A 288,358-nucleotide genomic window follows, 5' to 3' on the forward strand; every position below is an offset into this window, starting at 1 on the left:
GTTAGTGCAATACCTCAATCTTTATATGATGAAATCAAAGACGAGATTGCACCTGTCGAGATAGAACCCATTGATGTCACTATTCAACTTGCCAATAGAGATACTATCTGCCCTTTGGGAATTGTTAGAGATGTTGAAGTCTTGTGTGGTAAAACGAAGTATCCTTCTGATTTTCTCGTTCTTGCTACCACACAAGATAGCTTTTGTCCCATCATATTTGACAGACCTTTTCTCATATTGACTGTGAGAAGCAAACTGTCACTGTTGGCTCTGAAGGTGTGTTAGATGAGTTCAATTTCTCCAAGTTTGGTAGACAACCTCATGAAAAAGAGTTGCCTAGTAAGGATGAAATCATTGCTCTAGCTTCTATTGTTGTGCCTCCTACTGATCCTTTAGAGCAATACTTGCTTGAGCATGAAAATGATATGCATATGGATGGAAGGAATGAGATAGATAGAGTTATCTTTGAACAACATCCTATCCTTAAGAATAATTTGCCTGTTGAACTGCTTGGAGATCCACCCCCACCAAAGGGTGATCCTGTGTTCGAGCTTAAACAATTGCCTGATACTCTTAAGTATGCTTATCTTGATGAAAAAGAGATATATCTTGTTATTATTAGTTATAGCCTCTCAGAACATGAAGAAAAGATGTTACTAAAAACTCTGAGGAAGCACCGTGCTGCTATTGGATATACTCTTGATGATCTTAAGGGCATTAGTCCCACTCTATGCCATCACAAGATTAAAACCGATCCTGATTCCAAACCAGTTGCCGATCATCGATGGAGATTAAATCCTAAGATGAAAGAGTTAGTAAGAAAAGAAATACTAAAGCTCCTGGAAGCAGGTATTATATATCGTGTTGCTCATAGTGATTGGGTGAGTCCAGTGAATTGCGTCCCTAAGAAGGGAGGTATTATCGTTGTCCCTAATGATAAGGATGAATTGATCCCACAGAGGATTATTACTGGCTATAGGATGGTGATTGATTTTAGGAAATTGAATAAAGCCACTAGGAAAGATCATTACCCTTTGCCTTTTATCAACCAGATGCTACAAAGACTGTCTAAACACACACACTTTTGCTTTCTAGATGGTTATTCTGGTTTCTCCCAAATACCTGTTGCACAATCTGATCTGGAGAAAACCACTTTCACCTGCCCTTTCGGTACCTTTGCTTACAGACGTATGCCTTTTGGCTTATGTAATGCACATGCTACCTTTCAAAGATGTATGATGGCTATATTCTGTGACTTTTGTGAAAAGATTGTTGAGGTTTTCATGGATGACTTCTCCGTTTACGGGTATTCTTTTGATGATTGCCTCAGCAACCTTGATCGAGTCTTGCAGAGATTTAAAGACACCAACCTTGTCTTGAATTGGGAGAAGTGCCACTTTATGGTAAATGAAGGCATCGTCTTAGGACATAATATTTCTGAAAGAGGTATTGAAGTCGATAAGGCTAAGGTTGATGCGATCTAGAAAATGCCATGCCCTACAGATATCAAAATATAAGAAGTTTCCTTGGTCATGCTGGTATCTATAGAAGGTTCATTAAGGACTTTTCTAAGATTCTAGGCCTTTTACCAATCTCTTGCAAAAGTATATTCCTTTTGTTTTTGACGATGATTGTGAGGAAGCCTTCTAAATACTTAAGAAGGCCTTGATAACTACACCTATTGTTCAACCACCTGATTGAAACTTACCTTTTGAAATTATGTGCGACGCTAGTGATTATGCTATTGGTGCTCTTCTAGGACAAAGAGTTGATAAGAAGTTGAATGTTATTCACTATGCTAGTAAAACTCTAGACACTGCCCAAAGAAACTATGCTACTATGGAAAAGGAATTTTTAGTAGTCGTGTTTGCATGTGAAAAGATCAGGTCTTACATTGTTGATTCCAAGGTTACTATCCACACTGATCATGCTGCTATTAAGTACCTCATGGAAAAGAAAGACGCTAAACCTAGACTTATCAGATGGGTTCTTTTGCTACAAGAATTTGATTTGCAAGTTGTTGATAGGAAGGGTGCTGAGAACCCCGTAGCAGATAACTTGTGTAGGTTGGAGAATGTTCTTGATGACCCACAACCTATTGATCATAGCTTTCCAGATGAACAATTGAATGTCATCAATGCTTCACGTACTACACCGTGGTATGCTAGTTATGCAAATTATATCGTTGCCAAATATATACCACCTGGTTTCACATACCAGCAAAAGAAGAAATTCTTCTTTGATTTGAGACATTACTTTTGGGATGATCCTCACCTTTATAAGGAAGGAGTAGATGGTGTTATTAGATGTTGTGTACCTGAACATGAACAGGGACAGGTCCTACAGAAGTGTCACTCCGAGGCATACGGAGGACACCATGCGGGAGATAGAACTGCACACAAGGTATTGCAATCAGGTTTCTATTGGCCCACTCTCTTCAAGGATGCCTGTAAGTTTGTCTTGTCTTGTGACGAATGTCAAAGAATAGGTAATACCAGTAAACGTCAGGAAATGCCTATGAATTATTCACTTGTCATTGAACCATTTGATGTTTGGGGTTTTCACTATATGGGACCTTTTCCAAAGTCCAATGGGTATACTCATATCCTAGTTGATGTTGATTACGTTCTAAGTGGGTAGAAGCTATCCCAACTAGTAGTGCTGATCACAACACCTCTATTAGGATGCTTAAGGAAGTTATTTTCCCTAGATTTGGAGTCCCTAGATATCTGATGACTGATGGTGCTTCACATTTCATTCATGGTGCTTTCCGTAAGACGCTTGCTAAGTACGATGTCAATCATAGAATTGCATCTTCCTATCATCCTCAGTCCAATGGTTAAGTAGAGCTAAGTAATAGAGAGATTAAACTAATTATGCAAAATACTGTCAATAGGTCTAGAAAGAATTTGTCTAAGAAGCTTGATGATGCATTGTGGGCTTATAGAACTGCCTATAAGAATCCCATGGGCATGTCTCCGTAGAAAATGGTTTAAGGTAAAGCATGTCATTTACCTCTTGATCTAGAGCATAAGGCTTATTGGGCAATCAAAGAGCTCAACTTTGATTTCACTTGATGAATGGAGAGCTCGGGTATATGAAAATGCCAAGTTGTTCAAAGAAAAGGTTAAGAGGTGGCATGATAAAAGGATACAGAAACGTCAGTTCAATGTAGGTGATTATGTCTTGCTATATAATTCTCGTTGAAGATTTTTTGCAGGCAAGCTTCTCTCTAAATGGGAAGGTCCTTACATTGTTGAGGAAGTATATCGTTCCGGTGCCATCAAGATCAACAACACGGAAGGTAATTTTCCGAGAGTGGTAAATGGGCAAAGAATCAAGCATTATATCTCAGGTACTCCCATAAATGTTGAAAGCAATATTATCAATACCATAACTCTGGAGGAGTACATAAGGGATATTTACCAGCCTGTTTCAGACTCCGAAAACAAAGAGGTATGTGATTCGGTAAGTAAACCGACTCCAAAACTTTTCCAGTAGGAATTTTTCTCTGTTTTGGAATTTTTAGAAAAATAGAAATTTTTGAAGTAGTCCAGAAAGTGCACGAGGAGGCGACAACCCTGCCAGGCGCAGGCCACCCCCCTGCCGCACGTGGGGGCTTGTGACTACCTCGTGTGCCTCCTGGACTCCTTTTTCTTGCAGAGTACTTCTTCTGGTCGGGAAAAAATCATTGTATATTCTCCCGAAAGGTCTTACCCTCGTATCGCGCAAATTTCCTCTGATTTCGTTTCGAGCCTGTTTCTGCTGCAGATTTGGAGCAAGATGTCGTCTCAGGAATCTGTAGGGGAGAACGATCTCCCTCAAGTCTATGAAGAAGTAAACTCTGATCTAAAAAGAATGGAGGTCATGGAGGCCAAGGAAAATCTACCCAAAGAAACTAAGGGCAAACGTGAGGAGAAGAATCCGGCTTTGGACAAAGGGCAATCTGTGCTCAACAAGGAAGAAGCTGAGGAAGAGGATTTTCTTCAACCCTACCTCCACCTTTTACCTCCATCCTCGATCGAGCTCTTGAGGTTATGTGAAATAACTCGTGTTCATAATACTTATCTCACTCGTGAAGTTGTTTTGCTGGAGAAACACATCACAGAGCTCCAAGGTATAAATCAAAGATTGATGGACCTCTTGGAATCAAAAGACAAGACAGCTCCACCACCATCACCTTTGAAGGAAGACAACTAAGCACGGGTATGGGCAATCCCCTTGGCTTGTGCCAAGCTTGGGGGAGTTGCCCCGGTATCGTATCACCATCACATATTTTGCCTTTACCTTTTCTTAGTTCGATCCTTTTTGGTTTTATCTTTCTCTAGAAGAATAAAGTTCTTAGTGTTTTAGGCTTGATTTTGCTTTGTGTCACCCCTGATGTATTCGAGTTGGTGAGTCATATAATAAAGAGAGTTTTAGTTAAGGGCCTTGCCTCATGCCATGATCAAGAGAATGATAAAATAACAAAAGCATGAAAGATCATGTAATGATCTTATGGGAAGTGATGACTTCACGTATAAAAAGAATGTTGATTGAAACTTGTCGTGGGTGGACAAACGTAGACCTTGGTCATTGTTGCAATTAATAGGAAGTGATAAAGAAGGAGAAGTTCACATACAAATATATCATCTTTGACACCATCTATGATTGTGAACACTCATTAAACTATTACATGGTTAGAAGTAGATGTTAGACAAGGAAGACAACATAATGAAATATGTTTGCTTGGTTCCGAAAAACGATTATATGATTAAAGATCCCTTAGCATGTGACGATTGCTTCCATCCCATATCAGCCAAAACTCCCACACCAAGTAGTGATACTACTTGTGCATCCATAAACCTTCAACCCAATTTTTCCATGAGAGTCCACCAAACCTACCTATGGATTGAATAAGATCCCTCAAGTAAGTTTTCATCGATGCAAGCAATAAAAACTGCTCCCTAAGTATGTATGATCTATTAGTGTGTGGAAAATAAGCTTTGTACGAACCTGTGATGAGGCAGACATAAAAGCGACAGACTGCATAATAAAGTTCTTTATCACAGGAGTCAATATAAAGTGACGTTCCTTCACACTAAGAGGTCGCACATCCAAACCTCAAAAGCGCATGACAACCTCTGCTTCCCTCTGTGAAGGGCCTATCTTGTATCTTTACTTTTTGTCCTTGAAAGAGTCATGGTGATCTACACCAATTCCTTATTTCACCTTTATCTTGGCTAACGTCATATCCTAGGGAAAGATCTATATTCATAAGTCAACTTGGAAGTAAGCATTCATGAATTATTATTGTTGACATTACCCTTGAGGTAAGCAGTTGGGAGACGAAACTATAAGCCCCTATCTTTCTCTGTGTCCGACTGAAACTTTGATCTCATGAGTACCACATGAGTTTTAGCAATTATAGAAGATGAAAGGATGATTGAGTCTGTGGATTTTCTTTACAATCTCTTATTTCACTCTTTCCGACGTTATGATAAATTGCAATTGCTTCAATGACTAAATGCTATTGGTTGTTAATTATCAGTAAGGTTCTTGATCCATACTTTAGTTTGTGAAGGAAATATCACTTTAGCATAAGATATGATATGATCTTATTGTTGTTCTAACTATGATCATGATGCATGCATGTCCGTATCTTGTTTTGTCAACACCTCTCTCTCTAAACATGTGGGCATATTTATTGATCTCGGTTTCCGCTTAAGGACAAGCGAAGTCTAAGCTTGGGGGAGTTGATACGTCCATTTTGCATCATGCTTTCATGTTGATATTTATCGCTTTATGGGCTGTGATTACACTTCACGGTACAATACTTATGCCTTTTCTCTCTTATTTTGCAAGGTTTACATGAAGAGGGAGAATGCCGGCAGCTGGAATTCTGGCCTAAAAAAGGAGCAAGTTTGAGATACATATTCTGCGCAACTCCAAAAGCCGTGAAAATCAACGAGGAATTATTTTGGAATTTATAAAAAATACTGGTCCAAAGAAGTACCAGAGGGGAGCCACCAGGAGGCCACAAGCCTGCTAGGCGCGGCCTACCCCCCTGGCCGCGCCTAGGGGGCTTGTGGGCTCCCTGCTGGCCCTCTCGCTCCCCTCTTTTGCTATAAGAAGGGTTTCGTTCCAGAAAAAGCCAGGAGGAGGCTTTCGGGAGGAATCGTCGCCGCCACGAGGTGGAACTTGAGCAGAACCAATCTAGAGCTCCGGCAGGGTCGTCCTGGCGGGGAAACTTCCCTCCCGGAGGGGGAAATCGTCGCCATCGTCATCACCAACACTCCTCTCATCGGAGGGGATTCATCACCATCAACATCTTCATCAGCACCATCTCCTCTCCAAACCCTAGTTCATCTCTTGTAACCAATCTCCGTCTCGCGACTCCGATTGGTACTTGTAAGGTTGCTAGTAGTGTTAATTACTCTTTGTAGTTGATGCATGTTGGATTACTCGGTGCAAGATTATATGTTCAGATCCTTGATGCTATTCAATACCTCTCTGATAATGAATATTATTATGCTTTGTGAGTAGTCACTTTTGTTCCTCGGGACATGGGATAAGTCATGCTATAAGTAGTCATGTGAATTTGGTATTCGTTCAATATTTTGATGTGTTGTATGTTGTTTTTCCTCTAGTGGGGTTATGTGAACGTCGACTACATAACACTTCACCATTATTTGGGCCTAGAGGAAGGCATTGGGAAGTAGTACGTAGATGATGGGTTGCTAGAGTGACAGAAGCTTAAACCCTAGTTAATGTGTTGCTTCATAAGGGGCTGATTTGGATCCACTAGTTTAATGCTATGGTTAGACTTTGTCTTAATTCTTCTTTCGTAGTTGCGGATGCTTACGAGCGGGGTTAATCATAAGTGGGAGGTTTGTCCAAGTAAGGGCAGCACCCAAGCACCGGTCCACCCACATATCAAGCTATCAAAGTAGCGAACGCGAATCATATGAACATGATGAAAACTAGCTTGACAGAAATTCCCATGTGTCCTCGGGAGCGCTTTACCTCCTATAATAGATTGTCCAGGCTTGTCCCTTGCTACAAAAGGGATTGGGCCACTTTGCTGCACCATTGTTACTATTGTTACTTGCTACTTGCTACGAATCATCTTATCAGACAACTTTCTGTTACCGATAATTTCAGTGCTTGCATAGATTACCTTGCTGAAAACCACTTTTCAGATCCTTCTGCTCCTCGTTGGGTTCGACACTCTTACTTATCAAAAGGACTATGATAGATCCCCTACACTTGTGGGTTATCAGGGGCCTTGTGGCGATACCTTGCCGGGGGCTACGCCCCCGACAAGCTGCCCAGGACCTGCTCCTTCGAGCGCTTACTGAAGGGATGTACAAACCGGCAAGGTCGGCCGCGACAAGCTGGCTTGCCGGCAGCAGCACCCTTGACAGATTACAGAGGATTCGTCCTCCAAGTGTTCTTCGCAGGAATCATCCGCCCCGACAAGTACCTAGACAGCGTAGGGATTTCCTTCTATCGTATAGGGAGAGGAGAACAGGGAAAATAGTTTATATTCTCATTCACGATAATGTGATATATTACATAAAGGTAGCAACCGATACTCTAACTCAATATGCTACTGACTTTGGCGAGGGATGATGGCTACAAGAAGGAAAAAGCAGCAAGGCCCGCGGCAACAACCCAGGCTGGCTCCTCCTGGACCATCATTGCGCAGAGGAGAACGAGACCAAAAGGGTTGATGAAGCCGAGAGCCCGGTGCTGCCTGGAAGACGATGCACCTTTGGATCTTCCAACGGTCTGTCCCAACCGGGGTGGAGGAGAAGCGCGGTCTGACGGTGAAGGTGCGACCGACGGCTAGTCCGAGGTCAGGTCCTCGTACTCAGGCTTGGCCTGCCGAGGCTCTGACCCGCTGCCGCTGTCACAGTCATCGGTTTCCTCCTCATCGCTTTCGCGCGAGAATGGACTTTCAGTCCCGCTCGAGCTCTCTTCGCAACAACTGAGGCGGATACCTGAACTCCCGTATACCTTGACAGAGAGAAAGTTAGCCACCATCATCTTGAAGAGAAGAATGAGCCCGTCCCAGAGATTGTGGGCGCGGGCGAAGCTCTTCCACCCACGACACAGGAGCAGCACGCGGATCTCCGGGTACTCCACGACAACCTGCATGGCGCCTTTGCCGCAGCCGTGCGCCTGCAGCCACAACATAGGGAGCTTCTCTTCCTCTGTCACCCTCGCAAATGCGCCAGGGAGTCGGAGGCTGGTCCCGATGCGACCTTGCAGCCTAACAAGGAACTCCAATGGCGTCCCCTGAGCATGTGTCCCCGTTGGAACGGAGTTTTGTGGGAGAGATGGCTCTGGAGTAGCACCATGTCTCCCCCGTCCTCGACCACCGCGGCGACCGCGACCCCTCGCCCCTCCTCTGCCTCAGGCGCTCGGGACACCCTCTGCGGCTGCGGCTGAAGCGGTGGCATGATCCGAACAAGCCCCCTGGTTTTCAAGGCAGGGAATGGGGGCCGCCCTCTTCCCCTCGCCATTGTCGAGAGCCAGAGCTACACGAATTAGAGATGGAGGTGGAAGTTGGATGGAGGCACTCTTGGGAGAAGAATGAGCGTCACCTCCCGCAAACCCCCAGATTTATAAGGCGGGATTCGGGGGCTGGCCCTTCCCCACTTCCAGGAGCCACCACCCACTCCCACCAATCCTCTCTCCCACGATCACGGGCAAGCAGGCCGCCGCCCCACTCCTCCAATTAGGCGTGCGACGTTCGTCAGAAGCATTAAAGCCAGGGCGTCGCGTGCCTAGCCACAGATTCTCATGCAGCACGCGTCGTGAAAATGGCCAATCGTGGTAGGCCCGCCCCCGTGCGGGTTATTCGCCTAATCCGCGCATGACTCCCACTGTGCACATTCAAAGGCACGCAATAGAAAACATAACAAGTGAAGTTGAAGCCCTAACCAGGCCTCGAGTCTCGGCCATGCCTGCCCATGCACCGTTTGGACCTAGCCCAACAACGCCTCGCGCTTGTGTGTGGCCCAGGGCCGGGGGCTCCTGTCGGTGCACTAAAGAAGGGGTCTTTAGCGCCCCTGACTTGAGCACAGGCAGTAGTAGCCCTTGGCAAGCCTTGCCAGAGACACCGAGGGGCAGGGGAAAACCCCACAACAACCTCTCGGGAAGGCGGTACAGCGCTAACCCCGGCAGGCCCCTTTCTTTTGTCGGGGGAAGCTGACAGAAGACCAGCAGAACCGAGGCCAGGGGTCAGCGGGGCCCCTGGCAAGACCGTTCGCGGCAGTGCCACGATGGTGCCTACAAGAAGATGCCTTGAAGGCCCCTGAAGCCTCAAGGCCAAATATCAGCAACAAGGCCGCGACAAGCACTTTTTTACGGGAGGAAAGCAGTAGGACCCTGGCAAGCTCCTTGCCGGGGGAATCCCCAGCGCACTAGCATACAAGCAGGCTCTGTAGGGTCCCGAAGCGCAGCGTGCCAACGCAACAGCCAGCTGCCCCCTAGCAACTTGATATGTGTCGTTCGAGTTGACGCATGTAAAACGCAATCTGGGAGCACAGTGCCGATGGGATGCACGCTTGTCCCATCTCTGAGGCACCTGTCAAAGCTATTAATGCGTTTGCTAAGACGCCAGAACCACTGTAGCATACTCTATAACTTGTGGGTGCACTGTGCACCCCGTGAAAATCCGATGCTGCCCCTGTGCGAGTCCCCTTCCACCTATAAAAGGAGGCCTCGGGCATGCATTTGGGGAAGTTAGACAATTAGACGATTGACGCTAAGCAGCCAATAATCTTCATACCATCAACACGACGCAGGAATAGGGTTTTACGCCCCCGGGCGGCCCGAACCTGGGTAAAAAACGATTGTTGCCCCAATCCTTTGGTCTGCCCTTGGATCATCCTTTCCCCCCCCCCCCCCCGCCAAACCGTAAGGAGCCCACAGGCTCCATAGGTGTTTGTGTCGTTCCACGACACCCTTCTTGCAAAACAACGAGATGTGCTTCTATCCCTGCCGAGTCCCTCGAGCCAAAATAAGGTTAGGATCGCATATTTGACATTACACCTCACTAGGGGGAGATCTTCACAATGTAGGCGAACTCCTTGCCCTTACAAACTTCTTGGTTCAACTCCACATGATTTGGAGGCTCCCAAGCGACACATAACCAATCTAGGAGACACCACTCTCCAAACGATAATAGATGTAGTATAGATGATGGACTCCTTTCTATAGTGCTTCAAAGTATAGTATCATCAACACTTAATCACTCTCTTATAGAATTTGTCTTGGTAGAATAGATTAAATTGGTGGAAACCAACTTGGGGAGGGTAGAAATCATTATTCATATGGCTGGAGTGGGACATCTTGATCTTAACACATGAGTAGGTGGTTCTCTCTTAGAAAATGAATAGTGGAAGTGTTTTCTTGTTCTTAGTGCTCTCTCTACAAATTGATAGGGAGGTAGAGGGGTATATATAGCCATCTCCAAAATTCCAACCGGTAGAATAATATCGCCAAACTCAGTATAACCGAAGAAAAAACTTGGTTACACGGACTAGTGCAAAATGTACTAACTTTCGGTGTTTTGGTGAGATCGGTAGATAACAACTCGGTGAGTTTGATTCAGTTGACTTAGGCAGTTCCAATGTATCGGTGGAACCAAAATGTAAACCCCACAAATTCTAATTTTTGGCAATTAGATATCAGCAAGGTGGTCAGTGCTTTTCGGCTGTACCGAAGCAAAATTCGGTTGCACCGAGATGCTAGAGTTCAGCTTGGGTTCTGCCTGTCGTGAAACTCAATGGCGCCGATATGGAATTTTGGGTGGCACCGAATTTGTGATCTTGGGTTTCAGATAAAATCTTTTGTGAGAGACTGGTTGATGTTTTTGGTGGAAAATATGTAAGCACTTTGATCAAAGAGATCATTATCAATACTTCATCCACTTTTAATTGTATTGGCTTTCTTATGGACTCGATGGTGGTTTCACACAAAAAATAAAATGTATAGTTTTCAAGCTTGAAGCTTTTGCCAATAAGATTGTGTTCCTTCTTGGGGATCCTTGTCACAATTCTCAGCCTCTACTATGTTTGGACTTGATTTGAACTAAACTAGGTAGAACTATCAGTGCAAGAGTTAATCTATGTTGTCATGAATTATCAAACCTCCAAGGGAGCATTTGTGCTTTCAATCTCCCCCTTTTTGGTAATTGATGACAACATACAATGAAAGCTTCAATTTAAAGTATGCAGTAATATATGATAACTTTGAGAAACATATGACTAAAGCAAGATCCCCCTACACGTGTGCAATCCCTTTAAGGAATGGTTGTTTTTTCAATGCATGAGCACACACACAACAGAGAAGACATGACAAGGCATATGTACCTTGGATATATGCACCAAATATGTGTAAGTGAAGTGTCTCCATGTTACAATATCACTCTTGCAAACAATATCTGCAAGAAACAAGAGATCATCTTGAACATGGGTATGATGCATATACTTACCTTGAAATTCTGGAGCATCATAATCTTGAGAAACACACTTCAGAAAAGAGGGCTAGATAATATAAGAATGTTTCTTTCATATCAATGAAAAATATTTCAACTTTACCAAGATTTGGATGACATGTAATAAATAGTATTCTCTTAAGATTGACATGTCTCCAAGAATATTTTTGTAACTTTCTCCTTGAATATGGATTTTCCTTTTCCTTGTCTCTGTCCCCATGAATCTTTAGCATGTACAAATTGGGAGTAGGTAGGGTGAGACAAGTCTAGAATGAAAACACAAGATCAACACATGATCATAAGTAATATAAGTCCAATCCAAGTGACTTAGTCTCTCTCTCTACTTTCAGTAGGGTTGATATGATGTCTCTCGCCCAGGAGCTTTGGAGTTTTCTCCCCCTTTGGCATCAATTTCCAAGAAGGGTCACAAGGTAAGGAATCCAACAGAAAAAGGGTCATGGAGAAGTTTTTGTGTGAAAATTTTAAGATTGGGCAATGAACACAAGCAGTAGGAGAAGTCAGAGACTCCAAAGAAATTTTGATCAGTAGAACCGAAAAGAATATTAGGGTGCTAGGAAATATCAATGGCACCGAAGTCTGTCATGTCGGTTGTACCAAAAAGCCACTAAGCAGTTTATCTGCTACATTGGTGGCATCGATTCCTTTTGGTCGTAGATTTCGAGTTGCAAACAGAAACTTGGCAAATGCATTCTTGGCCAATTTTTGTCAATGAAAATTTTCAGAAAACTTGACTAGATTTGCAAGGAATATTCGATAAGATCTTCAAGGAATTTTCAACTAGATGAAGATTGAATGGTATCAATAAATCAAACAAGAAAAGGTTAACCACTCATGATTTTTCATCTAGATGGTGGTCGGAGACTAGGTCACCTATGTTAGAGTATATTGACTTCGGAGCCAAGTGAGTACTTAATCATAGCTCCTACTCATTGTTAAGCTCAAAATGGGATTACCATTTTTCATTTAAGCATTTTGATGTTTTCATATCCCTAGAGTTTATTTGACTCATGTCTTGGAGTAAAGCATCTTCATGGATATGATTACATACATTTGAGTGATGTTGATGATGAAAGCACATGGGTGGCCTTGTTTGGGTTCCTCAAGGGTGGGAATTCGGAGCAATCCTTCTTTCTTCGAAGTAGGTCCTGGGTTAGTGATTCAAGGAATAACATGAATATATCCAAATGACAACGGTGATGTTTTGTATCAAATGTTTGTCCAGGATAAGATTTCTAATGTCTTCTTCCTTCATCACAAAGAATGGTTGTTGATACTTGGCGATGACATGATTGCTTATGATTTGAGTTGACAGAAATCTTGTGGAGTGTAGTTCATCCAAGTACCTACAAAAGGTTAGATGCAATACAAGGGAGCATACTTTTCCGAGATAAGAGATGATATCATGTCAATAGTATCAACGAATAGTCATGAAGCCCATGTCCTTGCTTGCATCCGAGTGAGTCACTAGATCAAATTTGAAGCATCTATGATGTTCAACTCACTCCTCAATTGCAAAAATACTTAATCCTCAAGTGGATTTTTGAAGATATCCGCCAATTGTTTATTGGTACGAACATGTTTGAGATTTATATCTCCTTTCGAAACATGATCACGAATAAAATGATGACGAACTTGGATATGCTTTGTTCCATAGTGTTGCATAGAGTTTTTGTGGGGATCCTGACTTGCATGTTGAGATTGTCGAATGCACGTGTATAGTGATCCCACATATCAATGCTCATTGAAAACACAGAAACTGAATAACAAAAGTCTTACATCCATACATACCGTCGAGTACAATTAAGTACCATTAAGGCCAAGTCTTACATAAATAGGGCCTCGAAGGCCGATGCACCAAACACAACTAGTAGTGGATATCTTGATTGAAAGCGTGCACCCATGCAATCTGCCTTAACCTACATGCATTCTGACTAGGAAGCGTCCTAGTTCGCATGTTCTTCATCGGCGAACTCTTCTTCGAATTCCTGCTCCTCCATGCGTGGCCAATTAAATAACTAGTGGCAAGCCAATGAGTACTTTGAATGTACTCGCAAGCAACCCATGATATGGAACAAGGAAATAATGAAGTATGATATAACACTAGTAAGCTACTTTGCGTAAAGGAGATTTTTCCCTCGTGCAATAACATGATCAACTTATCGTACGACATGCATCATGTGGAAAGTGGTAACCACGCGAACGATTTACTGATATCAGTATCGACTAAGGGTTTAACAACCCATGTTCACCCATCATGTCGGGTCTTCTAAATTAGCTCATCATTCGTACTGCCACACTCCCCCCCCCCCCACACACACACACTTCTTTTAAGAGAAAATTCTTGAGCGTAGTTTAAGCAGCACCACCCAACTTTCCTTGACTGTGGACACAACTATTCAAATAGTTTTACACTCTGGAGAGGTTGCACACTTTACTCACAAGACTCGGGAAACTTCCATGGCAAGACACGAGTCATGGCATTTCTCATACCCGAGGTAAGTCACCAAACATCACCTTTCCCATGACAATATTAGCAAAGAGTCCACTCGTGGTGACAATCCCTCGTGATGTGCATCACACATATCATCCATGAGAGCATGCAATGGTGCGCTCGGTGTTTGTAAAAATAGCCCATGGTCGCCCTTTTTCCTGGCATGACCCCTTCTCGAGAGTGACCATGTCACTCCCGCCACTAGTAATGCGAGCTCTCTACTAGTCCCGACCATAGTAATCAGCAAAGACCCGTCCCATAAGGCGTATTGTGGTTGTACATGTAAGGTTGGGATAGTCGACAAATCTTAATACTAATCAGGTTTTTTTAGAAACCACTCACACAACTAGTCTTTGTATACCACTCCCTCATCAAGTGGTTACCTAGCTCAACAAATCACCCTCGGGCATTAGTGGTACCACACATGGTTTCCATAAAACATTTGAAATCACCTTATTTTACCGGTTCCATGCATGTGCCCAATCCAATGCGTTGCACTTCTAGCAACCTAACTACTTCCCACCCGCACAACCCTCATAGGAAGGTAGGGTCATGCCCAAGTGCAAGTATAAATGAGGACTTATCGAAAGCAACCCACCAAGGTGGTCACGGACTCAACATGATTCAGAGCATCGGAATGAAGTTCTATTTGACATGCATAAAACTAGTTTCTTAGACATGGTCATATGGTTGCTTGCCTTGCTCAACAAAGTCTCTGGGTTCTATAGCCGCAATATAAATGGGCAAAAATAAGCACTCAAACAAAAAAGGGAAAAATATCCTACTAAGAAAAATATCATACCATTTTTGTAAAATACTAGGATGAATATAGGTTCTGTTAAAATTATTGGGTTTTCAATTTGGACTGCAAAAAGTTGCAGAAACTATTTTAACATAGTGTTAAAATGCCGAAAAGAGGGGTTTAAAATAATACTATGCATGCAACCTTTTATAAAAAATGCACAAGTGAACCCTAAAATACTACATAATATTACAACATTTCTGGTGGAGGAATATTTGAATTTCGATGAATATTCACCCTTGTGGGACTTTTATAAAACAGAAATAAAAAGGAAAAAGAAAAGGGCCATAGTTCCTGGGCCACAAGCTGTTGGCCGAGTGGGCCCAGCCATCGAACGAGCCCAAGCGGACTAGGCGCGCGCACTCGCCAGGGTTTAAACCCAACAGACGGGGCCCAGCCGCTAGTGGCAGTGAGGGGACGCGAGGGAGAGGTGAGGATGATAGGTGGCCCCCACCTGTCATCTTCAACCTTGGGACAAAGAGGGTGGCAAGCTCAATGGCGATGGCTGAGGGCACGATGAGGGCAGCTAGATATGGTAATGGGTCCAGGGATGAGCCGTCGTTCGATTTGTGGTGGAGCGAGGAGCCGGGGTGCTGGGAGTCGACGGTGACAATGTCCGGCGACGAAGGCGCTTCGGGAGGGTGGTCGTCGGGGCCGAATCCTGCAGCACAATAACAGGGGAGAGAGGGGGCAGCATCAGGAAGGTGTTGCGGTTCCACTAGAAAAGAAATGAGAGCCAGAGCGGCCTTGTACCCGGGGATTACTGGAATCCCGATGCAGCGGATCCGAAGCTCAATCTCGAGCTCGGGGCTCCTGGCGATGGGTGGGTGGCTCATGGGTGCGATTAGGAGTGGCAGTTGGTAGAAGGGAGGGTGAGGGAGGCTCGGGTGGCTTTATATAGAGGGGCACGGTTCACCGAAAGTTCATGCGCCAGCGAGACCGTGGCGACGGCCAAGGGAGGAGAGAGGACTTGGGAACGCATTTGCATCCTTCATGGACGCAGCCTCGGGTTGGAACAAGGTCGAGGAGGAGCGGTAGTTGGCTCCTGGCGTGCCACGGTGACAGTCACCATCTGACCGAAGTGGCCCGTCGAGGGCACACGTCGAAGTGGGGAGGAGAAGGGGAGAAAATAGGGGCATGACGTTGCGCACAACTCCTGTCGTCGAGGGGGCCTCGGGGGACAGCCGAAGGGTTGAGAAGCTGGTCGGGGCCGGCCTCCCAGAGTACGGCTACGCACTGTAGCGCGTCTAGAGTGCGGTTTTGGCATGCCATGGCATGTTGGTGCGCACTGGCGTGTCCCACCTTGTCCTCTAGCATTTGGGGGATGTGGGGATGCTTTGGAGCCGAGGAAGGAGACTATGGTTAAAGGGAGAGAGATAAAAGGCTTCTACTAGGGTGGACCAGAGGGGTAATTGGGGTTTTTTTCAAACTCCACGGTTGAACCAGAGCAGGATCTTTCTACTACAGGTGAAGAGAGACTCTTAGGGCTTACGATAAAAATTTGGAGTGAAGGAGAATAGTGTAAGGGGTGAAAGTAGCAGTTTTACCAAATCACCAGAAGGTGTTTGATGCTAGTTTGAGCAAGATAAACCCCACCACTTGCAGTGAGATTTAACAGGATTAAATTATGAGCACAATTAGTTAGATTCAGCAAGTTTGAGCTCATTTGAGCAAGGTTGACCATGTAGACATGAAAGACCCTAGAAATGGACAGAATCGGATTTCTGTGGATCAAGGTGATCAAATCAACTCCCACAAATGCACAACTTGGTTTGGCATCCTTATTTTAGGATTGGATCACTCCTGTAAAGTTTGGGATCAACTCGATATGTAGGGTTTTGGAATTAATAGGTGGATCAAATCAGCTTGGATTGATATAAAGCTTTCCAGGATCACCACATTTATCATGTGTGACTTGCTAGAATTTTCCTAAAATTTGTTGAGAATATTTCCTATGGAAATATTTGAAAAGCTTGAAATAGGCAAAACAGTTTTTAGGGGCTTTGCCCAACATTTTGAACATGACCATGTGTTGAAACTCTTATGTAAAGAAAATATATGTCTACTGAGTTTCCTAAATGTTCTCAAATATTTTTGAAGCAAGAAAATATTTTTCCCTACGAAATACCATTTCTCGCCTCAGAAAAGGTATTTAAATAAAATAGGGAAATAACTTTGAAAATAATTATTTTGTGGTTTTGGGAAGTCTTTTGAGTAATTGGGTTTGAATAAAGTCTTTCGTGTAAAACATCCCTCCTAATTTAGGGACTTGTAGTGCAAATCCCAATTAGGGGTTTTGGAGAACTTGAAATGATTAAATGTCTATTGTTAGAAATAATAATTTATAAAAATGGTTTTGTGGTTCTATTCATATGGCATGATCATCGTATAAGGGCTTGGGGTCAACAAGGTAGGTTTTAGATAGGAGAACAACTATAGTGATTGAAAACTCAATTGGTCACACAAGGAAGTTGTGACAAAAATGAAACATCACAAACATGCAAAAAGTTTTAATTGGTTCCAATTTTTATAAAATACGACATGTGGCAAAATAGATACAAAAATAGTGTGTGACAGACCTATCCCCCTTATAAGAATCTCGTCCGTGAGATTCCTAGGCTTGGTGCAAAAAGAGAAGGGAACCCGGATCAAAGATAGGCTTCACGCTCCCATGTTGCTTCTGCTTGAGTGTGGTTGCTCCACTAGACCTTGTAGTACTTGATGGTGCGGATTCCAGTGCAATGCTCGGCTTCCTCCAGGATGCAGACTTGTGTCTCACGATAAATGAGGTCTTGGTGAAGATCGATGGCTCGATGAACGATATCCTTGTAGAGCTCACGGCGGTTGGGAGCTTAGAGGCACTTCCGGAGTTGCGACACGTGGAAGACGTTGTTGCACTTGTGAAAGTTCGGATGGTAGCTCTAGCTGGTAGGCATCTTCTGCCCGTCTTGTGGTCATCTTTAAAGGGCCAATGTACGTTGGTACCAGTTTCCCCTAGACGTGGAAGCGCTTTGTTCCCTTGAGAGGCGTGACTCGAAGGTAGACATAGTCCCCAACGTGGAAACTCGTGTCTCGGTGATGGGAGTCGGCGTAGGTCTTCTGTATTGACTTGGCGGCCTCTAGGCATTCCCTGACGAGTTGAACTTGCTCTTCTGATTGACGAAGGAAATCTGTACCGAAGACCAACCCTTCTCCGGTTTCTGACCAGTTGAGGGGAGTGCGGCACTTGCGACCATACAGTACCTCAAATGGTGCCATCTAGAGGCTAGACTAATAGAGGTTGTTGTAGGAGAACTTGGCAAAGGGAAGAGAATCTTCCCACTTGGATTCATGTGCCAAGACACACGCACGGAGCATGTCCTCGAGTACCTGATTTACTCGCTCTGTCTACCCAACAGTATGAGGGTGTAAAGCAGTGCCAAAGAATTGCTTGGTCCCATAGCTTCGTGAAACTTCTTCCATAACCTTGAGGTGAACTGGGTGCCATGATCTGACACGATCTCCTTAGGAACTCCATTAAGGCTCACGATGCGATTGATGTAGAGGTTTGCTAGCTGGCTCCCACCATAGGTGGTACTGAAGGGAATGAAGTGGGCTACCTTGGCCAGGTGGTCGACAATGACCCAAATGGAATCATGTCCTTTGCTTGATCTAGGCAGGCCAGTGATGAAGTCCATCCCGATTTTGTCCCACTTCCATTCAGGCACTTGGAGAGGTTGTAGAAATCCAACGGGCCGCTGATGCTCAGCTTTGACCCTCTCGCATGCATCACATTTAGTGACATAATAGGCTATCTCTCTCTTCATGCCATGCGACCAAAATCTTGCCTTGAGGTCTTGGTACATCTTGGTTCGTCCAGGGTGGATGGAATACGGAGTGTCATGTGCTTCTTGCAAGATCAGGTTCTTGAGCTCAGCTTTGTTGGGTACGCAAATGCGGTCCCCAAACCATACAACTCCTTATTCATCCACGAAGAATCATCGGCCCTTGCCATCCTTGATCTTCTTCTTGATACCTTCGATGCTCTTGTGTCCCTTCTGAGCTGCCATGATATCGTCCAACAATGTAGTCCTTGCTTCGAGGTTGGCCAGAAATCCTGGTGTTACTAGCTCAAACCCGAAGCACTCAAGCTCCTCATACAAGGTAGGTAGCCTTTCCTTGATCATAACATTCAAAGAACAAGCCTTTCTGCTCAAGGCATCTGCTACCATGTTGGCCTTTCCGGGGTGGTATTGAATACCGAGGTCTTATTCTTTGATCAACTCCAACCATCCTCCTTACCTCATGTTCAATTCCTTCTGAGTGAAAATATACTTAAAAATCTTGTGCTATATGTATATCTCACATCGCTTCCCAAGAAGGCAATGTCGCCATGTCTTCAAAGCATGAACTAGTGCTGCCAGCTCAAGATCTTGAGTAGTGTAGTTCTGTTTGTGAGGACATAGCTGTCGGGACAGATATGCCACGACTCTACCCTCTTGAATTAGGACACCACCAAGCCCGGTCCTTCATGCATCACAATAGATCACAAACTCCTTGTGAATATTGGGGGTGGCCAGAATTGGGGTTGTTGTCAACCTCTTCTTGAGCTCTTGGAATCTTTCCTTGCACTTCAGTGTCCATTCGAACTTCTTGTCTTTCTTCAAGAGTTGATTCATAGGTCAGGCGATGCTTGAGAATCCTTCGACAACTTGCGGTAGTATCTCGCGAGTCCGAGGAATCTTCTAGCTTCCTTCATGTTGATCGGTGATTTCCACTTCATCACATCTTCAATCTAGGCAGGGTCAACTAACAATCCATCTGATGTCAACACATGGCCCAAAAACCCAACTTCATGTAGCTAGAATTCACACTTGCTAAACTTGGCATAAAGTTGGTTCTCTCGAAGCTTTTCCAGCACCATGCTCAAGTGTTGCTCATGCTCTTCTTCAGACTTGGAGAAGACAAGTATGTCGTCGATGAAGACAACGAAAAACTTGTCTTGATAATCTATGAAGACTTTGTTCATGAGGTACATGAAGTAGGATGGGGTATTGGTTAACCCAAATGACGCGACCGTGTAATCATACAGGCCATATATGGTCACAAACACCGTCTTCGGGATATCCTCGGGTCTTATCTTCAACTGGTAATACCCAAACCTGAGATCGATCTTGGAGAACACATTGGCACCATTCAGTTGATCGAACATGTCTTCAATTTTGGGGAGCAGGTACTTGTTCTTTATTTTGACTTCATTGAGAGAACGGTAATCAACACAGAGTTGGATGGTTCCGTCCTTCTTTGTCACAAATAAAACAGGCAATCCCCAAGGAGAGAAGCTAGGAAGAATGAATCATTTTCCGAGTTGCTCAACCAGTTGCTCCTCCAGTTCAGCCAACTCTTCGGATCCCATTCTATAGGGCTTCTTATAGATGGTTCCTGCTCCAGGCATTAGCTCGATAATAAACTCAATGTCCCGATCAGGTGGCATTCCAGATAGTTCATCAGGGAAGAAATATGGGTATTCACATACCACAGGTACTTGATCTATCCCAACTCCCAAAAGGCAATTAACCTGAGGGTCTCGATTGGACGTAGGGTTGGGAACGTACTTTACCTAGACTCCTTGGCTATTGGTCATTATAATAGCCCTCTTGGCACAGTCCCACAAGCCTTGGTTCTTGGCTAACCAATCCATGCCAAGGATCACATCCATGCCTTGCGACTTAAGGACGATGAGATCTGCTAAGAGGTCTACCCCGTTGATGTTGATCCCGACTCCTCTACACCCTAGCTTGGTCCTCAATACTGCACCGAGGGTTTGTACCGTCATGTGACCACTCAAGGGCATAGGCTTCAAGCCACTCTCTAGCGAAAACTTTTGGGTAACAAAAGAATTTGAAGCACCACAATCCAACATAACCGTTATTGGGGTTGAGTTGACAAGGAACGTACCCAATATGACATTCGGGTCCTCCTAGGCTTCCTATGCGGAGAAGTGATTCACACGACCCTTTCCATTATTGGGCAGGTTGTAGGGAGCTTGGTTCCTGGGTGGTGCTCCATGGCCTTGTCCCTGGTTTGGCACATTGGGGCATGGTGCATCTGACTTCTTGTTAGGGCACTTCATCGAGATGTGTGCAGGCTCACCACGCCCAAAGCAAGTGACCTGGTCAAAGTCTTTCCAACATTTTTTTTGTTGGGACAGTTGTATGCCCTCTTGGGGTTGGCATATGGCTAAGGCTGGTAGCTCGATCGAGGTGCAGGAGTCCTGGGGTGCCGAGGCTGATAGTTTGGCTTCGCTAGGCCTGATTGCCAGGGGCGAGTCTTGTGGTTGCTGGAACGACCGATGTTGATCATCTTGTGCTTGCGTGTGTATTCCATGGCATGATTCTTATCTTCAAGCATGAGGGCCTTGTTCACCAGCTCGAACAAGGTTCGGCAGTCACAAACAATAAGTTTATACTACAGCGTTGAGCTTGTGTTGGTTTTCCCTTTAAGAGGAAAGGGTGATGCAGCGAAGTAGATAAGTATTTCCCTCAGTTTGTTGAGAACCGAGGTATCAATCCAGTAGGAGGAACAAGCAAGGCCCTAATAGTAGTACCTACACAAATAATCAAACTCTCACACCCAACGCTATAAAGGGGTTGCCAATCCCTTCAGGGTTATTTGCAAGGATGAGATCTGAAATAGATAGGTATAAAAGATGTGAAAACAAAAGTAATTAAATTGCAGCAAAGTATTTCTGGTACTTTTGGTTTATAGATCTGAAAATATAATATGGAAAATAGACCCAGGCGCCATAGGTTTCACTAGAGGCTTCTCTCATAAAGGAAAATAAAACGCTGAGTGAACAAATTACTGTCAAGCAATTGATAGAAAAGCGGATAATTATGAAGATATTTGAGGCAATGATTATGCATATAGGCATCACGTCTGTGTCAAGTAGACCGAAATGATTCTGCATCTACTACTATTAATCCACACATCGACCGACTCATGCCTGCATCAAGAGTATTAAGTTCATGAAGAACAGAGTAACGCATTAAGTGAAATGACATCATGTAGAGGGATAAACACAAGCAATATGATGAAAACCCCATCTTTTTATCCTTGATGGCAACAATACAATACGTGCCTCGCTACCCCTACTTTGTCAGTGGGTGAGGACACCGCAAGACTGAACCCAAAACGAAGCACTTCCCTCATTATAAGAATTACCAATCTAGTTGGCCAAACTAAACCAATAATTCGACGAGACTTGCAATGATATGAATTCATGTATATAAGATGTCAGAAGAGACCAAAATAATATTCATAGATAATCTAAACATAAACTCACATTCATCTTATCTCGACAAACACTCCACAAAAGAGTATTACATCGGATAGATCTCCATGAAGATCATGAAGATCATGGTATTGAAGATCAAAGAGAGAGAAGAAGCCAACTAGCTACTAGCTCTGGACCCGTAGGTCTATGGTGAAATACTCACACATCATCAGAGGGGCAATGGAATTGATGTATATGCCCTCCATGATCAATTCCCTCTTTGGTAGATTACCATAAAAGGCTTCCAGATTGGATCTCATGGGAACAAAGGCTCCCGGCGGCGTAAAAGTATTCCCGTGGCTATTTTTGGCGATACAGGAATGTTTGGGAATTTATAGACCAAAGAATAGGGTTAGGAGACCTGCAGGGGGCCCACAAGCCAGGGGGCGCAGCCACCCCCCTAGGGCGCGCCCTGAAGGCTTGTGGCCTTCAGGAAGATGCCCTGCCTGGTACTCCAAGTCTCCTGGTTGCCTTCTGGTCCAAGAAAATTCTTTCCGGAGATTATGTTCCCTTTGGACTCCGTCTAATATTACTTATCTGCAATACTCAAAAACGTGGATAAAACAAAAATTGGCACTAGGCTCTAGATTAATAGGTTAGTCCCGAAAATAATATAAAATAGCATATAAAAATCCAAAACAGATAATATAATAGCATTGAACAAACAAAAATTATAGATACGTTGGAGACTTATCTATTGGGGAACAATGCATGGGAAACAAAAAATTCCTACGCGCACACAAGATCTATCCATGGTGATGACCATCTACGAGAGGGGAGAGTGAATCTACATACCCTTGTAGGTCGCTAAGTGGAAGCATATATAACATAGTTGATGTAGTGGAACATCTTCGTGATCCAAATCGTAACCCGTCCCATGATATCATCACGATCCGTCCCGCGATCCCATCACGATCCATCCTGATCTAGTGCCGAAAGGACGGCACCTCCGCGTTCAGCACACGTAGAGCTCGATGACGTTCACCGCCTTCTTGATCTAGCAAGAGGGGCGGAGAGATAGATGAGTTCTCCATCATGGCGGCATGGTGGTGGTGGTGGTGAACTAATCTAGTAGGGCTTCGCCTAAGAACCGCCGAATTAGACTAGAGGAGAAACAAATCTAGAAGGAGAAAGAGGAAGCCGTGGTTGATTTGTATGTGTTCAAAAACCCTCAATACCTCTAGTATATATTAGAGGAGAGGTGGAGGAGGTTGTGCCCTAGGGCTTGCCCCTTTGGGTTGGTTGAAGTGGGTAGGAGAGGAGGAGTCCTCCTCCAATCCTAGTAGGATTAGGATTCCTTCCTTCCCACTTGGAAACTCTTTGCACCTTTGGCTTTTTTGCCTTATTCCTCTACTCCAACCACATGGCCCTTTATGGGAGGCTTCGGCCAGCCACTAGGGTCTGGTCTACATCCTCTCAAATCCCATGAAGCCTTTGGGTCGTCACACCCCTCCCCGTGGTCCCGCGGTACCCTCCCGGCACTCCCGGTACACTACCGATGAGCCCGAAACTTTTCCGGTGACCAAAACAGGACTTCCTATATATCAATATTTACCTCCGCACCATTTCGGAGCTCCTCGTGATGTCCAGGATCTCATCCGGGACTCCGAACAACCTTCAGTCACTAAAATCGGTAACTCAACTATACTGAAACGTCGCCGAAGCTTAAGTGTGCACACCCTGCGGTTTTGAGAATTATGTAGACATGACCTAAGACATTCTCCAGTAAATAACCAATAGCGGGAACAGGATGCCCATATTGTCTCCTACATATTCTATGAAGATCTATATCACTTCAACCTCTATGTCAAGGATTCAACTAATCCCATATTATGTTCCCTTTGTCCTTCGGTATGTTGCCCGAGATTCGATCGTCGGTATCTCTATACCTAGTTCAATCTCGTTACGGGAAAGTCTCTTTACTCATTCCATAATACAAGATCCCATGACTTACTCCTTAGTCACATTGCTTGCTAGGCTTGTTATGATGTTCTATTACTGAGTGGGCCCCGAGATACATCTCTGTCACACGGAGTGGCAAATCCCTGTCTTGACCCGTGCCAACCCAACAGACACCTTCAGAGATACCTGTAGAGCACCTTTATAATCACCAAGTTACGCTGCGACATTTGATACACACAAGGTATTCATCCGGTGTGCGGGAGTTGCATGATCTCATGGTCATAGGAACAGGTAGATTGACATGCACAAAACAGTAGCAATAAACTGACACGATCATATGCTATGTTCATAGTTTGGGTCTTCTCCATCACATCATTCTCCTAATGATGTGATCCCATTATCAAGTGACAACACTTGTCTATGGATAGGAAACCTTAACCATCTTTGATCAACGATCTAGTCAATCAGAGGTTTACTAGGGACGGTGTTTTGTCTATGTATCCACACATGTATTTGAGTTTCCAATCAATAAAATTATAGCATGGATAATAAAAGATTATCATGAATAAGGAAATATAATAATAACCAATTTATTATTGCCTCTAGGGCATATTCCCAACAGTCTCCCACTTGCACTAGAGTCAATAATCTAATTCACATCACTATGTGATTGTAATGAATCTAACACCCATACAGATGTGTGGTTTGATCATGTTTTGCTTGTGAGAGAGGTTTTAGTCAACGGGTCTAAACCTTTCAGATCTGAGTTTGCTTTACAAATATCTATGTGATACTGTATGTGCTTCTACCAACATGCCACTTGGAACTATTCCAAATAAGTGCTCTATTATACGAATCCGATTTACTACTCAGAGTCATCTGGATTTGTGTGAAAGCTTGCATCGATGTAACCCTTTACGACGAACTCTTTTACCACCTCCATAATCGAGAAAAGTTCCTTAGTCCACTAGTTACTAAGATAACTTTGACCGCTATCTAGTGATCCATTCCTGGATCACTCTAGTATCCCTTGACAGACTCATGGCAAGGCACACATCAGGTGCGGTACACAACATCGCATACTTTAGAGCCTACGGCCAAGGCATAGGGGACGACCTTCATCCTTGTTCTTTCTTCTGTCATGGTTAGGTATTGAGTCTTACTCAATACTCACACCTTATAACACAGCCAAGAACTCTTTCTTTGACTAATCTATTTTCAACTCCTTCAAAACCTTGTCACGGTATGCATTCATTTTAAAGTTCTCTTAAGCGTTTTTATCTATCTCTATAGATCTTGATGCTCAATGTTCAAGTGGCTCTATCCAGGTTTTCCTTTGAAAAACTCCTTTCAAACAACACTTTATGCTTTCCAGAAATTCAATATTATTTCCGATCAACAATATGTCAATCACATATTCTAACCAGAAATTCAGTGCTCCCACTCACTTCTTTGGAAATACAAGTTTCTCACCAACCTTGTATAAACCAAAAAACTTTGATCATCTCATCAAAGCGTATATTCCAACTCCGAGATGCTTGCTCCAGTCCATAGAAGGATCGCTTGAGATTGCATACTTGTTAGCATCCTTAGGATCGACAAAACCTTCTGTTTGTATCACATACAACCTTTCCTCAAGGAAACCGTCGAGGAAACAATGTTTTGACATCCTATCTACAAGATTTCATAAATAATGCATCAACTGCTAACAAAATTCCAGCAGACTTTTAGCATCGCTACGAGTGAGAAAGTCTCATCATAGTCAACTATTTGAACTTGTCAGAAACAAGTCGAGTTTTCTTAATAGTGACTTTTCACCATCATCGTATGTCTTACTTTTAAAGATCCATCTGTACTTCATAGTCTTAGGACCATCAAGTAGTTCTTCCAAATTCTACACTTTGTTTTTATACATGGATCCTCTCTTAGATTTCATGGCCTCCAGCCATTTGTTGGAATCCTGGCCCACCATTGCTTCTCCATAGTATGTAGGTTCATTGTTGTCCAAAGACATGACCTCCAAGACAGTGTTACCGTACCACTCTAGAGCAGTACATGACCTTGTCGACCTGTTAGGTTTGTACTAACTTGATCCAAAGCTTCATGATCACTATCATCAGCTTCCACTTCAATTGGTGTTGGAGCCACATGAACAACTTCCTGCACCCCGCTACACACTGGTTGAAATGACGGTTCAATAACCTCATCAAGTTTCCACCATCCTCCCACTCAATTCACTCAAGAGAAACTTTTCCTCGAGAAAGGACCCATTTCTAGAAACAAACACTTTTCTTCCGGATTTGAGATAGGAGGTATAGCCAACTTAGGTTTCTCCAAATCATAGTTCATATGGTGTCAACTCAACGGAGTTACGTGGTGCCCTAATTAAAGTGATTGTGGTTGTCTCTAATGCCTAACCCAAAAACGATAGTGGTAACTCGATAAGACACTTCATAGTAAGCACCACATCCAATAGGGCGCGGCTATGATGTTCGGACACACCATCACACTATGGTGTTCCAGGTGGCATTAGTTGTAAAACAATTTCCACAATGTCTTAATTGTGTACCAAACTCGCAACTCAGATATTCATCTCTATGATCATATCATAGACATTTTATCCTCTTTTCACAACGATCTTCAACTTCACTCTGAAATTACTTGAAGCTTTCAATAATTCAAACTTATGTTTCATCAAGTAAATATACTACTATCTACTCAAATCATCTGTGAAGTAAGAACATAATGCTATCCACTCCGTGCCTCAACACTCATTGGACTGCACACATCAAAATGTATTACTTCCAACAAGTTACTTTCTTGTTCCATCTCATTGGAAAACGAGGCCTTCACTCATCTTGCTCATGTGGTATGATTTGCATGTCCCAAGTGATTCGAAATCAAGTGAGTCCAAACGATCTATCTGCATGGAGTTTCTTCATGCGTTTAGACCAATAGACATGGTTCTCTTGTCTCAAACTTTTCAAAAACGAGTGAGTCCAAAGATCCATCATCATGGAGCTTCTTCATGCGTCTTATACCAATACGACTCAAGTGGCAGAGCCACAAGTAAGTGGTACTATCATTACTACTTTATATCTTTTGGCATCAATATTATGAACATGTGTATCACTACGATCGAGATTCAATGAACCATTCATTTTAGGTGCAAGACCATTGAAGGTATTATTCAAATAAATAGAGTAACCATTATTGTATTTAAATGAATAATCGTATTGCGATAAACACAATCTAATTATGTCTATGCTCAACACAAATACCAAATAACAATTATTTTGGTTTAACACTAATCCTGATGGTAGAGAGAGCGTGCGATGTTTGATCACATCAACCTTGGAAACACTTCCAACACATATCATTGCCTCGCCTTTAGCTAGTCCCCGTTTATTCCGTAGCTTTTATTTCGAGTTACTAATACTTAGCAACCGAACCGGTATCTAATACCCTGGTGCTACTAGGAGTACTAGTAAAGTACACATCAATATCATGTATATCCAATATACTTTTGTCGACTTTTCCAACCTTCTCATCTACCAAGTATCTAGGGTATTTCCTCTTGATGGACTGTTCCCCTCATTACAGAAGCACTAAGTCTCGGTTTCGGGTTCAACCTTGGGTATTTTCACTAGAGAAGCAACTGGTTTGCCATTTCATGAAGTATCCCTTCTTTCCCTTGCCCTTCTCGAAACTAGTGGTTTTACTAACCATCAACAGTTGATGCTCCTTTTTGAATTCTACTTTCGCGGTGTCAAACATCGCGCATAGCTGAAGGATCAACATATCTATCCCTGATATGTTATAGTTCATCACGAAGCTCTAGTAGCTTGGTGGCAGTGACTTTGGAGAACCATCACTATCTCATCTGGAAGATTAACTCCCAATCGATTCAAGCAATTGTACCACTCACACAATTTGAGCACATGCTTAACGATTTAGCTTTTCTCCCTTACTTTGTAGACAAAGAATCTTGTCGGAGGTCTCATACCTCTCAACAAGGGAACGAGCCTGAAATCCTCTTTCATCCCTTGGAACATCTCGTATGTCCCGCGACGTTTGAAACATTTTTAGCGCCTCAATTCCAAGCCGTTTAAGCATTATGCACTGAACTATCATGTAGTCATCAAAAACGTGTCTGTCAGATGTTCGCAACATCTAAAAACGACGCTCGAGATTTAGCGCATCCAATGGTGCATTAAGGACATAAGCCTTCTATGCAGCAATGAGGACAATCCTCAGTTTACGAACCTAGTCCGCATAATTGCTACTATAATCTTTCAACTAAATTTTCTCTAGGAACATATTAAAGACAGTAGAGCTACCGCGCAAGCAACAACATAATTTGCAAATATCTTTTGTCTATGTTCATGATAATGAGTTCAATTAATCATATTACTTAAGAACTCCATTCAAATTGACATCCCTCTAGTCATTCGAGTGTCGCATGATCCAAATTCACTAACTCAAGTCCGATCATCACGTGAGTTGAGTTTAGCTTCAATGGTGAACATCTCCATGTTGACCATATCAACTATATGATTCATGCTTGACCTTTGGTCTCTTGTGTTCCGAGGCCATGCATGTACATGCTAGGTTCGTCAAGTTTAACCCGAGTGTTTCGCATGTGCAACTGTTTTGCACCCGTTGTATGTGAAGTTGAGTCTATCACACCCGATCATCACGTGGTGTCTCGAAACGACGAACTGTCGCAGCGGTGCACAGTCGGGGAGAACACAATTTTATCTTGAAATTTTAGTGAGGGATCACCTTATAGTGCTACCGTCGTCCTAAGCAAAACAAGGTGCATAAAAGGATTAACATCGCATGCAAGTCATAAGTGACATGATATGGCCAGGAACATGTGCTTCTTGATCCGCATCATCAAAGCACCGGCAAGATCTCCATCGTCACCGGTGCCACACCATGATCTCCATCATTGTCCTGCCATCGAGGTTATCACGCTAACTATGTTGTTACTACTAAAGCTACGACTAGCGATAAAGCAAAGCATCTCCAAGCGCAAAACTAATTAAAGACAACCGTATGGATCATGTCGGTTGCCATAGCATCGACGTGTAAATTGATATTTAACTATTACAACATGATCATCTCATACATCCAATATATCATATCATGTCTTTGGCCATATCACATCACATGCATACCCTGCAAAAACAAGTTAGACGTCCTCTAATTTGTTGTTGCATGTTTTACGTGGTTGCTATGGGTATCTAGTATGATCACATCTTACTTACGCAAAACCACGACGGTGACATGCATGTTGCAATTTAACCTTCTCCAAGGACCGCCTTGGTCAAATCCGATTCAACTAAAGTTGAAGAAATAGGCACCCGCCAGTCATCTTTATGCAACAAATTGCATGTTAGTCGACGAAATCGGTCTCTCGTAAGTGTACGAGTAATGTTGGTCCAGGGCGCTTCAATCCAACAATACCGCCGAATCAAGAAAATACTAAGGAAGGAAGCGAATTGAACATCAACGCCCACAAACTCTTTTGTGTTCTACTCGAGATATCACCTACGCATGAACCTAGCTCATGATGCCACTATTGGGGAACGTCGCATGGGAAACCAAAAATTTCCTAAGCGCACACAAGATCTATCCATGATGATGATCATCTACGAGAGGGGAGAGTGAATCTACATACCCTTGTAGATCGCTAAGCGGAAGTGTATATAACGTGGTTGATGTAGTGGAACATCTTCGCGATCCAAATGGCAGCCCATCCCACGATCTCATCACGATCCGTCCCGCGATCCCATCACTATCCATCCCGATCTAGTGCCTAACAAATGGCACCTCCGCGTCTAGTACACGTACAGCTCGATGACGATCACCGCCTTCTTGATCCAGCAGCAGGGGCGAAGAGATAGATGAGTTCTCCAGCACGGCGGCATGGTGGTTGTGGTGTTGAACTAATCCAGCAGGGCTTCGCCTAAGCACTGCCGAATTAGACTAGAGGAGAAATAGATCTAGAGGGACAGAGAGGCAGCCGTGGTTGATTTCCGTGTGTCAAAAAACCCTCAATACCTATAGTATATATAGGAGGAGGGAGGGAGGAGGTTGCACCCTTGGGTTTGTCCCTTTGGTTCGGCCGAAGTGGGGAGGAGAGGAGGAGTCCTCCTCCAATCCTAGTAGGATTAGGATTCCTTCCTTCCCACTTGGAAACTCTTTCCACATTTGGCTTTTTTGCCTTAATCCTCCACACCAGCCGCATGAGACTTTAGGAGAGGCTTCGGCCATCCCACTAGGGGCTGGTCTACCTCCTCTCACATACCATGAAACCTTTGGGTCATCACACATCTCCCGTGGTCCCCCGGTACCCTCCCGGCACTCCTGATACACTACCGACAAGCCTGAAACTTTTCCGGTCACCAAAACAGGACTTCCTACATATCAATCTTTACCTCCAAACCATTCTGGAGCTCCTAGTGACGTCCAAGATCTCATCCGGGACTCCGAACAATCTTTTGTCACAAACACCTATGACTCAACTATATCGAACAGTCACCGAACCTTAAGTGTGCAGACCCTGCAGGTTCGACAACTATGTAGACATGACCTGAGACATTCTCCGCTCAATAACCAATAGCGGGACCTGAATGCCCATATTGGATCCTACATATTCTACTAAGTTCTTTATCGGTTGAACCTCTATGTCAAGGATTAAATTAATCCCATATGTTGTTCCATTTGTCCTTCCGTATGTTACTTGCGTGAGATTCGATCATCGGTATCTCTATACCTAGTTCAATCTCATTATCGGCAAGTCTCTTTACTCATTCCATAATACAAGATCCCGTGACTAACTCATTAGTCACATTTGTTGCAAGGCTTGTTGTGATGTTGTATTGCCGAGTGGGCCCCGAGATACATCTTCATCACACGGAGTGACAAATCCCAGTCTTGATCCATGCCCACCCAACAGACACCTTCACAGATACATGTAGAGCACCTTTATAGTCACCCAGTTACGTTGCGAAGTTTGATACACACAAGGTATTCCTCTGGTGTCCGGGAGTTGCATGATCTCATGGTCATAGGAACAGATATATTGACATGTAGAAAACAGTAGCAATAAACTGACACGATCATATGATGCGTTCCTAGTTTGGGTCTTGTCCATCACATAATTCTCCAAATGATGTGATCCCGTTATCAAGTGACAACACTTGTCTATGGTTAGGAAACATTAACCATCTTTGATCAACGAGCTAGTCAACTAGAGGCTTACTATGGACAGTGTTTTGTCTATGTATCCACACATGTATTTGAGTTTCCGAACAATACAATTATAGCATGGATAATATACCATTATCATGAATAAGGAAATATAATAATAACCAATTTATTTTTGCCTCTAGGGAATAATTCCAACTATATCAAGCATCCGCAAGCTTAATTACTGCTCGTCCTCGAGTAGGTAAATGATAAAAACAAAAAATTTGACGTGGAACGCTACCTAACATATTTATCCATGTAATATTCTCTATTGTGGAATGAATATTTAGATCCATAAGATTCAAAACAAAAGTCCAATATTGACATAAAAACAATAATACTTCAAGCATACCAATAAGGCAATTGCTTCCTTTCAAAGTAACATGGTCTTAGAAAGTTATCCCTAAAAATCATATGGTTTGGCTATGCACCATCTTCACCACACAAAGTATCTAAATCATGCACAACCACGATGATAATCAATCAATTGTTTCACACTTTTTATGTTCTCAAACCTTTTCAACTCTCACGCAATACATGAGCGTGAGCCATGGATATAACACTATAGGTCGAATAGAGTGTGGTGGAGGTTGCGAAAAAAGGAGAAGATAGTCTCACATCAACTAGGCATATCAACGGGCTATGGAGATGCCCATCAATATATATTAATGTGAGTAATTAGGGATTGCCATGCAACAAATTCACTAGATCTATAAGTGTATGAAAGCTCAAAAGGAAAACTAAGTGGTTGTGCAAAAGATGTAATCCCACTAGTTATATGAAAGTGACAAAATAGGAGACTCTCTATGAAGAACATGGTGCTACTTTGAAGCACAAGTGTGGAAAGTGATAGTAGCATTATCCCTTCTCTCTTTCTCTCAATTTTGCTTTTCTTTTTTTCTCCTTTTTTTCCTTTTTTTGGTGGGCTTCTTTGGCCGCTTTTATTTTCTTATGGGCTTCGCTTGCCTCTTTTATTTTTTGTAAAGTCCAGAGACTCATCCCAACTTGTGAGGTAATCATAGCTTCCATCATCCTTTTCTCACATGGGACAATGCTCTAATAATGCAAAATCATCACACTTCAATTTACTTACAACTCAAATATTACAACTCGATATCTATAACAAAATATGATTCTATAAGCAATATGGAAGTGATGGTGCGTTTCGTAAAAACGAGACAGTGGTGTTGGATGGCAATATATCTCAGAATGGCTATGAAAATGCCATAATTGGTAGATATGGTGGCTGTTTTGAGGAAAATAGATGGTGGCTGTTTTGAGGAAGGTGGGTTTAATGTACCGGCGAAAGTTGCACGGTACTAGAGAGGCTAGCAAAGGTGGAAGGGTGAGATTGTGTATACTCCATGAACTCAACATTAGTCATGAAGATGTGTGCAGCAAGGATGATTGTGGCAAACTAAAAAGTAAAGACTCAAATCATACAAGACGCTCCAAGCAAAACACATATCATGTGGTGAATAAAAATATAGCCTCAAGTAAATTTACCGATGGATTGAAGAAGAAAGAGGGGATGCTTTCCAGGGCATCCCCAAGCTTAGGCTCTTTGGTATCCTTGAATATGGCTTGGGGTGCCTTGGGAATCCCCAAGCTTAGGCTCTTGCCACTCCTTATTCCATAGTCCATCAAATCTTTAGTATAAGAAAATTTCACAACACAAAACTCAACAGAAAACTCATGAGATCCGTTAGTATAAGAAAATAAATCACCACTTTAGAAAGAGTTATGAACTCATTCTTTATTTATATTGATGTAATATTTACCGTATTCCAACTTTTCCATGGTTCATACTCCCCGATACAACCCATAGATCCATCAAAATAAGCAAACAACACAAAGAAAACAGAATCTATCAAAAGCAGAACATCTGTAGCAATTTGTTTACTTCGAATACTTATGTAAATCCAAAAATTCTGAATAATTAAGACGGTCTGGGAAATCTGTAAACCAACCTTGTGTAAAAATTTCAGGTCACAAGCACGTTCTAGTGAATTTATAAAATTCCTGGACTAGGAGCAAAATTTTCTGTTTTTTCAGCAAAATCAACTTGCACACACCGTAGACCATCCCAAAAGTCTTACTTGGCTCAAACACTAATTAAATCAAGAAAACACAATTATTACAAAGGTAATAATATGTGCAGAACTCAAAAACAAAATAAAATAATGCATAAAAGTAAAATTGGGTTGCCTCCCAACAAGCGGTATTGTTTAACGCCCCTATCTAGGCATAATGTAATAGATCTAGGTATTATCCTCTTTGGTATGCAATTCCTCAACTGCACACTTGTGAACCCTAGGAGATCCTTTGGTTTTATCAATAATCATACTCCTCGGTGAGAAATCCAGAATTTCACTTGTAGTAATAAGGTCCCTACTAAAGCTATGGTGAACGCTTATCATCTTAAGAACTTCATCACTTTTTCTGGAGGATTCACCCATACTTTTAGGGACACAAACAAACTTGGTAGCCTTAGGAGGAGTGGTTAGAACAGAGGCAAAGGAGGAACCCAATTTGGTAATAAAGTCCTCAAGCTTTCCAATTCTAGAAGAATCTTGATCCAATTTTTCGTTAACTATGGGTTCCTTTTCCCTTAGATTTTTAAAAGTAACTCCTACCTTAGATCCAAATTGAGTAGTATGATTATGAATATTTTTGTCCAAGTTTTCAATGAGCTCAACGGTAGCAACTTTATTTTCAATAGCATCAAGCCTTCGCATCACATGTTCCAAAGTTAAGATTGTTTCATTAACCATGAGTGGGGGTGAACCTACCAGATTTGTCATAGCGTTACAAGAATCAAAGGTACGTCTACCCAATAAGTTTCCTCCCGTAATGTTATCCAAAACATATCTATTCCAAGGAGAGACACCCACACAAAATTGTGAAGGAGAACGGTAGTAGATTGCATGCGAATAGATTTATTTTGAGCATTGCAAATTCTATACCAAGCATCTTTTAAGTTTTCTCCTTCCCTTTGCTTAAAATGAAGAACTTCATTCTCATGAATACTAGCGATAGTGGCAAGGCCAACCATGAGTTTAAGCGATCTAACACCTACGCAAATGATAAGCAAATGAAAAGACGGACCGAAAAAGGGCGATTAAAAAGGGCAAATCTTTTTGGTATTTTCGGAAGATCGTTTTAGAAGTACGGGAGAGGAAAACGAGAGGCAAATGGCAAATAAAGTAAATGCAAGAGATGAGTTTGTGATGGGTACTTGGTAGGCGTGATCTTGCTATGTGTCCTCCCCGACAACAGTTCCAGGAATCCTTCTTGCTACCTCTTGAGCTTGCGTTAGTTTTCCCTTGAAGAGGAAAGGATAATGCAGCGAAGTATATAAGTATTTCCCTTCGTTTGTTGAGAACCAAGGTATCAATCCCGTAGGAGGAACAAGCAAGGCCCCAATAGTAGTACCTACACAAATAGTCAAACTCTTGCACCCAACACTATAAAGGGGTTGTCAATCCCTCGAGAGTTATTTGCAAGGATGAGATCGGATAGAGATAGGTATAAAAGATTGCGGAAACAAAAGTAAATAAACTCCAACAAAGTATTTTCGGTATTTTCGATTTATAGATCTGAAAATATAATAGGGAAAATAGACCCGGGGTCCATAGGTTTCACTAGAGGCTTCTCTCATAAAGGAAAATAATACGGTGGGTGAACAAATTACTGTTGAGCAATTGATAGAAAAGCGAATAATTATGAAGATATCTCAGGTAATGATTATGCATATAGGCATCATGTCCGTGTCAAGTATACCGAAACAATTCTGCATCTACTACTATTACTCCGCACATCGACCGACTCTTGCTTGCATCTAGAGTATTAAGTTCATGAAGAACAAAGTAACGCATTAAGTAAGATGACATGATGTAGAGGGATAAACTCAAGCAATATGATGAAAACCCCATATTTTTATCCTTCATGACAACAATAAAATACGTGCCTCGCTACCCCTTCTTTGTCACTGGGTGAGGACACCACAAGATTGAACCAAAAACTAAGCACTTCCCCCATTGCAAGAATTACCAATCTAGATAGCCAAACCAAACCAATAATTCAAAGAGACTTGCAAAGATATGCAATCATGCATATAAAAATTTAGAACAAACTCAAATAGTATTCATAGATAATCTAAACATAAACTCATAATTCATCGGATCTCGACAAACACACCGCGAAAGAGTACTACATCGGATAGATTTCCATCAAGATCATGAAGAACATGGTATTGAAGATCAAAGAGAGAGAAGAAGCCATCTAGCTACTAGCTATGGACCCGTAGGTCTCTGGTGAACTACTCACACATCATCGGAGGGGCAATAGAGTTGATGTAGATGCCCTCTGTGATCAATTCACTCTCCAGCAGATTACCGGAAGAGGCTCCCAAATTGGATCTCATGGTAACAGAGGCTCCTGGCAGCGTAAAAGTATTTTCGTGGCTCTTTTTGGCGATACAGAAATATTTGGGAATTTATAGGCCAACGAATAGGGTTAGCAGACCTGTAGGGGGCCCACAAGCAAGGGAGCGGGACCACCCCCCTAGGGCGTGCCCTGCAGGTTTGTGGCCTCACGGCAGATGCCCTGCCCCCAACTCCAAGTCTCATGGGTGTCTTTTGGTCCAAGAAAAATCTTTCTGGAGATTTTGTTCCGTTTGGACTCCGTTTAATATTCCTTATCTTCAATACTCAAAAACGTGGAAAAAATAGAAACTCGAAGTAGGCTCTAGATTAATAGGTTAGTCCAGAAAATAATATAAAACAACATATAAATGCATATAAAACATCCAAAACAGATAATGTAATAGCATGGAACAATCAAAAATTATAGATATGTTGGAGACATACCATGGTCCTTCAAAGAACCAGCTTGTCTGGGAGTCGTTTGCCTTCATGAACACATCAAGGTGGTACTCATTCATGGTGGCATTGACCAAGTGCTCGTGGTAGAGGAAAACGGGTGATCGGCGGACTTGACACTTCTCCAAGTTGTCCTCAAGGAGTAGGGGAAAGCCAGATTGTAGGAGGTTTTCAGTTATGACGGCGATCTACAAGGTTTAAGGATAGGTGTCAGTAAAGAGTTCTGAAAATAGAGTGGAAGAGGGAAGAGATGCAGAAACTCCTAAGTATAGAGGCTATCCATAGTTTTTGGAAGGGGTTTCGTCCTATCTAACATCAATGCTAACTGAGGCTTCCTACAGCCAGGATGGCTGTGATACAAGCTCTGTGGGGACCCGACTTGTAAGTCGAGATTGCTGAATGTACGTGTAAAGTGATCCCAGAGATCAATGCTCATTGAGCACACATAAACTGAATAACAATAGTCTTACATCCATACATACCGTCGGGTACAATTAAGGACCATTAAGGCCAAGTCGTACATAGATAGGGCCTCGAAGGCCGACACACCAAACATAACTAACAGCGGATCTTGATAGAAAGCGTGAACCCATACCATCTACTTTAACCTACACACATTATGACTCAGAAGTGTCTTAGTTCGCATGTTCGTCACCAATGAAATCTTCCTTGAATTCCTACTCCATGCATGGCCAACTAAATAACAAGTGGCAAGACAATGAGTACATTGAATGTACTCAAAAGCAACCCCTGATATGGAACAAGGCAATAATGAAGTATGATATAACACTAGTAAGCTACTTTACGGAAAGCAGATTTTTCCCTGGTGCCCTAACATGATCAACTTCTCGTATGGCATGCATCATATGTCAAGTGGTAACCATGCGAACGGGTTACAGATATCTATATCAACTGAGGGTTGAACAACCCATGTTCAGCCATCATGCCGAGTCTTCTGACTAAGCTCATCGTCCATCCTGCCACCATTGCCACACACACACACTTGGTTTAAGCAGCACCACCCAACTGTCCTTGACGGTGGACACGGCTATTCGAATAGTTTTACACTCTATAGAGGTTTCACACTTTACCCACAAGACTCGGGAAAAATCCATGGCAAGACACAACTCGCGACGTTTCTCATACCTGAGGTAAGTACCCGAACATCACCTTTCCAATGACGAGACTAGCAAAGAGTCCACCCGTTAGTGACAATCCCTTGTGATGTACATCACATGTACCATCCATGAGATCACGCAACAGTGTTCCCAGCGTCTGTAAAAATAGCCCATGGTCGCCCTTTTTCCTGGCACGACCCTGTCTCGAGAGTGACCACGTCACTCCCGCCACTAGTAATGCGGGCTCTCTACTAGTACCGACCATAGTAATCAACAAAGCCCCGTCCCATAAGGGGTATTGTGGTCGTACATGTAAGGTTGGGATGGTCGACAAATATTAAAACTAATCTGGTTTTTTAGAAACCACTCACACAACTGGTCTCGATATACCACTCCCTCATCAAGTGGTTACCTAGATCAACACATCACACTCGGGCATTAGTGGAACCCGACATGGTTTACGTAAAACATTGGAAATCACCTTCTTTTACCGATTCCACGCATATGCCCAATCCCATGTGTAGCACTTCTAGCAACCTAACTACTTCCCACCCGCACAACACTCATAGAAAGCTAGGGTCATTCTGAAGTGCAAGTATCAGCGAGGAGTTATCAGAAGCAACCCACCAAGGTGGTAACCGATTCAACATTATTCATTGCATGGAACGAACCGTTATTTGACATGCATAAAAGTAGTTTCTCAGACATAATCAAAGGGTTGCTTTCCTTGCTCAACAAAGTCTCTGGGGTCTTAAACGTCTTCTGGTCCAAGCCCCTCATCAGCAACGCAATCTATCCCGCAATAGAAATGGGCAAAAATAACCACTCACCCAAAAACACGGAAAATATCCTACTCACAAAAATGTCACACCATTTTTGTAAAATACTAGGATGAGTATAGCTTGTGTAAAAATTATTGGGTTTTCTATTTGGACTGCAAAAAGTTGCAGAAACTATTTTAACACAGTATTAATATGCCTAAAACAGGGTTTTAAAATAATACCGTGCATGCAACCTTTTGTAAAAATTGCACAAGTTACACCCTAAAATACTACATAATATTACAATATTTGTGGTGGAGGAATATTTGAATTTGGATGAATATTCACCCCTGTAGGATTCTTACAAAACAGAAATAAAAAGGAAAAAAGAAAAGGGCCACGGTTCCTAGGCCTGAAGTTGTTGGCCATGTCGGCCCAGCCAGCGAACCGGCCCAGGCGGACCAGGCGCACGCACCCGCCGGGATTTAAACCCGACAAGCGGGGTGAGGCCGCTAGTGGCAACGAGGAGAGGCGAGGGACAGGTGAGGATGACAGGTGGCCCACACTTGTGATCTTCAACCTCGGGACACAGAGGGCGGAAAGCTCAATGGCAATGGTAGAGGGCAGGGCAAGGGAAGCTAGGGGTGGAAATGGGTCTAGGGCGAGCCACCGTTCGACTGGTAGTGGAGAGAGGAGTCGGCGTGCATGGAGTCGCCAGTGACGAGGTCCCGCGGCGGTGGCGCTTCGGGAGGGTGGTCGTCGGGGCTGAATCCAGTAGCAAAAGAATAGGGGAGGGAGGGGCGCATCAAGAAGCTGATGCGGTTCCATTGGAAAAGAAATGATAGTCGGAGTGGGCTTTTACACGGTGATTGCTAGAATCCCGATGTGGTGGATCCGTAGCTCGATCTCGAGCTTGGGGCTCCTGGCGATGAGTGGGTGGCTCACGGGTGCGATTAGGTGTAGCAGGAGGTCTAAGGGAGGGAGAGGGAGGCCCGAGCTAGCGTTATATAGAGGGGGCACGGTTCACCGAAATTTTGTGTGCCAGCGAGACCATGGTGATGGCCAGGGGAGGACAGAGGACATGGAAACGCGTATGCGGCCTTCGTGGATGCGGTCTGGTGTTTGAACAAGGTGAAGGAGGAGTGGGAGCTCGCTCCTGGTGTGCGGCGGTGGCGGGTGCCATGTGACCGAATCGACCGGTCAGGGTCACGCGTTGAAAGGGGGGAGGGGAGAAGAGTGGGGCACAACATGGTGCGGGACTCCCATCATCGAGAGGGGCTCGGTGGACAACTGCAGGAGTCCAAAGCTTGTCATGGTCGGCCTCCCACGATGCAAATGCACACTGTAGCGCATCCAGAGTGCATTTTTGGCATGGCACGGCATGCTGGCGCGCTCTGGCGCGTCCCACCTTGTCCTCTACCGTCTCGGGGTGTGGCGATGCTCCTGGGATGCTTTGGAGCCGAGGAGGGAGACTATGGCCAAAGGGAGAGAGGTAATAGGCTTTTTCCAGGGTGGACCAGAGGGGTAGTTGGGTTTTTTGTCTAACTCCATGGTTGAAACAGAGTTGGATCTTGCTACTGCAGGTGAAGAGTGACTGTGGAGGCTTGTGGTGAAAATTTGGAGTGAAGTAGAATAGTGTAAGGGATGAAAGTAACAGTTTTACAAAATCACCAAAAGGTGTTTGATGCTGGCCTGGCTTATTAGGGATAATAGACTACTCATAGAAATAAGTAATTCCTTCTTTTCTGGAAGCTCATTCAAACAGAACAGTCAAATTAAGCGTCCTCGGCATGGAGTAGTTCTGGGATGGGTGACCGACCAAGAAGTTGATCCCGCGTGCGCATGAGTGAGGACAAAAGTACGCAGAAAAGACTAGTATTGATATGTGGGTCTAGTCTAGATCCCGCCAGGAGTAACGACCGCCGGCGGGTCTGTCCGGGGCGTTACAAGTTGGTACCAGAGCTGACCCACACAGTTACACGGATGTTTGCGGGCATGTGCACGGTCATGATGTTTGTGACCCGTCGTGGCACACGGCATGTCACATGTATTGGACTGGATGCACAGACATTTTTGCCAAGAGGGAACGTTCCTATGGCCCGACGAGGACGTTAGTTCCTATGAGTAGTGGTGTATGTGATATCTTGGCTTATTAGGGATGATAGACTACTCATATCAATAAGGAATTCCTTCTTTTCTCGGAGCCCATTCGGACAAAAATCCCAAGTTAAGTGTGCTCACCTTGGAGTAGTTCTAGGATGGCTGACCAACCGGGAAGTTGATCCAGGGTGTGCATGAGTGAGAACAAAGTGCGCAGAAAAGACTAGTATTGATTTGTGGGGCAATCCCTCCACGAGTAACGACCGCCCGCGGGTGTATCCGGTGCATTATAGTAAACCCCACCACTTGTAGTGAGAATTAACATGATTAAATTATGAAAAAATCAGTAGGATTCACCATGTTTGAGCTCATTTGAGAAAGGTTGACCATATAGACAAGAACAAACCTAGAAATTAATAAAATCACATTTCTGTGGACCAAGGTGACCAAATCAACTCCCACAAATGCACAACTTGGTGTGGCATCCCTATTTGGGGGTTGGATCACTCCTGTAAAGTTTGGGATCAATTGGGTAAACTTGGCAATGTAAAGTTGCTCAAATTTCTACAATACAAGTTGGTATCATAGGCGACCCTCGCGGTCACACGGACGTTTGTGGATAGGTGCACGGTCATGTTGTTTATGACGTTTGTGACCCATCGTGGTACATGGCATGTCAGATGCATTGGATTGGATGCACAGACATTTGTGCAAACAGGGAACGTTCCTGTGGCCCAACGAGGACGTCGGTTCCTCTAAGTTGTGGTGTATGTGATAGCCTGGCTTATTAGGGATGATAGACTACTCATATCAATAAGGAATTCCTTATTTTTCGAGAGCCCATTCGAATAGAACTCCTAGGTTAAGCATGCTCGGCTTGAAATAGATATAGGATGGGTTAAGTGTTCTCGGCTTGGAGTAGTTCTAGGATGGGTGACCGACCGGGAAGTTGATCCCGGGTGCGTTAAACGTTCTTGTCTTGGAGTAGTTCTAGGATGGGTGATCGACCGGGAAGTTGATCCCGGATGCGCATGAGTGAGGACAAATTGCACAGAAAAGACTAGTATTGATCTGTGGGGCGCGGGTGTGGCCGGGGCGTTACAATAAACCCCACCACTTGCAGTGAGATTTAATAGGATTAAATTATGAGCAAAATCAATAGGATTCACGAAGTTTGATCTCATTTGAGCAAGGTTGACCATGTAGTCATGATAAACCCTACAAATGGACATAATCAGATTTCTGTGGACCAAGGTGAACAAATGAACTCCCACAAATGCACAACTTCGTGTGGCATCCTTATTTGGGGGCTCGATCACTCCTCTAAAGTTTGGGATCAATTGGGTAAACTTGGCAATGTAGGTAGGGTTTTGGGATTAATAGGTGTATCAAATTAGCTTGGATTGAGATATCATGTGTGCCTTGCTAGAATTTTCCTAGAATTAATTGAGAATATTTCCTATGGACATATTTAGAAAGCATGAAATAGGTAGAAAGAGTTTTACGCAATATTTTGAACATGACCATGTGTTGAAACTCTTATGTATGGAAAATATACATCCACTGAGTTTCCCTAAATTTTCTCAAATATTTTTGAAGCAAGAAAATAATTTTTCCCTATGAAATACCATTTCTGGCCGCAGAAAAAGGTATTTAAATAAATAGAAAAATAACTTTGTAAATGCTTATTTTGTGGTTTTGAGAAGTCTTTTGAATAATAGGGTTCAAATAAAGTATTGGATACAAAACATCCCACCTAATTTAGGGACTTGCATTGCAAATCCCAATGAGAGGTTTTGGAGAACTTGAAATTATTCAATGCCTTTGGTTAAAACTAATAATTTATAAAATTGGTTTTCTGGTTGTATTCACATGGAAAGATCATTGGGCAAGGGCTTGGGGTCAAGGAGGTAGGTTTTGAGATAGGAGAACAACTATAGTGATTCAAAAACTTAGTGAGTCACACAAGCAAGTTGCAATAAAAATCAATCATCACAAATATGGAAAAAGTTTTAATTGGTTCCAATTTTTATAAAGAACAACATGTGACAAAAGTGGTACAAACACAGGGTGTGACAGGTTGTGCTATCTTGATAGCACTCTCATTATCGGAACATGTCTCACTTGTATTCCATATTTCTTAAGAGTTTGGGTCATCCATAACAATTGTGTACAACAAGCTCCTGTGGGAACGTGTTCCACTTTGGTAGTATATAGACTTACCGAATTTTGTTTCTTGGAAGGCCAGGACACAAGAGATCACGTATATTTTATACCAATCTTGTGTGAGTTGGAATAGCACATTAGGCCAAAAGAAGATCCCTTTGGATACCAAATGCCAAAGTTTGGCGTATGTATCAACTACCTCACAATTTTTTTCACAGCCTTAATATGACATTCTTTAGGAGCAGTTCATTATCTGGCACACATGCACACACTTAGCACGATATTGGGATAGGAGGTAGATAGATATAAAATGAACCAATCATTCATCGATACCCTTTTTATCAACCGGTTTGTCCTCCTTAGTGAGGTCAACTTGTCCACTTGTAGGCATGGGAGTTTTCATACCTTTGCATTCTTGCATGATGACCTTCTTGAACAAGTCCTTTCTATACTTTGACTCAGAGGCAAATGTGACATCTCTCCTTTGCTTTATTTACAAACCAAGGAAGAATTTCAGCTCACACATCATGGACATATGTATTTCTTGGACATCAGTCATCCAAATTTCTCACTAAAATGTGGGTTAATAGATCCAAATATGATATCATCCACATAAATTTGGCACACAAATAATTCACCAGCAACCCTTTTAGTGAACAAAGTTGCAGCAATTTTACCAATTTCAAAACCTTTTTGTACAACAAACTTCGTAAAGCATTTGGACCATGCTCAAGGGGCTTGTTTAAGACCATAGAGAGCTTTGCGAAGTTTATAGACATGATTAGGTTTCTTAGGGTTGACAAATCCGAGAGGTTATTTTACACAGACTTCCTCCTCAATTTCACCATTTGGAAAACACTTTTAATGTCCATTTGGTAATGTGTGATATCATGGTGATTGGCATAAGCAAGAAGCATATGAATGGGCTCAAGTCTAGCAATAGGGGCGTAAGTATCACCATAGTACATACCTTTGACTTGAGCGTAGCCATGTGTTACAATGTGATCCTTGTTGTGTATTACTTGTCAATATTCATATTTCATGTTGAGAAACACCCATTTTTTCCAGTGTTGTCGTGCTCGTCCTTGGATTTCTCAACTAGAGTCCATACTTGATTCCTCTCAAAGTTATTTAGCTCCTCTTGCCTGGCATTCACCCAATCTCGGTCTTCAATGTCTTCTTCTACCGTCATAAGCTCAATAGTGGAGATAAATGAGTAATAATCACAAAAGTTATCCAAATGAGTTTTAGAACGAGTGATTCTCCCTCATATAATATCACCAATTATTTGTTTGACGGGGTGGTTCTTGTCCACTCTTTCTCGAACTAAAGATAGCTTTTGAGTTGTGGATGGTGGAGCTTCCTCATCATCATCATCATCTTCATCATTACTGAGGTCGTCATTCCCTTCTGGAGGTGGTGAAGGATGTTGAGGTGGATCATCTTGATGTACTTTCTCACTCCATTCATCTTGGTGTTTACCGCTTGTGGATGCGTCTGCACAATTTATGGTTCACCTTGACGTGAAGTGGGTGCTTCCACTTGAGTTGATGAAGTACTTTCCTTCACCTACATGGGACGAATCTTGCCTATGGATTGATCTTTAATTGCTTCCAAAAGGTCTTTATCTCCTACATCAATTAGCAATTTTTCGTCTTGCAAACCATTAGTTCCATCAAACTGCACATCTATTTTCTCTTCAACCTTTCAAATGAAGTTGTTGTAGACACGTTAAGTGTGAGAGTTTGATCTGTAACCAAGTAGGAAACCTTCATGAGATTTGGGAGCAAATTAAGAACGACGATGCTTATCAAGAATATAGCACGTTGAGCAAAACACATGTAAAGTATCCAAATGGGGGTTTGTTATTGGTAAGTAGCTCATATGCTATTTTACCGAGAAGCTTGTGAAGATAGAGTCGGTTCATGGCATGACCAGATATTTCCACCGCTTTTGCCCAAGAGTGTCTTGGAGCTTTGTACTCGTTGAGCACCATTCCCGCCATCTCTATGTGAGTCCAGTTCTTACTTTCAACAATTCCATTTTGCTGAGGCATGTATGTAGCCAAGAACTCATGTGATATCCCTTCTTCTTCAAGAAAAGTATCCACATTAGTGTTCTTCAACTCCGACCTGTTGTCTCTCCGAACTTCCTTGATCTTCACATCAAATTGGTTTTGGCCCTTCCGGGTGAAGTTCTTGAAGATCTTTTGCACCTCTGACTTTTCATGACGAAATAATACCCATGTAAATCTCGAAAAATCATCAACTATAACTAGACCAAAAGAACTTCCACCGGGGCTCTTGTTAGCATTGGGACCAAAGAGATCCATGTGAAGAACCTCAAGTGGTCTTCTAGTAGTCATGATATTCTTTACAGGATGACTTCCTCCAACTTGTTTTCCTTCTTGAAAAGCACTACAAAGTCTATCTTTGTCAAATATAACATCTTTAACACCAAGTATAGGATCAACTTTATGACTTTATCTAGATTACACATACCAACATGTCCTAGCCTTCTATGGCATAACCAACCTTTAAAAGATTTTGAAGTAAGACAAGTACGAGGTTGGGCTCTCTTAGTGAAATCAACAACGTATAGAACACCTCTATGAAAATTGGTAAATACAATGTTATGATTATCTCGAGGAAACATTTGGCAATCCACTTTAGTGAATAGCGCATTGAAACCGAAATCAGAAAGTCTAGATATGGAAAGAAGATTGTAGCCAAGAGATTGAACGAGCATGACATTTTGGATAGAACTATCATGAGATATGTCCACCTTACCAAGGCCAAGTACCTTACCGTTGGATTTATCTCCAAAAATTACGTATCTTCATGGTCGAGTGTTTGGTGTGATTTCGTGAAACATGTCTCTATTTCCGGTGATGTGATCGGTGCATTAACTATTGAGAATCCATTCCTTTCCTCCGGACATTTAGTCTTTGAAATTTGATATGATACTTAGGTTCTTCATAGTCTTCTCAAATTCAATGTCGAATGCCTCATCTTCATCATAGATAGTAGCCATGTTCCCCATTGGCATAGCCAACAGGAATGTCCTTGTCACAACGATCGAGAGAGTCATTAGAATTGTGACCAACACAATGTTCAAGGTTATTATTGATAGTAATAACATCTCGTTTAGCACACATGCGATCTCAATGCTCAAATAGATAATCATCAAAGTTAGGATCACTAGGCTTCATTTTTTTAAACCAATAATCTTATGGAGAATGAGATCGATATTTTTGAAGGAATAGGTTGGATATCTATTCACGATATCCTTCCACAAGGTTTAAGCACACACAAAGTTTTCTGTGCTATTGGGCACAATTCTGGGTAATCCTCTAATGATATGATTGAGGTTCTCAAATTATGAAGCATATCAATTTATTCCTCGTGAGTAGGATGTATGGGATGAGTGGGAGGCACATAGGGACTATCAACATACTTTCTTAAATTAAATTCATCAAATATCTCAAGCCTTTTGCCTTTCCATTGACTATAGTACTACCCATTGAGACTAGGCAGCCTAAAGCTAAGGCTCCCCAAAGCAGACAAATCCATCTTCCTACAATGGTGATAAAACCAAAGCAATGGATACCAAAGCTCTAATACCAGTTGTGGGATCGAGAAGAGGCGTCTAAAGGGGGTGAATAGACACATAACAACATATATGAGCAGTTTTTGGTTGATTTGAAAATTAGGCAGAATTTTGCACAAGTTAAGTAGCATCCAAAGTTCCTACACATGCATATCTAGAGGTTGAGCGCTGAAATTAAATAGGATGCCTTTTCAAGACACACAAAAAGATGATAGAGTAGGAAGATCAAAGGCAATGAAGACATAAAGATTTTTGGCGTGGTTCCGATAGGTGGTGCTATCATATGTTCATGTTGATGGAGACTTCAACCCGTGGAGGGTAACGGTTGTGCGATTCCATGGATGGCTCCACCCACAAGGGGGCCATGATGAAGCAACCTTTTCTATTCCACCATGGCTTACGTCCACGAAGGACTAGACTCACTCAGGGTAGATCTTCAGGAAGTTGGCGGTCTCCTTCCCCTTACAAACTTCTCGGTTCAACTCTACACGATTTGGAGGCTCCCAAGAGACACCGAACCAATCTAGGAGACACCACTCTTCAAAATGTAATAGACGGGGTATGGATGATGAACTCCTTGGTCTGGTGCTTCAAAAGATAGTCTCCTCAACACTCAATCACTCTCTCGCAGAATTTGGCTTGGTAGAGGAGATTGATTCGGTGGAAAGAAAATTAGGGAGGCTAGAAATCAAGATTCATATGGTTGGAGTGGAACATCTTGAACTCAACACATGAGTAGGCGGTTCTCTCTTAGACAATGAATGTTGGAAGTGTTTACTTGTTCAGGGTGCTCTCTCTATGAATGGGAGGGAGATGGAGGTGTACATATAGCCATCTCCAAAAATCCAACTCTTAGAACATTAATGCCCAACTCGATGGAACCGAAGTAAAAACTCGGTTACACACACTAGTGCAAATGTCCTAACTTTCGGCATTTTGGTGAGACCGATAGAAAACAACTCAGTGAGTCCGATTCGATCGACCTAGGCAGTTCCACTAACTCGGTGGCACCAAAATTTAAAAATCATAAATTCCATTTTTTTACAATTAAATACTAGCAAGGTGGTTACTGCTTTTCGGATGTACCAAACCAAAAATCAGTTGCACCTAGATGCTAGGGTTTGGCTTGTGTTCTCTCTAGGGTGAAACTCGATGGGGCCGATATGGAATTGTTGGTTGCCTCGAATTTATCAGCCTATGTTTTGGACATAATCTTTTGTGAGAGATTGGTTGAGGCTTTTGGTGGCAAATACCTAAGCACTTTAAGCAACCAGAACATTATCAATACCTTAACCCCTTCTAATACTATTGGATTTCCTATGGACTCAATGGTGATTTCACACATAAAATAAAATATTGATCCTTGAAGCTTGAACCTTTTGCCTATAAGATTCCTTTGTTTCTTGGGGATCCTTCTCACTATTCCCAGCCTCTACTAGCTTTCCACTTGATCTGAAATAAACTAGGTACAACTGTTAGTCCAAGAGATAATGTATGTTGTCATGAATTATCAAAACCTCCAAGGTAGCATTTCTGCTTTCATCTGGATTGGACGCGCATACATGTGCCAAAAGTGAGCATTCCTGATGGGCTGACAAGGACGTTGCTTCCTTTGAGTGGGTGTATGTGAGAGCCTGGCTTAATAGGAATCATAGACTACACATATCAACAAGAAATTTCTTCTTTTCACGGAGCCCATCCATAAATAACTCCAAAGTTAAGTTTGCTAGGCTTGGGGTAATACTAGGATGGTTTACCGACCGGGAAGTTGGTCCCGGGTGCACATGTGTGAGCACAAACTACGCTTGAATGACTAGTGTTGGTCTGTGTAGCAAGTCTAGATCCTGCTAGGCATAACACGGTATTATATAGATAAAGTGTTTCTTAGCACGCGGTTAGGAAGCACTGATAAAATTTTCACCGTCTCTCGAGGTGAGAAAGGGCAATGAACGGTACCATAGAGGCTAGCAAATGTGTAAGGGGAGGAGTGCGTATAATGCATGGACTCACGTTAGTCATAAAGAACTCACATACCTATTGTGATAGATTGATTAGCCCTCGAAGTAGAGTACTACTCACATGCCCTTATGGACTTGGTTGGTAATATTTAACAATCACGCGCAATAGATTATAACAGCACTCAAGGATTTCCATCAGAAATAAAACCCTCACACTTGACCACCATGCCATGACAAACACTTAGATGAGATGTTATTAAAAAAATTAATGATGATATTTCTACAAATAAATGCCCATGAATCAGTCCCCCTTCATATTATGAGATCAATATAATTAGACCATATGTTTTCATATTTCGTGATCTACATGAAAGTTTTTATTATATCCCCCTTGAATACTTATCATTTCCAGGCTAGTCTCATAACACGTTCATATTTCCATTATAATTATTTTATACTCCCAAAAATATTGAAGTGAAGCATGAGATTGTAATAATTTCTATAAAATATAACCGTTGCAATGCTCTCAAGGATATAAGTGAAGCACTAGAGCAACTGCCTAGCTCAAAAGATATAAGTGAAGTACATAGAGTATTCTAATAAATCATGATAAATGTGTGTCACTCTCTCAAATGGTGTCCCCAACAAACAATGATTGTGGAAAACTAAAATTAAAAAAAAAACATTATGCTCCCAGCAAAACTCATATCATCTAATGAATAAACATGTCGCTCCAAGTGACATACCGATAGATTAGAAATGAAAGAGAGGATATCATTCGGGCATACCCAAGCTTAGACTCTTGGGACTTCCTTGAGTATTATCTTGGTGTGCCTTGGTAATCCCCAAGCTTAGGGTCATTCCGCTCCTTATTCCATCATACATTCTTGTCTCACCTAAAACTTGAAAACTTCAGCATACAAAACTTAACTGAAACTTCGTGAGATCCGTTAGTATAATGAACATATCACAAACTTTAGGTATTGTTATACTCATTCATATTTTATTAATACATAAGAGGTACTGTATTCTGACTTCGGCATGACTTACCCCCACCCCCCCGTATAATCCATACCACCCTCAAGTAAACTATGCAAGCAAAAAAGTAGAATTTGTCTAAAATAGAACACTCTATAATGATCTGTACTAAAAACATACATCTGGAACTCAAAAATTATGAAACATTAGGAAAACCTAGGAAATTTGTAAAAAAAATTCATAAAAAATTCAGATCAAAAACACATTCCAGTAAAATGAGACAAAATTGAAAGTTGGGCACAAAAGTTTCTATTTTTGCATAGGAACAATTCTACTATCATCCAAATCATCCCAAAGGGTTTACTTGGCACAAAGAGTAAGGAAAACATTAAAACACAATAATCACAGTATCAATAATCATGTCATCACATCAAAACATAAAGAGAAAGAAAAAATTAATATAACTATTGGATTGCCTCCCAACAAGCGTTATTTTTTCATGCCCTTAGCTAGGCATAATGCATCGTCTCAAGTATTGGCGTCCTTCATATTCATTCCGAAGGTGGCTCTCATAATAGATTCTTAAGGTGGTTCAATTCTATTTTAGGTAAGTGTTCCATCCCATTCTTTAATGGTAATTGGAATCTTACATTTCCTTCCTTATATCAGTAATAGCACCTATGGTTCATAGGAAAGGCCTACTAGGTATTATAGGACAAGACAAATTGCATTCAGTATCAAGCACAATGAAATCCACGAGCACATAATGATTATTAGCAAGTTAAACCAAATCATTTATTGTACCCTAGTAGAATCCGCTATAGGGAAGTTAAGGGAATATTCATTCACATAGGTGAGAACTAGCACATCACATAAAGATATTGGTCTAGTAGAGACGCTAGCACCAAGGTCACAAAAAGCATTATATCCATAATCCTACTTTATTTTAATAGTATTTTCCCTTTCAAATTATATTTTTTTAGGTATTGACACCTCCAAATCAAGCTTTTCTTCATGAGCTTTTATCATAGCTTCCAGTATTTGTTTAGTAAAAGCTTTATTTTGTTTGTAAGCATTATGTGAATTTATCATGGATTGTAACAAGGAAATACATTCAATCAAAGAACAAATATCATAATTAAATTCCTTGGAATCAAAAGTAGTGGGCATTTGAAAATTTAAAGTTTTGACCTCTTTAGAATATAAGTTGTATAGTTTTCCATGCAAGTCACCATTTAAATGTTTGACCAATATTATACAATAAACTATCAATATCTGCAATACCAAATAGATAATATATGAAACTACTTTCCATGGTGGTTCAAATGATATAATGTTTTTATTGGGGATATTGATATATTTTTCTAAAAGCTTGGTCAAACATGGACTTTTGAAAAATCAAATACACCTTATATGTCGGGACCCCGATCCTAAGCCATACAACTCCAGCATGTACACATAATATCACTTTGTGGCCTCACGCACGGTAATCACCCCGGTTGACACCTTACCTTGGCCGGGACCGTTTGCGTCTTTTGGCTCACTTATATGACTATGTTGCCAGCAATCATATGTCAAAGAACTTGGGTCGACATGGCTACTTATGAACCCAAGTGGCACATCTGTACAGGGACTCCATTACACCGCGTGACATTTCCCCGTGGGGACAGACACAGCAACCAAGAAGGATACATGCCGGTCAATCAATGTGTCCGGAGCAGTAGCAAGCTACCAAGGCTCGGTGGAAACACAAAGAGGCATTTCCCGGTATGGATTAATGTTACAAACAGAAGGGGTCACATGACCCAACATTCAGAGCATACAAGCATCAAGCGGAAGTTACATGTTTGGGTACAGACATCTACTAAAAGCGGCTGGAAGAGCCTAAAAGCTACAACGACCCTACCATAGGAGCCAGATCACTGACTGGGTTCACAAGCTAAACCATCGATGTTAACGTCAAGAGATAACGTAGAGAGAGCGGCGTCTATTCTGCAAAAATGTAAATAAGCTACAGTGAGTACGAAGGTACTCAGCAAGTCTTACATCAGTGCTAACTACATATGCATCAAGTATCAATGAACGGAATTGTGGGGTTTATTGCAGAGAAGCCAACTTTGACCTTTGGCTAACCTATTCTACAACATAGTTTTAATATCTCTCTCGTCTCCTTACGAGGGAGCGCACACGAGTCCACATAACCACCACATCAACACACCACCATGAATCCTCTCTCGTCGTCCTACGAGAAGGCCATCCATAGCACTCACACTTATCTGGACCATTTTAGAGTAACCATTAAAGTTATCTATGAACCATGTAAGTATCCAAGCAGTCCATAACCGAGGACGCGGCTATTCGAATAGATAGATACCCTGCAGGGGTGTACTTCATCACACATGCTTCCGCCACTTATCACCAAGTGCACATAAAACCAGCACCTCGGCAACCTTCAAGCAAGCCCAGTGAGGGAGTTGGCCACGAACGTTAACCTACTAAGACTGACGCCCAAGACAGTCGCCTATCTGAGTTGGAACCCATAATGGAAGTCCGGTTGAGGTTTCCAACATGGCCTCAAACGATGTGAGCAGGGCCCCAAGCCGGTCCCGACTGGGCCGTTCATCCACTAAGCAGGCCGTGCCACAACCTATGAACGTTTCGAACTACTGCGACTTCTGGACTGAGAACAGAGTAGTTAATAGGCCGATGAGGGTCGAGTTACCAAAACCCAATGTGCGGTAGTAGCTAGTCTTGGAGCACCAACACAAGATCTCAGATCCTATATGCGGCGACAATGAGACAACCCACCATGTACTCCTACATGGCCTCTCATCGCTACCTTTACCAAAACAGTTTCACATCTTTAACTCTCATCAATAGGACATGATCATTCCAATACATCATTCTGATACTCGGACCAAACTCAACCTAAGCATAGCAAGCATAACAGGGTAAAGCACATATGACTCAAGCATCTACCAGGTATGCTAGGTTGCATTGGTTTAGCTATTTACTGTGATCAAAATCAGGTCATGCAAAGGAATAGGTGCAGCTATCGTAATACAACTATCAATTGAATCATTTTGTCCTAATGCATAGATATGAGAGCAGGAGCGAGAGAATAGGATTTTGTCGGAATGTTCAAAGGGGTTTTGCTTGCCTGTTGATCGAAAGAACTCAGCTATTCTTCGATGCCGGTGATAACTACATCTCGCAAGGTCTATTGACAGATCAAACGAAAGAAATTAATCATGGCAAATGCTTCACAATGATGCATGAGCATGGCAAGTTATCATGATGCTGATTTCATCTAATGCAAGTGATCACAAGTTGAAAGAAGTTTATTTGATCTATATAATTCATTTTCAACATCCAATTATATCCTTTATAAGCCTATTGTGAATTTGTCATATTCAGCAAGGTTAAAATGTCCAAACATGTGTATAAATGCCACCACTGGATTCCTTGCATTTTTCTGATACTTTTTAATATATAAATTATTTTCATCAGAGTTATATTTTAGTTTCTATGATTTTTACAAGTTTCAGCAATTTTCTGGAATTAAATTAAACCAGAAAACTATTACTGCGTCAGGCTGATGTCATCCCTGCGTCAGCAGGTCAACCAGCTGGGTCCAGGTCAAACCTGACCAGTGGGGTCCACTGGTCAGTGACCCGAAGACTAATCTGCGCTGACCCGCACCAAGTGAGGTTTGACTCACTGGTGGGGCCCTCTGTCAGCGACTGGGGGGAGGTTAACTACACGCTAATGATCGGCCATGTCGACGGCTACCGGACAATGGTCGCCCGCGACTGAGCCGCGGTGCAGGGCTGGCCGGAGTTGTGCTATTTTGCGCTACCGAGGTCCAAATCGAGCGGGGTTGACGGCTACAGAGAGCTGACGAAGCACCCGGTCTAACGGGAGCATCGGCTGGGGCTAGGGTGGCCGAGAGAGGTGCCGGCGACGAGCGGAGCGATCGCCGGAGTTCAGCCACGGTGGGGAAACGATCTACGGGGCACGACAGAGCATGGGAGGAGAGGGGAAAGAGTCAGCGGCTCACGGGGGTTCCATTCCTGGCATCGGCGAGGTTGGAGGGGCTCTCTGGCCGGCGATTTGACGGCGCCGAGATCCAGTGGCCGGAGGAAGAACGACGACGATGGCGACGCTACGGGGGCTCGGGTGCTCGGAGAAGTTGATGGAGGGATGGATCTCGTCGAGGCGGAGGAGTGGAGCTCTTCAGGGAGGCGCGGGGTGGCCGGGGTGGAGCTTGCGACGAGCTCGGGCGGACCGGCAATGGCAGCGAGAAGAGCAGGGGGCAGAGAACGAGAGGAGAGGCAGAGCGCAGGGGGGAGGATAGGATAAGGGAGGGACGACCTCGTGCGTTGGCGCGGTGGAGGTAGGAGGGGACTCCACGCGAGCAGGAGGTGGCGAGGGCGCCGTGCCTTCCTTCTCCTCTGCCTTCTGGCACGAGGAGGAAGACGACAGGGGAGACCCCCTCTGGTGGGCTGGGCCAGGAGGTGCGACAAGTAAGTTCTTTCTATTTTTTTTCACTTCTCTTTTATTTCTTTCTGGCATTTACTTTTAGGATTTAAAATAAATAGTTTGACCAAATATAAAACCCAAAAATGTTATTAGGTGACACAAAAAATAATATCCAATGCCACATAAAAGTTTCAACATTTTTGAAACTTTAAAAATAGAAGCAATCAAAATAATTCCTTTCCAAATAGCTATTTAGTCAACTAAAAAATCCTTTTTAAAAAGTTCCTGTGGCCTAGAATTTTGGTTTGACAAATTTACCTTATGACACTATTTTGCCAAGAATTTGGAACATTTTTCTGGTTCCTTTTAAGGTATTAAATTTTTATTGGCTTCTTGTCAATTGATCAAAACATTTGGGGCTTTGATCACTTCACATTAAACATCAAAGTTTTTATAATGCATGCATAAATGCTTGGCAACAAATGAAAGCTAGGGTTGTGACAACTCACCCCCACTAAACAAGAATCTCGTCCCGAGATTTAGGCATAGTCGGGAAGAGTTCGGGGTATTCAAGCCGAAGGCGATCTTCGCGCTCCCAGGTTGCTTCATTCTCGGAATGATGAGACCACTGAACCTTGAGAAACTTGATGTTGCGATGTCGGGTGCTGCGCTCGGTTTCGTCAAGAATACGAATAGGATATTCTCGATATGATAGGTCATCTTGGAGATCAAGCGTTTCGTGGTCTACTTCGCGGACAGGGTCCTTGAAGCAACGCCTGAGTTGAGAAACGTGGAACACATCATGAACTTTGGAAAGATGACGAGGCAGCTCTAACTGGTAGGCAACCTCTCCTCGTTTAGCGAGAATACAGAAAGGACCAATGTAACGAGGAGCCAATTTGCCTTTGATACCGAAACGATGGGTACCTTTGAGAGGTGAAACCCGAAGGTAAGCCTTCTCGTCAACTTCATAACTTACTTCCTTATGACGGCGGTCATACTGACACTTTTCACGAGATTGGGAAGTTTTTAAATTCTCACGAATAATGCGAACTTGCTCTTCTGCATCCTGGATCATATCCGGTCCAAAGAACTGTCTTTCGCCGGTTTCTGACCAGTTTAATGGTGTTCGGCATCTTCGTCCATACAGAACTTCGAAAGGAACTTTGCCCAGACTAGACTAGAAATTGTTGTTATAAGCAAATTCGGCGAATGGAAGACACTTCTCCCAATTCATTCCGAATGAGATAACACAGGCTCTGAGCATATCTTCAAGAATTTGGTTGACTCTTTCTACTTGAACACTTGACTGAGGGTGATAAGCAGTGCTAAACGAAAGATGAGTTCCCATAGCTTTTTGGAAACTTTCCCAAAATCGAGAAGTGAAAAGACTTCCACGATCTGAATTGATTTCTAGAGGAACACCATGAAGAGAAACTATTCGAGAAATATATAGGTCTGCTAGCTGACTAGCAGTTATACTTTCTCGGACTGGAAGGAAGTGAGCAACTTTCGAAAGGCGATCAATGATGAAAAAGATGGCATCATTCCCTTTCTTTGTCTTTGGAAAACTAGTGATAAAATCCATACTAACCTTGTCCCACTTCCACTCGGGAATAGCCAGGGGTTGAAGGGTGTCAGCAGGCCTTTGATGCTCTGCCTTAACGCGACGACAAACGTCAAAGTTAGCAATGAATTGAGCGATTTCTCTCTTCATCCGGGTCCACCAGAACCTCTGGCGTAGGTCCTGATACATTTTAGTGCTACCGGGATGAATCGTGAGAGGCGATTCATGAGCTTCCTTAAGAATCAAATCACAAAGTTGTTGCTTCTTAGGAACCACCAAACGATTATCAAAGAATACAACACCTTTATCATTTACCAAGAAACGACCAGCAACTCTTTTGGCGATGTTGCTCTTGATCCGGGAAATTCCCGTATCATGTTTTTGGGCTGTTATGATCTGATCCTCAAGAGTTGGTTTCCACACCAAGGTAGAAAGGAATCCTTGAGGAACAAGGTGAAGATTAAGCTTACGAAATTCCTCATGGAGAAGTGGTTGATTTTGTAGCAACATGAGGTTGTTACAATAGGATTTATGACTTAGTGCATCAGCCATGACATTGGCTTTGCCTGGGGTGTAAGATATTCCTAAATCGTAATCCGTAATCAACTCAACCCACCGTATTTGCCTGAAATTCAAATCCGGTTGGGTGAATATATACTTGAGACTCTGGTGATCAGTGTATATTTCGCAACGATTACCCAGGAGGTAATGTCGCCAGGTTAACAGTGCATAGACTACAGCGGCAAGTTCCAGATCATGAGTTGGATAATTCTCCTCATGTGGACGCAACTGTCGAGATGCGTACTCAATCACATGACGATCTTGCATAAGAATGCATCCAAGTCCTTGTCGGGAGGCATCTCAGTAGATAATAAAGTCCTTTGAGAAATCTGGGGGCACAAGTACCGGGGCAGTAGTCAGTCGTCTTTTCAACTCCTGAAAACCTTCCACGCACCGTGGGGTCCATTCGAACTTCTTATCTTTCTTGAGAAGTTCAGTTAGAGGTTTGGCAATTTTGGAGAAATTCTCGACGAAGCGGCGGCAATAGCTTGCTAAGCCAAGGAAACTCGTAACTTGCTTCACCGATTCAGGTGGAGTCCAATCAAGAACGGCCTGAACTCTCTCGGGATTGACAACAATACCTTTTGCCGAGATTACGTGACCTAGATAGGTCACTTCTGTAACCAGAATTCACACTTGGAGAATTTGGCGTAAAGGCGGTGCTCTCAAAGTTTCATCAATACCAGCCTAAGATGCTCAGCATGTTCTTCTTCGTTCTTCGAGTAAATCAGAATATCATCGAGGTAAACCACGACGAATTTATCCAAGTACTCAATGAAGATCGAATTCATTAAGCGGGAGAAAGTGGCTGGGGCATTGGTTAGACCGAAGGACATGACGGTGTACTCGTATTGGCCATAACAAGTGACAAAGGCCGTCTTAGGAATGTCCCCGTTCCTAATTTTGATTTCATGATAACCTAATCTCAAATCCATCTTTGAAAAGACTGCAGATCCAGCGAGCTGATCATACAAACCGTTGATCCTTGGGAGCGGATATTTGTTCTTTATCGTGACAAGATTAACCGGTCGGTAATCTACAACCATCCGTTCCATACCATCCTTCTTCTTGACGAAGAGGACAGGGCAAGCCCAAGGGGAAGAGCTAGGACGGATGAAACCTTTCTTCAAGGATTCATCAAGTTGGGTTTTAAGCTCAGCTAATTCTTGAGGAGACATCTTATAGGGTCTTCCAGCAATCGGATCAGTTCCTGGGACAAGTTCTATGGCAAACTCTACTTCTCTGTCAGGTGGGACACCTGGCAGTTCCTCTGGAAAGACATCCGGAAAATCACGGACTACTGGGATGTTTTCAAGGTCTGGAAGAGGATTGGCATTGAGGGCATATATCTGGCGTTTTGTAACCCCAGATGAGACATTTACTAACTGGCCAGAGGTATGGGTGAGCTGAACAGATCTAGAGAAACAATCAATTTCGGCATGATGAGCTGTCAACCAGTCCATCCCCAAAATGATATTGATGTTTGAAGTCTTGAGAGGTATCAAGGAAGCAAGGTATACTAGACCATCAATAAGGATTTGGTTCCCATGACTTACTGCATTAGTTTGCCATTTGGAACCTGGAGCCTGAATTACTAATGGGGTGGGCATATCTATGAAAGCAATGTTATGCAAGGAGGCATAACGTTCGGAGATGAAGGAATGAGATCCTCCAGAGTCAAAATAACTGAAGTTGGATGAGTATTAACAAGGAGCGTCTTAAGAACGACATCATCATCATGTTGAGCTTCTTCTGCAGATACATGATGCACACATCCACGAGTTAGAGCAACTGACTTGTCCTTGAACTTCTTGGTTGGTGGCTTGCAACGAACAACACCTATTCCTGAAGGAGGGGGAACAAAACCACGCAAAGGGCAATCCCTTGAATAGTGTCCTGGCTTGCTACACTTGAAGCACGATCCAAAAATAGGACGGGGGTCTGGGTTGAACGCTTGATTGATGAGATTATCCTGGGGAACACTTGGCATCGGCAGATGAGGCGCCACATAGGTTGGCCTTGGTACATATCTCGGAGTGATAACAGCATTCGGGATCCATATCCTACGCTTCTGGGATATAGAAGTTGAAGATGATCCAACATCACGGTTGTGCTTGAAAGATTCCTCGTAGGTCATTCTGCTTGTTTCTGCTTGGATGGCTTTGTTCACAAGGACCTCAAAACTGATGAACTCATGCAAACTGAGATCATGACGAAGCTTTGGGTTAAGACCTTTCCTGAACCTAGCTTGCTTCTTGGCATCCGTGGATACTTTTTCTGGTGCATAACGCGCAAGGCGTCCAAATTCACGACTATAAGCATTTACATCCAACTTGTCTTAGTCAAACTGCAAAACTCTTCTTGCTTACGATCTATCAGGGCCTGCGGAATATGATGTTCACGAAAAGCTTCACAGAACTCCTGCCATGAAGTAACTTGGCCCGAAGGACGCATAGCCTCAAAGTTCTCCCACCATAGACTAGCAGAACCTTCTAGGTGATATGTGGCATAGGTAACCTTGTCTCCTTCAGCCACGTTTGCATAACGCAGCTCGTTATTGATACTTCGAAGCCAATCATCTGCATCTAGTGGCTCAATGGAATGATGGAAGGTGGGTGGATTCAATTTGATGAAGTCTCTGATGGATACTAGCTCATTGCACTGAGAGGCTGTATTCCGCTCAATGTGCTCCAACAGACGGTTGGTGGCATGCTTATTCCTCTCAATTTCTAGCATAACCTCAATCAACAAAGGCGGATTAAGAGAATCTTCTCCATCCCTACCATCTCCATGGTTCTGATCATGGCCAGCAGAACTCCGGGTTACTCGCGACATCCTGTTGAAACAATCCATGGTTCAGAGACAAAGAACACTAAATACCACAATCCTAGAGAAAATCGGACAACATAACGGCTGTATAGGCACGAAATATGAGGCATCCTTCAAGAGATCTGGGCAACATAACTACTCAATATTATGGATTCGAGGTGCAGAAAGAACAAAGGCATCTCTTCTCAAAATTCTGTTGGAAGCAGGAATGACACACAGAAACCATTCTATAAGTCCATGGTTCAGTAACTCGTCCTCCTAGTAGACAGATAAAAAAACCTAGTCCTTAATCCCCGTAGAAATGAAAAGGTGACTCAGAATAGAGTGACTCGAGGAAAAGAGTAAAAAGAGCCTTACGTTCCCTTCCACAATCAATTCCCTTATATAACTATAGATTTTCTAGACTCAACATCGACCATTTTGGCTTGGTAATCCTACAGGCAGTCCAGCTCTGATACCAACGCTGTCGGGACCCCGATCCTAAGCCATACAACTCTAGCATGTACACATCATATCACTTTGTGGCCTCACGCATGGTAATCACCCCGGTTGCCACCTTACCTTGGCCGGGACCGTTTGCGTCTTTTGGCTCATGTATATGACTATGTTGCCAGCAATCATATGTCAAAGAACCTGGGTCGACATGGCTAGTTATGAACCCAAGTGGCACATCCATACAGGGACAGGCATACATAACCCAGCAAGGCAGGTGTCGGTCATTAGCGAGTGTAGACGAGTCGTAGCAAGCTACAGGGACTCCATTACACCGCGTGACATTTCCCCGTGGGGACAGACACAACAACCAAGACGGATACATGCCGGTCAATCAATGTGTCCGGAGCAGTAGCAAACTACCAAGGCTCGGTGGAAACACAAAGAGGCATTTCCCGGTATGGAGTACTACTCAAGGCACACAACTAGGTGTCGAATCCCACACATACCAATGCATTGCAAGCATACACACAATATGCACGTTATGTGTAGATACAACATGGCATCACAACATAACTCTACAACACATCATTTATTTAATAGACTCCGAAGAGCCAACATAGATTAATGTTGCAAACAGAAGGGGTCACATGACCCAACATTCAGAGCATACAAGCATCAAGAGGAAGTTACATGTCTGGGTACAGACATCTACTAAAAGCGGCTGGAAGAGCCTAAAAGCTACAACGACCCTACCATAGGAGCCAGATCACTGTCTGGGTTCCCAAGCTAAACCATCGATGTTAATGTCAAGAGATAACGTAGAGAGAGCGGCGTTTATTCTGCAAAAATGTAAATAAGCAACAGTGAGTACGAAGGTACTCAGCAAGTCTTACATCAGTGCTAACTACATATGCATCAAGTATCAATGAACGGAATTGTGGGGTTTATTGCAGAGAAGCCAGCTTTGACCTTTGCCTAACCCATTCTACAACATAGTTTTAATATCTCTCTCGTCTCCTTACAAGGGAGCGCACACGAGTCCACATAACCACCACATCAATACACCACCATGAATCCTCTCTCGTCGTCCTACGAGAAGGCCATCCATAGCACTCACACTTATCTGGACTTTTAGAGTAACCATTAAAGTTATCTATGAACCATGTAAGTATCCAAGCAGTCCATAACCGAGGACGCGGCTATTCGAATAGATAGATACCCTGCAGGGGTGTACTTCGTCACACATGCTTCCGCCACTTATCACCAAGTGCACATAAAATCAGCACCTCGGCAACCTTCAAGCGGAAGCCCAGCGAGGGAGTTGGCCACGAACGTTAACCTACTAAGACTGACGCCCAAGACAGTCGCCTATGTGAGTTGGAACCCATAATGGAAGTCCGGTTGAGGTTTCCAACATGGCCTCAAACGATGTGAGCAGGGCCCCAAGCCGGTCCCGACTGGGCCGTTCATCCACTAAGCAGGCCGTGCCACAACCTATGAACGTTTCGAACTACTGCGACTTCTGGACTGAGAACAGAGTAGTTAATAGGCCGATGAGGGGTCGAGTTACCGGAACCCAATGTGCGGTAGTAGCTAGTCTTGGAGCACCAACACAAGATCTCAGGTCCTATATGCGGCGACAATGAGACAACCCACCATGTACTCCTACATGGCCTCTCATCGCTACCTTTACCAAAACAGTTTCACATCTTTAACTCTCATCAATAGGAAATGATCATTCCAATACATCATTCTGATACTCGGACCAAACTCAACCTAAGCATAGCAAGCATAACAGGGTAAAGCACATATGACTCAAGCATCTACCAGGTATGCTAGGTTGCATTGGTTTAGCTATTTACTGTAATCAAAATCAGGTCATGCAAAGGAATAGGTGCAGCTATCGTAATACAACTATCAATTGAATCATTTTGTCCTAATGCATAGAAATGAGAGCAGGAGCGAGAGAATAGGATTTTGTCGGAATGTTCAAAGGGGTTTTGCTTGCCTCTTGATCGGAAGAACTCAGCTATTCTTCGATGCCGGTGGTAACTACGTCTCGCAAGGTCTATTGACAGATCAAACGAAAGAAATTAATCACGGCAAATGCTTCACAATGATGCATGAGCATGGCAAGTTATCATGATGTTGATTTCATCTAATGCAAGTGATCACAAGTTAAAAGAAGTTTATTTGATCTATATAATTCATTTTCAACATCCAATTATATCCTTTATAAGCCTATTGTGAATTTTTCATATTCAGCAAGGTTAAAATGTCCAAACATGTGTATAAATGCCACCACTGGATTCCTTGCATTTTTCTGATACTTTTTAATATATAAATTATTTTCATCAGAGTTATATTTTAGTTTCTATGATTTTTACAAGTTTCAGCAATTTTCTGGAATTAAATTAAACCAGAAAACTATTACTGCGTCAGGCTGATGTCATCCCTGCGTCAGCAGGTCAACCAGCCGGGTCTAGGTCAAACCTGACCAGTGGGGTCCACTGGTCAGTGACCCGAAGACTAATCCGCGCTGACCCGCACCAAGTGAGGTTTGACTCACTGGTGGGGCCCTCTATCAGCGACTGGGGGGAGGTTAACTACACGCTAATGATCGGCCACGTCGACGGCTACCGGACAGTGGTCGCCGGCGACTGAGCCGCGGTGGAGGGCTCGCCGGAGTTGTGCTATTTTGCGCTACCGAGGTCCAAATTGAGCATGGTTGACGACTACAGAGAGCTAACGAAGCACCCGATCTAATGGGAGCATCGGTTGGGGCTAGGGTGGCCGGGAGAGGTGCTGGCGATGAGCGGAGCGATCGCCGCAGTTCGGCCACGGTGGGGAAACGACCTACGGGGCACGACAGAGCATGGGAGGAGAGGGGAAAGAGTCAGCGGCTCACGGGGGTTCCATTCCTGGCATCGGCGAGGTTGGAGGGGCTCTCTGGCCGGCGATTCGACGGCGGCAAGATCCAGTGGCCGGAGGAAGAACGGCGACGATGGCGACGCTACGGGGGCTTGGGTGCTCGGAGAAGTTGATGGAGGGATGCAGCTCCTCGAGGCGGAGGAGTGGAGCTCTTCAGGGAGGCGAGGGGTGGCCGGGGTGGAGCTTGCGACGAGCTCGGGCGGACCGGCAATGGCGGCGAGAAGAGCAGGCGGCAGAGAACGAGAGGAGAGGCAGAGCGCAAGGTGGAGGAGACGATAAGGGAGGGACGGCCTCGTGCGCTGGCGCGGTGGAGGCAGGAGGGGACTCCACGCGAGCAAGAGGTGGCGAGGGCACCGTGCCTTCCTTCTCCTCTGCCTTCTGGCACGAGGAGGAAGACGACAGGGGAGACCCCCTTCTGGTGGGCTAGGCCAGGAGGTGCGACAGGTAAGTTCTTTCTATTTTTTTCATTTCTCTTTTATTTCCTTTTGGCATTTACTTTTAGGATTTAAAATAAATAGTTTGACTAAATATAAAACCCAAAAATGTTATTAGGTCACAGAGACAATAATGTCCAATGCCACATAAAAGTTTCAACTTTTTTGAAACTTTAAAAATAGAAGGAATCATAATAATTCCATTCCAAATAGCTATTTAGTCAACTCAAAAATCCTTTTTAAAAAGTTCCTGTGGCCTAGAATTTTGGTTTGACAAATTTACCTTATGACACTATTTTGCCAAGAATTTGGAACATTTTTCTGGTTCCTTTTAAGGTATTAAATTTTTATTGCCTTCTTGTCAATTGATCAAAACATTTGGGGCTTTGATCACTTCCCATTAAACATCAAAGTTTTTATAATGCATGCATGAATTCTTGGCAACAAATGAAAGCTTGGGATGTGACATTATAAAAGGATTGGAGGGAGTATATCATTAAGATCGTCACCCATGAAACAATTGGGACGCTTAATGTTGAACCATATCTCGTCCCTTTTTCATCAAGTTTTATGTTACTAAAAATGATTAAATAGGTAAGACTCAAATCATTTAATATCTTCATCATGATTATGGTAAAAAACCGGGTGGAATAGCCTTCGAATAATTCTCCCTTAGGTCTCAACCTTGAAGTTCTCTCTTTGCTTTCATTAATGGATACTTGGATAGATTTAATAGACTCATTAACATCATGCTTAGATAGCAAAATTTTACTTTTAAGAGTTTCCACATCATGAGCAATTATATCCATGTTTCTAGCCATTTCATCAACTTTATGAAGTTTTTCTTGTACCATAGCATTGAAAGTCTTTTGGGAACTACTATATTATATAATTTAGTTCTCAAGATCATAGAGTATCCTATTATTATATGCATTACCATAGGAATTACTATAATTATTAGAGGGACTACCGGGATATGGTCTGGGATTGAAATGCCCTCGATGACCATTGTTGTTGAAAATATTTCTAGAGATAAAATTCACATCTATAAAATTATTATTTTGCTCAATCAAAGTACATAGTGGCGCATCATTACAATCAACATGATTAATAGCAAAGATATTCATAAGAGCATCCATCTTATCACTCAAACTAGTAATTTCTTCGACGAAGTTTACCTTCTTACCAGTTGGAGCTCTTTCGGTGTGCCATTTGGAATAATTTGTCAACATATTATCCAGAAGTTTTGTAGCTTATACCAATGTAATTCCCATGAAAGTACCACCTATAGTAGATTCTAGAAGATTTCATGAAACAAAGTTTAGTCCCGCGGATTTTTTTTTTGATTATCATCCATAAGGTTAAACCATGTGTGGAACAATTTCTAATCATTAATTTCATTCTATCCTAAGTTGGGTAGCATGTTCATGCTCAATTTGCTTAAAGTTCATAATTTGATTTCTAACAGAAATAATCTTAGCGGGAGGAAAATACTTGGCAATAATATCATCCTTACACTTGTTCCATGAATCAATACTATATTGGGGAAATGATGAAAACCAAGTCTTAGCACATTCTCTTAATGAGAAAGGAAATAATTTGAACTTTATAATATCATTGTCCGCATCTTTTTTCTTTTGCATATCACATAATTCAACGAAGGTATTAAGATGGTAAGCAGCACCCTCGTTAGGATTTCCACAAAATTTCTCCTTCATAAGAAGATTTAGCAGGGCAGCACTAATATCAAAAACTCCGCGCTAGTGGAAGGTGGTATTGGACTACTAATAAAATCATTGTTATTAGTATTCAAGAAGTCAAACAATTTGGTATTTTCTTGAGACATAGTGGCAAAGCAAGTAAACTAGAAAATAAAATTATTCTTGTGTTTTTTTTAGATAAGTGGAGGGGGTGAAAAGAGAGGAAAATGAAAAAGCAAATAAGAAAAGGCAAATGAAAAGTAGAACAAGTGGATGATAGTTTCTATGTAGGTACGAGGTGAGAACTTGGTGATGTCTCCCCCGCAATAGTGACAAAATTGTTTTTGTTACTTTCCACCTGCATTGGGTTTTTTCCCAAAGAGGAACGGTGAAGCGATATAGTAGCTGATAAGTATTTCCCTTAGTGAGAACTAAGTTTATTGAACCAATAGGAGAACTACATCTCGTCTAAAGCAACTACACACAAAAAAACAAACACTTTCACCCAACGCCGGTAAGATGGTTGTCAATTCCCTTGAACTCATTACTTGCAAGGATTAATTCTCATACTCGTAGATATAGTAAAAGAAAAGAGAAAACAAAGAAATAAAACTACAGGAAGGTATTTTGGTTTTTATCAATATGATTAAGTAGACCCGGGGGCCATAGTTTTCACTAGAGGCTTGTCACTCGAACACATAGCATACAATGGGTAGACAAATTACTGTTGGGCAATTGACACAAAAGCACATAGTTACTTATGTTACTGACGGCAATGATCATGTATATAGGCATCACGTCCGAATCAAGTAGACTGACTCCTGCCTACATCTACTACTATTACTCCACTTCCAAAGCGCTTCTATGCTTGCCTCTCTAGGTATTATGTTCATGAAAAATAGGGTAATGTTTTAAGCAAGATAACATGATGTAGACAAAGTAAATCCGGTCAATATACATAAATCCCAGTGTTTTATCCTTAATGTAAACAATACAAATATTTGTCTTGTCCCCTTCTGTCACTGGGATATAGAGCACCGCTAGATCAAACCCATTACAATACGCCACTCCCACTCAAGATAAATCAATCTAGTTGTCCAAACCAAACAAATAGATCGGGGAGAAATACAAAGCTATAACAATCATGCATAATAAAGTTCAGAAAAGACTCAGCTACTTTCAATGAATAAACTGATCATAAACTCCCAATTCATCAGATCCCAGCAAACACAACACGAAAGATGATTACATCGGATAGAACTTCAAGGAGATCGAGGAGAACATGGTATTGACACTAGTGGAGAAACGGCTAACCACAACTTATGTTGCTGGCATGCCGTTTCTAAGCAATGCCAGCACTATATTTTCCAAATAGTGCTGGATTTGGACAAATTTGTCCGACAGTGATACAACCTTAGTGCCGGTGTTGCAATTATATCTCATGACACAAATAATTGCACATTTTTTTTCCTTTTTTGTTATAGATTGTGCTGGCGTAGCCCATTATCCCACGCTAGCACTAGTCCATTTTAATAGCGCTTCGGCCCGGTCAAAGAAAAATTAGGTCACATTTCACTCTCGCCTCTCCCCCGGCCCCTCTCTCTCACCCAACGACCCCGCCACCTCCAGACTTCGCCGCATGTTGCCGCTGGACCAGCACGGCCACCGCCACATCCCGACCCCGGCACATGTCACCACCGGACAACCGTGATTGCTACTATCTCTGGACCAGCAGGTCAGATCTACCTGTTTGGTAGGATCCAATCTCTTGGACTTAAGGTTTTGGTACGAAAAATTTCAGAATTATTTGATCAAGGAAAAATGGCCTTATAGTGCACTTGTCCGTTCTTGCTCTAGTTGTTTAATTATGGTGAATTACATTTTTGTAGGAAAAATTTCTGATCTTTCGTGCAGTAGAGTGCATTATTTAATCTAGGAAAAATTGGTTGGTCAAACTTGGTGCTTAATTATGTTCTAGGGTGTGGCTAGGTCTTAGTAGTTAGAGATTTGATCAAGTTTTAGTCAAATGACATAGTATATAAGAACATAATGGAAAAAATGAAAATAAAAAATGTACAAATCGTGATGCAAGATCAAAGCCATATAGCATTGACTATGACATAACAAATTCTAAGTCGACTAAGACTTGGCCAAACTGTATGTTCTATTTGTTCTCTCTAACCAACAAGAACCAAATAGGATATGCATTTCTTGCAAACGAATTTGAAAGCTAGGAATCAACTTAATGTTTAAATCTTAGTAAATCTGAAAGCAAGGAACCAAAGAGATTAAATCATGCATGTTAGGATCCACTATGCAATGATTCGTAGCACACATATGAGCTTTCAAAATTTTCCATGTGAATGCATGTTATTTTTAAATTTTTCGTCCTAAGATGGTGAGCTTTCATTACAAGTTCTTAGTAATTCTTAGTAATTCTTCATTATGCATGTGAAACCGGCCATATGGCCAATTCATCAAGTAACAAAGAATCGGTGTACGACATGGACAAGCTTAATTAGTGTCTCTTAGAGGATTGGGAGTGGAGCATGAAAAAACTGAAATAAAACAATGTTGAAGTGAAGAACGAAACGGATAGTCTACTCACAGAGGTTGCTAATGCCCTCAATAAGTCAAACAAACTGAGGGAGCTGAGGGATAACTTGATGGAGGATAGGGATAAAGTGAATCTAGAGAAAAAAACAACTTAGGACATAGAGGATTGACCTACACATAGATGTTGCTCACTTCAAAGAATATGGGGAGAGCAATAGGAAGACGATTTACCAGGTGAGGATAATTGTTGAGGAAGAATAGTTTAATTATTTCGGTACCTTTTGTGAAGTTTTAAACTCTGAAGTTTATCACTATGTTCAGTTGATCAGTACTAATGTTTGAACTCTTATTAGGTTTATGAGTATGTTTAATTGATCGGTACCTTTTGTGAAGTTTAAGCTCTTAGTTTCTGAAGTAGCGTTTTTATTATAAAAAAAACAAATTGCTGGCATTTGATAACAATGCACGACAAAGGTAGTATAGATGCATAGATCGTGTTGGCCACGTGGATGCGAGCAACATTTAATATACTGCTAGGGTCCGATCCAACGCAACACTATTTTCTAAGTGTTGTACCATATGGGTGGCATCACGTGTCCATGCTAGCAAGACCATTTTTGCCATACCATAGCTAGACTTTTCTGCACTAGTATGAAGATCAAAAAGAGAGAGAGAAGATGCCATCTAGACACTAGTTATGGACCCGTAGGTCTGTGGTGAACTACTCACACATCATCATGGAGGCAACAAGGTTGTTGTAGATGGCCTCCGTGATTGATTCCCCCTCCAGTAGATTATACTAGAAAAGGCATAGTAAAGGCTTGTAGCGGTGGAAAAATTATTTCAGGTGTCTCTCTATTGGTTTTTTGGTATTTGCAAATATATAGAAGTGGAATTAGGTCATGAGGGCGTCCAAGGGAGTCACGAGCGGGCGTGGCATGCCCTATCCCCTAGGCTCCACATGCAAGCTTGTGGCTCTCTCGTGGCTCGTATGACCTCCTTGTGAAGCTTCTAGGGCAGGTTTATGTCCAAACTAACCCATTTAAAGTTTCATCGTGTTTAGACTTCATTTGGTACTGATTTTGTGAAAAAGCCAAAAGTACGCAAAAAAATCGGAACTAGCACTAGGCACCGATTTAATAGGTTAGTCCGAGAAAATCATATAAAATAGCATATAATTGCATATAAAGATACAAGATTGATAATATAATATCATGAAATAATAATAAAAAAATATAGTTTGGATATGTATCAATAACTGGAGCCACGAGATTTCCATGTTTATGTAAATTTCATAGATATGGCCTACAGGTTAGACGTGACGATGGCAAGCATATATGAAAGACCCCGTACGTGGAGAAGGTGTACCATGCGCGGGACAAGGATCCATAATTTCATGCCACAACGGAATTTTTGAGTTTGGTTCCACAGCAATGTTTTCTAAAACTGTCGCGATGACAATGCTTTCTGAAATTGCCGCCATGAGAGTGTTTTCTAAATCTTTGTCATGAAAACAAATTGGCCATCACAATGATTCAACTGAAGTTGGAGAACATCATGAAGGATTCTCGACACCCATGGCTATACCATATCATGCTTTTATGAAATTCCTAGTATCGTTATTCCTTTGTTGTTTGCACCCTTTGATTGCACAATACTTAATTATTAGGGTTGTCTCTCACTGAAAATATCAAGTTAAAATGTGCTCTTCCCATTGTTTCTATCATCTATAATATGTAGCATTGGACAGTGTGTCATGTCCACATGAGTACAAACGGGTTGTGAAGTATAAGACGGTTGGATGGTGATACCATATATGTAGATAGCACTCAGTTATCTAGAAGTTCAGGTAGAATCATTCTAAGCTTGGTTCATGAAGCATTGAAAGATGAACAAGAGTCAATATGGAAATATGATTGACAAAAGTTTGCGTACCAGTTGAAGTTCACGCCATCAGTGATGTCCACATCAATGGTCGTGAATAAAATGTGTGGAATCACTTAAAATCAATTAGAAGAGGTATTGATTTGAGTGGGAGCATAATAATGAATTAATTAAGTTAATTACTAGTGCAATTAATTTTGAACAATGTCTATGTGTAGTTTGCATTATAGTTGTCGAATAATGGCTCACGGTTTCACCTTTTCTGTCAAAATTGATTAAGCTACTTTTAACATCTGGTTGAACCTTTACGATTGGTAAACATAATGAGAGGATAGTCCTCTAAAGTGCCAGGAAGGATTTTGTGCTACTTCATGTTTAATATATTCTCCTACTAATGCTATGGATGATCAAACTCATGCCCTTTGATCCAAAAGGCTATAATTGCATTATAGTTTGTTTGCTTCCAAGAAACCCAAACTTAAAAATGTTTGGGATAGATATATGTTATTCTTGGACATAAAAAATCTTTTCAAAAATATAAAAGGCTAAAAGATATGTGATATCTAAAGAAGTGTTTTCTTGCAAGTTCTATTGAAAAAGTGAACTATGACTAAAACTGAAATGCATAAGATCCGAAAGAACGCGAGTCATGAGTTGATGGTGAGAACTTAGAGAGAAAGAACAAATCTCAAGGACGTAATGAGACTTACATATCTAGGGAAGTTTGGTGGTAATGCCACTCTTAAAGTTGAATGCTTCTTTTGTGCATAGGAGAAATATTGGAAGAAAAACTTAAGAAGTAAAATGCAAAAAAGAAAACAAGACTCGAATGTCCAGCTCATGTATGAATGTCATACAAGTTATGAGATGTAGAGAGAGTTGGTCAAGTAAAGTATAATTCTTGGGAATTATGATTAAATTGTGTAAAAGTTGATCACAAGGATACCCACTCAATTGCATGTTGTCGCGAATCGATATAAGAACTACTACAGCCTAAATGATCAAATAGTGAGGTTAAAATATCTGATGGAAATTTTGTAAAAGTTACACTACTTCACATCAACATATTTCCTATGTAATTTTATGTCATAATTCATTTTTAGAATTTTTACACTCTAGCATGTTCCCTAGAAGGTACAAGGAGGTTGTTCATGAGAGAACAATAGTAGTTCGATGTTATGAACAAAAAGTTGTACTTCTATTGTGAATAGGATGCATGTTATGTATATAGATAATAAAACTAAACATTCATAACACTAATGCTGAATGAGGCAATACTAACATAATACCACATATGTGTGGTTAGTCACATTCACTATGGGAATCGGTAAGTTTGTCGTCAGGCAAAAACAGATTGCAAAGGCATGTATACAGATGGCATATATTTTGTCGTCTACCAGCACACGACAAAGCATGAAGGCATACTATGAGTGGGGAAAGAGGTTCTTTGCCGTCAGCATTTGGTCGGGCAGAAGGCAAAGATTTTCCCAACAGTATGATTTCTTTGTCGTCAGCTAGTCCGGAAAAGACGGCAAAAAAACACCACATGGAACCGGTCGTTAAAACGGATGGAGTTAGTGTCTTTGCCGTCAGCCTTCATGAGCACAAAACGGCAAAGAATAATCCTTTCCCGTCACACACCAGACATCAAAGAGTAATTCTTTGCCATCAACTCCAGGGCTACTTGACGGCAAAGTGTAATTATTTTTCATCATGCACACGAGATGGCAAAGAGTAATTCTTTACCGTCAGCTATCCGAAACAGCAAACAACAAAGAATACATAACAAACAAAAAAATAAATATCCCCGGCAGTTCCATAACACAACATATATATATATATATCAACACTTCCATAACACAACACACACACACACACACACCAGCAGTTCCATAACACAACATATATATATGTATCAACACTTCCATAACACAGCATATATATATATATATCAACATTTCCATAACACAACATATATATATATATATATACATATCAACACTTCCATAACACAACACACACACACACTTATATATGTATATATCAACACTTCCATAACACAGCATATATATATATATATATATATCAACATTTTCATAACACAACATATATATATATATATAATCAACACATCCATAACACGACATATATATATATATATATCAACACTTTCATAACACAACATATATATATATATCAATAGTTCCATAATACATCAAAAAATCATAGCATATATATAAGCAATTCCGTAACACAGCAAAAATCCACAACATATATATATCAAAGTATTTACCCTGATCCATAGCAAAGATCCGCATCACAGAACCATAACAAAATAATACACAATGAACAAAGATCCGTATATATATAGCATAGTTTCATAACACATATCCATAACATAGTTCCATAACATATATCCATTGCATAGTTCCATAAGAAATATGCATATATAGCATAGTTACATAACAAAGATGATACACAATGAACAAAGCAAGCATCCTATGTAAGATTTGCCACTACATCAAGTGTCTTCATGTCCATACCGTAGTCCAATGAACATCCAGGTGGGAACCTATGAGATGAAATGATCTCTGTCACATTTTGGCACAACAAGAAAAATATCATGCTTGAAATCATCGATATGCCAAAAATAACATGCTTGAAATCATTAATATTTCACATTTATAGTGCCTATGAAACTATATTACAGTTTTTTAGAATCACCAAAATTTTATATTTTACTAGATCTTTTGTTACTGGTGACTTTTGGCACATAGCAATCTATGGCTAGTCTATTAATTTAGAAGTTCTACGTTTTACTGTTCAAGTGAGAAGTAATTTCCATAATGAGTTTTCCTTTTTTGCTTAAAATTAGTTGAGCTGTGGGTAATAATGTGAATATACTCTATGTATGCTTGTAGTGCGTAGTTTGGCCAAATGACGAGAGTACGGGACCTAAGGTCTTTGACTCTTGAAAACAAGTGTTTGGTTATGTAATCTGTTTGCTTTGGTACCATATCTATATCTTAGCATCCCAAGAGATCTTCTGTCGGGGACCTGATATGATGAGATCTTTTATACCAAGTGTCTCTTTTTCTTTATCAAAAATTTATTTCCCTGCTTGTTTCATGAGTATGTTTTGGTTCTACCAAACATGTTTTAAGGGGAATATTGAATTAAAACCAGGTTTGATTCCAATTGAACACTCTAAATCATGAATATCTTCAAGTGGTCTCTAAATCATGAAAATAAATAGCCTCGCTGGTCTCTACCTTAGAAGTTTGATATTCAAGCAAGAATTCATGTAGCTACTTATCTCTACATTGATAAATTTGGGACCTATGTAAATGAGATATGTATGCACTAACCTTAGTCGATCTCAAAGATAAGGAGAACCACCAAGCTTATTGCCACTTGGGCCTGGTGCATGTGAAGAGACATCCATATTCGATCCATGGCCTGATTAATGTTTCATGAAGTATTGCATTGTTAGCAAGACACTCGCACTAAGAAATGCAATAATGGCACTTGCAAGTATAACAGTTAACTAACCGTATGGTTGGGAGTAAAGGCAGGCATACCATTGTGACTATAATAAGCTTGCAAATTATGTTTGAAAAGTGAAGGTTAAGTACTAGTAGTAAAAGGCTACATGTTCTTGGCTATTAAGGAACTAACCTGAAACATCTCAAAATATTGCCTAGTTTGTGCAGCCAATGCCTGCTCCATACTCGCATCAGCCTATCGCCTCTCCTCCACCCTCTTCTCCTCCACGAGTCTCCTCTCCTCTGCCAACCTTGCCTCCAACCTCTCATCTATTCTCCTCCTCCAATCGGGACTACATAATATGGAATTGCAATAGGATCTTCAAATGCAACACTAAGTAAGAATTTCTAAAAGTCATATACAGGAGGACTTGTAAGATCACCTCTATCTCAACCACTAGTGGAGTCTTGCGTTGATATATAGAAGATTTTTGGATACCTAACCGAGTTTAAGCGGGAACGATTGGTGTATTAGACGCACGTAATACCAACTTAAATTCTTCCATCATAAGAAGTCTATATACCTTTTCTCTAAACCAAGAAATGAAACAATAATTGCCGTCTCCATTGCCAGCAAGATGCTCATACTCTTCGAGTGAAACATGCTCGACCCCTTCATTTGAGAATTCGGCAATGAATTTAGTGAGCAATGAAAAATGAGCGGAGTTAGACACAAACATATGAGTAAATGTTACATGATGTACCAAACACTTACTCAATGTATGGCTGCACTTCTTTTAGGTTGGTGAGGATATACAACATAAGCGAGCCCCACTCTTTCAGAGACAAATTCTTTGAACCAGAAGCACCCATAGGTCCGCGTTGCCCTTTGAAGAGGCTGAGCTTCGACTCATGTTTGCGGTCGCCGACATTGTAACGAGACTTCGCATTATGTAAGCTTGGAATGTTGGCCGCATAGCATGATGTCGTGAAGTTTGTCACCTCTTCAGCCAAGAATACCTCGGCTATGGATGCTTCAATTCTACATTTATTTTTGCATTTAGCTCGAAGAGTCTTTTGCATTCTCTCAACTCCAAAGCACCAACGATTCTGCACACGGCCACCCAATCTTGCCTCATATGGGAGATGTAAAAGCATATGTTCCATCGGATTAAAGAAGCCTGGTGGAAATATCTTCTCTAGCTTGTAGAGTAACTCAGATGCCCGTTTTTTCATGTCACCATTCATAGTAGGAGATACTTCTTTAGCACAATAAACACAGAAGAAATAGCTAAGCTCTTCCAATACTTCCCAATCATTCAGGGATATAGCCTCGAATCATCACTGACATTAACCGCTTAAGCCATATGTGCCAATCATGATTCTTCATCCCATTGAGCTTCAATTTATCAAGATTCATTGCCCTCATTAGATTCGCTGTATACCCATCGGGGAACAACAAAGTTTTGAACCACATGAGTATCTCCTTCTGTTGTTACCTTGTAAGAACAAACCTAGACCGTGGCGTTGTCCAATTTTTCCGGTCTTTGGGTTGCCGCAAGTTTTGTTTGGGTCTATCACATAGCCTCATTAGATCTAGTCTAGCCTTAGTATTGTCCTTTATCTTCTCAGTAATGTTCAACAATGTGCAAAAATGTCCTCGGCGATAATCTTTTCAGTGTGCATTACATCAATGTTATGTGGAAGCTCGAGCTGGTGGAAGTAGGGGAGATCCCAGAAGCATGGCTTATGAGTCCATGCGTGTTCTACATTATATCCCAAGAAATATCCTGGTCGGTTGTGATCAGGCTGGAGAGCGTTTAGTTGATCACAAATCTATTCACATGTCATCTCAGGTGGTGCCGAGTGTTGGACAACTTCACCTTTCATGAAGTTCTTCATGTCTTGTCTGAATGGATGGTCAGGCGATAAATGTTGTTTGTGGGAATCTAAGCAAGAATACGTGCGACCATGTTTGCAACCAACGACACTGAAGTTTTGCCTTGCATCTGGGGCATGGGAACCTCCCATGCACATACCACCCCATGAAAAGTGAGAACGCTAATAGGTCATGCATTGAGTGCTTGTACCAAACATGCATTCTGAAAATTTTCTTGCTAGCAGCATCGTATGTCTGTATCCCATTCACCCAAGCTTATTTCAAGTCATCTATCAGCGGCTGCAGGTACACATTTGTATTCTTCCTCGGATACTTGAGCCGTGGAATTATCAGCGATAGGAATATGTGCATGCTTTGCATTAGGACATCTGGGGTGGTTGAGGGGAAAACAAACACATGCCAACAGCTATATATCTTTGAGACAAAACCAAACGGATTGAACCCATCAAGTCAGATGGAGACTCGTCCATTCCTTGCCACTTTTGCTTTCTCAGGATGTAATCGATCAAAATTCTGCCATGCTAGGGCACAAGACGGATGTGTCAACATTGGTCTCCCATGATCATCATTGTCACGTCTTATCCCATATTTGTGCCATACCATATGTTCAGTTGTATCTTCATTCAAGTAAAGTCGTTGAATTCTTGGAGGGATTGGAAGATACCAAAGAACATTTGCATGGAATTTGGCATGCTTCTTCGTACCATCACTAGGGACTCTCTCGATATAACTACACGAGCCGCACTTGCCATAGTACTTGTCGCCTGCATACTCTTCTGTAAATAATAAACATCCGTTTGGGCAAAGCGTGTATCTGCTCATACGACATCTTAAGTGCACGTAGGGTTTCTTCACTTTGTACCAACTTTTAGGCAGTTTGTGACCTTTAAGGAGAGAGCGACTCCAAGAGGTCATCATTGAATTAAAGTTATCTCTGCTCATGTTGGACTGGGTCTTCAAAGACATTGCTTGTCCAATGGCATCCAGCTGGCACAGATGTGACTAGTCGTGAAGAGGTTGTTGTGACGAATTCAGCAATTCTAAGAATACCCTCACAGACTCTTCTGGTTCTTCCTCCGATCCCACATCACGTGCATCATTGAAGTCAGCTACATTGTCATGGATCCCGGTACCATTATCGTCGGCGCGCCGATGCACCGCCTCCTCTCTGCTACGTTCAATCTCGCCATGAAAGGTTCACGGGGTATACCCAAACTTAAGCCCATACTTCTGCATGTAAACACATCGTGTTCTTTGACTGTTCTCTATGGTTTTCGCAATCGAAACAGGGACACCAAGTTTTTCTCTTGCCACTAGAAAATGTTGCCTCTACGAATTCATTGGTCTTGTCCACCCACTCAGTGGTCATGCCAGCCTGACTAGGGTGGCCAGTGTACATCCACTCATGATCATCTATACTGGTACTTGCAAAATGTTGATAAGACACAAAATCATTTGAATGCACAAAATATAACATAAGATGACGCTAAGCAATCACATATAATACATCTGGCAAGATTAATTAAATCGAATATGATAATAAATTATTTATTACCAGGCCATAATATAAAAAAATTGCTACCTCGTAGGCCAACCTCATGTTTGAGGGAGCATACTAATAAACTATATTTTGAAGGGAAAGGCTTACGTACACACTGGTGTTACTAGTAATTTGTACATGATTTGCACGTCATCTTATTATGCAAAAACATGCTAGTAAATTAGCTTTTGAGATGACTATTGAGATGGAGAACTCATTCTCCTAAATGGAGGCCCTAATGCTCATAACATGGACGGAGACGGTAGGTGTGTAAAGGTGCAAACTTATGGCAGCCGGTCCTCGGTGGGAGCATGATTTTAACAATGGTCGGCAGTGCATTGATATCAATTGGATCTACTTCCATTGAAATTTAAATTTGGTTGGGTCAAATAAAAAGTTGCCTGCACTATAACTACTAAATGTGCTTTAGACATGACAAAAAATTATACGCAATACGACATGACGAAAAGTTGCCTGCACTATAACTCACATCTCAATCTCAACCTATCTACAACTCCACATCTCTTTCACGTATGAAATAATAAAATGGAAAAAAACTCACATCTCAATATCAATCCATCTACAACTCCATGTCTATTTGACGATTGGAAAAATAAAAGGGAAAACGCTCATCTCAATCTATCTACAGCTCTACATACGGCCTTTTCCTGTCCCTGTTGGAAAAGTAAAACCTGCAGCAGACTATACTCGACCTCGATTCCGTTTCATTATGGTAGCACATAATTATTCCTATTACTGGTATCATGTTGTATGGTTACTTAGTCTGATATTTCTAAATACCACTATTTTCTCTTGACTCGATAGAAGCATTCCCAGAACAACTATGATGCATTTTTTGCACTTGAAAGTGAAAATGCTACAACTAGGTAAATCTACGTAAACGACTTACGCAACCTTATTAAATTCTCCCCAACGCCACCCTGAATTCAACTATAAGGAAAGGTAGACGCTAATCCTATCCTAACTAATTACAACCACATCAATACGTAACCTTAATTACGTAGTTGCACCTTCCTCTCCCAACCAGTAGCTACATTTTGAGCGAGCACTAGAATATTTCATTCAGGTTATACCAGCATAGATAACAAATATTTATGGAAATGGAGATCAAATTGCTCCAGTAACCAAATTTTGTGCTCTTTAAACATATTGTAAATGGTCACCCACATAAAAGGTCAGACCTATGTATAAGAAAATAAGCAATGTATTTGGTGGCTCTACATCCTACCCAAATGAGACCAACAAACATAATCTTAGGGAAAGTCTTCATGGATAATTGGATCTTCATGTAATGAACTTTGTCCAATATAATGTGACACTTTGTTATCTGAAAACTTAATAGATGATGATTTTGAGTGAATTATATTTATACTTTATTTTTCCAATATCAATGTGCATATACGTATATGCTTCGCACACACCTCAATTATAGTTCTTCATATCAGAAAGCACAATTTTTCCATAATGCAGATAGAAATAAAATATTAGAAAATCGGCCAAGCACGGGTTGACGAATACTGGATACTAATTTCCATATCCAGAGAAACATTTTTATACAAACTATCAACGGAAATAATTTCCTTTCAGATTCTTGATCTCACCTTGAAGGCACTGTCGGCCTCGATCTTTGGGGGCGGCAGGCGGCGAACGACAGGGAGGCACGGACCGACAGGGAGGCTCGCGGTGGGGTGGGAACGGAGCCCCACCGGAGTTATCCCCTAGCCATCTTGCAGCGACCAACCACTGTGGCCGCGGCGATCAGGGAGGGCCGAGGTGGCGACCGGGGAGTGATGAGGCAGCGACCAGGGAGGACGGAGGCGGTGACCCGGGAGGGCGAAGGCGGTGGCCGGGGAGGGCGGCGGCGGCAAGGGAGGGGCCGGCGACCGACGAGGGCTTGCGGGTCCTATGCTCTCGTGTCTGAGCTCGCGGTCCGCTCGTGTGAGAGAGAGAGGGGCCGCGGGATATTTTGGGTGGGTGGGTGGCGTGTGTGGCGTTGGGTTTTTTTTCCTTTGTCGTCATGGATGCACAAAGTAGACGGCAAAGCAGCCCTCTTTGCTTTCAGCTGGACGAAATTCAAGACGGCAAAATGTATGCCCATTTAGGATCGTTTGATAGGCCCGTGGATAATCTGATATAGAGGAGGAAGACAGCAAAGATGGAAAAAAATTCCGTCAACTACCCAACTAGTTCACGGCAAACCTGTCTTTGTTGTGAAGTTTTCTTTGCCGTCTTCTTTATGTCACTTTCGCCATCTGTCTTTCTTTGCTGTCTGCTTTACATCACTTTCTTCGTGTGTCTTTCTTTGATGTCTGCTCCAAGATAGTAAAATAATCTTTGCCGTCTCCCATGATGATAAGCTGACGGCAAAGTATTTCACAGTAGGCAAAATAACTGTTTTCCATAGTAATTAGAGAAACCCGCATGGAGAAATTCCATAGTGATAGATTTTGAACTCATCTTATTTGTATCATCTCACACTTGCAACTTTCATCCAAATAGTGAATTAAACTAGAATTCCTATCATATTTCATAAAGAACGGGCAATAAAACGAATTGAAACATTCATATCAATGTGTTTAGTCCAATAAGTGTTCTTGCAAGCACTGGATTTATCTATCTTTAAAGATAAATTAATAGATTTGAGACATAAATATGATCCTTTCAAATATTTCAAAATGTTTTAAGAATGAGGTAGGAATTATTGTAACAAGAGAGTTATGGTTCTACAATTAGATTGCAGAAAAAAAACATGAGTAACAAGTTTAGCTTGTCTGATGAGCTATTAAAAGAATTTTATAGCTGGCACCTCTGAGAACACTACTAAGACTAGAGTGTTTTGAGTAGTTGTAATAAAGCTATGTTGGACAAGGAAAGATCAAAAACATGACATTTGGGTATTTGATCTGGGTTGGTCGTAGACCTTATTTCGCACTAACCATCTACGTGGGAGGACTTATGCATACTCGACGTCGTGGTATCAGCCGAACCTCTTCACACGCCAGCAATGCAGCGGCGCGCACCCGAGTGGTCTGGATATACATCGCGCTTGTAATAAGGGGTGCTAGGACTGACCTCGGCCATCCATGTATCATGCAGGAGTGCAAAGGGTGATGGGCCCATGACCCCTCCATGCTTAGGATTTAAACCGGCGGGCTGGCCTCTCTGTTGAGTCTAGGTGGGGCTGCGACGTGTCAATGTTCCGAGGCCGGGCATGACCTAGGAAAGTGTGTCCGGCTAGAGTTTATCGCGCGTGACGGGTAATATGTTGTGCACCCCTGCAGGGAAGAACTTATCTATTCGAAGAGTCGTGTCCACGGTTACAGGACGACTTGGAGTTGTGCCCCGATCCTATACAACTACAATTGTTACTTAAGTGAATGTTGCTCTGGGATTGCTTCCTCGCAGGGAGTCGGGGGAGAGGAATCTCTAGGCGTGACCTCATATTAATATTGTTGCAACAATATGACTATTATTTGTGTTACCTGTTCTACTCTCGTCTATTGATGCAAGACCCTTGAAGATGCTAGTCTTCGATAGGACTAGGCCTTCCATCTCTTTCTCGCATTGCTGCAGTCAGTCCACATATAGACCCTTCCTTTGATACTGATGCATACTTAGCATAGTTCTGATGTCAGTCTTGCGATTACTCTCGATGAGTACTCACCGTTGCTTTTCTGCCCCTTTTCCCCTTTATCCGTTGCTACGACCAGATGATGGAGCATAGGAGATGGAGTATCCCGCCGACGACGACTGCTACACCCGACGGTGCCTACTACTACGTGAAGGCCGGTGAAGACCAGGAGTAGTTAGGAGGCTCCTAGACAGGAGGCCTCGCCTCGTTCGATCGTTGTATCTTTTGTGCTAGCCTTCTCTAAGGCCCCCCATGTTTAATGTGTGTACTCATATATTTGTTGCTTCCGCTGACTCATGTGTTTATCGAGCTTCTGTATTCTAGCCCTCGAGACCCCTGGCTTGTCATATGAATCTTGTATGTTTTATTTGTGACTATAGTTGTGTTGTGATATCTTCCCGTGACTCCTTGAGCTTGGTTGTATGCATTTCCGTGTATGATTAGCGTACGATCAAACCGAGGGCGTCACACCTTAGCTTCAATCCCACGCTACGACACAAAGAACATGAGGATCTTGCTAGATAGGACTGCAAACACGCACTTCTGAGGGTTGAGCTTCAAGTTGATCTTATGCAAGTTCGTAAAATTTTCTTGTAAGACTTGAATCAACATGGTCTTGTCCTTGGTTTTGACTACTATGTCGTCCATATATGCCTCCACATTTATGTGTAGTTGTGGCTCAAAACCATTATGTACAACCCTTCCATACATTGAACTGTCACTCATCATCCCGAAAGGCATACTCTTAAAGTAGTATGTGCCACATGGGATGATGAATGCGATTCTCTATTCCTCTTCCTTGGCCATGAAAATCTGATGATAGCCAGAATAGGCATCAAGGACGGAAAGCAAATGGTAGTCGGTGATGGAGTCCACTATGTCATTAATGTGCGGCAAGGGAAAGGGGTCTTTTGGATAGGCTTTATTGGTATCAGTAAAGTCGATGTGAAGCATCCACTTCTGGTTTGCCTTCCGCACTACCACTAGATTTTCTAGCCATATGGGGTGAATCACACCTCTGATCAGGCATGCTTCTTCTAATTTCTTGATTTCTTCGGCAACAAACTCTTGTCGCTCCAGCGCTTGCTTCTTGACCTTTCATTTGACGGGGCATGTGTGAGGACAAACGACAAGGTGGTGCTCAATCATCTCCCTGGGAACGCCGGGGATGCCAGATGGCTTCCATGCAAACACATCGACATTCGACCACACGAAGGAGACGAGCGCGCTTTCCTATTTGTTGTTGAGGGTGGCACTTATGGTGAATGTGTCACCCTTGCAGTCTTCCCGCGTAGCCACTTGCTTCGTCATGGGGATGGTCACCTTGCTTTTCTTGCTCCGGCGGCAGAGCTCTATAGCAAGTCCTTTTTGGGTGTGGTGCACTATGGTGCACTTTCCGGGTTCCTCGTGAGGAGCCTTTCCAAAACTCTTGTTCTTTTTACCCTCGGGAGCTTTGTCGTCAATAGGAAGTTCCTTGTCAGGAGATGGTGCGGATGCCTCCGGTAGAGCTTGTTCGTGTAGAGAACTGCATTCTTCTTCTTATCGACATGGACTGCGATGATGCACATTGGCCCTGTTATTTTCAAGGTAATGTATGCATAGTGTGATGTTGCCATGAACTTTGCTAGAGCTGTGCGGCCCATGACTCCGTTGTATTGCAGCGGAATCTTGGCGACATCAAAGGTAACCTTCTCCGTCCTGAAGTTGAGATTGCTGCCAAACGTCACCGGTAGAGTTATCTTTCCATTTGGTTCACTTCTTCGTGGGTTGATCCCCTGGAATTTCCCCATTGGATTGAGATCCATGTCACGGATCTATAGCCGCATGATCACGTAGGGGTAGATCAAGTTCAAGCCGGCCCCAACTCAACTAGGATCTTAGTCACTTGGAGGTTGCGTACTGTTGGTGAAACCAACTGCGGCAAGCACCCAAGAGCAATACTGCGGTCACGGTGGTCTTTGGTGTCGAACATGATGGGCGTCTTGGACCATTTGAGGGGGTTTTGTGCCTCCACGGTCGGTTCTGCTGCATTGATCTCACATGCCCACTTCTAGAACTGACGATGAGAGGAGTGCAAAGATGTGCCTTCGTCAATGCACAATGCATCCACTACCTTCTGGAACTCTTGGCTCTCAGATCCTTCTTCATCCTCAACATCACAGTCCTCATCATCAGATTTCTTGTCGCGGCCCAAGCAGGTTTATCCTTCTACTGCTTAGCCTTGTCGTGGTGACCATCGCGGGCGCCATGGTTCTTCTTGCCAAAATCATCGGTGCCATCTTGGCCTTTCTCCTTGCCCCGCCTTTCACACTCCTGCTTCTGCTCTCGGCAAGCTAATTGACTTGGTGACACTCGGTGATGTTGTGTCCTTTAGTGAGGTGGATCTTGTAGTAAAGCATGTCGTGCTTCTCACCTGTTGCGGCTTTGACGTTGCCTGTCGGAGTACAACAATCTATCGGACCTATGGGGGCTCTTTTTCAGTTCAGTTGTGGGGACCTACGGGCGCAAGATCATCACCAATTCATGCACGCTTGAGGTTTTAGACACGTTCGGGCCACTCGGGAGCATAAAATCCTACATCCTTGGAGTCCTGGATTATACGAGTACAAAGTACACGAGCGCACCAGCCTAGGAAGGATGCTCTAGGAGTGCGGCTATGCGTGCAAATGAACAAGGTGTCAACCTTTGTAAAAGTATCCATGGACCTACTTTTATAGATCTAGGGGCTACCAAAGTGCCTAAAATGGTCATTACACAGGGTAAACAGTAGATCCTATAGCTACCAAAATTACTGATATGAGATATAGTGGTAAATACTTAACCCTAAAGGATTAGGACAAGCGTGTTAAATGCATCGTGAGGTGTCACGCTAGCGATGACTCCCGGCAAGGATCGCCTCTCCTTCTGTGTTGTTTGCCCAGCTACATTCTATTCTTATGCCATGCTACAGGACAAGTGTCACTAAAATTGTTGTAAATCTACCAAACTGTCATGCGTCTTGACAAGTTCTACCCAACCGCCTACCCGCTTGACACCTAGGTGATGTAGACAATCAGCCTGATGATGTGCAACGACGGCTCGGTAGTGGGGACCCTGTCGGGCATGCCTCCTTCCGAGCAATCTCCGCCAATAAGGAGGCTTGTCGGTCTCTCTGATCTTTGATTGGTGATGTTTGGAGGTTGGTGCTCGCCCGACAAGGTCTTTTTTGGCCAGAGGTCATGGTCGTCTGTGCACAAGTCATGGTGCTAAAGACTCTATTCTTTAGTACACCGATAGGAGCCCCTGGGCCTAGACCACACTCGAATGTGTGACGCTATAGGGCTAGGCCCAAAGTAGTGCAGAGATACATGTGGCCGCATTTTCTTACACTTATGATGACTTTTACTGCCTTTCCCCATGATGTGCACTAAATGTGGGTCATGAGTGTGGTGGAACAATGTCCTCCAAGGGGGCACGCCTAAAAAGCCATAGCAGTTTGGACTAAGAGAGGTGATCCTTGCGTCTTCCACCCATAAAATAAAGGGGATTCGCAAGTGCGTTGCTCATCCCAACCGCATTTCCTCTGATCTCCTGCCTCTCCTGCTTCTTCTTCCTATAGCACACAACCCCCGGATCATTCCTTCATCTTTGTTGCTGCCCATCACTGAGCCTGCTATAACGCCCAAGCTCGCATCATCCAATGTCGTTTTCTGACACGCGAAGAAGGCCAAGAAGGTGGTCAGCACCGACACGCCAGCGAGGAAGGAGGGATTGGCGGCGAAACGAAGGAAATGTTCCATCTTGTATCCCTCGGTGCAGGCAGGGAGCAACCTCATCTCAAGGTATTCTCTGATGTGCTAGAAAGTGACCAAGGCGCATCCCACGCCAGTGGTGATCTCACGCGATTCTTAGCCCAACGCATAGAAGTAGCTGTTCTTTGTGGCGTGCTTCTACTACGGACTGGTTCCCCCTTTTCCCCCCTTCTGTGTATCTCTAATGTTGACCTATGGCTTCATTCTATTAGAGTTCATGCCAAACAAGATGACCACTCTGTCAGTCTTCGCCCATTTGTGAGAGGGCTACATAGGGATAGTTCCCAATGTATCTCTCTTTCGCCATTTTTTCTTTCCATGCATAAGGGGTGATGCTCGCTTTGGCAGCGTCACATGGATCCCCCACTCCACTCACAAGGTGGTGTACCCTCCCGGCAACCTGAACAAGAAGTGGGAAGAATGGTGGGCAGAGTGGTGTTACATCATTGACAAGGAGCCCCTAGTGTTCTGCACAACCTGGAAGTCCAAGTGTGTGTGCGATGAGAAGTGGAGTGCCTTCACCCCAGATGTCAAGAAGTTGTACATCGACATGATGCGCATGCTCCACCTAAATTCTCCACCTATCTAGGAGAGGGGATAATTCGCCTGGGAATATGTCAGCGCCGCTGATATTATGCGACTGCATCCAGGGTCGACGTCAACTTGATGTTCTTGTAGCTTTTTCCTTAATCCACTAGCTCTTCCGCCCCGACGGAAAGTTCAAGCTCCCACCAACCGGCATCCCGCTCTGCAACAATTCGCCAAAGATTCAATCTTCCAGATGATGTTGGAGTACAACACGCAAGGGGTTGACCCCACATGGACTCTGCCGGCGCAAGCGCTTGTGCAGGCGTGGTTTGACAACTTTACAGAGGTGCACGTCAGGGATGAATGATCGTTGATCTACGACACCACCGGTTATGAGATTGAATTCATCGGCTGGCATGTCGTGGAAGCAGGTTTTGGCGTGGGTGGTGGCAGTTCGGGTGCCGCCGAGCTTGATGAAGATGAGGAGGATGTCGGTGGAGAGGAAACAATGGCATCATACCACCTGGAGGGGCCCGTCGGTGTTGAGGACACCGGGGCTGCCGGGGGCAGGGGTGTCAAGGCTCCCATGGAGCAGGAATACGAGGAATTCCATGTCCACAACATCTCGACGAAGAAGACTCGCAGGCTTCGTAAGGACGACACCAGTGAACCGGTCCATCACACTCTGCCTCCATAGGTCTTGGACGAGCAGGAGGAGGAGGACCCTGCTACCGACATTTCTCGATTGTTGTGGACGTGGCGAACCATTGCGAAGCACGCGGCAAGCGCTTCCGCCCATCCAACCAGGCCCACGAGCTCCACCGCACCAATGACGCATTCCAGGGTGCTTACTCCACCACCAGCTCCCACCGACCACCACAAAGGGACGTGGAATTTGTTCACCTTCAGCTCGGGTGAAGAGTAAGATGAGTAATCATTGATTCTTGTATTTTGCTTCAATTCTTGTCTCCATTTTTTTGAGCTTTGTTGTCCTTATTGGTATCGCAGGGACAAGGAGAACCTAGCGCAGCGGATGGCCAGAAGGGTGAACCATGCACCCGCTACCACTACAGGAATCAACTTCTTTGTCCTCTGCCAAAGCAGACGAGAAAGGGGTGTTCCACTCTCGGCAAAGGCCTTTGCCGTCAGCCTCCTGTCGACAAAACTTCTAGGACTATTATCGTCGGTAAAGGCCCTTCTTTGTTGTCTGCCTGGATAAAGCGGACGGCAACAGAGTTTTCCGTAAGCCAGAGGTGTAGCAAACGACAAAGGTGTTTAGACGGCAGCCAACATGCAACTACTCCTTTAGGTGGCTAACGGAGTATTTGTTGTCGGCATTCTTTAAGGTCTTTGATGTCTGCCTTCTTTAAGCTCTTTGTCGTCTGCTTTTTAAAAACCTGCACCATCTGCCTTCCTTAAAACCTTCGTCGTGTGTCTTCTTTAAAACCTTTGTCGTCTACCTTCTTTAAAACCTGCGCCATCTGCCTTCTTTAAAACCTTTGTCGTGTGCCTCCTTTAAAACCTTTGACGTCTACCTTCTAGGGCAGCAGACGGCAAACTACCCATATGGGTCAGCCGCCTGTTCCCCAGTTTGCAGACCTGTCTGTCACGTGGCCCCTTTGGCATCTGCCAGCTGATGGCAAAGGCCTTTGCCATCAGCTGGCAGACGATGAAGAGCCCATATTGTCACTGTTTTATTTATGTTATGTTATTTCACACCACATATATATAGTTCACAGCACATATATGATATATAGTTCATAGCACATATATATAGTTCACAACACATATATGATATACATATAAAGTTCATCAATGCCATTTGTTCATCAATCACATCACATAGATCGGAAGAACCAACATACAAAGTTTTACACTATTCATCCATATATACATACATATAGTTCCACATTATGCATCAACTCAAATGAAAACAAAAACTAAACCACTCCATCTATGCCAGTTTCGATGTAATAAATCTAATCTGCAAAATGGGAATAAGAAAGTTAGAAGAAGAAGAACAATATATGACATTTTTGAGATTATTATGTCATTTTGGAGGAAAATGAGCAAAGCATATGAACTTTTTGAGCTAACCAAGTATATTATGCCATTTTTGACCTAAGATAATTACGTCATTTTGGATGACAATAAGCTAACTATCTGACATTCATGATGTAACAAATGTTCTTATGCCATTTTTGACCCAATTAAGATAATTATGTCATTTTAGAGGAAAACAAACTAAGTATATAACATTTATGAGCTTACCAAGGTTCTTATGCCATTTTAAGATTATTATGTCATTTAGGAGGAAGATACGCTAAGTTATGAGCTAACCAAGGTACCTGTGATATTTTTGACCTAACTAAGCTAATTGTCTCATTTTGGAGCTAAATTAGCTAATTATGTCATTTTGGAGCTAAATTAGGTAATTATGTCATTTTGGAGCTAAATTAGCTAATTATGTCTTTGTTGTGTAAAATAAGGTAAGGAGAAGAAGAAAGAGGAGAATAAAGATGAGGAGAAGGAAAAGGAGGAGGAGAAGAAGAAGAAGAAGAAGAAGAGGAAGAAGAAGAAGAAGAAGAAGAAGAAGAAAAAGGAGGAAGGGGAGGAGGAGAAGACCACGAAGAAGAAGAATGAGAGGAAGAGGAAGAGGATGATTACTATACTTTTCTTATTTTGATCTTATTATGTCATTTAGGAGAAAGATGCGCTAAGTTATGAGCTAACCAAGGTTCTTGTGATATTTTTTTACGTAACTAAGCTAACTATGTCATTTTGGAGCTAAAGTAGCTAATTATGTCATTTTGGAGCTAAATTAGCTAATTATGTCATTTTGGAGGATAAGTAGCTAAGTACGTCTTTGTTGGAATAATAACCTAAGGAGAAGATGAAAGAGGAGAACAAAGAGGAGAAGGAGAAGAAGAAGAAGAAGAAGAATAAGGACGGGGGAGGAGGAGAAGAAGAAGAAGAAGAAGGAGAAGGAGGAGGAGGAGGAGGAGGAGGAGGAGGAGGAGAAGAAGAAGAAGAAGAAGAAGAAGGAGAAGGAGAAGAAGAAGAGGAAGAGGATGATTACAATAGTTTTCTTATTTTGAGCTTATTATGTCATTTAGGAGGAAGATACGCTATGTTATGAGCTAATCAAGGTTCTTGTGATGTTTTTACCTAACTAAGCTAATTATGTCATTTTGGAGCTAAAGTAGCTAATTATGTCATTTCGGAGCTAAATTAGCTAATTATGTCATTTTGGAGGATAATTAGTGTTGGAAATATGCCCTAGAGGCAATAATAAATTAGTTATTATTATATTTCGTTGTTCATGATAATCGTTTATTATCCATGCTATAATTGTATTGATTGGAAACACAAATACATGTGTGGATACATAGACAAAACACTGTCCCTAGTAAGCCTCTAGTTGACTAGCTCGTTGATCAAAGATGGACAAAGTTTCCTGACCATAGACAAGTGTTGTGACTTGATAACGGGATCACATCATTAGGAGAATCATGTGATGGACAAGACCCAAACTATGAACGTAGCATGTGATTGTGTCATTTTATTGCTATTGTTTTATGCGTGTCAAGTATTCATTCCTATGACCATGAGATCACGTAACTCACTGACACCGGAGGAATACCTTGTGTGTATCAAACCTCACAACGTAACTGGGTCACTATAAAGGTTCTCTACAGGTATCTCCGAAGGTGTCCGTTGAGTTAGCATGCATCAAGACTGGAATTTGTCACTCCGTGTGACGGAGAGGTATCTTGGGGCCCACTCAGTAATACAACATCACACACAAGCCTTGCAAGCAATGTGACTCAAGTGTGAGTCATGGGATCTTGTATTACAGAATGAGTAAAGAGACTTCTCGGTAACGAGATTGAAATGGGTGTAGGGATACCGACGATCAAATCTCGGGCAGGAATGTTATACGGGATTATATGAATCCTTGGCATAGAGGTTCAACCGATAAGATCTTCAGAGAATATGTAGGATCCAATATGGGAATCCAGGTCCCGCTATTGGATATTGTCCGAGGAGTGTCTCGGGTCATGTCTACATAGTTCTCGAACCCGCAGGGTCTACACACTTAAGGTTCGATGATGTTTTAGTATAGTTGAGTTATATGTGTGGTTACCGAATGTTGTTCGGAGTCTCGAATGAGATCACGGATGTCACGTGGGTTTCCGGAATGGTCCGGAGACGAAGATTGATATATAGGTTGGTTTCATTTTGTCACCGGAAAGTTCCGGGAATTGCCGACAGTTTACCGGGAGTGATGGATGGGTTTCTGGTGTTTACCAGGAGGGGCCCACCCACCCGGGAGTGAGCCCAAGGCCCTAAGGTGGTGCACCAAGACCTTAGTGGGCTGGTTGAGTCAGCCCAAGAGAGCTATGGCGCCACATGTAAAAATACCAAAGGAAAATAAAAAAAGGAAAGAGGGAGGTGGGAAGGAAGAGGAGGACTCCTCCTTCCCAAACCGAATTGGAGGAGGAGTCCTCCTCCTCCCTGGCGGCCGGCGCACCCTTGGGGCCCTTGTGCCCCAAGGCTAGACCCTCCGCTCCTCCTATATATATTGGTGGTTTAGGGCATTTTGAGACACAACTTTGCCACGTGCAACTCTAACCTATTCCACATAGTTTATCTCTAGATGGGATTTCTGCGGAGCTTGGGCGGAGCCCTGCAAGAGTAGATCATCACCACCACCGGAGAGCCGTCACACTGCCGGAGAATTCATCTACTTCTCCGTCTTGCTTGCTGGATCAAGCAGGCCGGGATCATTGTCGAGCTATACGTGTGCTGAATGAGGAGGTGTCGTCCGTTCGGTGCTAGATAGGGGCGGATCGTGGGACGGATCGCGAGACGGTTCGTGGGACGGATCGTGGGACGGTTCGAGGGACGTATCGTGAAGATGTTCCAGTACATCAACCGTGTTTCTTAACGCTTCCCGCTAAGCGATCTACAAGGGTACGTAGATCTAATCTCCTCTGATAGATGGACATCACCATGATAGGTCTTCGTGTGCGTAGGAAATTTTTTGTTTCCCATGCAACGTTCACAAACAGTGGTATCAGAGCTAGGTTCATGCGTAGATGTTATCTCGAGTAGAACACAAATGATTTTGTGAATGGTGATGTTCGATTTGCTGCCCTCCTTAGTCTTTTCTCGATTCGACGGTATTGTTGGATTGAAGCGGCCTGTACCGACATAACTCGTAAGCTTACGAGAGACTGGTTTCATCGATTGACATGCAACCTCGTTGCATAAAGATGACTGGCGGGTGCCTATTTCTTCAACTTTAGTTGAATCGGTTTTGACCGAGGCGGTCCTTGGAGAGGTTAAATAGCAATTTGCACATCTCCATTGGGGTTTTTGCGTAAGTAAGATGCGATCATACTAGATACCCATAGCAGCAACGTAAAACATGCAACAACAAATTAGAGGACGTCCAACTTGTTTTTGCAGGGTATGCTTATGATATGATATGGCCAATGACGTGATGTGATATATTGGATGTATGAGATGATCATGTTGTAATAGTTAATATCGACTTGCACGTCGATGCTACGGAACCGGTAAGAGCCATAGGGTTGTCTTTAAACTAAAGTTTGTGTTTGCAGATGTGTTTACTATATTGTTAGGTCGTAGCTTTAGTAGTAATAGCATAGATAGCACGACAACCTCGATGGAGGCACGATGATGGAGATCATGGTGTGGCGCTGGTGACAAGAAGATCATGCCGGTGCTTTGGTGATGGAGATCAAGAAGCACAAGATGATGGCCATATCATGTCACTCATGAATTGCATGTGATGTTAATCCTTTTATGCACCTTATTTTTCATAGAACGACGGTAGCATTATAAGGTGATCTCTCACTAAAATTTCAAGAAGAAATTGTGTTCTCCCCGATTGTGCACCGCAGCGACAGTTCGTCGTTTCGAGACACCACGTGATGATTGGGTGTGATAGACTCAATGTTCACATACAACGGGTGCAAAACAGTTGCACCCGCGGAACACTCAGGCTAAACTTGACGAGCCTAGAATGTGTAGACATGGCCTCGGAACACAAGAGACCGAAAGGTCGAGCATGAATCGTATAGTTGATATGATTAGCATAGAGATGCTTACCACTGAAGCTATACTCTACTCACGTGATGATCGGACTTGAGTTAGTGGATCTGGATCATGTACCACTCAAATGACTAGAGGGATGTACTTTTTGAGTGGGAGTTTATTAAGTAATTTGATTAGTTAAACTCTAATTATCATGAACATAGTCAAAACGTCTTTGCGAATTATGATGTAGCTTGCGCTATAGCTCTACTGTTTTTTATATGTTCCTAGAGAAAATTTAGTTGAAAGATGATAGTAGCAACTTTGTGGACTAAGTCCGTAAAACTGAGGATTGTCCTCATTACAGCGAGAAGGTTTATGTCCTTAATACACCACTTGGTGTGCTGCACCTCGAACGTCGTCTGTGGATGTTGCAAACATCTGACATACACGTTTTTTATGACTACGTGATAGTTCAGTGTGTAATACTTAATGGCTTAGAAGCAAGGCGGTGAAGATGTTTTGAAACGTCACAGAACATAAGAGATGTTCTAAGAGATGAAATTGAGATTTCGTGCTCGTTCCCTTGTTGAGAGGTATGATACCTCCGACAAGATTCTTTGTCTACAAAGTAAAGGAGAAAAGCTCAATCGTTGAACATATGCTCAGATTGTCTGAGTACGACAATCGCTTGAATCAAGTTGGAGTTAATCTTCCAGGCGAGATAGTGATGGTTCTCCAAAGTCACTGCCACTAAGCTGTTAGAGCTTCGTGATGAACTATAACATATCAAGGATAGATATGATGATCCTTGAGCGATTCGCAATGTTTGACACTGCGAAAGTAGAAATCAAGAAGGAGCATTAATTGTTGATGGTTAGTAAAAGCACTAGTTTCAAGAAGGGCAAGTCCTAGAAGGGATACTTCATGAAACGGCAAACCAGTTGCTGCTCTAATGAAGAAACCCAAGACTGAACCCAAACCCGAGACTAAGTGCTTCTGTTATGAGGGGAGCGGTCAGTGAGGCGAATCTACCCTAGATACTTGGTAGATGAGAAGGCTGGCGAAGTCAACAGATGTATATTTGATATACATGATATTGATGTGTACTTTACTAGTACTCCTAGTAGCACGAGGGTATTAGATACCGGTTCGATTGCTAAGTGATTAGTAACTCGAAATAAAAGCTACGGGATAAACGGAGACTAGCTAAAGGCAAGGTGACGATAAGTGTTGGAAGTGTTTCCAAGGTTGATGTGATCAAACATCGCAAGCTCCCTCTACCATCGGGATTAGTGTTAAACCTAAATAATTGTTATTTGGTGTTTGCGTTGAGCATGAACATGATTGGATCGTGTTTATTGCAATACGATTATTCAATTAAATTTGCTTGAATAATTACCTTCAATGGTTTATTAAATCTCGATCGTAGTGTTACACATGTTCATAATATTGGTGCCAAAATGTACAAAGTAATAATGATAGTACCACTTACTTGTGGCCCTGCCGCTTGAGTCATGTTGGTGTAAAATGCATGAAGAAGCTCCATGCTGATGGATCTTTGTACTCACTCATTTTGAAACGTTTAAGACATGCAAACCATACCTGTTGGTATAAACGCATGAAGAAACTCCATGCAGTTGGATCGTTTGGACTCACTTGATTTTGAATCACTTGAGACATGCAAAATCATACCACATGGAACAAGAAAGTAACTTGTTGGATGCAGTACATTTTTGATGTGTGCAGTCCAATGAGTGCTGAGGCACGCAGTGGATATCGTTATGTTCTTACTTCACTGATGATTTGAGTAGATACATGAGTATTTACTTGATGAATCACAAGTCTGAAACATTGAAAAGTTCAAAGCTATTTCAGAGTAAAGATCATCGTGACAAGAGGATAAACTGTCTACGATATGATCATAGAGATGAATATCTGAGTTGCAAGTTTTGGTACACAGTTAAGACAATGTGGAAATTGTTTCATAGTTCATGCCACCTAGAACACCATAGTGTGATGGTGTGTCCGGACGTCATAGCCGTGCCCTATTTGATATGGTGCATACTATCATGTCTCTTATCGAATTACCACTATCGTTTATGGGTTATGCATTAGAGACAACTACATTCACTTTAAATAGGGCACAGCGTATTTCTGTTGAGATAACACAGTATAGACTATGGTTTGGAGAAACCTAAGCTGTCGTTTCTTTAAAGTTTGGGGTTGCGATGCTTATGTGAAAAAGTTTCAGTCTGATAAGCTCGAACCCGAAGCAGATAAATGCATCTTCATAGGATATCCAAAATAGTTGGGTACATCTCCTATCTCAGATCCGGAAGCGAAGTGTTTGTTTCTAGAAACGGGTCCTTTATCGAGGAAAGGTTTCTCTTGAAAGAATTGAGTGGGAGGGTGGTGGAACTTTATGAGGTTAGTGAACCGTCACTTCAACCAGTGTGTAGCAGGGCGCAAGAAGTTGTTCTTGTGGCGCCTACACCAATTAAAGTGGAAACTGGTGATGGTGATCATTGAGCTTCGGATCAAGTTACTACAAACCTCGTAGGTCGACAAGGTCGCGTACTACTAAAGAGTGGTACGGTAACCTTATCTTGGAGGTCATGTTGTTGAACAACAATGAACGTACGAGCTATGAAGAAGCGATGGTGGGCCTGGATTCCGACAAATGGCTGGAGGCCATGAAATCCGAGAGAGGATCCATGTATGAAAACAAAGTGTAGACTTTGGAAGAACTACTTGATGGTCGTAGGTCTGTTAAGTAAAGATGGATCTTTAAAGGGAAGACACACGATGATGGTGAAAAGTCACCATTAAGAAAAGCTCGACTTATCACAAAGATGTTTCCGACAAGTTCAAGGAGTTGACTATGATGAGACTTTCTCACTCGTAGTGATGCTAAAAATCTGTTGGAATTATGTTAGCAATTGCTGCATTGTTTGTGAAATATTGCACATAGGATGTCAAAACACTGTTTCCTCGACGTTTTCCTTGAGGAAAGGTTGTATGTTATACAACCAGAAGGTTTGGTCAATCCTAAGGATGCTAACAAGTATGCAAGCTCCAGGGATCCTTCTATGGACTGGTGCAAGCATCTCGGAGTTGGAATATACGCTTTGATGAGATGATCAAAGTTCAAAGAGTTGGAATATATCTTGGTTTATACAACGTTTATGAGAAACATGTTTTACAAATAAGTGAGTGGGAGCACTATAGAATTTCTCATAAGTATATGTGGTTGACATATAGTAGATTGGAAGTAATGTAGAATTTCTGTGAAGCATGAAGGGTTGTTTGAAAGTAGTTTTTCAAAGGAAAACCTAGATAGAGCTACTTGAACATTGAGCAGCAATATCTATAGAGATAGATCAAAACGCTTAATACGACTTTCAATGAAATGCATGCCTTGACAAGTTTTTGAAGGAGTTCGAAATAGATCAGCAAAGAAGGAGTTATTGGCTGTGTTGTAAGGTGTGAAGGCCATCCTGCCGGGGAAACTTCCCTCCCGGAGGGGGAAATCGTCGCCATCGTGAACACCAACACTCCTCTCGTCGGAGGGGACTCATCTCCATCAACATCTTCATCAGCACCATCTCATCTCCAAACCCTAGTTCATCTTTTGTAACCAATCTCCGTCTAGCGACTCCGATTGGTACTTGTAAGGTTGCTAGTAGTGTTAATTACTCTTTGTAGTTGATGCTTGTTGGATTACAAGGTGGAAGATCATATGTTCAGATCCTTAATTATATTCAATACCTCTCTGGTCATGAACATAATTATGCTTTGTGAGTAGTCACTTTTGTTCCTGAGGACATGGGATAAGTCTTGCTATAAGTAGTCATGTGAATTTGGTTTTCGTTCGATATTTTGATGCGTTGTATGTTGTCTTTCCTCTCGTGGTGCTATGTGAACGTCGACTACATAACACTTCACCAATTTGGGCCTAGAGGAAGGCATTGGGATGTAATAAGTAGATGATGGGTTGCTAGAGTGACAGAAGCTTAAACCCTAGTTTATGCGTTGCTTTGTAAGGGGCTGATTTGTATCCACTAGTTTAATGCTATGGTTAGACTTTGTCTTAATTCTTCTTTCGTAGTTGCGGATTCTTGCGAGAGGGGTTAATCTTAAGTGGGATGTTTGTCCAAGTAAGGGCAGCACCCAAGCACCGGTCCACCCACATATCAAACTATCAAAGTAGCAAACGCGAATCATATGAACATGATGAAAACTAGCTTGACAGAAATTCCCATGTGTCATCGGGACCGATTTACCTCATATAAGAGTTTGTCCAGGCTTGTCCCTTGCTACAAAATGGATTGGGTCATCTTACTGCACCTTTGTTACTATTGCTACTTGCTACTCGCTATGAATTATCTTATCACAGAACTATCTGTTACCAACAATTTCAGTGCGTGCAGAGAATACCTTGCTGAAAACCACTTGTCCGTTCCTTCTGCTCCTCGTTCGGTTCGACACTCTTACTTATCTAAAGGACTACGATAGATCCCCTACACTTGTGGGTCATTAGTTGGCCCTTGCTGATATGGAGAAAATGAAGGCTGATCACCAAAAATTTGAGAAGAAAGCCAATGTTGAACAAGCCGCCATCAAGAAGCAGGCGGAACAAGCCGAGGAAAAGCTAGAAGCCGCCCTACAAGAGCTCTCCGGGTTAAAAAAAACATATCTCCAAAATGACCCAAGCCATCTTTGGTAAGGATCAATTCCCTTCATCGGAAAGAAAAGCCACAATTTAATCTACAAATACTAATTGTCACAGTTTATCCTTTGTAGGTCCGCGAGCCGCCAATCTCCAAGACGACTACATCATGAAGCTGAAGGCAATTTACACCTTTACAGAGCAGCTGTATACGGGAAGCATGATGATGATGAAGGCGGTGATGGGCAACAAGGAGCCCATTAAATCCATCAAGAATATGTCGGGTTGCATGTCAACGTTGCTACCCCAAATAGATGAACTAAAGAGGTCAGCCGCCCGCAAGGGAGCTCTAACTACCCTAAGTCGGTGCCTGGCCTATGCTCCTGAACTCAAGCCAAAGGAGGTAGCTGCTGGTTATCCTGAACTGAAAGATCACGAGTTAGAGTTCACCGAAGAAGATTACCACCAGGTTGTGAAAGAGTCTCGCACCGCGGTGACTCAACTAGCAGCCAACTTGGATTTGAACAAATACCAGGCTGCGTATGACGACAAAAATAAAAGGTGAATCCTCCTTTGTTCGAAGTTACCAGCCTGACTCCCCGCCGGCGCAAAAACTCCTTCGACTTTGAAGCAGATCTATGTGTCTTCCTGAACGATGAAGATGAATTTGTCGCCTTGTCCAAGTGCAATTGGAAACTGGGCGACTTACAAATCAAAGATGGAGAGAACTCAAGGCAGGGTGACCCGGAGGCGGCTTGAGGTTACTCAGCATGTAACAAGTTCTTCAAAAAACAATTTGATCTTTTTGTGACCGGGACATGACACCCGGTATGGCCGACTGAGCCATGTAATAGTTGTTAGGTTTCAGGGAAACAATCTTTCAGCCATGCCTTCTGCTTAACAATTCTGAACTGTTATCCATTTTGTGAATCATGAATCGCCTTTACCAATCCTAATGCTTGATAGTTAGGAAGTGTCATAATCTGACAGGAAAATTTTCTTCAACCTGTTTGCGTGGGAAAAGACCATAGACCGACTCAATGAGTTGCGGCAAGAGATAAACCATCCCTTTAGGGCATGGCGAGTTATTAACAAAGAGTCGGCTCAGTGAGTCACGACGAGTCATAAAAAGGTTTTACGAAACCTTGCAGCAGTGCCACGAAGATAGTCATAAAAATTTGTCGGCTCGATGAGCTACGACAGGATAGGACGAGTTTGCAAAACTCTATTGCTACCCAAGAAGGCTTTTGCAACAGCCCAAGCTATTTAGACCGGCTGATCAGGCGCGAGTCAAGCTTCAGTGAAGCAGGTTTAGTGAACCAATGGTTTCTCTATTTTCCATGTGTGGCTCTGGCCGATATCTTTCATGTTTTAACCTAGGCGAGTTCAGGGTCCAAAAAACGGATTGACTCGCCCAGAGTACATGGGTCCATAGGGCGACTCGTCCAACACATAGTCCAGTATAACCATTTGTAATGCGGTAATTTTTCGCTAGCCAAGAGGGTATTCAGGCTAAACTTAGTGAGTGGAAGCCCCCAAGTGACCTGTGATTAGGGAAAAGTTGGGCATAGGATTGCAGAAGCATTTATGCTCTTACTGCAAAATGACTTGGGAACTAGTAGCCCCCAAGTAAGTCGGCTTAATTCTCAAAATCATATAAGGTGCCCATGTTTGAACCATGCGATGTGGCAACTTTGGTCCTCTTTGGCTTACCAGTACCCAGTTTTGAAATAAGTGCAGCATGGCGACTTATGCTCTTTGGCACTGATAGCATCCATGCTTGGACGACTTTATGGAACAATAAAGACTCATACTTTCAAGAAGTTGAAACGGCAAAGGACCCCGAAGTTCATGGGTGCCGACTTTATTCCTTTATAAATAAAAGATTACGAGTTTTGAGATTTGCAGAAAAGAAAGGAGCCCATGGCTCTAGGTGTAGTAAGGCCGCAAGTGGGCAATATTCCAGGGGTGAGTTGTCTCAACCTCTATCGTTGGCCTATTAGGGCGAAGATCCACCAAGTAGTATGAACCGTTCCGTAGATTCTTGCTGATGACAAACGGTCCTTCCCATGGAGGTGAAAATTTATGCATACCAGTGTGGTCTTGAATCAACCGTAGCACTAAGTCACCCTCTTGAAAAGTCCGGCTCTTGACGCGGCGGCTGTGATAGCGTCGCAAGTCCTGTTGATAGATCGTCGATCGTGATGCAGCCAAGTCTTGCTCTTCCTCCAAAGCATCCAACGAATCTTGACCCACCTACTCGTTGTCCTGTTCCACATAAGCAGCGACTCGTGGTGAATCATGTCTAATGTCACTTGGTAATACAGCCTCTGCCCCGTAGACCAGGAAAAAGGAGTAAAACCAGTAGAGCGATTTGGGGTGGTCCTGATACTCCATAAAACTGAGGGTAATTCTTCAACCCAACAACCTGGGGTACGCTCCAGAGGTACCATAAGCCGGGGCTTGATTCCTCACAATATTTTCTGATTCGCCCTTTCTGCGTGTCCTTTAGACTGGGGGTGTGGGACTACAGAAACGTCAAGCCATATATGCTCCCTTCCACAAAACTCTTGCATTGCGCCCTTTGATAGATTAGTACCATTGACAGTAATGATACTATGAGGGTATCCGAACCGGAAGATCAACTTTTTCAAGAATTTGACAGTTGTGTCTGCATCACAGCTACTAACTAGTTCTGCTTCAACACACTTGGTGAACTTGTCAACCGCCACCAATCGGTGAGTCTTTTTGTTGGAAGACATTTTGAAAGGACCAACCATGTCCAGCCCCCAGACCGCAAGCGGCCAAGTAATTGGAATCATCCGTAATTCCTGAGCCTGCACATGCATCTGGCGTCCAAATTTTTGGCAACCATCACATCGGCGAACTATATCTTCAGCATGTGCATGAGCCGTCAGCCAATAAAACCCATGCCTAAACGCTTTGGAAACCAAGGAGCATGACCCGGCATAATGACCACAGTCGCCTGCGTCAATTTCATTGAGAATCATACACCCTTCCTCGGAAGAGACACACCTTTCAAATACTCCTGAAGTGCTTCGCCTGTGCAACTCGCCGATATGTATGACCATGGATTTGCATCGACGGACGATTTGGCGAGCTAACAACTCATCCGTGGGAACTCGCCTCGTGTGAGATATGATGAACCACAAGTATAGGGGATCAATCGTAGTCCTTTCGATAAGTAAGAGTGTCGAACCCAACGAGGAGCAGAAGGCTCTGATAAACGGATTTCAGCAAGGTAATAACTGCAAGCATTGAAAGTAGCGGTAACAAGTGATTGTGTAGCGAGGTGAAACGTAGGAAGCAAAGAGTAACAAGAAACAAGTAGTAGCAACGGTGCAGCAAGTGGCCCAATCCCTTTTGTAGCAAGGGACAAGCCTGGACAAAGTCTTATAGGAGGAAAAATGCTCCCGAGGACACACGGGAATTTCTGTCATGCTAGTTACATCATGTTCATATGATTCGCGTTCGTTACTTTGATAGTTTGATATGTGGGTGGACCGACGCTTGGGTACTGCCTTTACTTGGACAAGCATCCCACTTATGATTAACCTCTCTCGCAAGCATCCGCAACTACAAAAGAAGAATTAAGACAAATTCTAACCATAGCATTAAACTAGTGGATCCAAATCAGCCCCTCACGAAGCAACGCATAGACTGGGTTTAAGCTTCTGTCACTCCAGCAACCCATCATCTACTTACTACTCCTCCCAATGCCTTCCTCTAGGCCCAAATATGGTGAAGTGCTATGTAGTCGACGTTCACATAACACCACTAGAGGAGAGGACAACATACAACATATCAAAATACCGAACGAATATCAAATTCACATACTATTATTAACATGACTTATCCCATGTCCTTAGGAACAAAAGTAACTACTCACAAAACATAATCATAATCATGATCAGAGGTGTAATGAATAGCATCAAGGATCTGAACATAAACTCTTCCACAAAGTAATCCAACTAGCATCAACTACAAAGAGTAATCAACACTACTAGCAACCTTACAAGTACCAATCGGAGTCGCGAGACAAAGATTGATTACAAGAGATGAACTAGGGATTGGAGAGGAGATGGTGCTGATGAAGATGTTGATGAAGATGCCTCCCCTCCGACAAGAGGAGTGTTGGTGATGACGATGGCGACAATTTCCCCATCTGGGAGGGACGTTTCCCCGGCATAATCGTCCTGCCAGAGCTCTAGATTGGATCTGCTCAAGTTCCGCCTCGTGGCGGTGACGAAACCACGAAAAAGCTCCCTATTGATTTTTTTTCCAGACCAGGACGCTTCATATAGCAAACAGGGGGGCTAGTGGGCCTTCAGGCAGCCCACAAGCTTGCCCACCGCCACCAGGGGGGATGGTGGCGGAGTGGGGGCTTGTGGGGCCCTGGTGGCCCCCCTTCGGTAGTTCTTTCGCCTAGTATTTTTAATATAATCCAGAAAAAATCCACGTAAATTTTCAGGGAATTTGGAGATGTGCAGAATAGTGGACTAGGATTTGCTCCTTTTCCAGTCCAGAATTCCAGCTTCCCGAATTCTCCCTCTTCAAATAATCCTTGCAAAATAAGAGAGAAAAGGCATAAATATGGTACCCCAAGTAATATAATAGCCCAAAAAGCAGTAAATATCAACATGAAAGCATGATGCAAAATGGATGTATCTACTCCCCCAATCTTAGACCTCGCTTGTCCTTAAACATGTCCACATGTTTGGGGACGAAGGTGTCGATAAAACATAATACGGACATGAGGGCATCCTGATCACACATAGAACAGGAATACATCATAAAGATTCTTATGGGAAAGTAACAATTCCATCACAAAGCAAAGCATGAAGCAAAAACCTTACCGAGAAGTAACCAACAATAGTCCATAGTCATTGAAGCAATTGCAATTTATCACAACATCAGAAAGAGTCAAATAAGAGCTTGTAAGGCAAACCCACATACTCAATCATCTCTTTTGTTTTCCACAATTGTTACAACTCACGTGGTAGTCATGGTATCAAAGTTTCAGCTGGACACAGAGGAAGATAGGGGCTTATAGTTTTACCTCCCAACCATTTACCTCAAGGGTAAAGTCAACAACAATAAAGCATGAATACTCAACTCCAAGTTGATATATGAATATAGATCTTTCCCAAGCATGTGATGGTAGCCAAGACAAAGGCCAAAAGGGAATTGGTGATGATCACCATGACTCTTACAAGGGTAAAAAGTAAAGGTACAAGATAGGCCCTTCGCAGAGGGAAGCAGAGGTTGTCATGCGCTTTTGAGGTTTGAATGTGTGTCCTCTTAGTGCGGAGGAACGTCACTTTATATTGCCTCCTGTGATAAAGAACTTTATTATGCAGTCTGTCGCTTTTATGTCTTCCTCATCACAGGTTCGTACAAAGCTTATTGTCCACACACTAATAGAGAATATATATTAGAGAGAAATTTTTATTGCTTGCACCGATGACAACTTACTTGAAGGATCTTATTCAATCCATAGGTAGATATGGTGGACTCTCATGGCAAAACTGAGTTGGAGGTTTATGGATGCACAAGTAGTATCTCTACTTGGTGCGGGAGTTTTGGCTAACATGAGGTGGAAGCAATCGTCACATGCTAAGGGATCTCTAATCATATAACATTGTTTGGAACCAAGCAAACACAATTCATTATGTTGTCTTCCTTGTCCAACATCTACTCCTAGGCATGTAATAGTTTGGTGAGTGCTCACAATTGTAAAAAGTGTCTAAGATGATATATTTATATGTGAACCTCTCTTTCCTTATTACTTCTTATTAATTGCAACAATGACTGAGGTCTATGTTGATTTATTCTCAACAAGTTTCAATCATCATACTTGTCATATGTGAAGTTATCACTATCCATAAGATCGTCTCATGATCTTTCATGCTATCGTTCTTTTCATACTTTTTGATCATGGCACACAGCAAAGCCCTGGACTAAGACACTCTTTATTATATAGCTCGTAAGCTCGAATATATCGGGGGAGAGACAAAATCAAAAGACTCAAACTAAAAACTAAAGACTTATTCCTCTAATAGAAGAAATAAAAACTAAAAAGGAAAGAACTAAAACAAAGGTAAAAGCAAAAGATATAAAGGTGATACGATACCGGGGCAACTCCCCCAAGCTTGGAAGAAGCCAAGGGGATTGCCCATACCAATGCTTAGTTGTCTTCCTTTGGTGGTGATGGTGGTGTTGTTGCCTCCTTTGATTCCAAGAGAGCTATCAATCTTTGATTTATACCTTTGAGATCTGTGACATGGTTTTCTAGCAAAACAACTTCACGTGGAAGAGAAATATTGTGAGAACGAGTTGTTTCGCAAAACCTCAAGAGTTCAATCAAGGATTGAGACAACACTTGGAGGAAGGGTTGGAGAAAATCTACTCCTTCAACGTCTTCAATGTTGAACATAGGTTAAACTTCCTCCCTAGCTTGGGTTTTCTCCTAAGCTTGGTCTCTGGCTTCCGTGACTTCTACTCTTTTCAGATCAGCATCTACTTCCTCGTGAACTTGGTGAAGATCATTCTCCCCAACAGATTCCTGACACATATTTGCTCTAAATCTGCGACAGACAACAAGCTCGAAACGAAAACAGAGGAAAACTACGCGATACGGAGATCAAAACCTTCGTGCGACTATATATTGATTTTTCTGGGCTAGAAAGATTCCTCCGCAAGAAAACGGAGTCCGGGAGGCACACGAGGTGCCCACAAGCTTGCCCACCGCCACCAGGGGGGTGGTGGCGGAGTGGGCCCTTGTGGCTTCCTCGTTTGCTCTCCGGACTACCTTTTATTTTTCTAATTTTCCAAAAATTCCAAAACTGAGGAAATTTCCTATTGGAAAAGTATCGGAGTCCAATTTCTTGCCGAAACAGATACATCTTCGTTTTCAAGGTCTGAAACAGGCTGATAAACATCCCTTATGTACTCCTCTAGAGTTATGACATTGACGATATTGGTCTCAACATTTATGGGAGTACCAGAGATGTAATGCTTGATTCTTTGCCCATTTACCACTCTAGGAAAATTTCCTTCCGTGTTATTGAGTTTGATGGCACCGGAATGATATACTTCCTCGACAACATAGGGACCTTCCCATTTAGAGAGAAGCTTGCCTGCAAAGAATCTCAAACGAGAATTGTATAGCAAGACATAATCACCTACATTGAACTCTCGTTTCTGTATTCGTTTGTCGTGCCATTTCTTAACCTTCTCCTTGAACAACCTGGCATTCTCGTATCCTGGGCTCTCCATTCATCCGACGAGCTGATATCAAACAACCGCTTCTCATCGGCAAGTTTGAAATCAAAGTTGAGCTCTTTGATTGCCCAATAATCTTTGTGTTCTAGCTCAAGAGGTAAATGACAGGCCTTACCGTAAACCATTTTATACGGTGACATGCCCATGGGATTCTTATAAGCAGTCCTATAAGACCATAGTGCATCGTCAAGTTTGCTAGACCAGTTCTTTCGAGATCTATTGACGGTGTTTTGTAGGATCAACTTGATCTCCCTATTACTCAACTCAACTTGACCACTGGACTGAGGATGATAAGGAGATGCAACTCTATGATTGACATCATACTTAGCTAGCATCTTGCGGAAAACACCATTAATGAAGTGTGAACCGCCATCAGTCATCAAGTATCTAGGGACTCCAAATCTTGGGAATATGACTTGTTTAAGCATCTTAATAGAGGTGTGATGATCAGCATTTTTAGTGGGGATAGCTTGTACCCACTTAGTAACGTAATCCACATCAACTAAGATGTGAGTGTACCCATTGGAACTCGGGAAGGGTCCCATATAATCAAAGCCCCGGACATCAAATGGTTCAATGACAAGTGAATAGTTCATAGGCATCTCCTGACGCTTACTGATGTTCCCTATCCTTTGGCATTTGTCACAAGACAAGACAAACTTACGGGCATCCTTGAAGAGAGTGGGCCAATAGAAACCTGATTGCAATACCTTATGGGCAGTTCTATCTCCAGCATGGTGTCCTCCTTAGGCTTCGGAATGACACTTCTGCAGGATCTGTCCCTGTTCATTTTAAAGCACACAACGTCTAATAACACCATCTACTTCTTCCCTATAAAGGTGAGGATCATGCCAAAAGTAGTGTCTCAAATCAAAGAAGAATTTGTTCTTTTGCTCATAGGTGAAACTGGGTGGTATGTATTTGGCTACGATATAGTTTGCATAATCGGCATACCACGGTGCACTAAGTGAAGTGCGGATGACACTTAATTGCTCATCAGGAAAGCTGTCATCAATAGGTAGTGGGTCATCAAGGACATTCTCTAGCCTAGACAAGTTATCTTCTACAGGGTTATCAGCACCCTTTCGGTCAACGACGTGCAAATCAAATTCCTGTAGCAGGAGAACCCATCTGATCAGCCTAGGCTTAGCGTCCTTCTTCTCCATAAGGTACTTAATAGCAGCATGATCAGAGTGAATAGTGACTTTGGAGGCAACTATATAGGATCTGAACTTTTCACATGCAAACACGACTGCTAAAAATTCCTTCTCCGTAGTGGCATAGTTTCTTTGGGCACTGTCTAGAGTTTTACTAGCGTAGTGAATGACATTCAACTTCTTGTCAACTCTTTGTCCTAGAACAGCACCAACAGCGTAATCACTAGTGTCACACATGATTTCACAGGGCAAGTTCCAGTCAGGTGGTTGAACAATAGGTGCAGTTATCAAAGCCTTCTTAAGTATTTCAAAGGCTTCCTCACAATCCTCATAAAAAACAAAAGGAACATCCTTCTGCAAGAGGTTGGTAAGAGGCTTAGAAATCTTAGAGAAGTCTTTAATGAACCTTCTATAGAAACCAGCATGACCTAAGAAACTTCGTATACCTCTGATATCTGTGAGGCAAGGCATTTTCTCAATTGCATCAACCTTAGCCTTATCAACTTCAATGCTTCTCTCAAAAAATTTGTGTCCTAAGACGATACCTTCATTAACCATAAAGTGGTACTTCTCCCAATTCAAGACGAGGTTGGTTTCTTCGCATCTCTATAAGACTCGATCAAGGTTGCCGAGGCAATCATCAAAGGAAGACCCGTAAATGGAGAAGTCATCCATGAAAACCTCGACAATCTTTTCACAAAAGTCAGATAATATAGCCACCATACATCTTTGGAAGGTGGCAGGTGCATTACATAAGCCAAAAGGCATACATCTATAGGAAAAGGTACCGAAAGGGCAGGTCAAAGTGGTTTTCTCTTGATCAGATTGTGCAATAGGTATAAACATGAATAACCGTCTAGAAAGCAGAAGTGTGTGTGTTTTGATAGCCTTTCTAGCATTTGGTCGATGAACGGCAAAGGATAATGATCTTTCCTGGTTGCCTTGTTCAGTTTCCGGAAGTCTATCACCATTCTATAGCCGGTAATAATCCGTTGTGGGATTAGTTCATCCTTATCATTAGGAACGACGGTGATAACACCCTTCTTAGGTACGCAATGTACTGGACATACCCAATCACTATGAGAAACAGGATAAATGATTCCTGCTTCCAGAAGCTTTAATATTTCTTTTCTAACGACCTCTTTCATCTTAGGATTTAATCTCCTTTGATGATCAGCAACTGGTTTAAACTCACGATCGGTTTTAATCTTGTGCTGACATAGAGTAGGACTAATACCCTTAAGATCATCAAGAGTATATCCAATAGCAGCGTCGTGCTTCCTCAGAGTTTTTAGTAACTTCTTCTCTTCGCGCTCTGAGAGGAGATCACTAATAATGACATGATATATCTCCTTCTCATCAAGATAGGCATACTTAAGAGTATCAGGCAACTGTTTAAGCTCTAACACAGGATCACCCTTTGGTGGGGGGGGATCCCCAAGCAGTTCAACAGGCAGATTATTCTTGAGAATAGGATGTTGTTCTAAGAAAATTCTATCTATCTCATCTCTCTCCTCCATATGCATATCATTTTCATGCTCAAGAAGATATTGCTCTAAAGGATCCGTAGGAGGTACGACAATAGAGGCAAGAGCAATGATTTCATCTCTACCAGACGACTCTCTTTCATGGGGTTGTCTTCCAAACTTGGAGAAGTTAAATTCATGAGACACACCCTCGAAACTTACTGTGACAGTCTGCTTAATGCAATCAATGTGAGCATAGACAACGTTGAGAAAGGGTCTACCAAATATGATGGGACAAAAGCTATCTTGTGCAGTACCAAGGACGAGGAAATCAGTAGGATACTTCGTCTTACCACACAGGACTTCTACCTCTCTCACAATTCCGAGAGGGCAGATAGTGTCTCTATTAGCTAGCGTAATAGTGACATCAATGGGTTCTAACTCAGCAGGTGCAATCTCGTCTTTGTTTTCATCATAGAGAGAATGGGGTATTGCACTAACACTAGCTCCCATATCACATAAACCATGGTAACAGTGATCTCCTATCTTAACAGAAACAACGAGCAGGCCAACTACAGGTCCGTGCTTGTCTTTCGCGTGAGGTTTAGCAATTCTAGCGGAGTCCTCACAGAATTTGATAACATGCCCATCTATGTCTTCGGCTAAGAGATCTTTGATAATAGCAAGACTAGGTTCAACTCTATTCTCCTCAAGGGGTGCAAGTGGTCTAATGTAACCCCTACGTATCACAGTTGGAGCTTTAGAATAATCCTTATCCTAGCAGGGTATGGTGGTTTCTCAGTGTAAGCACAAGGAACAACAGGATCACTAAAAGCTATGATTTTCTCCTCAACTAGATTGGTTTTGGCTATGTTGCTTTCTACAGGAGGATGATATTTAAACCACTTCTCTTTGGGAAAATCAACATGAGCAGCAAAAGATTCACATAGAGAAGCTACTATCTCAGAGTCAAGTCCATACATAGCGCTAAAATCTCTAGAAGTGTTCGTCTCAACAAAAGATTTAACGCAATCAAACTAGAAATTCATACCTGAGTCCTTACCTTCCTCGAGCTCCCAATCTTAAGAGTTGTGTTTGATTCTCTCCAATAAATTCCACTTGTGATCAATATCCTTCTTCATAAAAGAACCGGCACAAGAAGTGTCAAGCATGGTACGATCTTCATGAGAAAGCCGAGCATAAAAGTTTTGAGTGATGATTTCTCTCGAGAGCTCAGGATTGGGGCATGAATATAGCATTGATTTAAGCCTCCCCCAAGCTTGAGCTATGCTTTCCCTGTCACGAGGCCAAAAGTTATAAATAAAGTTCCGATCATGATGTACTAAATGCATATGATAGAACTTTTGATGAAATTCCAATTTCAACCGATTGTAGCCCCATGATCCAGCATCATCACATAGCCAATACCATGTCAACGCCTTATCCTTCAAATATAAAGGAAATACTTTCTTCTTTACCTCATCCTCGGGCAAACCTGCAAGCTTAAATAAACCACAAACTTCATCTACATAGATTAGATGAAAGTCTGGATGTGAAGATCCATCTCGTGTAAAAGGATTAGCCAGCAGTTTCTCAAGCATACACAAAGGAAATTCATAAAAGATATTTTCAGTAGGTACCTCAGGTTGAGGAGAAACTCCTCGTGCTTCCGTTCGTGGCGAAGATACCCCGAACAAACTCCTCAAAGGAAGAGTTTTCATAGTGACAAGTGACAATAAATTTCAGCACAGTATAAAGATGTTTCCTTACCAGTTTCGACTGACCAAAGGCGTTTCACTCCCTCGCAACGGCGCCAGAAAAGAGTCTTGATGACCCACAAGTATAGGGGATCAATCGTAGTCCTTTCGATAAGTAAGAGTGTCGAACCCAACGAGGAGCAGAAGGCTCTAATAAACGGATTTCAGCAAGGTAATAACTGCAAGCACTGAAAGTAGCGGTAACAAGTGATTGTGTAGCAAGGTTAAACATAGCAAGCAAAGAGTAACAAGTAACAAGTAGTAGAAACGGTGCAGCAAGTGGCCCAATCCCTTTTGTAGCAAGGGACAAACCTGAACAAAGTCTTATAGGAGGAAAAACGCTCCTGAGGACACACGGGAACTTCTGTCATGCTAGTTTCATCATGTTCATATGATTCGCGTTCGTTACTTTGATAGTTTGATATGTGGGTGGACCGGCGCTTGGGTACTGCCATTAATCGGACAAGCATCCCACCTATGATTAACCTCTCTCGCAAGCATCTGCAACTACAAAAGAAGAATTAAGACAAATTCTAACCATAGCATTAAACTAGTGGATCCAAATCAGCCCCTCACGAAGCAACACATAGACTGGGGTTTAAGATTCTGTCACTCCAGCAACCCATCATCTACTTATTACTTCCCAATTACTTCCTCTAGGCCCAAATATGGTGAAGTGTTATGTAGTCGACGTTCACATAACACCACTAGAGGAAAAGACAACATACAGCATATCAAAATACCGAACGAATATCAAATTCACATGACTATTATTAACATGACTTATCCCATGTCCTCAGGAACAAAAGTAACTACTCAGAAAACATAATCATAATCATGATCAGAGGTGTAATGAATAGCATCAAGGATCTGAACATAAACTCTTCCACCAAGTAATCCAACTAGCATCAACTACAAAGAGTAATCAACACTACTAGCAACCTTACAAGTACCAATCGGAGTCGCGAGACAAAGATTGATTACAAGAGATGAACTAGGGATTGGAGAGGAGATGGTGCTGATGAAGATGTTGATGAAGATGCCTCCCCTCCGACGAGAGGAGTGTTGGTGATGACGATGGCGACGATTTCCCCCTTCGGGAGGGATGTTTCCCCGGCAGAATCGTCCTGCCGGAGCTCTAGATTGGATATGCTCAAGTTCCGCCTCGTGGCAGTGGAAAAACCACGAAAAAGCTCCCTCTTGACTTTTTCCAGACCAGGACGCTTCATTTAGCAAAAGAGGGGGGCTAGTGGGCCTTCAGGCAGCCCACAAGCTTGCCCACCGCCACCAGGGGGTGGTGGCGGAGTGGGGGCTTATGGGGCCGTGGTGGCCCCCCTCCGGTAGTTCTTTTGCCCAGTATTTTTAATATAATCCAGAAAAAATCCACGTAAATTTTCAGGGCATTTGGAGATGTGCAGAATAGTGGACTAGGATTTGTTCCTTTTCTAGTCCAGAATTCCAGCTGCCTGAATTCTCCCTCTTCAAATAATCCTTGCAAAATAAGAGAGAAAAGGCATAAATATGGTACCACAAGTAATATAACAGCCCAAAAAGCAATAAATATCAACATCAAAGCATGATGCAAAACGGACGTATCAAGATACGCCATGTAGGGCATCGCCCAATCTGGGGTAGCATGAAGAGCCACCACAAGTTGAGACTCAGGGTCCGGCACCGCCAAATATTCCTCTGTAGGTAGCCTCACCGAGGGGTTATGTAACACATCCAAAATGACATTGGTGGGAACCGGCTTATGTTGTGAAACAAGGCGTGAAAGAGCATCTGCTGCTTCATTAAGTCGCCGATCGATGTGATCCACCTGATAACCATGAAAATGACCCACCACGTCCGGCACAGCTCGCCTGTAAGCCGCCATCAAGGGATCTCTAGAATCCCAAGTGCGAGAAACCTGCTACTACACTAGATCCGAGTCGCCCAAACATCTGACTCTAGTGAGATTCATCTCTTTGGCGAGTCACAACCCATGGAGCGGAGCTTCATATTCTGTTGCATTGTTGTTACATGGAAACATAAGTTGGAGGACATAGCAGAATTTGTCACGCTGAGGCGAACTTAACACCATGCCAACCTCCGAGCCTTCCAATTGCCTAGACCCGTCAAAATGGATGGTCCAGTATGTGTGATCGGGCTTGCCTTCTGGAATCTGCAACTCGGTCCATACATTGATAAAATCCACTAGTTCTTGAGACTTAATGGCCGTGCGAGGGGTATATCGCATGTGATGAGGTCCTAACTCGATGGCCCACTTAGCAATCCATCCAGTTGCTTCTCGATTTTGTATGATGTCACCAAGGGGGGCAGAACTGACCACCGTGATGGGATGCTCATGGAAGTAGTGTTTCAGCTTCCGACTCGCCATAAACACCCCAAAGACCAGCTTCTGCCAATGCGGGTAGCGTTGTTTAGAGAGGGTTAGGACTTCGCTGATAAAATATACTAGTCACTGAATCGGATATTCCTTTCCTTCTTCCTTCCACTCGACGACCACTGCCACGCTCTCTCCCTTGGAATTAGCCACGATGTACAAGAGCACAGGCTCCTTCTCTGTCGGAGCAGCCAATACTGGCGGCTTAGCTAGTTGTTGCTTCAGGGCTTCAAAGGCTTCGTTGGCTTCATCCGTCCAAAGAAATGATCAATTTTCTTAAGTAACTGATAAAGAGGGATGGATTTCTCCCCAAGGCGACTCAGAGCCGCGATACGACCCGCCATGCGCTGGACTTGATTGATATTAGCTGGCTTCCCTAGAGAAGTGATCGCTTCAATTTTATCTGGGTTAGCTTTGATGTCGCGCTCTGACACCAAAAAACTCAGCAATTTTCCTGCAGGAACACCAAACACACACTTGGTAGGGTTAAGCCTTATCTGATATACGCGCAAATTGTCAAAAGTCTCCTTGAGATCTTCCAAGAGTGACTCCTTCTTCTGAGACCTGACCACGATGTCGTCAACATAGGCGTGGACATTACGTCTGACCTGGTTATGCAAGCAATTCTGGACGCAACATTGATAAGTCGCCCCCGCACTCTTGAGCCCGAACGGCATAGACACGTAACAAAAGGCTCCGAAGGGGGTTATGAAGGACGTTTTCTCCTGGTCCGCCAGAGCCATCTTGATCTGGTGGTATCCTGAGTAAGCATCCAAAAAACACAAACGCTCGCAACCCGCCGTCGAGTCAATGATTTTCTCAATGGGGGGAAAGGGCGAGAGGATCCTTTGGGCAAGCTCTATTGAGGTCGGTGTAGTCGATGCACATGCGGAAAGTGTCGTTCTTTTTTAGCACCAGGACCGGGTTAGCCAACCATTCAGGATGAAAACCTCGATGATGAATCCGGCGGCCAAAAGCCGAGCGACTTCCTCTCCAATTGCCTTACGCCGTTCTTCATTAAACCTACGAAGATACTGCTGAACCGGCTTTACCTTGGGGTCAGTATTAAGATGGTGCTCAGCGAATTCTCTCGGGACACCCGGCATGTCTGAAGGTTTCCATCCAAAGATGTCCCGGTTCTCATAGATGAATTCTATGAGCGCGCTTCCCTATTTGGGATCCAGGCCTGTCCCAATGGTGAACTGCTTGGTTGAGTCGCCAGGCGTGAAGTCTATCACCTTCGTGTCATCTGTTGGTTTAAATTTGAGGGGCGACTCTGAGTCAATCGTTGGTCTCTTGAGCGGCGTCATATCTGTTGGATCAACATTGGCTTGGTGAAACTTGAGCTCTTCGGCCACGCAAGCCGTCTCGGCATAAGCTGCGTCTCCTTCTTCGCACTCTTGAGCTGTTTTCCTATCTACGCTGATTGTAATAGTCCCCTTAGGACCAGGCATCTTGAGCTTGAGATAAACATAACAGGGGCGAGCCATGAATCGAGCGTAAGCCGGCATTCCAAACAACGCGTGGTAAGGACTCTTGATTTTGACCACCTCGAACATGAGTGACTCGCTCCTCTAATTAGACTATGTGCCAAAAGCCATGTTAAGCTTGATCCGCCCAATTGGAGAGGCCGACTTACCCGGAACAATGTCGTGGAAAACCGTGGATGACGACATCAAGTCTTTCTCCGAGAAGTTCATCCTTCGAAAGGTATCGAGGTATAAGATATTTATGATGCTGCCACCATCCATAAGGACTTTGGAAAAGGTGTATCCTCCGACTTGGGGAGCCACGACCAAAGCCAAGTTGCCAGGGTTATCAACTCGGGGCGGGTGATCCTCCCTACTCCAGGTTATGGGCTGTTCAGACCAGTGGAGCGCCGGCTCAGCCACGCTGAAAGTTCTATGTTTCACCTTCTGGTCCCATTTATAGGTGCTGGTGGTGAACACATGATATTGCACACTGTTCAGCTGCTTAGGGTTATTCTGAAAGCCGTTATTTTCATCCTGTCGCTGGGGATCTCCTTGCGGGGGTCGTTGCTGAAACACGCCCTGTGTGTTATACCGCTGTTGGTTGTGAACTTGATACTATCCACTAATATGCTGTGACCCGCCCTGCGGACCCGAGTTAGGAAACCCACCGAACGGGCCTTGGCGTGACCCGGGCGTGCCGAACTGTTCCTCTCACTGGCCCTGATCACCTCCTTGGCCTTTCTTCAGCGCCTGCTACTTCTCAAACAATAGTGCCAGAAATTGACACGTTGACGGAGATTGGGCTTGCATTGGTTTTTCCCTTGAAGAGGAAAGGGTGATGCAGCACAGGAGCAGTAAGTATTTCCCTCATTTTGAGAACCAAGGAATCGATCCAGAAGGAGGGTCTCGTCAAGTCCAGAGTACCTGCGCAAACACAAACAAACTTGCACCCAACGCTTCAAAGGGGTTGTCAATCCCTTCAAGATTGTTTGCAAAAGTGAGATCTGAAGGCGGAAAGTGCAACGAAGTAAAAGGTATAAGGCTGAAAATATGGTGTGCAATAGACCCTGGGGGCCATAGTGTTCACTAGAGGCTTCTCTCAAAATAGCAAATATTACGGTGGGTGAACAAATTCCGGTCGAGCAATTGATAGAACCGCGCAAAGTCATGACGATATCTAAGGCAATGATCTAGCATATAGGGATCCCGTCCGAGACAAGTAGACCGATACTTTCTTCATCTACTACTATTACTCCACACATCGACCACTATCCAGCATGCATCTAGTGTATTGAGTTCATCACGAACAGAGTAACGCTTTAAGCAAGATGACATGATGTAGAGGGATAATCTCAAACCAATGATGAAAACCCCATCTTTTCACCCTTTATGGCAACAACACGATACGTGCCTCACTACCCCTTCTGTCACTGGGTGAGGTCACCACACGGTATGAACCCAAAACCAAGCACTTCTCCCATTGCAAGAATCATAGATCTAGTTGGCCAAACAAAACCCACAACTCGAAGAGAATTACAAGGATATGAAATCATGCATAAGAGAGATCAGAAGATACTCAAATAAGATTCATAGATAATCTGATCATAAATCCACAATTCATCAGATCCCGACAAACACATCGCAAAAGAAGATTACATCGGCTAGATCTCCATGAAGATCATGGAGAACTTTGTATTGAAGATCCAAGAGAGAGAAGAAGCCATCTAATTACTAGCTATGGACCCGTAGGTCTATGGTGAACTACTCACGCATCATCGGAGAGGTCATGGTGTTGATGGAGAAGCCTTCCGTGTCCGAATCCCCCCTACGGCAGGGCACCAGGACATGCCCTAGATGGGATCTTGCGGAGACAGAAGCTTGCGGCGGCGGAAAAGTGATTATGATGCTCCCTTGATTTTTTTGGGAATATTTGTGAATTTATAGGCGCAAGATCTAGGTCAGGGGACCTCCAGTGGGCCCACAAGACTGCATGGCACGGCCCCCCTGGTTGCGGCTGGGGGCTTGTGGGCCCCCTGGGGCTCTTCTGGCTTGGCCCCAAGCTCTCCGATATTCTTCCATTCCAGAAAAAATCTTTTCTGGGATTTTCTTCCGTCTGGACTCTGTTTCAAAATCTCCTCTTTAAGGGGTCAAAAACATGAAAAAAACTGGAACTAGCACTTGGCACTGAGTTAATAGGTTAGTCCTAGAAAATAAATAAAGGGCATGCAAAACATCCAAAGTTTGACAAGATAATAGCATGAAACCATCAAAAAGTATAGATACGTTGGAGACGTATCAAGCATCCCCAAGCTTAACTCCTGCTCGTCCTCGAGTAGGGAAGTGATAAAGAACGATTTTTTGTTGTGGAATGCTACCTAGCATACTTGTCCTTTGCAACTTCTTTCACGTGGCATGAATGTTCAGATCCATACGATTCAAAAGAATAGTTTGCTATTGACATGAAAACAGTAATACTACAAGCAAACTATCAAAGTAACCATGAACTTTCAAAATAACAAGGCCAAAGAAAGTTATCCCTTCAAAATCGTATAGTCTGGCTATGCTCCATCATCCTCACACAACTAATGTATATCATGCACAACCCCGGAATTGGCCAAGTAATTGTTTTCGCACTCTTACTTTCTCAAACTTTTTATAACTATCACGCAATACATGAGCGCGAGCCATGGATATAGGACTATAGGTGGAATAGAGTGTGGTGGTGGTTGTGAGACAAAAAAGAGGAGATGGTCACACTGGCTCGGCGTATCAATAGGATATGGAGATGCCCATTAATAGATATCAATGTGAATGAGTAGGTATTGCCATACAAAAGATGCACTAGAGCTATAAGTATGTGAAAGCTCAAGAGGAAAACTAGTGGGTGTGCATCCAACTTGCTTGCTCACGAAGACCTAGGGCAATTTTGAGGAAGCCCATCATTGGAATATACAAGCCAAGTTATATAACGAAGATTCCCACTAGCATATGGTAGTGACAAAGCAAGAAGCTCTCAATCATAAAGAACATGGTGCTAACATGAAGCACAAGTGTGGAAAAAGATTGTAGCATTGTCCCTTCTCTATTTTCTCTCATTTCTTTTTTTTATTTGGGCTCTTAGGCCTCTTTTTTTGTTTTTTGTTTTTTTTGTTTTTGGGCCCTTTGGCCTCTTTTTTTATTTCCTCACATTGGACAATGCTCTAATAATGATGATCATCACACTTTTTAGTTACTCAAAGCTCAAAGATCACAATGATGATGACTCCATAGGAAATGCCTCCGGCAGTGTACCGGGATGTGCAACGATCTAGTATGATCATGCAATGGCAATATGAGAGTGACGACAAAAGTCATGAGACGAAACGGTGGGAGTTGCATGGCAATATATCTCGGAATGGCTATGAAAATGCCATAGTAGGAAGGTATGATGGATGTTTTGAGGAAGGAATTTGGTGGGCTTGTGCACCGGCGAGAATTGCGCGGCGCTAGAGAGGCTAGCAATGGTGGAAGGTGAAAGTGCATCTATACCATGGGCTCACATTAGTCATGAAGAACTCACATACTTATTGCGAAAGTTTTTATTAGTAATCGAAACAAAGTGCTAAGAGCATACTCCGAGGGGAAGGGTTGGTAGGTGTAAACCATCGCGAAATCCCGACCTCACCGCAAAGGATGACAATCAATAGATCAATTATGCTTTGACTTCTAACATAACGGTTCACCATATGTGCATGCTACGGGAATCACTAACTCCAACACAAGTATCTCTAGATTCACAACACCCTACTAACATAACTTTTAATATTACCGAATCCACGTCTCAAGACTAATTGAGAGGAACCAAAACTTCTCTTTCTACTAATGCACATGAAGATGGAGGTTTTTGCATCCTCTTTGGGTACCTAGCACATGGGACTACTTTCATAGCATAAGCCAACTACCGAATCACACACCGCCGTGCTCTAAAGATATAAGTGAAGCACAAGAGCAAAAGTATCTAGCTCAAAAGATATAAGTGAAGCACAAGAGCAAAAGTATCTAGCTCAAAAGATATAAGTGAAGCACTATGAGCATTCTAGCAAAATCACGATGAGTTCATGTCTCTCTCTCTCAAAAGGGTGTGCAGCAAGGATGATTGTGACACACCAAAAAGAAAAGACTCCTATGATACAAGACACTCCAAGAAAAACACATATCATGTGGTGAATAAAAATATAGCTCCAAGTAATGTTACCGATGGATTGAAGACGAAAGAGGGGATGCCTTCCCGAGGCATCCCCAAGCTTAGGCTTTTTTGTGTCCTTGAATTTTGCTTGGGGTGCCTTGGGAATCCCCAAGCTTGAGCTCTTTCCACTCCTTATCTCTTTGTCCATGAGAACGTCACCCAAAACTTGAAAACTTCACAACACAGAACTTAAACAGAAACTTGTGATAACATTAGTACAAGAAAATAAACTACCACTTCTTTTGGTACTGTAGCAAACTTGAATTCCATCTATGTTGATGATGGGCTACTATATTCTCACTTTCCCATGGATAGTACCACCCGATACTAACCATAGTTTCATGAAAACAAGCATATCAATCAGCAGCAAAAAGAATCAACTCAAAAGCTCTTTCTGAATAAAAATGAAAAATCATCTCGTGAGCGAAAAGTTTCTGTCTTTTTCCAGCAAGTTCAAACAACCATTACCAAGACTAATCATAAAGGCTTTGCTTGGCTCAAACACAAAAAGAAACACAAAAAACAAAATCAGAACAGAATTGTGAAAGTGTGTACGCAACAAAACAGAAAGAAAAAAGATAAATTCATTGGGTTGCCTCCCAACAAGTGTTAATATTTAACGCCCTTATCTAGGCATAGAAGCGATAGAATCACGTATCGTCGTCTTTGGTGCTGAAACCATAAGTAGCCCTCATCATGGATTCATAAGGAAATCTTATTTTCTTTCTAGGAAAGTGTTCCATGCCCTTCCATAAAGGAAATTGAAATCTAATATTCCCTTCCTTCATATCGATGATAGCACCGATAGTCCTTAGGAAAGGTCTACCAAGAATAATAGGGCATGTAGGATTGCAATCAATGTCAAGCACAATGAAATCCACGGGTACATAGTTCCTATTGGCAATAATAAGAACATCATTGATCCTTCCCATGGGTTTCTTGATAGTAGAATCAGCAAGATGCAAATTAAGAGAACACTCTTCAATCTCATTAAAACCCAGAATATCACATAAAGATTTTGGAATCGCAGAAACACTAGCACCCAAATCAAACAAAGCATTGCACTTATAGTTTTTGATTTTGATTTTGATTGTAGGTTCCCACTCATCATGAAGCTTTCTAGGGATAGAGATTTCCAATTCAAGTTTCTCTTCACGAGCTTTTATCATAGCTTCGACGATATGATCGGTAAAGGCTTTGTTTTGTATATAAGCGTGCAGAGAGTTTAACATGGATTGCATCAAAGAAAGGCCTTCAATCAAGGAGCAACTATCATAATTGAATTCCTTGAAATCCACGGTAGTAGCTTCAGTACTACTCAAAGTTTTAACGTCTTCTACTCCACTTTTAACGCTTTTAGCATCAAGATATATGGACTCCGAATCATTGGGGCACTTTTCAACCACAGTGGATTCATATCCAGCCCCATAATCATTAGGTTTGACACAAGAAAACAAAGATTCAGTGGGAGTCACACCAAGCACTTTAAGATCTTCGTGATTCTCATCACGAGAACACGCCTTTTTAAGCCATTCATGTGTAGCACGAATTTGGGCGGTTCTTTCTTGGCTCTCAATCATGGAAACACGCATAGCTTTCAAAGTTTCATCCATCTTGATTTTGGGAGGAGCACATCTAACTTTCAAAGCAGCAACATCACAAGAAATCCTATCAACGCTCTTAGCCAAATCGTCAATTTTGAGTAGTTTTTCCTCTATGGACGCATTGAAAATCTTTTGAGAGTTGATGAACTATTTGATATTACTCTCTAGATCACAGGGTAATCTATTGTAATTTCCATGGGTATTGTTGTAGGAGTTGCCAAAGTTATTAGAGGAGTTACTAGGAAAAGGCCTAGGAACATATTTCCTCTAAAAGCGTTGTTGTTGCCAAAGTTATTCCTACCAACAAAATGTACGTCCAAGTTAGCATTGCTACTCTCAATCAAAGAAGACAAAGGAAAATCATTAGGATCCAATTGAGCACTTCTACAAGCAACCAAATTCATTAACTCATCGATCTTAGCACTCAACGAGTTAATTTCTTCTATAGCGTGTACGTTCTTACTAGTAGGTGACCTTTCAGTGTGCCACTGAGAATAGTTCGTCATGATGTTGTCTAAGAGCTTTGTGGCTTCTCCTAACGTGATTTCCATGAATGTTCCACCTGAGGCGGAGTCCAAGATATTTCTAGAAGCAAAATTCAAGCCAGCGTAAAAGATTTGAATAATCATCCAAAGGCTGAAGCCATGAGCGGGAGAATTTCTAATCATTAATTTCATTCTCTCCCAAGCTTGTACAACATGCTCATGATCAAGTTGCTTGAAATTCATGATATCATTACGGAGAGAGATGATCTTAGTCGGCGGAAAATACTTGGATATATAAGCATCTTTGCACTTATCCCAAGAATCGATACTATTTTTGGGCAAAGAAGAAAACCAAGGTTTTGCGCGATCTCGCAACGAGAAAGGAAAAGGCTTCAATTTAATCATGTCATTATCCACATATTTTTTATTTTGCATACCGCAAAGCTCAATGAAGGTATTGAGATGGGATGCGGCATCTTCACTAGGAAGGCCAGAGAATTGCTCTTTCATAACAAGATTCAGCAAAGCGGCATTGATTCCGTATGACTCCGCACTAGTGGCGGGTGCAATCGGAGTACTAATAAAATCATTATTATTAGTATTGGAGAAGTCACAAAGCTTGGTGTTTTCGTTCATGGTGACTTCAGCAAGCAAGCAAGCACACGAGCAAACAAAAAGCGGGCGAGAAAAAGGGCGAACGAAAAAGGCAAATTGGTGAAGTGGGGGACAGGAAAACGAGAGGCAACTGGCAAACAAAGTAAATGCAAGAGATGAGTTTGTGACACTTACTTGGATGAATTCTTGACTTCATCTTCCTCCCCGGCAACGCCGCCAGAAATCCTTCTGCTACTTCTCAAACAACAGTGCCAGAAATTGACACGTTGACGAAGATTGGGCTTGCATTGGTTTTTCACTTGAAGAGGAAAGGGTGATGCAGCACAGGAGCAGTAAGTATTTCCCTCAGTTTGAGAACCAAGGTATTGATCCAGAAGGAGGATCTCGTCAAGTCCAGAGTACCTGCGCAAACACAAACAAGCTTGCACCCAATGCTTCAAAGGGGTTGTCAATCCCTTCAAGATTGTTTGCAAAAGTGAGATCTGAAGGCGGAAAGTGCAACGAAGTAAAAGGTGTAAGGCTGAAAATATGGTGTGGAGTAGACCCTAGGGGCCATAGTGTTCACTAGAGGCTTCTCTGAAAATAGCAAATATTACGGTGGGTGAACAAATTACTGTCGAGCAATTGATAGAACCGCGCAAAGTCATGACGATATCTAAGGCAATGATCTAGCATATAGGCATCACGTCCGAGACAAGTAGACCGATACTTTCTGCATCTACTACTATTACTCCACACATCGACCGCCTTCCAGCATGCATCTAGTGTATTGAGTTCATGACGAACAGAGTAATGCTTTAAGCAATATGACATGATGTAGAGGGATAATCTCAAACCAATGATGAAAACCCCATCTTTTTACCCTTGATGGCAACAACACGATACGTGCCTCGCTACCCCTTCTGTCACTGGGTGAGGTCACCGCACGGTATGAACCCAAAACCAAGCACTTGTCCCATTGCAAGAACCATAGATATAGTTGGGCAAACAAAACCCACAACTCGAAGAGAATTACAAGGATATGAAATCATGCATAAGAGAGATCAGAAGAAACTCAAATAAGATTCATAGATAATTAGATCATAAATCCACAATTCATCAGATCTCGACAAACACACCGCAAAAGAAGATTACATCGGACAGATCTCCATGAAGATCATGGAGAACTTGTATTGAAGATCCAAGAGAGAGAAGAAGCCATCTAGTTACTAGCTATGGACCCGTAGGTCTATGGTGAACTACTCTCGCATCATCGGAGAGGTCATGGTGTTGATGGAGAAGCCTTCCATGTGTGAATCCCCCCTCTGGCAGGGCACCAGGACGAGCCCCAGATGGGATCTTGCAGAGACAGAAGCTTGCGGCGGCGGAAAAGTGATTACGATGCTCCCGTAATTTTTTTGGGAATATTTGGCATTTTATAGGCGCAAGATCTAGGTCAGGGGACCTCCAGGGGGCCCACAAGCCTGCATGGCGTGGTCCCCCTGGCTGCAGGGTGGGGGCTTGTGGGGCCCCTGGGGCTCTTCTGGCTTAGCCCCCAAGCTCTCCGATCTTCTTCCGTTCCAGAGAAAATCTTTTCGGGGATTGTCTTCCGTTTGGACTCCGTTTCAAAATCTCCTCTGAAAGGGGTCAAAAACATGGAAAAAACAGGAAGTGGCACTTGGCACTGAGTTAATAGGTTAGTCCCAGAAAATAAATAAAAGGCATGCAAAACATCCAAAGTTTGACAAGATAATAGCATGAAACCATCAAAAATTATAGATACGTTGGAGACATATCAACGCCTCAGCTCGGAACTCATGCATCACATAGCAATCCTCCCAGGAGGGGTAGCCGGTCCCTCAGCCGTAGCGTGTTGTGGGCAAGGGCCTTTGAGCATCTCATGATAGTTGTGTGATACGTCTCAAACGTACCTATAGTTTTTGATGGTTTCATGCTGTTATCTTGTGAACTTTGGATGTTTTATATACCTTTTTATATCTTTTTTGGGACTAACTTATTAATTCAGTGCCAAGTGCCAGTTCTTGTTTTTCTGTGTTTTTGACTCTTTTCAGATCTGATTTTGGAATGGATCGATACCTTGGTTCTCAAAACTGAGGGAAATACTTACCGCCGCTGTGCTACATCACCCTTTCCACTTCGAGGGAACACCAACGCAAGGCTCCAAGGCCACGGGAGAATCCTTTGCATATTTGCCAAGGAAGTCCCTAAAGGCGTAGCCGTAGCAGAAGGATTCCTGGCACCGTTGCCGAGGAGTATCAAGACAAGAATAGTCTCCCATCAACACGCCTATTTCTGGCGCCGTTGGAAGGTCTTTTGTTGCCGTAGCAGAAGTATTTCTGGCGCCGTTGCCGGCAAGAGAGAGATCAAGTCAAGATCTATCCAAGTAGGTGTCACAAACTCTTCTCTTGCATTTACCTTTTTTTCCAGTCGCCTCTCGTTTTCCTCTCCCCCACTTCACATTTCCCGTTTTCATTTGCCTTTCTCCTTTGCCATTTTCTTTTGCCTTTCTCTTTTGTCATTTTCCTTTGCCAATTTTCTTGCTTGCTTGTGTTCTTGTTGGTTTGTTGAGGTCATCATGGCTGAAAACACCAAACTTTGCGACTTTTCGAGTACTAATAATAATGATTTTATTACTACTCCGATTGCTCCCGCCACTAGTGTGGAATCGTATGAAATCAACGCTGCCTTGCTGAATCTTGTTATGAAAGAGCAATTCTCTGGCCTTCCTAGTGAAGATGCCGCATCCCATCTCAATACCTTCATTGAACTTTGCGATATGCAAAAGAAAAGAGATGTGGATAATGACGTGATTAAGTTGAAGCTTTTTCCTTTCTCGTTGCGAGATCGCGCAAAAATTTGGTTTTCTTCTTTGCCTAAAAATAGTATCGATTCTTGGGATAAGTGCAAAGATGCCTACATATCCAAGTATTTTTCGCCGGCTAAGATTATCTCTCTACGGAACGATGTCATGAATTTCAAGCAACTTGATCATGAACACGTTGCACAATCTTGGGAGAGGATGAAGTTAATGATTATAAATTGTCCCGCTCCTGGCTTGAGTTTGTGGATGATTATACAAATCTTTGACGCTGGTTTGAATTTTGCTTTTCGCAATATCTTGGACTCTGCCTCAGGTGGAACGTTCATGGAAATCACGTTAGGAGACGCTACAAAACTCCTAGACAATATCATGACCAACTACTCTCACTGGCACACTGAAAGGTCACCTGCTAGCAAAAAGGTACACGCTATAGAAGAAATTAACTCGCTTAGTTCTAAGATGTACGAGTTGATGAATTTGGTTGCTAGTAGAAATGCTCCTATAGATCCTAATGACATGTCACTATCTTCCTTGATTGAGAGTAGCAATGCTAGTTTGGACGTTAATTTTGTTGGTAGGAACAATTTTGGCAACAACAATTCTATTAGAGGAAACTATGTTCCTAGGCCTTTTCCTAGTAACTCCTCTAACAATTATGGAAATTCCTACAACAACACTTATGGAAATCACAACAAATTACCCTCTAATTTAGAGAGTAATATCAAAGAGTTCATCAACTCTCAAAAGATTTTCAATGCGTCCATAGATGAAAAACTACTCAAAATAGACGATTTGGCTAAGAGCGTTGATATGATGTCTTGTGATATTGATGCTTTGAAAGTTAGATATGCTCCTCCCAAGGTCAACTTGGATGAAACTTTAAAAGCTATGTGTGTCTCCATGAATGAGAGCAAAGAAAGAACCGCCCAAATTCGCGCTAGGCATTAATGGTTTAAAAGGGTGCGTTCTAGTGATGCAAATCACGAAGATCTTAAAGTGCCTAGTGTGACTCCTCTTGAATCTTTGTTTTCGCGTGTCAAACCTATTGATGAAGGGGCTGGATATGAATCCACTTTGGTTGAAAAACACCCCAATGATTCGGAGTCCACCTATCTTGATGATAAAGGTGTGGAGAGTGGAGTAGAAGAAATCAAAATATTGGGTAGTAATGAAACTCCCACTTTGGATTTCAAGGAATTCAATTATGATAGTTGCTCCTTGTTTGAATGCATTTCTTTGATGCAATCCATTGCAAACTCTCCACATGCTTATAGCCAAAGCAAAGCCTTTACCGCTCATATCGTAGATGCTATGATGAAATCTCTTGAAGAGAAGCTCGAATTAGAAGTCTCTATACCTAGAAAACTTCATGACGAGTGGGAACCTACTATCAAAATCAAAATGAAAAACTACGAATGCAATGCTTTGTGTGATTTGGGTGCTAGTGTTTCCGCGATGTCAAAGTCTTTATGTGATATTATTGGTTTTCATGAGATTGAAGAGTGTTCTCTTAATTTGCATCTTGCGGATTCTACTGTAAAGAAACCCATGGGAAGGATCGATGATGTTCTTATTGTTGCAAATAAGAATTATGTACCCGTGGATTTCATTGTACTTGACATAGATTGCAATCCTTCATGTCCCATTATTCTTGGTAGAAATTTCCTAAGGACTATTGGTGCTATCATCGATATGAAGGAAGGGAATATTAGATTTCAATTTCCTCTAAAGAAGGGCATGGAGCATTTTCCTAGAAAGAAAATAAGATTGCCTTATGAATCTATGATGAGGGCTACTTATGGTTTGAGCACCAAAGATGACTATACGTGATTCCATCACCTTATGCCTAGCTAAGGGCGTTAAACAATAGCGCTTGTTGGGAGGCAACCCCACGAATCTATCCTTTTTCTTTCTGTTTTGTGTTTTCACACTTTCATAATTGTGTTATGATTGTGTTTTTATGTTTCTTTTTGCGTTTGTGCCAAGTAAAACCGTTATGATTAGTCTTGGGGATGATCGTTTGGTCATGCTGGAAAAGACAGAGATTTTGAGTAGATTCATTTTGCTGCTGATTGCTATGCAAATTCTTCAGACTGTCGTAATTTTTCAGAATTTTTGAAGTACCGGAAGTATACGAAGTATACAGATTGCTACAGACTGGTCTGCTGTTAACAGGTTCTATTTTTGTTGAGTTGGTTGCTTATTTTGATGAAACTATGGATATTATCGGGGGGTATTAGCCATGGAAGATTGAAAATACAGCAACCCAACATCAACATAAGTAGAATTTAAGTTTGCTACAGTACCTAAGGAAGTGCTGGTTTACTTTCTTATACTAATGATATCACGAATTTCTGTTTAAGTTTCGTGTTGTGAAGTTTTCAAGTTTGGGGTAAAGTTCTTATGGACAAAGAGATAAAGAGTGGAAAGTGCTCAAGCTTGGGCATGCCCAAGGCACCCCAAGTTGATTCAAGGATGTCGTAAAAGCCTAAGCTTGGGGATGCCCCGGGAAGGCATCCCCTCTTCCGTCTTCAATCCATCGGTAACGTTACTTGGGGCTATATTTTTATTCACCACATGCTATGTGTTTTTCTTGGAGCGTCTTGTATCGTAGGAGTCTTTTGTTTTTGTTGTGTCACAATCTTCCTTGCTGCACACCTAGAGAGAGAGACATGCACTCACCGTGATTTTGTCGAGCTTCACTTATATCATTTGGTTAGACAATTTAGCTCAGATGTGCTTCACTTATATCTTTTGAGCTAGTTGATTCTGCTCTATGTGCTTCACTTATATCTTTTAGAGCACGGAAGCGCGTGGCTTGGTAGTTGATCTATGCTATGATAGTAGTCTCAAAAGGGGTAGTTATCCAAAGGGATATGAAAACTTCCACCTTCATGTGCATTGAATAGTTAGAGAACTTTGATTCCTCTCAATTAGTTTTGAGTTGTGGTTGTGGTAATATTTAAGTCATGTTAGTATGGTGTTGTGGATCTAGAAATACTTGTGTTGAAGTTAGTGATTCTCGTAGCATGCACGTATGGTGAACCGCTATGTGATGAAGTGTGAGCATGATTAGTCTATTGATTGTCATCCTTTGTGTGGCGGTCGGGATCGCGCGATGGTTTATACCTACCAACCCTTCCCCTAGGAGTATGCGTTGAATGCTTTGTTTCGATTACTACTAAAACTTTTGCAACAAGTATATGAGTTCTTCATGACTAATGTTAAGTCCATGGTTTAGATGCACTTTCACCTTCCACCATCACTATCTTCTTTAATGCCGTGCAACTTTTGTCGGTGCACAAAACCCACCATATAGCCTCCCTCAAAACAGCCACCATACCTACCTACTATGGCTTTTTCAAAGCAATTCCGAGATATATTGCCATGCAACTACCACCATGACATGTGCCACCACTTCTACATTGCCTTTGCATGATCGTAAGATAGCTAGCATGATGTTTCCATTGATGTCTATGCCATGCTAGATCATTGTCACGGTACACTACCGAAGGCATTCCATATAGAGTCGTCATTGCTCTAAGTTTTGAGTTGTAAATGTGATGATCATCATTGATGGAGCATTGTCCCATGTGAGGAAATAAAAGAGGTCAGCGAAGCCCGAATACAAAAAGAGGCCAAAGATGCCGACCAAAATATAAAAAAAAAAGTGGCCAAAGAGCCCACCAAAAAAATGAGAGAAAAAGAGAGAAGGGACAATGCTACTATCCTTCCACACTTGTGCTTATTAAGCACCATGATCTTCATGATTGAGAGTCTCTCGTTTTGTCACCACCATATAGCTAGTGGGAAATTTTCATTATATAACTTGGCTTGTATATTCCAATGATAGGCTTCCTCAAATTTGCCTTAGGTCTTCGTGAGCAAGAAAGTTGGATGCACACCCACTAGTTTTCTTTAAGAGCTTTCACATACTCTTAGCTCTAGTGCATCATTTGTATGGCAATCCCTCCTCATTCACATTGATATCTATTGATGAGCATCTCCATAGCTCATTGATATGCCTAGTTAATGTGACCATCTTCTCCTTGTTTGTCTTGCAACCTCCACCACACTCCATTCCACTTATAGTGCTAAAACCATGGCTCACGCTCATGTATTGCGTGAGAGTTGAAAAAGTTTGATAAAATAACGGCGTGAAAACAATTACTTGGCCAATACCGGGGTTGTACATGATTTAAATTCGTTGTGCAAGGATGATAGAGCATAGCCAGACTATGTGATTTTGCAGGGATAACTTTCTTTTGGCCTTGTTATTTTGAAAGTTCATGATTACCTTGATAGTTTGCTTGAAGTATTATTGTCTCCACATCAATAGAAAACTATTGTTTTGAATCTAATGGATCTGAACATTCACGTCACCTAAGAGGAGTCACAAAGGACATCTATGCTAGGTAGCATGAAAGCATCAAAAATTCATTCTTTATCACTTCCCTACTCGAGGACGAGCAGGAGTTAAGCTTGGGGATGCTTGATACGTCTCAAACTTATCTATAATTTTTGATGGTTTCATGCTGTTATCTTGTCAACTTTCGATGTTTTATATACCTTTTATATCTTTTTTGGGACTAACTTATTAATTCAGTGCCAAGTGCCAGTTCCTGTTTTTCTATGTTTTTGACTCTTTTCAGATCTGATTTTGGAACGGAGTCCAAACGGAATAAAATCCCCGAAATAAATTTTTCCAGAATAGAAGAAGATCGGGGGACTTGAGGGCCAAGGCAGGAGCGCCACAGGGGGCCCACAAGCCCTGTAGCCGTCACCAGGGCGGCGGGCGGCTACGAGGCTTGTGGCCCCCCTGGAACTCCCCTGCCCTAGCTCTTTCGCCTATATATTCCCTAAAATCCCAGAAAAAATCAGGGCATCCATGAAAACATTTTTCCGCCACCGCAAGCTTCCGATTCCGCGAGATCTTCCCGGTGCCCTGCCGGAGGGGACTTTGGAGTTGGAGGGCTTCTACATCAACATCATCGCCTCTCCAATGACTCGTGAGTAGTTCACTTCAGACCTACGTGTCCGTAGTTAGTAGCTAGATGGCTTATTCTCTCTCTTGGATCTTCAATACAAAGTTCTCCATGATCTTCATGGAGATCTATCCGATGTAATCCTCTTTGGCGGTGTGTTTGTCGAGATCCGATGAATTGTGGATTTGTGATTAGATTATCTACGAATTATATTTGAGTCTTTGCTGATTTCTTATATGCATGATTTGATATCCTTGTAAGTCTCTCCGAGTCTTGGGTTTTGTTTTGCCAACTAGATCTATGATTCTTGCAATGGGAGAAGTGCTTGGTTTTGGGTTCATACCGTGTGGTGACCTTTCCCAGTGACAGAAGGGGCAACAAGGCATGCATCATGTTGTTGCCATCAAGGGTAACAAGATGGCTTTTATAATAGATATGAGATTGTCCATCTACATCATGTCATCTTGCTTAAGGCGTTACTCTGTTCTTATGAACTTAATACACTAGATGCATGCTGGACAGCGGTCGACGTGTGGAGTAATAGTAGTAGATGCAGAAAGTATCGGTCTACTTGTTTTGGACGTCATGCCTATAAATATTATCATTGCCATAGATAACGTCACGACTTTGCGCGGTTCTATCAATTGCTCGATAGTAATTCATTCACCCACCGTCTACTAGCTTTCATGAGAGAAGCCACTAGTGAACACTACGGCCCCCGGGTCTATTCACAACTATCGTCTCCACTTTCACTTTTACTTTGCTTTGTTTACTTTTTGCTTTCAGTTCTCACTTTGCAAACAATCTATAAGGGATTGACAACCCCTTCATAGCGTTGGGTGCAAGCTCTTTGTGTTTGTGCAGGTACTTGTGACTTGAAGCGATCCTCCCACTGGATCGATACCTTGGTTCTCAAAACAGAGGGAAATACTTACCGCCGCTGTGCTACATCACCCTTTCCACTTCGAGGGAACACCAACACAAGGCTCCAAGGCCACGGGCGAATCCTTTGCATATTTGCCAAGGAAGTCCCTAAAGGCGTAGCCGTAGCATAAGGATTCCGGGCACCGTTGCCGAGGAGTATCAAGAGAAGAATAGTCTCCCGTCAACACGCCTATTTATGGCGCTGTTGGGAGGTAGTCTTTTGTTGCCGTAGCACTATGCATCTTCTTCCCGCTGAAGCCTCGCTTCTTCTGGCGTTGGTTCCCGTTGTCGGCACTTGTATTGGCGTCGAAGTCTGTGGGACCTTCCTGTTGCCTCCTCTTACCTTGCCCGCCGTGGTTGTGGTTACCCCGTCCTTGAAACTTGGAGTGACCTTTTGACGACTAGCCCCTCCTGGCGGTGCTAACCTTGTCATCATCCTCCCCAGGATCCTTAGTGTCGTCTGACTCATCATATCTGGTTAAGGTGTCCATCAACTCACCCATGTCATGCACTTTATCCTTAAGTCGCCCCAACTTCAGTACCAAAGGCTCGTAATGGCAATTTTTCTCTAGAATCAGCACTGCCTGAGCCACCGAGATGTCGTCCGACGAATGAATGAGCTGTGCAACTCGCCATGTACAATGATGGGCCGACTCATCCGGTCGCTGAATGCAGTGTTGTAAGTCGACAATGGTCATTGGGCGTTTGCAAGTCCCTCGGAAATTTTTGATGAAACGCTCCTTTAACTCTGCCCAAGTGTTGATGGAGTTTGGCGGTAGGTTTTTAAACCACGTACGCATCGTTCCTTCAAGAATCATGGTAAAATACTTGGCGCAAACCGCCTCGTTCACATCGAGCATATCCATTGCAAGCTCGTAACTCTCGATCAATGACCTTGGCTCGAAATCTGTTGTGTAATGGGTACCTTTCTCGGTCCCTTGAAATCCTTTGGCATTTGCTCATTGCACAGAGTGGGCATGAGACAAGGTAGCCCAACGTGCATGCCGCCTGTATCGAGCGATGCGGGAGGGGCCTGGGCATAAGGCGGGTAGCCCTGACCCGCCGCAGCTGCCGTCTCCATCAGGCGGGCAGCTCGCGCTGCATCCACGATGTCTTGGGCTCGAGTATCATGCATACCGGGCGGATTTCTTTGCGGTGGACGCCGTTGCCCACTAGTCACCACGGGTTGGTCCTCATGGCGACTCCTGGTGTAACTCGCCTGGGGTGTAGAGTGCAACTGGTCGAGGCTGTGCAAATATTGGGAGGGACCATCTCGATGGCATTTCTCGCCTCCTCCTCAGCCGGAAAGTTTTCGTAAATTGGGAGGGACTCCAAGTGGCGAGTTGACGCCAGCGCGTTATCCACGGGATTTGAGAAGTGGCCTCGTGGTGTTTGGAAGCAAGGTGCGTGGGCCTCCATTGGTTGAGGTGGTGGCGGGTTAGGCGGTTGAACCGGACCCTCCCCTCGAGCGGTCTGCAAAGGGCGACCGAGTCCCATCCCAGGAGTGCATGGGGTGTCGAAGAGGCGAGTCGGATGTAGATCAGCTGGGAGGCGCCCATGATGTCTCCTCTGGTGAATAGCATCGGACGTGCGCTATTGTCTCTTGAGCCGCCAACCTTCGGTGTTCACCAGTTCTGTCTCCGCGGTGATCCGGGCCTGCTGTGCCGCCATCCTGGTGGCTTCCGCTTCCACGTCCCGCTGAGTCTTGGCCATCTCCTCCCGCAGCTTCGCCAATTCGGCATTGATTGCTTCCTGATTCTCCGCCGCACAAGAGTTGACATGAGTCTAGTGATTTCCGCCGTCAAATCCACCATGGCTTGAGCCGGAGTTTTCAACAACTCGCCAGTCTCATTGTTGTCGGCCAGGTTTGGCTGAGGTTGTACCGCCCCCGCCATGTAAATGGAGACTTGTCGACGGGGTCTTTCAAAGCCCTCGGAGTTTGCCGCCAGTGGCAATCCTCTTAGTTGTCCCTCATAGAGAGGGTTAATTGAATCTGTGTCGCGCATGGATGACTCGTCGTCAGAGTTGACGGGGGTGATCTCCTGGACTGTCGGTTCATCCTGTATTATAGCTTCCTGCGTAAAACCGATGAAAACGTGGCGTCTCCTCTCCTGACGTGCGATGGGGAGAGCATACCTGGCCGACTCGATGATGTCGGTGGAGGTGTTCTTGCGACTTCTCTTGTTTGCGTCGGTTTTTCCCTTGAAGTGGAAAGGGTGATGCAGCACAGGAGCAGTAAGTATTTCCCTCAGTTTTGAGAACCAAGGTATCGATCCAGAAGGAGGGTCTCGTCAAGTCCACAGTACCTGCGCAAACACAAACAAGATTGCACCCCACGCTTCGAAGGGGTTGTCAATCCCTTCAAGATTGTTTGCAAAGTGAGATCTGAAGGCGGAAAGTGCAACGAAGTAAAAAGTGTAAGGCTGAAAATATGGTATGGAGTAGACCCGGGGCTAGAGTGTTCACTAGAGGCTTCTCTCAAAATAGCAAATATCACGGTGCGTGAACAAATTACTGTCGAGCAATTGATAGAACCGCGCAAAGTCATGACGATATCTAAGGCAATGATCATACATATAGGCATCACGTCCGAGACAAGTAGACCTATATTTTCTGCATCTACTACTATTACTCCACACATCGACCGCCATCCAGCATGCATCTAGTGTCTTGAGTTCAAGACGAACAGAGTAACGCCTTAAGCAAGATGACATGATGTAGAGGGATAATCTCAAACCAATGATGAAAACACCATATTTTTACCCTTGATGGCAACAACACGATGCGTGCCTCGCTACCCCTTCTGTCACTGGGTGAGGTCACCGCACGGTATGAACCCAAAACCAAGCACTTCTCCCATTGCAAGAATCATATATCTAGTTGGGCAGACAAAACCCACAACTCGAAGAGAATTACAAGGATATGAAATGATGCATAAGAGAGATCAGAAGAAACTCAAATAAGTTTCATAGATAATCTGATCATAAATCCACAATTCATCGGATCTCGACAAACACACCGCAAAAGAAGATGACATTGGATAGATCTCCATGAAGATCATGGAGAACTTTGTATTGAAGATCCAAGAGAGAGAAGAAGCCATCTAGATACTAACTATGGACCCGCAGGTCTATGGTGAACTACTCACGCATCATCAGAGAGGTCATGGTGTTGATGAAGAAGCCCTCCGTATCCGAATCCCCCCTCCAGCAGGGCACTAGAACGTGCCCGAGATGGGATCTTGCGGAGACACAAGCTTGCGGCGGCGGAAAAGTGATTTCGATGATCTCCTGATTTTTTGGGATTGTTAGGGAATATATAGGCGCAACCCCTAGGGCAGAGTGCGCCGAGGGGCCCCACAAGCCTGTGGGTCGCGGCCTACCCCCCTGGCCGCAGGGTGGGGGCTTGTGGGGCCCCTGAGGCTCCCCTGCCTTGGCTCCCAAGCTTCCCGATCTTCTTCCGTTATGAAAAAAATCTTTTCGGGGATTTTCTTCCGTTTGGACTCCGTTTCAAATCTCCTCTGAAAGGGGTCAAAAACATGGAAAAAAAAGGAATTGGCACTTGGCACTGAGTCAATAAGTTAGTCCCAAAAAATATATAAAAGGCATGCAAAACACCCAAAGTTTGACAAGATAATAGCATGAAACCATCAAAAATTATAGATACGTTGGAGACGTATCAAGCATCCCCAAGCTTAACTCCTGCTCGTCCTCGAGTAGGGAAGTGATAAAGAATGAACTTTTGATGTGGAATGCTACCTAGCATAGTTGTCCTTTGCAACTACTTTCACGTGACATGAATGTTCACATCCGTAAGATTCAAAACAATAGTTTGCTATTAACATGAAAACAATAATACTTCAAGCAAACTAGCAAGGTAATCATGAACTTTCAAAATAACAAGACCAAGGAAAGTTCTCCCTACAAAATCATATAGTCTGGCTATGCTCCATCATCCTCACGCAGCTAATGTAAATCATGCACAACCCCGCTATTGGCAAAGTAATTGTTTTCGCACTCTTACTTTCTCAAGCTTTTTATAACTATCTCGCAATGCATGAGAGTGATCGATGGATATAGCTCTATAAGTGGATTAGAGTGTGGTGGTGGTTGTCAGACAAAAAGGAGGAGATGGTCACATTGACTCGGCATATCAAAGGGCTATGGAGATGCCCATTAATAGATATCAATGTGAATGAGTAGGGATTGCCATACAAGATATGCACTAGAGATATAAGTATGTGAAAGCTCAAAAGGAAAACTAGTGGGTGTGCATCCAACTTGCTTGCTCACGAAGACCTAGGGCAATTTGGAGGAAGCCCATCATTGGAATATACAAGCCAAGTTATATAATGAAGATTACCACTAGCATATGACAGTGACAAAGCAAGAAGCTCTCAATCATGAAGAACATGATGCTATTATGAAGCACAAGTGTGGAAAAGGATAGTAGCATTGTCCCTTCTCTCTTTTCTCTCTTTTCTTTTTTTCCATTTGGGCTCTTAGGCCTTTTTTTATTTTTGGGCTCTTTGGCCTTTTTTTTATTTCCTCACATGGGACAATGCTCTAATAATGATGATCATCACACTTTTATTTACTCACAGCTCAAAATGATGATGACTCTAAAGGAAATGCCTCCGTCAGTATACCGGGATGTGCAACGATCTAGCATGGCGTATGACGTTGAAAACATCTCGCTAGCTACCTTACGATCATGCAATGGCAATATGAGAGTGGCGGCACAAGTCATGAGACGGAACGGTGGGAGTTGCATGGCAATATATCTCGCAATGGCTATGAAAATGCCATAGTAGGTAGGTATGGTGGCTGTTTTGAGGAAGGCATATGGTGGGTTTGTGTACCGGCGAGAATTGCGCGGCACTAAAGAGGCTAGCAATGGTGGAAGGTGGAAGTGCATCTATACCATGGACTCACATTAGTCATGAAGAACTCACATACTTTTTCGAAAGTTTTCATTAGTAATCGAAACAAAGTGTTAAGCGCATACTCCTACGAGAAGGGTTTGTAGGTGTTAACCATCGCGCGATCCCGACCTCAACACAAAAGATGACAACCAATAGATCAATTATGCTCCGACTTCCTAACATAGTGGTTCGCCATACGTGCATGCTACGGGAATCACTAACTTCAACACAAGTATCTCTAGATTCACAACACCCTACTAACATAGCTCTCAATATTACCGAATCCACGTCTCAAAACTAATTGAGAGGAATCGAAACTTATCTTTCTACTCAATGCACATGAAGATGGAGGTTTTTTGCATCCTCTTTGGGTACCTGTCACATTTGGGACTACTTTCATAGCATAAGCCAACTACCAAATCACGCACTGCCGTGCTCTAAAAGATATAAGTGAAGCACTACAGCAAAAGTATCTAGCTCAAAAGATATAAGTGAAGTACTATGAGCAATCTAGCAAAATCACGATGAGTGCATGTCTCTCTCTCTCAAAAAGGTGTGCAGCAAGAATAATTGTGACACAAAAAAAATAAAAGACTCCTACGGTACAAGACGCTCCAAGCAAAACACATATCATGTGGTGAATAAAAATATAGCTCCAAGTAATATTACCGATGGATTGGAGACGAAAGAGGGGATGCCTTACCGGGGTATCCCCAAGCTTAGGCTTTTTGGTGTCCTTGAATATTTCTTGGGATGCCTTGGTCATCCCCAAGCTTGAGCTCTTTCCACTCTTTATCTCATTTTCCATGAGAACATCACCCAAAACTTGAAGACTTCACAACACAAAACTTAAACAGAAACTCGTGATAACATTAGCACATGAAAACAAACTACCACTTCTTTTGGTACTGTAGAAAACTTGAATTCTATATATATTGGTGTTGGACTATTGTATTCTCACTTTTCCATGGCTAGTACCCCCCGATACTAACCATAGTTTCATCAAAACAAGCAACCAACTCAACAAAAACAGAATATGTCAAAAACAAACCAGTCTATAGCAATCTGTATACTTCGTATACTTCTCATATCTCAAAAATTCTGACAAATTACGAATGCCTGGGAAAAAGGCATATCAACCAGAAGCAAAAGGAATCAACTCAAAAGCTCTTTCTGAATAAAAATGAAAAATCATCTCGTAAGCGAACAGTTTCTATCTTTTTCCAGCAGGATCAAACAACCATTACCAAGACTGGTCATAAAGGTTTTGCATGGCTCAAACACAAAAAGAAACACAAAAAACACAACCACAAAAGAATTATGATGGTGTGGACGCAACAAAACAGAAAGAAAAAGATAAATTCATTGGGTTGCCTCCCAACAAGCACTATTGTTTAACGCCCTTAGCTAGGCATTGATAAATCAATGATGCTCGCACAAAAGACAAGAATTGAAGCACAACGAGAGCATCATAAAACATGTGAAAATAACATCTAAGTCTAACATACTTCCTATGCATAGGCATTTTATAGCAGAAAAAATTGGCAAGACAACCAATAGTTACCAAATGCAAGGAAGAAGAAAGAGACAATAGCAATCTCAACATAACGAGAGGTAATTTGGTAACATGAAAGTTTCTACCAAAATATTTTCCTCTCTCATAGCAATTACATGTGGGATCATAATCAAATTCAACAATATAGCTATCACAAAGGATATTATTTTCATGATCCACATCCATGCAAAGTTGACGCTCATCAAAAATAGTGGGATTAGCATCAACTGAAGTCATGAATTCTCCAAACCCACTTTCAATCTTATTGCAAACATCATATTCATCATGAGGCTTAAACAAATTTTCAAGATCATAAGAAAAATCATCACCCCAATCATGATTATTGCAACAAGTGGGGAACATAGCAAAACTAGCATCCCCAAGCTTAGGGTTTTGCATATTTTTAGCATGATTGACACTAATAGGATTTATAGTGAAACCATTGTAATCATGATTTTCATTCAAGGAGCCCTCGTGAATCACTTGATAAATTTCTTCAACATGAGTTTTAGATTCACGCATCTCAAGCAAAACTCCATAGAGAAAGTCAAGTGCACTCAACTCACTAGAAATTGGATCAACATAATTGGATCTCTTAAAGAGATTAGAAAGTGGGTGAGGATCCATATCACTAGATTTTCAGCAAGCGAAGATGCAAGCATATTGAAGGCACATAGCACACAAGCAACAGAAAGCAAGCGAGAGAAAAGGGCGAACGAAAAAGGCAAACGAAAAAGCCAAATTGTGAAGTGGGGGAGAGGAAAACGAGAGGCAAAAAAGGTAAATGCAAGAGATGAGTTTGCGACACTTACTTGGATGAGTTCTTGACTTGATCCTCCCCGGCAACGGCGCCAGAAATTCTTCTGCTACGGCAACAAAAGTCCTTCCCAAGCAAAGCCAGGAATTCTTCTTGCTACTTCTCTTGTTTGCATCGGTTTTTCCCTTGAAGAGGAAAGGGTGATGCAGCATAGGAGTAGTAAGTATTTCCCTCAGTTTTGAGAACCAAGGTATTGCTCCAGAAGGAGGGTCTCGTCAAGTCCAGAGTACCTGCGCAAACACAAACAAGCTTGCACCCAATGCTTCAAAGGGGTTGCCAATCACTTCAAGATTGTTTATAAAGTGAGATCTGAAGGCGGAAAGTGCAACGAAGTAAAAAGTGTAAGGCTGAAAATATGGTATGGAGTAGAACCAGGGGCCATAGTGTTCACTAGAGGCTTCTCTCAAAATAGCAAATATCACGGTGGGTGAACAAATTACTGTCGATCAATTGATAGAACCGCGCAAAGTCATGACGATATCTAAGGCAATGATCATACATATAGGCATCACGTCCCAGACAAGTAGACCGATACTTTCTCCATCTACTACTATTACTCCACACATCGAGCACTATCTAGCAAGAATCTAGTGTATTGAGTTCATGACGAACAGAGTAACGCCTTAAGCAAGATGACATGAGGTAGAGGGATAATCTCAAACCAAAGATGAAAACCCCATCTTTTTACCCTCGATGGCAACAACACGATGCGTGCCTCGCTACCCCTTCTGTCATAGGGTGAGGTCACCGCACGGTATGAACCCAAAACCAAGCACTTGTCCCATTGCAAGAATCATAGATCTAGTTGGCCAGACAAAACCCACAACTCGAAGAGAATTACAAGGATATGAAATCATGCATAAGAGAAAGCAGAAGAAACTCAAATAAGATTCATAGATAATCTGATCATAAATCCACAATTCATCGGATCTCGACAAACACACCGCAAAAGAATATTACATCGGATAGATCTCCACGAAGATCATGGAGAACTTTGTATTGAAGATCCAAGAGAGAGAAGAAGCCATCTAGATACTCACTATGGACCCGTAGGTCTATGGTGAACTAATCAGGCATCACCGGAGAGGTCATGGTGTTGATGAAGAAGCCATCCATGTCCGAATCCCCCCTCCGACAGGGCACCAGAATGTGCCCCAAATTGGATCTTGCGGAGACAAAAGCTTGCGGCGGCGGAAAAGTGATTTCGATGATCCCCTGATTTTTTGGGATTTTAGGGAATATATAGGTGCAACCCGTAGGGCAGAGGGCGCCCAGGGGGCCCACAAGCCCGTGGGCCACGGCCTACCCCCCTGGGCACGGGGTGGGGGATTGTGGGGCCCCTGAGGCTTCCGTGCCTTGGCTCCCAAGCTTCCCGTTCTTCTTCCGTTATGAAAAAACTCTTTTCGGGGATTTTCTTCCGTTTGGACTCTGTTTCAAAATCTCTTCTGAAAGGGGTCAAAAACATGGAAAAAACAGGAACTGGCACTTGGCACTGAGTCAATAAGTTAGTCCCAAAAAATATAGAAAAGGCATGCAAAACCTAGAAAGGTTGACAAGATAATAGCATTAAACCATCAAAAATTATAGATACGTTGGAGACGTATCATCCGGCTCAGGTACGGGCGCTCCAAACATGCCGATGAAGACGTTGATCTTGCCGAAGGGGACCCTGTAACCAGACTCGATTGAATCAGCTTCACGCCTCCACCGCGAGTTGTCGATGTAGTATTTTCCACGAAGACTCTTCATCATGATGCCGACCGCATAGCTTCCTGACCATGGTAGGGCTCCCTTTGAGAACTCAACTCCACCGTGCGCTAGCCCCACGGTGGGCGCCAACTATCATGGTTTTGTCATGGCAGATGTCGTTGTGAAAGGACTTAGTGAAGGAGCCATCGCACCTTGGTGGCGACTCAAAGGGGGTGAGCGAAAGCGAGACCCAGATTTACCCAGGTTCGGCCCCTCGTGTGGACGTAAAAGCCTATGTCCTGCTCTGTGTAGATTGATGATGGATTCGATTACAAGGAGGGCGTAACTTGCCTAACCTAGCTCTCAATGATTTCTAACCTGCCCTATCCGCCCTAGAGACTAGCCTTATATACAGATCGTGGCCTTCCATATCTCTAAGTCGTCGTGCTTTCCAAGACCGGAAACCTCCCTGGCGGCTTATCTTCTGCATCAATCCTTAACAGCGTATCCGGCTCATGGGCCACTGGGCTAAGGCTTGTATTGAGAAAGTATGAGTCGCCCTTTTAGTGACCCGGCCCATGTAGGGCCGGTTACACCACAGGTAATATCCCCAACACCAGGTGTAAGAGAGAGAGAGAGAGAGAGAGAGAGAGAGAGGAGAGATAGGCGGTCCCACCCGTCAGCCGGACTAAAAGTCAACCCTGGGCCCGCGCGTTTTAAGTGGAGACGTAAAGGGTAAAATACGTTTTCGGTTTACCGAAAGCGTATTCCTGGAAATGCGCCTTCTATTTTAAACCCGCCGGCCGAACAGCCTAAGTGGTGGACGTTCACTCGTTTAGACCGAAAGTGAATAAGTTTTTATTTGTTTTCTCCCTAAACAACGAACGGCCATAACTTTGTGCTCGTAGCTCCGATTGAGGTAAAACTAGCGCCCACGTCTTCGTATCGTCAAGCCCGTTTTGATAATATGATTTTCATAATATGTTTGCACAGTAGAAATGACTGTTTTGCCCTTGCCCTCCGATTGAGACCTCCGAGAGGGAAACCTCTCCGGCAAATCTTCCTGGTGTTTTATCGCGCTTCTACCGGAGTATTCGTCGACCCCAGGCAAGCCAACCTCTTACCATGAGCTCCGGACTTGCGTGATAACTTTGCTTGCACTCTGTGTGTTTATCTGTATCACTTGTTAGTTTGCATTAGCAAATAACTGTGATGACATTAGGACTACTCACTAGTATTACTTTTCATCTAATATATGCCCTCAACCCTTGCTCTGTGATGCTCTTGCATATTAAATTTATAATGCTTATGTCCGAGTGTATAGTAATGTGCTGTGTGTGGCTCTGATGAACCCTTGCTCGTATTTTCTTCAATAATGGCACCATGCCCGAGTCTGAACTGCTTTCGGCCGTCCGGGGTGGATGCCAACCTTATATTTCTTTTGTCAGCAGATGTCCCGTGTTCTGGGTTGCTTTTCGGCCGTCGCGGGCAACTGTTGAATTTCTTTCCATGGCGGTGACCCTATGCTCTGAGATGTTCTTCGGCGGCCTTAGGGAACTGCTACATTCTTCTTATGGACACCGCCTCATGCTCTGAGCTGCTATCCAGCCGTCTTGAGTCGGGGTTGAGTTATTTCTGTAACGTCCAAGATCTGTGTTGTAACGACCGTTCTGGTGGCTACCGATTTATTTGTCGATTTTATGCGAGGGTTCCGAAGGTCTAACTTATAGCTAGAATATATGAAGTAATAGCTTTCCATTTACATTATACTGTTGAAGATTACTGTCTATGATTACTTTGTGCTTCATCTGACAGTTTATGAATATGGTTTAACAGTAGTGGCCTAAGCTTATTAATTATCGGATTGCTATGACATCGTAGTATCAGTTATGACAGATAATATTCGGAATAAGATACCTAGTTGGTTGATCAGAGTCACCTGTCCGGCATCATCAGTGCAACCACATTTGCCAATATGGGTCGGCCTTGACTTGGTATGATTGCGTGATCTTTCACCGGTACCTCAAAAGAGGGGGGGTTATGCATGTGTGCTACCCTGATTAGGTAGGCGGTTTTAACCCTGTGCGCCAGCTGAGTTCTTTGTGCCTGCGTCCCCGGATGGGACAGTTCAGTCTGGCCACGACGGTGCTAGGTGTCATGAGGACACAGGGCCACCCAGGGCAGGACTCCGGGGGAGGATGAATGCCGGTGGTACGATGAAAGAGTCACGGGTCAGGCAAGTTTCATTGGAGTAATGTTGGTCCACGCGAATGGGATTACAAGGTTAGTGCTCCATAGTGTGCAACCTCTACAGAGTGTCAAACCTATTCGAATAGCCGAGTCCACGGTAATGGACAACCCGACCAGACCTCAGTAGATGGTCAATGATAACAGTGTTAGTAATGATGGTAGAACTTGTCTCATGCGAACATCAGAGGATGTTGATAACATGATATGTTAGCCAAGAGAAGGCTATCACTACTGGAATTGATAAATTTGCCGTCTGCCTTGCCTTTGCCGTCTGCTGACGCATGGCAAAGATGCTCTTTGCCGTCAGTTGGTACAAAGCGGACGTCAAAGAGGTTGCAGATGGCAAAGGTCTTATTTTGCCGTCTGCCTTGCCTTTGCCGTCTGCTGACGCATGGCAAAGGCCATAAAGGCAGACGGCAAAGATCACGCGGACGGCAAAGGGGCGGCCAACTCGCGCCGCACCCCACCCACCCCTTTGCCGTCTGCCTCCCGGCCTTAGCAGACGGCAAAGGAGCTCCCCCTAACGGCGCCCAGCCCCCACCCCCGCTCCCCTAACGGCCCACTCCAGCGCACAGCCCCCTCCCCGCGCACTGCCCACTCAAGCGTCATCGCCCGCCCCTCCTCCCCGCGCAACTCCTCCCCTCGCCAGAGCTCGCCCTCCCCTCCTCCCCTCACCGAAGCTCGCCCTCCCCTCCTCCCCGTGCAACTCCTCCCCTCGCAACTCCTCCCCTCGCCGGAACTCGCCCACCCGAGTGCCGCCGCCGCCACCACCGGAGCCGCTCTGGCCCACCATCGCCGTGCGGCCGGAGGTCGCCCTCCCCTCCTCCCCCCGCACCTCCTCCCCGCCGCCCAAGGCCGGAGCTCGCCCTCCCCTCCTCCCACTGTCCTCCGCCCCGGCCTCCCACTGCCCCTACGCAGGTAAGTTTTTTTTTTCTTTTTCGCTTTATTTCTTGTTTTTTTATTTTAAATTAGATAGTTAATTTAGATAGTTAGTTTATTTTGTGTTTTTTCTGTTAAATTGGATAGTTTGTTTTTTCTTCTTCTGTGTTTATGTTAAATTAGATAGTTAGTTTATTAAGTAGAAAAAGTAGATAGAAAAGAAAAAAAATAGATAGAAAAAAGAAATGATAGATGAAGAAGGGTATGGGCCCCAAAAAGAAATGATAGATTTGCATTTGAAGGGTATGCTCCTACTCTACATGCTTTATCTAGTCAAACTTAGAAGAAAATAAGAGAATAATAAACTAGAAGAAGAAAGAAGAAGAAGAAGAAGAAGAAGAAAGAGGAGAGGAGGAGAAAGATAAAAGAAAGAAGAAGAAGAAGAAGAAGAAGAAGAAGAAGAAAGAGGAGAGGAGGAGAAAGATAAAAGAAAGAAGAAGAAGAGGAGGAGGAGGAGGAGGAGGAGAAAGAAGAAGAAGAAGAATAATATGATGATCAAGAAGAAGAAGAAGAGGAGAGAGGAGAAGAAGAAAGAAAAGGACCCCGACCCCCGACCCGCGGCCCACGACCCCCGACGCCCGACGCCACCAACCCCCGACCCTCGACCCCCGACCTCCGACGCCATTGAGACCCGACTCCCGACCCCCGACGCCCGACACCACTGACCCCCGACCCCCGACTCCCGACCCCCGACTCCACTAACCCCCGACCCCCGATGCCCGACGCCATTGACCCTCGACTACAGAAGCCACTGACCCTCGACCCTCTACCCCCGACGCCCGACGCCACTGACCCTCGACTCCCGATGCCACTGACCCTCGACCCCCGACCCCCGACGCCCCTGACCCTCGACCCCCGGCCCCCTACCCCGACCCCCGACACCATTGACCCCCAACCCCCGACCCCCGACACCTCTTCGGCCTCTTGTTGACCAAAGAGACCCCAACCCCCGACGCCAGTGATCCTCGACCCCCAACAACACTAACCCCCGACCACGGACACAACTAACCCCCGACCGCCGACGCCACCGACACCCGACACCACCGACCATCGACGCCACCGACACCCGACACCACCGACCATCGCCGCCACTAAGCCGATGGGGTCATAATTTTGTAAATTATGAGTTAGGTCACATATTTTCCAAGTATGTTAATTATAAAAACATCATATTTGTGTTGATCGGGTGAATTTCAATGTGCAGTTGTTCGACGACCTCCACGTGCATTGGACCAGCCCCGCCCTTGCGTTTGTTGGTGAGCACAAATGACTTCTCCTCCTACCCCCTTAATTTGCTCTGTCCCGGTCTTCGTGCCGATGAAACTTGCTAACTATAGGTTTCTTCAATCATTAGTATGCGTGACCAGTATGCGTCTCCCGTTCGAAAGGGCGACATCTATAAATATGCATTTCTTTGCATATTTATAACCGCCATCCTTTCGAATTGTCCAACATTATCCATGGACAGCCCGAGTATGTGTAGATTGGGTTTGTTTTCCCGTATGCTGTGCTCCGTATCCGATGCGGAATTTCGTCAGTGCCTCCCCTGTTCTTCTCCGGGTACACATCCTCTCTGCTTATTGCCGAGACGTGTATCAGGAGAACAGCGGGGAGGTGCTGCCGAAATTCTGCGTCGCATCTGGAGCAGAGCATGGGAAAACGAACCCAGTCTACGCATACTCGGGTGGGATTAGGACCTATCTTTACCTATTAGCGCGTAGGTTGCATGGACGTAATAAAACTGACAAACTTGATTAGCGTATGAATATAGATGATGAATTATATATTTATTTCTTGTGCCCCCATAGGTAGCTAGGCAACATGAGTGATCGTGCTTGGATGTACACTGGTCACCCTAGTCAGAAAGACATGACCCATGAATGGTTAACAAAAACTAGGGGGTTTGTGAGAGCCGCATTTGCAAATGGCCAGCATAAAACATGGTGCCCCTGTCCCAACTGCGACAACTGGAAAAAGCAGACAGAGTTTGAAATGGGTAAACACCTGCAGAAGTGGGGTTTTACGCCTAATTATATGGTGTGGACTTTTCATGGTGAGTCTGACCAACGTGCCAGAGCTGAGGTGATTCGTCGTCGCACCGACGGGCATGGTACCGGGATTGAAAATATGGTGCAAGACTTTGATGATGCTCGTGATTCGAACGATGAGATGGAGGAATCTGCAAAGGCCTTCTATGAAATGCCAGAGTCTTCAAAACGTCCTCTCCACGAGCAGACTGAGCTTTGTCAGCTCGATGCCATCGCACAAGTAATGGCTCTGAAGGCTCAATTCAACCTAGGCAGAGAATGCTATGACGCGATGATGATGATATTTGGACGCTTTCTACCCAAAGGACATGTACTGCCTGCAAACCTGTACCAGTCAGAGAAAATCCTCCGTGTACTTAAGATGCCCTATGAGAAGATACATGCCCCTGAGAATGGATGTGCCTTATTTAGGCTTGAGTATGCGGCCTTGAACTATTGCCCATTTGCAATTCTTCCAGGTATATTGTGGTAGACAACGACATGGATGAGCAGAATCAGACCCAAATCCCCATTAGTGTTCTTCGATATCTGCCAATCATACCAAGACTTCAACGTCTTTTCATGGTCGAAGAGACGGCCAGACAGATGACATGGCACAAATTGGGCAAAAGAACCGAACTAGATGCGGATGGGAACAAGATGCTGGTACACACATCAGATGGTTTTGCGTGGAGGCACTTCGATGCATTACATAAGGATAAATCGGAAGATCCAAGGCAACCTAGAGTTTCCATCAGCACAGATGGGTTCAGTGTGTATGGTATGACGGCAGCACAATACAGTTGTTGGCCTGTATTTGTCATTCCACTAAATTTGCCACCCGGAGAGATTATGAAAAGAAAGAACATATTCCTGACGTTGATAATTCCAGGGCCTAACTATCCGGGGAAGAATATGAATGTGTACATGCAGCCGCTTAAGGATGAGTTGCAAGAAGCCTGGGATAATGGGATCAAGACCTACGACGCGGCTACGAAAACAAATTTCAAAATGCATGTGTGGTACATGTACTCGACGCATGATTACCCGGCGTTTGGAAGGTTCCCGTGCACCACATGCAAGGCAGCTCTTCAGTTCCGTTGGCTGCAGGCTGGTCGCAAGTATTCTTGCTTCGACATGCATAGATAATTCCTGGATCCTGACCATAAGTTCAGAAAAGACAAGAAGAATTTCACCAAAGGTAGAGTTGTCAAAAACACTGCACCAGCTGTGTTGACAGGACAACAAACCCTTGATCAGTTAAACGCTCTCGAGCCTGATCCTTTGCGTCCAGGATACTTCAAAGGGTATAATACGGAACACGCCTGGACTCACAAGTCATGCTTATGGGATCTCCCTTACTTCAAAGACCTCCTTTGCCCACACAACATTGACGTGATGCACACTGAAAAGAATATTGCGGAGGCCATTTTTGGTACATTGTTCGGCACAGAGGGGAAGTCAAAAGATAATCCTAGGGCTAGAATCGACCTGGAGGCTCTATGTGATAGACCGTTGCAAAACTTGCGACAACGGAAAGGAAAGGAAAGCATAGCGAAGCCAAAGGCATGGTTCAATCTTGAAAGGCCAGCTATGAGGGAAATGCTATTGTGGGTGAAAATGCGGTTGATGTTCCCCGATGGGTATGCTGCGAATCTAAAGAGGGGAGCGAGTCTTGAGAAATTGAAAATATTTGGGCTCAAGAGTCATATTGGCACATATGGATTGAGCGGGTAATGCCGGTGATGTTGCGTGGCTTTATCCCTGAGGATGAATGGCTAGTACTGGCAGAGCTGAGCTATTTCTTCCGTTCTCTTTGTGCGACAGAACTATCGCCTGGCGTGCTAGATGAAATGGAAGAGTTGGTGCCGGAGTTGATCTGCAAATTAGAAAAGATCTTTCCACCGGGCTTCTTTAATCCAATGCAACATTTGATTTTGCATCTCCCGACCGAGGCAAGAATGGGGGGGCCCGTTCAAAATCGATGGTGCTACTCAACTGAGAGGATGCAGAAGACGCTTCGAGCTAAGTGTAAAAATAAACGTAGAATTGAAGCATCGATGGTCGAGGCATTCATTACTGAGGAGGCGGCAAACTTCGCGACAGCACACTACGAAGCCAAAAATCATCATTTGCATAACCCGAAGCCTCGGTACAGTGATGGCGCTCGATAAAAATTTCGATCCAACCTTAGCCTATTCAAAGGTAAGCTCGCACCATCCGGTGCTTCGAAAGGGAAATCGTTGGATGTCGAAGAATGGCGGACCATTTCATTGTATATCTTCACCAACCTAACATAAGTGCGGCCGTACATCGAGTAAGTTCTTGGTAATTTATTGTTCCGTAACTTCTAATTGCTTTGAACTACTCTTATTCCCGGATATTTGATATAGTCGATACGTTGCCGAATGCTCGGATGGAGCGGTCATCGAAAAGGATTCCGTCGAAGAGTATGAGCTTCTCGCAAAGCATGGAGGCGACTATCTCGGTTCCATCTCTTGGTTCAAACAAAGGGTAATTTATTACCATTAAGGGCCCATTTGATTTATTGGTCTAATTTGCGGCTAATGCATCCATCCTTTCGTATTAAACTTGTAGGCTGATGCAGAGTCTATGGACGCCGAGTTGAGACAAGTCGCTAATGGTTTTGACTATAAGGTCCGTTCATTTGACAAATACAACATCAACGGGTATCACTTTCGTACCTTTGGCAAAGAGCTATCTATGCCCGACCTAAAGACTACAAATTGTTCTGTCTCTGCTATCGGCGAAGGAGACACCGAGTATTATGGAAGAGTTGAAGCAATTTATGAACTTCTATTCTATGGTGAAAACCCACCGACCGTCGTAGTCTTCAAATGTTATTGGTTTGAGCCGAGGGAGACTAGAAGGACTCATGAACATATAGGACTAGTCAAAATCAACCAAAACACCCACTTAGATGTTCCCGATGTCTATATTACGGCTCAACAGGCGACACAAGTTTTCTATCTACCGTGGGCCTGCCAAACTGATCCAAATCTTAAAGGTTGGGATGTCGTTTATGAAGTGCCACCACATTTTAGACCACTTACCCTCAATGAAGAGGATTACGAACCTCACATTAACCCAGACACATATGAAGGAGAATTCTTCCAAGAAACACGTTTTTCCAAGAAACGTTTCAAGAACCGCTCTACTTCACCCCAGAACATTGAAGTAGACAGCGACAGTGAATCCATCTTAACCCCTGCGCCCGAACAGGAAGAGCTGGAAGAAGAAGAGGTTACTGCTGTGGATGACCTGTCACTTCTTGACCGATTACATAATGGTGGCCTTCCATATGTTCTTCGTGATAGTGATGATGATGATGCATTTATTGATGATAGTGATGATCATGATGCATTTATTGACCCCGAAGCATATATAGACGAGGACGATTGCTATTAGTTCATGTCAGGTATTCAACTATTATACTATATATAAATTTTGAGTTCGTGTTAGGTATTCAATTTTTATTAGTCATGTTGGTATTTATGACGATGATACACTTAAATTATATACATTTTATTACTCCTGTTTGTATTTATGTTGTACTAATTTCATTTACTCTTTGTCATGACAGGTGTTGAAAGATGGTGGGAAAGGGTCGAAAGCACTCCGCGGCTGCTTCTTCATCGGTGGGTGATGGGATGGGTACTTCCATTCCTGCCTCGCCTCTTCGGAGAGTGTTGCTCTCTACTTTGCAAGGAGCGTTCCCCCGTGAGAGGAGGTCGACCCCCCGCGAAGCCGAGAGGCACTAAAGGTACACGTTGTATTCATGTTGGTATTTATGTTGTACTCATGTTGTATGCATATTGGTATTTATATACATTTTATTACTCATGTTGGTATTTATGTTGTACAAAAGGTACACGTGGCTGCGGGAGAGGTAGGGCTACACGGTCTCCGCCACCACCCCAAGCTGATTCACCTGAGCACAGGACTTCTAGGGTGGATTCGTCTGAGGTGGAGGCTACACGGTCTCCGGTTCACGAGCCTCGGGTCGACGAGCCTTCGACCCACGAGACTCCTGTCCCAGAGGCTTCCTTCCACGCGACTCCGGAGCAAGGCAGGGATGAGGGTACGTCCCAAGAGACCCAGTGGGATACCTGGCCTGAGGCAAGTGGCCATGCTGGTAGCGACGAGGAGCTGGGTGAGGGGCCTACCGTGTACCAGCGTGGTAGTTCGGGGCTCCCGCTCGTGCCAGCGACCCCCGAGCAGAGGTGGTCGATTAGGACAAATGGGGAGAAGTAAGTTAATTTACTCTTATTTAACCTTTTGCCTTCAGGTTTTCTCAAATATCTAATATTTTGGCTTTAATTTGTCATACTGTAGGGGTTGGATTGTTGCCAAGGGTGTCCGCAAGCCCAACAGCGTCCTTGGTGTTCTTTGCCGTCAAAACTTCCCAGGGTTTGTTACATTGCCCGGTCGGGAGCGAGAGGTAGGAATGACCTGGGAGCACTACTTGGGTGCCCCGGCCCCGCCGGAGGTGGAGATCGACGGTGTTTTGTGTTACACGAGGGCGGACATGGTGTTCCGAAAGTTATGGGTAATTTCTCTTCCACACAATTATAAATCAACCATAGCTATTTATTGTACTAATCGGTGTTGTCTCGTTTGCAGACCTACTACAGGTGTGAGGAGGGATACGAGGAGGACGCGGCAAAGGTTATCGAAAAATGGTGCGGATGAGACACTGAAAAATGATGAAGTAAGGGGATCGCCGGATGGATACCTGGTTAAGGTCCTTCAGGCGTTCATCCGCATCAAGCTCACTGAGTGGTTTGAGAAGGTACCCACACGCGTCAATGGACTTATGCGCATGGTTAGGATCATCCCTATGTATTTTGAAACCGGAGTTGGGGAAACCAAGTGCGCCAACAAAAGTATCATAAGTAGCAGTGAAGCGAACATCAGAGGTGATCCAGCTGATAGTGTGGTTTGGACCAAAGTAGCATGTGGCATTGAACTGGTGAATGGCAGCAGCATTAAAGTCACGATGAAAGGCAAATGGGGCGGCAAGCCCCAATGCCTCAATAAGCTCAATGGCACCCGGATATTTCGCTGGGTGCGTGCGAATATGCTCAACATCAATATAGAGATGAACAGATAAACCCTTAGGTACTATGACTGTGGTACAGATGTCCGCCTGGACGTTTGTGCGGAAACGTGAGTCCGTAGAGTCACGTACGCCAGCGTATGGTTCAAGGTCGCGGCGGAAAGTGAGGTATGAAGCCGCACCAAGTGTGGTGAAGTTCGTGATTGCGCGACCTAAAGTAGCAGGAGGTTCTATTGATATGTGACGAGCTTCACCTGCGGGCTGGGCAGGAGGAGGTGGTGGCATGTAGGACGCCCTGCCAGTCCCGGGCTTTGGCTTGGACCTCCGTTCGGCGGGCTGGTCAGCAAAGTCCTCGGCGGGAAGCTCCTACTCGAAGTCGGGGTCATCACCATCAGACGACAAGGGGAGTTCTGGAGACGGAGAACGTCGGGCCGGAGAACGCCGGGCAGTCCATTTGAAGGGACGACGTGGCTCATCCGAGTCCGACCCCGTGGTAGGGGCGCGAGATGATGAGCCACCCACGGTCTTCTGAGCGGCGTGCTTGGTCTTGCCCATGGAGCACAATATCCTACGCGGATGAAAAATCCCAAATAAGAAACGAACATGGAGACTCATGGGAGAGAGAGAGAGACCAAAACAAACACGAAAGGAGGGGAGGAGCAACCTGCAGATGGATCCCGCGAAGGAATAGGAGGAAGAGGAGGAGGATCCGCGGAGGGGATCGGCCGGATCTGAGGTCTGGCGGCGGAGGAGGAGGCTCCTCAGCTGGCGGCGGCGGCGCTAGGGAGGAAACGGGTGCTAAGGGTTAGGGCAAGAGCCCAGCCCCACGCCCAGCTATTTATAGGCCTGAGGCGTCGTACGTCCGATAGGCGTCGGACGTCCGGAGGTGATTGAGGCCTCGGACAACCGACACTGGTCGGACGACCGGAAGGGGTTTTGCCGCCGAACGTCCGAGACATGTCGGACGTCCGAGAAGGAGGAGGAGGCAGAGGCTGGTTCTGGATTTTTGTTTTGATGATGAAATGATGACTTGCATGGTTTCGCACACAAAAAGAAAAAAAATACGAACAGAGTTTCCTACAAGCAGTTCATGTAATACGGACAGAAATTGATTTATGCGTACGTTGTAAGCTCAAAAACAGAAAATTAAGACTCACTCCCCCTAAATACATGCCCACATCAAGACACAAACATGATGTGACTGTGTGTATGTGTGCAAGGTTTCAATATATGTTGTCAAGCTCAAAGATACCAAGTTCACGCCTAAGTTGACAGAACCTAGCAACGCTAAGCGGCTTGGTGAAAATGTCGGCTAACTGCATGTCGGTACCCACATGGGTAATATCAATGTCACCCTTTTGCACATGATCTCTCAAGAAATGATACCTAATATCAATATGTTTTGTGCGAGGGTGATCAATGGGGTTCTCGGAGATCTTTATGGCACTTTCATTATCATAGAGAAGAGGAACGTGTCGATACGTGATACCATAATCCTTTAGTGTTTGCCTCATCCATAGCAGTTGAGTTGCACAGCTTGCGGCTGCAATATATTCGGCCTCGGCCGTGGAGAGAGAAACAAAGTTCTGCTTTTTCGAGGACCAACTTACCAAGGAGCGTCCAAGAAACTGACATGCACCAGAAGTGGATTTCCGTCCCACTTTATCACTGGCCCAATCCGCATCGGAATACGCAATAAGATCAAACTTTGCATCCTTAGGGTACCATAAGCCTAACTTTGGGGTGTGAACAAGGTATCTAAGAATATGCTTAACCGCCGTGTGATGGCTTTCCCTAGGGGAAGCTTGAAATCTAGCACATATGCCTACACTTAACATGATGTCCGGTCTAGATGCGCAAAGATAAAGTAGCGAACCAATCATGGATTGGTAAGTAGATGGGTCAAAAGGAATACCGTTTGTATCTTCATTTAGAACTACATCGGTGGCCATGGGAGTCTTCATTGGTTTAGCATTTGTCATATCAAATTTTTCAAGAATGTCCTTGAGGTACTTAGTTTGAGACAAGAAAATCCCTTCTTGAAATTGTTGTATTTGAAAACCAAGAAAGAACTTCAAGTCCGTGTTGAGTGACATCTCAAAGGTCTTGGTCATGGAAGCCGCAAACTTCTTGCATAAATGGATGTTAGGAGAACCAAAAATGATGTCATCTACATAGATTTGGCATAAGATCAAATCACCATTTTCCCTCTTAGTAAAAAGAGTGGGATCGATCACCCCCACCACAAAGCCATCATCAATTAGGAACTTCTTAAGATGATCGTACCAAGCACGGGGTGCTTGTTTGAGGCCATACAGAGCCTTGTGAAGTTTATATACATGGTCTTTGTGATGAGGGTCAACAAACCCAGGTGGTTGTGATACATATACCTCTTCTTGTAGAGGACCGTTAAGAAAAGCACTTTTCACATCCATTTGATGCAAAGTAAAACCATTGAAAGCAGCATAGGCCAATAAAATGCGAATGGACTCAAGACGAGCAACAGGGGCGAAGGTTTCACCAAAGTCCAAACCTTCAACTTGGAAGTACCCCTGTTCTACTAACCTTGCCTTGTTGCGTAGGACGGTCCCATTTTCATCTTCCTTGTTCTTCAAAATCCATTTAGTTCCAATGACATTATGTTCCTCAGTTGGTCGTTCTACCAATGACCATACTTCGTTGCGTGTAAAACTGTTTAGCTCCTCTTGCATAGCAAGAAGCCAGTCATTGTCACACAATGCATCCTGAGCCCTGTGTGGCACAATACTAGAGACAAACGAAAAGTGAGCACAAAAGTTTGTTAATTGTTTACGAGTCACTCTACCTTCCGACACGCAGGTGAGGATTTGATCAATATCAACACGACCGGCCACACGTGGCATGATGGAGGTCAAGGTTTCACGAGGTTCAACTTCATTTCCATCATCAACGTCCTCAACATATGGATCATTTATGTGCGGAGGAAAATATTCCTCTTCGCGCTGCACTTCTTGAGGTTCATCATCAAACATATCCATACTTTGGTCTACCTCTTGAAGATCAGCTTGTTCTTGAGTGTGATCAGGGTGAGAGACATGTTCTCCCACTTGATCCTCAACAATTGGTATGATGTGTGTGCTAGTATCCTGTGGAGGTACGGGCAGTGAACTGTCTTGAGGATGAGAAATACTCTCATCATCTTCATCATCATCATGGGGTCTTTGTTCCATGGGAAGAAGTGCAACTACACCCATGTTTAAGATATCTTGTGGGGAGTCTTCTTCACCTGCATCATTTAGATCAACTTGCTCCCCATGGGAGCGGTTAAATTCATCAAACGTCACATCACAGGTTTCTATAACACATCGAGTGGATTTGTTGTAGACTCTATAGGCGTGAGAGTTTGACCCATAGCCAGCAAAAATCCCTTCAGTTGTTTTGGATTGAAGTTTTCCTAACCGTTCCCGTTTGTTGAGGATGAAACACTTGCATCCAAACACACGAAAATACTTAACATTGGGCTTGTTCTGAGTTAGGAGCTCATATGGAGTCTACTCCAATATTGATCGAAGGAAGAGCCGGTTTGATGCATGACATGCTGTGTTGACGGCCTCAGCCCAAAAACTACGTGGTGACTTGTATTCGTCTAAAATAGACCTTGCCATCTCCACAAGTGTCCGGTTCTTCCTCTCTGCCGCACCATTTTGTTGAGGGGTGTAAGGTGCGGAGTACTGATGTTCAATTCCCTCATCACTAAGAAATTCTTCTAGGGTGTAGTTCTTGAACTCAGAGACATTATCACTTCTTACTGCCTTGATGTCCTTGTCAAACTTCCGTTGGGCTTGTTTGGCAAAGTCAATGAAGGTGATCTTTGTCTCGTCCTTGGACTTGAGAAAGAACACCCATGTATATCTTGAGTAATCATCAACAATGACTAGGCCATACTTTTTCCCTCCAAGACTTGCCCATGAAGGAGGCCCAAACAGATCCACATGAAGGAGCTCTAACGTCCTCGAAGTGGATACAATGTTCTTGGGTGGATGTCTTGATTGATGTTGTTTCCCAGCTATGCATGCACTGCACACACGATCTTTCTTAAAAGCTACATTTGTTAGTCCAAGGATGTGATTGCCGTTTAAGAGATTTTGAAGATTTTTCATGCCAACATGGGCGAGCCGGCGATGCCACAGCCATCCCATGTCAGCCTTGGCCATTAGACAAGTTGTATGGAAGGTGCTCTCTTTCGAGAAGTCAACCGTGTAAACGTTGCCATCCAACTCTCCAACAAAGGCCACTTCAAGAGTGTCTCTCTTAAAGACTTTCACATCCGTTAGTCCAACTAATGTGTCATAACCGACGGAAGCCAATTAGCGAACTGAAAGTAAATGATATTGAAGAGATTGGACAAGCATGACATTTGCAATAGACATGTCATTTGTGATTGCCACCTTGCCCAACCCAATTACCTGCCCTTTCGACCCTCGACCAAATACAATGCTCATGTATGGTCGAATGGCTTGCATAAAGTCATAGAGCAAGTTACTATCTCCGGTCATATGATTGGTGCATCCGCTGTCGATCACCCATTTGGCTCCTCCGGAGAAAACAGCCTGTAACGAATTAAGACTTGGTTTGAGGTACCCATTTTGTCATGGGGCCTTTCACATTAGTTACAAGAGTCTTAGGGACCCAAATAGCATAGAATCGGAATGCATTACGAGGACCGAACGAATTTAGCATAGACCTCTCCTTCCTTTGATTTGCGTAGTACATAGGATGGAGGCATGAATTCGGTTGTCTTGTTGTGAGTAGACGAACCCCTAGTGGCCGATCCACTCACAACCTTACCTTTCTCCGTGTGTCCCTCTCGTACAAATATTTCTTTAAGCGGAGTGGTACACTTGAGAGGAGATGCACTTTTCTTGGCAGTGCTTGGGTTGAACCCAAGCCCTTCCTTGGCGAAGCCTCCATTGTGTCGACTTAAGATCTCATTGAGAGTCTTTTTTCCTTGTGCATATGTCATGAGACCTCTATCTAGCTGTGCCTTTAGTGAGAAGTTTTCCTCAAGGATAGATGTCAGTTCACTACTGGAGTTAGTAGTGCAGGTATCAACATTAATAATGGCTGAGGAGTAGGCCTTAGCTAGAGTGTCAAGATAAGTGACCTTAAGTGCCTCAAAGATCTTTGTAAGAACAGTAAGTTTCTCTTCCTATTCTTTGAGAGACAAGGATAGACGCTCACAGTCCTTAGAAAGGGAAACATGAGAGTTCACAAGTCGGTCTTTATCATTTATTAATTCTTTGCACACAGATTCAGCCTTTTTCAAGAAGGCAAGATCATTAGCATGTTTATCAAGGTTTTCACCTACTTTTGAACATAGTGCATCATTTTGTGCTTCCTCATACATGACTTTCTGCTCAAGGATTTCATTTCTTTCCTTCTCCTCAGTGACGAGGGTTTCAAGTTCCTTGATGGTATTGGTGTGCTTACTCACCATTTCCATAAGTATGCGAAACATAGTGAGCTTCTTTCCTTTAAGAGAGCACATAAATTTGTTTGTTTTAGCAAACATGGGATGATCTAAGTCATTATCCTCATAGTGATCTTCCGCATCAAGATACTCATCAGATGGAGTAGAAGCTAGACTGAAAGAGTTTAACCGTGGAGTTACCTTGACCTTATCATGGGAGTTTTGGTCTTCCTCATCTCCCATGGCAGTCTTTGCCATCAAACACTTGTGGGCGTTACCCTTGTAGTCCTTCATATAGTTGTAGTGAACAACATCACCACTTTTGTTGACTAGCCTCAAGGTGTTTTGTGTATCCTGAGCTACTCCGGCAACTCCACCAACATCTTCTGGATCTGATTCTTCTTGTGCAACCATTGCTCTTCCATCTGTCCTCTTGAACTTGGAGTTCATAGGGTTTGGCAACTTCTTCTTTACAAAGGTCTTTGGAAACCTTGGTTTGTCTTCTCTCTTCTCATAAGGGAAGTCATTGGAGAAGTGGTTGGTTTCCTCACAGTTATAGCATTTCCTTACCTTCTTCTTTGGGAATCTTCCCTTGAACTTTCATGCACTGAACTTCTTTACAAAGAGAGCAATGTCCTCAAAAGATGGGATTTCATCAGAGTCAACATCATCACCATCTTCGTAGTCATCATCACCCTCTTCTTCTTCACTTTCTTCTTCGTCATATTCATGCTTGGCTTTCAAAGCAAGATTGATCTTTGATGTTGAAATGCCATGCATGGCAAGGTGCTTTGTTGCATTTGCCTTTGACTCTTCAAATAATTCGAAAGTGGATATGATGTCATCCGGAGTCATTTCTTTGAACCCATGGTGCTGCCTCATGTCCCATACCATTTGATGGTGATACGGAGCAAGAGCATGAAGTAACTTGTCCACAAGAAATCTCTTGGTCAGATTGAAACCATCTTGCGTCTTGTCACAGTCACATGACTCAATGTCTGCGGCGAGAGTCATGAGCCGTTCTAGTAGTTTCTTGGGAGATTCACCCTTTTCCATACAGAAATTCTGTAATTGCCCCTTGGCAATTTCATATTGAGCAAGCCGAAGAGTGGAGGTACCGGTCTTGGTCCTTATAATGCTATCCCACGATTCCTTGGCACTTGTGATGTGATTGTAAGGTCTTCGTTGCTTGTCATTCATTCCTTTTCTTATGCACATGATCGCAGTGTCATTGAGATGCTTGTCATAAGTTTCTCTGGGAGTGAGGCACCTTGGATCTACAGGATTGTACCCATGCTCGAGGATGTCCAACATCTCATCATTGGCGTACCTAAGATGATCCTGCATACCAACTCTCCACAAAGCAAAATCGGAATTGTCATCAAGCAAGGGAGGTTTTCCTCCAGGATTGTACTTAGGTTTCTCAATTTGAGATCTAGCATAAAGCCATGGAACACAGGTTTGGTTCCTTTCTGGAGGTTGTTGGCCAAATGAAGTATCGCGCACATGTGGCCCTGAGGCCCTCGGAGACGTGGTTGTCCCCGTGGTTAGTGATGCTAGTCTCATTTGGACCATGGCCTCAAGAGAAGCATCATGCTCCTCTTTTTGCTTGGCAAGGGCCCGTTTCAGGTCCTCAGAGGTGAAAGACTTGACTTCCGAGGAAGTCCCGTCCCTCTGCACTGGAGCTACCATAGCTGGGTCCCCGTCCATCTCACTCTAGGGCGGTTAAGCCACACGAATAGAGCACGAGGCTCTGATACCATTTGAAAAGGATCGAGATGGACCTAGAGGGGGGTGAATAGGTACAAATCCAAATTTTAATAATTACTTAGCAATATTAGGCAAAAGTGCGGAATATGAGTGTAGGCCTAATAATTGCTATGATAGGGAGTAAGCTATTTAGAGTGAAGTAAGACAAGCGGTAAACAATAATCAAATACAAGTACGTAATAAGGATTAACACAAGTAGAGAGTTAGGGTTAGGAATAACCGAAACTCCAAGAGAGACAAGGATGTATCCCGATGTTCACTTCCTTGGAGGGAAGCTACGTCACCGTTAGAGGGGCGGATGTTACCACGAAGGCACACCAACGCCACGAAGGCTCACCCTATTCTCCCTTTGAGATAACTCCACAAAGGCGTTTCTCAACCACTAGTGGTAAGCCTTGAGGTGGCTTCCAAACCTTCACAAACTTTCCGTGGGTTATCACAATGGATTGATTCCTCTCCGAAGACTCCTACCGCCTAGGAGTCCCCAACCTCCAAGAGTAACAAGATCACGGGGATTGCTCAAAACTTGCTCAAATCACAAATCACTTTGGTGGGAAGGTGGAGAGGGAGATGATCTATCTTTTGACTGGAACAACACTCAAAGGAACTCACAAATGCTCTTGGGATCTAGGATTTGGTGTAGACAAGAGTGAGTGAGAGGAAAGGTGTTCTTGGGTGTATTCTAGCTGTGTTGAACTCCCTTTCCCGAGGTGGGAGAAGAGTTTATATAGTGGGGAGTGAAATCCAGCCGTTGGGGGCACTTTAAGTCACACAGGGTCCGGACGTCCGACAGTTGCCGGACGTCCGGGCGGCCGCGAGGGGTCGGACGTCCGACAGGGGTCGGACGTCCGACAGTGGTCGGTCGTCCGAGGCCTGTAGATATGACTGAAAATACTGTGTATTGAACAGTGACCGGACGTCCGGAGAGGACCGGAATTCCGGGTTATTCGACTCAACTGCTACTGGTGGGTGGTTCCGGATTTCCGAAGAGGAACGGACGTCCGGCCCTCGGACGTCCGGAGGGAGCCGGAAATCCGAGTTATAGAACTCAACTTCTTCTGGTGGTAGGTTCCGGATTTCCGAAGGGTTCGGACGTGCGGCCCTCGGACGTCCGGAGGGAGCCGGAAATCCGAGTTATAGAACTCAACTTCTACTGGTGCAGGGCTCCGGATTTCCGGGGCTGGTCGGACGTCCGGCCCTCGGATGTACGGAGGGAGCCGGATTTCCGAGTTATATGTCTCACAAACTTCTGGTGAAGGGCTGCGGATTTCCAAAGCCAGCCGGATGTCCGGCCCTCGGACGTCTCGAGGGAGCCGGATGTCCGAGGCAATAGACATGTATTGATATAAGAACAGAGTGGAGAATATGTGGGATTGGGTATGATAGTAAAGATGTGGTATGAGCAAGTTCATCGCAAAACCTGTGATCCCCTCTTAATAGTGCGGGATCCCTATACTCAGTATCAGTAAACTCAAAGGACTACTCTACATCATCTTTTCTTAATCCCGAGCCTTCTCGAAATATAAATCCTCAATCTTCTCAGACAACCTTTGGCACATAATTCTCATTCTACTAAAGTACTTGCCATCCTGAGATACACTCAACAAATAGAATTAGTTTCCTATGTATGTGTTGTCATTAACACCAAATGACGATTAGGGGCATAGCATGCACTTTCAATAAGGACTTGATCAACCCCAATGACGAATTTCTTTCGATGACCATGAAACGGATGAATCAGAGAGTCACATACCTCTGTTTCGAGTCTTCATTTTCTGTTTCTTAGAAGAAAAATGATAGAATTAGTTTAGCTTTTCCTGTTTTCTGTTTTAGCGTCCCGGAGAAAAATACCTCGAAAATAAAAGTTCTACGATGGTCCTGAAAATTTAGTATGATATTTTCTGGAATTTTTGAAAATTTTTGGGCCTAAGAGCTGGTCAGGGGGTCTGACCAGTGGGCCACAAGCCCCCCCCCCACCGCTACCTACCCCCCTGGTGGCGGGGTGCAAGCTTGAGGGGCCCATATGCACCCCCTCCACTTATTCTAGCTCTCAACCTCTTCTTCCACCTCCAGAAAAAATTATTTCGCAGCTCAAACCCGTGTTCTTGCTCTTTAGGCTGTGATTTTCGATCTCCTTGCTCAAAGCACCATTCTCCAAACCGTTTTGGGGAAATTACTCCTTGGTAAGTGACTCCTCCATTGGTCCAATTAGTTTTTGCTCTAGTGCTTTATCCTTCGCGTATTCTTGCTACCTTGGTGACCCTGTTCTTGAGCTTGAAAGGTTGATTTTAGCTGGTCGCAAGTAGTTTTAGCGCGTGATACGGTCTCTAGGCACTAGTACGAGTAGTTGCTACAAGTTGGGTTAATCTTCATTCACTTTTGTTTCGAAGTCTCTAAAAATTTCAGAATTTTTCAGAGCTAGAAAAGGGAAAAGATGAGGAGGTTCTTGAGAGGCTCTTCAAGCCGTAACCACAAGGAGGATGAGAAGAACCACCCCAAGTACGTAGTCCCTCGAGTCACAGAAGTTCGAGCGTGCGAGTGGCCAAGTGATGAATTTGTGCGCGCCGCCGGACTTTATGAAGACTTGTATTACTTGGTGGAGAACGCAGGTCTTACTGCGTTCGTTGAAGATAAGTGCCCACAATATCTCATCCTCATCAATATTTTCGTTCAAAGCTTCAACTTTTATCCGAGGAAGAATCCTCCCATGGCTGAGTTCATGATATACGATGTCCCCCAGTGCATGACGCTGCAGGATTTTTGCAATGTATGCAAATTACCTTATGTTGGGGATATCCGTTACCCTCGTCCACAGGACTTGGAGGATTTCATTGGTTCTATTGTTGTTGGAGAGGAGAGAGGAGTGTCTCGCGCCAGAATTGCTAGCATACATTTTCCTGTGCTTCGGTACTTCTCACTATTTGTGGGAAAATGTTTGATTGGCCATGGGGAGGCTGGATCACTTAGTTCTCCAGACCTTGCGGTTTTGCGCGAAGGCCTTTATAACGATAAGACTTATAGCTTGGGCGCTATAGTAGCTCAACGGTTGAACCTGAACCGTTCTAAAGGTGTTGTCTATGGAGGTATCTATGCTACTCGTCTTGCCAGACACTTTGAGATACCCATTAGACTGGGAGAGGAAGGAGAGATGCTTCTCCCTGAGAGATATCTGGATTATGACAGCATGGTTCGCCATGATTTTCTGGATAGAGATGCTAGTAGACGGATGATTTATAACCTGGTGTTTAGTCAGGGTACTCGAGAGATTATTACTTTGCCTGCTCCTTCTTTGTTTGATCTTCATGGAGGCAGGTACACTATTATGCCCGCGGACACCTACGCATATTGGGGCTTGGCCCAACCACAGGCGCCCGTGCCCGAGCCGCCAGTCGAGTACCGGACGCCAGTTTATCAGTGGGAGCCAGAGGAGCTCACACAGCAGTGGCATCCACAGTCTGCTCCGGAGTATCCTGGAGCTAGTTATTTCCCACCTTGGGAGTAGACCAAGCTAGGCCAAAAGCCTAAGCTTGGGAGAGTACGTGTTCTCACCGACTTTACATTCATGCTTATGCTTTCACTTTGTTAGCCGGTGTTTACACTTTGCCACTGTATTATCCATGCTAGTTTCTTTTTGTTTTCTTGTTTTCTTGTTTTGTGTCCTTTTGAGAAAACCCAAAAAGATTTTTCTTTCTTCTTTTGCTTGTTGGGAGCTTTCCCGTGTAAATAGTTTTCTTTTTCTTTGTGTCAAGGTAGAAGATATTGGTTACAATGCTTAGTGGTTCTTACATGCTTACCTGTTTAGCTTTCAAAGAGCCATATTATTTTGTCTTCTCCTTTGTGTTTGCCTGCAGATTCAGCTTAGTCCAATGCGCTTATTATCATTTTCATCATTCGATCGTGCAAATGAAAGGCAACAATGATGATATATGATGAAGTGACTGAGACTGAAAAGCTGGTATGAACTCTATCTATTTTGTTTTTGTAAATATGACTAGCTTGTCGACTCAGATTTAGCTTTGTTGTGAGAGAACCATGTTTGCAATGACAACTTAGAGATCATAGTTTCTAATGCCATGCTTATTTAGCTGAGAGCTTATAATGGTTTGTCTTGATTACCAACATAGATTTTGAGATGACTATGATGTAGTATGATAGGATGGTATTCTCCTTTGAATGTTTCAAGTGGCTTGACTTGGCGCATGTTCATGCATGTAGTTGAAACAAAATCAACATAGCCTCTATGATGTTCGTGTTCATGGTGATTTATATCTTGTTCATGCTTTCATTCAATGTTAGTCAAACTCATTGCATCTTGATGACTGTTGTCGCTCTCTAGTTGGTCGCTTCCGAGTCTTTTGCTAGCCTTCACTTGTACTAAGCGGGAATGCTGCCTGTGCATCCACTTCCATAAACCCAAAAGTTTTTCCATGAGAGTCCACCATACCTACCTATTTGCGGTATCTACCTGCCGTTCCAAGTAAATTTGCATGTGCCATTCTCTAAACCTTCAAGAAATAAATCTGTTTTGCATGCCCGAACCGCTCATGCGGTGACAGAGGGCTATTGGTATCTTCCATGCTAGGAGTGTTATCCTCGACATGTGTTTATTCACAGTCCTTCACGAGAAAGGGGCCGGTATTTGGGATGCCCAGTTCCATGCTTAAATCGAAAACATAACTGTAAAACTAGACTCCCCCCGGATTGATGTTAGTATGGACGGTACCCGAGGATTCGGCTAGCCGTGGAGTGTGATTGATTGGTGGTGGGGGAGTTAAAACTTTACTTTTCTGTTTGGGAACCGCCTATAGCATGAGTAGCATGGAAGATATTGAGAACTCTTGGTCATTGCGTTGACAATGAAAGCATGCCACCCAAAATTATTATCTCTGTTTTCAAAGCTTGAGCTCTGGCACCTCTGCAAATCAATGCTTCCCTCTGCGAAGGGCCTGTCTATTTATAATCTTGTCGAGTCACCCTCCTCTTATATAAGCACCAATTAGAGAGCACCTCTGTCATTTTTATGCTTTGCTTTTGATTGATATTGAGTATGACTATGACTGGATCTTCGTTGCTATTAATTACAATGTTTAGTCAGCCCTTGATCTTTCAAAGTGCTCTGCATTTATGTTTTGCGGTCTCAAAAAGAGCTAGCGAGATACCACCTATTCATATTGCTTCATGCTTGTTTTGATTGAAGTGTTGGTATTTGAAAATCATTATTATTTGCTTGTTAGCTGATTATGCCATTGATATTAGTTTACCGTGAGACCTTTGTGTCATTTGCTTATGTGGTTAACTTTTGATCTTGCTGAAATTCTACTTATGAGTTAGACATAGTTGCAACAACAAGATCAAACAGAGTTTGTCAAAGTTTTTCTTTCTCTCTCAGTTTGTCAACTGAGTTGCTTGAGGACAAGCAGTGTTTTAAGCTTGGGGGAGTTGATACGTCTCCAACGTATCTACTTTTCCAAACTCTTTTGCCCTTGTTTTGGACTATAATTTGCATGATTTGAATGGAACTAACCTGGACTGATGCTGTTTTCAGCAGAATTGCCATGGTGTTATTTTTGTGCAGAAATCAAAGTTCTCCAAACATCCTGAAAATTTACGGGGAGCAATTTTGGAAAATATCAAAAATATCTGCGCCAAGTTCCACCTCGGGGGGTGGGCCAGTGGGCCACAAGCCCCTGCTCCGCCACCACCCCCCTGGTGGCGGTGGGCAGGCTTGTGGGGCCCATAGGCACCTGCCGCCCCGAACTCCAGCTCTATAAGGTGTCTTTCGTCCTAGAAAAAATAAAAAGAGAAGTTCTCATCGCGTTTTCGATACGGAGGCTTCGCCACCACCTGTTCTTCATCTGGAGGACAGATCTGGAGTCCGTCTTGGGCTCCGGAGAGGGGAAATCGTCGCCATCGCCATCATCAACCTTCTTCCCTCTCCAATTCCATGAAGCTCTTCATCATTCGTGAGTAATCTATTCGTAGGCTCGCTGGGTGGTGATGAGTAGGATGAGATCTATCATGTAATCGAGTTAGTTTTGATGGGGATTGATCCCTAGTATCCACTATGTTCTGAGATTTGATGTTGCTACTACTTTGCCATGCTTAATGCTTGTCACTAGGGCCCGAGTGCCATGATTTCAGATCTGAAATTATTATGTTGTCACCAATATATGTGTGTTTTAGATCCGATATTGCAAGTTGTAGTTACCTACTATGTGTTATGATCCGGCAACCCCGGAGTGACAATAACCGGAACCACTCCCGGTGATGATCATAGTTTGAGGAGTTCATGTGTTCACCAAGTGCTAATGCGTTGGTCCAGTTCTTTATTAAAAGGAGAACCTTACTATCCCGTAGTTTCCTTTTGGACCCTGCTGCCACGGGTGGGATGGACAATACACTAGTGGAAAACGGGCCTTTGGCCTGGACCCTTTAGTCCCGGCCTCCATGTGGGCCGGGACTAAAGGCCCGGCCACGTCGCCCCAAAATCCCAATGCCGCCCACGAGGCTTTGGTCCCAGCCCGTAAGGAGCCTTTAGTCCCGGTTTGTGTCTCAAACCGGGACTAAAGGGCTACGCGGTGTGCAGCCCGCATGTGCGCCACCTTTAGTCCCGGTTTGTGTCTCAAACCGGGACTAAAGTCCTCTGCCTATATATATTGGCCACAGCCCCCCTCTCCCCTCTTCCTTGCATTTTTCTTGGATGGAAGAGTGTGGGTGTGTGCTAGCTCTCCATTTTTCTTGGATGCACTGGGGGTGTTTGTTGAAATGTGTGTTAGAGCGATGCCGCTTCAGTTCACCGAACACAACTACGATATGAGATGCCCGAGCCACACTTAAACCTCTTACTCTTTAGTTCTACTTATTCTAAAAGGTTAGCAACTATATTTCCTTGTTTAGACCGTGCGGTACTAATTTTTAAAATCGTGATTGTATTTGATATACTGTCGTATAACGCAGATGAGCCATCCATGGATGTACGGTGATCGACGCACAGCCGCTTACAGAGAAGGCGTGCATTCTTTTCGAGATGCAGCCGATGCGAACAAGCATGGTGGTGGCTATATGTTTTGTCCATGTGTTGAATGTCGGAATGAGAAGGATTACACTTCCTCAAGAGTCATTCAGAGCCACCTGCTTCGGTCCGGTTTTATGTCGGGCTATAATGTTTGGACCAAGCACGGAGAAAGAGGGGTTATGATGGAAGACAACGATGAAGAAGAAGAGAACGATGATGACAACTACCGATCTATGTTCCCTGAGTATGTTGATACCGCAATGGAACACAATGAAGAAGAAGACCAGGATGAAGAACGGGAACCAGATGAGCCCGCTGATGATCTTTGCCGGGTCATTTCTGATGCACGGCGAGGTTGCGACACAGAAAAGGAGAGGTTGTAGTTTGAGCAGATGTTACAGGACCACAACAAATTGTTGTACCCAACTTGTGAAGATGGCCAGAAGAAGCTGGGTAGCACACTGGAATTGCTGAAGTGGAAGGCAGAGACCGGTGTGACTAACTCGTCATTCAAAAAGTTGCTGGTACTGATGAAGAAGATGCTTCCAAGAAAGAATGAATTGCCCTCCAGCACGTACGAAGCAAAGAAGCTTGTCTGCCCTCTAGGATTAGACGTGCAGAAGATACATGCATGCCCTAATGACTGCATCCTCTACCGCGGTGAGAAGTACGAGAATATGGATAAATGCCCGGTATGCACTGCATTGCGGTATAAGATCAGAAAAGATGACCCTGGTGATATTGAGGGCGAGCCACCCAGGAAGAGGGTTCCTGCCAAGGTGATGTGGTATGCTCCTATAATACCACGGTTGAAACGGCTGTTCAGAAATAAAGATCATGCGAAGTTGTTGCGATGGCACATGGAAGATCGTATGAAAGACGATAAGTTGAGGCACCCCGTTGATGGTCGGCAGTGGAGAAAAATCTAGAGAGAGTTCCCGAGATTTGCAGGTGACGCAAGGAACTTATGGTTTGGTCTGAGTACAGATGGCATGAATCCTTTTGGGGAGCAGAGTTGCAGTCACAGCACCTGGCCCGTTACTCCATGTATCTACAACCTTCCTCCTTGGTTGTGCATGAAGCGGAAGTTCATTATGATGCCAGTGCTTATCCAAGGTCCAAAGCAACCCGGCAACGATATTGATGTGTACCTAACGCCATTAGTTGATGAACTTTTACAGCTGTGGGCCGAACCAGATGTACGTGTGTGGGACGAGCACAAACAAGAGGAATTTGACCTTCCAGCGTTGCTTTTTGTAACCATCAATGATTGGCCTGCTCTTAGTAACATTTCAGGACAGTCAAACAAGGGATACAATGCATGCTCGCACTGTTTGGATCAGACAGAAAGTATATATCTGGACAAATGTAGGAAGAATGTGTACCCGTACAATCGTCGTTTTCTTCTGCCCAAGCATCCCTTAAAGAAAAAAGGCAAGCATTTCAATGGCAAGGCAGAACCCCGGGGGAAGCCTGTCATCCGTACTGGTGCTGAAGTATTTGATATGGTCAAAGATTTAAAAGTAATATTTGGAAAGGGTCCTGGCAGCCAACCTGTTCCTAACGGCCCTGATAAGCACGTAACCATGTGGAAGAAGAAATCTATATTTTGGGAGCTACCCTACTGGGAAGTCCATGAGGTCCGCTCGGCAATCGACGTGATGCACCTGACGAAGAATCTCTGCGTGAATATTCTAGGCTTCCTGGGCTTGTATGGGAAGTCAAAAGATACACCGGAAGCACGGGAGGACCAGGAACGTCATAAAGGAAGAGATGGCATGCATCCAGGGCAGTTTCAAGGGCGTGCCAGCTACGCTCTTACTAAGGAAGAGAAGGAAATCTTCTTTGAAGTCCTTTTCAGTATCAAGGTCCCAACTGGCTTCTCGTCGAATATAAAGGGAATCGTAAATATGGAAGACAAAAAATTCCAAAACCTAAAGTCTCATGACTGCCACGTGCTTATGACGCAATTGCTTCCGGTTGCATTGAGGGGAATTCTACCGGAAAATGTTGGCCTGGCAATTGTGAAGGTATGTGCATTCCTCAATGCAATTTCTCAGAAGGTAATCGATCGAGAAAGTCTATCAGGGTTACAGATTGATGTGGTCCAATGTCTGGTCAGCTTTGAGTTGTTGTTCCCGCCATCCTTCTTCAATATAATGACACACCTCCTAGTTCACCTAGTCGAAGAGATTAGAATTCTCGGTCCTGTGTTTCTACACAATATGTTCCCCTTCGAGAGGTTCATGGGAGTCTTAAAGAAATATGTTCGTAACCGTGCTAGGCCAGAAGGAAGCATCTCCAAGGGCTATGGAACAGAGGAGGTCATTGAGTTTTGTGTGGACTTTCTTCCTGACCTTAAGCCGATTGGTATTCCTGAATCTCGGTATGAGGGTAGGCTGACAGGAAAAGGCACACTAGGAAGGAAAGAAAAAGTATGTATGGACGGGCATTCTTTCTCTCAAGCACACTACACAGTTCTACACAATTCCACCGTGGTGGCTCCGTATATCGTGAGACACAAGAATATTCTACGCTCCGAAAACCCGGGGAAGGCTGACTCTTGGATTAAAGGGGAACACGAGAAGACTTTCTGTAGTTGGTTGCAGACACATCTCATGAATGACGACACCATTGGAGATTAGCTGTACTATTTGGCCAGGCCACCATCTTCGACTATATGTACTTTCCAAGGGTATGAGATAAATGGGAATACATTTTACACGGTTGCCCAAGATAAAAAGAGCACCAACCAAAATAGTGGTGTCCGCTTTGATGCAACAGACGAGAATGGGCACTGTTTGGAAACATATTACGGGTACATAGAGGAGATATGGGAACTTGACTATGGACCTACTTTTAAGATCCCTTTGTTTCGGTGCAAATGGGTGAAGCTGACAGGAAGCGGGGTAGTTGTAGACCAAAAGTACGGCATGACAACAGTGGATCTCAACAATCTTGCGTACATGGACGAACCATTTGTCCTAGCCAATGATGTCGCTCAGGTTTTCTATGTGAAGGACATGTCTACAAAAACGAGAAAAAGAAATCAGCAAAAGAAGATATCGTCCGATGAGCCAAAACGCCACATAGTTCTTTCAGGGAAAAGAAACATCATGGGAGTATATGACAAGACAGACATGTCAGTAGATTATAATAAGTTTCATGAAATTCCGCCCTTCAAATTGAAAACTGACCCAAGCATCCTACTCAATGATGAATATTCTCCATGGCTACGACCCAGAAGAAAACAGAAATAACAGATAGGAATATTGGTGCAATAATGTAATAATGTATTAAACCTTTTACGTAATGCATGTATGGAATGTACTAAACCTTTTAGTTTTGAATTATTTATTCAATTTCAAACACTTTTCATTATCATAGTTTTGTCAAATTCTCAAATATGCAAAAAGAATATTAATAAACATAGTTTTTAATTGAAAATAACAAAATAGTTAATAGTTTGGATAGTCAAAATAATTAATTTTGAAAATAGAAAATAGTTTTGAATTATTTATTCAATTTCAAACACTTTTCATTTTCATAGTTTTGTCAAATTCTCAAATATGCAAAAAGAATTTTAATAAACATAGTTTTCAATTGAAAATAACAAAATAGTTAATAGTTTGGATAGTCAAAATAATTAATTTTGAAAATAGAAAATAGTTTTGAATTATTTATTAAATTTCAAACACTTTTAATTTTCATAGTTTTGTCAAATTCTCAAATATGCAAAAAGAATTTTAATAAACATAGTTTTTAATTGAGATAACAAAATAGTAAATAGAAATAAGTAAATGCACGAAAAATACCAAATGAAGTCAGAAATTGTTGAAAATTTGTGATGTGCCTTTGAATGGTGCATTTTGAACACACAAAAAGTATGGAGTTCAAATAAGTTCAAAAAATGAAATCCCTTTGTAACAGATGAGTTCTCGTTCGAAACCCTCATACTTCAAGAGAGATTGTCCGTGTTGTACACGAAGTGCATCCAGTTTTTGCCGTAACCCTCTCAACTTTTTAGCACATGCTTTGTGGGTGAAATGATGATACCATGCCAACTTTCAGCATTTTAAGATTTCATTTGTTGTGCTTATCAATTTCAGGATCAATTAGCTAAAAAAAGTAAATGCACGAAAAATACCAAATGAAGTCGGAAATTGTTGAAAACTTGTGATGTGCCTTTGAATGGTGCATTTTCAACACACAAAAAGTATGGAGTTGAAATAAGTTCAAAAAATGAAATCCCTTTGTAACAGATGAGTTCTCGTTCAAAACCTTGATACTTCGAGATAGATTGTCCGTTTTGTACACCAAGTGCATCCAGCTTTTGTCGTAACCCTCTCAACTTTTTAGCACATGCTTTGTGGGTGAAATGATGATACCATGCCAACTTTCAACATTTTCAGATTTCATTTGTAGTGCTTCTCAATTTTAGGGTCAACTAGCTCAAAAAAATAATTAAATGCACGAAAAATACCAAATGAAGTCAGAAATTGTTGAAATTTTTTGATGTGCCTTTGAATGGTGCTTTTTGAACACACAAAATGTATGGAGTTCAAATAAGTACAAAAATGAAATCCCTTTGTAACAGATGAGTTCTCGTTCGAAACCCTCATACTTCGAGAGAGATTGTCCGTTTTGTACACGAAGTGCATCCAGTTTTTGCCGTAACCCTCTCAACTTTCTAGCACATGCTATGTGGGTGAAAATGATGGTACCATGCCAATTTTCAACATTTTTAGAGTTCATTTGTAGTGCTTTTCAATTTCTGGGTCAACTAGCTCAAAAAAAGTAAGTAAATTCACGAAAAATATCAAATGAAGTCAGAAATTTCATAAAGTTTTTTTTGTTAAAATACTTAATAGAAAACAAAAAAAGAATCAACTAAAAAGAATCAACTAAAATATTAACTAAAATGAATGAATTAAAAATAATTAACTAAAATTATCAAAGTGCTTATTTGTTGGAAAGAATCAAGTAAAACATTAACTAAAAAGAAACAAAAAAATATCAACTCAATAGAAAACTAAAATAGAAGAGAAAAAAAATTTAATAGCAAAGAATTAAAATATAAACTAGGACTAAAAATTATTAAAGTAAAAAAATGCCGCCTATTGGGCCATCACGGCCTGCATACGACTAGAAACCCTACCCGATAGGTGGGCTAGGATGCAGGCTCGCGGGCCCAATAGGCCCAACATGCAGTGAGAGGAGAGTTAGGCCCATAGGCCTGCAATAGAGAGAAGCTCAATTGAGCAAGGCGCGGCAGTGCTTATAAAGCACTGCCAGCACCCCTCGCTAGGCGAGGTGGGACTAAAGGTTGCCCTGCGTCGCACCGGAGCCAACCCAGGTCTTTAGTCCCGGATCGGGGCTCAAACCGGGACTAAAGACGCCCTTTAGTCCCGGGTGGAGCCACGACCCGGGACTAAAGCCCCTCGTTTCCCGCCTCCTCGCTTGCCGAAAAGGGGTCTTTAGCCCCGGGTCACGGCTAGACCCGGGACTAAAGACGCCCTTTAGTCCCGGGTGGAGCCATGACCTGGGACTAAAGCCCCTCGTTTCCCGCCTCCTCGCGTGCCGAAAAGGGGTCTTTAGCCCCGGGTCACGGCTAGACCCGGGACTAAAGGGTGTCTTTAGTCCCGGTTCTAGCCAAGACCCGGGACTAAAGGTCCTCCTATATAAACGACACTTCGAAGTTTCCAACCCATCTCCTCTTGTTTTCTTCCTCCTCTCGCTCTCGCCTGCGCACCGGACGACGACGCGATCAAAGCCGCCAGGCTGCCGGACCTCCGCCTCTCTCTCTCCGTCGTCGATGCCCGCCGTCCTCCCCCCACCCCCCCCCCCCCCGCTCGAAGCACCGCCGGTCAACCCCCTCCCCTCCCATTCCGGTAAGGCCCCCGCCCCCTCCTCCCCATGCCTCGGTACCTCGCTTCGAATGCCCACGTCACCTCCTCACCATGCTATGGTGTAGCTAGAGATCAGGAGAAGAATAGGAGGAGAAGTAGAAGAAGAGGAGGAGGAGTAGAAGAAGAGGAGAAGAAAAAGAAGAAGAAGAGGAGGAGAAGAAGATTTTTTTGTCATTTAATTCCTATTGTTATTAGGTTTCTGCTAGATTATTAGGGTTAGTAATATTTAGAATTAGGTTAGGGTTACAAGAAGAAGAAAGATGAACAAAAATAATAAAATAAGATTAGGAAAAAGGAAAATAAGAAGAGGAGGAGGAGAAAAGAAGAAAAAGGAGAATAAGAAGAGGAGGAGAGGAGAAGAAGAGGAAAAATGTTGGTATTAATTTTGCTTGCTAAGTTTTTGTTAATTCATCACATATTATTTTGTGTTAATTAAGTACTTTGTTCAGTAATGTTGGTTGTTTCTGCCATGGTCATGCAAATTAAAAATATGCTCAGTTTTCCCGAATGTCCGAGTGGCCTATGTTTTGCCGGAATGTTGATTTATTTCTGTTCCAGCAAATTTTAGGCGCTCCATATGTCCATTTTTAGCAAAGGTCATGCCGAAAATTTCAGTGAATTTCGGCATGACTTGTGCTAGAAACTAGGACATATCGAGTGCATAGAAATAGAATTATTTTGCATCATATATAGTTTGTTAGTTTATTAGTTAATCAAATGTTCGTTTTTTGCAGAACTATGGATCCACATATCAGGAACCTCGAAGATGAAGAACTTCTCGAAGATATAATCAAAGACGGCCCCGACGTTGAACCTGCTGAATCTCCGTCGTCATATCTAAACCCCTCCGGATATGGAATGGAGGTCGACCGACACGAAGATGAAGCCGATGGGGCAGGAGATAGCTCCAATGATGGAGAAGGTGATAGCTCCACTGATGGAGAAGCCGGTGGAGAAATAATAAAGTCCAGCGAGGTATACATATGAAGTTCGACAATCACTTGTAATATGTGGAAAATATTGGAGATAGCTCTATATTGTATACATATACATTCATTTGACGAATGTTTCTCCCTCTTAGGCCTCCACATCGAGCAAAGCTACGAAATGAGGCCCGACTAAAAAGTTGGATGCACGGACGCATTACACCTTTGAAGTGATATTGCCTACGGGCGAACCCAAGCTTCCTAAGAATGTTGCTGACACATTCAAGAAGCAATGCGGAGTTCTCGTTAGGGATCACGTCCTGATCAGCGTTCGGGAGTGGAACAAGCGCAAAGAGGCAGCCGATAGTGACTATGTCGCCGAAAGGTACAAAGATAATCTTTGGAATGATCTCATGTCACATTTCAACCTGCCAGAATGTGAGAATGAAGACGCCGCAAAAAAAACTGAGGGCCAAAGTCAAGCAGTGGACTCTAAAGAAGATGGCCGAACTGTTCCGTAGCTGGAAGAAGAAGCTATGGAAAAACTATCGGAAGACAAAGAAAGTGCCAGTATTCGAGGGGTATCTAGCCAAGCAGGCGAATCACTGGAAGGCATTTCAAGAGTACAAGGAGTCAGAAGATGCCAAGGCATTATCAGAAAAGAACAAGAAAAATGCTGACAAGAAGAAATATCACCACACGCTGGGGCCAGGGGGCTATGAGACTGCCATCCCAAAGTGGGATAGGAAAGAGCAAGATCTACTAGCTAAAGGCATCATACCTGAACCCATCCGTGATGAGTGGGAATTGAGAGCAAGAAATTGGTTCCTTGCGCATCGTAGTTCGTACGACGAAGAAACAGGGGACCTCATATGCAGTGACGGTCTTAGGATACCCAGGGAGAATTGGAAAAGGATAGTGAAAGAAATTAAGGAGGGAAAAAGACAGTTCACTGCAGATAGAGAGAAAGATTTGCTCACACTGGTCCTCGGCAATGACGAACATGGAGGACGAACGCGAGGCTTCGGTCCTTCTTACCCGTGGTGGCTTGGGTTTGCCAGAGACCAAGACACTTACAGAAGCCGAGCGAGAGCAAAGAAGCGAAAACAGGATGAGGAGAATGACAAGTTCAACCAGTTGCTTGCCAGGCTTAACGAGCAACAGAAGCAGATTGATGAGCTTAGAGGAGTAGCGCGTCAGGAAGATCCTGCACTCGATATTACCGGCGCCCCATCTAAGCGGAAAAGCGGCGTGGCTAAATCTGAGGCCCCGCCCGACGATGCATGAAGAATGATAGAGGGCGGTCCCGGCTATCCCGTGGATGAAATCAAGGAGTCAACATCATGTGAACTCCATCAAAAATTCAAGAACATATCCATGAAGGTGGCCGTCGGATAAGCTTTACCTTCTGGCCCTAATGCACGCTGGCATGGCCGTGAGATTCCAGCTGGCTTTGCTAAAGTCGGGGTGGATGAAATCATGGTAGGGTTTCATGATATGGAGCTCGACATAGCTGGACCCGAAGATGAGAGGACACTCGGAGAAGTACTGGGTGGAGTCATCCTATGGGACAAGAACTACATCAAGCTTCCAGGCTCGGCCCCAAGGACAACACCGCCTCCGAGTTGTCGCGGGTCACCTACACCTCCATCACTTCCAAGCCCTCCACATGACGACGGCCAGCACAACACGAGTCCATCTCGATCACCGCCACCGGACTTGGGTCGTCCGTCTCCGCCGCCGCCAGCTAAGGATACTAAGCGGAAGCGTGCCAGTAAGAACGCTCTGTCGATGAGTTCTAAGCGACGGAGCTCCCCAAAGCGCAAACTGTCGCCCCTCCCAAAGGTACCTCGTGCTAATCTTCCTATCAGACCTTATGATCGTACCGACGAGGAAAACGCCAGGATAGCAAAGGAACATTATGATGCGCAGATGAAAAAGAAGGAACCCGAGCCCCGCCCGGAATACACCGAGAAGCAAATAGCATATGCAAAATACTTCACGACCCTTCCATCACAATATGACTTACACCATAAGCCTGATGACTACACACGCACATTGCAGAAGGAAGGGAAAAAGAGCAGATCACGTGCAAGTGCAAGTGGGAGCAAATCAAGTTCAACTACAAGAAAAAAAGATCAGACGTTCCTCAGCTTGGACAACAGGACAAACAGTCGATCCCACCCCTCAGGGTGTTACCCAAGAATGTTCCCTCTCTGGTGCAGGGGCAAGATTTGAATTAGCAAAGAAGTGGGCGGATGAATGGGGTATCCCGGTTGAAGACGTTCTGGCTTCCCAAGACGACAGGTTACCCAAGGCTGTGGTAGCCTCTAAGCCACAGTTTGTCATGGGAGCGCCTTTGGTCAGCAAAGATAAGTTTGATGATCTCCCAACAAACATGCGTTACTTGCATACATGGTACTTAAGTGAATCAAAGAATGGGAGAACGATGATCGTGGCGCGTGTCCCACGGGAGTACTACGGCCGCCCCGAAGAAATCCATATCGACTTTGATGAACTCTTCCAGATGTACAATGCCGACGCCCTCGACAAATCGCTTATGAGTTGCTATTGTCTGTAAGTTTTTAAATTCGTTGTCTACATATAACTTGTTTAGTTATTTCAATTCATTGTCTACATATAACTTGTACTCTATTATGCAGAATAAAGATTCTGGAATGTAAAAGTAGGAACATCCTAAATATTGGGTTTATTGACCCAGATAAAATACATATAGCGACGCTAACTGATAAACCCAAGGAGACGGAGGAAAACCTTCTAAGGTTTCTAACAGATCAAAATTTCCGTGACCACATACTGTTTCCATACAACTTCAAGTGATAAGTTACTGACACACACACATATATATATATACATGTGCAGCTACCATTGGATTCTGTTGGACATTCAAATTGATAAGGGAAGAGTTGATGCCTTCGACCCATTATCGAGACCCTTGGAACAGTTCCAAAGCCTGCAGGACATGCTCCAAGGGTAATTTCAATCATTCTTGCGCCCTATCGGTCTCTTTCGATGATTTTCTGATATATCAATTAATGAAAAACTTAGCAAATCATTTTCCTTGTCGGGCAGGGTTTGGAAGCGGTTCAAGTGCGTGACTCCCGGTATCGAGCATGAGAAGCTGACCTTTAGAGCGGCTCGGGTAAGTACTAGTATGATATACTTCTATTTTCAATACATTTATGATGCTAGATTATTATTTTGATTATATATATTCTATTCTCGTAAAGTGTGACCAGCAGCCACGGGGGACGCATCTCTGCGGATACTATGTTTGCGAGACCATTCGCACGTTTACCTCTGAGCACAAGGATTACAGATACGACGTAAGCGATGAACATTCACACCTCTATTTTTACCTACCAGAGCAACGCGCGATTGCTGTTGCACAGGAGCTTGCGACCTTTCTGAGGACGGAAGCTATAGATGACAAAGGACGATTTAGTGTAGCTAGTGGCCATTACTGATGTTGGTCCATGTAATCGAATAGACGGGCTCTAGTCCCGATAATTCAGATCTCCATATAATTGTATATATATGCTCACTTGTAAGATAAGTTAATCTTATATATATATGCATAAACATGTATATTTCGAATTATATGAAAACTAATTCCCGAACACCAAACGAGGCATCACGTTAATCTCCCGAACACCTAAACCCTAAAACCCTAAAATAAACAAAATCTGCAGAAACTCTTTAGTCCCGGTCTGTGTTAAGACCCGGGACTAAAGGGCCTGCCCCTGAGGGCGCTCGGAGGTACCCACGTGGAGCACCTTTGGTCCCGGCTTGGAACAGGGCCGGGACTAAAGGTTAGGCCTTTAGTCCCGCTTCTTTGGTCCCGGTTGGTGAACCGGGACTAAAGCCCCTTACGGGCCGGGACTATAGGCCCTGTCCCCACTAGTGATAGATGTCATGCAAGTTCTTTTCCCTAAGCACGTATGACTACACACGGAATGCATGCCTACATCACATTGACGAACGGGAGCTAGCCACTTATCTCTCCGTGTTATTGCTGTTGCATGATGAATATCATCCAAACAAATCACCGACCCATTGCCTACGAGTTTGTCCTACTGCTATTACTTGTCTTGCTCTGCTGCTGCTACTACTGTTGCTATTGCTGTTACTTGTCTTGCTCTGCTCCTGCTACTACTGTTGCTACTGTTGTTACTTGTCTTGCTCTGCTGCTGCTACTACTGTTGCTACTACTGTCGCTTGCTACTGTTGCTACTTTCTACTGCTGTCACTACGCTGTTCCTTGCCACTGCTATTGCTCGTTACACTGCTGCTACGTGTTACGCTGTTGGTTTGCCTGACCGTTGACGGGAATTGAAAACTTCCGTCAACGTGGCAATGGAAGCGCCATTGATACAATTGTTAGGAATAGTCTGTTGTCAATAGATCGTTTCTAACACCGTTGTTATCATACTACTTTGTTGTTACTATTGTGATTGCAGATACTAATCTTTCAGGTGTGGTTGGATCCGACAAATTCAGCTGCTAATACTTGAGAGTATACTCTCACCTTCTTTAGGCGATTTACAAATTTGGGTCGAATACTCTACACTCGAAAACTGCAGCGAACCCACGCGTTGGTGGGCCATCAACAACATTCTTCCAGTTTCATTGCCGGGGAGTGCTATCAGCATTCTTCTGGTGCTGTTGCAGGAGAAGGTTAGTTGTCATAAGCATTCGTCTAGATAACACTAGAGATTGCAGGATCAGCACTTTTCTGGAGCCACTGCCAGGGAAGCACAGCTGACTTCATGCCACAGCTCAAAGATTAAATTGAGAGATAAAATTATGTTGGGTGGCATGCTTTTCATGTCAATGAAAACGACTAAGAGTTTCCCATATCTTACATGCTAAAAAATGATAGGTGGTTCCCAAACTGAAAATAAAGTTTATTCCTTTTTCCAACATTCTTTCACACTCCACGGCTAGCCGCATCCATGGGTAGCGTCCATACCAACACTTTCCAAGGAATTTATTATTTGACAACATAAAATAAATTTTATTTGCATTTAGGGAGTCGGCATCCCTAGAACCGCCATACTCCCATGCGATGACAAGTGTATAAACACTCATCTTGAGAATAACCTATTTAACATGGAATATACCGGCCACTCCTCGCCGCTTCATGGGCAGTACAGGCACACAAAACAAAAAATTATTTTGCACATTAGAGTTGGCACTTGCAAATTTACTTAGAATGGCATTAAAATACCGCATATAGGTAGGTATGGTGGAATCATTTGGCACAACTTTGGGTTTAGGATTTGGATGCACAAGCAGTATTCCCTCTTAATACAAGTGAAGACTAGCAAATAAATTGAGAAGCGTCCAACCAAGGAACGAAAACCATCATAAGCAAACATGAAACATAACTAACACCAAATATTGCAACACAAGTATGATGTAATTTCATAGCATAATTCTTGACTTCATGTGCATGCATAGAGAATCACAAACCTTAACACCAATATTCTTACTAAAGCATAATTATTCATCAACATAACCCACATATCACTATTTTCATATCGCAGAACTATTGCAAAAATCAAGTTTAACATCCAATGATATTCATCAAAGTTTTTATTATATCTCCCGTGGATATCTATAACTCTGGAACCAACTTTATTAAAAGAAAATTGACATTGCTAATAACAAGCTCTCAAACAAATATAAGTAAAGAATGAGAGCACAAGTTTCTTTAAAATTTTAAACTCTCAAAATAATATAAGTGAAGCAAGAGAGGATTTCTTCAAAGTTTCTACTAACTATAAAAATAATCTAAGTGAAGCATGAGGGTATATTTCTTCAAAATAACAGCACCACTGTGCTCAAAAAGATATGAGTGAAGTACTAGAGATATTCAATCAAACTACTCTCAAAAGATATAAGTGAAAATCAATGAGTAGTCAAACAATTAAGTAGTTATGTGAGGACTCTCTCTCAATAAATATTTTCATATCTGATATTTTATTTCAAACAGCAAATAAAAAAATACATTCCAAGAATAGCACATATCATGTGGACAAAAAAAATTAGGCTCAACATAGGCTAACCGATAGTTGTTGATGAAGAAAGATGGGATGCGTAGCATCCCCAAGCTTAAATACTCAAGACTTCTTGAAATATATACTTGGGGTGCTTTGTGAATACCCAAGCTTGAGCTTTTGTATCTCGTTCAATCCTTTCATAACACGGTTTCACCTAAGTCTCAAAAACCTCATCCACACAAAACTTGAAAAGAACTCGTGGGATAGGTTAGTGCACATAAGCATAAATCAACTCTTTATGTAATGCCAAGACAAGTTGTATTTAAAATATTAGGTATTTTATACTATCATTTCCACAATTTATATCCACTAATATAAACTATGGAAACTATAGTATAAGTAGATAACAAAACTATGACAGCAATCTATCCAAACAGAAGAGTCCGTAGCAATCTATATAAAATGTGTACTTGTGTATCTCCAAAAGTTCTGAAAAGTTAGTACATGGTCAATTATTTGTATTAAAGTACTTCGTAAAACATTCAGAAACTTTCCACGTTCCAGTAAAATATGATAATTCAAATATTACAGCATAGGTTTCTGTTTTTGTACAACACACATCTCACATGCAATTCAAGCATTCTAAAGGCAATTCTTAAAACTTTTTATTGAAAAAAAAGATTATAAATAACATATAATAGAGAACATAAAAAATAAAATGACAGTCCGAGCAAAACACATATCATGTGATGAATAAAAATATAACTCCAAGTAAGATCTACCGATGATGTTGGAGATGAAAGAGGGGATGCCTTCCGGGGCATCCCCATGCTTTGATGCTTGAGTCTTCCTTGGATATTACCTTGGGGTGCCTTGGGCATCCACAAGCTTATGTTGTTGCTGCTCGTTATTCTCCTCATATTCGTATCTTACCCAAAACTTGAAAACTTCAATCACACAAAACTTAACGGAACTTCGTGAGATGGGTTAGTATGATAAATATAGAGCATTCACGTAGGTACTGTCAAAGAAAAGATTCATAATTGTTCTAAAGCAACTCCTAGTGTACCATATCATTTCTAAAATCTATATTGACCAATATAAGTCATAGAAAGTAGAAAACAAGCAAACTATGCATTGCAAATAGAATCTGTTAAAAGCAGAATTGTCTATAAAGATATGAATCAGAACTACACTTCCTTGACTCTTAAAATTCCTAAAAATTAGGAAAACACGGATATCTTGCATACCAAATCTGTGTAAAAATTTCAGAACTTGTTGACACTCCAGTAAAATTAGATAAATTCTGCACTAGATGTGGAAGTTTCTATTTTTGCATAGAATCAAAGAAACAAGTATCCACACTATCCCAAAGGATTTACTTCGAAATTTATTTAAAAAAGCTATAAAACATGTTAATACAGTAGATTAATCATGTGAAAACTCAAAAACAAAAAGTAAAAGTGTTTGGTTGTCTCCCAACAAGCGTATTCTTTAATGCCTTTTAGCTAGGCATGATGATTTCAATGATGCTCATATAAAAAGTAGTAATTTAGGCATGCAAGAGAGCATAATGAATCACATGACAAGAACATTTAAGTGTAACCACTTCATATGCATAGGGATTTTGCAAGACAAACATTATTGTAGCAAGGATCAACTTGCATAGGAAGGCAAAACAAGCATAACTTCAAAACCTTGAACACATAGGGAGGAAACTTGATATTATTGCAATTCATACAAGCATATGTTCCCCCCTCATAATAATTTTCAGTAGCATCATGAAGGAATTCAACAATATAACTATCGCATAAAGCATTCTTTTCATGATGCACAAGCATAGAAATTTTTTTACTACCCACAGAAGCAAAAAATCTTATCATTCATGGTAGTGGGAGCAAACTCAACAAAATAAATATCATGAGATACTTGAGTAGAAAAATCCAATTGAAAATTAAAATCATCATAACAAGTCTCATAGTTTTTATTACTGTTTGTAACACACATGTCATCACCATAATCATCATAGATAGCAACATTGTTGTCATAGTCAATTGAAGCCTCTTCCAAAATAGTGGGTTCATCACTAAATAAAGTCATGACCTCTCCAAACACACTTTTATCATTATGACAATAAGATTTAACACCCTCCAAATTAGTGGGATATTAGTAACTAGAATTGACACTCTTCCACACCCACTTTCATCAATATAATTATCATATATAGGAGGCTTGCTTTCATAATAATAAAATTGCTCAGCAAAACTTGGGGGGCTAAAAATATCATCTTCATCAGACATAGCATCCCCAAGTGTTGGGGATATCACCCGTTGTATGACCCGCCCTATTGGGTCGGGTCATGTGCATGGCAATTCAACATTCATGATCAAGATAGGCCTTGGCCTAGGATCTGGAAGGTGCGAGGAGATCTTCAACGGAGAGCCGGCCGGGCCAATGAGCCTGGATGGCGGTTCAAGACCCACGGAGAAGATGAGTCGACGTGGTTGTTTCCTTGCTTTAGAGACACGGTGGTTTAGAGATATGGCAGGCCATGATTTGTAATGCGGCCTGGACTCTTGTAAAACCTAGGCCCTCGACCTGTATATAAAGGCGAGTCCCTAGGGTAGATAGGGTCAAGTTACAATCCATCAAGAGCTAGGTCACGCGAGTTACGCCCTCCTTGTAATCGATCCCACCATCAATATACACAAAGGAGGACCTAGGCTTTTACCTCCATCGGAGGGGCCGAACCTGGGTAAACCCGAGTCTCGCTTCCTCTCAACCCCCTTGAGTCGCCACCAAGGTGCGATGGCTCCATCACTAAGTCCTTTCACGAGGATATTTGCCGTGAAAAAACTACGACAGTTGGCGCCCACCGTGCAGCAAGCGCATGGTGGAGTTGAGTTCTCAAAGGGATCCCTTCAAGGGTTTGAGAGCTACGCGGTCGGTCTCATAACTAAGATCCGCCGGGGAAAGTACTACATCGACAACTCTCAGTGGGGGGCGGATGCCGATTCAATCGAATCAGGATACAGGGTACCCTTCGGCAAGATTCATGTTTTCATTGGCAAGTTTGGGTTCCCGTACCTGAGCTGGACACCTTCACCGACATCATTCAGCCGGCCCGGTATGCCCACCCTGCCGAATGTCAGGTCAAGACACACCACGCCTTTGTTGGTTTTACGCAGGGGTCGACCTGCCAGATGAACCGGTGATCCAGGAGAACACCCCTGTCAACTCGGACGACGAGTCGTCCATTGGCGACACGGATTCGATCTACCCTCTCCACGAAGGGTGGCTTGGGGGATTGCCTGAGGCGGCAATCTCCGAGGACGTTGAGAGACCCCATCGTCAGGTCGCCATCTACATGGTAGGAGCAGCGGCGGCTCAACCAGCTGCAGATGGCAACAATGAAGCTAGCGGATCACGAAAGACTCCGGCTCAAGCCATGGCGGATTTGGTAGCAGAGATGGCTAAACTCATGGCAACTACCGTGACGGCGGAAAACCAACAAGAGGTCAACGTCGAGTTAGCAAAGCTGAGGGAGGAGATGGCCAAGATCAAACGCGAGATTGAAGGCGAGGCCGCCAGGATGGCGACCCAACGGGCCCATAACGTCGCGGAGATAGAGCGGCTAAGTGTACAGGGATGGCGGCTTGAACGACAACAGCGCGCTTCCGATGCGATTCACCAGAGGAGGCATTGCAATCGTCTACCAGTCGATCTGAATCCAACTCAACTCTTTGATAGCCCACATACACCTAGGATGGAGCCTAACCAGCCATGGCAAGTTACACAGTGCGTCGACCCAGCTCAGCTGCCGCCCAACCCACAGGCGCCTCAGCCGGTACCGGGTCAGCCTTCACGCTTTCAGACGCCGCGGGGTCACTTTTCTAACCCCATTGACAATGTACTGGAGGCGACACGCAACCTAGAGTCTCTTCCCATCCACGGAAACTCTCTGGCTAAAGTAGAGGCAAGGAATGCCATTGAGATGTTGAAAACGGCGGTGGTCCAAAAGGCGCAATATTCATATAGCCGCAAGCGGCTGCACTCCACGCCTGAAGCAAATCACACCAGGAGCCATCATGATGACCCGCCCGCGGTGTCTAGCAGTGAACGGCGATGGCCTCCACAAATAAACCCGTCCGAGATGCCCGACACCCGGGCTCAGGACCTCGTGGGCGCAGCAGGAGCCGCCCGCCTGACGGAGATGGCGGCCACGACAAGTCAAGGCTATTTGGCTTACGTGCCGTCTTCCCCTACGCAGGCCGAGTCAGGTGGCAGGAACAAAGGGATACCCTGTCTGTCACCCGGCCTCCGCGACTAGCATATGCCAAAAGATTTTAAAGGTCCGCGCAAGGTTCCCAATTATACGCCGGATCTCGAGCCAGGGGCATGGATTGAAAGTGACGAGCTTGCGATGGATATGCTTGATGTTAATGAGGTGGTATGTGCCAAGTACTTTACAATGATGCTTGAAGGGACGACACGCACTTGGCTGAAGAACCTGCCACCCAACTCCAGCAACACCTGGGCAGAGTTAAAGGAGCGTTTTATCAAAAACTTCCGAGGGACTTGCAAGCGCCCGATGACTATTGTTGACTTACAACATTGCATCCAGCGCCCAGACGAGTCGGCCTATCATTGGACGCGGTGGGTTGCAGAGGTAATCCACTCATCGGATGGTATCTCGGCGGCTCAGGCCATGCTGATCTTGGAGAAAACTGTCACTACCAGCCTCTGGTGTTGAAGCTCGGGCAACTCAAGCGCAAAGTGCAGGATATGGGAGAACTAATGGAGACCCTTACTAGGTACGCTGAGTCTGATGACACCAAAGATCTCGGGGAGGACGACGATAAAATCAGCAGTGCCAGGAGGGGGAGTCATCCAAAGGCCACTCACAGTCCCACGGGCAAAATAACTACAACCCCGGGGGCCAAGGGAAGAAAAGGCAGCAGGAAGGTGCGACTGAATTCATCGCCAATACTAACACGGGGACCGGGAATCAACGTCCGAAAAAAGGGGTTTCGGTGGAAAGAAGCCATGCAACTATCACGAGATGCTCAAGGGCCCCTTCCCACAACATACCATGGTGGAAGGTCCATCCACCCATTCTTGGGAAGACTACAACGTGGTGTAGCACTTCTGTGCCAAGGCGCTCAAGGGCAACCAAGGAGGAGGTAGCGGTGGACACCCGGACCAATTCGGGTCGGGCGGCTCACACAAGAGTCCGTTTGGCGGTTTCCCCAACCATGGTCCTCAGGGCGGGTCACATTCCAACACTGGGCAGTATCCGGTCTAGAATAGCCAGCAATATAATGCACATGGCGATTTTCAGCAACAACTTCACCAAGGCGGCTCACAACAGCAGAATGACAACCATGGTTTCCAGAACAACCCCAAGCAGCTGAACAGTGGGGCAGTATCATGTGTTTACCACCAGTACTTGCAAAAGGGACAAAAAGGTCAAACACAGAACCTTCAGCGTCACTGAGCCGGCGCTCCCCAGGTATCTCAATTGGTCCGAGCAGCCTATTATCTCGAGCAGGGAGGATCACCCGCCTCGTGTTGAAAACCCTGGCGACTTAGCCTTGGTTGTGGCGCCATAGGTAGGGGGATATACCCTCTCCAAAGTCCTCATGGATGTAGGCAGCAGCATCAACATCTTGTACTATGACACTTTCCGAAGAATGAATTTCTCCGAAAGCGACTTGATGCCGTCCTCTACGGTCTTCCACGGCATTGTCCCTGGTAAGTCGGCATATCTTGCTGGGCGTATTAAACTCAATGTGGCTTTTGTCACCGAGTCTAATTACAGGAGCGAGTCTCTCATGTGGTCATGTTTGAGGTGGTCAAGATCAAAAGCCCTTACCACGTGCTTTTTGGTCGGCCGGCTTACGCCCGTTTCATGGCTCGCCCATGTTATGTCTACCTCAAGCTCAAGATGCCAGGCCCTAAAGGAACCATCATGATCAGTGGAGATCGGAAGATAGCTCAAGAGTGCGAAGAGGGAGACGCCGCTTATGCTGAGTCGGCCTGTGCAGCTGAGGAACTCAAGTTTCATCAGGCCAACATCGACCCAGCGGACATGAACCCGCTCAAGAAGCCCACGATCGATTCAGATCCGCCCCTTAATTCTAAACCGACAGATGACACTAAGCCGGTGGATTTCACGCCCGGCGACTCTCCTAGGCAATTCACCATTAGGACGGGTCTGGATCCCAAATAGGAAAGCGCGCTCATCGAATTCATCCGTGAGAATCAGGACATCTTTGCATGGAAACCTTCTGACATGCCGGGTGTACCGAGAGAATTCGCTGAGCAACATCTTAACATAGATCCCAAGATGAAGCCGGTTTGGCAATATCTTCGCCAGTTTAACAAGGAAAGGCGTAAAGCAATCATAGAAAAAGTAGCCCGGCTCTTGGCCACTGGTTCCATTATGGAGGTTTTTCACCCAGAGTGGTTGGCCAATCCTGTTTTGGTACTCAAGAAGAATGGCACCTTTCATATGTGCATTGACTACACTGACCTTAACAAAGCTTGCCCGAATGACCGTTTCACCCTCCCTCGTATTGATCAAATCATTGACTCTACGGCGGGTTGCGAGCGGCTGTGTTTTTTGGATGCATACTCAGGTTACCACCAGATCAAGATGGCTTTGGAGGATCAGGAGAAGATGTCCTTTATAACTCCCTTTGGCGCTTTTTGTAATGTATCTATGCCGTTTGGGCTCAAGAGTGCGGGGGCGACTTATCAGCGTTGCATCCAGAATTGCCTACACAGTAAGATTGGGCGCAACGTTCATGCCTATGTTGATGACATAGTGGTGAAATCCCAGAAGAAAGAGTCACTCCTAGAGGATCTTAAGGAGGCGTTTGACAATTTGCGCGTGCATCAGATGAAGCTTAACCCGATCAAGTGTGTCTTCGGTGCCCCTGCAGGGAAGTTATTGGGTTTCTTGGTGTCAGAACGAGGCATTGAGGATAACCCAAGCATAATCAGGGCAATTACCTCACTTGGCAAGCCGGCCAATATAAACCAAGTCCAGTGCATGGCGGGTCGTATTGCGGCTCTGAGTCGTTTCATCAGTCGCCTTGGGGAGAAGATCATCCCTCTTTATCAACTGCTCAATAAAACAGAATGTTTTGCATGGACGGATGCAGCCAATGAAGCCTTTGAGGCCTTGAAGAAGCAACTGGCTGAGCCGCCCGTTTTAGCCGCTCCTGTTGACAAAGAGCCTATGCTCCTGTACATTGCTGCCAACTCTAAGGCAGTAATTGTGGAAGTGGATGTCGAATGCGATGAAGAGGGAAAGGAATATCCGGTCCAAAGACCGGTGTACTTTGTTAGAGAAGACTTGACACTCTCCAAACAGCGTTATCCACACTAGCAGAAGTTGGTTTTTGGGATCTTCATGGCGAGTCGGAAGCTGAAGCACGACATCCAGGAGCACCCGATCACGGTGGTTAGTTCTGCGCCACTTGGCGACATTATACAAAACCGTGAGGCAACCGGGCGGATTGCTAAGTGGTCTATCGAGCTTGGTCCTCACCACCTGAAATATACGCCCCCACATGGCCATCAAGTCTCAGGCCTTAGTGGATTTCATCAACGATTGGACCGAACTGCAGATCCCAGAAGGCAGACCTGATCACACGTATTGGACTATCCATTTTGATGGGTCTAGGAAGCTGGAAGGCTCGGGGACTGGCGTGGTACTAACTTCGTCATAGGGTGACAAGTTTTGCTACGTCCTCCAGCTCATGTTCCCATGTACTAACAATGCGGATGAGTACGAACCTTTCCTCCATGGGCTTAGGATTGCCAAAGAGATGAACCTCAGCTGAGTCAGATGCCTGGGCGACTCAATCTGGTGGCACAGCAAGTCTCTGGGACATGGGATTCCAGGGATCCTTTGATGGTGGCTTATAGACGTGTTGTATCAGACGTGGCGGGTCACTTTCATGGTTATCAAGTTTATCATATCGATTTCCGGCTCAACGAAGCAACTGATGCTCTTTCATGACTTGGGTCGCAGTGTAAGGCCGGCTCCTCCCATTGTCTTTTTGGATATTTTGCATAACCCGTCGGTGAAATTGCCTTCTGAGGAGGATATAGCAGTCCCTGAGCCTGAGCCTCAACTTGTGGCGGCTCTTCATGCCACTCCGGATTGGGCGGTCCCTTACATGGCATATTTAGCACGAGGTGATTACCTACTTATGAGTTGTTGGCACGCCAAATTATCCGGCGATGCAAATCCATGGTTATACATAAAGGCGAGTTGCACAAACGAAGCACTTCTGGAATTTTTCAAAGGTGCGTCTCGTCTGAAGAAGGATGTGTGATCCTTAATGAGATCCACGCTGGCGATTGTGGTCATCATGCCGGGTCACGCTCTTTGGTGTCCAAGGCCTTTAGACATGGATTCTAATGGTTAACAGCTCACGCACACGCTGAGGACATAGTGCATAGATGTGACGGATGTCAGAAATTTGGGCGTCAGATGCATGTGTCGGCTCGGGAATTGCGGAAGATCCCAATTACATGGCCTTTTGCGGTCTGGGAGCTTGACATGGTTGGTCCCTTCAATATGTCTTCCAACAAAAAGACTCACCTGCTAGTAGCCGTTCACAAATTTACCAAGTGGGTTGAAGCAGAGCCGGTCAGTAGTTGTGATGCGGATACGGCCGACAAGTTCCTCAAGAAGTTGATTTTTCGCTACGGGTATCCTCATAGTATCATTACTGATAATGGTACTAATCTATCCAAAGGATCCATGCAAGAATTCTGTGAAAAAGAGCACATCCGGCTTGATGTCTCTAGAGTTGCACACCCCCAATCCAATGGACAGGCGGAGAGGGTGTCGTGGTTTTGTCACGGCAGATGTCCTCGTGAAAGGACTTGGTGACAAAGCCATTGCACCTTGGTGGCGACTCAAGGGGGGTGAGCGGAAGTGAGACTCAGATTTACCCAGGTTCGTCCCCTCATGTGGAGGTAAAAGCCTACGTCCTGATTTGTGTATATTGATGGTGGATTCGATTACAAGGAGGGCATAACTCGCCTGACCTAGCTTTCGATGATTTCTAACTTGATCTATCTACCCCAGAGACTCGCCTTTATATACAGGTCGAGGCCCTAGGGTATACAAAGTCCTAGCCACGTTACAAATCGTATCCTTCCTTATCTCTAAGTCGTCGTGTTCACCAAGCCAAGGAAACTCCTTGGCGACTTATCTTCTTCGTTAATCTTGAACTACCATCCGGATCATGGGCTCTCGCGGCCTTCTGACAAATATCTCTCAACATGCCTCAGGCCTAAACCGAGGATTACATAGGTCATGTATGTATGAGTCGCCGCTTTCGTGACTGGGCCCAATAGGGCGGGTCATACCGCAAGTAATATCACCAACATTAGGCCCCAGTTTGACTTGAATTTATTCATGCAAACAAATCTTCACTCTTACCTTCGGTGACTCATCTCACCTTCATATTTCCTTGAACGAATGACAAGTGAAAGTGCGTTATATCGACTAGAGGGTGAATAGGAGATTTTTAGAATTTCATCACTGAGGAAATTCCTTTTGAGGAAATTCCTCACTTCTGACTAACTTACAGCGGAAACAGTATAGGATCAGGAGTGCAAAGTTTCACTACATCAGTTTTTCACGATGAAGAATATGAAAACAGTTTGCACAATATGCAGGCACTCAGAAAACAGATGAGGATTAACTTGCGTGAAGAATTTGGGGTTGAGGAATTTCATAGAAAGTCTTCAGCAAATTGTTCAAACAGTGACAGTGAAAATCATCAACACACAATCTGAGGAATATAAAGAGTTGAGGAAATAGAACCCGTTTCACAGTGAAGATAGTGGTTGATGACCCAGTTCCAACTGCTGTGAGAGTTGTACATCTGGTTTGGAGCGGCTTGGTATTGAAACCAAAGGACACACCGTCCCTACCGTATTCTCCTTGGGCTAAGAACACACAGTCCTCGTCCAACACTTGTGGTAAGTTTTGAGGGCAGACTTCCAAACCCTCACAAACTTGGTCACCTGGCGATCCACAATTGACTGCTGGATTGCTCTAGACCATGACACCTAACCGTCTGGAGGATGCACAGTCCTCAAAGGTAAAAGGCTTCAGTCCCACACAGGAACAACTTCTTCAGTGATGCTCAATCACTTGGTTTCGGTTTGTGGTTTGGTGTTTGGGGTATTTCCTCACTGATGAATTATTCTCAAAGACTCTGGGGAATTTTGGTTTCTCTTATGACAAGTGTCAGTTTCTAACGGAGCAGCCAACCAGCTAATGGTTGTGGGGGTGGCTATTTATAGCCTGGGAGCATCCCGACATGATTTGACATTAATGCCCTTAAATAATATGACCGTTGGTGTGGATAAGACCAATGATGTGGCGTGGCTATCGATAACGGTCGGGACCCTCAACTGTGAGAGTCCTCATGTCTCTCATATTCCTCACTTGAGGCTTTTGGTAGGATTAGGCTTAGGTTGAGCATCATGAGGAAATTCATTCCAATGTGTTACCTCGACCCCCTTTAACAATACGGTGTTCCTATTACTCAAGTGTGAAGAAAATAAAAAAGAAAGGATAAATCTTCATGCTTCAAAGTCTTCAGATTGATTTTCTTCAGGACACACCAAATTCCTCAATTTCAATATCTTCATGAGGAATATCAATTTCATCGCAAATTCTTCGCGATTCAATTCTTCAGCTTTAGACCAATTTCTTGAACCGAAGATATACATTTTTTAGGGGTCGATATTCATCGATTATTTCAAACTCCTCAGTGACTTATAGATCATGTGTACACTCAAGAACACATTAGATACTTAACCTATAAGTCTTCAAACCACCAAAATCACTAAGGGGCACTAGATGCACTTACAATCTCCCCCTTTTTGGTGGTTGATGACAATTAGGTTAAGTCTTCAACGGGAATAAACATATGAAGTGTAAATACTCATTTGAGGAATTTGAAATCAAGATTTAGAGAGACTCCCCCTGAAGATGTGCCTATCTTGAGGATTTTTCTTTTCACAGCAAATGCACATTGATGATTTATATCATGGAGTTCTCCCCTTGAGTCTTGTAAATAATGCATACATACAACATATAGTATGAAGAAATTGAGGATGCATGATGACAAATGGTATCTGACGAATTCCAGCATGCATGCATTAAACTTTGGAGGAATGAGCATGCGAATAAAAACGTTCAAAAGTGTCAGAGTACCATCGGGCTTAAGTTACAACTCATTACATAAAACAATTCAGAAGAGCCAAGAGTTTGTAACTTAAATAAAGTTTATAAGCCCCCAAAATATCCTGCGTGAAGACTAACTCTCAAGTTTCTCCCCCTTTGTCATCAAGTGACAAAAAGGGACAAACTGAGGACTAACGCCCATGAAGACTTTCACTCCTTGGCAGTTGATGAAGACGTGTGAGGATTCTTGGGAGCAGACTTCCTCCTTGGACCGGTGGCAGTGTCTTGTTGTTCTTCATCGGATTCGGGAGTGCGGAATGAAGAAAAAGAACTGTCCTCAAGGTCTGGAACTGGAATTGGCCTGAATTTTTTCTTTGGTGGCCACGACCGGTCGAAGTCCCGCACAAACTCCAATTCTTCAAGTTCTGCCGGAGTCTTCATATGAGCTAGTGTAGCCTAGGTGCGATCAAAAACCTCATGAAGATAATAATGGTTAAGCTTCACAGCATTCTGCGTTTCATTGAGGGTTTTCACAATGGTGCCGAACTGGCGTTTGACCCACTTGTGATTCCGATCCACCTTCTGGTGAAGACTGAGGAGAAGCTCTCTGGTATCCATCACCCGAGGAGCAACAGGACTTGGAGGATGGGTCTCAGTGTCATCCCATGAAGAATAAGCTTCGGGCTCTCTGAACTGACCATCAAGGGGCCGACTGCCTTCATCAATGACGGACTTGCCTTTTCCTTCAACAGGCTCGAAAGTCTTCTTGTTGACCCTTATAGGAGGCATATAACCGACATGGTTGTTGAAATCAGCGTGATAATTGATGCCTGGCCTTGTTCTGATGAATCTCATGATCCATGGAGCATATATCTTGTGGTCAAAAGGAGACATTGCATTCTCGGCCAAAGTCCTCAAGAAGAAATCATGAATGTTGATGGGAATACCATGTATGATGTTGAAGAGGATATTCTTCATGATGCCTACGACATCTTCTTCATCATCATGGCCCTTGATTGGTGCAAGAATGCTGCAGAGGATTCTGTAAACCGTCCTGGGTTCATATTTGAGCTCATGGATCAGGAAGGTTGTTCTTGGTGGTTGCCGCTTAGCCAAAGGCTTCATGAGGACATCCATCAGCTTGTTAGGCATCTCACGTTCATCATAAAGCTTCACGGCCTGCTCTGAGGGAATTGATACTGGTAGTTCAAGCAGTAGCTCAATGGCAGGAGCCTTGAAATGTGTGGTTTGCGTCATCCAGTCTAGCACCCATGTGTTGATGTCTGTTGGATCTCCTGAGATGTGAAGAGTTGCATAAAATTGAAGAATAAGCTCACTATTCCAATCACAGATATCCGAGCACATTGGGAGAAGTCCAGCTTCAAAAAGGACGTTGAGGACTGGAGCAAAGCATGGTATTTCTTCAAGCTCAACGTGAGGAATATGCCTGTGCTGGAAAATCTTGTTTCTCCCACACAGCACAGAGGCATAGTAGTTGAGCTGTGTCCTTGTCCAAAACTTCAGATGCCTGATGCGAGGCTTGTCATAGGGATTTTCTCCTATGAAGAACATGCGTTCTTCAAAGAAGGACTCCTTTTGAAACTTTGGCCGCTTGGAGAACAGCTGACGCTGCATTGGCTCAAGATTTTGCGACTAGACTTGAGGGGAGACAACTATTGCAGACTCTGGGTTGAGGACGACGAAGGCATTGTCTGGGTCTGGTGCATTTTCCTCAACATGGTCCTCAGGGTGAGGAATTTCATCAGCTTGAGCTTCAGGCTGAGGAACATGCTCTGGTTGAGCTTCAGGCTGAGGACTGTCGTCAACCGGAGCATCCTGTTGGGAGTTTTGCTCTGGAGGAGGAATAGGTTCATCTTGAGCCTCAGCTTGAGGGTTTTGATCAGGAGGAGGAGGAGTTGGGTCAGCCTGGTCCTCAGGTTGAGGATTTTGCTCAGGAATGTAACTTCCATCAGGATGAGGATTTTCACTTTGTTCTTCCTCAGCTTGCTTGGTGACGGAGCCAGATTCATCAGCTGGTGCAGCAGATCCTTGTGTAGTTTCTTCATGAGGAATGGAGGGCTGAGGACTGTCATCAGTGCGAATTTCCTCATCAGTATGTTCCTCAGATTCAGCATTCTTCATTTCCTCATCTGCCCCTTGCTCCTCGTCTTCGCTTGCGAAGGGAATCATCTCATAAGATGGAGCACTATTAAGAGGCACAGGATCCAGAGGAGCATTTTCTTCAAGTTCTTTGAGGCGCTTGGCCTTAGTGGATTCTTCTGCTGATGAAGCTTTTCTTTTCTTGGCTTCTTTTTCAGCAGCCGTGGTCTTTATCACGTCTGATGCAGACGAAGTCATTTTCTTCACCTTTGAAGCTTTTGGTGAAGGTGTTTTCTCAGCAGAGACATTTTCATCAGCTGGCTTTGAAGCACCAGCTGGAGCAGAGTCATCAGCTGGCTTTGAAGCATTAGCTGGAGCAGAGTCATCAGCTCGCTTAGAAGCAGTAGCTGGAGCAGGGTTAGTCTCACCAGCTGTAGCAGAGTCATCAGCTGGGTTTACCTTGGTGATTTCCTTAATCGCCGGTTCATTCGCACGGCTTCCTTGAGGGATTTCCTCAGCATGAGCAGTTTGATCAGCTGGTTCTTCAATCAGAGGCTGAGGAGTTGGTACTGGAGAGGCAACCTTCTTGTTGTAGTTGTCAACAGCTTCAGTGGCAAATTTGATGAAATTTCTTTTGAGACTTTGACGATGAGAAAGCTTGGAGTACTTATCTATCAAAGTCTACAATTCAGCCTGTGTTGACACAAGTGCATCACGCATCAGGTTGACGAGATTATGCCTGATGAATTTCTCCTTTTTGAGCTTGGCAACCTTGTCCTGTTTGGCTTGCTGCTTCTTCCACTTGGCCTCGTTGATGAATGTGGTTGATGCCTGGGCGAAGCTTTAAATCATCAATTGGAGTGTTGGGGGTCCTCATACCAGATGTTGATGTAATCGAGGAGGACTTTTGGGTCCATGGCCAGAGGAATGGAGCTGCCAGAAGCTTGAGCTACCCTCTCTTGCTTCTTTCTGATGATGGCTTGCAGAGTTTCATCATCAAATTCATCACTACCTTCTGATGCAGAAGGGACCTTGATGATTTTGCTTGGGCTTGGTCTTGTTCCTCTCCCAGCAATCACCTTAGTCTTTAGGGGAGTCGGTGAAGACTTTGTCTTGGAGCTTGTAGCAGATGGGACTGAGGAGCTGGAGATAGTGGGCAGTTGCTTCACTATCTGTTTCTGTTCAGGCTTTGAAGCCTTTGGAGCTGACGGTTTTGGTGCTGAAGGTTTTGGTGCTGTTGCTAGAGCAGTTTTCTCTTGAGGCTTTGAAGCCTTTGGTTTTGGTGGCACAGGCCTCAGTTGAGGAATTGACGTACCAGAAGTCTCAGCTGCACAGGAAGTAGCGGCAGTTGCAGCAGCAGCAGATTCTTCATTGAACTTCCTCACAACAGCCTCTGCTTGCTTCTGAACCTTTGACAAGTGTTTATACTTTTCCTCGAGATAGTCAACAATTGTCTTGAGGCTTGAGGGATGTGCTTCATGATAATCCTCGAGTGGAGCCCGTTTGCCACGAGGCTTCAGAGCGAATTTGTTTGCGTATTCGGGAGTGACGAATCTGTACTCCTGCCACTCCTTAGCCCATCGGCTTTCTATCTTTTGAAGCCTGATCTTTCTCTTGGGCATAGTTTCATGTTCATCAGGAGTGCAGTAATCCAAGTATATATCCTCAGGGACATCTGCGGCAGTGTTCTGCTCAAGTTTCTTGCCTCCCTTTTGCTTCCTTTCATCCTTCATTTTCTTCAGCTGAGGCTTTTGCTGATGAGATTGAACTCTTGAGGCTTCTGATGAGACTTGCAGATTTTCTTCAAGAAACGCTGCAAATGAGTTAATTTGATGAGAACTGAGAGATTCATCAACTGACATGTGTGTACCTGTGAACGGAGTATAGTTGCGAGGAATTTGGAGAGGTCATATGCGTTCTCAGATTTGATCAAATGAAAAAAATTGACAGTTGAGGAATTTAACCAATGGTTGAGGAATTCGCCTAAGCATACTGTTCTTGGGTTCCAAAGTTGTACAGATCCGAAAATTCGCACAACTCAGGAATCTCGTGAAAATCTTATATGCTTAGTGAAGTTCATCAATAGTTTGGTGATAGGCGGTGTGTGAGGAAAAGAAACTCATGGATTCTTGAGGAAAAACAGATTTCACATCTCAAAGGTAAAATAGTAGATCAAACTAGCTGTAAAAATAGGGTTTTTATTTACCCTAGATGGCGCGCACGAAGAACACAGAAGAGGTAGCAGTAGATGCTCTTTCGGTGCGAGTCCAATGCGCCCTAACTTGGCAGCAGAGGACGGATACGGCGGCGGCGGACGAAGATGGTCCGATTTGGGCGTGGTTTCGACGACGGAGAGGTCGAGGCAGTCAAGCTCTTCTTCGCCGGCGTCGAGACTTCTAGCGGTGGCGCTAGGGCTTGGAGCTTTGCTGTAGCAGGAGGGCAATGGAACGAAGAAGTTTTTACCGAGCAAGATGGGGACATATTTATAGCCAGGCGGTAACTGTTGGCGTGAAAATATCGGACCAAATAGCCCATGTCTCTACGTCTCCGCAGGACACGTGTAGCTTACGAGAGAAGCGGTGGAGATCGTGGAGATCGTGGTTATCCGAACGAGGAAAGTGGGGTTCAGTTACTGTGTATTAAAAAAACATTTTTGAAGATTTGAGGATTTTGTTACAAAATCATCAGCTGACAAGGACGCAGTGAGGATTTTGAATAAAGTTTCAAGTAGAACGCATATGAAGAATTGAATAGATTGGGTGAGAGTAGCATAGAGGGAAAGTAGTGTCCGATCACATTCACTTAGATGAAATATCAAATTGAAGAAATAGCTATAAGTGAATGATGTTGAGGACTTGAAATTACAGTCTATCTAGGTAAACAAAAATCATCAAGTGTTTTTGAAGATTTGAATGACTTGAGGATTTTGTGATAGAGCGTCATGATGATGAATTTCAGTTTTGAAGAAAAATGATTTTGAAGAGCAACTGTTTTGAAGAAAATCAAATTTTGAAGAAATGCAGCTTTGAAGAAATTCAACTTGAGAAATTTCACGTTGGGCGGTGGCGAGAACCACCATATAAGAATGTTGATTACAGACGCCGCGTACAATTGTCGTAGGGCCCTGAGAATCAATTTCTTCGTTGATTTCTTCACACTCAGAGTGAAGATATTTATTCTTCATTAGTTGAAGAAAATCGATTCATCATGTGTTGCACATCTAAGTCATCAATTTTGCATAAGTGTTAGGATGTGTGCATGTTTTTACAAAACATTTGAAGATTCTAAGATATTTAGCTCACACCGCAACTTGCAAAACCTTTTCTCATCCAAGGGCTTAGTGAAGATATCTGCCAGTTGATCATCAGTCTTCACATGGCCGATGAGGATATTGCCCTTGAGGACATGGTCCCGAAGAAAATGATGACGAATCTGGATGTGCTTGGTCTTCGAGTGATGTACTGGGTTGTATGCAATCTTGATTGCACTCTCATTGTCGCAGTAGAGAGGCACATTCTTCATGTTGATTCCGTAGTCCTTGAGGGTTTGCTTCATCCATAGCAATTGAGCACAGCATGAACCAGCACTAATGTACTCAGCTTCGGCAGTGGAGAGTGATACGCAGTTCTGCTTCTTTGAGGACCAGCAGACTAGTGATCTTCCGAGGAAATGACATGTGCCAGAGGTTGACTTGCGATCCACACGGTCACCAGCATAGTCAGAATCAGAATATCCCACAAGATGAAGATTTGAGCCCTTGGGGTACCATAATCCTAGTGTTGGTGTGTGAGCTAAGTATCGAAGAATATGCTTCACAGCCTTATGGTGTGATTCCTTCGGTTTTGCTTGAAAACATGCACACATGCAAACACTAAGCATTATATATGGCCTAGATGCACATAAATACAATAAAGAGCCAATCATAGAACGATATACCTACTGATCGAATTCTTTACCATTTTCGTCAGTGCGGAGGTGGCTGTTGGTAGGCATTGGAGTCTTGGCACCTTTTCATTCATGCATGTCGAATTTCCTCAGAACATCCTTAAGGTATTTCTCCTGTGATATGAAGATTCCATTGCGTTGTTGACGAATTTGAAGACCTAAGAAGAATTTTAGCTCCCCCATAATAGACATCTGATATTCTTCACTCATCATGTAAGCAAATTCATCACTGTATCGTTTGTCAGTACAGCCAAATATAATATCATCGACATATATCTGGCACACAAATAGCTCATTATCATAGGATTTAGTGAAAAGAGTTGGATCGAGTGAACCAGGTTTGAATCCTTTCTTCATGAGGAATTCCTTCAATGTATCATACCATGCCCGAGGGGCTTGCTTGAGACCATAGAGAGCCTTTTTGAGTCTGAAGACTTTGTCTGGATTCTTTCGATCCTCAAAACCGGGGGGCTGAACAACATATACTTCTTCCTCAAGCTTACCATTGAGGAATGCACTTTTCACATCCATTTCATATAAGATGATGGTATGATGATTAGCATAAGCAAGTAGTATTCGAATAGCTTCAAGTCTAGCAACAGGTGCAAAAGTTTCATCGAAATCTATTCCTTCAACCGGTGTGCAGCCTTGGGCTACAAGTCGTGTCTTATTCCTCACCACTTGACCATCCTCATCTTGCTTGTTTCGGAAAATCCACTTGGTTCCGATGATATTGTGTTTGCGAGGATCTGGTCGTTTGACGAGCTCCCATACGTCATTCAGCTTGAATTGAAGAAGTTCGTCTTGCATCGCTTGGATCCACTCCGGTTCCAGGAAAGCCTCAGCAACTTTTGAAGGTTCTGTGATAGAGACAAAGGAGAAATGCCCACAAAAGTTAACTAAGTGTGAAGCTTTTGAGCGAGTGAGAGGACCTGGCGCGTTGATGTCATTGAGGATTTTGTCAAGTTCTACTTCATTTGCAATCCTTGGATGAGCTGGTTGAGGATTTCGTCTGAGCTGAGGAATTGGTTCTGGAGCAATTTCCTTAGGAGCATCTTCTTGAATTTCATCAGTGATGGGAATGATTTCTTCATCAATTTCCTCAGTGGGAACAATGTCTTCAGTAGCTTTGAGCTTTATTGCTTCCTCAGGAGACAGCTTATCTGGATCAGAAGGCAATTACTCTCTTTGCGAGCCATTAGTTTCATCGAACCGCACATCTACAGTCTCAACAACCTTGTTGTGATAGTTATTGAAGACTATGTAGGTGTGCGAGTCCTTTCCATAACCGAGCATAAAACCCCCATGTGCCTTAGGTGCAAATTTTGAGCTATGGTGAGGATCTCTAATCCAACATTTTGCACCGAAGACTGTGAATTAACTTACATTGGGTTTCTTGTCAGTGAGGAGTTCATATGAGGTTTTCTTGAGGAATTTGTGAAGATATAGACCGTTGATGATATGGCATGCAGTGTTGATTGCTTCAGGCCAAAAGCGACGAGTAGTCTGATATTCTTCAAGCATGGTTCTTGCCATCTCCACCAGAGTCCTGTTCTTCCTTTCGACGACACCATTCTGTTGAGGAGTATAAGGGGCAGACAATTTGTGAGTAATACCAAGTTCATCAAGATAATTATCAAGACCAGTGTTTTTGAACTCTGTTCCATTATCACTCCTGATGTGTTTGATCTTTATGCCGAAGTTCGTCGAGGCCCTTGAAGAAAATCGTTTGAAGACTTCCTGCACTCCAGTTTTATATAAGATGATATGCACCCATGTATATCTAGAATAATCATCAACTATGACGAAGCCATATAAAGATGTTGCATTTTTTAGTGTGGCATAATGAGTAGGTCCAAATAGATCCATGTGAAGCAATTCAAATGGACGAGTAGTGGTCATGATAGTCTTCGAGGGATGCTTCGATCTGGTCATTTTCCCAGATTCACAGGCACCGCAGAGGTGATCCTTGAGGAATTTGACTGATTCGATGCCGATGACATGCTTCTTCTTTGCGAGCGTGTGCAAATTCCTCATGCGTGCATGACCGAGTCTTCGATGCCATAGCCACCCTTCAGAGGTTTTTGCTAGTAAGCAAGTGGCTGGTTGAGGACCTGTAGAGAAATCAACAATGTACAAATCCCCTCTTCTGACACCTTCGAAGACTTTGGATCTATCAGATTCCATGATGACAACACATCTATATCTACCAAAAATAACAATCATATCAAGATCACAAAGCATCGAGACTGACATGAGGTTAAATCCAAGGGATTCAACAAGCATCACTTTGTCCATATGCCTATCCTTGGAAATAGCCACTTTGCCAAGTCCCAATACCTTGCTTTTACCTTTGTCAGCATATGTGATTTGCTTCAGGGGTGATAGAGTTAGTGGCATATTCATCAGCAAGCTTTTATCACCAGTCATGTGATGTGTGCAACCACTATCAAGAACCCACTCAGTACTCTTGGCTTTGTCATCCTGCAGATGAATTAGTACAACTTTCCATCTCATATGCTTCAGACTTGAAGAATATGATATCAATTTCATCAGATAGGAATTTCATCATAACAGAATTATAAGAACGTGTGAAATATTTCTATTTCATCAATATTAGCTTGCGTCCTATCAAGCATTTTTCTCAGGTCTCCAGCAAATTCTTCAGATGATGATTTTCATCTGGAGACCTGACCTGCAGAAGTGATTAGTTCAATTTCTTCACCACCCACATCTGAAGGTGTGGTAATGCATTCATCATCCTGCGAGAGCCATATGAGAAAGGGGCATTGAAGCTAATGCACTTCTCTTAACAGTAGGGGGGGTTAAAGTACTCATATGAATATGAAGAGAACTGGTTTGAGGATTTATGAACATAATGATTTGAAGAATAACGCTCATATTCATATTCCTTGTAGTTTCCCTGCATGTTAGAAGCATTAGCACGGGTACGAGCATAGTTTTGACGAGTTGAGGATTTTGATCCTCTTGAAGACTTTGGTCCTCCTCAGGAATTTGATCTGGGGTTCAAATTCTTCATCGGTGGTGTCATGAGGGCATTCACCTGAAGATTTCCAAGACAACTTTTGGGAACCCAGATTTTCCTCAGGGGAGGGCCATTCCTGTAGTTAGTTCCAACATATCGAGCAAATACTTCACCAGATTGATTTTTGAACAGTTTATAGTTGGAGTCAAATGACTCATCTGAGGAATAGGATAATTCACATGAAAAGCATGTTAGATTGGATGGATCAAAAGGAGGCCCAGTAGCAGCAACCCATGAGGTTTTGGGATACTGCTCAGGTTTCCAATAAGATCCATCAGCATTTAATTTCCTCTCAAAGGCAATTCCTTCTTTCCTCGGGTTCCTGTTGAAGATATGCTTTTCGAGCACATCACAAAGGGTTTGATGTCCTTTGAGACTTTTGTATATGCCTGTCACATACAATTCCTTCAGCCCTGCATTTTCATCAGTGACATTTGTGTTTTCCTCAAGTGAGGAATTTGACACTACAGGAGCAGTAGAAGAATTTGTAGCAATTGAAGCATTTGATGATTCTGGTAAAGAATTAGCAGTTTCACGTTCAATGAATTTAAGACATGGAGGAACGAATTCATCTTGAGCAGCACTGATCTGTTGAGCTAGTAATGAATCATTTTCCATTCGAAGATCATCATGAGAAATCCTCAACTTCTCTAGATCAAACTTCCTTTGAAGAAATTCATAGGAAAGTTTCTCATGATCAGCGAGGAGTGTAAGATGACAATCTTGAAGATTATCAAATCTAGACTGAAGACTTTTCATATCATCAGTGAGGATTTGGGTAAGATTCATTTCATCATTCAACAGATCATCGCTCCTATATAGCAGTTTCTGAGGCTTTTCCAGGGCAGTTTGTTGTTTAGTGGCAATGAGAGCAAGTTTACTGTAACTGGGTTTTTTATAATCATCAGGTTCACAGTCACTTGAATCAGAGGAGGAAGCATCATTCGGTACCTTTGAAACTTTTGCCATGAAGCAATAGGTTGGAGCGAAGTCATCAGCATAGTCATCAGTGAGGATGGTGTTATCATTTTCTTCAAGGTTGAAGATTGACTTGCTGACGAATGTGGTTGCAAGTGCAAGACTAGCCTGTCCGGATTTTGAGTCTTCATCAGAACCCTCCTCTTCATCACATTCCTCGGATTCTGCCTCGAAATCCATTTCCTTACCAATAAGTGCCCGAGCCTTTCTGAAACTAGTCTTCTTGTGCGATGAGGACTTTGAAGATGAGGATTTTGAAGGTTTGTTCTTTTTCTTCGAGTCGTCAGAACTTTCATCCTTGTATTTCTTCTTCTTTGATTCCTTTCCCCAACGAGGACAATCAACAATGTAATGACCTGATTTCTTGCATTTGTGGCAGGTTCTTTTCTTGTAGTCCTTAGATGAAGATTCTTATTTCCTCATATATCTTCTTGAAGATTTACCAAACTGGCCACGTCGTGTAAACCTTTGGAATTTCCTCACGAGAATTGCAAGCTCCTGTCCAAATTCTTCAAGATCACCAATCCTACCATCTGAGTCTTCTTCTTGAGATGAGGAAATTGCTTTGGCCTTCAGTGCACGTGGTCTAGAATAGCTTGGTCCATATAGATCTCTCTTTTCTTCTTGTTGGAATTCATGAGTATTGAGTCTTTCGAGTATATCAGTTGGATCAAGCATCTTGTAGTCTGGTCTTTCTTGAATCATCAGAACTGAAGTATCAAATGAAGAATCCAAAGATCTTACCAGTTTCTTCACAACTTTGTGATTAGTAATGTCTCGAGCTCCCAGTGCTTGCAGTTCATTTGATATGTCAGTGAGGCGATCAAAGGTATCTTGGAAGCTTTCATTGTCAAACCTCTTGAAGCGATTGAAGAGATTGCGAAGAACATCAACACGAGAATCACGCTAGGTTGATACTCCTTCATTAACTTTGGACAGCCTTTGCCAGATAAGTTTCACTGAGCCCAAAGCACTCACTCTGCTATACTGGCCTTTGCTCAGATGGCCACAGATGATATTCTTCACTTGAGAATCAAGTTGCTTGAATTTCTTCACATCAGCAGCAGAGATAGAAGCAGAGATGATGGGGACGCCATGTTCCACGATATACCAGAGATCATTGTCAATAGCTTGTAGATGCATCTGCATCTTGGTCTTCGAGAAGGGAAAGTCCTTTCCTTCGAAAGTAGGACATGCTGCAGTAACCTTAATCATGCCTGCAGTCGACATAACTAAAACTCCAGGTGGTTAAACCAAAATCACACAGAACAAGGGAGTACCTTGCTCTGATACCAATTGAAAGTGCGTTATATCGACTAGAGGGGAGTGAATAGGAGATTTTTCGAATTTCATCACTAAGGAAATTCCTTTTGAGGAAATTCCTCACTCATGACTAACTTACAGCGGAAACAGTAAAGGATCGGGAGTGCAAAGTTTCACTACAGCAGTTTTTCAGGATGAAGAATATGGAAACAGTTTGCACAATATGCACACACGCAGAAAACAGATGCGGATTAACTTGCGTGAAGAATTTGGGGTTGAGGAAATTCAGAGAAAGTCTTCAGCAAATTCTTCAAACAGTGACAGTGAAAATCATCAACACACAATCTGAGGAATATAAAGAGTTGAGGAAATAGAACCCGTTTCAAAGTGAAGACAGTGGTTGATGACCCAATTCCAACTGCTATGACAGGTGTACATCTGGTTTGGAGCGGCTTGGTATTGAAATCAAAGGACACACAGTCCCTACCGTATTCTCCTTGGGCTAAGAACACACTATCCTCGCCCAACACTCGTGGTAAGTCTTCAGGGAAGACTTCCAAACCCTCACAAACTTGGTCACCTGGCGATCCATAATTGACTGCTGGATTGCTCTAGACCATGACGCCTAACTGTCTGGAGGATGCATAGTCCTCAAATGTAAAAGGCTTCAGTCCCACACAGGAACAACTTCTTCAGTAATGCTCAATCACTTGGTTTCGGTTTGTGGTTTAGTGTTTGGGGGTATTTCCTCAGTGATGAATTATTCTCGAAGACTCGTAGGAATTTGGGTTGCTCTTATGACAAGTGTCAGTTTCTAACGGACCAGCCAACCAGCTAATGGTTGTGGGGGGCTATTTATAGCCTGGGAGCATCCCGACATGATTTGACATTAATGCCCTTAAATAATATGACCGTCAGTGTGGATAAGACCAATGATGTGGCGTGGCTATCGATAACGGTCGGGACCCTCAACTGTGAGAGTCCTCATGTCTCTCATATTCCTCACTTGAGGCTTTTGGTAGGATTAGGCTTAGGTTGAGCATCATGAGGAAATTCATTCCAATGTGTTACCTCGACCCCCTTTAACAGTACGGTGTTCCTATTACTCAAGTGTGAAGAAAATAAAACAGAAAGGATAAATCTTCATGCTTCAAAGTCTTCAGATTGATCTTCTTCAGGACACACCAAATTCCTCAATTTCAATATCTTCATGAGGAATATCAATTTCATCGCAAATTCTTCGCGATTCAATTCTTCAACTTCAGACCAATTTCTCAACCGAAGATATACATTTTTAGGGGTCGATATTCATCGATTATTTCAAACTCCTCAGCGACTTATAGATCATGTGTAGACTCAAGAACACATTAGATACTTAACCTATAAGTCTTCAAACCACCAAAATCACTAAGGGGCACTCGATGCACTTACAACAAACCGCCAGCTTCCTCAATTTTCTTGAGTCGCCACATCATTTGTTCATGACGTCACCTTCTCCAGTACTCGAGGAATTATGGTGACATCACTTCCCAACGGATCTTTTTCGTCCTTATCCTGTCATCCTAAAAATTTAGGCGCCATCATCTCCGGTTTTCAATCCGTCGCATCGATTCCTACGCCTGCCATTTTTTTGTCTTGCCTTGGGCCTTTAAATAGTCACGACGGAGTGGGAGGGCAACGCCACCTACCCCCACTTCCTCCTTTCGGCCGCATTCTCTTGTCCAGCTGTACCTCGACCATCTCGTAACCGCCGAAGCCCCGTCGCAGGTCGTCGTCGTCCAGCTGCTTCCCGAGCCAGTTGAGGGTGCGGCCGCCGTCGCGGGACTTCCTCAATCCTCGCCCGGCTTCTCCTTCTTCCTTCAGGTAAATCTCCTCCTCCCATTAGGAGTAGATCCGAACCTTCGCACTTCTTAGGTCAGCATCAGAACTCCATGAACGTCGCACCCCCTTGCTTTTTAGCCCATCTGGATGCGGTATTGTAGACCCACATACGAAATGATAATCGCAGTAGTTCTTGTCATATCCCTATTAATCCGTTGTTCATAGATCTACGCACCATTTTTCACAGTGTTGTTTTGCGTTCTGCAGTGTTCGATCCTTCGGCCAGCATTATTTTCTCCATTGGAAATGTCCGTAGATCCATAAATTATTGCTTGTCGTTAGAAACATGTTTGTCCTCCAATCAAGAATATCCCTAAGGAAAAACCTTTCTAGAGCCGTAACCCGTCTCCTTTCACAATGGCGAGTTAGAATATCCATGTAGATACATCGTAGATCATTTTGGCTCACGAGTTGTAATTCCACAGTTCCTGACAAGCCGCCCTCCTCTTTCATTTTTTAGTTATGGGCACTATCTCAAAATGCAACTGGCTGCCAACAGAGGTCAATGATGCCTATCTTGATAGCTTTGTAAAAACGGGTAATCTAGATCCCAAGGAAGTATTGGGTGGCGGACTGCCTTCAGGGAAACAACTCCCCAACCCGCCGAAGGAGAGGTAGTTATGTTTGCTGATCACTTGGAGCGAGGTTTCAAGCCATCCGGCTCAAAAAAATTAGAGACGCCTTGCATTTCTTCCACCTTCATCCTCAAGATTTGGGACCAAATTCCATCAGTAATCTTTGCCAGTTTCAAGTTTTATGTGAGGCTTATCTGCAAATAGATCCCACCATGCTATTGTTCCGGAAGTTTTTCTATCAGAACCGCCAGACAGAATTTTCCCATGGTCCTAGCTTAGAACTGGGTGGAGTCAACATTCAGCGGCGTCGTGAATGCGGGTTTCCGGCTGTCACATTGCCTAGCCATCCTAAAGGCTGGGCAAAGACCTGGTTCTACTATCGCGACACTTCTTCAACCAATGAGAATCCTCTACCAGGCTTCAGGGAAGATCACCTACCTATGGACTTCGAGGTGCCCAAAAAGTTGACTGAAGAAGAAGAAGCTACCTTCGTCCCCATCTTTGGAAAGCTGAGGGCCCTTACCACCAATGGTCTTACTGAGATTGACCTGATCCGCTGTTGGGTAGAATGGAGGATTCTGCCCTTAAGTCGCCGAAATGGTTTGATGTGTGAGTATGATGGCGACTTGAACCACCCCCATTGCTATTACAATGTGAGGCTCTTGGAAGAACACATTGTCAACATCATGAAGACGCTATGCGGCGAGCCTATCGAAAATTGCTCCAAAATTGGGCTGAAACCCTTTTGTATCACCAACCCGGCTCGAGAGGTAAACAACCCGGCTCCAAAATGTAACCTTTTCATATACTCATTTATGTTTCTGGTCTTGAGCCTTTCATCATGTTTAATCAGAGGGATTCGGCATTCTGGACCCGGAGAACCAAGACGCTTGTCAAGAAGACAACCAAACCTCCCTCCAAGACGACGAAGAAGAAGAGCAAAGGCAAAGCTGCAGCCAAAGAGTCATCCGTAGTTGGCGAGTCTCGGGCTGTTGAGGAGCAGTCAGAGGTAAAATTTCTCGTCCTTATTGTTTCATTTTGACTTGCACTTATGCTTTACCGCCTTTGTTTATAGGATGGTGACTATGAGAGCCAAGATGAAGATGTCGAGGTAAATTTCGTTTCTTCCGACTCAACTTCTTCTCCCCCCAAGCCTTCCAGGCGAATTTGTAAGAAAGTTCCCATGTCCCACCCGGATGCTCATCTGGACCCCAATTTCCTTTTGAAAAAGGCAGGTTACACACCTAAATGCCATACTCGAAGCCATTCTGTAGACCTAGTGTCCGGCTTACCTGAAAAACAACTGGTCAAAAACGGCAAAGCGAGGTATGTTTACGCAAGCATCCTTTCCTTCTTGTGTAAGATATTCTGATAATTTATTCAATCATTGAATTCTTGTTCATCAGGTCTCACCTCCTTCGTCCGGCGACTTAGCAATGTCGACTCTCCCCCCAATGATTTGTGTCCAAGGGTAAGTTTCTTTACTAACATGTTCTTTCAATCATCAATGTATTTTGTTCCAACATTGGTACCTTTGTTTCTCACAGCGCAAGCAAAGAAAAGGAAAATAGGCGACTCATCTTCAGCTCCCAAAGTGGCTGAAATCTCTGGTAAAGGTGCCTCCATCCCAGAAGTTCCAGAAGATCCAGCTGAGATCTAGGGCGATACTTTTGATGATATTCCTGATATCTAGGTCGAACCTTCAAGCCCTCAAAGGGAGGTGATTGGAAACATCAACCCGCCGAGCCGTGCTAAGACGCCTGATGATCGAGACGCAGTCATTGTTACTGGTACTGGTTATTCTAAGCCGGCAACTGCGGTGTTAACAAAATATACGCCAAAACATGCCCAAACATTTGTAGAGAAGGACATCACCAAGCTGAAGCTTCCTCATTATGAAAAATTGGAGTTTGAAGAATTGTATTTTGGTTTTGTGAGCCGCCTGGAAGCAAGCCGCAAGATGGAGAAGAGTCTGGCCAACTTGATGCGAGTCAAACATGAGGTGTGACATCTTTATCTTTGTTAATATATCCTCCGATTGGCCGTCGAAAGGATGGGTCATCCATGATGAATCGTACTTTTGTATCATTCAACAATGTGTAGCCCCCAAGGGCCGGGTCATCTTTGTAGAGATGAGCCCAACGTTGAACTTATATTGGCAAAGAATAGCTTCATCCTGTAGCCCCCAAGGGCCGGGTCATTTTTTGAAAGATGATCCGGGTCTTGGACTTGTAATATAAAATTTCTTCAACCTGTAGCCCCTAATGGCCGGGTCATTTTTTGAAAGATCATCCGGGTCTTGAATTTGTAATGTAAAATTTCTACAACATGTAGCCCCCATGGGTCGGGTCATCTTTTGAAAGATGAGCCAGGTCTTGAATTTGTAATATAAAATTTCTTCAACCTGTAGCCCACAAGGGTTGGGTCATCTTTTGAAAGATGAGCCAGGTCTTGAATGAAGGTATGACCTTAAAAGAAATGAGTCATACATTTGCCCCAAAGTGTCACGGAGGTTGCTTGCAATGGTCCTGAAACTTGCTTCCCCAATACTTTGTTTGCAGGAATCCTTGACTCGGGCCGACTCAACTCTGGTCGGCTTAAAACAAACCTTAGCTAAACAGTAGGATGCTCGAGCTAAATTTGAAGAAAAATTTCGCCTTGCCCTTTTTGACATGGAGAAGATGAAATTCGATCACAAAAAGTTTGAAGAGAGGGCCCATGCTGAACAAGCCGCCGTCTTGAAACGGGCGGAACAAGCCGAAGAAAAGTGAAAGCCGCCCTTCAAGAACTCTCCGGCTTAAAGCAGCATATCTCCAACATGACCCAAGCTATATTTGGTAAGGGTCAATTACCTTGTTCTGAAAAGTGCTGCAAAGCATATTGCAAATGCTAATTATCTTGTTTTTCCACTCGTAGGTCCACGAGCCGCCACCCTGCCAAATGACTGCATTCTGAAGTTGAAAGTGATTTATACTTTAACAGAGCAGTTATACACGGGTGGCATGATGACTGTGAAGGCCGTAATGGGCAACAGGGAACCCATAAGATCCATCAAGCATATGTTGGGTTGCCTGTCAACTTTGCCGCCCCAGGTAGAAGAGCTAAAAAGGTCAGTTGCCCGTAAAGGAGCACTGACCACTCTAAGCCGGTGTTTGGCCTATGCTCCCGAACTTAAGCCGGAGGAGGTAGCTGCCGGCTTTCCAGAGTTTAAAGATGACACATCATATTTCACCGAGGAGGATTAACATCATTGTGTGAAAGAGTCTCGCTCCGCGGCGACTCAGCTAACGGCCGGCCTAGACTTAGGCAAATACCAGGCGGCTTATGATGAACACAACAAAAGGGTGACTCCATCGTATGAAGTCACCAGCCTCACTCCTCGATGCCGTAAGAATCCTTCTGACTTTGACGTTGATTTGTCCGCCATCTTGACTAATGAAGACGAGTTTGTCGCCTTGACCAATTGCAATTGGAAATTGGGCGACTTACAGATCGAAGACGGCAAAAGCTCGAAGCAGGGTGACCCGGAGGCGGCTTAAACCGAATTGTCATGAAGTTTTATCCTCCAAGAATATTTTGATTCCTTTCTGACTGGGATATGATCCCCTGGTATGGCCTGGTGAGCCATGTAATAGTCTTTAGGATCCAGGAAAACATTATGCTAACCGTACCTTGCGATTTATGTTTGGAAGGTTCATCCTTCATTAATACGAATCACCTTTCCCAAAGTTTTGTCATGTTTTGACAAAAATATTTTTTGCCTTGTTTATCAGAGAAAACAATAAGCCGGCTCAGTGAGCCGCGGCGGGTTATAAACAATAAGCCGACTCAGTGAGTCAAGGCGGGTTATAAAAATTTTATGAAACCTTTGGGCGATGCCATAAAGATAGTCATAAAGTTCGTCGGCTCGATGAATTACAACGGGTGGACGAGTTTGCAAAACTCTAGTGCTACCCCAAGAAGGCTTTTGCAATAGCCCTAGTTGTTTAGACCGGCTGATCACGCGCAAGTCAGGCTTCAGTGAAGCAGGTTCAGTGAACCCATGGTTTGCCTATTTTCCATGTGTCGGCTCTCGCCAGTACCTGTCATGTTTTAACCGAGGCAAGTTCAGGGTCCAAAAGTGGATTGACTCGCCAAGAGTACACGGGACCATAGGGCGAGTCGCCAAACACACAGTCCAGTATAACCATTGTAATGCGTAAATTTTTCGCTAGCCAAGTGGGTATTCAGGCTGAACTCAGTGAGTGGAAGCCCCCAAGTGACCTATGATTAGGGAAAATCCAGACATAGGATTGCAGAAGCGTATACGCTCTTACTGAAAAATGACTTGGGAGCTAGTAGCCCCCAAGTAAGCCGGCTTAATTCTCAAAACCATATAAAATGCCCATGTTTGAACCGTGCAGTGTGGCAACTTTGGTCCTCTTTGGCGTATCAACATCCAGTTTTGAAATAAGCGCAATGTGGCGACTTATGCTCTTTGATGCTGATAGCGTCCATGCTTGGAAGACTTATAGAACAATAAAGACTCATGCTTTCAAGAAGCTGAAACGGCAAAAGACCCCGATGTTCGTGGGCACCGGCTTTATTGCTTTAGAAATAAAATAAGATATTACAAATTTGAAATTATAAACATAGGTAAGGAGCCAGTGGCTCTAAGTATAGTATGGCCATAAGTGGGCAATGTTCCATGGGCGGGTTGTCTCAACCTCAGTTGTTTGTCTATCCGGGCGAAGATCCACCAAGTAAAATGAACTGTTACAGAGATTCTTACTGATGACAAAAGGTCCTTCCCATGGAGGGGATAACTTATGCATACCAGTATGATCTTGAATCAACCGGAGCACTAAGTCGCCCTCTTGGAAAGCTCGGCTCTTGACTCAGCGGCTGTGAGAGCGTCGCAAGTCTTGTTGATAATCACAGATCGTGACGCGGCCAAATCATGATCCTCCTACAAGGTTTCCAACGAATCTTGACGTGCTAACTCGTTGTCTTGTTCCACATAGGCGGCAATTCATGGCGAATCGTGTCTGATGTCACTTGGTAATACTGCCTCTGCTCCGTTAACCAGGAAAAAGGGTGTGAAACTAGTAGATCGATTTGGGGTGGTTCGGATGCTCCATAAAACTGAAGGTAGTTCTTCAACCCAACATCTCGGGGTACGTTCCAGGGGTACCATAAGTCGGGGCTTGATTCCTCACAATATTTCTTGATTCGCCCTTTCTTCCTGTCCATTGGACTGAGGGTGTGCAACTGCAGAAACGTCAAGCCGGATGTGCTCCCTTGCGCAAAACTCTTGCATGGCACCCTTTGATAAGTCATTACCATTATCAGTAATGATACTATGAGGATACCCGAAGCGGAAAATCAACTTCTTCAGTAACTTGACGGCCCGTGTCTGCATCACAACTACTAACCGGCTCTGCTTCAACACACTTAGTAAACTTGTCAACTGCCACCAACAGGTGAGTCTTTTTATTGGACGACATCCTGAAAGGGCCAACCATGTCCAGCCCCCAGACCGCAAACGGCCATGTAATCGGGATCATCCATAATTCCTGAGCCGACGCATGCATCTGACGCCCAAATTTTTGGCAGCAATCACATCGGCGAACTATATCCTCAGCATCCGCATGTGTTGTCAAGCAGTAAAACCCATGCCTAAAGGCTTTGGATACCAAATAGCGTGACCCGGCGTGATGACCACAGTCGCCTGCATGAATCTCGATAAGAATCGTACACCCTTCCTCAGAAGAGACACACCTCTGAAACACTCCGGAAGTTCTTTGCTTGTGTAACTCGCCTTTATGTATGACCATAGACTTGCATCGACGGATGATTTGGCAGGCCGACAACTCATCAGTAGGTAACTCGCCTCGTGCCAAATACACCATTTAGGGGATTGCCCAATCCGGGGTAGCACGGAGAGCCACCACAAGTTGAGACTCAAGATCAGGAACCGCCAAGTCTTCCTCTGAAGGTAGTCTTACTGATGGGTTATGCAACACATCCAAAAATACATTAGGGGAACCGGCTTACACTGTGAACCGATTCATGAAAGAGCATCTGCCGCCTCATTGAGTTGACGACCAATGTGATCCACCTGATAGCCATGAAAATGACCCGCCACATCCGACACGGCTCGCCTATAAGCCACCATCAAGGGATCTCTGGAATCCCACGTGCCAGAAACTTGTTGTGCTACTAGACCTGAGTTGCCCAAACATCTGACTCGGCTGAGGTTCATCTCTTTGGCGATTCGCAACCCATGGAGAAGAGCTTCATACTCCGCCGCATTGTTGGTACATGGGAACATGAGTCGGAGGACATAGCAAAACTTGTCACCCTGAGGCGAAGTCAACACCACGCCAGCCCCCGAGCCTTCCAGCTGCCTAGACCCGTCAAAATGGATGGTCCAATACGTGTGATTAGGTCTGTCTTCTGGAATCTACAACTCGGTCCAATCGTTGATGAAATACACTAGTGATTGAGACTTAATGGATGTGCGAGGGGTAAATCGCACATGGTGAGGTCCTAGCTCAATGGCCCACTTAGCAATCCGTCCAATCGCCTCTTGATTCTGTATGATATCACCGAGGGGGGCAGAACTAACCATCGTGATAGGATGCTCTTGAAAGTAGTGTTTCAACTTCCGACTTGCCATAAACACCCCGAAGACCAGCTTCTGCCAATGTGGATAGCGCTGTTTGGAGAGGGTTAGGACTTCGCTGATAAAATAGACTGGTCATTGATCCGGGTATTCCTTCCCTTCTTCTTTGCGCTCGACGACCACTGACACGCTTACCGCTTTAGAATTTGTTGCGATGTACAAGATTATAGGCTCTTTGCGAGTTGGAGCACCAATACAGGGGGCTTAGCTAATTGTTGCTTCCGGGCTTCGAAGGCTTCGTTGGCTTCATCCGTCCAAACAAAGCGATCAATTTTCTTGAGCAACTGATAAAGAGGGATGGCTTTCTCCCCAAGGAGACTTATGAACCGACTTAGAGCCGCAATGCGACCCGCCATGCGCTGAACTTGATTGATATTGGCCGGCTTGCCTAGGGAAGTGATCGCTTCAATTTTATCCGGCTTAGCTTCGATGCCTCGTTCTGACACCAGGAAACCCAATAACTTTCCTGCGGGAACACCAAAAACACACTTGGTAGGCCAAAGTCTCATCTGGTACACGTGCAAATTGTCAAAAGTCTTCCTGAGGTCCTCCAAAAGTGATTCCTTCTTCTGGGATCTGACCACGATATCGTCAACGTAGGCATGAACATTGCACCCGATCTGGGTGTGCAGGCAATTCTGGATGCAACATTGACAAGTCGCCCCCGTGCTCTTGAGCCCAAATGGCATGGACACGTAACAAAAGGCTCCAAAGGGGGTTATGAAGGATGTTTTCTCCTGATCCGCCACAGCCATCTTGATCTGGCGGTATCCTGAGTAAGCATCCAGAAAACACAATCGCTCGCAACCCGCCGTAGACTCAATGATTTGATCAATGCAGGTAAGGGCGAAAGGGTCCTTTGGACAGGCCCTGTTGAGGTCGGTGTAGTCGATGCCCATGCGGAAAGTGCCATTCTTCTTGAGCACCAAGACCGGGTTAGCCAACCATTCGGGATGGAAAACCTCAATGATGAACCCAGCGGCCAAAAGCCGGGTGACTTCCTCCCCAATTGTCTTACGCCGTTCTTCATTAAACCGGCGAAGATACTGCCGAACCGGCTTTATTTTAGGGTCAATATTAAGATGGTGCTGAGCGAATTCTCTCGGTACACCTGGCATGTCTGAAGGCTTCCATGCGAAGATGTCCCGGTTCTCACGGATGAATTCGATGAGCGCGCTTTCCTATTTGGGATCCAGACCCGTCCCAATGGTGAACTACTTGGTTGAGTCGCCAGGCGTGAAGTCTCTCACCTTCGTGTCATCCTTTGGTTTAAACTTGAGGGGCGGCTCTGAGTCGATTGTGGGTCTGTTGAGTGGTGTCATATCTGTCGGGGCAACATTGGCTTGGTGAAACTTGAGCTCCTCGGCTGCGCAAGCCGACTCGGCATAAGCCGCGTCTCCTTCCTTGCATTCTTGGGCTATCTTCCTGTCCCTGTTGATCTTAATAGTCCCCTTGGGGCCAGGTATTTTGAGCTTGAAGTAAACGTAACATGGGCGGGCCATGAACCGAGCGTAAGCCGGTCTTCCGAACAGCGCGTGGTAAGGGCTCTTGATCTTGACCACCTCAAACATGAGGGACTTGCTCGTGTAATTAGACTCCGTGCCAAAAGCTACGTTAAGTTTGATTCGCCCAACAGGGTACGCCGACTTACCCGGAACAATGTCGTGGAAGACCGTGGAAGATGGCATCAAGTCTTTTTCCAAGAAATTCATCTGCCGAAAGGTATCTAGATATAAGATGTTAATGTTGCTGCCGCCATCCATAAGGACTTTGGAAAGGGTGTAACCTCCAACCTGGGGAGCCACGACCAAAGCCAAGTCGCCGCGATTATCAACCCGGGGTGGGTGATGCTCCCTACTCCAGATAATGGGTTGTTCAGACCAACTGAGGTACCTAGGGAGCGCTGGCTCAACCATGCTAAAAGCTCTGTGTTTCACCTTTCGGTCCCGTTTGCAAGTGCTGGTGGTGAACACGTGATATCGCCCGCTGTTCAACTGCTTAGGATTATTCTGAAAGCTGCCATTGTCATCCTGCCACTTGGGATCACCTTGCGGGGGCGGTTGCTGAAACACGCCATGCGTGTTGTACCGCTGATTATTGTGAACCTTATACTGCCCGGCGTTAGACTGTGACCCGCCCTGCGGGTCTGGGTTAGGGAACCCACCGAACGGGCTTCGTTGTAACCCAGGCGTGCCGAACTGTTCCGGATGTCCACCTTGATCACCTCCTTGACCTTTTTTGAGCGCCTCAGCTCAAAATTCCTGCATCACATAGCAATCCTCCCAAGAGTGGGTAGACGGTCCTTCGGCTGTGGCGTGCTGCGGGAAAGGGCCTTTGAGCATCTCGTGATAGTTGCATGGTTTCTTCCCGATGAAGCCCCTTTTCTTCTGGTGTTGGTTCCCATTGCCAGCGTTAGTGTTAGCATCAAAGTCCGTGACGCCTTCCTATCGTGGTTGTGCTTGCTCCGCCCTTGGAACTGGGAGTGTCCTTTTGACGACTCACCTCTCCTGGCGGCGCTAACTTTGTCGTCATCTTCCCCGGGATCTTTAGTTCCATCTGACTCGGCGTACCTGGTCAGGGTGTCCATCAACTCACCCATGTCTTCCACCTTACGCTTGAGTCGCCCAAGCTTCAGCACCAAATGCTCGTAATGACAATTTTTCTCCAGAATTAGCACTGCCTGAGCTTCCGAGATGCCATCTGATGAATGGATGACTTCTGCAACCCGCCGCGTCCAATGATGGGTCGACTCATCCGAGCATTGGACGCAGTGTTGTAGGTCAACGATGTTCATCGGGCGTTTACAAGTTCCTCGGAAATTTTTGATGAAGCGTTCCTTCAACTCGGCCCAGGTGTTGATGGAATTGGGCGGCAGGTTTATCAGCCACGTGCGCACCGGTCCGTCAAGCATCATGGTGAAATACTTAGCACAGACCGCCTCATTCACGTCGAGCATGCCATTGCAAGCTCGTAACTTTCAATCCACGACCCTGGCTCGAGGTCTGGTGTGTAATTGGGTACCTTTCGTGGTCCTTTGAAATCTTTCAGCATACACTCGTTGCGAAGGGCAAGCGTTAGACAGGGCACCCCGACGTGCCTACTCATACGTCTCCAACGTATCTATGATTTTTGATGGTTCCATGCTATTATCTTGTCAACTTTGGATGTTTTGTATGCATGAATATGCTATTTTATATCTTTTTTGGGACTAACTTATTAACTCAGTGCCAAGTGCCAGTTCCTGTTTTTCCGTGTTTTTGACCTTTTTCAGAGGAGAATATTAAACGGAGTCCAAACGGAATAAAACCTACGGAATGATTTTTTCCATAACAAAAGACACGCAGGAAACTTGAGAACGAAGGTAGGGGACCTCGGAGGAGGTCACAAGCCACCCAGGCCCGGCCTAGGAGGCGGGCCTAGCAGGCTTGTGGGGCCCCTGTGGCTCCCCTGCCCTACTTCTTCCACCTATAAATTCCCTAAAAATCTAAAACCACGGGAGAGAGCCACGAAAATACTTTTCCGCCGTCGCAAGCTTCTGTCTCTGCAAGATCCCATCTGGAGCACGTTTTGGTGCCCTGTGAGAGGGGGATTCGGACACCGAGGGCTTCTCCATCAACACCATTATCTCTCCGATGATGTGTGAGTAGTTCGCGACAAACCTTCGGGACCATAGCTAGTAGCTAGATGGCTTCTTCTCTCTCTTGGATCTTCAATACAAAGTTCTCCATGATCTTCATGGAGATCTATCCGATGTAATCTTCTTTTGCGCTGTGTTTGTCGAGATCCGATGAATTGTGGATTTATGATCAGATTATCTATGAATGTTATTTGAGTCTCCTCTGATCTCTTATATGCATGACTTCGTATCCTTGTAATTCTCTTCGAGTTGTGGGTTTCGTTTGGCCAACTTGATCTACAATTCTTGCAATGGAAGAAGTGCTTGGTTTTGGGTTCATACCGTGCGGTGTCCTCACCCAGTGACACAAGGGGTAGCGAGGCACGCAACATGTTGTTGCCATTGCTACTTCTCAAACAGCAGCGCTAGAAATTGACACGTTGATGGAGATTGGGCTTGTGTTGGTTTTTCCCTTGAAAAGGAAAGGGTGATGCAGCACAAGAGCAGTAAGTATTTCCCTTTGTTTGAGAACCAAGGTATCGATCCAGAAGGAGGGTCTCATCAAGTCTAGAGTACCTGCCCAAACACAAACAAACTTGCACCCGACGCTTCAAAGGGGTTATCAATCCCTTCAAGATTGTTTCCAAAAGTGAGATCTGAAGGCGGAAAGTGCAACGAAGTAAAAGGTGTAAGGCTGAAAATATGGTGTGGAGTAGACCCTGGGGGCCATAGTGTTCACTAGAGGCTTCTCTCAAAATAGGAAGTATTACGGTGGGCGAACAAATTACTGTCGAGCAATTGATAGAACCACGCAAAGTCATGACGATATCTAAGGCAATGATCTAGCATATAGGCATCACGTCCGAGGCAAGTAGACCGATACTTTCTGCATCTACTACTATTACTCCACACATTGACCGCTATCCAGCATGCATCTAGTGTATTGAGTTCATGACGAACAGAGTAACGCTTTAAGCAAGATGACATGATGTAGAGGGATAATCTCAAACCAATGATGAAAACCCCATCTTTTTACCCTTGATGGCAACAACACGATACGTGCCTCGCTACCCCTTCTGTCACCGGGTGAGATAACCGCACGGTATGAACCCAAAACCAAGCACTTCTCCCATTGCAAGAATCATAGATCTAGTTGGCCAGAAAAACCCACAACTCAAAGAGAATTACAAGGATATGAAATCATGCATAAGAGAGATCAGAAGAAACTCAAATAAGATTCATAGATAATCTGATCATAAATCCACAATTCATCGGATCTCGGCAAATTACATCGGATAGATCTCCATGAAGATCATGGAGAAGTTTGTATTGAAGATCCAAGAGAGAGAAGAAGCCATCTAGTTACTAGCTATGGACCCGTAGGTCTATGGTGAACTACTCACGCATCATCGGAGAGGTCATGGTGTTGATGGAGAAGCCTTTCGTGTCCGAGTCCCCCTCCGGCAGGGCACCAGGACGTGCCCCAGATGGGATCTTGCGGAGACAGAAGCTTGCGGCGGCGGAAAAGTGATTACGATGCTCCCCTTATTTTTTGGGAATATTTGGGAATTTATAGGCGCAAGATCTAGGTCAGGGGACCTCCAGGGGGCCCACAAGCCTGCACGGCGCGGCCCCCCTGGCCTCGGGGTGGGGCTTGTGCGGCCCCTGGGGTTCTTCTGGCTTGGCCCCAAGCTCTCCGATCTTCTTCCGTTCCAGAAAAAATCTTTTCGGGGATTTTCTTCCGTTTCGACACCATTTCAAAATCTCCTCTGAAAGGGGTCAAAAACATGAAAAAAACAGGAACAGTTAATAGGTTAGTCCCAGAAAATAAATAGAAGGCATGCAAAACATCCAAAGTTTGACAAGATAATAGCATGAAACCATCAAAAATTATAGATACGTCGGAGACGTATCAAGCATCCCCAAGCTTAACTCCTGCTCGTCCTCGAGTAGGGAAGTGATAAAGAACAAAAATTTTATGTGGAATGCTACCTAGCATAGTTGTCCTTTGCAACTTCTTTCACGTGGCATGAATGTTCATATCCGTACGATTCAAAACAATAGTTTGCTATTGACCTAAAAACAGTAATACTTCAAGCAAACTAGCAAAGTAATCATGAACTTTCAAAATAACTAGGCCAAAGAAAGTTATCCCTACAAAATCATATAGTCTGGCTATGCTCCATCATCCTCACACAACTAATGTAAATCATGCTCAACCCCGGAATTGTCCAAGTAATTGTTTTCGCACTCTTAATTTCTCAAACTGTTTATAACTATCACGCAATACATGAGCGCGAGCCATGGATATAGCACTATAGGTGGAATAGAGTGTGGTGGTGGTTGTGAGACAAAAAGGAGGAGATGGTCACACTGACTCGGCATATCAATAGGCTATGTAGATGCCCATTAATATATATCAATGTGAATGAGTAGGGATTGCATACAAGAGATGCACTAGAGCTATAAGTATGTGAAAGCTCAAGAGGAAAACTAGTGGGTGTGCATCCAACTTGCTTGCTCACGAAGACCTAGGGAAATTTTGAGGAAGCCCATAATTGGAATATACAAGCCAAGTTATAAAACGAAAATTCCCACTAGCATATGGTAGTGACAAAGCAAGAAGCTCTCAATCATGAAGAACATGGTGCTAACATGAAGCACAAGTGTGGAAAAAGACAGTAGCATTGTCCCTTCTCTCTTTTTCTCTCATTTTAATTTTTTTTTATTTGGGCCCTTAGGCCTCTTTTTTATTTTCTCTTTTTTTGTTTTTGGGCTCTTTGGCCTCTTTTTTCCCTCACATGGGACTAGGCTCTAATGATGATCATCACACTTTTTAGTTACTCAAAGCTCAGAGATCACGATAATGATGACTCCATAGGAAATGCCTCCGGAAGTGTACCGAGATGTGCAACGATCTAGTATGATCATGCAATGGCAATATGAGAGTGACGACACAAGTCATGAGACGGAACGGTGGGAGTTGCATGGCAATATATCTCGGAATGGCTATGAAAATGCCATAGTAGGTAGGTATGATGGCTGTTTTGAGGAAGGAATTTGGTGGGTTTGTGCACCGGCGAGAGTTGCGCGGCACTAGAGAGGCTAGCAATGGTGGAAGGTGAAAGTACATCTATACCATGGACTCAACATTAGTCATAAAGAACTCACATACTTATTGCGAAAGTTTTTATTAGTAATCGAAACAAAGTGCTAAACGCATACTCCGAGGGGAAGGGTTGGTAGGTGTAAACCATCGCGCGATCCCAAACTCAACACAAAGGATGACAATCAATAGATCAATTATGCTCCGACTTCCTAACATAGAGGTTCACCATACGTGCATGCTTCGGGAATCACTAACTTCAACACAAGTATTTCTAGATTCACAACACCCTACTAACATAACTCTCAATATTACCAAATCCGTGTCTCAAAACTAATTGAGAGGAATCGAAACTTCTCTTTCTACTCAATGCACATGAAGATGGAGGTTTTTGCATCCTCTTTGGGTACCTAGCACATGGGACTACTTTCATAGCATAAGCCAACTACCAAATCATGCACCGTCGTGCTCTAAAGATATAAGTGAAGCACAAGAGTAAAAGTATCTAGCTCAAAAGATATAAGTGAAGCACTAGAGAAAAAGTATCTAGCTCAAAAGATATAAGTGAAGCACAAGAGCAAAAGTATCTAGCTCAAAAGATATAAGTGAAGCACTAGAGCAAAAGTATCTAGCTCAAAAGATATAAGTGAAGCACTATGAGCATTCTAGCAAAATCACGATGAGTGCAGTCTCTCTCTCAAAAAGGTGTGCAGCAAGGATGATTGTGACACAACAAAAAGAAAAGACTCCTATGATACAAGACAATCCAAGCAAAAGACATATCATGTGGTGAATAAAAATATAGCTCCAAGTAATGTTACCGATGGATTGAAGACGAAAGAGGGGATGCCTTCCCGGGGCATCCCCAAGCTTAGGCTTTTTGGTGTCCTTGAATTTGGCTTGGGGTGCCTTGGACATCCCCAAGCTTGAGCTCTTTCCACTCCTTATATCTTTGTCCATGAGAACGTCACCCAAAACTTGAAAACTTCACAACACAAAACTTAAATAGAAACTTGTGAAAACATTAGTACAAGAAAACAAACTACCACTTCTTTTGGTACTGTAGAAAACTTGAATTCCATCTATATTGATGATGGGCTACTGTATTCTCACTTTACCATGGCTAGTACCCCCCGATAATAACCATAGTTTCATCAAAACAAGGAACCAACTCAACAAAAACAGAATCTGTGAAAAACAGACCAGTCTGTAGCAATCTGTATACTTCGTATACTTCTGGTACCTCAAAAAATCTGAAGACTTATGACGGTCTAGGGAAAAAGCATATAAATCAGCAGCAAAAAGAATCAACTCAAAAGATCTTTCTGAATAAAAATGAAAAATCATCTCATGAGCGAAAAGTTTCTGTCTTTTTCCAGCATGATCAAACAACCATTACCAAGACTAGTCATAAAGGCTTTCCTTGGCTCCAACACAAAAAACACAATCACAACAGAATTGTGAAAGTGTGGACGCAACAAAACAGAAAGAAAAAAGATAAATGCATTGGGTTGCCTCCCAACAAGCGCTATTGTTTAACGCCCCTAGCTAGGCATAGAAGCGATAGAATCACGTATCGTCGTCTTTGGTGCTCAAACCATAAGTATCCCTCATCATGGATTCATAAGGCAATCTTATTTTCTTTCTAGGAAAGTGTTCCATGCCCTTCCTTAAAGGAAATTGAAATCTAATATTCCCTTCCTTCATATCGATGATAGCAAGGATAGTCCTTAGGAAAGGTGTACCAAGAATAATAGGGCATGTAGGATTGCAATCAATGTCAAGCACAATGAAATCCACGGGTACATAGTTCTCATTTGCAATAATAAGAACATAATTGATCCTTCCCATAGGTTCCTTGATAGTAGAATCAGCAAGATGCAAATTAAGGGAACACTCTTCAATCTCACTAAAACACACAATATCACATAAAGATTTTGGAATCGCAGAAACACTAGCACCCAAATCACACAAAGCATTGCACTCATAGTTTTTTATTTTGATTTTGATGGTAGGTTCCCACTCATCATGAATCTTTCTAGGGATAGAGACTTCCAATTCAAGTTTCTCTTCAAGAGCTTTTATCATAGCTTCGGCGATATGATCGGTAAAGGCTTTGTTTTGGCTATAAGCGTGCGGAGATTTTAACATGGATTGCATCAAAGAAATGCATTCAATCAAGGAGAAACTATCATAATTGAATTCTTTGAAATCCACGGTAGTAACTTCATTACTACTCAAAGTTTTAACGTCTTCTACTCCACTTTTAACGCTTTTAGCATCAAGATATATGCACTCCGAATCATTGGGGCACTTTTCAACCAAAGTGGATTCATATCCAGCCCCATAATCATTAGGTTTGACACAAGAAAACCAAGATTCAACGGGAGTCACACCAAGCACTTTAAGATCTTCGTGATTCTCATCACGAGAACACGCCTTTTTAAGCCATTCATGTCTAGCACGAATTTGGGCGGTTCTTTCTTGGCTCTCAATCATGGAAACACGCATAGCTTTCAAAGTTTCATCCATGTTGATTTTGGGAGGAGCACATCTAACTTTCAAAGCATCAACATCACAAGAAATCCTATCAGCGCTCTTAGCCAAATCATCAATTTTGAGTAGTTTTTCCTCTATGGACGCATTGAAAATCTTTTGAGAGTTGATGAACTCTTTGGTATGACTCTCTAGATCAGAGGGTAATCTATTGTAATTTCCATGGCTATTGTTGTAGGTGTTGCCAAAGTTATTAGATGACTTACTAGGAAATGGCCTAGGAACATAGTTTCCTCTAAAAGCGTTGTTGTTGCCAAAGTTATTCCTACCAACGAAATTTACGTCCAAGATAGCGTTGCTACTCTCAATCAAAGAAGACAAAGGCAAATCATTAGGATCCAAAGGAGCACTTCTACTAGCAACCAAATTCATTAACTCATCCATCTTAGCACTCAACGAGTTAATTTCTTCTATAGCGTGTACCTTCTTACTAGTAGGTGACCTTTCAGTGTGCCACTGAGAATAGTTCGTCATGATGTTGTCTAAGAGCTATGTGGCTTCTCCTAACGTGATTTCCATGAACGTTCCACCTGAGGCGGAGTCCAAGATATTTCTAGAAGCGAAATTCAAGCCAGCGTAAAAGATTTGAATAATCATCCAAAGGCTCAAGCCATGAGCGGGACAATTTCTAATCATTAATTTCATTCTCTCCCAAGATTGTGCAGCATGCTCATGATCAAGTTGCTTGAAATTCATGATATCATTACGGAGAGAGATGATCTTAGCCGGCGGAAAATACTTGGATATATAAGAATCTTTGCACTTATCCCAAGAATCCATACTATTTTTGGGCAAAGAAGAAAACCAAGTTTTTGCGCGATCTCATAACGGGAAAGGAAAAAAGCTTCAATTTAATCACGTAATTATCCACATCTCTTTTCTTTTGCATATCACAAAGCTCAATGTGGGTATTGAGATGGGATGCGGCATCTTCACTAGGAAGGCCAGAGAATTGATCTTTCATAACAAGATTCAGCAAAGTGGCATTGATTTCGTATGACTCCGCACTAGTGGTGGGAGTAATCGAAGTACTAATAAAATCATTATTATTAGTATTCAGGAAGTCACAAAGCTTGGTGTTTTCGTTCATGGTGACTTCAGCAAGCAAGCAAGCACACGAGCAAACAAAAAGCGGGTGAGAAAAAGGGCGAACGAAAAGGCAAACGAAAGACGCAAATTGGTGAAGTGGGGGAGAGGAAAACGAGAGGCAACTGGCAAACAAAGTAAATGCAAGATATGAGTTTGCGACACTTACTTGGATGAGTTCTTGACTTGATCTTCCTCCCCGACAACGGCGCCAGAAATCCTTTTGCTACTTCTCAAACAACAGCGCCAAAAATTGACACATTGACGGAGATTGGGCTTGCGTTGGTTTTTACCTTGAAGAGGAAAGGGTGATGCAGCACAGGAGCAGTAAGTATTTCCCTCAGTTTGAGAACCAAGGTATCGATCTAGAAGGAGGGTCTCGTCAAGTCCAGAGTACCTGCACAAACACAAACAAACTTGCACCGAACGCTTCAAAGGGGTTGTCAATCCCTTCAAGATTGTTTGCAAAAGTGAGATCTGAAGGCGGAAAGTGCAACGAAGTAAAAGGTGTAAGGCTGAAAATATGGTGTCGAGTAGACCCGGGGGGCCATAATGTTCACTAGAGGCTTCCCTCAAAACAGCAAGTATTACGGTGGGTGAACAAATTACTGTCAAGCAATTGATAGAACCGCGCAAAGTCATGACGATATCTAAGGCAATGATGTAGCATATAGGCATCACATCCAAGACAAGTAGACCGATACTTTCTGCATCTACTACTATTACTCCACACATCGACCGTTATCCAGCATGCATCTAGTGTATTGAGTTCATGACGAATAGAGTAACGCTTTAAGCAAGATGACATGATGTAGAGGGATAATCTCAAACCAATGATGAAAACCCCATCTTTTTACCCTTGATGGCAACAACACGATACGTGCCTCGCTACCCCTTCTGTCACTGGGTGAGGTCACCGCACGGTATGAATCCAAAACCAAGCACTTCTCCCATTGCAAGAATCATAGATCTAGTTGGCCAAACAAAACCCAGAACTTGAAGAGAATTACAAGGATATGAAATCATGCATAAGAGAGATCAGAAGAAACTCAAATAAGATTCATAGATAATCTGATCATAAATCCACAATTCATCGGATCTCGACAAACACAGTGTAAAAGAAGATTACATCGGATAGATCTCCATGAAGATCATGGAGAAGTTTGTATTGAAGATCCAAGAGAGAGAAGAAGCCATCTAGTTACTAGCTATGGACCCGTAGGTCTATGGTGAACTACTCACGCATCATCGGAGAGGTCATGGTGTTGATGGAGAAGCCTTCCGTGTCCGAATCCCCCCTCCGGCAAGGCATCAGGACGTGCCCCAGATGAGATCTTGCGGAGACAGAAGTTTGCGGCGGCGGAAAAGTGATTACGATGCTCCCCAGATTTTTTTGGGAATATTTGGGAATTTATAGGCGCAAGATCTAGGTCAGGGGACCTCCAGGGGGCCCACAAGCCTGCATGGCGCGGCCCCCCTGGCCGCGGGGTGGGGGCTTGTAGGGCCCCTGGGGCTCTTCTGGCTTGGCCCCCAAGCTCTCCGATCTTCTTCCGTTCCAGAAAAAATCTTTTCGGGGATTTTCTTCCGTTTGGACTCTGTTTCAAAATCTCCTCTGAAAGGGGTCAAAAACATGGAAAAAACAGGAACTGGCACTTGGCACTGAGTTAATAGGTTAGTCCCAGAAAATAAATAAAAGGCATGCAAAACATCCAAAGTTTGACAAGATAATAGCATGAAACCATCAAAAATTATAGATACGTTGGATACGTATCAGCCATCAAGGGTAAAAAGATGGAGTTTATATCTATTGCATGAATTTATCCCTCTACATCATGTCATCTTGCTTAAGGCGTTACTCTGTTTGTTATGAACTCAATACACTAGATACATGCTCGATAGCGGTCGATGTGTGGAGTAATAGTAGTAGATGCAGACAGTATCTGTCTACTTGTCTCGAACGTGATGCCTATATGTATGATCATTGCCTTCGATATCATCATGACTTTGCGTGATTCTATCAATTGCTCGACAGTAATTCGTTCACCCACCGTAATACTTGATATCATGAGAGAAGCCTCTAGTGAACACTATGGCCCCCGGGTCTACTTCAAATCATATTTTCAGCTCTACACTTTTACTTTGTTGCACTTTCCGCCTTCTGATCTCACCTTGCAATCAATCGTGAAGGGATTGACAACCCCTTTATAGCGTTGGGTGCAAGTTTGTTTTTGCGCAGGTACTTTGGAGACTTGCCTTGATACTCCTACTGGATTGATACCTTGGTTCTCAAAATGAGGGAAATACTTAATGCTACTATGCTGCATCACCCTTTCCTCTTCAAGGGAAAAACCAACGCAAGCTCAAGAGGTAGCACCTACCGCTTGTCTCAGTCATCGCGGGAGGAGGCAGGGTGTAAGCCGGATAGCCCTGACCCGCCGCAGGTGTTGTTTCCATCAAGCGGGCGGCTTGCGCCGCATCCACAAGATCTTGAGCCCGTGTATCGAGCATCCCGGGCGGATTGGTCTGTGGCAAGCGTCGTTGCTCGCTGGTCACCGCAGGCAGGTCATCATGGCGACTCCTGGTGTGACTTGCCTGAGGCGTGTAGTGTAGCCGCTCGCGGCTATGTGAATACTATGCACGTTGCACCACCGCCGTTTTCAGCATCTCGATGGCGTTTCTTGCCTCCACCTCAGCCGGGGAGTTTCCGTGAATTGGGAGAGACTCTAGGTGGCGGGTTGCTGCCTGCACGTTATCCAAGGGTTCGAGAAGTGACCCCGTGGCGTTTGAAAACGGGGTGCACGGGCCTCCGTTGGCTGAAGCGGCTGCGGGTTAAATGGTGGCCGAACCGGGTCGCCTCCTGGGGCGGCCTGTCGAGGTCGATCGGGTTCCATCCCGGGGGTGTGCGAGCTATTGAAGAGGCGAGTTGGGTTTAAGTCGGTCGGAAGGCGGCCATGATGTCTCCTCTGGTGGATCGCGTCGGAGGCACGATGTTGTAGCTCAAGCCGCCAGCCTTCAGTTTTCAAACGTCTGTCTCCGCGGCGATCTGGGCCTGCTGCGTTGCCATCCTGGCGGCTTCCGCTTATACGTCCCGCTGAATTTTGGCCATCTCCTCCCTTAGCTTCGTTAGTTCGGCGTTGACCGTTTCCTGGTTCTCCGCCGTCACAGTGATTGCCATGAGCTTGGCTGCCTCTACTGCCAGGTCAGCCATGGCTAGAGCCGGAGTCTTCCCCGATGTGCCAGCTCCATTGTTGCCCGTAGGGTTTGGTTGGGGCGGCGTTGCCCCTGCCATATAGATGGCGACTTGTTGGTGCGGCCCCGCAAAGTCCTCAGAGGTTACTGCATGCGGTAACCCTCTGAGTTGTCCCTCATGGAGAGGGTAGATTGAATCTGTGTCGCCCATGGATGACTCGTCGTCCGAGTTGAGGAGGGTGATCTCCTGGATTACCGGCTTGTCCGGTAGGTCGGTTCCCTGCGTAAAACCAACGAAAACGCGGCGTCCCTTGACCTGATGTTTGGTGGGATGGGCGTACCGGCCGACTCGACGATGTCGGTGAAGGTGTCCGGCTCAGGTACAGGTGCCCCAATCTTGCCGATGAAAACGTGGATCTTGCCGAAGGGGACCGTGTATCCAGATTCGATTGAATCGGCCTCAGGTCCCCACTGCGAGTTGTCGATGTAGTGTTTTCCACGGCGGCTCTTCGTCATGATGCCGACCGCATAGCTTCCTAACCCTGGAAGGGCTCCCTTTTAGAACTCAACTCCACCGTGCGCAGGCCCCATGGTGGGCGCCAACTTTCGTGGTTTTGTCACGGCAGATGTCCTCGTGAAAGGACTTAGTGAAAGAGCCATCGCACCTTGGTGGCAAATCAAAGGGGGTGAGCGGAAGCGATACTCAGATTTACCCAGGTTCGGCCCCTCGTGTGGAGGTAAAAGCCTACGTCCTGCTTTGTGTATATTGATGGTGGATTCGATTACAAGGAGGGCGTAACTCGCGTGACCTAGCTCTTGATGATTTCTAACTTGATCTATGTGCCCCAGAGACTCTCCTTTATATACAGGTCTAGGCCCTAGGGTTTAGAATATCCTGGCCATGTTACAAATAGTGGCCTTCCTTATCTCTAAGTCACCGTGTTCACCAAGCCAAGGAAACTCCTTGGCGACTTATCTTCTTCGTTAATCTTGAACCGCCATCCGGCTCATGGGCTTTGGCGGACTTCTGACAAAGATCTCTCAACATGCCTCAGGCCTAAAGCGAGGCTTACATAGGTCATGTATGTATGTGTCGCCGCTTTCCTGACCTGGCCCAATAGGGCGGGTCATACCGCAGGTAATATCCCCAACAGAGGGTGAATCAAGAAATCCTGCGAGGGATCAAGCCTCGACTTATGGTTCCTCTGGAACGTACCCCGGGATGTTGGGTTGAAGACCCTCCTTCTGTTCTGTGGAGCATCAGGACTACCCCTCATAGATCCACTGGTTATATGCGCTTCTTCTTGGTTTACGGAGCTCAGGCGGTGTTACCAAGTGACATCAGGCACGACTCACCACGAGTCACTGCTTATGTTGAGGAAGACAATGATCTGGCGCGCTAAGATTCATTGGATGCTCTGGAGGAGGAACGTGACTTGGCAGCATCACGGTCGTCAATTTACCAACAAGACTTGCGACGCTATCGTAGCCGTCGAGTCAAAAGCCGAGTTTTTCAGGAGGGCGACTTAGTGCTCCGTTTGATTCAGGATCATACTGGTATGCATAAGTTATCCCCCCCATGGGAAGGGTCGTTTGTCATCAGAAAGAGTCTGCTCGGGAACGTTGCATGGGAAACAAAAAAAATCCTACGCACACGAAGACCTATCATGGTGATGTCCATCTACGAGAGGAGATTAGATCCACATACCCTTGTACATCGCTAAGCGGGAAGTGTTAAGAAACACGGTTGATGTAGTGGTACAGCTTCGTGATTCAAATCACCGTCGTCCCATGATCCGTCCCATGATCCGTTCTGATCTAGCGCCGAACAAACGGCACCTCCGCATTCAGCACACGTACAGCTCGATGACGATATCGGCCTTCTTGATTCAGCAAGAGAGATGGAGAAGTAGATGAATTCTCCGAGAGCGTGACGGTGCTCCGGTGGTGGTGATGATCTACTCCTGCAGGGCTCCGCCCAAGCTCCGCAGAAATTCGATCTAGAGGAAGAACTACGTGGTATAGGCTTGAGTTGCACATGGCAAAGTTGTGTCTCAAAAGCCCTAAAACCACCAATATATATAGGAGGAGGGGAGGGGCTCAAGGGTGCCCCAAGGGTGCCAGTCGAGTGGGAGGAGGTGGACTCCCACCCCAATTCGGTTTGGGGGAAGGAGTCCCCTCCTTCCTTCCCACCTCTTTCCTTTTTTTTCTTTTCTTTTGGTTTTTTCCACTTGTGGCACCATGGCCGTATTGGGCTGGCCTCACCAGCCCACTAAGAGCTGGTGCGCCACCCTAGGGTCACTGGGCTCATTCCCGGGTGGGTGGGCCCCTCCCGGTGAATACCCGGAACCCATTCGTCTCTCCCGATACACTGCCGGTAATGCCCGAAACTTTTTGGTGACCAAATGAAACCATCCTATATATCAATCTCCGTTTCCGGACCATTCCAGAAACCCTCATGACATCTGTGATCTCATCCGGGACTCCGAACAACCTTTAGTAACCACACATATAACTCATCTATACTAAAACATCATCAAACCTTAAGTGTGCAGACCCTACAGGTTCGAGAACTATGTAGACATGACCCGAGACACTCCTCGGTCAATATCCAATAGCGGGACCCGGATGTCCATATTGGATCCTACATATTCTATGAATATCTTATAGGTTGAACCTCTGTGCCAAGGATTCATATAATCCCGTATGTCATTCCCTTTGTCCTTCGGTATGTTACTTGCCCGAGATTTGATCGTCGGTATCCCTATACCTATTTCAATCTCATTACCGGTAAGTCTCTTTACTCGTTTCGTAATACAAGATCTCGTGACTTACACTTGAGTCACATTGCTTGCAAGGCTTGTATGTGATGTTGTATTACCGAGTGGGCCCCGAGATACCTCTCCGTCACACGGAGTGACAAATCCTAGTCTTGATCCATACTAACTCAATGGACACCTTCGGAGATACCTGTAGAACACCTTTATAGTCACCCAGTTACGTTGTGACGTTTGATACACACAAGGTATTCCTCCGGTATCAGTGATTTATATGATCTCATGCTCATAGGAATGAATACTTGACATGCAGAAAACAATAGCAATAAAATGACCCGATCACATGCTACGTTCATAGTTTGGGTCTAGTCCATCATGATTCTCCTAATGATGTGATCCAGTTATCATGTGACAACACTTCCGTATGATCAGAAAACCTTAACCATCTTTGATCAACTGGCTAGCCAACTAGAGGCTTGCTAGGGACATTATTTTGTTTATATATCCACACGTGTATCTATGCTTTCATTCAATTCAATTATAGCATGGATAATAAACGATTATCTTGAAACAGGAAATATAATAATAACCAATTTATCATTGCATCTATGTCATATTTCCAACAGTCTCCCACTTGCACTAGAGTCAATAATCTAGTCCTCACATTGCTATGCGATTTACATTGTAACGAATCTAACACCCGCAGTTCTGGTGTTGATCATGCTTCGCTCGTGGAAGAGGTTTCGTCAGCGGATCTGCTACATTCAGATCTGTGTGCACTTTGTAAATATTTACGTTCTCTCCTTCGATGTAGTCGCGGATGAGGTTGAAACATCGTTTGATGTGTTTGGTCTTCTTGTGAAACCTTGGTTCCTTTGCTAAACCTATGGCACCAGTCTTGTCACAGAACAGAGTTATTGGATTTAGTGCGCTCGGCACAACTCCAAGATCCGTCATGAACTGCTTCATCCAGACACCCTCCTTAGCTGCCTCCGAGGCAGCCATGTACTCCGCTTCACATGTAGAATCTGCTATGACGCTTTGCTTGGAACTACACCAGCTTACCACGCCCCCATTAAGAATAAATATGTATCCGGTTTGAGACTTAGACTCATCCGGACCAGTGCCAAAGCTTGCGTCGACGTAACCCTTTACAACGAGCTCTTCGTCACCTCCATAAACGAGAAACATTTCCTTAGTCCTTTTCACGTACTTCAGAATATTCTTGACCGTCGTCCAGTGATCCACTCCTGGATTACTTCGAAACCTGCCTGCCATACTTATGGCCAGCCTGACGTACGGTCTAGTGCATAGCATCGTATACATGATAGACCCTATGGCTGAAGCATAGGGGACGGTACTCATGTTTTCTCTATCTTCCGCAGTTAGTGGACACTGAGTCCTACTCAATTTTATACCTTGTAATACTGGCAAGAACCCCTTCTTGGACTGTTCCAATTTGAACTTCTTCAAAACTTTATCAAGGTATGCGCTTTGTGAAAGTCCTATCAGGCGTCTCGATCTATCCCTATAGATCTTAATGCCTAGAATGTAAGCAACTTCTCCTAGGTCCTTCATAGAGAAACACTTGTTTAAGTAATCTTTTACGTTCTCTAAAAAACCCACATTGTTTCCAATCAGTAATATGTCATCCACATATAATATTAGAAACGCCAAAATAAATACAAGATTCTCCAACAACTTGTATAAACCCAAACGCTTTGATCACTTCATCAAAGCGCTTATTCCAACTCTGAGATGCTTGCACCATTCCATAAATGGATCGCTGGAGCTTGCATACTTTGTTAATATTCTTTGGATCGACAAAACCTTCGGGTTGCATCATACACAACTCTTCCTTAAGAAAATCGTGAAGGAACGCCGTTTTGACATCCATATGCCAGATTTCATAATCGAAAAATGCAGCTATTGCTAACATGATTCGGATGGACTTAAGCATCGCTACCGGTGAGAACGTCTCATCGTAGTCAACTCCTTGACCTTGTGAAAAACCCTTTGCCACAAGTCGAGCTTTATAAACGGTTACATTACCGTCCGTGTTCGTCTTCTTATTAAAGATCCATTTGTTCTGAATAGCCTTGCGGCCTTCAGGTAATACTTCCAAAGTCCACACTTTGTTTTCATACATAGATCCTATCTCGGACTTCATGGCCTCCAGCCATTTGTTGGAATCCGGACCCACCATTGCTTCGTTATAATTCGCAGGTTCATTGTTGTCCAACAACATGATTGATAAGAACGGATTACCGTACCACTCAGGAGCAGTACGTGATCTTGTCGACCTGCGAGGCCCGATAGGAACTTGATCCGAAGTTTCCAGATCATCATCATTGACTTCCTCCTCAACTGGCGTCGCTTCGACAGAGGTTTCCCCCTGTCGTGAGCCACCATCTAGAGGGATTAGAGGTTAGACAACCTCATCAAGTTCTATCTTCCTCCCACTCAATTCTTTCGAGAGAAATTCCTTCTCAAGAAAAGCTCTGTTCTTAGCAACAAATACTTTGCCCTCGGATTTGAGATAGAAGGTGTACCCAACTGTCTCCTTTGGGTAACCTATGAAGACGCACTTTTCCGCTTTGGATTCCAGCTTTTCAGGCTAAAGCTTTTTGACATGAGAATCATCCCCAAACTTTAAGAAACGACAACTTTGGCCTTTTGCCATACCATAGCTCGTACGGTATCGTCTCAACGGATTTTGATGGTGCCCTATTTAAAGTGAATGCAGCTGTCTCTAATGCATAACCCCAAAAAGATAACGGCAAATCGTAAGAGACGTCATAGATTGCACTATTTCTAACAAAGTACGATTACGACATTCGGACACACCATTACACTATGGTGTTCCAGGCGGTGTTAACTGTGAAACGATTCCACATTGTCTCAAGTGAGCACCAAACTCGAAACTCAGATATTCACCCCCACGATCAGAACGTAGGAACTTGATCTTCTTGTTATGATGATTTTCAACTTCACTCTGAAATTGCTTGAACTTCTCAAACGTTTCAGACTTGTGCTTCATCAAGTAGATATATCTATATCTACTCAAATCATCAGTGAAGGTGCGAAAATAACAATATCCGCCACGTGCCTCCACACTCATCGGACCACACACATCGGTATGTTTGATCTCCAACAAGTCACTCGCACGCTCCATTGTTCCGGAGAACAGAGTCTTAGTCATCTTGCCCATGACGCATGGTTCGCACGTGTCAAGTGATTCAAAATCAAGTGACTCCAAAAGCCCATCGGAATGGAGTTTCTTCATGCACTTTACACCAATATTACCTAAGCGACAGTGACACGAAAACATGGCGCTATCATTGCTAACGCTACATCTTTTGGTCTCAATGTTATGTATATGTGTATCATCACAATCAAGATTCAATATGAACAATCCTCTCACATTGGGTGCATGACCATAAAATATATTACTCATAGAAATATAACAACCATTATTCTCTGACTTAAACGAGTAACCGTCTCGCAATAAACAAGATCCAGATATAATGTTCATGCTTAACGCAGACACTAAATGACAATTATTTAAGTTCATAACTAATCATGATGGTAACTAAAGTGAGACTGTGCCGACGGTGATTGCATCAACCTTGGAACCATTTCCCACGCGCATCGTCACCTCATCCTTCTCTAGCCTTCGTTTATTCCGGAGTTCCTACTTCAAGTTGCAAATATGAGCAACAGAACCGGTATCAAATACCCAGGCACTACTATGGGAGTTGCTTAAGTACACATCAATAACATGTATATCAAATATACCTAATTTTTATTTGGGCGCCTTCTTATTAGCCAAATACTTGGGGCAGTTGCGCTTCCAGTGACCCATTCCCTTGCAATAATAACACTTTGTTTTCGGCTTAGGTCCAGCCTTGGGTTTCCTCGTCGGATTGGCAACAAGCTTGCCGCTCTTCTTGGAGTTACCCTTCTTGCCTTTACCGTTTCTCTTGAAACCAGTGGTCTTATTGACCATCAACACTTGATGTTCTTTCCGGAGTTCCGACTCTACGACTTTCAGCATCGCGAATAACTCGTCGGGTGACTTGTTCATACCTTGCATGTTATAGTTCAACACAAAGCTCTTATAGATAGGTGGCAGTGATTGAAGAATTCTGTCAGTGATAGCCTCTTGCGGGGTTTAGTCCCTAGCTCAGCTAAACGGTTTGAGTACCCAGACATCTTGAGCACGTGTTCACTGACAGATGAATTGTCCTCCATGTTGCAAGCATAGAAATTATCGGAGGTCTCATACCTCTCGATATGGGCGTTCTTCTAAAAGATAAACTTCAACTCCTGGAACATCTCATATGCTCCATGACGCTCAAAGCGACATTGAAGTCCCGGTTCCAATCCATGCAAGACCACACATTGAACTACTGAGTAGTCCTCCTTACGCAATTGCCAAGCATTTAAAACATATTGGTAAGACGTAGTGGGTGGTTCATCTCCTAGTGCAGCATCAAGGACATAATTCTTTTTCCCACCTTGTAGGATGAGCCTAAGATTATGTGCCCAGTCTACAAAGTTGCTTCCATCATCTTTCAACTTAGCTTTCTCTAGGAGCGTATTGAAATTCAGGGTTGCTACTGCATGAGCCTTTGATCTACAACATAAAATATTGCAAAGTGGACTTAGACTATGTTCAAGATAATTAGAGTTTAACTAATCAAATTACTTAATAAATTCCCACTCAAAAAGTACATCCCTCTAGTCATTTCAATGGTACATGATCCAAATCCACTAACTCAAGTGCGATCATCACGTGAGTTGACTATAGCTTATGTGGTAAGCATCTCTATGCTAATCATATCAACTATACGATTCATGCTCGACCTTTCGGTCTCTTGTGTTCCGAGGCCATGTCTGCACATGCTAGGCTCATCAAGTTTAACCCGAGTGTTTTGCGTGTGCAACTGTTTTGCAACCGTTGTATGTGAACGTTGAGTCTATCACACCCGATCATCACGTGATGTCTCAAAACGACGAACTGTCGCAACGGTGCATAGTCGGGGAGAACACAATTTCATCTTGAAATTTTAGCGAGAGATCACCTTATAATGCTACCGTCGTTCTAAGGAAAATAAGGTGCATAAAAGGATTAACATCACATGCAATTCATAAGTGACATGATATGGCCATGATCTTGTGCTTCTTGATCTCCATCACCAAAGCACTGTCATGATCTTCTTGTCACCGGCACCACACCATGATCTCCATCATCATGCCACCATCGAGGTTGTCGTGCTATCTATGCTATTACTACTAAAGCTACGACCTAGCAATATAGTAAACGCATCTGCAAACACAAATGTTAGTTTAAGACAACCCTATGGCTCCTGCCGGTTGCCGTAGCATCGACGTGCAAGTCGATATTAACTATTAAAACATGATCATTTCATACATCCAATATATCACATCATGTCTTTGGCCATATCACATCACAAGCATACCCTACAAAAACAAGTTAGACGTCCTCTAATTTGTTGTTGCATGTTTTACGTGGTTGCTATGGGTATCTAGTATGATCGCATCTTACTTACGCAAAAACCACAACGGAGATGTTAAAATTGCTATTTAACCTCTCTCCAAGGACCGCCTCGGTCAAAACCAATTCAACTAAAGTTGAAGAAACCGACACCCGCCAGTCATCTTTATGCAACGAGTCGCATGTGAGTCGATGAAACCAGTCTCTCGTAAGCGTACGAGTAATGTCGGCCCGGGTCGCTTCAATCCAGCAATAATGCCGAATCGAGAAAAGACTAAGGAGGGAAGCAAATCGAACATCAACGCCCACAGAACCTTTTGTGTTCTACTCGAGATAACATCTACGCATGAACCTAGCTCATGATGCCACTGCTGCGGAACGTTGCATGGGACACAAAAAAATTCCTACGCACACGAAGACCTATCATGGTGATGTCCATCTACGAGAGGAGATTAGATCCACATACCCTTGTAGATTGCTAAGCGGCAAGCATTAAGAAACGCGGTTGATGTAGTGGTACAGCTTCGTGATTCAAATCACTGTCGTCCTACAATCCGTTCTGATCTAGCGCCGAACGGACTGCACCTCCGCGTTCAGCACACGTACAGCTCGATGACGATCTCGGCCTTCTTGATCTAGCAAGAGAGACGGAGAAGTAGATGAGTTCCCCGGCAGCATGACGGCGCTCCGGTGGTGGTGATGATCTACTCCTGCAGGGCTCCGCCCGAGCTCCGCAAAAATCCGATCTAGAGGAAGAACTATGTGGTATAGGTTTGAGTTGCACGTGGCAAAGTTGTGTCTCAAAAGCCCTAAAACCACCAATATATAGAGGCGGAGGGGAGGGGCTAGCCTTGGGGCTCAAGGGAGCCCCAAGGGCGCCGGCCGAGTGGGAGGAGGTGGACTCCCACCCCAATTCGGTTTGGGGGATGGAGTCCCCTCCTTCCTTCCCACCTCCCTCTTTCCTTGTTTTTCTTCTCTTTTGGTTTTTTCAACTTGTGGCACCATGGCCCTATTGGGCTGGCCTCACCAAACCACTAAGGGCTGGTGCGCCACCCTAGGGTCACTGGGCTCACTCTCGGGTGGGTGCGCCCCTCCCGGTGAATATCCGGAACCCATTCGTCTCTCCCGGTACAGTACCGGTAATGTCCGAAACTTTTCGGTGACCCTAGATTCCAGACCATTCCAGAAACCCTCATGACGTCCGTGATCTCATCCGGGACTCCGAACAACCTTCGGTAACCACACATATAACTCAACTATACTAAAACATAATCAAACCTTAAGTGTGCAGACCCCGCGGGTTCGAGAACTATGTAGACATGACCCGAGACACTCCTCGGTCAATATCCAATAGCGGGAGCGGGATGTCCATATTGGATCCTACATATTATATGAAGATCTTATCGGTTGAACCTCTGTGCCAAGGATTCATATAATCCCGTATGTCATTCCCTTTGTCCTTCGGTATGTTACTTGCCCGAGATTTGATCGTCGGTACCCCTATACCTATTTCATTCTCCTTATCTATAAGTCTCTTTAATCATTCCGTAATACAAGATCCCGTGACCTACACTTGATTCACATTGCTTGCAAGGCTTGTATGTGATGTTGTATTACCGAGTGGGCCCCGAGATACCTCTCCGTCACACGGAGTGACAAATCCCACTCTTGATCCATACTAACTCAAGGACACCTTCGGAGATACCTGTAGAGCACCTTTATAGTCACCCAGTTATGTTATGACGTTTGATACACACAAGGTATTCCTCCAGTGTCAGTGAGTTATATGATCTCATGGTCATAGGAATGAATACTTGACACGCAGAAAACAATAGCAATAAAATGACATGATCACATGCTACGTTCATAGTTTGGGTCTAGTCCATCACATGATTCTCCTAATGATGTAATCCAGTTATCAAGTGACAACACTTGCATATGATCAGAAAACCTTAACCATCCTTGATCAACTTGCTAGCCAACTAGAGGCTTGCTAGGGACATTGTTTTGTCTATATATCCACACATGTATCTATGCTTTCATTCAATACAATTATAGCATGGATAATAAACGACTATCTTGAAACAGGAAATATAATAATAACTATTTTATCATTGCCTCTAGGGAATATTTCCAACGGAGTCTTCATAATGGTTCCTACTACCTGGTGGATCTTCGTCCAGATAGGCCAACAACAGAGGTTCAAACGACCCGGCCTTGGAACATTGCCCACTTGCGGCCTTATTACACTTAGAGCCACTGGCTCCTTATCATTGTACATAGTTTAGTCATTGTACTCTCTTTCTATATATATAGCAATAAAGCTGGTGCCCACGAACTTCGGGGTCTCTACCGGTTCAGCTTCTTGAGAGCATGAGTCTTTATTGTTTCATAAGTCGTCCAAGCATGGACGCTATCAGTATCAAAGAGCATAAGTTGCCATGTTGTACTTATTTCAAAACTGGATACTGGTAAGCCAAAGAGTACCAAAGTTTCTACATTGCACGGTTCAAACATAGGCACTCTATATGGTTTTGAGAATCAAGCCGGCTTACTTGGGAGCTACTAGTTCCCAAGTCGTTTTGCAGTAAGAGCGTAAACGCTTCTGGAATCCTATGTCCGACTTTTCCCTAATCATAGGTCACTCGGGAGCTTCTACTCACTGAGTTCAGCCTGAATACCCTCTTGGCTAGCGAAAAATTAACGCATTACAATGGTTATATTGGACTGTGTGTTTGGCGACTCGCCCTATGGTCCCATGTACTCTTGGCGAGTCAATCCACTTCTGGACCCTGAACTTGCCTTGGTCAAAACATGAAGGGTGCTAGTGGGAGCCGGCATATGGAAAATAGACAAACCATGGGTTCACTGAAGCTTGACTTGCGCCTGATCAGCCGGTCTAAACAACTCAGGCTGTTGCAAAAGCCTTTCTGGGGTAGCACTAGAGCCTTGCAAGCTCGTACTACCCTGACGTGACTCATTGAGCCGGCAACCTTTATGACTACAAAGTATATTTGTGGCATAGTTAAGAGTTTTCTAAAAACTCATCCTAAACCGCCACGTCTCACTGAGCCGGCTTATTATTTCTTCTCTGACAACAGGGGGAGTAATTGTTCATCAAAGACATGGCAAAGACGCCTAGTAAGACGACTCATATTAACAAAAGGGTGATACTTCAAATTCAGCAAAGGTACAGGTGTATCACAATACTATTTTCATCTCTAACCTATTACATGGCTCAGAAGGCCATAAAAAGTTACATAACTCGGCATTGGATTTTCTAAACTGATCTCCGCGGGTGATCTTCAAGTAACTCCTGGTTCAAGCCGCCTCCGGATTATCCTACCTCGAGATTTCGCCATCTTGGATCTGTAAGTCGCCCAATTTCCAATTGCAATTGGTCAAGGCATGGAACTCAGCCTCATCAGTCAAGATGGTGGACAGGTCGGCATCAGAGTCAAAAGGATGCTTATGGCGCTGCGGAGTCAGAACGGTGATTTCATACGAGGGAGGAGTAACCGGCTTGTTGTGCTCATCATAAGCCGCCTGATACTTGGTTAAGTCCAGACCGACTGCCAGTTGAGTCGCCGTGAAGCGAGATTCCTTCACACAGCGATGGTAATCTTCTTCAGTAAACTCTGACCCGTCGTCTTTGTACTCTGGAAATCCCCCAGTTACTTCCTTCGTCTTAAGCTCTGGAGCATAAGCCAAGCACCGGCTCAGGGTGGTCGGTACTCCTTTCCGGGCGGCTGATCTTTTTAGCTCTTCTATTTGGGGTGGCAGCATGGACAAACATCTCAGCATATACTTGATTGATTTTATGCGATCTTTGTCGCCCATAATGGCCTTCATAGTCATCACACCGCCAGTGTACAGTTGATCTGTCAAGGTATATATTGGCTTCAGTTTTAATATGCAATCATCATGAATATTGGCGGCTCGAGGACCTATAGTAAAGATACACAATCATAAGTCGCCGGAAGGTCTTACAACACAACTTTGGAAGGAAAGATAGTGGTGGACACTTACCAAACACGGCATTGGCTATTTTTGAGATTTGAAGTTTTAACACGGATAGTTCCTGCATGACGACCTTCATCTGCTCCTCGGCTTGCTCCGCCGTTTTCAGTAAGGCGGCTCGCTCAATATCGGCCTTGATTTCAAGCTCTTTGTGTTCCGCCTTCATCTTCTCCATATCAACCAGTGCAAGGCGGAGTTCCTCTTCAAACTTAGCTCGAGCGTCTTGCTGCTCAGCCAGACTTTGCTTCAGGCCGGCCACGGTTGAGTCGGCTTGAGTCAATGATTCTTGCGAACACCGGGGCAAAACAAGTTTCATGCACATTGCAAGCAATATCCCTGACACTTGGGGGCTAATGTACGAGTCATTTTTTCTAAGGCAATACCTTAAAGCAAGACCCGGCTCATCTTTAAAAAGATGACCCGACCCTTGGGGGCTATAGGTTGAAGCTTTCTTCAAATGTATGTTAAAGACCCGTCTCATCTTTAAAAAGATGACCCGGCCCTTGGGGGCTACAGGTTGAATATTTCTTCAAATATATGCTAAAGACCCGGCTCATCTTTGAAAATATGACCCGGCCCTTGGGGGCTACAGGTTGAAGCTTTCTTCAAAGTGCAAACTAAATACCCGACTCATCTTTAAAAATATGACCCGGCCCTTGGGGGCTACAGGTTGAAATTTAATCCAAAGCTCGACTCATCACAGATGACTCGCCCTTTGGAGGACCAATGGGAAGACATATCAAGGAGGTTAACAGGTATCATACCTCATGTTTTCTTCTCATCATGTTAACCAAGTTTTTTTCCATTTCATGACTCGTCTCCACGAGACTCACAAAGCCAGAATATAGTTCATCAAACTCCAGCTTCTCAAAGTTGGGAAGCTTCAATTTGGTCATGTCCTTCTCTACAAATACTGGGGCATCTTTGGGCGCATGCTTAGTCAATACTGCGGATGCAGGTTTGGAATAACATGTACCAACAACGACGACTGGATTTGGGTCAGGCATCACATATTCAGTCGCCTTTTGAGGACTTGGCGGATTGAGGTTTTCAGTTGTTTGCTTCTAAGGGATTGGAAGCTCATCCCGGATGTCGGGGAAATCATCAAAGGCTTCGACGTGAGTCCCAGCCGGCTCATCTTGAGCTTCTGGGATGGAATTACTCATTCCAAATATTTCAGCCGCCTTGGGAGTGGATGATGACTCGCCGGTTTTCCTCTTCTTCGTCTGAGCCCTACAAAAGATGGTAATTATGTTAAAATAGAAACATTGGCACCCAAAAGAGAATGTTGGCGAAGGAACTTACCCTTGAAGGCGGATTAACGGGGGAAGAGCTAAAGCAGGTGAGTCGCCAGATGAAGGAGGTGAAACCTGTTGGATGTAAGACTTAAAGATTGAGTAAATTGTGAGAATAATTTGCACAGGAAGGAAGGACATTTAATATAAAAAATTTACCTCGCTCCATCGTTTACGACCAGCCGTTTTCTCGGGCAAGCCGGACAGGAGGTCCCCAGAGCGGCTTCGAATATGACGTTTTGGTGTAAAACTCGCCTTCTTCAAAAGGAATTCGGGATCCAGATAAGCATCTGGGTGACACAGGGGAACTTTCCTACAGACTCGCCTTGCCGGCTTGGGGGAGAAGAATTTGAGTCGGAATAAATGGAAATTACCTCGACATCTTCATCTTGGCTCTCTATGCCATCATCCTATAAGTAGAAGCGGCAATGCGTGAGTACAAGTCGGGTTAGAATAATGAAGACAAGAGCATTTACCTCTGACTGTTCCTCGGCGATCGGAGACTCGCCCACAACGGATGACTCCTTTGTGGCGGCTTTGACCCTGGTTTTCTTCTTCTTTGGGGCAGATTTTGGCACTTTCTTCACGACGGTTTTGGGTCTTCATTTCTAGAAAGACGAGTCCTTCTGATTGACATAATTAGAGCCCGGATCAGAGACAAGCCTGAGTATATAAAAAGCTAGATAGGCGGGTTGAGATGGTTCACCTGTGGAGCCGGGTTGGAAACGCTGAATGGTTTTAACCCAATCTTGGAGTAGTTCTCAACAGGCTTGCCACTTAATTTCTTCACAATATCAACAATGTCTCCTTCTTCAAGCCTAACGTTGTAGAAGCATTGTGGATGGTTTAAGTCGTTGTTATATTCACACATTAAGCCGTCCCGGCAGCTCAAAGGCATAATCCTCCACTCCACCCAACAGTGGATCAGATCAATGCCGGTAAGGCCATTGGCGGTCAAAGCCCTGAGCTTTGCAAAGACAGGGGCGAGTGAATCTTCTTCTTCATCAGTTAGCTTCTCACACAGTTTAAAATCCATGGGCAGACGTTCCTGCCTAAAACCTGGTAAGGGGTTCTCATTGCGTGGAGAGGTGTCACGGCAGTAAAACCAAGTCTTTGCCCATCCTTTGGGATGACTGGGCCGTGCAGCAGTCGGTAACATGCATTCTCGTTGCCTCTGGATATTGAATCCTCCAAGCTCTAGGGAGGGCCCGTCGGCAAACTTCGTTTGGTGGTTCAAATAAAAGAATTGGCTGAACAAGAGGACGGTAGGCTCTATTTGCAAGTAAGCTTTACAGAATTCTTGGAACTGGCAAAGGTTGCTGATGGAGTTTGGGCCTAAGTCCTGGGGATGGAGGTTGAAGAAATGCAAGGCCTCCCTGAAGAACTTTGAGTCGGGCGGTGTGAAGCCTCGCTCAATGTGATGAGTAAAGACAACTACCTCTCCTTCGGCGGGTTGCGGGAGTTGCTCCCCTAAGGCGGTTCGCCAGCCGATCGCTTCCTGCGGTGCGAGATTACCCACCTTTACGAAATTTGCAAGGAAGGCATCGTCGACCTCTGTTGGTAACCAGTTACATTTGGAGATGGTGCCCATGACTGCGAGCTCAAAGGACAGGGACGGAGATCTGCATAAGGATGATTGGCGGGTCGTAAGGACCTACAAAGTGGTGACTCACCAGCAAACAATTGGGGAAATATCTAAAAGGACATTGTGACTCACCACGACAATAAGGGCGGGTTGCGTTTCTAAATTTCCCTAAGAAGTTTTTTGGTTGAGGATAAATACGTTTTCAATATGATGCAAGAGATCACGGATCTACGGGTGATTTTATTAAGGAAAATAAGTTTCCGAATTAAAAGCGCTAAGAACACAAGTGCACTGTGGAGGTGTGAGGTGATCTTGCGAAGCAATGGAGGGAACAATAGATCTACCAGGAAGTATTAATAGATCTACTGCAGTTCTTTGTTAAATTACGAGATCCAAGCAATGCCTATATGGGTCGAAGACACAGTATATAGATGCTCGAAGAGCTCCGAAGCTGCCCTAAGAACTGGGGGAGTTTGAGAGTTAGATCTACCGGCGGGGAAAAGATTTATTTGTTGAATGAGGACGAAGGCGGAAGAAGGTTGCAGGGGTCGAGAACCACGCCCAAATCCATCCGAGAAGCTGTCGATCCAAAGCGGAGGCTCGGTGACGGCGCGGTGTTCGTGGCATGAGTTCAAGGAAAAATACGCAGTGGGACGATGGAATAGAGGTAGGTGGGGATACCCTTTCCCCTGCGACTCTTTAAAGGCCTAGGGCGGAAATGGAAACGGGAGGCGCGGGAGTCAAGGAGGCGCACTAAAAATCGGAGATGATGGCGCCTAGATTTTCGGGACGACAGGATAAGTCAAAAGATCCATTGGAGATGACGTCATCGAGATCCCTGGAATAATGTGGAAGATGACATCACTAATAAAATGCCTGGCGTTTCAGGCGAATGATGAAGATTGGCGGTTGATACGTCCCAAAGTATCTATAATTTATGCTTGTTCCATGATATTTTGGGTGACATTGTTATATGTTTTGCTACACTTTTATATCAATTTAAACATATTTGGACTAACCTGCTAACTCAATGCACCCAGTTCCAATTTCTGTCTGCTGATGTCTATTTTGCAAGGGCTTTTACCCAATTTTCCGAAGCCCGAAAAATTCCAGGAAAAATATATAAAAAATCAGCGAAACAGAAGCTTCCGGATCAACGAAGATGGGCCACATGGAGGCCATGGGCTGCCAATGCGACCTGCTGGCGCGGCCAGGCCCTAGGTCGCGCCAGGAGGCCGCCTGGGTGGGCCCCACCTCCTCCGGTGCCCTCCTTTGTTCTATATTTAGAGTCCCGAGAGGAAACCCTTCCACAACTTCCAGAACCACGAATTTATCCATCGTTCCGCCGCCGTAGCGCTTCCGAGATCAGGAGCGTCAGGATACCTCTTCCTGGCACCCTATCAGAGGAAGGATTGACCTCTCGGAGTTCTCCACCGCCATGGACGCTTCCCACATGTGCCGTGAGTAGTCCTCCTTGGACCATGAGTCCATGACCAGTATCTATGTGATGTCTTCTCTCCAATATTGTGCTTCAATGGTTAGTCCTTCTGAGCTTCCCTAAATGATCAAGGCATCTATGTAATTCTCTTGCTATTGCTATGCTCGGTTTGTTGGGATCCGATGGATTATGAGATTATGTTCAGATTGTTATGAGTTATATATTTGATTATCCTTTTATATTATGTTCCTTAGTGATTCATGCAAGTTCTTCCTTGCTATTTATTGCTTTGGTCGAGTAGTAGATTGTAACTCCGAGAGGGAGCGTTATGCATGATTGTGGGTTCATGCCCCTCGATGTCTAGCTTGAGTGACAGAAACATGATACTAGCAGATGGGCTTGTCGCCACCAGGGAGAAAACAACGGTGCTTGTGACCACGGTTGCAAGGATTGTTTACCTTGCGCATAGTTCATTAACGTAGTTGTCCGTTGCTTTGAGTTTACACTTTGGGCGGGGCTCGCAACTTAATACCGGCGAGATGTTCTGGATAGATATATCAAGGTGGATGATTAGTAAGTAGATGCTGATGAATAAACAGTCTACTTATCTTGGCGTATTGCCCCTTACTATTGAACCTCTAACTATCAAGTAGCATAGTTAGCATTGCGGTGCGTTCATAATTCTGTCAATTGCCCAACTGTGATTTGTTTACCCAAGGACAGTTGTTTATCGTCTTTTGGGAGAGATACATCACTAGTGAACATCATGTGACTCTGATCCATATCATCATCATTGTTTACACCTCCATCATTTCCCGCTTTCATTTACTTTTCCGTTGCAATCACTATTACCTTCCCACTTGTGTTTTGATCCTTTGCAAACTACAAGGCCGGAGAGATTGACAACCTCTCTGTACTCGTTGGGAACAAAGTTATTTGTTGTGTGTCCAAGTCCACGTCTTCTGCTAGCACCAGGGTGGAAGACACCTACTTGTTGGTCCTAGGAGTCCTCCTGGTTCGATAAACCTTACAGTCTCCGTGTAAGGGAAAACTTGTTGATGACTGCATCTCAACCTTCCACTTGGGGTAACCAACGGGGAGCGAGAAGTATATACATCATCTCGTCATCAAGCAAAGTTTTCAGGCGCCGTTGCCAGGGACTCCAGTCTTCAAGATAAGGAAGTTGCACGCTATCTTTTACCTTTGCTTTTTAGTCTTGTTAGTTTGCTTTTTACTTTTTGCTTTAGAGTCCTATACAAAAAACCACAAAAAAATTAGTTAGTTTGATTTTAGTTGTCAAGTATGTTAAGGTTTGATGCTTGGAAGGAATCTGAGGTCCCATATTTCCATCAAAGTAATGGAGAGGATATGAAGGAAGCATGGGATAGAATTTCTGAAGCACACAAAAGAATTATGCCTTGGATACCTATCAAAATTGTGCTTAGAAATTTTTATCTTGGTCACTTTATATGGTGCAAACACTTTCTTGATATTATAGCTAAAGGAGATTTCTTAGAGTGTGATGAGGCAAGAGCTCTTGATATTATACATGGTCTATCTAATAATCTTGTTTATAAGCATGGTTATGACACTATTATAGATAGACTTGCTACTATTGAAAGTAAAATAGATGCTCTAGACTTAAGAGAAAGAGAGAAACCCATGGTTGATAAGGAACAGATTTTGAAAATAGTTGATGACTGGGAACCTTTTGTTAGAATTAGCATCTCTAACCAAGACTTCCTTTCTTATTGTGATATTGGATCCATGGTTTCTACTATGCCAAAAGTTGTTTATGATTCTCTCTCGTTAGACATGGAAAAAAATTCATCTTATCATGAACAGTCTAATAGTGATATTTCTAAAATCCAGGGGAAGGTAAAAGATGTCTGGGTTACATTCTCTAAAAGGAATGCAACGGTTGATTTCTTCATCATGGAGCCCAACAAAGGGAATATAGTGCTGGAAGGGACTTCCTCCAAGCCATGAGAGGCTTCATTGATATAGGTAAAGGACACATATGCTTACATGGGAGAGTGAAAGGTACGTACCCGTTCCCTGGGAAGAATAAGGATGAACTTGTTGAGGATCCGTTTGAAGGTTTTTATAATTCCGATGACCTCGGAGAATCTTGATCCTCCTTCTTGCATTATGCCTAGCTCAAAGGCATAAAAGAAAGCGCTTGTTGGGAGGCCACCCAACTTGTTTTTACTTTATGTGTTTTAGTGGTCTTGATGCTTGTTACTACTGTATCAACATCATTGTATCTTTATATTTAAGATTTGTGCCAAGTTATAGCCTCCGATTGCAAGAAACTTTAAAAGTTGTGACATGTTGTCCAGAAACAGATTATGTCTTCTTGACGGAAAAATTCGCCAAAAATCACCAGATCAGAGTTTTTATCTGAATTTTCATGAATGCATGCCCTATATAATTTCCTTTCTCGCATATGTTCTGGGTTTTTTTATTTGAGTTGCAGAAATACCCCGAATAAATTATTACTATGTGTTGTTCTGTTTTTCACATATTCTGCCATGTTTTGCGTTTCCATTGTTTTGCAAATCCTAAGCTTACTTTTTATTTGCAAAAAAATTGGCTATCATGAGAAGCACTAGCTTTTCACGAAAATCTTTATTTCCAGCAGGTAATGAATTATTTTATTAAGGGTACTAACCACTCTAATCAGCTTATGATAAGTTTCGTATGAATGGAGTTTTCAAGTATGCGATGGAGATGATGAAATAAGATACAGGAGTGTCAAGCGCTCAAGCTTGGGGATGCCCCCATTCACCCCAAGAAATATTCAACGATACTCAAGCGTCTAAGCTTGGGGATGCCCCCGTGCATCCCCTTCTCTATCAACAATCATCAGTTCGTCCATCTCCATGCTATATTTTTATCACTTCATATGTTATGTTCTATGCTTAGAGCGTCCCGCTATTTGCTTTTTAGTTTGGTTTAGTTTTGCTTGCTGTTCATAACAAGTCGGAACCTAGCCTACCTTGTTTGGGAGAGAGACATGCTCCATTCCACTCTAGAACACAACATAGGTTTTCATGCTTATCTCTTATGTGTGTTCTCTATCTTTTCGTAGCTACTGTCATGCTTAGCTCTTAGTTTTCATGCTTAACTTTTTAAGAGCTTTTATTTAGGTTGCTTTTGGAACTCTATTGAGTTATCATGATTATCTTGTTTAGAGAGTTGGCTCGTTGCACTGAGTTGTGTGTCTTGCATGAGTAGGTAACTCAGGTTGCTATTTAAGTATAGTAGTAACTGACAATAGTTTTGAGGTATCGACTTGAGTAATGTTTAGACTATTGGTGCCAAGAGCTTGAGCCTATTAGTGATAGGTGTCGTATTTTGGGAAATCCGTGTGTTTTTTAAAAACTAAAAATTAGTTGAGAACTCTAGCTACTAATTGATCGCTAACCTCTCGAGGGGTTGGAATATGTAGAGTACCCTCACGTTACCACGAGTCGAGGATGCGCAAGGTTAACCAAACCCCCAAACACTCCTCCTCGGGGTACTTGTCTCTTTGTGAATCTCCTAACTAGATAGAGAGTTACCGATAATAAGTGTATGAGTTCTTCGGACTAATGTGAGTATTCGATTGTTGGCACTTCCACCGTCCATATTTTGCTAGCCTCTTCGGTACCGTGCATTGCCCTTTCTCACATTGAGAGTTGGTGCAAACTCCGCTGGTGCATCCAAACCCATGACATGATACTCTCTGTCATACATAAGCCTCATTATATCTTTCCTCAAAACAGCCACCATACCTACCTATTAAGGCATTTCCATAGCCTTTCTGAGATACGTTGCCATGCACCATCCACCATCTCATGACTTGATCTTCATGTCATACATGCTTTTCCTTGATTGTAGAGCCGCATGATAGTTGGGCCTTACTCCAATTATTTCTACATGACGCGCTAGTATCATTACATATCCTGCTACACTCGTAGAGGCACACATTTGCATACATCATGATAGTTTTCACTTGTCTTTATGTTGAGTACTTCCTATTGTTGGAATTATGCCCTAGAGGCAATAATAAATGTATAGTTATTATTATAATTCCTGTATCAAGATAATAGTTTATTATCCATGCTATAATTGTATTGAATGAAGACTCATTTACATGTGTGGATACATAGACAAAACACCGTCCCTAGCATGCCTCTAGTTGGCTAGCCAGTTGATCGATGATAGTCAGTGTCTTCTGATTATGGACAAGGTGTTGTTGCTTGATAACTGGATCACGTCATTAGGAGAATCACGTGATGGACTAGACCCAATCTAATAGACGTAGCATGTTGATCGTGTCATTTTGTTGCTACTGTTTTCTGCGTGTCAAGTATTTATTCCTATGACCATGAGATCATATAACTCACTGACACCGGAGGAATGCTTTGTGTGTATCAAACGTCGCAACGTAACTGGGTGACTATAAAGATGCTCTACAGGTATCTCCGAAGGTGTTAGTTGAGTTAGTATGGATCAAGACTGGGATTTGTCACTCCGTGTGACGGAGAGGTATCTCGGGGCCCACTCGGTAATGCAACATCACACACAAGCCTTGCAAGCAATGTAACTTAGTGTAAGTTGCGGGATCTTGTATTACGGAACGAGTAAAGAGACTTGCTGGTAAACGAGATTGAAATAGGTATGCGGATACTGACGATCGAATCTCGGGCAAGTAACATACCGAAGGACAAAGGGAATGACATACGGGATTATACGAATCCTTGGCACTGAGGTTCAAACGATAAGATCTTCGTAGAATATGTAGGATCCAATATGGGCATCCAGGTCCCGCTATTGGATATTGACCGAGGAGTCTCTCGGGTCATGTCTACATAGTTCTCGAACCCGCAGGGTCTGCACACTTAAGGTTCGACGTTGTTTTATGCGTATTTGAGTTATATGGTTGGTTACCGAATGTTGTTCGGAGTCCCGGATGAGATCACGGACGTCACGAGGGTTTCCGGAATGGTCCGGAAACGAAAATTGATATATAGGATGACCTCATTTGATTACCGGAAGGTTTTCGGAGTTACCGGGAATGAACCGGGAATGACGAATGGGTTCCGGGAGTTCACCGGAAGGGGGCAACCCACTCCGGGGAAGCCCATAGGTATTTGGGGGGGTCACACCAGCCCTTTGTGGGCTGGTGGGACAGCCCACCAATCCCCTATGCGCCAAGATAGAAAAATCAAAGGGAAGAAGGAAAAAAAAAGGAAGAAGTGGGAAGGGGGAAGGACTCCCTCCCACCAAACCAAGTAGGACTCGGTTTGGGGGGGAGAGTCCTCCCCCCTGGCTCGTCCGACCCCTTGGGGATCCCTTGGACCCCAAGGCAAGGTCCCCCTCCCTCCTCCTATATATATGGGGCTTTTAGGGCAGATTTGAGACGACTTTCTCACGGCTGCCCGACCACATACCTCCATAGTTTTTCCTCTAGATCGCGTTTCTGCGGAGCTCGGGCGGAGCCCTGCTGAGACAAGATCATCACCAACCTCCGGAGCGCCGTCACGCTGCCGGAGAACTCTTCTACCTCTCTGTCTCTCTTGCTGGATCAAGAAGGCCGAGATCATCGTCGAGTTGTACGTGTGCTGAACGCGGAGGTGTCGTCCGTTCGGTACTAGATCGTGGGACTGATCGCGGGATTGTTCGCGGGGCGGATCGAGGGACGTGAGGACGTTCCACTACATCAACCGCGATCTCTAATCGCTTCTGCTGTACGATCTACAAGGGTACGTAGATCACTCATCCCCTCTCGTAGATGGACATCACCATGATAGGTCTTCGTGCGCGTAGGAAAATTTTTGTTTCCCATGCGACGTTCCCCAACAGTGGCATCATGAGCTAGGTTCATGCGTAGATGTCTTCTCGAGTAGAACACAAAAGGTTTTGTGGGCGGTGATGTGCGTTTTGCTGCCCTCCTTAGTCTTTTCTTGATTCCGCGGTATTGTTGGATTGAAGCGGCTTGGACCGACATTACTCGTACGCTTACGAGAGACTGGTTTCATCGTTACGAGTAACCCCCTTTGCTCAAAGATGACTGGCAAGTGACGGTTTCTCCAACTTTAGTTGAATCGGATTTGACCGAGGAGGTCCTTGGATGAGGTTAAATAGCAACTCATATATCTCCGTTGTGGTGTTTGCGTAAGTAAGATGCGATCCTACTAGATACCCTTGGTCACCACGTAAAACATGCAACAACAAAATTAGAGGACGTCTAACTTGTTTTTGCAGGGTATGATTGTGATGTGATATGGCCAAAGATGTGATGTGATATACTGGATGTATGAGATGATCATGTTGTAATAGAAATATCGACTTGCACGTCGATGGTACGGCAACCGGCAGGAGCCATAGGGTTGTCTTTATACTAACATATGTGCTTGCAGATGCGTTTACTATTTTGCTAGGATGTAGCTTTAGTAGTGATAGCATAAGTAGCACGACAACCACGATGGCAACACATTGATGGATGATCATGGTGTGGCGCCGGTGACAAGAAGATCGTGCCGGTGCTTTGGTGATGGAGATCAAGAAGCACGTGATGATGGCCATATCATGTCACTTATGAATTGCATGTGATGTTAATCCTTTTTGCACCTTATTTTGCTTAGAACGACGGTAGCATTATGAGGTGATCTCTCACTAAAATTTCAAGACGAAATTGTGTTCTCCCCGACTGTGCACTGTTGCTACAGTTCGTCGTTTCGAGACACCACGTGATGATCAGGTGTGATAGACTCAACGTTCACATACAACGGGTGCAAAACAGTTGCGCACGCGGAACACTCGGGTTAAGCTTGACGAGCCTAGCATGTGCAGACATGGCCTCGGAACACATGAGACCGAAAGGTCGATCATGAATCATATAGTTGATATGATTAGCATAAGGATGCTTACCACTGAAACTACTCTCGACTCACGTGATGATCGAACTTGGGATAGTGTAAGTGGATCATGAACCACTCAAATGACTAGAGAGATGTACGTTTTGAGTGGGAGTCTAGCATATAATTTGATTAAGTTGAACTCTAATTATCTTGAACATAGTCTAAGTCCACTTTGAATATATTTGTGTTGTAGATCATGGCTCACGCAAGTGTCATCCTCAATTTTAATACGTTCCTAGAGAAAGCTAAGTTGAAAGATGATGGAAGCAACTTTGTAGACTGGGCTCGTAATCTTAAGCTAATCTTACAAGCTGGAAAGAAGGATTATGTCCTTAATGCTGCGCTAGGAGATGAACCACCCGCTACGGCTGATCAGGATGTTAAGAACGCTTGGTTAGCGCGTAAGGAGGACTACTCAATAGTTCAATGTGCAGTCTTGTATGGCCTAGAACCGGGACTTCAACGTTGCTTTGAGCGTCATGGAGCATTTGAGATGTTCCAGGAGTTGAAGTTTATCTTTCAGAAGAACGCCCGGATCGAGAGGTATGAGACCTCCGATAAATTCTATGCTTGCAAGATGGAGGAAAACTCGTCTGTCAGTGAACACGTGCTCAAAATGTCTGGGTACTCAAACCGTCTAGCTGAACTGGGGATTGAACTCCCGCAAGAAGCTATCACTGACAGAATCCTCCAATCACTGCCGCCAAGCTATAAAGGCTTTGTGTTGAACTACAACATGCAAGGGATGAACAAGTCTCCCGGCGAGTTATTTGCGATGCTGAAAGTCGCAGAGTCTGAACTCCGTAAAGAGCATCAAGTGTTGATGGTCAGCAAGACCACTAGTTTCAAGAGAAACGGCAAAGGAAAGAAGGGCAATTCAAAGAAGAGCGGCAAGCCTGTTGCCAATCCGCCGAAGAAACCCAAGGCTGGACCTAAGCCTGAAACAGAGTGCTTCTATTGCAAGGGTATGGGTCACTGAAAGCGCAATTGCCCCAAGTATCTGGCAGATAAGAAGGCGGGCAAAGAAAAATCAGGTATATTTGATATACATGTTATTGATGTGTACTTAACCAGCTCTCGTAGTAGTGCCTGGGTATTCGATACCGGTTCTGTTGCTCACATTTGCAACTCGAAGCAGGAACTGCGGAATAGACGAAGGCTGGCGAAAGACGAAGTGACGATGCGCGTAGGAAACGGTTCCAAGGTTGATGCAATCGCCGTCGGCACAGTGTCACTTCAACTACCATCGGGATTAGTGATGAACTTAAATCATTGTTATTTAGTGCCTGCGTTGAGCATGAACATTATATCTGGATCTTGTTTATTGCGAGACGGTTACTCTTTTAAGTCTGAGAATAATGGTTGTTCTATTTCTATGAGTAACATCTTTTATGGTCATGCACCGAATGTGAGAGGATTGTTCATATCGAATCTTGATAGAGATACGCATATACATAACATTGAGACCAAAAGAGTTAGAGTAAACAATGATAGCACCATATTTTTGTGGCACTGCCGCTTGGGTCATATTGGTGTAAAGCGCATGAAGAAACTCCATACCGATGGACTTTTGGAGTCACTTGACTTTGATTCACTTGACACGTGCGAACCATGCCTCATGGGCAAGATGACTAAGACTCCGTTCTCCGGAACAATGGAGCGTGCAAGTGACTTGTTGGAAATCATACATACCGATGTGTGTGGTCCAATGAGCGTGGAGGCACGCGGCGGATATCGTTATTTTCTCACCTTCACTGACGATTTAAGTAGATATGGTTATGTCTACTTGATGAAGCACAAGTCTGAAACATTTGAAAAGTTCAAGCAATTTCAGAGTGAAGTGGAAAATCATCATAACAAGAAGATCAAGTTCCTACGGTCTGATCGTGGGGGTGAATATCTGAGTTTCGAGTTTGGTACTCACTTAAGACAATGTGGAATTGTTTCGCAGTTAACACCGCCTGGAACACCACAGCGTAATGGTGTGTCCGAACGTCGTAATCGTACTTTGTTAGAAATGGTGCGATCTATGATGTCTCTTACTGATTTGCCGTTATCGTTTTGGGGTTATGCATTAGAAACAGCTGCATTCACTTTAAATAGGGCACCATCGAAATCCGTTGAGACGACACCATACGAACTGTGGTATGGCAAAAGGCCAAAGTTGTCGTTTCTTAAAGTTTGGGGATGTGATGCTTATATCAAAAAGCTTCAGCCTGAAAAGCTGGATCCCAAAGCGGAAAAGTGCGTCTTCATAGGTTACCCAAAAGAGACAGTTGGGTACACCTTCTATCTCAAATCCGAGGGCAAAGTGTTTGTTGCTAAGAACGGAACTTTTCTCGAGAAGGAGTTTCTCTCGAGAGAATTGAGTGGGAGGAGGATAGAACTTGACGAGGTTGTCGAACCTCTCATCCCTCTGGATGGTGGCGCAGGGCAAGGGGAAACCTCTGTCATTGCGACGCCGGTTGAGGAGGAAGTTAATGATGATGATCATGAAACTCCAGTTCAAGTTTCTGTTGAACCACGCAGGTCGACGAGATCACGCGCTGCTCCAGAGTGGTACGGTAATCCCGTCTTATCAATCATGTTGTTAGACAACAATGAACCTGCAAATTATGAAGAAGCAATGGTGGGCCCAGATTCCAACAAATGGCTAGAAGCCATGAAATCCGAGATAGGATCCATGTATGAGAACAAAGTGTGGACTTTGGAGATGCTGCCTGAGGGCCGCAAGGCCATTCAGAACAAATGGATCTTTAAGAAGAAGACGGACGCTGACGGTAATGTGACCGTTTATAAAGCTCGACTTGTGGCAAAGGGTTTTTCACAAGTTCCAGGAATTGACTACGATGAGACTTTCTCTCCCGTAGCAATGCTTAAGTCCGTCAGAATCATGTTAGCAATAGCTGCATTTTTCGATTATGAAATCTGGCAGATGGATGTCAAAACGGCGTTCCTTAACGGTTTCCTTAAGGAAGAGTTGTATATGATGCAACCAGAAGGTTTTGTCGATCCTAAAAATGCTGACAAGGTGTGCAAGCTCCAGCGATCCATTTATGGACTGGTGCAAGCATCTCGGAGTTGGAACAAATGCTTTGATGAGGTGATCAAAGCATTTGGGTTTATACAAGTGGTTGGAGAATCTTGTATTTACAAGAAAGTGAGTGGGAGCTCTGTGGCGTTTCTAATATTATATGTGGATGACATATTACTGATTGGAAACAACGTAGAGCTTTTGGAGAGCATAAAAGGTTACTTGAATAAAAGTTTCTCTATGAAGGACCTAGGAGAAGCTGCTTACATTCTAGGCATTAAGATCTATAGGGATAGATCAAAACGCCTGATAGGACTTTCACAAAGCACATACCTTGATAAAGTTTTGAAGAGGTTCAAAATGGAACAGTCCAAGAAAGGGTTCTTGCCGGTGTTACAAGGTACGAGATTGAGTAAGACTCAGTGCCCAGCAACTGATGAAGATAGAGAGCATATGCGCTCCGTCCCCTATGCTTCAGCCATAGGCTCTATCATGTATGCAATGCTGTGCACAAGAGCGGATGTTAGCCTGGCCATAAGTATGGCAGGTAGGTTCCAGAGTAATCCAGGAGTGGATCACTGGACGGCGGTCAAGAATATCCTGAAGTACCTGAAAAGGACTAAGGAGATGTTTCTCGTGTATGGAGGTGACGAAGAGCTCGCCGTAAAAGGTTACGTCGATGCAAGCTTTGACACAGATCCGGACGACTCTAAGTCGCAAACCGGATACGTATTTATTCTTAATGGGGGTGCAGTAAGCTGGTGCAGTTCCAAGCAAAGCGTCGTAGCAGATTCTACATGTGAAGCGGAGTACATGGCTGCCTCGGAGGCGGCTAAGGAGGGTGTCTGGATGAAGCAGTTCATGACGGATCTTGGAGTGGTGCCAAGTGCACTGGATCCAATAACCTTGTTCTGTGACAACACTGGTGCCATTGCCTTAGCAAAGGAACCAAGGTTTCACAAGAAGACCAGACACATCAAACGACGCTTCAACCTCATCCGCGACTACGTCGAGGAGGAGGACGTAAATATATGCAAAGTGCACACGGATCTGAATGTAGCAGACCCGCTGACTAAACCTCTTCCACGGCCAAAACATGATCGACACCAGAACTGTATGGGTGTTAGATTTATTACAATGTAATTCACATGGTGATGTGAGGGCTAGATTATTGACTCTAGTGCAAGTGGGAGACTGTTGGAATTATGCCCTAGAGGCAATAATAAATGTATAGTTATTATTATAATTCCTGTATCAAGATAATAGTTTATTATCCATGCTATAATTGTATTGAATGAAGACTCATTTACATGTGTGGATACATAGACAAAACACCGTCCCTAGCATGCCTCTATTTGGCTAGCCAGTTGATCGATGATAGTCAGTGTCTTCTGATTATGGACAAGGTGTTGTTGCTTGATAACTGGATCACGTCATTAGGAGAATCACGTGATGGACTAGACCCAATCTAATAGACGTAGCATGTTGATCGTGTCATTTTGTTGCTACTGTTTTCTGCGTGTCAAGTATTTATTCCTATGACCATGAGATCATATAACTCACTGACACCGGAGGAATGCTTTGTGTGTATCAAACGTCGCAACGTAACTGGGTGACTATAAAGATGCTCTACAGGTATCTCCGAAGGTGTTAGTTGAGTTAGTATGGATCAAGACTGGGATTTGTCACTCCGTGTGACGGAGAGGTATCTCGGGGCCCACTCGGTAATGCAACATCACACACAAGCCTTGCAAGCAATGTAACTTAGTGTAAGTTGCGGGATCTTGTATTACGGAACGAGTAAAGAGACTTGCTGGTAAACGAGATTGAAATAGGTATGCGGATACTGACGATCGAATCTCGGGCAAGTAACATACCGAAGGACAAAGGGAATGACATACGGGATTATACGAATCCTTGGCACTGAGGTTCAAACGATAAGATCTTCGTAGAATATGTAGGATCCAATATGGGCATCCAGGTCCCGCTATTGGATATTGACCGAGGAGTCTCTCGGGTCATGTCTACATAGTTCTCGAACCCGCAGGGTCTGCACACTTAAGGTTCGACGTTGTTTTATGCGTATTTGAGTTATATGGTTGGTTACCGAATGTTGTTCGGAGTCCCGGATGAGATCACGGACGTCACGAGGGTTTCCGGAATGGTCCGAAAACGAAAATTGATATATAGGATGACCTCATTTGATTACCGGAAGGTTTTTGGAGTTACCGGGAATGAACCGGGAATGACGAATGGGTTCCGGGAGTTCACCGGAGGGGGGCAACCCACTCCGGGGAAGCCCATAGGTATTTGGGGGGGTCACACCAGCCCTTTGTGGGCTGGTGGGACAGCCCACCAATCCCCTATGCGCCAAGATAGAAAAATCAAAGGGAAGAAGGAAAAAAAAAAGGAAGAAGTGGGAAGGGGGAAGGACTCCCTCCCACCAAACCAAGTAGGACTCGGTTTGGGGGGGGAGAGTCCTCCCCCCTGGCTCGGCCGACCCCTTGGGGATCCCTTGGACCCCAAGGCAAGGTCCCCCTCCCTCCTCCTATATATATGGGGCTTTTAGGGCAGATTTGAGACGACTTTCTCACGGCTGCCCGACCACATACCTCCATAGTTTTTCCTCTAGATCGCGTTTCTGCGGAGCTCGGGCGGAGCCCTGCAGAGACAAGATCATCACCAATCTCCGGAGCGCCATCACGCTGTCGGAGAACTCTTCTACCTCTCCGTCTCTCTTGCTGGATCAAGAAGGCCGAGATCATCGTCGAGTTGTACGTGTGCTGAACGCGGAGGTGCCGTCCGTTCGGTACTAGATCGTGGGACTGATCGCGGGATTGTTCGCGGGGCGGATCGAGGGACGTGAGGACGTTCCACTACATCAACCGCGATCTCTAATCGCTTCTGCTGTACGATCTACAAGGGTACGTAGATCACTCATCCCCTCTCGTAGATGGACATCACCATGATAGGTCTTCGTGCGCGTAGGAAAATTTTTGTTTCCCATGCGACGTTCCCCAACACCTATAAAGTGTGATGATCTTATTTTTATTCATGTAAAACATAGAGTGTTGACCTTAAGTGAGGAAAAGATCCAAAGAGGACAAACAAAAGATCCCAAAGAGGACAAATGAGAGATAAAAGAAAGACCCAAAGAGGCCACAAAAAAATAAAAATAAAAGAAATAAAAAGAGAGAAGGGGGAAACACTACTATTCCTTCTGAAGCTCCACACTCGTACTCCATTGCTATATTGGTACTACATAGAGATTATCATTCCTGCATAACTATGTGGGGACCCTTACATTATAGAACTTGGTTTGCATATTCCAATGATGAGCCTCCTCAAATTAGCTCTAGGTCTTCATGACCAAACAAGTTGGATGCACCCCCACTAGTTCCATTGGAGAGCTCACCTTAGCTCATATGTGCATCCGTTACATGGCAATCCCTACTCCTCACATCATATCTATCATTTGGCTTTCTCTCGCCTATGGTTGTCCTCATTGATGTGAGCCTATCACACCTTTTTGTCTTACTTCCCCATCATTATTCTATTTGCCATCCTAAGTGCCAACATATCTTGCTTACGCTCATCCATTGCATGAGTGCTCAAAATCAAAAGGGAGAGGATCATTATGACTTGTGCCTGACTAGTGGTCTCGGGGTGAGTCAAAATAAGATTTCGAAGGAGACCAAGTGTGAAACTTTAGTAGATTGAGTTCTCAATTAAAAAATATATTGTATCATCTCAACCCATCTCCCACTTCTTGCACGCAAACACCATTTGGAGACATTCGAGTCACGGACAGTGAGAGCTCTTGCAACCTTATGTTCTTACTTTTCTAAATTCAATACTAGATATAGACTCTTGCTTGTTATTGTCTTGACTTGAATTGCATATCTCACTTTCTTTACTTTGAAGTTCTTATATGTGTGTTAGCATGTAACCAAATAAATTATTGTGTTATCATTTATCTACTCGAGGACGAGCAGAAATTAAGTTGGGGGATGTTGATACGTCCGAAAGGTATCTATAATTTCTGCTTGTTCCATGATCTTTTGGGTGACATTGTTATATGTTTTGCTACACTTTTATATCATTTTACACATATTTGGACTAACCTACAAACTCAGTGCACCTAGTGCCAGTTTCTGTTTGCTGATGTCTATTTTGCAGGGGCTTTTACCCAATTTTCCAAAGCCCAAAAAATTCCAGGAAAAATATATAAAAAATCAGCGAAACGGAAGCTTCCGGATCACCGAAGATTGGCCAGAGGGGGCCAGGGGCTGCCCAGGTGACCTGCTGGTGCGGCCAGGCCCTAGGTCGCGCCAAGAGGCCGCCTGGGTGGGCCCCACCGCCTCTGGTGCCCTCCTTTGGCCTATATTTAGAATCCTGAGAGGAAACCCTTCCACAACTTCCAGAATCGCGGATTTCACCATCGTTCCGCCGCCGCAGCGCTTCCGAGAAAGGGAACGTGAGTAGACCACTTCCCTGCACCCTGTCAGAGGGAGGATTGACCTCCGGGAGCTTCTCCACCGCCATGGACGCTTCCCGGACATGCCGTGAGTAGGTCTCCTTGGACCATGAGTCCATGACCAGTAGCTATGTGATGTCTTCTCTCCAATCTTGTGTTTCAATGGTTAGTCCTTGTGAGCTGCCCTACATGATCAAGGCATCTACTAGTTCTCTTCGTATTGCTATGCTAGGTTTGTTGCGATCCGATGGATTATGAGATTATATTAAGATTGTTATGAGTTATATACTTGATTATCCTTTTATATTATGTTCCTTAGTGATCCATGCATGTTCTCTGTTGCTATTTATTGCTTTGGCCGAGTAGTAGATTGTAACTCCAAGAGGGAGCATTATGCATGATTGTGGGTTCATGCCCCTCGATATCTAGCTTGAGTGATAGAAACATGAGACTAGGGGATGTGCTTGTTGCCACCAGGGAGAAAACAATGGTGCTTGTGACCACGGTTGCAAGGATTGTTTACCTTACGCATAGTTCGTCAATGCAGTTGTCCGTTGCTTTGAGTTTACACTTTGGGTGGGGCACGCAACTTAATACCGGCGAGATGTTCTGGATAGATATCTCAAGATGGATGATTAGTAAGTAGATGCTAATGAATAAATGGTCTACTTGTCTTGGCGTACTGCCCATTACTATTGAACCTCTAATTATCAAGTAGCCTAATTAGCATTGTGGTGCGTTCATAATTCTATCAATTTCCCAACTGTATTTGTTTACCTAGGCATAGTTGTTTATCGTATTTTGGGAGAGAGACATCACTAGTGAACATCATGTGACTCTGGTCCATATCATCATCATTGTTTACACCTCCATCATTTACCGCTTTCATTTACTTTTCTGTTGTGTAAGTGCATCTAGTGCCCCTTAGTGATTTTGGTGGTTTGAAGACTTATAGGTTAAGTATCTAATGTGTTTATGAGTGTACACATGATCTATAAGTCATTGAGGAGTTTGAGATATTTGAAGAATATCGACCCCTAAAAATATATGTCTTCAGTTGAAGAAATTGGTCTGAAGCTGAAGAAATGAATCGCGAAGAATTTGCGATGAAATTGAGATTCCTCATGAAGATATTGATATTGAGAAGATCGGTGGTTCCTGAAGAAAATCATTCTGAAGAAATTGAAGCGTGAAGATTTTCGTTTTCTGTTTTACTTTCTTCGCATTTGATGAATAGGAACACTGTACTGTTAAAGGGGGTCAAAGTAACACTATAGAATGGATTTCCTCATGATGCTCAACCCAAGCCAAATCCTACCAAAAGTCTCAAGTGAGGAATATGAGTGACATGAGGACTCTCACAGTTGAGGGTCCCGACCGTTTCGATAAGCCACGCCAAGTCACTGATCTTATCCACTCCAACGGTCATATTATTTAAGGGCATTAATGTCAAATCATGTCGGGATGCTCCCAGGCTATAAATAGCCGCCCCCCACAACCACTAGCTGGTTGGCTGCTCCATTAGAAACTGACACTTGTCATAAGAGCAACCCAATTCCTCAGAGCTTTCTAGAGTAAATCATCAGTGAGGAAATACACCACCCACCGAAACCACAAACCAAACCTAGTGATTGAGCATCACTGAAGAAGTTGTTCCTGTGTGGGACTGAAGCCTTTTACCTTTGAGGACTGTGCATCCTCCAGACGGTTAGGCGTCATGGTCTAGAGCAATCCAGCAGTCAATTGTGGATCGCCGGGTGACCGAGTTTGTGAGGGTTTGGAAGTCTGCCCTGAAGACTTACCACGAGTGTTCGGCGAGGACTGTGTGTCCTTAGCTCAAGGAGAGTACGGTAGGGACTGTGTGTTCCGGGACTGGGTGTCCTTTGGTTTCAATACCAAGCCGCTCCAAACCAGATGTACAACTGTCACAGCAGTTGGAACTGGGTCATCAACAACAGTCTTCACCAAGAATCGGGTTCTAATTCCTCAACTCTTTACATTCTCTGTATTATGTGTTGATGACTTTCACTGTAACTGTTTGAAGAATTTGCTGAAGACTTTCTCTGAATTTCCTCAACCCCAAATTCTTCACTTGAGTTAATCATCATCTGTATTCTGCGTGCCTGCTTGCTGTGCAATCTGTTTTCATAATCTTCACTCTGGAATAATGCTGTTGTGAACGATTGCACAACTGATCCTTAACTGTTTCCGCTGTAAGTTAGTCATCAGTGAGGAATTTCCTCGAAAGGAATTTCCTCAGTGATGAAATTCTAAAAATCTCCTATTCACCCCCCCTCTAGTCGATATAACGCACTTTCATGTTGCAATCACTATTACCTTCCCGCTTGTGTTTTGATACTTTGCAAACTACAAGGCCGGAGAGATTGAAAACCTCTCTGTACTCGTTGGGAGCAAAGTTATTTGTTGTTTGTGCAGGTCCACGTCTTCTGCTAGCGCCAGGGTGGAAGACACCTACTTGTTGGTCCTAGGAGTCCTCCTGGTTCGATAAACCTTACAGTCTCCGTGTAAGGGAAAACTTGCTGCTGACTACCTCTCAACCTTCCACTTGGGGTAACAAACGGGGAGCGAGAAGTATATACATCATATCGTCATTAGCGGCTTGTCTCTCGTTGAAGAAGAAAGGTCAGAGATCATGTGTGAGTCGCCATAGACAGGAATGAAAGTTTATTAGCATGAATAAATTCAAGTCAATCTGGGGCCTAATGTTGGGGATATTACCCGTTGTATGACCCACCCTATTGGGTCGGGTCAGGAGCATGGCGACTCAACATTCATGATCAAGATAGGCCTTGGCCCAGGATCTGGAAGGTGCGAGGAGATCTTCAACGGAGAGCCGGCCAGGCCCATGATCCTGGATGGCGATTCAAGACCCACGGAGAAGATGAGTCGCCGTGGTCGTTTCCTTGCTTGGGAGACATGGCGGGTAAGAGATATGGAAGGCCAAAATTTGTAATGTGGCCTAGACTCTTGTAAAACCTAGGACCTCGACCTGTATATAAAGGCGAATCCCTAGGGTAGTTAGGGTCAAGTTACAATCCATCGAGAGCTAGGTCATGCGAGTTACGTCCTCCTTGTAATCGATCCCACCATCAATATACACAAAGCAGGACGTAGGCTTTTACCTCCATAGGAGGGGCCGAACCTGGGTAAACCCGAGTCTCGCTTCCGCTCAACCCCTTTGAGTCGCCACCAAGGTGTGATGGCTCCATCACTAAGTCCTTTCACGAGGACATCTGTCGTGACAAAACCACGACACCAAGCTTGTGGCTTTGCGTATCATTAGCATCATGGATATTTAGAGAATTCTTACCAACAATATTGCTATCATGCTCATCATTCAAGGATTTCACATTAAGAATTTTCATAAATTATTCCTCTAGAAATTGAGGAAAATTTTCCTTTCCATCATATTGAAGAAAGACATGATAGAGATAACAATATGAGACCACCTCAATTCCATTTTTTTGTAATTTTCTTTTTATAAAACCAAACTAGTGATAAAACAAGAAACTAAAAGATTCAATTGGAAGATCTAAATATATACCTTCAAGCAATCATCTCCCCGGCAACGGCGCCACAAAAGATCTTGATGTCTACTACACAACTTGTTCTTGTAGACTCGTGTTGGGCCTCCAAGCGCAGAGTTTTGTAGGACAGTAGCAAATTTCCTCAAGTGTATGACCTAAGGTTTATCAATCCGTGGGAGGCATAGGATTAAGATAGTCTCTCTCAAACAACCCTGCAATCAAATACAAAAAAGTCTCTTGTGTCCCCAACACACCCAATGCAATGGAAAATTGTATAGCTACACTAGTTCGGCGAAGAGATGGTGATACAAGTGAAGTACTGATAGTAGATATTGATTTTTGTAATAGGAACTATAAAAATAGCAAGGTGGCAGGTAATAAAAGTGAGCATAAATGGTATTGTAATGCTTAAAAATGAGGCCTAAGGTCCGTACTTTCGCGAGTGCAATCTCTCAACAATGCTAATATAATTGGATCACATAACAATCCCTCAACATGCTATAAAGAATCACTCCAAAGTTCCTATCTAGCGGAGAACATAATAAGAAATAGTTTGTTGGGTACGAAACCATCTCAAAGTTATTCTTTCCGATCAATATTTCCAAGAGTTCGTACTCGAATAACAAGTTATCGTTTCCGATCCATCTATTCAAGAGTTCGTACTAAAATAACACCATTGATACATATCAATCAACCCTAATGTCACCTAGATAATCCAATGTCACCTCAAGTATCCGTGGGCTAATTATATGGCAAGCATCAAACAATTTCATATTCTTCATATTCAATCCAACACAAAGAACTTCAAGGAGAACACCAATATTTCTATCGGAGAACATAGTATGAAAACGTGCATCAACCCCTATGCATAGATTACCCAATGTCACATCGGGAATCCGCGAGTTGAGTGCCAAAACATATATCAAGTGAATCACTCAAATACCCGAATGACACTACAGGTATCCGCATGCAAGACATACATCATGTGCTCTAAAACCTGAATATTTAATCCAACATAATGAGATCTTAAAGTCAAAGATTCAATTCATCACAACAATAGCAAGGACAAACACCATATGATCCAACTATATTAACAAGGCCCGTGATATATCAAGATCATGACATCTGAAGAACACGAGAGAGAGAGAGAGAGAGAGAGAGATTAAACACATAACTAGTTGTACAAACCCTCAGCCCCAAGGGTGGACTACTCCCTCCTCGTCATGGCCTCCACCGAGATGATGAAGATGGCCACCGGAGGTGATCTCCCCCTCCGACAGGGTGCCGGAACGGGCTCCCGGTTGGTTTTTCATGGCTACAAAGGCTTGCAATGGCGGAACTTCTCCTCGAGGGTTATTTCTGGAGGTTTCTCTTTTACAAAGGTTTCTCTTTTATAAGATGGGACACAAGGTGCCCACTAGGTACCAGGTCGCGCCGGGGGGCAGGCGCACCCTCGTGCCTAGTGGGCAGCCTGGGCCTCCTCTGTGGTGGTTCTTTGCTCCTCTGGATGTCTTGTGAGAAGTGAAAAATCTCCAAAAAGTTTCATGACATTTAGACTCCGTTTGATATTGATTTTCCACGAAGTAAAAAACAAGCAAAAAACAGCAATTGGCACTGGGCACTATGTTAATAAGTTAGTCCGAAAAATGATATAAAGTTGCTATAAAATGATTGTAAAACATCCAAGAATGATAATATAACAACATGGAATAATCAAAAATTATAGATACATTGGAGACGTATCAAGCGGCGACGATCCCATTAAGCGTCATTGCCAGTGCAAGAAGCATAAAACTCGTAAGGAAAATGAAAGAAACGCACGCACCAGGGATAATTTAAACCCCGAAGATACGGAAAATCCAGCCAAATCCCAAAAACCTATAGACCCTGAATACCACCCCAACCTACAAGGATACATGGATACAAACCAACCTAAGATCTCGGTGATTCTGAAGACAACAACTATGTCCCTCCGGTCGAGGAGAAGGAGAGCCTGGGAGACAAGGATTTCATCGTCCCTGAATACCCACTAGATCATGAAGTATTTGGCGGCAGCTCATAGCCACTGCTCGGAGTATTAAGCTAAAGCATAGACAGCACAAAGCCAAACAAGACTCCATCAAGTAAAGATGGACAAAAGTCTAGGCCGTCGAAGAGGGGTACGTACACGAGCGACAAGGGAAAACTAAAAGTTACCCGCATTGATGCTTGTTGCCAGAATTCGAAGATGAGGCCTTGTATCCCGCACCACCCAGATTTGCACAAGAATATCAACCACACCATCCTCCTCGAGGACTGGACAAGAAAAAGGAACTGGTTCAGAGCGGAGACCCATATGATCTACGGCATAACATTAAGTCCAAAGCAAAACAAAGCAGATCCATTGACGGATCCAAAAGTCGCACTCCCATGAGACAAGACTCATACCAAGCTCGACCCAATTAGAACGATGGAGTTCGCGAGAAGCAGCGCAATAGTACCTCGTTCGATGTCCAGAATGACACAACTCGGATAAGAGGAGGCGCTCACCCAATGCGCTTCACAAATGAAATGATGCGGCATCAGTTCATGAAGGGTTTAAACCCGTAAATATCGAGCAGTATGGCGGGACAACAAATCCGGACGTATGGATCGAAGGTTTACTCCTCACATTCACATGGATCACAAAGATGATCTCCACGCCATCAAATACTTAACATTAAAGATCAAAGTGTCGGCTAGGCACTGGCTGAACAGCCTCCTAGAAAACTCCATCAGGAATTGGGAAGATCTTGAAGATGCTTTTCGAGACAAATTTCAAGGCACTTATGTTCGGCCACCTGGGTCATATTGTTGATTGTTTAGACTCCGAGGCAATAGATTCCTTCCGAAACAACATACAAGACGAATGGCTAGCCCGAACGCTTGGACACGAAAGGCCGAGGGAAATGGCCGCCCTTACTTCTCTCATGACCCGCCATTGCGCGGGTTAGGATACTTGGCTGGCTCGTCAGAGTAATCCTCCCTCAAACCTCGGCACTTCCACAGTACAGGATAGTAATGGAAAGTCACGACGCAACAAAAATAAGCGTCAACACAACAATGGTGAGGCTGCTCACACGGCAGTCAATGCTGGATTCAGCAACTCCAGGCCTGGACCCAAGAAGAAGCCTTTCAAAGTAAATCGAGATGGGTCGACCATGTTGGAAAAATACTTGAGAGGCCTTTTCAGATACATGGCACTGATAACAAGCCCTCTACTCACACCAACTGTAACTGTTGGGTGATCAAGGTGGCAAGCAAGAGCATGGCCGAAGACATGCCAAGAGCCCGCGCAGCGAGGACGATGAAGACCTCGTCGCCTAAACAACGAGGGCCAAAAGCAGTTTCCCCCTGAAGTCAAAAATGGTGAACATGATCTACGTCACCCACTTGCCCAAAAAATGAGAGGAAGCGGCCACTTCGAGACGTATACGTTATAGAGCCAGTAGCCCGGAAGTATATCCCATGGTCAGCATGCCCGATCACCTATGATCGCATCGACCACCCTACAAGTATTCTGCATAGGGGGTCAGCGACCTTGTTACTCGATCCCATCATTGATGGGTACCATCTCACACAAACCTTAATCTCATCTACGAGGATATAGTGTGGAAAATGGGCATTGATCCATCAAGAATCAAACCCAGCAAAACTACATTAAAAGGAGTAATTCCTAGCGTCGAGGCTCGCTGTTCGGGCACGATAACCCTAGGGGTAGTGTTCGGCTCACCCGAAAACTTTCACAGCAAAGATTTGATCTTCGACATTATCCCTTTCCGCAGCGGGTATCATGCACTCCTCGGTCGTACAGTGTTCGCTCGCTTTAATGTCGTCCCCCATTATGCATACCTCAAGCGGAAGATGCCAGGACCTAAGGGTGTTATTACAGTCAATGGTTACACCAAACGATCCCTCTCGACTGAGGAACAAATTGTGTATTTGGCAGCTGAAGTAAAGGTCGGGGATATGACTCCTAGGCCAAAGTTAATCGTCAAGTAGCATAAACGGGCTCGCACCCCGCCAGAGTCACATATCATGACAGCTAAATAGGGATACGCTCCCCAAAGCATCACCTTGTCTAGAGAAAAGTATATACCTTGAAGACACAACTTTGTGCTCAAGATACCATGGGTAGCTATGGGGATTAATAATATACAACTTATTGTTTGGGTAAACAGAACCATGGCTAATATAGTCTTCGGACATATATAGGTACCACCAAGAATAGATTCTGCGTTAAGAAAACGCATACATCGGCAGCTTCTCAAGACCGCCATTATTCAAAAGAGCTGTTCATTAAAGCTCTCTCCTTTTCAAGGAATATTCTTCGAAGAGTGAAGGCGCACACGTGCAGCAGGGTGTTTATAGGAACATCAAGCTAGTTATACCAAACCCTGCGTAAACCTCTACTTTGTACACTTTTATTCCTTTATATATATATATATATATATATATATATATATATGACAAATTTTATCTACCACCGGTCGTAGTTACCATCACTTGTGTTTTGTATGTTGTATGCAGTATGTATCAAATTGAAGAGTATGTATGCGTAGTATGTAGTATATAATCATGTTTAGGTAGTATATATACTATTTTTTTGGTAGTATGTATCATATTTTGTGTATGCTCTTTTTTACATACAAATATATACGTATTTCACAAATATAATAAAAACTATGAATCAACTTGTAATTTTTTCATGTAACTCACTTTAAAAAATCTTGTATATAGTATATGAACATAATTAAAATGATAAATTAGTATATATACTCCCGCATGGTAGTATATTTAACATGTGAGGTAACTACCCGTGGGTGGTACGATGTATTTTTCCTATATATATATATATATATATATATATATATATAGACACACACAGTTGCTTGTTGAGTTTGAATTATATTATTCAAAAAAATCGGGATTAAGGAACGCTCTTTGTGATTTACGAGCTTTGCAATGTCTTTTGCCTCGTGTTTTTCCCGATATATTTTTCGAACAAATATACAAGCTTGTTTTCATGCACATATTTGATATTAACTGAATTGATGGGGGGCTTGGCCATCACGACCACCCCTTCGAACCATTACAATACTATATGGCATTTCACGTGTGCGGAGTCTTGGATTTGCATTATATGCATCGGTTCCGAATTATGTATTCTGTTAAATGTTGGGTTGCTAGTTCGGCTGAAAGGGTAAAGGGAGAACCACTGTGATTGTATTTTCAGCTAGTCTGGTAAAGTACCTTAGTGGAGAAAGCCAAAAACCGACCGGCATGAGCAAGAACTGGTGTGCGATCCAAAGACGAGTGTTAAACTAAAGAACCGTTGGGGTTGATCGCGTTCTGTGAAAGGTTTGAAATCATTCAGACCAATCGATTACAGGTTTGTACACCACAACATAAGTTGAATATCACAATTTACAATAGGGTTCTACTTAGCACCCGCAGTCAAGCTCTTATGGTTAAATGAAAGCATTAAAGCCAAATAGTTTGATTACCTGGTTTCTCCCGCATTACCATCTTAAGGTGACAAGACGTTGGCTAAGGGTAACAATGCGGAAGCCAAAAAACCCCGCTAGTATCAAGAATGGGGCTGAAGCCGACGTCTGGAAACTTGCAGTATCAAAACAACCAAAACAAGAGTTGTAATTAAAAGACATGGTCTACCATGCAAAAAAATCAAAGTGCACTGTATTATACAACCACTTTTACATGATAGGATTTTTTACTCATTGTACTTCTACAGCTCGGGCGCCTTCCATGGCAATGGAGAAATATAATTTTGGGTGTATGTGCTCCTTCCCGGGCGGCGGACGCATGGTGGCTATCTTCAAGGGCTCTACCTTTGGCCGGTGCATCATTATCCTTTCAAAAGCCATCCGAGCTCCCTCGACGCAGATCGAACGCTTCATGACATTGATTTGAGGCGAAGCAGCAATCAACTTTTGCACCAGGACGAAGTAGCTACTAGGCAGTGGCTCGGTCAGCCACAACCTCATACACAAGTTCTTCATGGCTGGCTCGGTCATCTTGTGCAGCTCCATCAGTTGTTTCAAATGATTGGACACCAGCTGAGGATGCTTCGGATTTTGGAATTGTACCTAGAACATCCTTTGTTGTGCCACACCCTCCTGAGAAGCATAGTACTTGTCAGCTTCTGCCGCACTCTTTGGAAGATCTGCAATCGCACCTCGAGAACCCCATATTCGAGTAAGCAATGCAAATCTTCGTCCGCCAAATGTACATTGTAATAAATATCTCTTACCATCTGTGATCTGCTTGATCTGATGGACCTCTTTCCGAAGATCATGTGCCTCCTTTTGTGCTTCTTGGAGTGTGGCGGTCACCGACATTAGTTTGGGTGTATTTTGTTTCTCCTTCTGTTCGAGGGCCTCATTCTTCATGATGGGCTCCTTCAGATCTTGCTGAACTTCACTCAACCGGGCCTCGGATTTATTGCTAACAGCTTTGGCCTATGCGACCACCGCCCTCTGTTCGGCGGCCTCTTGCTTGGCCTTGCCCAGTTATAAGACTAGTGCAAAAATAATAGGTATTCAAGGAGTGCATAATCAAAACCTTCATGTAGCACATAAAAGAGAATTTGTGGGTTAATGATATTGATGTGGTAATATGGAAGGGCGTGAGTGCATGGTTGTTGGTTACTAGAGATGTCGATAGTTAGATGGTGTTAATTTGATGTTCATCTAAATATTGGTTATGGCATGGTGATGATATGTGATTCCTCGTTGAAATCCTAGTGTCTTTTAGGTCCGGCGCGTGCCATGGTTAACTCCTACCAACCTACTCCCTAGGGGCATACGAGTAGTACATTGCTTCGAGAGAGCTAATAAAACCTTGCAATAAGTATGTGAATTCTTTATGACTAGTGTGAATCCATGGATGTATGCACTCTCACCTCCTCATATTTGCTAGCCTCTTCGGTATCGTGCATTGCCCATTCTCAACCCGACGATCGGTGCAAACTTCGTCGGTTTATCCAAACCCCACGACATGATATGTTCTGTTGCACATAAGCCACCTTATATATTCCTCAAAACAGCTACCGTACCTACCTATCATGGCATTTCCATAGCCATTCCGAGATATATTGCCATGCAACTTCCATAGTTGCATCATATGACTATAGTACACTCATTGTCGTATTGCTTTGCATGATCACGTAGCTGACATAGTATTTGTGGCAAAGCCACCACTCATCATTGTTTACATGTTATGCTAGATCACTGCACATCTTGTTACACTACCATAGGCATTCGTATAAAGTCGTATTGTTTAGTAGTTTTTCATATTGAGTTGTAAGTAATACAAGTGTGTTGCTTTTCATTACGAGAGCACTGTGTGAGTGAGGAAAGGTTGATGGAGAAAATGGTTCCCACACAAGTAGGGATGATACTCCGAATGAAAAAGGGAGGAGAAAACGAAAAAAAGAAAAAAAAGAAAAAAGAAAAAAGAAATGAGAGAAAAGAGAGAAGAGACAGTGCTACTACCTCTTTTTCCACACTTGTGCTTCAAAGTAGCACCATGGACTTCATATAGAGAGTCTCATGTTTTGTCACTTTCATATGCTAGTGAGATTTTTTTTATTATATAACTTGGCTTGTATATTCCAATACGGCCTTCATCAAATGCCCGAGGTCTTCACGAGTAAGAAAGTTGGATTCACACCCACTTAGCTTCAGTTGAGCTTTCATAAACTTATAGCTGTAGCGAGTCCATTGCATGGCATTCCCTGTTGGGGAAAGTTGCATGGGAAACAAAAAAATTCCTACGCACACACAAGATCTATCCATGGTGATAACCATCTACGAGAGGAGAGATTGTATCAACATACCCTTGTAGATCGCTAAGCGGAAGCGTATACAATGCGGTTGATGTAGTCGAACATTTTCGCAATCCAAATCATAGTCCGTCCCGCGATCTCATCATGATTTGTCCCGCTATCTCATCACGATCCGTCCTGCGATCCCATCATGATCCATCCTAATCTAGTGTTGAACGGACAGCAGCTCTGCGTTCAGCACACGTATAGCTCGATGACGATCTTCACCTTCTTGATCTAGCAAGAGGGGGCGAAGAGGTAGCTGAGTTATCCGATAGCCTAATGGCGTGGCGGCCATGGTGGTGGAGCTGATCCGGCAGGGCTTCGTCATGCACTACCAAACCTAATCTAGAGGAAAAACGAACTGGAGGGAGGGAGAGCGGCTGCGCCTTTGATTGAGGTTCTGCTGCCCTCTCTCCCTCCACTATATATAGGAGTGAGGGGGAAGGGGTGGCACCCTAGGGTTTCCCCTAGGGTTGTCCGGCCGGGCCCAAGAGGAGGAGGAGTCCTCCTCCAAGTGAGTTTGGTGGAGGCCCTAGGAGGACTCCTCCTCCTAGTCAAACTCCTCCCCTTCTCCACTATTTCGGCTGCATCAGGCTGGCTGCCCAGCCCACTAAGGGCTGGTGTGTAACCTCTTAGGCCTATGTGCCCCCCCCCGGGGGGGTGGTTGGCCCCTCCCAGTGAACCCCTGGAACCCATTCGTCACTCCTGGTACACTACCGGAAATGCCCGAAACTTTTTCCGGATCCCAAATACCCTTTTCCTATATATCAATCTTCGTCTCCGGACTATTTCGAAATTCCTCGTGATGTCTGGGATCTCATCTGAGACTTCGAATAACCTTCGGTCACCAACATACATAAGTAAACTATACTGAAACGTCACCAAACCTTAAGTGTGCAGACCCTGCGGGTTCGAGAACTATTCAGACATGACTGAGACACTCTCCGGTCAATAACCAATAGTGGGACCTGGATGCCCATATTGTCTCCTATGTATTCTACAAAGATCTTTATCGTTCAAACCACTATGTCAAGGATTCAGTTAATCCCGTACACTATTCCCTTTGTCCTTCGATATGTTACTTGCCCGAGATTCGGTCGTCGGTATCTCCATACCTAGTTCAATCTCGTTGCCGGTAAGTCACTTTACTCATTCCGTAATACAAGATCCCCTGACCAACTCTTTAGTCACATTGCTTGCAAGGCTTGTTGTGATGTTGTATTACCGAGTGGGCCCTGAGATACCTCTCTGCCACACGGAGTGACAAATCACAGTCTTGATCCATGCTAACCCAATAGACACCTTTGGAGATACATGTAGAGCACCTTTATAGTCACCTAGTTATGTTGTGACGTTTGATACACACAAGGCATTCCTCCGGTGTCCGGGCGTTGCATGATCTCTTGGTCATAGGAACAGATACTTGACATGAAGAAAACAGTAGCAATAAATTGACACAATCACATGCTACGTTCATAGTTTGGGTCTTGTCCATCACATCATTCTCCTAACGATGTGATCCCGTTATCAAACGACATATCATGTCTATGGTTAGGAAACCTTGACCTTCTTTGATCAACCATCTAGTCCATGAGAAGCTCACTAGGGACAGTGTGTTGTCTATGTATCCACACATGTATTTGAGTTTCCAATCAATATAATTATAGCATGGATAATAAACGATTATCATGAACAACGAAATATAAAAATAACCAATTTATTATTGCCTCTAGGGCATATTTCCAACAGTCTCCCACTTGCACTAGAGTCAATAATCTAGTTCACATCACTATGTGATTCACGCCTAATAAGTTCTGGGGTTTAATCATGTTTGCTTGTGAGAGAGGTTTTAGTCAACGGGTCTGAACCTTTCAGATCCGTGTGTGCTTTAGAACTATCTATGTCATCCTATAGATGTTGCTACCACGCGCCATTTGGAACCATTCCAAACGACTCCTCCATGATACAAATCCGGTTTGCTACTCAAAGTCATCCGGATTAGTGTCAAAGCTTGCATCGTCGTAACCCTTTACAACGAACTCTTTTATCACCTCCATAATCAAGAAAAATTCCTTAGTCCACTAGTTACTAAAGATAAATTTGACCGTTGTTCAGTGATTCCTTCCTGGATCACTCTTTGTACCCCTTGACAAACTCATGACAAGGCACACATCAGGTGTGGTACACAACATGGCATACTATAGATCATATGCCTAAGGCATAGGGGACGACATGTGTCCTTTCTCTTTCTTCTGCCGTGGTCGGGCTTTGAGTCTTACTCAAATTCACACCTTACAATACAGTAAAGAACTCCTTCTTTGATTGATCCATTTTGAAATTCTTCAAAAAAATTGCCAATGCATGTATTTATTGAAAGTTATATCAAGCATCTTGATCTATCTGTATAGATCTCGATGTCCAATGTTCAAGTAGCTTAATTCAGGTTTTCCTTTGAAAAACTCCTTTCAAACAACCCTATATGCTTTCCAGAAATTCTACATCATTTCCGATCAACAATATGTCAACCACACATACTTATTAGAAATTCTATACTGCTCCCACTCACTTTCTTGCAAATACAAGTTTCTCAAAAACTTTGTATAAACCTCAAAACTTTGATCATCTCATCAAAGCATATATATTCCAACTCCGAGATTCTTGCTCCAGCCCATAGAAGGATCGCTGGAGCTTGCAAACTTGTCAGCATCCTTAGGATTGACAAAACCTTCTCGTTGTATCACATACAACCTTTCCTCAAGGAAACCGTGATACGTCCCAAACGTATCTATAATGTATGTTTGTTCCATGATCTTTTGGGTGATATTGTTATATTTTTTGCTACACTTTTATACCTTTTTACACATATTTGGACTAACCTACTAACTCAAGGCACCCAGTGCCAGTTTCTATCTGTTGATATCTTTTTTTGCAGGGACTTTTACCCCAATTTACAGAGTCCCAAAAATCCCGAGAAAATATATAAAAATCAGCATGACGGAAGCTTCACGTGCACCAAAGGTGGCCAGAGGGGAGCCAGGGCCTGCCTAGGTGGCCTCCCTGCATGGCCCCCCTCCTGGCCGTGCCACCAGGTCGGCTGGGTGGGGGCCACACCCTCTGGTGCCCTCCTTCGGCCTATATTTACCTCTCCGATAGGAAACCCTCAAAACATATCTAGTATCGCGAATTTCTCCATCGTTCCGCCGCCGCAGCTCTTCCGAGATCGGGAGCGTCAGAAGACCTCTTCTCGGCACCCTGTCGGAGGGAGGATTGACCTCCGGGAGCTTCTCCACCACCATGGGCGCTTCCCGGGCATACCGTGAGTAGTCCTCCTTGGACCATGAGTCCATGACCAGTAGCTATCTGATGTCTTCTCTCCAATCTTGTGCTTCAATGGTTAGCCCTTATGAGCTGCCCTACATGATCAAGGCATCTATGTAATTTTCCTGCTATTGCTATGCTTGGTTTGCTAGGATCCGATGGATTATGAGATTATGTTCAGATTGTGATGAGTTATATATTTGGTTCTCCTTTTATATTATATTCTTGAGTAATTCATGCATGTTCTCTCTTACTTTTTATTGCTTTGGTCGAGTAGTAGATTGTAGCTCCAAGAGGGAGCGTTATGCATGATTGTGGGTTCATGTCCCCTGATGTCTATCTTGAGTGACTGAAACATGAGACTAGTAGATGTGATGTTTCCACCAGGGAGAAAACAATGGTGCTTGTGACCACGGTTGCAAGGATTGTTTACCTTACGCAAAGTTCGTTAATGCAGTTGTCCGTTGCTTTGAGTTTACACTTTGGGTGGGGTTCGCAACTTAATACCAACGAGATGTTCTGGACAGATATCTCAAGGTGGATGATTAGAGAGTAGATGCTGATGGATAAACAGTCTACTTGTCTTGGCGTACTAGCCATTACTTTTGAGCCTCTAAATTTCTTGTAGCGTGATTAGCACTGTGGTGCGTTTATAATTCTATCAACTGCCCAGTTGTAATTTGTTTACCCTGCATAGTTGTTTATTTTCTTTTGGGAGAGAGACATCGCTAGTGAACATCATGTGACTCGGGTCCATATTACCATCATTGTTTACACCTCATCATTTACGGTTTTTATTTACTTTTCCATTGCAATCACTATCACTATTCCTGCTTGCACTTTGATCCTTTGCAATATACAAGACCGGAGAGATTGACAACCTCTCTGAACTCGTTGGGAGCAAAGTTATTTGTTGTGTGTGCAGGTACACGTCTTCTGCTAGCGCCAGAGCTGCGGACACCTACTTGTTGATCCTTGGAGTCCTCCTGGTTTGATAAACCTTATAGTCCCCGTGTAAGGGAAATCTGCTGCTGACTACATCTCCACCTTCCACTTGGGGTAACCAACGAGGGGCGATAAGTATATCCATCAACTCGTCATCAAGAAAATTTCTCGCGCCGTTGCCGGGGACTCCAGTCTTCAAGATAGGGGAGTTGCACACTATCTTTTCCTTTGCTTTTAGTCTTGTTAGTTTGCATTCTATTTTTTGCTTTAGAGTCTTATACCAAAAACCCCAATAAAATTTGTTGCTTTGTTCTTTCTTGTTGTTGCTACTATGGGTTCTAGTGAGAACACTAAGTTGTGTGACTTCACTAGTCACAACAACAATGACTTTATATGCACTCATATTGCTGCTCCCGCCACTGAGGCGACTTCCTATGAGATTAAACCTGCTTTACTAAACCTTGTTATGAAAGATCAATTCTCCGGTGCTAGAGATGATGCTGCTTTGCACTTGAATAATTTTGTTGAGCTTTGTGATATGCAAAAATAAAAAAGAAGTAGATGGTGATATTGTTAAACTTAAGCTTTTTCCTTTCTCCTTGAGAGGAGGAGCTAAAGTGTGGCTTCAATCTTTGCCTAGGAATAGCATAGATTCTTGGGATAAGTGCAAAGATGCTTTTATTGGGAAGTATTACCCGTCTGCTAAGATTATCCAGTTAAGAAGTAACATTATGATTTTTAGGCAACTAGATAATGAACACGTTGCTCGAGCTTGGGAACGAATGAAATCTCTTGTTAAGAATTGCCCTACACATGGTTTGACTACTTGGATGGTTATCCAAACTTTCTATGCAGGATTGAACTTTACCTCGTGGAATCTGTTGGACTCGGCCACGGGAGGAACCTTTATGTCAACTAAACTTGGTGTTGTCACGAATCTATTGGACGAGATGATGACAAATTATTCTCAATGGCACACCGAGAGAGCTCCAACAGGTAGGAAGGTAAACTCTGTTGAGGAGATCTCCTCCCTTAATGATAAGGTTGACATGATCATGACTTTACTTACTAAGCAAGCTCCTATTGATCCTCATGATGTTCCTTTAAATTCTTTGGTTGCTCAAGAAAGAGAGGAAGTTGATGTTAATTTTATCTCTAGGAATAACTTTAATAATAATGCTTATAGGAGTAATTTTGGTAGCAACCCTAGACCGTTTCCATCCAACAACTATGGGAACAACAACACTTACCCTAGCACCAAAAACTCCACTTCTGGATTAGAAAGCATGATTAAAGACTTTATCACTTCTCAAAAAACCTTCAACAAGAGTGTAGAAGAGAAATTAGAAAAAATAGATAGTCTCTCTTTGAAGGTAGACAACATAGCTCATGATGTAGAGATGCTTAAAATTAGAACTTCCCCCCTTGAGGAAAGGAACACCACACCCATGAATGCTATCCAAGTCCAAATTAATGACAACATAAGAATGCTAGCCAAACTTAAGGATAGATGGGCTAGAGAAAAAGAAGAGGAAGATAGGATTAAGAGCCTTCCTACACACACTACCCTTGCTACTATACAAGTTGTTGAGTATCTCAAAAGTATTAGCACCCATCACATCCCTAGTCCCAATGGACCTATTAATTGTGATGCTAATACGTCAACTTTAGAACAAGAAGGTCCTTTGAACTTTGAGACTACCAAAAGAATGAGCTTAGATGACATCACCACCACTTTAATTAATGGTAGTAATCTTGATTTTGATAATTGTAGTCTTTCCGAAGTTATCACCTTTTTGCAAAGAATGGCTAAAGACCGCCACACTAGTACACTCAATATTTCCTTCACCGAGCATATTACCAATGATCTTATCAAAACTAGGGAGGAGAAGCTCAAGCTAGAGACTTCTATTCCTAGAAAACTAGAAGATGGATGGGATCCTATGGTCAAGATTAAATTGAATAATTTATCTTGCTTTGCTTTATGTGATGTTGGACCTAGTGCCTCCGTTATGCCCAAAAGAATGTATGATATGCTTGATTTGAAACCTTTTGATCAATGTTCTTTTGGTGTTCGTCTTGTTGATTATTCCATAAATAAACCTTTAGGGAGAATTGATGATGTTCTTGTTGTTGTCAATGATAATTATGTTCCCGTTGATTTTCTTATTATGGACATTGAGTGTGATCCCTCATGTCCAATTATTTTGGGACGTCCTTTTCTCCGCACCATTGGTGTTATCATTCACATGAAAGAATGGACCATTAGATTCCAATTTCCCCTTAAAAAGGGAATGGAACACTTCCCTTGAAAGAAGATCAAGTTACCTTATGAGTCCGTTACTCGGGCAAGTTATTCTTTTGGAGTTGATAATACTTGATCTTTTTGCACCATGCCTAGCTCAAAGGCATAAAAGAAAGCACTTACTAGCAGTCAACCCAATTTGTTTTTACTTTCAGTTTTAGTGGTCTTGATGCTTGTTACTACTATAGCAACATCATTGTATCTTTAGTTTCAAGCTTTGTGCCAAGTTTTATCCTCCGATTGCAAGAAAGTTCAAAAGTCGTGACATGCTATCCAGAAACAAATTATGTTTGCTTGACGGAAAACTTCGCCAAAAATCACCAGATCATATTTTTGATCTAAATTGTTTTGAAAGTATGCTTTATATAATTTTCTTTGTGGAGTCTGTTCTGAGTTTTCTTGATTTGAGTTGCAGAAATGCCCCGAACAAATTATTTACTACGTGTTGTTCTGTTTTTCCCCGATTCTGCCTTGTTTGCGTTTTCAATGTTTTGAAAATATTAAGCTTGCTTTTTCTTTGCAAAAACCTTTTGGCAATCTTGAGAAACAGTAGCTCTTCATGAAAAATCTGTATTTCCAGTAAAGAATGAGTTACTTTACTATGGGCACTAACCACTCTAATCAGCTTATGATGAGTTTCGTATGAAGGGAGTTTTCAAGTATGCGATGGAAGATGATGAAAGAAGATCCAGGAGTGTTAAGCGCTCAACCTTGGGGATACCCCCATGCACCCCCAAGAAAAATATTCAAGGAGACTCAAGCGTCTAAGCCTGGGGATGCCCTCGTACATCCCCTTCTCCATCAACAATCATCAGTTCGTCCTTCTCCATGCTATATTTTTATCACTTCATATGGTATGTGTTATGCTTGGAGTGTCCCGCTCTTTACTTTTTAGTTTTTTGAGTTTTGATTGTTGTTCATAACAAGTTGGAACCTAGCCTTCTTTGTTTGGGAGAGAAACACGCTCCACTCCACCCTAGAACAAGACATAGGTTTTCATGCTTATCTTTTTTGTGTGTTTTTTATCTTTTCATAGCTGTTGTCATGCTTAGCTCTTAGTTTTCATGCTTTATATTTTTCAGAGCTTTTATTTAGGTTGCTTTTGGAACTCTCTTGAGTTATCATGCTTATCTTGTTTAGAGAGTTGGCTTGTTGCACTGAGTAGTGTGTCTTGCATGAGTAGGTAATTGAGGTTGTTATTTAAGTATAGTAGTAACTAATAGTAGTTTTGAGGTATTGATTTGAGTAATGTTTGGACTATTGGTGTCAAGAGCTTGAGCCTATTAGTGATAGGTGTCGTATTTTGGGAAATTTGTGTGTATTTTAAAAGAAATAGTTGAGAACTCTAGCTACTAGATGGATCGCTAACCTCTGGAGGGGTTGGAATATATAGAGTACCCTCACGTTATCATGGGTCGAGGATGCGCAAGGATAACCAAACCTCCAGGCACTCCTCCTCGGGGTACTTGTCTCTTTGTGAATCCCCTGACTAGATAGAGAGTTACCGATAATAAATGCATGAGTTCTTCGGACTAATGTTAGTATTCAATTGTTGGCACTTCCACCATCCATATTTTGCTAGCCTCTTCGGTACCGTGCATTGCCCTTTCTCATATTGAGAGTTGGTGCAAACTATGCCGGTGCATCCAAACCCTTGGCATGATACGCTCTATCATCATAAGCCTCATTATATCCTTCCTCAAAACGGCCACCATACCTACCTATTAAGGCATTTCCATAGCCTTTTCGAGATACATTGACATACAACATCCACCATGTCATGACTTGATCTTCATGTCATACATGCTTTTGCTTGATCGAGGAGCCACATGCTAGTTGGGCTTTGCCCTTATTATTGCTACATGAGGCGCTAGTTTCATTGCATATCCTGCTACACTGTCAGAGGCATACATTTGCATACATCATGATAGTTTTCATTTGTCTTTATGTTGAGTACTTCTTATAAAGTGTGAAGATCTTCTTTTTATTCTTGTAAAATATAGAGTGTTGCCCTTAAGTGAGGAAAAGATACCAAAGAGGACAAATTAAAAGATCCCAAAGAGGACAAATGAAAAGATCCCAAAGAGGACAAATGAGAGATAAATAAAAAGAGCCAAAGAGGCCACAAAAAATAAAAATAAAAAAGAAGAATAAAAAAATAAAAAGAGAGAAGGGGGCAACACTACTATTCCTTTTGAAAGATCCACACTCGTACTCCATTGTTATATTTGTACTCTATAGAGATTATCATTCATGCATAACTATGTGGGGACCCTTACACTATAGAACTTGGCTTGGATATTCCAATGATGAGCCTCCTAAAATGAGCTCTAGGACTTCATGAGCAAGCAAGTTGTATGCACCCCCACTAGTTCCATTGGAGAGCTTACCTTAGCTCATATGTGCATTTGTTGCATGGCAATCCCTACTCCTCACATCATATCTATCATTTGGCTTTCTATCGCCTATGATTGTCCTCATTGATGTGAGCTTTCACGCCTTTTTTGTCTTCCTTCCCCATCATTATTCTCTTTCCATCCTAAGTGCCAACATATCTTGCTTACGCTCATCCATTGCATGAGTGCTCAAAATCAAAAGGGAGAGGATCATTATGACTTGTGCCTGACTAGTGGTCTCGGGGTGAGTCAAAATAAGATTTCGATGTAATTTTCCTGCTATTGCTATGCTCGGTTTTCTGGGATTCGATGGATTATGAGATTATGTTCAGATTGTAATGAGTTATATGTTTGGTTCTCCTTTTATATTATTTTCTTGAGTAATTCTTGCATGTTCTCCATTGCTTTTTATTGCTTTGGCCGAGTAGTAGATTGTAACTCCAAGAGGGAGCGTTATGCATGATTGTGGGTTCATGCCCCGTGATGTCTAGCTTGAGTGACAGAAACATGAGACTAGGGGATGTGATGTTTCCACCAGGGATAAAACAATGGTGCTTGTGACCACGGTTGCAAGGATTGTTTACCTTACGCAAAGTTCGTTAATGCAGTTGTCCGTTGCTTTGAGTTTACACTTTGGGTGGGGCTCGCAACTTAAGACCGGCGAGATGTTCTGGATAGATATCTCAAGGTGGATGATTAGAGAGTACATGTTGATGGATAAACGGTCTACTTGTCTTGGCGTACTGCACATTACTTTTGAGCCTCTAACTTTCTTGTAGCATGATTAGCATTGCGGTGCATTTATAATTCTGTCAATTGCCCAGTTGTAATTTGTTTACCCAGCATAGTTGTTTATCGTATTTTGGGAGAGAGACATCACTAGTGAATATGATGTGACTCGGGTCCATATTACCACCATTGTTTACACCTCCATCATTTACCATTTTTATTTACTTTTCCGTTGCAATCACTATCACTATTCCTGCTTGCGTTTTGATCCTTTGCAAACTACAAGGCCGGAGAGATTGACAACCTCTCTGAACTCGTTGGGAGAAAAGATATTTGTTGTGTGTGCACGTCCACGTCTTCTGCAAGTGCCAGAGCAGCGGACACCTACTTGTTGATCCTCGGAGTCCTCCTGGTTTGATAAACCTTACACTCCCCGTGTAAGGGAAATCTGCTACTCACTACATCTCCACCTTCCACTTGGGGTAACCAACGAGGGGCGAGAAGTATATCCGTAAACTCGTCATCAAACCATCAAGGAAACAATGTTTTGACATCCATCTCCAAGATTTCATTATTAAAAAATGCAGCAATTGCTAACATAATTCCAACAGACTTCTAGCATCACTACGAGTGAGAAAGTCTCATCATAGTCAACTCTTTGAACTCGTCGGAAACCTCTTTGTGACGAGTCGAGCTTTCTAGATGGTGACATTCACCATCATAATTTGTGTTCCTTTTAAAGATCCACTTCTACTTAGTAGCCTTACGAACATCAAGTAGTTCTTCCAAAGTCTACACTTTGTTTTCATACGTGGGTCCTATCTCGGATTTCATGGTGTCCAGCCATTTTCGGAATCCAGGCCCACCATCGCTTCTCCATAGCTCGTAGGTTCGTTGTTTTCCAACAACTTGACCTCCAAGACAGGATTACCGTAGCACTCTGGAGTAGTACGTGTACTTGTCGACCTACGAGGTTTGGAAGTAACTTGATCAGAAGCTTCATGATCATCATCGTTGGCTTCCACTTCAATTTGGTGTAGGCGCCACAGGAACAAACTTTCGTGTGCCCTGCTACACTCTGTTTGAAGTGATGGTTCAACAACCTCACCAAGTTCCACCATCCTCCCACTCAATTCTTTCGAGAGAAACTCTTTCTCGAGAAAGGACCCATTTTCATCAACAAACACTTTGCTTTCGGATCTGAGATAGGAGGCGTACCCAACTGTTTTGGGTATCCTATGAAGATGCATGTATCCGCTTTGGGTTTGAGCTTATCAGGCTAAAGCCTTTTGAAATAAGCACTGTAGCCCCAAACTTTAAGAAACGACAGCTTAGGTTTCTCCAAACCATAGTTCATATGATGTCATCTCAACAGATTTAAATGGTGCCCTATTTAAAATGAATGTCGTTGTCTCTAATGCATAACCCCAAAACGATAGTGGTAATTCGATAAGAGACGTCATAGTATGCACCATATCCAATAGGGCGCGGCTATGATGTTCGGACACACCATTACACTATGGTGTTCCAGGTGGCATGAGTTGTGAAACAATTTTCACATTGTCTTAAATGTATACCAAACTCGCAACTCGGATATATATTTACCTCCACGATCACATCACAGATATATTACCCTCTTGTCATGATGATCTTTCAACTTCACTCTGAAATTGCTTGAACTTTTCAATATTTCAGACTTGTGATTCATCAAGCAAATACACTTGTATCTGCTCAAATCATCAATGAAGTAAGAACATAACGGTATCCACTGCGTGCCTCAGCACTCATTGGACTGCATACATCGAAATGTACTATTTCCAACAAGTCACTTGCTCGTTCCATCTCACTGGAAAAACGAGGCCTTTGTATCCTTTTGGCATCAATATTACGAACATGTATATCACTACGATCGAGATTCAATAACCCATTTATATTAGGTGCATGACCATTGAAGGTATTATTCAAGTAAACAGAGTAACCATTATTTTATTTAAATGAATAACCGTATTGCAATAAACACGATCAAATCATGTTCATGCTCAACGCAAACACCAATCAATATTAAGGTTTAACAATAATCCCGAAGGTAGAGGGAGTGTGCGATGGTGATCATATCAACCTTGGAAACACTTCCAACACACATCGTCACCTGGCCTTTAGCCTCGTTTATTCCGTAGCTTTTATTTCGAGCTACTAACGTTTAGCAACTGAACCGGTACCTAATACCCATGTGCTACTAGGAGTACTAGTAAAGTACACATCAATAACATGTACATCTAATATATTTTTGTTGATGTTGCCAGCTTTCTTATCTACCAAGTTTCTAGGGCAAGTCCGCATCAGTGATCATTCCCCTCATCATAGAAGCACTTAGTCTCGGGTTTGGGTTCAATGTTGGGTTTCTTCATTGGAGTGACAACTAACTTGTCATTCTCGAATTTTCCCTTCTTTCCCTTTGCCCTTCTTGAAACTAGTGGTTTTGTTAACCATCAACACTTGATGCTCCTGCTTGATTTCTACCTTCGCGGTGTCAAACATCGCGAATAGCTTAGGGATCATCATCTCTATCCCTGATATGTTAAACTCCCTCTGTCCTAAAATAACTTTCTCAACTTTGTACTAGAGCTAGTACAAAGTTATACTAAGCTTAAGACACTTATTTTGGGACGGAGGGAGTAGTTCATTACGAAGCTCGGTAGCTTGGTGGTAGTGACTTTGGAAAACTATGTCAATTACTATCTTATCTAGAAGATCAACTCCCACTTGATTCAAGTAATTGTAGCACCCAGACAATCTGAGCTCATGCTCAACGATTGAGCTTTTCTCCCTTACTTTACAGGCAAAGAATCTTGTCGGAGGTCTCATACCTCTCAACACGGGCACGAGCCTGAAATCGTAGTTTTAGCTCTTGGAACATCTCATATGTCCCGTGACGTTCAAAACGTCTTGGGCGTCTCAATTCTAAGCCATAAAGCATGACGCACTGAACTATCAAGTAGTCATCAAAAACGTGTATGTCAGATGTTCGCAACATCCACAGACGATGCTTGGGGGTAGCACACCGAGTGGTGCATTAAGGACATAAGCCTTCCGTTCGGCAATGAGGACAATCCTTAGTTTACGGACCCGGTCCGCATAATTTCTACTTTCATCTTTCAACTTAGTTTTCTCTAGGGACATATCAAAAACATGGGAGCTATAGCGCAAGATAATCATCTACAACATAATTTGCAAAGACATTTTGAATAAGTTCATGATAATGAATTCGATTAATCATATTACTTAAGAACTACCACTCAAATTGGCATTCCTCTGGTCATTCGGATGATACATGATCCAAATTCACCAACCCAAGTCAGATCACCACGTGAGATGAGTTGGCTTAAATGGTGAACATCTTTATGTTGATCATATCTACTATATGACTCATGTTCGAACTTTCGGTCTCTTGTGTTCCGAGACCATGTCTGTACATGCTAGGATCGTCAAGTTTAACCCGAGTGTTCCGCGTGTGCAAAACTGTCTTGCACCCGTTGTATGTGAACATAGAGTCTATCACACCCGATCATCACGTGGTGTCTCGAAACGACAAGCTTTTGCAACGGTGCACACTTAGGAGAACACAATTTTATCTTGAAATTTTACTGAGGAATCACCTTATAATGCTACCGTCGTCCTAAGCAAAACAAGGTGCATAAAAGGATTAACATCACATGCAAATCATAAGTGACATGATATGGCCATGATCTTGTGCTTTTGATCTCCATCTCCAAAGCACCGACATGATCTTCATCGTCACCGGCACAACACCATGATCTCCATCATTGTGTTGCCATCGAGGTTGTCGCGTTAACTATGTGTGTACTACTATAGCTACTGATTTAGCGATAAAGTAAAGCATCACCAAGTGCCAAAATAAATAGAAGACAACCCTATGTCTCCTGCTGGTTGCCGGAGCATCGACATGCAAGTCGATATTTGATTATTACAACATGATCATCTCATACATCAAATATATCATATCATGTAATTGGCCATATCATATCACAACATACCATGCAAAAACAAGTTAGACATCCTCTAATTTGTTGTTGCATGTTTTACGTGGCTGCTACGGGTATCTAGCAAGAACGCATCTTACTTACGCAAAACCACAATGGTGATACACAAGTTGCTATTTAACCTTCTCCAAGGACCATCTTTGTCGAATCCGATTCAACTAAAGTAGGAGAGACAGACACCCTCCAGCCATCTTTATGCAACAAGTTGCATGTTAGTCGATGGAACTGGTCTCTCGTAAGCGTACAAGTAAGGTTAGCCCGGGCTGCTTCATCCAACAATATTGTTGAATCAAGAAAAGACTAAGGAGGGAAGCAATCTGAATATCAACGCCCACAAACTCCTTTGTGTTCTACTCAAGATGTCACCTATGCATAGACCTAGCTCTAATACCATTGTTCAGGAGTGTTGCATGGGAAACAAAAAAATTCCTACGCACACACAAGATCTATCCATGGTGATGACCATCTACGAGAGGAGAGATTGTATCTACATGCCCTTGTAGATCGCTAGGCAGAAGCGTATATAATGTGGTTGATGTAGTCAAACATCTTCGCGATCCAAATCCCAATCCGCCCCGCGATCTCATCATGATCCGTCCCGCGATCCCATCATGATCCATCTCGGTCTAGTGCTGAATGAATGGCACCTCTGCGTTCAGCACGCGTACAGCTCGATGACGATCTTCGCCTTCTCGATCCAGCAAGAGGGGGCAAAGAGGTAGCTGAGTTCCCCGACAGCCTAACGACGTGGCGGCGAGGATGGTGGAGCTGATCCGACAGGGCTTCGTCGTGCACTACCAAACCTAATCTAGAGGAAGAACGAACTGGAGGAAGGGAGAGGGGTTGCGCCTTTGATTGAGGTGTCGCTGCCCTCTCTACCCTCCACTATATATAGGAGGGAGGGGGAAGGGTGGTGCCCTGGGGTTTCCCCTAAGGTTGGTCGGCCACGCCCAAGAGGAGGAGGAGTCCTCCTCCAAGTGGGTTTGGTGGAGGCGCTAGGAGGACTCCTCCTCCTAGTCAAACTCCTCCCCTTCTCCACTATTTCGTTGCATAGGTCCATGAGGCTGGCTGCCCAGCCCACTAGGGACGGTGCGTCACCTCTTAGGCCTATGTGCCCCCCCGGGTGGTAGGCCCCTCCCGGTGAACCCTCGGAACCCATTCGTCACTCCCGGTAAATTATCGGAAATGCCCGAAACTTTTTTAGAGCCCAAATACCCTTTTCCTATATATCAATCATCGTCTCGGACCCATTCCGGAACTCCTTGTGATGTCCGGGATCTTGACATGCAGAAAAAAGTAGCAATGAACTGACACAATCACATGCTATGTTCATAGTTTGGGTCTTGTCCATCACATCATTCTCCTAATGATGTGATCCCGTTATCAAATGACATATCATGTCTATGGTTAGGAAACCTTGACCATCTTTGATCAACAATCTAGTCCATCAGAGGCTCACTAGGGACAATGTATTGTCTATGTATCTACACATGTATTTGAGTTTCCAATCAATACAATTCTAGCATGTGTTGGGGATATTTTCACGTTGTGTGACCCGCCCTATGAGGCAGGGTCAAGATTATGGCGGCTCAATGTTCATACTCAAGATGGGCCATGACATACAAGACAGGAGGCGCAAGGCGGTTTACCAAGGGGGGCTGGGTGCGGCCCAGGACACGAAGATGGCGACTCTGAGCTCACAAGGTTGAAGCTCATGAGAAGTTTCCTTGGTAGAGGAGTAAGACGAGTTAAAGACATATCGGGTAACGAATCATAATGTGACCCAGACTCTTGTAAACCTAGAGTCTCGACCTGTATATAAAGGCGAATCCCTAAGGCCGGTAGATTTAAGTTACAATCAATCAAGAGCTAGGTCAGGCGAATACGCACCCTTGTAATCAATTTCATCATCAATACACACAAAGCAGGACATAGGCTTTTACCTCCATCAGAGGAGCCGAACCTGGGTAAACTCGTCTCGCGTTCCCAATCAACCCCTTTGAGTCGCCACATAGTTGCGATGGCCTTATCACTAAGTTGTTTCACGAGGACATCTATCGTGAAAAAACTACGACAGTTGGCGTCCACCATGGGGCCAGCGCACGGTGGAGTTGAGTTCTCAAAGGGAGCCCTTCCAGGGTTCGGGAGCTACGCGGTTGGTCTCATGACCAAGAGCCATCGTGGAAAGTGCTACATCGACAATTTGAGCTGGGGTCCCGAGGCCGGTTCGATCAAATCTGGTTACCGGGTCTCCTTCAGCAGGATTCACGTCTTCACCGGCAAAATCGGCGCGCCTCTTCCCGAGCCGGACATCTGCACCGATATCATCGAGCCGACTTGGCTCGCTCAACCCGCCCAGCGTCAAATCAGGCAGCGTCGCGTCTTCGTTGGCTTCACGCACGGGGTCAACCTCCCGGATGAGCCGGTGACTGATGGGGACACCCCTATTAACTCTGATGATGAGTCGTCCATGGGAGACACGGAGGGCTTGGTGACTTCCCTATGGTGGTGATCTCCGAAGGCCAGCAAGAGCCGCCTCGCGAAGTCACCATCTACATGGTAGGGGCCGCGCCGGCTCAGGATCAGCCACATGCAGGAGCCGCCAATGGAGCCAGCGGGTCTGGAAAAAATCCGTCCCAAGCCGTGATGGATCTGATGGGGGAGATGTCAAAACTCGTAGCAATCGCCATTACTATCGAAAATCAGGAGGAAATCAACGCAGAGATGGTAAAACTGCATGAGGATATGGCCAAGGTACAGCGGGAGATGACGTTGAAAACACCCGGATGGCGGATAAGCAAGCTCGAATCAACAAGGAGACGGAACGTATGAAGGCTGAGGTGTGGTGGCTTGAGCATCAGTGAGACGCCTCCAATGCGGTGCACCAAAGGAGACATCAGAGTCGCTTTCCAGCCAACCTCAACCCGACTCGTTTGTTTAATAGCCCACGCACGCGTGATGTGCAGCATAAACCGCCTCGACAGATAGATGTACAGGTTGAGTCGGCTCAGCCTCCACCGACCCAGCATCCGGTTCAGCCTCCACCGATCCAGCAATCGGTTCAGCATTTTTGAACACCACAGGGCCACTTCTCCAATCCCGTAGACAACATGTTGTCTGCTACACGCAACCTGGAGTCTCTCCCCATTCATGGAAACACCCCAATTAAGGTGGAAGCTAGGAACACCATCGAGATGCTGTAAGACGACTGTGGTTCAACAGGTGCAATTCTCTTACAGTCGTGATCGGTTGCACTCCACACCGCATGCCAGCCGCACCAAGAGTCGCCATGAGGAGTCTCCGACGGTTTCCAGGAGCGGCCTCGACAGTAGCCTCAAGCCAACACGCCCGGACCACCAATGTCAAATGCCCAGGCGCTTGTGAACACGGCCCGTGCCGCCCGTCAGGCAGAAGCAGATGTGGCGGCAGCGCTGGCGGCTCAGGTGGTTCCGACTTATGCCCAGCCAGCGCCTGTGTATAGTGAGTCGGGTGGTAGGACCGTGGGGTCCCCTGTTTCTCTTTTGCTCTTTGCAACGAGCGCATGCCTAAAGATTTCGAAGGTCCTCGCAAGGTTCCCAACTACACAGTCGATCTTGGGCCACGCACATGGATTGAGAGTTATGAGCTTGCTATGGACATGCTTGATGCTAGTGATGCAGTGTGTGCCAAATATCTCACGATAATGTTGGAAGGGCCGGCTCGAACATGGTTGAAAAACCTACCGCCCAACTCTATCAACACTTGGGCAGAGTTGAAGGAGCAATTTATTAAAAACTTTCGAGGAACTTCCAAGCGTCCAATGACAATTGTGGATTTGCAGCATTGCGTTTAGTGTATCGATGAGTTGGCTCACCACTGGACACGTCGGGTTGCGGAAATCATCCACTCATCCTATGGCATCACGGTGGCTCAAGCCATGCTGATCTTCGAGAAGAATTGTCATTTTCAACCTCTGGTCTTTAAGCTTGGTCATTTGAAGAGAAAGGTGCAGGATATGGGCGAGTTGATGGACACTCTCACCAGGTACGCCAAGTCAGACGGCACGAAGGACGCCGGCTCAGATGATGACAAAGCCAGTGAAATTGAGAAAGGGGATGGAACCAAGGCCATTGTAAAACCCATGGACACAATGGTAATCAGGGAGGTCAAGGAAAGAGAAAGCGGCAAGATGTCGGGTCAGATTTTGTTACCAATACCAGCACCGGGTCGAGACATCAGCGTTGGAACACTAGTCAATCTCGAGGCTTCGGTGGCAGAAAACCACGTAATTATGAGGAGATGCTTAAGGGACCTTGTCCTAAGCACGGTACCCCGGACACCCCATCTACTCATTCTTGGGAATACTGTTATGTGATGCAGGAATTTCGTCTCCAAGCGTCCAGGGATAACCAAGGGGGTAATGGTGGTGGACACCCAAGTCAGTTTGGTCCTGGCGGATCGCACAAGGGCTCATCCGGAGGGTTCCCAGGATCCGCCCCTCACGGGCATGGTGGCTCAAACAATGGCAGTGGACAGCACTCTGGTGAGTGTAACCAGCAATATAATAACCAGGGCGGTTTTCAGCAGAAAAATTAACCAGGGCGGATTTCAGAGCAACCCTAAGCAATTGAATAATGGTCGGTACCATGTTTTCACCACCAACACCTACACGCGGGATAAGAAAGTCAAGCAGAGGGTGATCAACATAACTGAGTCGCGGTTCCCAGGTATCTCAATTGGTCAAAACAGCCCATTACATGGAGTAGGGACGATCATCCGCCCCGGGTCGATAATCCCGGCGACTTAGCACTGGTGGTAGCGCCATAGGTTGGGGGATACACCCTCTCAAAGGTTATCGTGGATGGGGGAGCAGCATTAATATCCTATACTATGACACCTTTCGACGGATGAATTTTTCTGAGGGCGACGTGATACCTTCGACCACGGTCTTTCACGTCAGTCCCAGGCAAGTCGGCATACCCAGTCGGGTGGATCAAATTAAATGTTGCTTTTGGTGACGAATACAATTATAGGAGTGACGCTCTGATGTTTGAGGTGGTCAAGACCAAGAGTCCCTACCATGCCTTGTTCGGACGGCCGGCTTACGCCTGCTTCATGGCCCGACCTTGCTATGTGTACCTCAATCTCAAGATGTCGGGTCTCAAAGGTACCATCACAATCAATGGGGATCGAAAGATAGCATAGGAGTGCAACGAAGGAGACTCTGCATACGCTCAGTCGACTTGCGCGGTTGAAGAGTTGAAGTTTCACAAGGCCAATGTGGACTGGGCCGACATGAGACCGCTCAAAAATCCCGTTGTCGATGTTGAGCCGCCCCTCAAGTTCGAGCCCATGGATGATACCAAGCAAGTCGATTTCACCCCGAACTATTCTTCTAAGAAATTCACTATTGGGACCGGCATGGATCCTAAATAGGAAACTGCGCTCATCGAATTCATCCGTGACAATTGGGACATCTTTGCATGCAAACCTTCTGACATGCCAGGAGTACCGAGAGAATTCGCTGAGCACCGCCTTAATGTGGATCCAAAGATGAAACCAGATCATCAATACCTCTGTCGTTTTAACGAGGAGAGACACAAGGCAATTGGGGAAGAAGTCGCCAGGCTCTTGGTCGCCGGGTTCATCATCGAAGTTTTCCACCCAGAATGGTTGGCTAACCTGGTCTTAGTTCTCAAGAAGAATGACACTTTTTGCATGTGTATTGATTACACCGATGTTAGAGCATATTTCTTCATATGTGGTTTTGGTAATTGATGACAATCCCTATGGACTAATGGTTGCCTTAAGTTATATTCGAAGGATTTGTCCATAGGCACTTCTTGAACTCCATCGGTTGGTTTCAAGGAGTTTATATGATGACCAAGGTGGTATTCAAAGTATTATCCAAATATTGGTCATAAAGACACAAGGTTGATCAAGACTAAGCAGAGAGTAAATCAAGATGATCAACACACAAAGCGTACAATATGTACCTAGAAGAATCAAGTGATCTCATGGTATGGTAAGCATTGTCCATAACGCTTTTGTGTACTAACCCATGTATTCGTGAGAGTTCTATGTGGGGTTAGGTGTGTTTCCATGGGTTTGCATCAAGAGGAAGATCTCATTCAACCTATCAAGGATGACATCAAGTGGTGATCGTCATCAAGATTGCGGTGTGCAAGTTCAAGTGGAGCATCACGAAAATATCATGCTTGAAACTTGCCGTCCATTGTGGTGGCAATGGACTTGTTAAGAATGTGATGAAAAGTGGCTTGTTAGGAAGTATTAGTATTAGTCTAGGAGTCTAGGAGTCCTTATTAGTCTATGTTTACTTTCCTTGCACCTCAAGTCTTGTGTAATATATATATGCCCCTTGGGCCTTCAATAGACATAAGTTGCTTTCCTAACATGGTATTAGAGCTTAGGGTTTTTTTCGCACGTGCAACTCGTGCTCTTCCCGATCCAATCTTCTAGCCGACGTAGTTTCTTCTCCCGTCGGTCTCGCTAGATCTTGTCCCGCCGCGAGGCTGCTTGTTCTCGCGGCTCCAGGTCGATCCAGTCGCCGGGTCCCTGCTCGTTTCAGGCGTGCCCCACCCCGATACAGCCGCCCCGTCCTCTGGTTCCGCAGCCGCCCTGTCCTCTGGTTCTCGTGACCAGCTCTCGTCCCGCCGCCAGAAGCTCAGATTGATCCGAGCCGGATCCAGCCGCCCCGTCCTCTGGTTCTGCATCTGGCAGCTCGTGACCACCTCTCGTCCCGTCGCCAGAAGCCCAGACCGAGGTGGCTCCCTAGTTTCCATCTAGCAGCTGGCTCACGGGGAAGTGGTTCCCTGGTTTCCATCCATCAGCCGGCTCCTGTTCAGATCAAGTGGTTCTTGGCCGCGCGGAAGCTCACACGGAAGTGGTTCCCTGGTTTTCATCCATCAGCCGGCTCCTGTTCAGATCAGAGGTGGTTCCCATCAGACTTCCGCCAGATCTGATGCCTCGTCTCACAAAATCGCGTCGGCTCCAATCCTGCTGTCAGACGCGTACCCGGTCGTTGACTGAGTTCCAAAAAAATTTAAATAAAAATGTCTACTACATCGGGCTATGTTGTTGTCCCTCGTTGTTCGGTGATCTTCGATGGTAGTAACTACACCGAGTTCATTGCTTTATGCGCATTCACATGCGTGGCATCCGTCTTTGGGGTGTTCTTTCTGGCAAGGTTTGTTGTCCGTCACGTCCGGTTCCTCCTGTGGCTCCCACTCCGCCGATCCCTCTGGCTCTTCCTGTGGATGCTCCTCAGACTACGAAGGATGCAGCTAAGGTTGCTGGTGAGGCTGCTATCCGGGTTTATGATGCGAAGGTCTTGGCTTATGAGGAGGCTCTTCAGGTGTATCACGGTGCTCTGTCCGCTTACACCCAGTGGCTTGATGATGATGCTCGTGCTGCAGCTGTTCTCACTGCTAGTGTTCTGCCTCAGTTTGCCTCTGAGTTTTTGGGACTTCCTACTGCCTTTGAGATGTGGACTCGCCTTCGTCAGCGCTATGCGCCCTCTAGTGATTCCTTATACCTCTCTGTGGTTCGTCAGGAGCATGCTCTTCAGCAGGGTGACTCTACTGTTGATGACTTCTATGCATAGAGTTCTGCTATCTGGCGCCAGCTCGATTCTCTGTGCACTGCTGGTTGTCGTACTTGCCCCTGTTGCCAGGCTGTCCAGACCAACTTGGAGTTTCATCGCGTCTACGAGTTCCTGTCTCGGCTCCGTAAGGAGTTTGAGCCCTGGCGTGCTCAGTTGTTTGCTTGTGGCCGTATTTCACTCATGGAGGCGCTTTCTGAGATTCGTGCTGAGGAGACTCGCTTACGTGGTGCTGGTTTACTAGAGGTTCCCTCGGTGCTCGCTGCTCGGGCTACTTCTACGCCACCTACTGCACCGACCCCTTCTCACTGGAGTGCTTCGCTGCTCTTGCCCACTCCTTCTAGAGGCTCACGTCGCCCCCGTCCACATTGTGGCTATTGCAACAATGATGGTCATATTGAGTCCCACTGCTACACGAAGAAGAAACACTTGCACCAGGCGCAATCATCATCTACAGAGACTTCGTCATCTACCTCGACAGCTTCAGCCATCGCTTTGATTGAGCAAGATATTCTGAGACTCAAGCTTCTGCTCGCTACTTCAGGTTCTTCCTCGACGGGTATTACTGGTATTGTGACTCAGGCTTCCCGCACTGAGCAACCACCTTCTACACAGTCAGGACCGTCTCACGCACACTCTGGTTGGAATTGGCCTTCGCCGCCATGATATTATTTTTTTCTCTTCCGCTGCCATCATCCATAAACTAGTGTGTGTTTTCTAGTTTTCTTTGTTTTCCGCTGCGTCCACCAAATCCGTTGATATTTTGTGTTTTCTCATGCCATGCGAGTCCACCATACCTTAGTCCGTCAGCCTTTCTCGGGTCGTGATCCTTTCTATGCAACTTTTGTGGCCTACTTGCCCTTGTTGTTTTCTATAGGACTTTCTGGACTTCTTTTGCATTGTCGATCTATGTCCATCGTGCCTTATCCACCGAGCTTCTTTCGCTGACGGTTGTCATGGACTATGATTTTCTGCACAATGCTTTATTCTCTTGATGTGCCATCTTCTTTTGACAACCCATCTTCTCTTGATACTTATCTTGTATCTTCAAGTGATGCGGTGTATACCTCTGATGTGCCATCTCTTCGTTATCTCCTTCGGCGACTCGACAAGTTTTGAAGACTCTTCATGCTACGACGACACCCTCAAGACGCGGATTTGGATTATCATTTTTTGTTAGTATTACACTTCTTCAAATACAATGCTATTGCATACGCTTTGCATTTGAGGGGGGGTTAGGAAGTATTAGTATTAGTATAGGAGTCTATGAGTCCTTATTAGTCTATGTTTACTTTCCTTGCACCTCAAGTCTTGTGTAATATATGTATGCCCCTTGGGCCTTCAATAAACATAAGTTGCTTTCCTAACATGGCTCACCCATAGTGAGTATGGGGGAGAAATCAAGAAAGGTCGTCCATCTTGAGGAAGCTAAGATCATCATCATCTAGCTCAAGAGGACTAGTTGCAAGGTATAGGTTTGCCCTTGATATGTTTTTCTATTGTAGAATAGTTTGTCGTACTGTCAAGGGGGGGCTCTCAAGTGAGTAGCTTGATCGTATCGTTCATTGAGAGCTCAAAACATTTGCACCCTTGCATCATATCTTGGTTCTTGTTTGGTGTTTCTCCTTGTGAGTTTTAGAGCTTATGGTCATCTTCATGACAAGCTCTAGTTCATCGAAAACGGAGTCCATATGCATCTTCTATGATGTTTTTTATGTTGGAAGTTTTTGCTGGTTCTTCATTCATAGAGGTCTCACATCTCTATATCATTGGCATTTTCATAACTGCATGTTCTTAAGATTTTATGTCGCTTCCGGATAGCTCTTATCGTTTTGAATTCAACAAGCTTGAGTTTGCTCGATTCGGAGTTCGTATGCGAAAGTTATGGCAGTTTTAGTATCCAACGGTACTACCGCTCCTAGTGCCATCGGTGGTACCACTCCTGGAGCGGTGGTACCGCCCGTGGAGCGGTAGTAATTTTTTACTACCACTCCCGGGCGGTAGTACCGCTCCCTCGGACGTCTCGTAGCGGTAGTACCACTCCTAGCAGCGGTAGTACCGCTCCGGTCGGGCTGTGAGTGGGGGTAACGGTTGGATTCTTTCCCCCACTATATAAAGGAGGTCTTCTTCCCCATTGGACCTTATCTATCCGTTGAGCTCGTGTTCTCCCCCCATTGTTGACCTTCTTAGAGCATGCTAACTCTCAATCCCTCCAATGATTCTTGCTAGTTCTTGAGGGAAAATAGAGAGGATATCTAGATCCACATCTCCACTAATCACTTGCTCCTCTATGTGAGCTCCTTGTTCTTCCTCTCATATTTCTCCATAACTTTTGTTGTTGTGGAGGGATTTGAGTGTGAGGGACTTGACCACTTCGTGTGTTCTTGCCATTGCATTAGTTGCATCGGTTTGAGTTCTCCATGGTGATACGTGGAAGTGAGAAGTTGAGAAGCTTATTACCCTTGGGTACTTGGTACCCCTAGAAACTTGGTGGTGCATCGGAGCTCAATCATTGTGGTGTAAAGATCCAGGCAAGCGTCGGGGTCTCCAATTAAGTTGTGGAGATTACCCCGAGCATTTGTGGTCACCTCGAAGCCATATGCCATTGTGGTGAAGCTTCGTGGTGGTGTTGGGAGCCTCCAATTAAGTTGTGGAGATTGCCCCAACCTTGCTTGTATGGGTTCGGTGACCGCCCTCAAGGGTCCCTTAGTGGAATCATGGCATCTTGCATTGTGCGAGGGTGTGAGGAGATTACAGTGGCCTTAGTGGCATCTTGGGGAGCATTGTGCCTCCACACCTGTAACACCATGTTTTTAACTCTCCTGACTAATTTGACTTTTCTCAAAAAATTAGGACCAATTAATTTTTTTATGAATGCTTGTGGTGCTTGAAGTGACTATTGCTTGTATGCCTTTGTTTGATTCTCACTAATTCCTGTTACTCTCCAAACTCACCTCATTAGCCCAAAACTCCTACCTAATGATCATGCCATGTGTTTAGGACGAGAAACAATTTTTACCAAAGATTATTTTCACCAAAAAGCATTTCTTTGAATTAAGCTTTCAAAACCCCTGAGATGGGATTTGTATTACAAGTCCTCAAATTAGGGAATTTATCTTTCATCAATTATTTTATTTAAAACTCGTTATCAAAATGACTTCCCAAAACCACAATATTATTATTTTAAAAGTTATTTTACTATTTTATGTAAATGCCTTCCTGTGAGGCTAGAAATGGTCTCTTATGAAGGAAAGTTTTGTTATTGCTTTCAAAATATTTAAGAAAAATTAGGGCAAACTAAGTGGACATATATATTACATACATATGAGTTTCAACACATGGTTATGTTCAAACTATTGGGCAAACCCCTTCAAAACCTTTCCTGTCTATTTCAAGCTTTTGGAATATTTCTATAAGAAATATTCTCCATAAATTCCACCAAAATTCTAGCATGTCACATATGATATATGTGATGATCTTGCCAAGTTTCATCTCAATCCAAGTTGATTTGATTCACTTAATTATTCTAAAACCCTATATGTCCATATCCAAATTTGAGCAACTCTACATTGCCAAGTATCTCCAATTGTGCTCAAATTTGGTAGACATGTTCTGATACTCCAATAATGCATCCAAACCAAGTGGTGCATCAAGGATAATAGAAGAACTTGTCCCAAGCCCCTCAAAACCCTCTCTGTTGATTTCTAATTTTGGGAAACTTTACATTATAAAGTTTCTCCGATTGACCCCAAACTTTTTGGGCATGCTTTAATGCTCAAATAATGCCCCCACACCAAATATTGGATTTGTGGGAATTGATTTGAATAGCCTTGTAAGTAGACGGCCATTTCTGCCCATTTCATGGGTTTCCAAGTCTACATTGGAAACCTTCTCCACAAAATCCCAAATTTGGTGTCGAAGCTTATTTTCACCCATTATTTGATCGTGTGAAGTTTCATATCAGTTGAGGTCCATCTGGTTGCCCTGACACTCATCAAACACCTTGTGTGCACCCACCAAATTGGCTCCTTTGACCCCTTCCATATTTACCCTTGATCTTAAACTTTTACCACAGCTCTATATAGTTACATTTTACCTCCAGTAGCGTCGCCATGACCTGTGGTCAATTATTGGAGAGAGGCTCCATGTAAATACTTCTCATTTTACCCTTGAATCACCATTTTTACCCCTCTTTCCCCGCCTCTGCTTAAGTTAATGCCACCAACTCTTTCCAGAGGGTCCCCAGCATCCCAAGGCATCATTTCAAACCAAGATATGTCATGATCATGTGGGGGAAATGAGCAACACATCTACAAGTTGATTTCTGGCTGAAAGGTAGCTTTGTACACCAAGTACTAGCTAACCTCCTCTGCTTGAGCTCAAACTTGGCATGTTGTAGTCCTTGCATAGACAAGCATGCTAGACAAAGTCCCATCCTTAGATACTCCATTAAGCACCCTCATTTCCAGCCTTAAGTTTGGTGCTACAAACTTAATGGCAGCCAAACCCTAGTCTAAACTGATCCAATTGGGTCCAAACTCCTCCAATGCTTCATGGCATGCATGCCTTGCATGCTTGACACCTTGGCATGGCCAAGGGGCGGCCCAAGACACCAAGTGGGGTAGTGACCACCACCCTGGCATGCAAAACTGGTGCTCTGCACCTTGTTTTCTTCCTCCAGGCCGTATCCAGCCGTTGTTGTGTGTCTCAGAGCACCAGGGCATCCCCCTTGAGCGCGTCGAAGATGTCGGCGATGCAGGGTCGACACCTATGGGAATCAATGTGAAACCCTTGTGATCGTAGGGCGGGGAAAGGTGACGTGAAGAGCAGAGCTAACAATCAGCACCCGACAAACCTTTTTACCCAAGTTCGGGCCGCTTCCGCATAAAACCCTACGTCCTGCTTGTCTGGTTGTATTAAGCGTTTTGTTGTTGATTGTTACAGTGACCGTTGATGATCGTCTTATGGGTAAATGTCCAAAGAGTCTAACCCTTTCAAAATGAGCTAAGGGCCTCCTTTTATAGGCAAAGGGGTCACCTACAATGCTCGGTGGTAGGTTCACGAGGAGTTACAGTGAACCTAGGGAGGTGCTTACCCATATACCGCTGTCAGGTGCATTCAATGCACGTCTTTTCATTGTCAGCGATGTGCTGGTGAAGACACGTATCCAAGTGTTTCGACACCTGGACGTTGCGCCGGCGCATGCAAAATGCGCTGGCACTTGGGGGCGGTGGCACTGTGGTAAGGACGGTTGCCCTCCAGTGGCTATGCCCGTCATCCCGACAAGGAGCTTGCCGGGGCATTGAGTCTTTGTCCCGGCAAGGGACCTTGCTGGGGGCTTCAGTCGTTATCCAGGCAAGGGAGATTGTCGGGGTCTTGTACTTGGTGAGTTCATCGCGCCCACCAAATGGGCGTGGCTTTGGTCATCCTCCCGGCAAGGCAGGCTTGTCAAGGCCTTGATAATCTTGGGGGTTGCATCTTGACTGGGTCCTGCCTTGCCCTGCCGGCAGGGGCTCTTTGCGCCCGTGCACAAGTCTGGGGCACTAGGGACCCCCGGTATTTAGTGCACCGACACCAAGCCATTCCAAACGCTGGCTATCCTCCAAGATCCATCTGGGGCGCGTGGCCGCCATGCACAGGGAGCACCAGAGAGCTCCCGAGCCCTCCTTCGTGTATCCTTCCATTTGAAGCTCTCCCCGAGCCCCTGCAGCCTCATTCCAATACCTGTGTTCGCAAGACCACCCATGCCTAGCCGTTGGAGCTCCCCCACCCTCTTCTTTCTCCCCTGGCCGCCATGGTGCCACCTCGGCCTCAGCTTAACTGAGGTGGCTGGCCCCTCCTCTATTTCGCATACCCCTTCCACGGTTGCTCTGCACCACCACGGAGCTGCCCCACTCCTCTACTCCCCCTCGCACCGGCCGGAGCACCCTCGCCACGACCGCCATGACCGAGGGCTCCTTCGCCCCCGAGGCTCCCCTACGGTGTTGGCTCCTGCTCGGGTGCGGGAGGCCCCGAGCCCCTGCTAGCGGGTGCGCCGTTGGGAAAGGCTGGAGCCGTCAGAGTCGGCCCCTGCATCGGCTAGCCCTGCCTCCCATGCATGCCCCCAAATCGAACGGATGAAGGAGAAGGAACTGCCGGTTGGGCCCCGCGTGTAAGCGGCTCGGTGGCTGGGCCCAACCACCTTAAGTGGAGATGGGCTCCGTGTTAGTTGCCTCCCCGCGTGGGAAACGTAAAGAGGCCGAAGGCGCCTACTGTGTGGCCACGGCTGGCCAGGCCGAGCCAACGGGCCGGCCCAACTCCTCTGCGGTGCCATGGGCGCATGATAGCCCCTAAGGTTGAGCCTTTTATTCATTTTCTCCTCTTGGCACAATTCAAAAATCCATAATAAATTCATATTAGATCCAAATCTGATGATTCCAAGTTCTGCAGGTTCCTAAAATCCAGGGCTATCCAAAGGTGTGCTTTGCACATTTTTCCAAACAACTTTTCTGTTGTATCATTATTCAAACATAGAATTGAATACTCGTAGCCTCACCTTTCAAAAATCCTAGAAGATTCAAATCAACTCTAAATGGAGTGATTCCAAATTCCAGAGCCTTCTAATATCATGCCCTATTTTTGAAGCCTTGGTCGACATTTTTGCATGACTTATTTCTGTTGCAATAAATAAATAGCTCCCTTTTGCTATTTATCCAATGTTAGAAAATCCCTAGTATATTCATATCAACTCCAAATCCAGTGAAACAACTTCCTACATATTTCTAAAATTATGTTATGTTAAATGAGTGCCTCCACTCATTTTTATCATATTATTTTCTGTAGGCTTCTTTAAGGATCACCTATTCCTCCTTCCACCCATTCAAAAATCCCTGATTGTCCAAAACTCGTATAGCAAGCTTCAGGTATTTTTCTTATGACCGAAGAGGTCCAAGAAAAATAAAACTCCTATTAATTTAGCACTTAGTTTCTGCTTGCTGTGTGGCTTACTGTGTTTGTTTCCAACGATAGTTTACGGAGTAGACGGAGTACTCGGAGTTGGACCGGAAGACCTCGAAGACCCCGAGAACTTATGAGAGCAAAGGCAAGCAGCCCTTTGACTATGTTTGAACAAATATGATATTACATGCTAGTAGAGCAATCATTCCCGTTGCATATGATCATGAATATTCGGTAAAAAAATTATCATAGATATGATGTTACCTATGGCTCCTCCGGAGCACTTGCATTTTGAGCATGATCCTACCACCTATGAGGATCACGCTGATATCATGTTGACAAGTAGAGCTAAGCATGGTAGAAGCATGAGTATGATGATGGTAAAATCAAGATTTATGAAAACCACGTCGGGTGCCACTAATGCCCGAGGGTGATGATGAGTTAGGTGGCCACTTGTGAAGCAGTGGTGCACTGGGTGTATTTTGGTGTGAGTGGTTTTGGAAATGGGAATAGATTTATGATGTGTCGACCGTCCCAACCTTACATGTGTGACCATGTTACCCCTTTATGGGACGGGGCCTTGTTGATTACTCTTGTCGGTGCTAGCAAAGAGCAACATTACTAGTGGCGGGAGTGATGTGTGGTCACTCTCGTGATGGGGTCGTGCCAGGTAGGACGACTATGTCGTGTTTACGTGTTCCGGGCACACCGTTGGTCCCCGCATGGATGATATTGTCCAGAGTTGGTGCTCATAAGATGTACATCATGTGGGCTGGGTACCAATCGAGTGAGCCTCTTTGTCTAGTATCGTCATGGGAAAGGCATTGATCGGGTACTTACCTCGGGTATGTTATATACTGCGAGTCGTGGATGACACGGAAGTTTCCTGGATCTCGTGGGTACAGCGT

The 288,358-nt window shown here is 43.9% G+C and overlaps 1 long non-coding RNA gene across 2 annotated transcripts; it reads right to left on the reverse strand.

Annotated features, from left to right (window-relative positions):
- Positions 1 to 70,573: 70,573 nt before the first annotated feature.
- On the reverse strand, positions 70,574 to 77,113 carry LOC123448656. 2 transcript variants are annotated; one of them, XR_006631890.1, is made up of 6 exons: positions 72,495 to 76,753; positions 72,304 to 72,392; positions 72,163 to 72,218; positions 71,913 to 72,072; positions 71,603 to 71,693; positions 70,574 to 70,806 (listed from the first exon to the last, which is right to left on the reverse strand). It is a non-coding gene; the product is annotated as an uncharacterized LOC123448656 (long non-coding RNA). The 2 variants fall into 2 exon arrangements; XR_006631889.1 differs by lacking the exons at positions 71,913 to 72,072; positions 72,163 to 72,218; positions 72,304 to 72,392; positions 72,495 to 76,753 and adding an exon at positions 76,782 to 77,113.
- Positions 77,114 to 288,358: the final 211,245 nt, after the last annotated feature.

Source organism: Hordeum vulgare, chromosome 4H (assembly GCF_904849725.1).
Source record: "Hordeum vulgare subsp. vulgare chromosome 4H, MorexV3_pseudomolecules_assembly, whole genome shotgun sequence".
NCBI lineage: Eukaryota > Viridiplantae > Streptophyta > Magnoliopsida > Poales > Poaceae > Hordeum > Hordeum vulgare.